The 282,683-nt window shown below is 41.5% G+C and overlaps 2 protein-coding genes and 1 pseudogene across 31 annotated transcripts; all 3 read left to right on the plus strand.

Moving 5' to 3' along the window:
- The first annotated feature begins 28,636 nt into the window (after positions 1-28,636).
- On the plus strand, positions 28,637-239,613 carry MUC16 (mucin 16, cell surface associated). 30 transcript variants are annotated; one of them, XM_074204973.1, is made up of 132 exons: positions 28,712-29,487; positions 42,533-43,576; positions 44,023-44,115; positions 52,366-52,539; positions 54,249-54,341; positions 56,133-57,560; positions 58,141-58,233; positions 63,667-63,870; positions 64,420-64,527; positions 65,225-66,019; positions 66,619-66,729; positions 67,427-70,318; positions 70,854-70,967; positions 71,661-73,427; positions 74,015-74,125; positions 74,841-77,732; positions 78,264-78,377; positions 79,080-81,980; positions 82,491-82,592; positions 86,655-86,768; positions 90,774-90,869; positions 91,856-94,609; positions 95,074-95,187; positions 95,866-99,144; positions 99,899-100,012; positions 104,668-104,781; positions 105,901-106,008; positions 107,222-107,323; positions 108,668-112,582; positions 112,980-113,087; positions 116,648-116,761; positions 117,830-117,988; positions 118,085-121,255; positions 121,602-121,715; positions 123,450-123,563; positions 127,805-127,918; positions 135,041-135,697; positions 138,606-138,730; positions 138,817-138,884; positions 139,777-139,949; positions 140,571-140,606; positions 141,010-141,066; positions 141,817-141,944; positions 142,054-142,121; positions 143,481-143,653; positions 144,245-144,277; positions 144,570-144,635; positions 145,954-146,078; positions 146,182-146,249; positions 146,621-146,793; positions 148,294-148,332; positions 148,624-148,689; positions 151,433-151,560; positions 151,673-151,740; positions 152,922-153,094; positions 154,079-154,114; positions 154,534-154,602; positions 155,912-156,036; positions 156,191-156,258; positions 158,835-159,007; positions 159,202-159,237; positions 159,469-159,534; positions 159,962-160,089; positions 160,179-160,246; positions 161,075-161,247; positions 161,607-161,645; positions 161,899-161,943; positions 162,603-162,727; positions 162,829-162,896; positions 163,263-163,435; positions 163,954-163,989; positions 168,773-168,897; positions 168,991-169,058; positions 169,802-169,974; positions 172,607-172,642; positions 173,515-173,583; positions 174,759-174,824; positions 175,092-175,216; positions 175,330-175,397; positions 176,041-176,213; positions 177,005-177,040; positions 178,695-178,763; positions 179,157-179,222; positions 179,482-179,606; positions 179,695-179,762; positions 180,362-180,534; positions 182,408-182,443; positions 183,938-184,003; positions 184,252-184,376; positions 184,487-184,554; positions 184,983-185,155; positions 186,792-186,827; positions 187,537-187,605; positions 188,474-188,598; positions 189,254-189,321; positions 189,691-189,863; positions 193,782-193,817; positions 194,676-194,744; positions 195,362-195,427; positions 195,680-195,798; positions 195,925-195,992; positions 196,440-196,612; positions 198,532-198,567; positions 200,583-200,648; positions 200,871-200,995; positions 201,096-201,163; positions 201,624-201,796; positions 208,458-208,493; positions 209,208-209,282; positions 210,122-210,246; positions 210,827-210,894; positions 211,302-211,474; positions 213,100-213,135; positions 213,894-213,962; positions 214,335-214,400; positions 214,637-214,761; positions 214,874-214,941; positions 215,333-215,505; positions 221,243-221,278; positions 222,071-222,139; positions 222,457-222,581; positions 222,670-222,737; positions 223,219-223,391; positions 224,898-225,028; positions 232,748-232,815; positions 233,624-233,772; positions 234,622-234,785; positions 236,088-236,155; positions 237,080-237,252; positions 237,611-237,652; positions 238,379-238,458; positions 239,383-239,613. In XM_074204973.1, the coding sequence occupies exons 1-132, from the start codon at positions 29,412-29,414 to the stop codon at positions 239,479-239,481; spliced, it is 39,405 nt and encodes a 13,134-aa protein (XP_074061074.1). In that variant the 5' UTR covers positions 28,712-29,411; the 3' UTR covers positions 239,482-239,613. The 30 variants fall into 30 exon arrangements, with proteins under 30 accessions (XP_074061073.1, XP_074061094.1, XP_074061095.1 ...); XM_074204972.1 differs by lacking the exon at positions 28,712-29,487 and adding an exon at positions 28,637-28,693 and having other exon boundaries at positions 117,830-121,255; XM_074204966.1 differs by having other exon boundaries at positions 117,830-121,255.
- On the plus strand, positions 82,599-85,211 carry LOC141501205 (uncharacterized). The gene has a single exon (XM_074204999.1). The coding sequence runs from the start codon at positions 83,951-83,953 to the stop codon at positions 85,136-85,138; it is 1,188 nt and encodes a 395-aa protein (XP_074061100.1). The 5' UTR covers positions 82,599-83,950; the 3' UTR covers positions 85,139-85,211.
- Positions 239,614-261,093: 21,480 nt separating the features above from the next.
- On the plus strand, positions 261,094-261,824 carry LOC141497641 (methylosome subunit pICln pseudogene; annotated as a pseudogene).
- The last annotated feature ends 20,859 nt before the right edge of the window (positions 261,825-282,683 follow it).

Raw genomic sequence — 282,683 nt, forward strand, 5'->3', positions numbered from 1 at the left:
TTAGGTTTTTTCAAGGCAGTGGGGTTAAAGTGGCTTGCCCAAGGCCACACAACTAGGTAATTATTAAGTGTCTAAGGCTGGTTTTGAACTCAGGTACTCCTGACTCCAGGGCCAGTGCTCTATCCACTGAGTCACCTAGCCGCCCCCCAGTAGTTGTTTTGCTGTCATGGAATCAGGGAAGAGGTTATGGTAAGTTGGAAGAGGTACAAATGTAGCTATAATCATTTTACCAGCAAACCATCTTCCATTTAATGTGTTTACTGCAGCAAATGGATTCAGCAGTTGAAGAACGCTTCACAAACATATTACCTTGAGCAGAATTTCTGTCAACATGAATATGAATGGTATCTTTGTTTTCTGTTAGTTTTCTGTTGTGCAGTCCTTTTCAGTCATGTGTGACTCTTTAATGATCCCATCTGGGGTTTTCTTGGCAAAGGTACTACCATTTCCTTCTCCGGCTCATTTAACAGATGAGGAAACTGAGGCAAATAGGATTAAATGACTTGTCCAGGGTCACACAGATAGTAATTATCTGAGGGCAGATTTGAATTCAGGAAGAGGATTCTTCCTGACTCCAAGCCCAGACTAGCTGCACCTGTTTGTTATATTTTTCAATTATATCATCTTTAATCTCTATATCCCAGCCAAGTTCATTTCCATTTGAGGGTTTAACATGTTGGAAAGCCTATTTATATGTATCTGTGTATGTATACTTTGTCTCTGTCTCTCTTTCTCTGTCTTCCTCTGTCTTTTTCTCTATTTCTATCTCTGTTTCTTGTTCTCTGTCCATTTCTGTTTCTGTCTTTCTGCCTTGGTCTCTGGCTCTCCCCATGACACATAGATCTATGAGACATTAGCAAAGTGACAATAATTGAAGCCATGAGACCTGAGATTGGCAAGTGAGGCGGCATGCAGATAGATGGGAATAGAGCCTTTGGTCCTAACTGAGCCTTTGACAATATCTTAGTAAGCAGGAAAAAGATGGCCGGGTTTTGAGGCATGCGGTGGTAGAGAAGAGGAAGATAAAGTCCTCTGCAGAAAGGAAAGGAAAGTGGTGTGGGAGTTATGAGGAAGAGATTATAAAGAACAGTGGTTAAAGAGAGTGATAGTGGAGAATAAGATGATTTCTGTGTAGCAAGGAGGTGAGATAAATGCAGCAGAGGTAGGGACTTCTAGGTGCCTCAATGGAAAAAAAACTGGACCTGGAGTCCAGGAAGATCTGAGTTCAAATATAAGCTCAGACAATTACTAGTTTTATGACCCTGGGCAAGTCATTTTAACCTCTGTTCTGGTGACTTTGGTTTCCTCATTTGTAAAATAGTGATAGTAATAGTACCTAACTCTAAGGATTATTGTGAAGATAAAATGGGATATTTGTAAAGTGCTTTGCCTATCTTAAAATGCTAGCTTTATGTAAATATAAATCCATAATAAATAGATATAGATATACACTTTAACTATTAGAAATTGGTAGATTTAGTCTGCATGACCAGTTTTCAGTATTATATGAGTAGGAATTGAGAAGGGTAGGGAAAACTGAGGTTTGGGTTCCAGCAAGGAATGGCTAAATTGATTCAGACTAATAGGGTTGAGAATATGAATGGGAAGAAGAGATGCCAGGGTAGAGGCGATGAACTGGGAGAACAAGGGTGAATCAGGAATCTGGAGGTCATGGTGAGAGAGAAGAGTAGGGTTAAGAGGACCAGCAGAAGGCAGAGGGGACGATTGAATGGTGAGGGGTAATGGTAGAGAGGGGAATTTGGGAAATCTAGGTCATGAGAGGGGAACCATTATTATAAGTCTTGGTCAGATCAAGGGCATGATCCATCCCAGTATGTGGCTGCAGTGGAGTGAAGGAGGAGGTTATAAGAGATTAGAAATGGATGATCTCGGAATCCAGGGTGTTTGAGAGGATCCTGAAATAGTAATTAGGGTCTTTAAGTATGAAGGCCAGGGGTTAGGATTGAAAGGGTATCTGTAATCTAGGTATTGATTACCTTGAAAAAAAGAAGGGAAATTCCTGAGCCCATCCACCAATTTATTGAGATGTGTAAATGTGAGCCAGAAGCAGAGACAGGTGGCCCGAGTGGACCATGACCAGGAGGCAAGAACCAGTAGAGAGGAAGGCATCTTGGTATGTACAATTAACTTGTGGTGACCAATATTTGTTGCTTCACACAAAAGAACAAAAGGAGACTTTAAACCTGTTTCTGAGGTGACTGACAGGGCTGTTATAACTGCTCACCTGGGAGGACTTTTGTTTGTTTTTTTAACAAATGAATTTCCTGGTTGTTTCTTTTTTCTCAGCTTTGGGAGACTGGAGAAATAGAAAATGGACTCTTATTTGAGAAGAAAGGTTTGCCCTGGGGATTAGATCTGGGCTGGGGAGTGTTTGGAACTTATCACATTTCTGATACAAGTGACTAATGTAGCTTTAATTTATCATGCTTTTACTGATCTAAGTAACCTGTTTATTTAACGGTGAAAAAAAAACAGAGAAAAGAGAATGATCTGGAGGCTCCAGCTTTCTGATAATTGCAACAAGGAGTTATTCTGAGTAACAAAGAAGGATGGGTGAACCTCAAAGTCAATTGATTAGTCAACAAATATTTCCATATGTGTCAGGACCTCTTAAATGCTAGGGATATAAAGAAAGATTTAGGCATTGACATTACTGAGAGATGGGGGCCAAGGGTCAATGGGAAGGTGAGAATGAGATGCAGACTTACTCCCTTTTCTGGCCCAGTATTCTGGGGATACAAGAGGAGTAATCTAGTTCCAACATGGGTGACTAGAACATACTCACACATTTACAGATTGATTCTCCCCCTTTAGTGGCTGCCTAGTGCTTGGTATATGGTTGATGCTTAATAATAAATACTGATTGATTGGCTGGTTGATTAATTTTTCACCTGTGACTTTTCCTTGCTTTCTTCCTGTTCTGTAATATTTTCACCTGTTCTGTAATATTTCCCTCCCCTTTAACCTCTGCCTTTGGACCTAGGCTGGGTGAGTCTAAGATGATTGAACAATTCATGTCTCTGTCCTGTGTCCTGAACTGAGAAATGTGGGTTAACAATGGACATAGGCTGAGAAGATGAGGAGACTAGTAAGGCAGAGATCAGTCGGCGAAGGAAAGGGGGATTGAGTATGAGATATGGTGATAGTATCCCAGGGACTCAGGGACAATAGAAAACCCTTAAAAAGTTTTTGAGTTTAATCTTTTGTTTTTATATTGGCCACATTTCCAGCAAGCCATCCCTTACAACATTCAGTTCTTTTAACAAAGAGCTAACAAAAGACCAGAAAAGAAAACAATCTAAAAATCAACAGCCCCACAGTCGGCAAAAGTAACCAGTAGGTGGAAAATTATGACATTTTATACAGTCAACTAACATTTTTTATGCTGTATCAGCATTGTACTAAATGCTGCAAATAAAAACAAAAAAAGGACAATCCCTGCTCTCATGAAATTCACAATCCAATGAGTGAGACAGTATGCAAACTGGATAAAATAGGATAAATTTAGGGTAGTCTCAGAGGGAAGGCACTAGGATTAAGGAAAAGTGGGAAAGACTTCTTGTAGAAGGTTCATCCAAGACTCAAAAAAAAAGAGTCAGGAAAGTCGGGAGGTGGAGATGATAAGGGAAATGGTAGTCCAGAAATGAACTTTACACCCATAGGTCTCCAGTTCTATCCAAAAGAGGGAAACATGCCTACTTCTCTGAATGAATAAAAAACCATTTGAGTCCTTACTATGTATTAAGAATTGTGTTTCTCACTGGGACCACAAGTAGAAAAGCAAGGCAGTCTTGATTTTTTTTTTTAAAGAAACTCACATTTTAATGGAGGGACAACATAAATAGGAGGTTTCAGATGCAAGTCAAATGGATAAGTTCCATGACTCTTAGGGTCTGAGGCACTTAGCCTCTGCTTGGCTCAGGTTTCTCAATTGTAAAGTGGGGGTAATAGTGAGACCTTTTTCATCCCCCCCCAATATTATGAGGACTAAATGAGATGATATTTGTAATGGCAAAGTGCCTAGTTCATAGTAAATACTGTACAAATACTAGTTATCATCATCATCATCATCATCATCATCATCATCACCATCTAACAGTGTCCCACTGTTAGATATATTTGTTTCAGCTATATTTATACCTAGGCCCAGAGGTGGGTCTCATTAAGCCTTTCAAAAATATGTTTCTTGGTTGGCAACGTCTGCCATTATTCAATGTCCAAAAGAACTAAGATCCTTTTAGACTGATCAAGAATTTGATTTCACACAGTGTTAGGAACATTCCTTAACATCCAGTTTAAACTATTGATTGATTGATCCAGATGAGGTTCAAGGATCTCTTTTGATCACATTTATTGAGGTCCTTTTCATACAGATAAAAAAACTGAGATTAAAAAAGTCTTTGGTCCATGTTGTGTTTAATGTCCATTTCTACAAATAAAACCATACCATATTGAATCAGTGCCCAGATAATTGGTGGTGAGATTTTTCTTTTCTTTTTTTGGGTGTTGGAAAACCTTGACTAGGCTGGGTGGTGGGTGGAATGTGCTATACCTGATAAAGCCCTTGCCAGGTCACATCTCTACCAAGACTGTTTTCCTGGCAAATGGAGTCAAAGCTTGTTCATTATAATTTCGCAATGTAACCCTAGAACCATCTTTTGCTGTTGTTGCTTCTCTGCCAAGACAAAATATTTGGGTAAGTAGGTAGATTGCTACAGCAACATGGAGTTTCAATTGTTCGGCTATTATTCTTGGAGAACACTTCTATAGAGATTCATTCATTCTTTCATTCATCTGAATCACCCTTATTAAATACTGATTCAGAGCAGATACCTATGGTTGTTCGGGAAGAGATAGAAAGATTAGATAAAAGTCTTCTCCTGGGGACTTCGATCTAAGGATAAGATACTATTAAAAGTGGATTTTTAAAAACTATGACTGAGTTTTAAAAAATTACTTAATCAACCATCTTTTGTTTTGTGTTTGACATTTTTGCTCTGAATGACTTGTTTGAAACACAGGACCCACCTTACCATTGTTGGTTTTCTTCAAGATCTTTCTTCCTCTAATTGCAAGTAAGACTTTACAGCTAAAAAAGAGAGGACTTCAATAGTCTAAGGACCTATGATCCCAATTTTTATTTTGTTTCACAAATGATATATGGTCTTCCCTTTTTAGGGCATCTAGACTTACTGAAAAGAGTACCTTTCTTCTCTCTCTCTCTCCTATAACTAATAATACACATTCTCTTTACTCATCATGGTTTTTTCTTTGCATAACCAGTAACTATAACAAGAAACCATTTTTTTCTCAATCTCATATAATGTATAAATATTACCACCCTAATTGTATGGGACACATGTGTCCATCAACTGCTAAGAGAGTGTATCTCACTCCGAGTGAATAAAAACTACAGTGTTCCTGTTTCTGGTTTGTTGGCTTATTAGTGGTAGCTAGCCAAACTGACCAAAAGAAAATTAATGTAACTGATAATAGAAATTTCATAGAAATACAGAATTGGAAGGGAGTTCAAATCTGACCTCATACACTTAATAATTGCCTAGCAGTGTAACCTTGGGCAAGTCACTTAACCCCATTGCTTTGCCAAAAAAAGCCCCAAAAACCAAAATCCTGAAGGACAAAGAACTTGAAAATTTGCAAAGTTCTAGAGTTACAATAACTTTTGAGGTAGGTATGGTAGGCATTTACTCCATTTTACATGGGGTTACTTCCATAATTGGGTACTTTTACTTCCAGATTGGGGTCTCCAGAGGGGCAAGAACTGATTACTACTTCCCAGGTTAGAGAGGGGTTGTACTTTCATTCACAAGCCCCAACCAGTGTCCTCTTTATTAATAATCAGACAACTTCTGTTACTGTTTAGTCATTTTTATTCTCGTACAATACATTGTGACCTCTTTTGGCAATTTACTGGCATAGATACTGGAATGACTTACTGTTTCCTTCTTCATATCATTTTACAGAGGGGGAAATGGAGGCAGACAGGTCTAATAAACTTGCCCAGGGTCACATAGTGTCTAAGATCAGACTTGAGCTCATAAAGATGAGACTTCCTGATTCCAAGTCCAGTGCTCTGTATACCTAGTTGCCCCTAATAAGAACCTTTATTATATTTTTAAAAAAAAATTTATTTAAGGCAATGGGGTTAAGTGACTTGCTCAGGGTCACACCTAAGTAATTATTAAATGTCTAAGGCTGGATTTGAACTCAGGTACTCCTGACTCCAGGGCCTGTGCTCTATCCACTGTGCCACTTAACTGCCCCCTTTTATTATCTTTTAATTTTTTTATTAATATGGTACAGTAAGACCAGAATATAAAATTTCCCCCTCCAAAAGTGTGAGGCATACTGTTCCACAAATATAAAAAAGATCTATGAAGGAGTAGGCTCAGATTTAAGAGCACAATAATAAAGAGGCACATGCATAGGATGTAGGTCTGAAAAATTCACAACTTCTGTAGCATTATGGTTTTATAGTCCCTTCTTGAGTTCTTCTCTGGGTCCAGGCTGCTCCTTGTAGCTGCATCTCTGCTCAGCTGAATATTTTTCTGCTTCCATCATTTTTTTCAAATCTCACTTTGCTCATGTCTAGATGCATTATTTCCTGTTGGTCCAGTCTTTCTGATATAGGGGTGAAAGAAGAAAAGAGAGAAAAAAGTATTTTTTTCCCTTTAAGTTCAATTTCATTTAAGAGACCAGTTTCCAGCTCTGGAATCCTAGGTGGTACAATGGTTAGTATACTGAAACTGGAGTTAGGCAGAATGGGTTCAAACTAGACCTCAGTCACTTATAATTGTATGATCTTGGGCATGTCACTTAGACTCTATTTGCCTCAGTTTCCTTGACAGATAAAGAAACTGAGAATAAGTAAGTCATTGGACCATGTTTATGGAATTGGGATCTGAACCCTGAATTAACTCTCTATTCACTCTAAATCTGGGGCTCCTTCTATTTTTGGGCATTTGAAATAAGCATTATTACATAATCTCACACTCTTTCTTTCATCCTGGTCAAACAGCCTTTGAAATCTGGATCTTTATGGTTCTATTATTGAGATATTGAAGATTATTGAGATGGAATTGAAGGATATGGGGGAGACAGCTACTATGTTTCAGTGCCCCAAGATAATGTCCTAGGACCTATCCATGGATAATGTCTCTGGGAATAGTCAGGTTCTGGGGAACTGATTCACATCCTTCATGATACATTGGATAGAGAATAATTGTTAGAGTTGGAAAGACCTGGAAGGATGGAAAGAATGCCATATTTGGAGATTGGTTCTAGTCTCAGCTCTACCCCTTACTAACTTGAGTAAGTCATTTCCCTTCTACTGGTCTCTGTTTCCTCAGCTATAAAATGAGGGAGATGAACTAAAAAGTACACTTAAGGATCTTTCCAACTCTAAGTTTGTGATCCTCCAACATATACACATTGTGTGATTCTGGGAAAGACCTTTAACTCCTCAATGATCTGCAAAATTTTCTAAGACAATGTGGTACAGGGGAAGTCAGAGGAACTGAGTTTGAATCCCAGCCATGTTGCATGTTGGTTTCACTTATCTAGTAAGATGCTAAAGGAGGAACGGAACTGGGGTCTTCTTCACTCCAAGACCTACTCCCTGCCCATTAGGCTATGCTGTTCCTTCAAATAACAGTTGGTATTACTTGCATGCATTATCTTCCTTGAGCTTCCCAGAAAGCATGTAAGAGATATTATTATTCCTACTTTACAGGTATGGAAGCTGAAGTTTAGAAGCCTAAAGTTACACAGCTAGTGAGAATAGGAGGTGGAATTTTTACCAAGGTCTTCCTGAATTCAAGTTCATACCCAAGTGTTCTCTACCCCCAGGATGCCTTTCCATCTCTTTGTACCTCTTTTATATGTACCTATAGATGTTTGTTTCCTCCAGTTGGACTCTAAGCTCCTTAAGAAGAGGGGCTAATTTCACATATTTTCTTCCTATCCCTAGAGCCTGATACCCTGTAGATGCTTAATAAATGATTTTTGATAGTTTCATCTTTCTTTGCCTCAGTTTCCTCTTCTGTAAAATTAGTGAGCTGGACCAAATGGTCTCTGAGGTCCCTTCCAGCTCTGACAGAATTTATTTTAAGGGTCCTCCCAACTCAGACATTCTTTGTCCTAAGGCGGCTCCCAGCTCTGACATTCTATCTTCTAAGGGCCCCTCCCAGTTCTGCTACTCTGTGTTTTAAGATAGTTTTCAACTCCAAATTCCTATAGTGTAAGGGCCCTCCTCAATCATAACATTCCATATTCTAATGTTCCTTTCCATTGATTCCATTAGCGGTGTGTTCACACTGCCTCCAGTGTTCCAGTTGTTAAATTTTCATTGTGAACATTTCACACTTTAGTAACTACTACAGATCAGGGCTTTATTTATTGTTTTGTTGATTGTCTATACATAAGGAAGTGTTAATGATGGAGATCAAGAGTGGGTCATGAGTACTTTTTTTTCCTTTTTGGAGACCTGGTTGTTTAACATTTACCTGTACACCCTTGTATTTACCTGATTCTACAAATGTGGTGTTGATATAATAGAAAGACCAGCTTTGGACAAGCTAGTGAAACCAGAAATCTGATAGTCAACTATTTGTGGTCTCTGTGGAAAGAGCAAAGGAGGTCCAAGGAATTCACAGAGGAATCTTTTAATGTAGGTTTTTTCCCCCCCTTTTCCCCTTCCCCCCCTTTTTTCAAACAAAGTAGATATGTGATGATGCAGATGAATACCTACATTTTTAAACTTAGACATCCATACATACACCCACAGACATAGTAAGTAGGCCCTTAATAAATGGTTATTTTCTTCCTATATATGCACTTGCTGGAGATCAGGGGAGAACAGAAAGGTAAGTTTAGGTGTCTGGGCTAGGAGGAAGCTTCAGTAGAATTTCAGGTTAGTTCTTGGGCCACCTGGCTTTGGTCTGAAGCTTTGGCAGTTCTGAAACTCAATCTCTCTCTGGGGCCTCAATTAAAAAAAAAAAACCTGAGGGAGGTGGAATTAAATGTACTTTAAGATCCCTCCCAGTTCTAACTCTGTGATCAAAGTAGGAGGAGGCAGGGTGTGTTTGGAGAGCAGTCATTCAATTTATCTAGAGACTAGAAGACAAGAAAGCACGCAACACACAACTCGTATTTATTAAGTCCTAGTTGTATGCCAGGATGCTAGACACTGGGTCAAAAAGAAAAAAAAGAGACAGAAGAGAATCATATGAAAATAGAGTTAATTCAACATACACTTATATAGTACTTACTAAATGCACAAGGAAATGGGCCAGGGTGCTGTAAATACAAGATAAAAATGACAAATGGTTCCTTCTTTCAAGAGGTTTCCATTTTGCTGGAAAATAAGGCTGGTACAGTGATACCAGATTAGGGAAGGGCTTGAATGCAAGGGGAATTCAGATTTTTCTTGGTAAAGGCTATTGATTAGTGGAATGCCATGATCTCATTTATAAGATAAGAATATTTTAGGGGCTGGTCCTATAATTTCACAGATTATGATGCAATGAGGAATGAGATAAATACAAAGGAGAGATCTAAATGATGAAGCATGAAAAATGTAAAGAGGAGGATGTTGTTTTCAGTTGGAAGATAAGGGAAGGGATCCCTTTTCCTTCCTTTTTAAATATACCTTGGATGCCAGTAGCTTAAGCAGAACATGGCACTAATAAAAGGGTACTGGTTTCAGAATCCAAGGTCATAGGTTCAAATTCCACCTTTGATTTTCGCTATATGGCCCTGGAAAGTCACTCATTTTTGTAGGGTCCAGTTTTCTCAACTAAAAAAAATGAGGGAATTGGATTTGATGTTGTATTTGATAGACCTTGAGGTTCCTTCCATCTTTAGTGCTGTAATCCTCCACTGGTACTTATACTAGTTTGAGAGGAGGCCTTGGTTTTATGGAATCAGGAAGACCTGAGTTCAAATCCTTCCTGAGATATTTATTGGTTGTGTGATCCTGAGTAAATCATTTAATTTATCTGAATCCCAAGTGTCCTTATCTATAAAGTGAGGATATTAATAACACCTATACCTTTCAGATTGTGAGAATCACAGGAGAGTATGTACATAAAGCACTATAAAAATATGAATCATGTCTCCACAGCGCACACATGCATGTGCACACACACACACACACACACACACACACTTTTTTTTTTAACCCAGACACAAGTCGTGTTTCTATAAGGCAGATTGATTAGGTAGAGACATCCACTAACTGGCTCCCTGAGTATGGGGCTTTGAACAAATCTTTTCGCTTTTCTCATCCTCAGTTTCTCCACTGTAAAATTAAAGGGTTGGATTAGGTAATCTTTAGGGTCCCTTCTAGCTCTGGTTTTCTATTCTTTCTATTCTCTATTTTTCAATTCTAGCTGATATTTTATATTCTATATTATAAGGCCTTTTTCAGGTGTTTCATTCTGTGTGCTAAGGGTCCCTTAGCTCTGACATCTCATGTTCTAAGGCCCCTCCCGGTTCTGACATTCTGTGTCCTAGGGGCCCTCCACCCTATGACATTCTTTGTTCTTTGATTTAAGGTCTTTCCTGGTCTGACATCTATTTTTAAGAATTGTTTGTTTCTATTATTTGAAAGTCCCTCCCAGCTCTGACATCCTGCCATTCTATGAAATACCTTTCCAGTGATTGCAATAGTGGAGTCCGTTATTCTGGACACCTGTTTCCTGATACTAAGGTGCCTGGGAAAATGAATGAGTCATTGGAGGGTTGCCTAGCAAGTCTGGAACGTGGCCAGCCAGAGCAGGTACGGTTTGTGGTCTGTTCCATCCTAGTCAAGAAGACAACATCTTAGGCAGATTTCCACAGGTGACTGTTCTCTTTTCTTTCATGTTCAGTGTCATTCCAGTTAGTTCAGTGTCATCCCAGACCCGATCGTGCTCCTGACTTTATATTGGTTGGGGAGGTGGGGAATCGAGACAAATCTAAATTCTCTACTCAATAAATTTGCAGCCTGGGGATGGATGGGTTGAAGACAGCATTTAAATGGGTAATGCATACATGATAACATGAGGAGGAAGAGAAAAACAGCACCTAGAGGGACCAGGATGTCTTCTGTAAGAGGGACACAGAAACTGATCCTTGAAGGGAGCGGAACCTTCTAAAAGGTTCAATTGAGGAGGGAAGACCAGTTTTATTTGCTTCTATTTTATCTGTGCTTGTCTCTGGGTTCTGGGGATGTACTTATGAGCTGAGCAAGGGGACAACGATTTTTCACTATCTCCTGCCCCCCACCTTTTTCTCTCGCAGCTCACTTCTTTCTCCTGCCATCATAGTTCCAGTTCTCCTATGGATACAAAATGGTGGCATTGAGGTGCTGTGCCAAGAACCCAGAGTAGGATATAAAGAATCTGACTTCAAATTGGAGATGGTTTTAACCATAGATTTTCCTTTAATCATCCATTCATATGTGCATCTTTCTATTTATTCATCTGTTTGTTCATCCATTCTTCCATTCATTCATTCATTTGCTTATTTTCTCTTTCATGAGCATGATTAATTATTTCTCAGGCAACCATTCTATGAGATTTGATAAATGAAAGTCAAATTCAGTAAGGCTGATTGTTTTCTCCTACCCCAAAAGGAGGTTTCTCTGCACTTACTTCAGACAGAATCCCCAAAACACCAAAGGAAAGGTCCCAGATGAGCCCTTGACTAGTAAGTCTTGCTATTAAATGTAGGAATGGAAAAGAAGAGGAATTATTGAAACCCAAGTTCAAAGTCAGCAAAGACTAGGGGGTTTAGTATCTTCCAAATAAGGACGCTGCAAGGAGGTAGCCCCCAAATCCGAAGGAATCAAGAATTAAGAACTGCCATTCATCCCCCCCACCATGTAGTTTGCATTTACCAAATGACTGCATGCTTTTAAGGTGCTTGGTCTGCTGTTTGTTTTTCTCATGATCAGTATGAGGAGGTCACAGTTTCTCTTGGATGCCACTTTGCTATTAATTCCCATAGACATTGTGGTCACTGTGAGTAAGGACAAAGGATATTGGAAGAGTTTTATATTTGACACACATAGACCATTTCCCTATTAAAAGTGTTCATAATTAATGTAATAATATATATTTAATATGTTAAAAGTAATAAAGGACAATTTTCCAGAAATTTCATTTAAGAAACATTTCTTAAATGTTTTTAAATGTTAAAATGTTCTTAAGAATTCATTTAAGATTGTATGATCAGGAGCAGCTAGGTGGTGCAGTAGATAGAATACCGGCCCTGGAGTCAGGAGTACCTGAGTTCAAATGGGGCCTCAGACACTTAATAATGACTAGCTGTGTGGCCTTGGGCAAGTCACTTAACCCCACTGCCTTGCAAAAAAAAAAAGATTGTATGATCAGGAAATTCGAATAGTTTTGAATCCTATTGGGGAAATTAACTTCACAATAAAAGAGAAAGGGAGAGAAAGCTCAAGCTTGAATTTGAGCAGTATAGATGAGCCTTTAGGGTCTCCATAACTCACAGGACAGAATCTAGGCACCCATCAAACTTGAGGCATGTGATGTCATCTCTTCACACAAGGAAAGGAGTGCAGTAAAGCCCTTTGTCCTGGACAGTTGGGCCAGGGCCATCAAGATCTCTGGGACACAGCTAAAACAATTCTCAGAGGGAAAAAAATATATCCTTGATCCCAGCAGGGGATCTGTACCTTCTGCTTTTCATGAGATAGTCACTCCAAATTAGAGCTGGTTCTCATTAACTAGAGGACATTTGCTTAGGTGCTTTGTTGTTGTTGGGTTATTTTAGTCATGTCTGACTCTCCATGACTCTGTTTATGGTTTTCTTGGCAAATATACTGGCATGGATTACCATTCCCTTCTCTAGTTTATTGTACAATTGAGGAACTAAAGCAAACAGAGTGAAGTGACTGAATATAAGACTTTTTTGTTTGTTTGTGGTTCAGAACTGATATTTCTTTATCATGGGTAACAGGATGGAGCAATACTTCTGTACCTTGTCTACTCTTTTTTTTGGTGGGGGTTTCCAAGGCAAATGGGGTTAAGTGGCTTGCCCAAGGCCACACAGCTAGGTCATTATTAAGTGTCTGAGACCGGATTTGAACCCAGGTACTCCTGACTCCAGGGCCGGTGCTTTATCCACCGTGCCACCTAGCCGCCCCTTCCTTGTCTACTCTTAAGGGAGTAGAGGTTAAAGAGACTTCTCCATAGTCACCCAGTCAGAATTTGTTAGTTTCAAGACTTGAATTGAGGTTTTGGGGACTACAGGTTTGGCCTTGGTCTAGACACCATTTCATTTTTGCCTTTTGAATTTTTAGGACAGGAATTGCCTACAGCATATCCTTGGAATCCTTTAATAATATAGCCAGGGTACTGGTATTAGACTTATCTTACAGAAGAAGCCAGTGAGAGAGCTTAGGTAACTTGCTATGGCCACAGATCAAATAGGTTTTAGGAGGCTGGATTCAATCCTAGCTCTTGGGAACTCCAAGCTCAGATGAGTCAGTTGGAGCACACCCAGGCAATTACAATATTATCCTGTATAAACTGATTTTTCATTAAAACCAACATAAATATTTGTGAATCACCCTGCCTGTGCATCAGGTAAGAAGAATCCTCTTGTTGGGGGGAAATTTAGCCTAGACCAGGGATTAGGAAACATATACAAATAGCCTTAACAAGAAAATAGAATGCAATTAATTCATCAAACAAAAACAAAGGACGATGTGAGATTCAAGGAAGGACAGATTATTTCTGACTGAAGGGAGGAACAAAGGGAGACTACAGAAGGAAAGCTTCCTGGAAGGGTGATATTTGGATTGATTCTTGAAGGATAGGCAGATTTCAACAGGCAGAGATAGAAACTGAAAGGTTAGAGTAGGAAGGGGTGTTTTAGTTTGAATAAAGGCAGGAAGATGGGAAACAGTGCAGTCTATTTGAAGGACAGAGTCATTCATTTGTCTTAAATATAGATACATCAAAGCAAAGAATTGTAAGACAGCAGGCTGTGGGGATGGTTTTAGAAGGCTTGGTCAAGGTGGAAGGAGTCTAGACTTTCCTTAGACAATAGGAACATACATTTAGAGTTGCAAGGGATCCTGATGTCCAAACTCCTCATTTTAGAGATGGGAAAATTGAGGCCCAGAGAGATTCACAGTATAATATATTTGGAGCCAGAAGAGGGTCTTAGAATAATGATAATGATAATAATTATGTTGACTACCATTTATAGAGGGTTTTAATGTTTCCAAAGCTCTTTACAAATATTGTCTCATTTTGTCCTTACAAAAACAGTGGGAATATAGGTGCTATTGTTAACCTTATTAGCAGGAGAGGAAACTGAGGGAAATAGAGATGACGTTTCTTCTCTGTGGACCCGACCCATAGAAAATATCGAAGACTAGATTTGAATTCAGGTCTTTCTGAATCCAGGTCCAGAGTTCTATCCACCTTACCATCTAGCTAATTAAAATTTATAGAGTCTACCCCCCCCCCCCGCCCAGTTTACAGATGAGGAACTGAGACACTGAGATGCTTTAAGTAGATTGTCCTGCATTACACTGTTCCCAAAATGGAATTTGATAATGATAATAATAATAATAATAATAATAATAATAATAAAACACTTTAAATTTTGCAAAGCTCTTTATATATTTATAGATATGCACACATATATACATGCCTCCCTTCCTTGTGTGAGGAGATAATGACATCACATGCCTCGAGTGTGATGGGTGCCTAGACTCTGTCCTGTGAGTTATGGAGACCCTAAAGTCTCATCTATATTGTTCAAATTCAAGCTTGAGCTTTCTCTTCCTTTCTCTTTTATCGTGAAGTTAATTTTCCTAATATGACTCAATAGGATTTATACAGTCATCTACCCATCTATAAATATATATATATATATATATATGTATATAAATGAATATATAAAAGATTAAAAGTGAACTGAAAAATTGTCTTGCCCAGGGTCACACAGCTAGTACAACCTATCTGAGGTGAGATTTGAATCCATGCTCTTTATGACTCCAAGTTCAATCCTCCGTCTCCCAAGTCAGTTGTTGCCAATAGGGAAATATTGCAGGATTTTGAACAGAGGAATGGCAATAAGATTCAATAAATGTTTATTGTTGTTTGGTCATTTCAGTCAAGTCTAATTCTTTGTGACACCATTTGGAATATTCTAGTAAAGATACTGGAGTGATTTACCACTTCCTTCTCCCCCATCATCTCACATATGAGGAAGGAGGGTCCCTTTCCTTCTTCTCCAGTCAGCCCAGCTGGGGTGGGGGTGGCACTGGCTTTTTATGGGGTTCCATGAAGTGAGCGGATCCTGACTTTAAGAGGTGGAGGGCTGCATGGGGGAGACAAGCAGGGCTAAGTAACTTGCCCAGGGTCACACAGCTAGTTAATGTCTGAGGTTGGATTCGAATTTAGAAAGATAAGTCTTCCTGACTCTGGGTCCAGTGCTCTTTTCACTGCGCCACCCAATGAACATCGATAGCTGTCTTTAAGGACTAGAAAGATTGTCATATGGAGGAGGGATTAGCTTTTTTTCTGCATATCCCCAAAGGACAACTGGTAAAAGTTGGAAGAGGTAGATTCAAGAACAACATCTTAGCATTGAGACTTGTCCTGTAGTGGAAGGGGATCCCTTGGGATGAGATAGGCTATGCTTCCCTGGACACCTTCATGAAGAAGATGGATGATTACCAACTGAACACGTTATGATGTGGCTAGGTGGTGCAGGACATAGGCATCAGTCCTGGAGTCAGGAAGACCTGAATTTGAATCTGGCATCAGTCATTAGCTGTGAAATCTTAGACTAGTCACTTAACCTTGATTGTCTTAGTTTCCTTTTTTTTTGTACAATGAGATGATAATACCATTGTGAATGTAAAATAAGATAATGTTTGTAAAGCATTTTGCAAACCTTAGTTAAGACAGAGGTATAAATGCTGATTATTATTACAAATGACAATTATTAAAATTAAAAATTAAAGCTGTTCCAAGATGGAACGAACTTCCTTAAGAAGCAGTGGGCCTCTTGGGGAAGCTAGGTGATACAGTGGGTAGAGCAACAGACCCTGGAGTCAGGAGGACCTGGGTTCAAATCCTGCCTCAGACATTAATAATTACCTAGCTGTGTGACCTTGGGCAAGTCACTCAACCCCATTGCCTTGCAATCCCCCCCCCCCAAAAAAAAGAAGCAGTGGGCTTCTTTCATTGGTGGTCTCTGAACAAAGGTTAAAATGACTGCTTTTCAGGTTTGATTTAGAGGGGCTTTCAGGTATGATTTGATCTTTGAGGCCTCTGATTGTACAAATCTCACATGAATTTGAGGAGGGAAAAATACCCTTTAATAATAATTATAACAGGTGTTCTGAGTTCCTGCAGAGTTGCCTGATGGCAGATGTATGTTTGTGAGTTGGTAGAGATGTTGGGTAGCCTGTTGCACTTTTGTCTTTCCCGTCATGGGACCACCAATCAGCCACCAGAGAGGAGGAAACAGGGGAATGTCATTTTGGTTCAGGTGGGCTGCTTGCCCCCATGAGGTAGATCTCATGGATCCTGTGTCTGTCTGTCTGTCTCCTCTCTCTCTCTCTCTCTCTCTCTCCCCCTCCCCCTCCCTGGGGGTTCCTAGCCTTTTTCCCTTCTCATCCACATGTCAACAACATGGTCCCTGGTTCCCCATGTTGGTTGCATTTTTGTTTGTCTTCAAGGTGACCCCAGGTGCTATGCTCACAGTTTCAGGTCACTTAGGATGAAGGGTGTACCCTGGCAAGAATCTGGGAGCTCTTGCCTCCTCTTCTTGTTACCTCACTGGCCAGTTATGTTGGGGGGGTCCCTTTCCTTCTTCTCCAGTCAGCCCAGCTGGGATGGGGGTGGCACTGGCTTTTTATGGGGCTCCATGAAGTGCGCAGATCCTGACTTTAAGTGGTGGAGGGCTGCATGTGGGAGACTAGAGGTCATTCTTCCTCTTCACCCCAGGGTGGTTTTTCCCTCTCTCTTTGTCACTTCAAGACCCCGAGGCCTCACTCTCCCCTTTCTCTCCCCTTCCCCCCAAACTTTCTCCCCAGCCAGCTCTCTCCCAGAGGGCCTGAAGGGCCAGGCAGGGGAAGAACTGATATCAGATACAACTGATACCACTTTTGGTGGCCTCTATACTTCTTCCTTGTCCTGTTTCTTTTCTACTTTTTTTGAGATTGTCTCCTTCTCTTCCTTCTCCTCTCTACCTGGTTGATCCTGCCAGTAGAATATGCTGTCTCAATGATTAACCATGCATGTCTAAATACACACAGTTGGTACAGAGAAACTGCAAATAGTTCATTAAGCCAGTTATGGTTTCTTTGCTCGTCGGCTCCCTCTCACTTGGATAATGGTAGTAATTCTCAAATTAATATGTACCTGACCCAAGCCTCCTTCCCCACTTGGGGAGGGGGGGTACTCCAGTGATGCATGAATTTATAAGACCAAAACCAACCTAGGGATTTCCCTCAAATCCCCCAATCAGGGCCAGGGATGCCTCAGTTGCTTTGGTGACTCTAGAAACCTTAGCCAATAACCCACTCATGGTGGCAATGACCCATTCAAACATCTATTAACTTTCTTTTTGTTTTGTTTTGTTTTGTTTTGTTTTGTTTTTTAGGTTTTTGTAAGGCAAATGGGGTTAAGTGGCTTGCCCAAGGCCACACAGCTAGGTAATTATTGAGTGTCTGAGATCGGATTTGAACCCAGGTACTCCTGACTCCAAGGCCGGTGTTTTATCCACTATGCCACCTAACCGCCCCCATCTATTAACTTTCAATGGCACTTGCCATGCCTACATGGTGACTGTGGGTGAGGGGGAATCAGCATTTGATTCCAGAGAGAGATCCTGAGAACTGGCTACCACATCCAAGGAAGGCAGCCAGGGGACAAATTACCCATTCCCAACAGGGAGGTAGTGATGAAAAATAGCAATACAGGCTTTTCAAGACTCTGTAATTGGAATGGGTACACTTTAAATCCTTTAACAAAGATCCATTGGAGGGCAAAATATGGTGCCAGCAGTGTAGGCAATTCCAGCTCCAATAGGACATACTAAAGTTGCTGCAGTTAAAAAGCTCATTGTTGGATCTCCTGTCCCAGCTCCTGCCTCTCTGTGCCATGCCCCACGCCCCCACCCCATGCTCTTAACTGAGAGTCCTGAGGACTTGAAGCATTACTTTGAAAAAATTAGTGTTCAAAATAGGCCCAAGACAGCTGGACATCCCGGTTGGAAAGAATGGAATAGAACCCCAGTACTATTTTGTTTGTTTTAGGAACTGGGGCCATGATTAAGAGGGACAGTCAGGGACATTCTTATTGTGCCATTTGAGGTGAAATTCTTGGACTGGTGCAAGATGGACCAGAGTAAAAGCATTTGCCAAGAACCTTTTCATTCATCAAGATTGAAAGTTGGAGGTTTGAAGATGATCAAGAACCATTGTAATTCTGATCATAAACAATGCCAACTACAGCTTCTGGGAAACCAAAATTTCTGGGTTCAGGGGGAGTATGGCTGCATCGCCAAGTAGAATAATTCAATCACTTACTGATGACTAGAGACAGGGTAGCTATAATATGTTGTTGAAAAGTTGTCCCCCAAAATCGCCATGCTGGTGTTAGGCCCACCTTTTGTTGGAGCTCCATGATGTCTCACTGATATGGGAGAGAACCCTTGTCCAATAGACCAAGGACTCCCATGGCATCCAGATATCACCAGAAGCCCTGTTTCTGTGAGAAGGTAGTGAGAAGGATGTCTTGGCACAACATTCCCCTCTCTCTAATAAACATAACGTACAAGTCATGTCAACATGAAGGACAACTACTAATAGGCTTTTGTAATAATTTATGATTTTTGTAATTTATAATATAATTTAAAATGTAATAAAATATTTATTTATTAAACTATAAAAATTAAATTTAATAAAATATTTTAAATAAAAATAAACTTAATAAATAAAATAAAACAAGAATAATTTAAAATAACTTGAAATTAAATAATTAAAGTTTGATCATTTAAAATTCTAGAATTAGAATTTTTAAAGTGGAAATTTTAGAATATTATGATTTTATGAAAATAATGTATAGTTTACAAATCTTTATACTAATTCAAATAGGTGATAAATATTAGTACTAGGATATGGAAGTGAGACTAAAGAAGAGGAGACAGATGGGAGATATATTTTGGGGAACAAATTAGCAAAAACAAGGAATTGTTGATTTCCTCAAAATCTTGGGTTGAGAGATGAAAAATAAGTTAATGGTCACCCAGTTCAGAGGTGTCAAAACACATGGCCTGCAAATTTCTCCAACACTCTTTTTTGTTTGTTTGTTCTTTTGTTTTTTGATTTTGCAAGGCAATGGGGTTAAGTGACTTCCCCAAGGTCACATAGCTAAGTAAGTATTAAGTGTCTGAGTTCAAATTTGAACTCAGGTCCTCCTGACTTCATGACCAGTGTGCTATCTTCTATGCCACTTAGCTGCTCCTACTCCAATACTCTTAGGAGTGGTCTAAATCAGATTAAAATGTAATTGGGAAATATTTAACAAAATACAAATACAATAATTATTATACAAATGATCCAAATAAGTTTTCAAAAATGCAGAATATGTTAATTTGTGTTTTTTTTAAGTCAGTGTTCATCCAGAAGGAATTCTTACATGTGATTTAGTGATCCTATTTTTATTTGTTCTTGACATCACCCCTCTTGTTTGAACTCTCACTTTGTAGATATGGAAACTGGGATCCAGTTCAGTGACTTGCCAAGGTCACACATATAGAAAGTGATAGCTAGGATTTGAGAGGTGAAGGAGAAGGAAAAGTCAACACTAAAGACTGAAGTTGAAGCCAGTGACTGAGATTTGGACAGAGCTAGGTGGTGAAGGAAATCAGTTGATAGGTCTAGGCATGTATGAGTCCTTGGTTTCCCAGTTGAAAAGGTCATCAGTACTGCGTCGTGTGTCTTGGTTGTGTTGACAACAATGTGTATTAATATATATTAGGCAAGGATGAGGCATTGGGAAATTTACTGGAGACTTGATGTTTGAGTTTGGCTTGAGCTGGTCCAGGAAATGTGGATTAACCCGCCCCCCCCCCCCCCCAACCAGGAGCCCTTGGCATGGTGGGACATTCTATCTCCAATCTCCACATGATGGTTGGCCTTTGGAGATTGAGCTACTCTCTTTTAGGTTTTTTGCAAGGCAATGGGGCTAAGTGGCTCGCCTAAGTTTCACACAGCTGGGTAATTATTAAGTGTCTGAGGTCAGATTTGAACTCAGTTACTCCTGACTCCAGGGCTGGTGCTCTATCTACTGCACCACCTAGCCGTCCTGAGATTGAGTTACCCTCAATCCCATTGACCACCAGCTATAATGGGAATAGAGATAAATAAAATTTGCTCTCTGCCCCCATGAAAAACTCAAATGTATTGTAGGCAAGGATCTTTTCTTTTCTGTCCATCTTTGCAAATAGTTCTTCCTGTGTCTCTGCTGGCCTATTGGTAGGGACATTCTTTTCATACTTATTGAGTTTTAAAGAACACTCTCCAGACACACCCCACCTTGCCTCTTGGGCAGGACCAGTTCAGGAGGAATTCCTAGGGCCTCTCTGAGGCAGGTGAGCAGTCTGCTTCAGAGGAGGGAGAGATGGGTTGGCTCTTTCCTGTCTTGGGCTTCATAGATCATATAATTTGAAGGCACCCCACAAGCCACCTACCTCCCAAGGGTGCAGGGGGTGTCTCAAATGAGATGAGTTCAAAGTGCTCAGCAAACCATAAAAAGATATGTGAATTTGCCTCAGTGATTAGCCTCAGCAACTTCTTAGCATCAACTACCTCTTATTACATGATGAAAATGAGTTTGGGGGAGATGATATGATTTGTGTAAGGTTTCATAGATAGTGAGACTCACAGCATCAGAAGTAGATGCCCACAGGCAACTCTCAGAGGTGGGATTTAAATATTAATTATGGGTTGTTTTATTTTTTTAGGTTTTTGCAAGGCAAATGGGGTTAAGTGGCTTGCCCAAGGCCACACAGCTAGGTAATTATTAAGTGTCTGAGACCGGATTTGAACCCAGGTACTCCTGACTCCAAGGCCAGTACTCTATCCATGCCACCTAGCCACCCCCAATTATGGAGTTTTAAGGTTTATAAATTGCTTTGATTCCTACAACTACCCTGTCTGGTTACTTTCCTATCTGCAATACACTGATGATAGAGCTGAAGCTGGAGGTGATTAAGTGATTAATTTGGGGTCATTTAAGAGTCAAATTCTGAGGTGGGATATAAATGTCACATCAGTAGGTATTTATTAAGCCCCTACTATATACCAGTGGATAGAGCACTGGGCTTGGAATTGGGACGACTCATCTTCTTGAGTGTAAATTCAGCCTTAGATACTTACTAGCTGTGTGACCCTGAGTAAGTCATTTAACTGTTTGCTTTAGTTTCCTCATCTGTAAAATGAGCTGGCAAGGGAAATGTAAAGCTCTCCAGTGTCTCTGGAAGAACCAGTCCCTGCCTTTAGGGAGCTTAGAATCTATGGAGGATACTATATATGTAAACAACTATATTAAAAACAAGCTTTATATATGGGATAAATTAGGGATTGTCAACAGAAAGATCAGGAAAGTCTTTCCATAGAAGGTAGAATTTTAACAGTGACTTACCTGGGAGACCTTTCTGATTTGAAGTTTAGTGCTCTATCCATTAGGTCAAACTGTTTCTCTCAATTAAATGTAGATTGGACCTTGGAGGTAATTTATTCCAATTCTCATTTTACAGGTGAGGCAATTGAGAGTTAGAGAATTTGTGACGTGTCCTAGATTACACAGCTGTGATAGATGATGATGACAATGGATTTTGTTTGTTTTTGTTTATTCTCAAAGAGGACAATGACATCAGGGAAGTGATGCCATGACAAGCACATGAGTTGGATTTGAGTGTGGGGGTTCTGTGTTAGGTCACCAGCCCCACTTTCTCCTCCAGAGCCATCTGGGTCTGGCCAGAAGATGACCCTGGATTCGAAGCAAATCAGGGTGATGTGACTTGCTAGAAAGAGTCAAGTGTCTGAGATTGGATTCGAATTCCTATCCTTCTGACTCCAAGGTCAGTGTTCTATCTACTGTGCCAGCTCAGGTCTTTTTTTTTTTCTTTTTTGGAGGCAATTGGAGTTGAGTGACTTGACCAGGGTTATACACTAGTAAGTGCCTAAGTCTGGATTTGAACTCAGGTCTTCCTGACTCCAAGGCTGGTACTGTAATCAGTGGTACTATAAGCACCTTGCTGCTTCTCGTCCTCTGACTCTTGACTACAGTGCTGTTCCCCACGAAAACCAGGGAGTGCTGGAATTAGAACAATCGAGGTGATGCAGATTAGGCTTAGTGAGGAGCCCACAATCCAAGGCGGAGAAGGACAAAGAGAAGCAATTTGATACAGGGGAAAGAGTGTTGACTCTGGAGTCAGAGGAGCTGGGTTCAAATCCTACCTTTTGATCTGTACTATGTAGAATCCTTCTAGCTATAATAATAATTATAATAATTAGTAGAATTATGGGAGCAGCTAGGTCTCTCAATGAATATAACACCAGTCTTGGAGTCAGGAGGACTTATGTTCAAATGTGGTCTCAATTAATAATTACCTAGTTGTGTGATCTTGGGCAAGAAACTTAACTCCATTGCCTTGCAAAAAAAATAGTAGAATTATTAGAATGTATTTTCTCATTTGATCTTTACAACCATCCTAAGAGGTAGATACTATTATTATGCCCATTTTACATATGAGGAAATTGAAGCAAATAGTGGTTAAGTGACTTGCCTAAGGTCACACAGCTAATAAAGTATCCTAGGTAGAATTCAAACTCAGGGCCTTTTTGATTCCAAGTTCAGTTCTCTATTCACTGTTCCTCCTGGTTTGGTATTCTTATATCTTGTATCTTACATATAGAAATAACTATGACATAAGGGAGGGTAAAAGGAGGATGCCAGAAGGGATAGATCCAGGAAAAGTGTGATGAGAGAAGATTGAAATGAAAGAGATTCCTTTCATCTGGGGACCTGGACTCGGCCTTGAAGGAGGAGGGAGGTTTACCCAGCTGGAGGGAAAGTGGCAGACTTTTGAAGGGATGGGTTATCAATGGAATCAAAGAAAAACAGAAGAGAGAACATGATGAGGACTGTGGTTAGAAAGTACTCAAGTAAAGGGTGGCTATAATGAGGTTAGGCTGGTGAAGTCAGATTGTGGACCTTAAATGTCAGAATCAGACTTTCTATCTTTTTTGACAAGCAATGAAATATTGAAATATTGGAAATGCCCATCTCCCCTTGATCCTGGTACCAAAATTAGACTCTACTTAAATTTCACTCGTCTTATTTTTTGTTGGAGATATTCTCCATTCATGGTCTATGTTGAAGACCTCCATTTCCTTGGGTTCTAGAATTTGTTTATAATTTGTTTCTTTCTGCCTCTCTCCCCTCTATACTGAAATGACTTTCACTAACAGAACCACAATTATTGATTTTGGTGCCCAGGACAAGTAGTAGGAAATGTTTTGTCAAGCTGAATTAAAATAAAATCCCTATTCCTTCCCTATTCCTTTGATTCATCTTTTTCTTCTCCATTTCTCATCCAAAGTCCTTGAAAAGGTACATATACTCATTGCCTCCACTTCCTCTCTTTTTTTTTATTCCTTATCTTATTACAATCTGACTTTTTACCTCAACAATTGGATCTCCCCCCCCACCCCCCACCGCCTGCAAGTTTCTAATTCTTTCTTAAAATTCAAATTTCATTCTTTTTCTTGTCCTTGTCTTTCTTGGCTTATTTGCTGCATTTGAGACTTTTGTTCCTGGATACTTTCTCTGGCTACTATTCTCTCCTCTTCCTTAACCATTCTTTTTTTTTTTGTCTCTTTTGCCTTTCACCCAACTCAGGGTGTTCCCAAGAGTTCTTTCCTAGGCTCCTTATTCTTTTCTCTGTATTCTCTTTCTCTAGTAATGTCATCAGCTTCCAATGGCCTAACAATCATTTCTATGCACATGACTTAATGGTCAGTCTCTCCGTGAGCTATAGCTCACATTACTGACTGTCTTTTGAACATTTCAAACTTAAGGACCCAGAGATTTCTCAAACTCACCATGTCCAAAACAGAATTGGGCTTTACCCCCAAACTCATCCCCCATCCTCCATATTTGCCTATTCTATTGAAAGCACCTCCATAGCCTTCTTCTTATTTTTCAATTCACTTTTCTCCTCCCCCATATCCAATCAGTTGCCAAATCTTGTTTCTGCCTCCATGACATATTTTGCATTCAATCTTTCCAACACATCCACTACCTAAATTCACTCCCTAATCACCTTTCATCTTGATGACTACAACAGCCTTCTAATTGGGACAGATGCCTAAAATCTCTCTCCGTTTTAGTCTCTCCCCCACACTGTTGCCAAAGTTATTTCTGAGTTCAGAACTGGCCGTGTTATTTCCTGATCTACTTAATGCCACAGACTTCCTTTTGCTTCTAGATTCAAATAGGAACGCCTCTGTTTTCCTTTTAAAGCTTCATTTCTCTCTTCACACCTCATTCTATATCATTCTCCTTTTTTGCATATCTCAGTCCAACTAAAACGATCCGTTTTTTCCTCATACATAACAGTCCATCTCCTATCTCTTTTCCTTTGCACTGGTCATCCCCTCTTATCTGGGATGTACTCCTTTCTCATTTCCATTTAATAGACCTCTCTTCTATCAATATGCATGAACTGAGGTTTATGCACCATCTTGTATGTGAAGCCTTTTCTGATTCTCTCAACCCTTAGTACTCTCACACTTTTAAATTATGTTATATTTAACTACTTTGTATTTATTCTATATATACATATCCTGACTGTCCTTGTTATCATTCTCATTAAAATGTAAACTCTTTGTAGGTGCAGATTATTTGATTTGTCATATCCTTATCACCTAACACAATATCTGGCCTATGGTAGACACTTAATATAAGCTTATTGATGAATGATTCTTGGTTATAAATCTTTTTTATTCTTTGTCTTTTGGTATATCATGTTCCAAGATTTCCTTTCCTTTATAGTACTTGCTGTAACATCATGTGAATTCAAATGAACTTTTAAAGCAAAAATTGATTGAGATAGGAGAGAAGTCTTAGGACACAAAACTATATAACATAAGATACTGGACCTGGAGTCAGGAGACCTCGGTTCAGATCTCACCTCAGTGGCTTACTAGTTGCATTACCTGAGATAAATCACTTAAATCTCTCTTTACCTTAGTTTCCTAATTTGTAACTCAGTGGGTTTAAGATCTATTTCAACCCTACATCTCTGATCCTAGTCCTATAGATAGAAAAAAATGAAGTCAAAGGGAATACTAGTTTTTGGGAAAAGTTAATGACTGTGGCTTAGGGCATGTGGGGTCTAAAGTGTTGATGAGACATTACCGTTTGAACATAAATTCTTTGAGAACAGGGACTGTTTCATTTTTGTCTTTAAAACTAGCACTTAGTAGCAACTGGTATATAGGAGGCTCTTAAATGCTTGAGGATTGATTGAGATGTTCTGAAGGCAGTTGGAAATTTGAGTTTGGAGTTTAAAAGTGAAGTCAAGATGGGGGGAGCTGTCTACAGAGAGAAGACAGTAGGTGCTTAATAAATGAATTCAGAAGTGAATAGGATCATTTGTTTGGATCTGGGAAGAGAATGAGAAGTGGTGATAGAGATAAGAAGGAATCATCAAAGAGTTAGGAGAACCAAGAAAGTATGGTGGCTGGCTGGTTAATCACTGGACAGCGAGTGATATTACAGAGTAGACTCTTGGTCAGGCATAGGTTGGACTAGCTAGACTCAGAGATTCCTGCCAATCCAAGATGCTGTGACTCTGAGCTTGTAGCCCCTGACTATTTTCAGACAGAATTATCTAGCTACAGCTATTCCTTTGTGAAATTAATTGTGAAATTAATACTTTGAACCCAAGGGGAAGAACTTTACATTTGATTCAGATCTGTGGTTTTATGTAGGAAACTTCCAATGAGAAAATTCCCTTCACTATTGTGGCTCTGGAACTGTTTTTTGCAAATTATAGCCTTTGGAAAGTTGTAAGTTTTACAACTTACAGTCATTAGAAAGTTTGGAAACTATATATTGGAAGGATGCCTCTCTTCTCAAATTCAATTAGCATTTCATATTAGAGATAACCAGTGTCTCTAATGGTCTAATGGATAGAGACCTGGACCCTGAGCCCTGGAGACTTGAGTTCAAATTTAGCATGGCCCTGAGCAAGTCAATTAATCTCTCTCTGCCTTCATATTCTCATACCACCAGCCCTCCAAAGTTGTTGTGAGGATAAAAGAGATAGTGAAGCACTTAACACAGTGCTCAGCACATTGAATAAATGCTTGCTAAAAAATTGACCAGATTTTGTCCAGTATTCTGATCTGTTGAGAACTTTTGAGATTCTGATTCTGTTGTTGCAACAGCTTTGTGTCACCTATAAATTTGATAAGCATATTCTCTATACCCTCATCTATGTCACTGGTAAGATCATTCACTAGCACACCCAAGACCAGATCCCTGAGATCTTCCCTTAGAGACCTCTGTCCAAACTGACAGAGTCATTAATGCCACCTCTTTGTTCTTCCATCTTGAATTGTTAGGAGGGAGTGTGCCACAGTCACAGAAACTCAGTCAAGGAGAAACAGGATTGAAAACAAGAGTATTGGATTGGTTCAGCTCTCTTCCACCCAAGCTCTGGATTTTCCCCTGGGGCACAGAGCAGACTAAGTTGTGAGGTGTTGGGGAGGAGGGGAGATTAGTAGGAAACAGTCTCTTTTCTAGGCAGTTTACAGTGTAACTGAGGAGGCAACCTGAGACAACCTAGTACAGGGTGTGGGCAGCAATTCTCAGCCTACCCACCAATGTAAGCAAGAGTTTGGGAGAGAAAGAGATTCTGGGAGCTTATCTGGAGGGGCCTCCTAAAGGAGGTGAGCTTTGAGTCTCATTTTTATATAGTTATTTATCCATGAATGTGGACTTCAACTTTCAATGATAAACAAATATTTAAACTCCCTGGAGGATCTCTAGAAAGATACCAGGTGCTCAGGTCAAGAAAGTATGGAGGAAGGGATGCACCTATACCAATTAACTAACATGTGTGTGTGTGTGTGTGTGTGTGTGTGTGTGTGTGTGTGTGTGTTGTCCCACACTATGAAACTGAGACATCTTTAAAGCATTGATCTAATATCCAGTGAATATTTATTATTGTTGATTTGAATGACAATGACCGGTTAAAGAGGAGAGGCATGAAATGGAAGAGAGAAAGGAAGAGAACTTTCTAAGTTCTAAACACAAGCACAGAAGCTAAATGGACCCACTAGCCTAGGCACCATGGGATCATCATCTTTGGAGAGGTTAAAATAAAGAGATGGGAAATGAGGAGATACCAGACTGAGGAATTCAGACTTGAAGTGTGGGCATGTACCTCTCTCTCTCTCTCTCTCTCTCTCTCTCTCTCTCTCTCTCTCTCAGGGCTTCACTATCCTCATCTGTAAAAGGGGTTTAGGCTTGGTGATCTCTAAGCTCTTGTCCAATATTTCATTCTGGGATCATATAATCACTGGTGAGTTCATTACTCTTTGAGCAAGGGAAGAGGTAACTATAGTTGGGCTTTGGGGACAGGAGGGGTTGGAGGTAGGGAGAATGAAGGCAGGAAAGTTGCTGTAATAATATAGAGGAGAGAGTGATTTCATTATTTTAATTCTCCAACCCTATTCCTCCCACCTGCATTGGCAGCTTTGGAGCATGTAAATCTGATTGGCAAGAATTTGAAGGCTAAACACAGATTTAAGGGATTTTAGATCATCTAGGCTACTTCCACCCATTTTACAGCTCAAACCACTGAAGTTCAAAGAAATTGAGGCCACACATATTGGGAATGATCCAGGATGAGAAGGAGGGAAATAGACTGTAGTCTTCTGTAAGAAACAAAATGTGGGTGCCTCAAAGGGGCAGGAGTGTGGGGGGACTCTCCTTTTAGTTTTTTTTTTTTTTACTTTTGCAAGGCAATGGGGTTAAGTGGCTTGCCCAAAGGTCACACAGCTAGGTAATTATTAAGTGTCTGAGGTCGAATTTGAACTCAGGTCCTTCTGACTCCAGGGCCGCTGCTCTATCCACCGCAACACCCAGCTACTCCCCCTCTTGGTTCTTAAGATTCCCTGTACCAAGGCTTATCCCAGTCTGACCCTTCCTGGAGCCCCAATCTGACAACACAGGACCACTGAACATGACAGGACATATTAACCAGCAAGGGAGGAGGAGGTAAAAGAGTGAGGGATCCATGGAAGAGAAGCCCCAGATCTGGCCAGCTCATAGGGTCTGGCATTGTTGGTTTCCATCATATTCTCCCACAGCTGTCCTGGGTAGGTGTGGTACAGCAGGTTACTCCTCCATCCTGGGGGCTGGCCAGATGGATACATCAGCACCAGCCACCCTGCTGACCAAGATGGGTTGTTTCCCTCCTGGGGAATTCAGGCCCCCTCCCTCTCCACTCCTTCACATTCTTCAGCTCCCCCGGAGCCAGTCTCAGCCCCTCACCTACTTGCTTCCTCTTTCTGCCCCTCCCTGAGGTAAGGAGAAACCCAGAATTGTATTTTGGTTCAGCCTGGCTCTGCCTGGAGCCCCAATCTGACTGGGTAGGACCACCAGGCAAAGATATAGAAGAATGAGGAATTGTGGGTAGGGGTCTCTGTGAGAGTTATGGAATTCATCTCTACTCAAGATCAGAACCAAGCTCAACTTTAGAAATGCTGCTATTTCTAGTTTTTTTTTTTCCAAAGCAACTTTTGGAAATGGACCTGGAATTCTTCCAGTTTGTTCTTTTAAACTAAACTTGTTAGGAACCATCAAGATGGATTAGTTAACCAGTCTTTGAAAGAGTCCAAAGACAAAAGGGGTTCCTGAGCAACCAGCTGAAGCCTTCATCTTTGCTTCCCCCTCCTTGTGGAGTGGCCATCCATCTATACAGAGGCAGGCGGGGCTGGATGTACCCTGTGGTCCTGCCCTCGGATTAGTCACTGGCCTGTCCCCACTGCCCAAGGTGCTGGATAATGCTGGGTGACCTTTACCAACTGCTAGCTCCTTTCTCTTTTTCAGAGGGCTGGCCCTCCTCCCCTTTTGTGAGACCTAGCAAGGTGTGTCACTCCCTCTTTTACTCCATCAGACCCAAGGCTGGGAGGGTTCACTGTCAGCTTCCCCTTTGGGGTGTGAGGAGCAGGAAGATACTGCCCGCCTGGCTGGACCAGGCTGCTACTGCTGCTGTGGGGCTCTGCTGGCCCTGTCCCTAGGATGGAATGGAGGAGTCACTTATCCCCGAGGCATCCACTGGTTCTGACTGTATTTTTCATACTAACCTCTGGGGCAGGTAAGTTTCCACTCAGGGCGGGGGGCCCAGGAAGAAGGATGGATTATTTGGGTAACCAGGGATAAATTTGTTCCCTTCCCTACCCACTATTTGGTAACCAGGGGCAATTTCGTTCCAACTAGGGAGTTGGATCAGATGCTCCCTGAGGTCCCCTCTAGGAGCTTCTGGGCTTCTAAGTCCTTTGAGGTTTGCATGTTTAGAAAGATAAGACTGGATCATTTTCCAGATCTGGGGAGAATGGGGCTTCCTCTAGGAGAGATGATTACTGACAGGTAGGTGGGTGGAGAGGAAGCAGACCCCTTACTGCCAGCTGTCAGCATGTGATAGGGACCTCCCTTAGGAAATATCTCAGGGCTAAGGATCTCACAAAGGCCCCCTTTGGCTGGCTAAGGTATCCTTGGCAGAGCTCATGAAAAGGTGAAAGACTCTTAGGTAGACAGAATCCTAGTTTGATTTAAAGTGGGGAAGTACATGCAGGCAAGTGCTGTGGCAGTTTTTTGGGAATTGACCCTTTGTTTGGGAGAGTGGTCATTCATGCTGGGGTTTCATGCATTGTGGAGAATCATTTTCTAGTGATGCCTGAAGACTCCCTGCTGGTACTGGCTCTTCCTGGAGATACTCTGTTTCTTTGAATATTTCTGTTCTTGTAGAAATGGAAACTGTTTTCAAAAGATGAGACTGTGGAGAATTCTTTGGATCACTTGAATTTTTTTGTAATTATAGTAATAATGATTGTTGTTATCATGATCATTATTATTGCCAATAAAATGAATAGAAAACTGGACTAAGGGTCAGGAAGAATTGGGTACAAATCTTGTGTCTGACACACAATGATTTTATGACCCTGGGTAAGTCACATTCAGTCTCTGGGTGTCCTCTTCTGCCCAATTCTCTAGAACATATAATAATAGAACATATCTTGGTAGAGAAAGTTCCTTACCCTGAGTTCTCCATAGCAATGATATCACCTCTGAACCAAAGCAAATAATAATTGCTATAACAGTAAATTTCATTTCTGTGATATTTTGGAGGTTCCAAAACATTGATCCCAAAACAATCCTCTGAGGTAGGTCTTGCAAATATTATCGACACCTTCCCCCTCCATTTTACTGATGAAGAAACTGAGGCTAAGAGAGGGGATTGACTTGCTCCAGGCTACACAGCTTGTAAGAGATCTAAGAATCAGAATATAGTCTTTCATGTCTGCAAGTCATGAAAAAGGATCAAGTGACAAGTGACCACCTCTGGGGGCAGGCTCTCCATTCAAATGGGTCTCTCTGGGGTTTTGGGATAGTGATATGGTATCTCTAAGAGAAGGGGAAGGGATTTTGAACTATGGTCTTCAGGAAGGGTTTGTAGTGTTCTAGCTTGTGGTCTCTGGGCAGGCTAGGGCACATGTGGTGGGGTGGAGGAGAGAGGTGTGGGGTGCGTATATGTGTGTGTGTGTGTGTGTGGATAAAGGTCTTCTCATAATGGGTTTGGGGTCTGAGTTGAGTAGGAATATCCATTTCTCTAACTTAGACAATTGCTGTTTAGTTGGGGTTGGGGCTTCCCAGCAGAGACCTTACTCTCGTGGACAGAGGGAGTTAAACTATGTATGGTCTGCCTTCACAGAGTATTTTGTGGGGCACTTAAGTACGGGGTGACTGACTTTACTTTTTCTTTTACCCCTAATATTTTTTCTTTTTTATTATTTTCTTTTTACAATTATATGCAAGGGTAGTTTTCAACAATCATCCATTTGCAAGTTTATGAGTTCCACATTTTTCTACCAACCTCCCTTCCATGGCAGCGAACTATCTGATAAAGGAACTGACTTTTAAGGTACTTTCCAAATTTCAATCCTATAATCTTCAGGACTAGAGGTTTCCATCTTTGTTTTTTTGTTTTAGTTGTTTTTCAGCTTCCATTCTTAGAAGAGACTTTTATAGCTTCTTCTCTGATCTAAGCAGTTCAGAGACTGGGATTTGAAATTATGCTCAGTTAAACTAGAATGTCAGAGTCATAATTTAGGACTAGAGTCCAGGGTTCTTGACTCTAGTACCAAAGTTTTTATTTCCTGTGGCAATATGTGGGCAGGGCTGAGGCAGGGGGCTGACTGGAAAGGCTTCCCATCTCTCTCCCTCTACCCCTTTCAGGACCAGGTCTAATTGGGAGGGGGGAGTAAGAGAATGAGTCATACAGGAATGGCTTGCAGGACCAGGCAAATAGCTGTAGGATTTGTGGTCAAAGAGCATTGTATGTGAAATATAATGCCTTGAATAGCAGGCAGGTTTGCACAAACTATACACATTACTTGTATCAGGGAAGTATCAGGGGAGCTGTCCCCAAATAATGTTGCCACAACAGAGAAGGTTTGCCTTTCCATTCCCAGGTGAAACCTTTACCCACAGATTTCATTTAGAGACAAATAAAGGCATTGGACATTGGGCCTCACAATGGACAATGGAGACCTCTGGGGGCTAATTGAATTATCAGTGGGCAGACGTAGCTAAGTCTATTCATCCAGGACACAGGGAAGAACTCCCTTTAGACTATTTCCATTGGCTACTGGGCGCACCAGCCCAACTCTACTCACATTGTACAATGGCAGACAGCTACTGGAGCTGAATATTGAGCAGATACTCCCAAGGCTATTTATTCATCCTGGACACTAGGTAGATAGCCCAGAGTTATTCACCTTGGGTACTGGGTTAGTATCCTTCCCTACATCTCACTGTCACCATCAGTATATTACTCAGACTGAACATTAGGCATTTCATTTGGGGGTTAGCCCCCCAGGAATTGTTCAGACACCTCAAAACTGTCTACATTGTGTTGAGTAGACTATTATCAATGAGCTCTGGGAAGATCTTTGATGGCTATTCACCCAGGGCCTTTAGGTGGGTCACCAATGGTCTATTTGTACTGAAAATTGGGAGTTCTCTCTCTCATGCTTACATATACTAGACACTGGACAGACATTCTTAGATTATTCACATTGTTTAGACCCTTGAGTTATCCACACTCCCCTTTGCTATTTATATTGGATGGTGGGCAAGTATCTCTGGGGATAGTCACACTGGTTAATAGACAGACCCTTCAGTTATTTATACTGACCAATGGGCAAACATTACTATATAATATTCAGATTGAGTCTTGGGCAGATATTCCTAAGAATATTCACTCTGGGGTCCAGGCACATTCCCTTTGGGGGTAATTACTTTAAACATTAAGGGCTATTTGCATTGCCCTGTCTAACTGGGGTCCACCTGTCTACTTCTGAGAGTACTTTGAGATAAATAATCCAAACACTAGATTCTTGATGCTCAGCTTGGTTTGTCTATCCTGAATGAGGTCACCTCTAGGAAGTTCAGTTTCTGGGCCATCTTTAGTGTCCCTACTTTTTTGAACTCTTACCTTTACAAGTAGAATCGGAGACCCAAGTCCTGTCCTATTGGGGCACTCACAGCTTGGGAAGGACATTTAAGGATGCATTCAAGGTGTTTGGGGTTGTCTGGGGACAACAAAGAGCTGGTGGTGGGACCAGCAGAGAGGTAAAGTGGGAGAGGAGGATATTCAAGGGAGGGGGGCCATCAGCCCAGGATGGCTTTATCTTAGCCCTCAGCTATGGAGAAAAGTTTCAGTTTATTTTTCTCTTTACTTATTATAGTTCCAGGAAGAAAAAAACTGTTTGCTCAGGGTTTCTTGACGCTCTGTAAACAAAGACACTACTCTTTTATGGCCTCAGCCCAAGTTCAGATCAGGAAATTGTCACCTTAATTGAAAGGGTGAGGGGTGACGTGTGAAAGAGTCTTGTCCCTTCACTCCTCATTTGCCACCCTACTGGTCACAAAGCCCCACCTGTGTAGGGCAAAGGCTCCTCCTTGACCACTAGCTTCCCTGGTCTCATTTTACCTAAAAGGGAGAAGCCCAGAGAGAGACAATCACAATCATTCCTCCTTCCAGGGTCCCTACCATCATTATTTCCCATCCCTTTGCCCATTTTTTAGTTGTTTTTCTCTTTTTCCTAGTTTCCCTAGTGAGTTGTTGGGTCCCAGGGGACTGAAAAACAGAGGAGCAAGGGAATATCATTCATTTCCATATTAATCTTATTACTGGCCTGTGAAGGAAGGTGGGGAATGAGGAGGTTTTTATTCACTAGCTCCTTTCTCATGCCATCTCTCTATTCTCTGCCCATCACTGAAAGTTATTTGGGATGAGAAAGGGGCAACATGGATTAATTATTTTCTAAGATCTCTTCCGATTAAAAGTCTATGATGATGGGGGGCTAGGTGGCACAGTGGATGGAGCACCAGTCCTGGAGTCAGGAGTACCTGAGTTCAAATCTGGCCTCAGACACTTAATAATTACTAGCTGTGTGGCCTTGGGCAAGCCACTTAAAACCATTTGCCTTGTAAAAACCTAAAACAAAGTCTCTGATGCTAGTTAGGTATTGAAGTGGATAGAATACTATCCCTAGAGTTCAAATCCAGTCTCAGGCACTTGATACTTACAATTTGTGTGATCCTAGGCAAGTCATTTAACCCTGATTACCTCACCAAAAATTAAAAACAATATCTATGATCCCATTAATCCATTAGCAAGCATGTAAAAAGTACCTTCTTATCGTGTGCCAGGTACCTGTGACACAAGGATGAAGGAGGAGACAAGCTCTGTCTTCAGAAAGCTTACATTCTATTGGGGAGACAATATGCCCTCCATATTAAAGCAGTACCAAATATTTTCAAATTAATTAAGGTTTCTTTTTTTGTGGGGAGGCACTTGGTGAATGGGGAGAGATCAAGAGAGGCGTCGTGTAGAAGGTAAATAAGTGACTCTGAGAGGTGAAGGGAAGAGGGAGTACATTCCAGACCCATCCTGCATTGATGATGGCAGTGGTATTTATATAGCGCTTTAAGATTTTCAACATGCTTTACAAATATCATCTCATTTGGTCCTTGCAACCACTCTGGGAGGTAGGTGTTATTATTATCTTCTTCTTTTTATAATTGAGGAAACTGAGGCAGACAGAAGTCAAGCAACTTTCTCAAAGTCACACAGCTAGAGAGGTTGGATATGAATGTAGGTCTTCCTGACTCCAGACTTTGTTCTCTGAGCCCTCTCCTCCTCCCCATACTCTCTTTCTTTCCATATCTCTGAGAGGCAAGTTGGTATAGTAGTTAAGAATTCAGGGATCATATCTTGAGTTGGTCACTTGCTAGAAGCATGGTTAGATGTAAGTCACCTCTCTAAGCTTTATTTTCTTCATCTGAAAAAGAGTACAAGAAGGCTTACAATCCCTACTTCATGAGGCTGCTGGGAGGAATCGCTGGGTCTTGTCTCTCTGTCTATACCTCCTCTCCACTCTCACATCCTCTCACCCTCCCCACATAAGAAAGAAATCATCTCCAGTTAGAGGGTATGGGAATGAGGTAAGTCTTGACAGCAGAGTGATCTTTAATTGGGGCCTTGAAGAATAGGAATGGAACAAATAGAATTGTGGGAGGAGATATGGCAGGGAAGAGGTCTAGGATCAGGGGACAGAATGATCCCCAGGCTGAGATGGGAAAGCCCAGGAAACCCTAAGAGCATGGTGGGTACTTTGGAGTGTGAATGCTCAACTGAGGAGTGGATATTTTATTTGGTGGGGTTTCAAGAGGTAAGATTCAAACCCAGATCCCCTAATTCCAAATTCATTACTCTCATTGCATTCATGCCCATCTCCCTATTAACTGATCCCCAGTTTCCTCATATTTAGCACCATGATAAGAAGTTTTACACTCTCTTCCTCTCTCCCCTCCTCCTTCTCAGGGAGTGGCATGGTGATCAAATGAGATAGTCACTGGAAAACATTTTTGCAGACCCCCAAATTGTTCTAGATTCATTAACTGTTATTTCTAGTCTTTCGATGTCAAGCCAAAGTACATCTATCAGATGAGATAATTACGAAATGGGAACATTTCCTCCTACTTGGTAAGCGCTATACTAGATGTTATAATTATTATTATGTCTGTCCCAACTGAGTCAGTTTACTCTGTAATGGACTTTCCTTGACCACTTTCCTCTACATTACTGCTTACTGCTTTTTTCCCCCTTTCATTGCTATCCCCCCCTTTTTTTTTTAGTTTTTGCTAGGCAATGGGGTTAAGTGGCTTGCCCAAGGCCACACAGCTAGGTAATTATTAAGTGTCTGAGGCCGGATTTGAACTCAGGTACTCCTGACTCCAGGGCCAGTGCTCTGTCCACTGCGCCACCTAGCTGCCCCTATCCCTTCTTTTTTTAAAATTTATTTTTATTAAAGATATTATTTGAGTTTTACAATTTCCCCCCAATCTTGCTTCCCTCCCCACCCCAGAAAGCACTCTGTCAGTCTTTACTTTGTTTCCATGTTGTACCTTGATCCAAATTGAGTGTGCAGAGAGAACATATCCTTAAAGAGAAGAGAAGTCTAAGAGGTAACAAGATCAGACAATAAGATATCTGTTTTTTTCTAAATTAAAGGGAATAGTCTTTGCACTTTGTTCAAACTTCACAGCTCCTTATCTGGATACAGATGCCACTCTCCTTTGCAGACAGCCCAAAATTGCTCCTGATTGTTGCACTGATGGAATGAACAAGTCCTTCAAGGTTGACCATCACCCCCATGTTGCTGTTAGGTTGTACAGTGTTTTTCTGGTTCTGCTCATCTCACTCAGCATCAGTTCATGCAAATCCCTCCATGTTTCCCTGAAATACCATCCCTCCTGGTTTCTAATAGAACAATAGTGTTCCATGACAAACATATACCACAGTTTGCTAAGCCATTCCCCAATTGAAGGACATTTACTTGATTTCCAATTCTTTGCCACCACAAACAGGGCTGCTATAAATATTTTTGTACAAGTGATGTTTTTACCCTTTTTCATCATCTCTTCAAGGTATAGACCCAGTAGTGGTATTGCTGGGTCAAAGGGTATGCACATTTTTGTTGCCTTTTGGGCATAGCTCCAAATACATTGCTATCCCTTCTTAGTGCCTCTCCTGCTTCCTAAGAGATGGCTCTATTCTGAACAAGGAAAAACAGCTACAAAACAAGTTAGCATATTGGTCATATCTTCACTGATGCAGCCCTTATTCTGACTTCCAGTCCAACACTACATTCTTTAAGGAGATGGGGAAAGGATAGCTTTTATTGTCAAGTCCACCTAAATCATGATTAACCACTGCCATGATCAGAGTTCTGGTCTCTCAGTATGGTTTTCCTTTTATATTATTGATCATTCTCTAAAAACAGATTTTTATTGGTATTTTGTATTTTTCATGACTTACATTTCTCCCATATCCTTCCCTCCCTCCCAGAAAGACAGAACTTTTTTTGAAAGAGGGATGAGATTAAAAAATATTTAGCAAAAAAAAATCAGATCAAAAAGAAAATACGATTTTATAGATATAATGATTTCCATGAATAGAAGTGAAAGTGTCTTCTCCTAACCATCCTTTAAGGACAAACTTGTTTATTATTTTTCAGCATCCAATTTTGATTGTTTTGTGGTGGTTGTTCCTTCCATTTCATTGTGTATGTCATTTTCTTGTCTCTACTTCCTTCACTTTGTCATATAAATCTTTCCATGTTTCTCTATTCATCATGCTTTTCATTTCTTACATTTACATATTACATTTCAGGAATTATAAAAGTTTTCTTTTTAACAATGGGAAATACCTAGCAGTGGGAGCTCTGCGTCCTAGGATATGGTCATTTTAGTCACCTTCTTTATATAATTCCAAATTTCTTTCTAAATGGTTTGTGCCAGTTCACAACTCTACCACACATGCCTTAGTTTTGCCGAAGAGGAAGCTGAATCTCAGAAAGGAGAAGTTTTTTTTTTTTTTAGTTTTTGCAAGGCAAGGGGGTTAAGTGGCTTGCCCAAGGCCACACAGCTAGGTAATTATTAAGTGTCTGAGACCGGATTTGAACCCAGGTACTCCTGACTCCAGGGCCAGTGCTTTATCCACTACGCCACCTAGCCGCCCCGGAGAAGATCCTTTTCTAAGGTTTTACATCTAGTGAGTGACTGAGCCTGGACTTCAATGCAGGTCTATCATGGGCTATGACTTGAAGTCAGGAAGAGTCATCTTCCAGAGTTCAAATCCAAACTCAGCTACTTACTAGCTGTGTGACCCTGGGCAAGTCACTTCACCATTTGCCTCAGTTTTCTCATCTGTAAAATGAGCTGGAGAAGGAAATGATCCAGTATTGTTTTTGTCAAGAAAACCCCAAAGGAGGTCACAAAGAGTCAGGTGGGACTGAAAGAACCCAAGGGCTATAGGATCAGCTGACTTCTTTCCAAATCTCCATTCTTCTAAATGTTCTTTAAGCTCTAAATCCTATAATCCAATGACATTGATCTGGGCACAGATAAGCATGGTACAAGTGATTCCGAAGAGCCCTGAAAATGCTTTGAGGATGAAGGAATCTGGACACAGGGGAAAGTGTTGACTGATGGGGGAAGACACATAGCAGGGGCAGCTTCCTTCCTGACTGGGCCCTTTGCCATTCAAAGGAGGCTGAGTTGGGATTGTCAACTTGATACTTGTGTTGATTGAGAAGTCAATGTTTCTTCCTCCCTGAAGGGATTCAGAGGTCCTTGCTGCCCTGGAGCTGTGACTGGACCAAAGTTACTCCCATAATGTCAACATTGTGGTCTAGGTTGGGTGAAGGGTGGGCTCACAACTGTAGGTTCATGTCCTGCTTTGTATGTCCCTTCCCCAGGCCCGCAGGCTTGTTCACTGATGCAGCGTTGCAGAGTCCTCTCGGGGTGGAGCCGAGCACTGGACTGGTATCTCCACATACCTGGGGTTCATATCTTCTTTTGTTTCTCTTCTCATTTAGGGGAGTGAACCTAGTGCTCATATCTTTGAAAGGGAATAGACTTAAAACATCAAGATTTACTGGTTCTTGTTCATTGTATTCCTCATTAACAATTTGTTAAGATTCTCTTTCTCTTTCTCCTGACCCTGAAAATAAATTAATAACTTTGATAGGTTGGATCCTAGTTACCCTATCATGCAAACACTACTTCCTCTAGCTCCCTATGATTCTGACCTTGGACCCCTCTGTGACTAGAGGATTCAAAGAGCCCTGGTGGTCACAGAACCTAGTTTCAAAAGCTAGATTTTAGACTTACTATGCGTGACCTTGACAATCAACCCCTTTGGACCTTAGATTCCTTAACTATGAAATAAGAGGGTTGGATCATTAAGGTGGACCTTTTCCAGATCTTCTGAGTACAATTACCTAACATTCAGTTGGATCAAACATTAAAGGACTGTAACTATAGGGCTATTATTTTTTATTTAATTTTTAATTTTATTTTTTCTCAATTACATGTAAACAAAATTTTTTCTAACATGGATTTAAAAAAATTGAGTTCCATATTCTCTCTTCCTTATGCTGCCCCTTGAGAAGATAAGCAATTTGATATAGATTATATTTGTGCCATCCTACAAAACTTATTTCCATATTAGTCATGTTGCAAAAAAATACAACCAAAAAACCCAAAAATAATAAATTAAAAAAAGTATATTTTAATTTCATCAATTCTTTCTCTGAAAATGGATAGTATTTTTCATCATAAGTCCTTCATAATTGTCTTGGATCTTTTTATTTCTGAGACTAGTTAGGTCCTTTACAATTAACCATTGTAAAATATTGCTGTTACTGTGTACAATGGTCTCCTGGTTCTGCTCGCTTTACATCAGTTCATATAACTTTCCAGGTTTCTCTGAAACCATCCTGTTTCTTATTTCTGATAGTGCAATAGTATCCCATCATAATAATATATCACCAATTGTCCAGTTATTCCTCTATTAACGAGCATTTCCTCAATTTTCAATTCTTTGCCACTTTACAAAAAAAGCTATGATAAATATTTTTGTGTATATGGGTTCTTTTCCTTCTTTTCTTTAAAACTCTTTTGGGGTGTAGACCTGGTAGTAGTATTGCTGGGTCAAAGAGTGTGCAATTTTATAGCTCTTTGAGCATAGTACCAAATTGTTCTCCAGAATGGTTGAATCAGTTTGCAACTCGACTAATAGTGTATCCGTGTCCCAGTTTTCCTGCATCCTCTCCAACGTGTCATTTTTTCTTTTCTGTCATATTAGCCAATCTGTTGGGTGTGAGGTGGTACCTCAGAGTTGTTTTAATTTACATTTCTCCAAACAATAGTTAGAGTATTTTTCATATGATCAGATAGTTTTGATTTCTTCTGAAAACTGCTTGTTCATAAATTTTGATCATTTATCAATTAGGGAATGATTTAAAATTCTAATAAATTTGACTCAGTTCTCTATACATATTTTTGAAATGAGGCTTTTATCAGAAACACTGATTGTAAAATTGTTTCCCTGATTTCCTGTTTTCCTTCTAATCTTGACTGCTTTGGTTTTGTTTATACAAAGCCTTTTTAATTTGATATCATTAAAAATTATCCATTTTATATCCTGTAATTCTCTGTATCTCTTGTTGGGCCATAAATCCTTTCCTTATCCATAAATCTGACACATAAAATATTCCATGTTCCCCTAGTTTGCTTATGATATCACACTATGGATTATTATAATGGGAGACAGGGCTAAAAGGAGAAAAATGCTGTTTGATTTTGACTCTCAGTATGCAGGAACTCAGGGAAGGAAGACTCAATATGGGCCAGGCACCATAGAAGCAAAACAGAGTCCTAGGAATTATGTCTTGTAGCAGAATAAGCTGGGACTTTTGTTATTTCACTTTTATATCCCTGGTCCTTGAATCAGGGATCCTTAACTTGAAATATATGAACTTTCAAAAATATATTCTGCTAACTATATTTCATTATTGGCCAGCTAGGTGGGGCAGTACCTAAAGTACTAGGTCTGGAGTCAGGAAGACTTCTCTTCCTGAGTTCAAATCTGGCTTCAGACATTTATTAGCTTTGTGACCCTGGGGCAAATCACTTAACCCTATTTGCCTCAGTTTGTAAAATGAGCTGGACAAGGTAAAGATAAAACACACTTAAAGATAAAACATGAAAACCCCAAATAGGGTCAAAAAGAATAGGGCACTACTGAAACTGAGCAAGAATCAAAAAATTTCAATATAATTGACTTTCTTTGCAATCCTATTTTGTTTTATACATTTAAAAGCCTTCTGTTGAGTTCATGGACTTCCCTAGACTGACTGTCAAAGGTGTTCCTAGGCTTCCCTAGAGTGACAGAAGTGTCTCTGACACAAAAAAGGTTTGTCTCCAACTGATCTCATCACTCCATTTCTCTGCATCAAATCAAATATGATTTAGGGAGGACATTGATATGATGGTGAGCATAGAGAGGAGAGTAGCCAGGAGGTGAAGAGCCTCTAGTCTGTCATGTGAGGATTGATCGAAAGTAGGAGGAATGGTTAGTCTAAAGAGAAGAGGCTAGTGGGAGATCACTATCCTTAAGAACTCATAAGACTGTCATTTGGAAGAGGGATTTGCAGTGCTCTGTTTGACCTTAGAGTGTGCAACCAGGAGCAAAGGAGTGGAAGTGGTATAAAATCTCCAGGAAACCTTTCCCAATCCCTCTTAATCCCACTGCCTTCTTTCCCTTGATTCTCTTTAATTTATCCTGTCTATTCTGTTTGTATGTAATTGTGTATTAGCCCTCTCCCTTCTCTAGACTGGGAGCTCCCTGAAGGTAGGGCATGGAATGTCTTTGCCTTTCTTTGTATTACTAACACAGTACAGTGTTTGGCATACAATCGATGTTTAATCACTCCTTATTGATTGATTTACTGACAAAATGGCAAAGAGCAGATCTAGTCTAGATGTCAAAAAAAACTCGCTAGTAAGGTTATTCTTGCATGGGGAGGCTAGATAAAATTTTGAACCACAGAGATGACTCATTGATATTGGAGGAACTTAAGCACTAAGCCCCGTAAGGGCTTTATTTAATAAAGAGTAGACAATCTCTGGCCTCCAGTTTGGGGTATCATGCTTTTTGTTGTTGCTGGGGATCTGGAATTGTCTTGGTGAAGGGTACTCCTGAGTACCAAGCCAGATTAAAAACCTGCTCTGTAACTTGTAGCAAATGTATAAGATTTGACCTTTCAATGATTTGTTCTGGGGTGCATGGCTGATATGTCAGAGGGGAGGATTTGAACCCATAGCTTCCCTTCCTGGCGATTACACCCTCTATCCATTGTACCACAGTACTTTGAGGCTTTTTTTTGAAGTCTTTTTTTAATGAGTTATTCCCTACTTTTATTCAATAGTCTTTGTGTTGACATTTAAATTTTAGTCAAGTTGTTTGTGCGTATAATTTAAAAATCTTGAAGCATTTGAGAAGGTCCTAGTATGAGAGTCATTCTAGTGGAGTGAAGAGAACATTGGGTTTGTTTTCAGAAGGTCTGAGTTTGAAGGCCATCTCTGCCACTACAGATCTTTACTACTTCAGGGACTATTCCTTTGGGTCTCAATAATGAAATAAGGTGGGGGTTGGACCAGAGGGATTCTGAGTTTGCTTCTATGTCTAGCTCTGTGATCCAACAGTTTTGTGCAGTAAACATCAGCACTCGATTCTGACTTTAAAAATTCTACACTGTGTCCAGTGTACATCATTTTGTCTATTGGAGAAAGTAAAGCTAGAGAGATATTGACCTACAACTAGGGCAGGGTGAATGGGAGTTTGGTACAGGCACTGATATCTATAGGGGGCTGGGATGCTTCTACCTCTAGCCTACCATTCTGCTTCCCAGATTGTTGAGATAACATTTTTTCTGGGGTCTACCTATGCCCGCCATCCCCATTCTACACCTATTGCTTTCCCTCCCTCCTCTTAAGGATTGGTACTATTTCAGGGATATGGCCTGGGCTCCCTGGGTGATACTCTACCCCCTTTCCCAGTATTTCTATTCCTGGGATAGACTTTTCCTTGGAAATAGGATTAGGGTTAGGGTTTGTCCAGAATTCAAGAATTCCTTGTTGTCACAGCACTGATTGGAAAGGAGGAGGGGGAGGGGGAAAAGAAGTGATATGTTTTAGATCCGCTCTAACCAGCTCAACCCCCACAGATATGAGCAACACCCCTGTGACCAACAGTACAAATGGGCTTGGCCTAGAGACCGCCGATGGAACAAAATTCCTCTCTACATCTTCCTCCACCTCATCCCACCCTGAGCACCAAAGTCCAAACTCTCACCAGGTCACTCGCCTGAATACTTCTTCAACCAAGCCTCTGGATCCAGGTTTATCAAGTGCACCTGTAACTTCATCTCCCGTGGAGGCCAGTCCAAACTCAACAGTTCCTGCGAAGTCACCAAAATCTCCAGTGTCCCTTCCTACTTCCCAGGTCTCCGGCATTGGGACAGGTTTATCTTCTCCAGCCCCAGGATGGTGGGAGAGCTCATCTCCTCTGGGCACCATGCCCAGCAGAGTAGTCCCCAGTAGTTCCCTTGCCACATCCTCTCCTCTTCCCAAGGGCTTTAGGACAGATGCCAAAACATCTGACAGAGTGACAAACACAGACCTACCTTGGTCTGCTCCCTTAACTGCAAACCCAAGGAGGGCAGGTGTCAGCCCTGCTGTTTCAATTCTCTCTAGGCCATATGAGCTTACAACTTTGGTGATGAGAACTGTGACAGAGGATGTCCCCAGCCCCACAGTCACATCAATGCCTCCTCTGTCAAGGACCTCAATTTCTGTCAGTAGTGATTCTCAGACAGAGATGAATGTGGCTACCTCTGCAGATGTCCTTCCTTCCCAAAGAAGGAGTTATCCCTCCCAGGATCCTACTGAAACAGAGATCCACACAACTGCCCATATAACTTTGAGTCAAAGCTCATCCACCTTTTCCACTTTCACCACTCCTGCATCCTGGACAAACCCAAAGTCTCCTGATACTACTCCATCTCAGGGGGTCTCTGGGACAGTCAGCATCACTGCAGGATCAGAGATGGACACTGCATCAACATCCCCAAAAGCTATCATTACCTCTGAGGCTGACAACCACCTAACAACAGCATCTCTCCTGCCAGAGACCACAGTGAGAATGGACAGTACCCCATGGAAAGAGAAAGCTCCTGATTTCACTCCTTCCAATTCTCTCCTGTTGACAAGTAAGATTCCATTCTTCCCCTTAGAGGATCATGTAGGGGTCATGGAAAGAAGGGCTGAGTTGCAACCTTGGAGCAAGAAGACTCCTTTTTCCTGGCTTGTTCTACTAAGGGTCCATATTTGGGGTCATGTCTATGGGATCCAAGTGGCCCCTCTGATCTTTCTGCACATTTAGTGGGAGGGTGGGTTTGTGGCAAAATTATCTTTTCCTTACTGTTGGCAGGAACTAATGGCTGTAATGACTGGGTCTGTGGTAAGTGTCCTTTTTGTACAATAGAAGAAAGGGCTTTGCTGGCAGAGTTTCTTGGAACCAGGGAGAGGGAAGGAGGGATGGAAGGCATTCCATTTACAGTACTTATTCTTTGAAATTAGTATTTATAAGAACAATTTATGTTCATTCATCACCTTTATGTCTGAGCTCTTGGTACTTCTGACATCTTTCCTTCAGGTGGCAAAACGAGTATGATGCCTGTCTTGAGAACTAATGATCAGACGACTCCAGCCAGTGACCTTCTGATATTGTCCACTACCATGCCCACAGGTAGGTCGAAGCATCTCTTTTGAGATAGCAATGATACAGTGCTGGGCTTGGAGTCAGACAGACCTGAGTTCGAATCTTAATTCTGACTTTTACTAGCTGTGTGTCTTTGGACAAGTCATTTATACTCTGCCTGCCTTATTTTCCTCATCTGTAAAATGAAGATGATAATAATAATAATAATAATAGCTACCTTCCAGTATTATTATGAGGCTAAAATAAGAAAATAATTGTGCTTGGCGCAATTGCTGAAATCCTTTTCTGTCCCACTGGAAATGACTTTTTCTCTGAAGCTGGTGACAGCTGCAGGCACGCCTTGTGAGGAATTTATCTCATCTAGGTTCCCATTTCCTGCTTTTTGATGACGCTATTTATTGATTTGTTGCTGTCATTGTTGTTCAGTCATTTCAATTGTGTCTGATTTTTCATATCCCAGTTTGGAGTTTTCTTGGCAAACATTGGAGTAGTTTTGCCATTTTTATTCCTCCAATTCATTTTACAGATGAGGAAAGTGAGGCAAGCAGGGTTAAGTGATTTATCCAGGGTCTAACAGACCTGAAACTGGATTTGAACTCAGGAAGATGAGTCTTAATGACGCTTGGCCTGGCACCCTATGTATTATGGCACCACTTAATTGATCTGATTTATTGCTAGAGGCAGAAAAGAAGTCACTGAAGGGAAAGACTGCCATCCGACTGTGATCACCCCTCCCTTCCCCCACACTGGCATGAAGAGATGTTTGCTTCCCACCCCAGACTATTCCCTTTGGAAGATGTTATAGAGAGAGCACATTCATGTTCCAAAGGAGATAAGAGAAGATTTTGGAGACTAATCTAATTTAACCTCTCTTCATTTATAGACAAGAATTTGCAAATTGGGTTGAATGAATTGATTTACCCTGTGTGGGTCACACATCCCATTAAATGACTGACCCATTGTAAGCATTTAATACTTTTTTTCTTGAATTTAAGCCCAACTCTTCCTGAATGTTTGGCTTACAGAACTGTCAGATTTATAGCTCACTCAGAATCAGATCAAAATTTAACTGAGATATATTTAACAAAATAAATAAAAATACAATATAGGTAATATAAATTTTCTAAGTTGAAATGTGACCCAGAGGGGTTCATTTCTATTTGAGTTTGACACTGCTGATGTTATAACATATCCCTCCCCTATCAGGGCAAATGAAGTAAGTTGCCCCAAATCACCAAACCTGAAGCCAGGACTTCTGATTTACAGGGCTAGTGCCAATGCTGTATGGGAGATTGGGATGTCTCTGAGTAAGAAGTGGTCTTAGAGAGAGGAAATGGGGATGATGGTCAAAATAATGTTCTAAGCATGAAACTCCCCTACCCAGATACCGTATAAATCTTCTGTAGTTCTTTATCAGTCCACTCCCAGGCCTGTCCAGCAGCCATGGGGGGACAGGAGGAGCCACAGCTACATCTCCTGTGACCAGAGAATCCTAGGAGCCCTCTAGCATCTCTGTGATTGGCTCCATGGAGGGAGCTTCTATTTCAGATGCTCTAACAGAAGTAGTTGTCATAGAAACGGCTTCTGGCCCTGCTGCCATTAAGTCCACCAGCCTCACTGGGTCTACTGCTACAGGCAGCCCAAGGAACAAGCCACTGATAAGAACCATCTCCCCTCCACCTGAGACATCAAGAGAAAGAGTGACCCAGGACGCCAGAACCACCTCTGTCTTTCTAATTCCAGCCGCCCCTCCCAACGGCCCTGGTTCTACTTTTCCTTCCAAGACTGGCCTGCTGGGGACAGTTTCTTCTCCCACACTTCAAGCAGGCACCATTACTGGTGAGGGCTCCCTTTTGATCTGCCCCTCCGCTTGTTTCACCTTTAGAGACAGGATTCAGCCAACTTGTTCCTCTGGTCTCCTTTCCTGAAGCCCTCATTGTCGAAATCAAAGGCGGGGGGCCTGCTTTGGATCCCCGGTATATCATGTCCACCTCCAAAGGGAGGAAAGACACCCAGGCAGGGGCAGAACCTGGATCAGCCTTCCTATCTGCTACTACAGCAGGCAATACCACCGGGATTGCTGGAGGGGACACGAATATAGCCTCTTCATCTACTGGAGAGACAAGAGAGAGAGGGGCAGGGTCAAGCAGTTCGCCTCAGCCCAGAGACACATCTGTCAGCACCCAGGCATGGCAGCCCGGCCACCAGGATACCCCAGCTCCTTCCTCGGCAAAGGACACACATCCCTTTCTTGACAGTCACTCCACTAAGGCCCCCTCACCCTCTGGCTCAGATAGCAGCTTTTCTGATGCTGAGTCAAATGAAGAAGCTACTGTTCCCATAGCCAATGGAAGATGTAGATTAAGAGGATCCATAGACACCACTTCAAACATCGCCAATCCTGAGAGCCCATGGTTGAATTCAAGTTGGTATTCCACAAACGTGCTGGCTGATAGGTCAAACACTGAGAACAGTACCATTTCAAGTCCTTCTGACTCTACTGACATCAGTCTTGGCTTCAAGACAAGTTTTCCTAAAAATTTCAGCATAGACTCAATCATGAGTTCAGTTCTATCCCACACATCCAGTGTGGCATCAGAAACCAGGCTTGGATCAGAGCCAGATTTCCCCTCAACACCAACCACAGCAACAGATTCCACCATCAGTCGCTCCAGGTCCATCACCAGAGAAAGCACAATCCTTCCAGAGTCCCCTCCCATAACTGAAACCATGGCTCAAACTATGACTAAGTTAGAAAACACAAACCCTGCCAGGCAATGGGCATCAGGGGTCATTCTGGTGGCAGAGGAGATGATTTCTACTACTCTTGAGACCAAAAGGACAAGTCTTCCAGAGGACAAGATCACTGAGACCAGTCCCGCTCCTCTGTCAGAGACCTGCCCTGAGCTCCCAAGTAGAGAAGCAAATGCTAATAGAGCCATCCCCTTGCCTATCTCCTCTCCTCAAGTTCCAACATCCTTGGGCTCCCCAGTGGAACTTCCAAAGAAATTGATCCTACCTCCTGACTCAGCTTCAGTGGAGACCTCTCCAGATGACATTTTACCTGCAGTAACCCCAGAGACTGGCATTATTGGTGTTCCAGGAGTAAGTCCTGATTCCTTGCTGACACAGTTGCCATCTGCCACCCAAGAGAAGCTAGATGGAAGGACTGGAACAGCAGTTACCATGCCTCCCACCGTTTGCCATGATGCCTCAGGAAGCATGGAAGCGGCAATAACTGCAGAGGATCTGGAGGGCATTGACAAAGCACTGGGGACCTTTTCTCCAAATAAAATGACACTCCCAGTCATTTGGAGAGCTAGCGACACATCAGAAAGGTGTCTGGACACCACCTGGTTTGATGACATATCTCCTTTTGAATTTATCAATGAAAAAGAGGAAACATGCTCTTCTTCATCTGTCCCATCTCTCATGACTGTGGACAACTGGATATCCTTGATCATAACAAGAGCAAGGATAATGGAAGCGGCTGATCAAATCATAGCTCTCAAAGAGACCATGGGTCTTGACGAGGCAGTTGGCTCTGAGGAATCTGGAACAGACTTCCTCAGCAGATGGTTGAGTCCAAGTGTGTCCGTAGACATACTAGTGGATGATGAAAGTACAACAGACAGTGAGCCAGATATGGAAATCAACAAGGTTAGCCCTGGGACCTCTTACTCTTCATATTCCAGCAATGGCCAAATGATACACCCTCTGACCGTGTGCAGAACTCAGTCCCTTATCTCCACAACCAAGGCTCATGCCCCAGGTACTGCAACAGAGATTGATCTTGGAACAGAGACAGACTCTTCTCTAGTCCCAACAACAGCCACAGCTTCTACTACCACCATGTTTGTGCCCACAGCTAGAGAAAGCATAGTCATCCCAGGGCCCTCTCCTACAGCAAGTCTCACTCCATCTGGGACAGATACCAGTCTCTATTTGCAGCAGCCTCTTATGGCAGAGGCCCCTGAAACTTCATTAGGGGTCACTCATGTAGAAGAGGAGATGAATGTGGCTATCGCCAAGAATGAAAGTGTAAGTCTGATCCCTAGCACCAAGGTCACAGGTAGTCATACATCTCTCCTATCCCTATCTTATTTTAAACTCTCAAGCACTAGTTTGGCCATCCCCAGCAGCATTTCCTTTTCTGATATTTCAACATCTTCTAACCCATGGGATATTCCATCAACTGTACAAGCTATGTGGTCTACGGAACACAAAGGGGATATGGAAACAAGGTTTGGTGCCTTCTCTGAGCTCCCTGAAACACCCCACACCACATGCGTGCCCTCTGACTCCCTGCTAAGCCAGACTACTTCTTGGTCTGAGAGGATGGCCTCTTTTAACCTCCCTACTATAAGAGAGGAGATGAATTCTCCATCTCTTTCATCATCCTCCAAGTCCTCAGATAGCTCAGTGACCAATATCATAACTGGAGAAGAGATGGAGGAAGCTGCCTGTCCATCTTTTGACCTTACAGAGACCATCAGTCAGGAACAGATCACCAGTTCTGAGGGATCTTTAGCCACCACGATGGGCCACAGAAGGTCAGATCTTAGTTTGGCGTCCACCAGTGTTCTGATGCCCCAGGGAAGCAGCGGTACTCCAGTCTCACAGAACAGCAAAGATTTTCCCAGCACATCTGATTCTCTTGATATCCACCTTGGTCTTAAGTCAAGTCGATCCACATGGTTCAGAACAGACTCAATGGTCTACATGACTCAAGACCACACCCTAAATTCTGTATCAGGGGCTAGTCTTGGAGCAGGGACAGGGACTTTGCTGGTATCAACTACAACAGCATCCTCAATTGCCAAGGATTCTGGGCCCATCCCTGGAGAAACCACAGACATCCAAAGGTCCTCTAATGACAATGAAGTTATGCCTGTCACCATGTCTAGGACAAGAACCAGCCCTTCTTCAGAACATCCCTTCACTTCATCAGCCTTGATAGCCACCTTGGAGGTCATGGGCAGGACAGAGGAGATGGATTCCACCCTTCCCAGTTCAAGTTTGGTCCATGGTGGCAAGGTTATGGTCATCAGCCCCAGTTCCCTGTCCATATCTCATCCTGACCTCCAAAGCATAGGTTTTGGGTCTAGACCAACCATCCTCCTGACTACCTCCTCATCTGAAGTTTTAGTATCTTCAGATGGTGAAACTGAGGGACAAGGCCTATTGGCAACATCTGTTGATCCAACTCTGTGGGACACTTCTTCTGATGATGATATTCCCCATACAGACCCAGAGACCCACTCTTTCAAAGTCACAGAAACACCTGCTAAGGGCCAGGCAATTTCTATCACCAGCTCGGAGAAGCTGTATGACCAAGCAGGAAGAGAGTCCATCTTAGTTGCCCTGCCTCCTACTATCCTAGCTTGTGCCTCAACTGTGCAGGCAATGACAATGACAGAATCTATAGCTAGTAGTGAGACATCTGGTGGTTTCTCTGGGCCAAGTGAAGTATCCCATATCATATGTCTACCCACCGGCTCCAAAGCACATCCAGCCACTTCTTGGTCTGAAAGGACAATCTCTTTTGGCCTTTCCACTGTAAGTGAAGAGATACATCACTCCATCTCTGGGGGCATCACAACACCTACTTCCATGACTGAAGAAAATTTGATGGCAGTTGACTCACTTGTTACTGTTGTCCCCATAGAGCCTACCAATCCTGAGGAGGCAGATAACTTTGGGAGATCGACCATGTTCAACACTGAAACCTTCACCATTGGCACTAGAGCATCAAGTTCAAATTTGACCTCCTCAAATATTATAGAAGCCCAGGAAAATAGAGTGGATCACAGTCCATTTTTAGAAGGTAGTACTATTTTCCCTGGGACATCTGACCTTCTTGAAAGAAGAACTGACCTCAAGACAAGTCCATCTAGAGGGGCTATCCCAGACTCCACTGGGTATAAGACTCTAACCCATACCATGTCAGGAGCTAGTGTTGGAGCAAAGACTTATCTGTCACTGGAACCAATCAGAGTAGCATCTGATGAGTCTGTTGCTAACAAAACTTACTCTGATACTGGAGATAGCACAGTTGCCTCTTGGCCTTCTGGAACAGCAGAAGTCACAGTTGTCACTGTGACTACCACTGCCATCAGCCCTCCTTGGACAGAGCCCCTCACTCCATTAGCCTCATTAGAGGTTACTCCTATAACCAATGAGATGAACTCAGATGCCCTTGGGGCTGAAAGTTCAAGACTGACCCCTCCAAGAAAGATGGAGGACATTGATTCTTCTTCTCCTGGGCCCTCCCTACAGTCTGAGCTTCCAAGTGCAGAGAAGAGTCTAGCTGTTCTTCAGGCTGCATCTTCTTCTGAAGCTTCAACATACTCAGACACTGAGGAGGGAAGCCCTACAGCTCTTGCCTCAACACCTGTAGAGATGCTTTCATATTGGAGGTCACAGCTCTATTCTGCTAAAGTCCCAGGAAAGACTTCAACTTCTACCCTGTCCTTGGCCATAGAGAGGCTGGATGCCAGGGTAGGAAGGGAGTCCAGCTCTGTGACCCTGCCCATCTCTGCTATGCGCAACCTTCAGAGAGCTGGCACATCTACAGATCCACCAGGAGGAAGAGTCTCATGGCCTAGGTCTTTTTCTGAGTTCAGAGAAATACCTCGGGTCATGGAAATGGTGCATCTCAGCTCTGAGGTGCATCTGTCTGCTCCTTGGTTTGAAAGAACCAGCATAACAGATATCCGGCCATATTCTATGTCTGCCCCCACATCTTCCACCTCCATGGATACCTGGGCTCTCTTTGAAGTACCGAGGAAGGAATCTCCCTCTCCACCCACTGGCTCGATGGAGATCATAGCTTCTGAGCAGTCTACTAGCTCTGTAGGAGGTTTGGCCACCACTAGGGGCTTGACCATGGTGAGAAACAGATGGTCATATCCAAATTTGCCATTATTGAGCACCCGAGGGGCTGAAGCCAGTCCAGAGAGCAGTATAGATTCCCCTGGGACTTCACTCTCAACTCTGAATAGAGCTGGTTTCTGGATCAGCCCTACTGAAAGGAATAGGAGGGGCTCAGTCAGCAACACAGATCTAAGCTACACTACAGCTGCTCGAGAGGCCAGTCTGGCAACAAGGACCCACTCATCTCTAGCACCAACCACAGCATATGATGCTTCCAGTATCAGCAGCTCTCTGGCTAATAATGGAATGAGCCCTGTCTCAAGGTCCCCAACCACAGCTCAAGTTGCCATGAATAATGCAGGTGCTGCCCTCCCTGTGGCCCAGAGCCTCATTCCACCAACCCTTTCAGCGACCCCCTGGCTAGGTTCATCAACTTCATCTCGTAACTCTATGGCTCCTGGGAGCCCAGAGGGCATCTCAGCTCTCCCTCTGCTAACCTCACCTGCTATGTCCCTGACCAGAGACACCTTGACCGATGCCATTGGAGAGAGTCCTACAGTGGCTTTCTCTTCAGCTCCCATCATTGCCAACACCAGTGAATCATCAGTGACCACCCTGAACCTGCCCTCTTCAGTCCTTACAGAACATGACCCCACTGGTAGTGATGAGGCCAACAGTGGGTCTAGCCCTCCAGAGCGGACAGTGACAGCTAGCTTGACACCTGGAGCTACCTCTGGCTCAGGAGCAGACACCAGCTCAGCCACCTCTCCTCCCACAATGCTGTCTGATCTCATGGCATTGGCAGCAGCCCAAAGGTCTGTAGGGGAGGAACCAGGCTTAGGGACCAGCCATTCTGTAACTTGGACCTCACCCCTGTGGAAGACCCCATCTTCCATCAGCCTAGATACAAAGTCAGGGACAGGAACCCCCATTTTTTCAGCACCAAGGAGCTCCCCTACCCTGGTTGTCACCACTTTTGGTGAGTCTGTACTTTTCCTTGGGCCCTCCACAGTCACAGGGATCTATACTTGGGGGGGGGCCCCAGTAATCTCCTTCAGTCTTCATTGCCCCAGCACACTGGAAAAGTGCAATCTCCTATAGCCCTGCTCTTTGATAGTAGGGGAAAATGAGGAGGGGACAGTCAATATCATTGAATGGGGCAGAGGCACTGTGGTATATTGGATAGAGCACTCAATCCATTGTCAGGAAGACTTGGGTTCAATTCTCACCTCTGATGCTTATTAGCAGTATGACTCTAGGCAAGTCACTTAACCTGTCTGAATCTCAGTTTCTTTATCTGTAAAGTGGGAATAAAAATAACTTGCTTCAGAGAGTTGAGATGGCATATGTAAAACAAATGACAAATTCTAAGCATCACACAAACATATTATGTTGTTACAGGATCAGAAAAGGTTTCATTGAAAACACCCAATCTAGTGGCCACTCCTCTGATGGATAAGACAAGTGAAGTACAGACAACAGCCACATCCTCCCTCGTGACGCCAGCCAAACTAAACAGTGTTCCTGAAGTAGGAACAGACTCTACTCTTCTAGCCAGTTCCACCCTCTTCATAAGTAAGTAGCCACTGGGTGGGGTGGTGGAAAGAGCTGGAGATTTGAGAGTCAGGAAGACTTGAGTTTGAATTCTGCTGCAGCTACTTAACCCTCTGCAAGTCACTAAACTTGCCCTAGTTTCCTGATACATCATTCCATCTATTCTCATTAGGCTGTTGGAACCCATGACATATAAAACTTTACATTTTATATAAAGATAATTTTCAACATTCCTTTTTAAAAATTTTCTCCCAATCTTACCCCCATCCTAAAATAGCAAGTAATCTGTTATAGGTTATATATATATATACACACACACACACACACACACACACACACACACACACACACAACAATCATGTTACACTTATTTGCATATTAATCACTTGGAGTGCTATAAAAATGTTAGCAACTATTAGTTTTGTTACTATCAGTACCTTCTTCCCTTTTGGGGGCTGGTGGAGGCCATGGGAGGTTGGGGGGATGGGATGTGCCTTGGGAGCTATGAAGAGAGACAGTGCTCCTTACTTTTGCAAACTTCTCCAAGGGAACTTATTTTGATTACTTTTGGGCCTTGATTTTAGGACCTTGCCTCTTAGACCTTGATGTTGACCTCCTCCCATGCCTAGCACTCTGCACATACCCCAGGAGGGTAACCTCTTGAATATTTATATTGAAATGATTCACCCTCTCTTGCCTTTTTCCATCTCTTAAATATGTTTTATTTATGCCTTTTTACATTGCTGAGATGTTCTCATACAGCCCCCATCCAAAGAACTTTCTCTTTTAACAAAAAAAAATCAGATAAGCAAAACAAAATGATATATTGGACATGTCTGACAATATAGACCTCATTCTGCACCTGTAGTCTCTATTGAGAGGAGACTTGTCTTTTTCATCAATCCTTTGGAGTCAAGATTGGATATAGCAAGGATTTGCATCTTGGGGTCCTTTAAACTAGAGTCCTGTAAATTTTAAAAAAATTTAAGAACTATATTTTTTAAAAATAATATTTTATTTCCCCCCTAATTACACAGCAAAACAAATTTTGACATTGAAAACTGTATTTCAATAAAACTGACAACTTTTGTAATCCTATTTTTTATTTATGCATTTAAAAAAAACATGATGCTGAGAAGAGGATGGGGGTCCATAACAAAAAAAGATTAAGAATAATGCTTTTAAGCCCTGCAAGGGAAACATGGTATCACTTCCAGAGAAAGGACTATGGAATCCAAATGCAGATCAAAATATACTATTTTCACCTTTTTACATTTGATTTTTGCTTTTTCCTTCTCGTGGGTTTTCCCTTTTTGTTCTGATTCTTTCACAACATGACTAATAGGCACATATATGAAACACAACTGTCCATGCAGAATCTATATCAGATTACTTGCTATCTTAGTGGGGGGGAGGTAAGAGTGGGAAGAAGAAAACTTTAAGAAAAGAAATGTTGAAAATTATCTTTACATACGATTTAAGAAATAAAAAAGGAATACTGCTTAAAATGTCTTTCCTTTCTTATTGTTAGAAAGGGATTTTATTTTTTGTTGGGTCTAAGGAAAGTGTGGTACTGTCTAGTTATAGGCTAGGACTTTGAAGAAAAAGTTTCCTAGAGCCTGTGAAGATAATATTCTAGAAATAAAATTTGCCTTTGGAGTTAATTTTTGTGGGAGAAGTATATTATCCTCCATGACTTTCATGTGTCTTTTCCTCATTCTATTCTTTAGACACAGTACCCACCAATAATACCCCAGGTCATTTGAATACAACTGAACCAACACGTGGTCCTTTGGAAACTGTGACCATCTCCAATACTCCTGGTAAGTATAAGTGTTCATTCTGTTCTTATGATAGGAGGAACCCACTCCACAGCTATCCAGGCCTGCTAGTCCATCTTCATTTTACCAATGGAGCAACTAAGTTAGAATTAAACTGATTTACAGAAGGCCTGCTTCCTTTCTCTCACCTAGTAAGATTGATCCAGTCAGGTCAAGTCTGTCTTTCTGCACTTACATTTCCTTTTCTCCCTCTTGTCCTGTATATGTCCATTTGCCTGGAATTTTATCAGAGTGGACAGGTTTGTAAATGGTAATAGGCAATATCTCTTCAGAGTCTGATGCTGTTGAGCAACATAAACTGGAAGCCACTAATCAATTCCTAAAAATACCACCCTGTCTTTCTTTGAGAATCTCCAATTCAACATTGGAGATCATGGATAGAGTTGGCCTATGATTTTCTCTTCCTTCTTGGAAGAGAACTGTGGAGCTATGTGGAACAGCAGCTAAGCTTGGGCCATTTTTGCTCTGCAAGCCTCTATAGAGTAAGGCCTTTCCACCACACAGACTATGTTTAATCTTAGTGACTCTTGCAAAATTAGGGTAGCAATTCATAAATCAATAGAACACCTTGAAAAGTACCATTGAGTACTAAGACTGCTCAAACACAGATTTGGAGCTAAAAAAAAGATTGTAGAAATTATTGAATTCAACCCCTCACTTTACATTTGAGAAAACAAATCCAGAGAGATTGACCAAGGTCACACCAAGGTAGCAAGGAGCAGGAGCTGAGTTTTATTTTTCTTTCTTTCTTTCTTTCTTTCTTTCTTTCTTTCTTTCTTTCTTTCTTTCTTTCTTTCTTTCTTTCTTTCTTTCCTTCCTTCCTTCCTTCCTTCCTTCCTTCCTTCCTTCCTTCCTTCCTTCCTTCTTTCTTTCTTTCTTTCTTTCTTTCTTTCTTTCTTTCTTTCTTTCTTTCTTTCTTTCTTTCTTTTTTTCTTTCTTTCTTTCTTGGGCCTGTACTCTATCCACTGCACCACCTAGCCGCCCCCAAGGGGCTGAGATTTAAACCCAGGTCTTCTGACTCCAAATTCAAATCCTTGTTTCAGGGAAAAGGTGCTTATAGGACCTTCAATTCAATCCAATTCAACAATATACGTTACTAAGCTCCTACTGTGTACATGGCACTACTCTGGGAACTGGAAAGACAAGATAAGGAACTTAAACACTGAAAGAAGTAGCAAAATTTGGGGGTTCAGTGGATGCACTCAGAGAGGCAGCAGTTAGTAGTGAGGAGGAGGACATTGCTAACTGGGTGATTCTGATAGCCCTCCTAATCCTATCCTTTTGCTTTCCCTAACCAAACAACTGCTCAGTCACAGGACTTTCTAGCAGAATAGTGGCAGAAACTGCCCTGGCTGCAGCTTCTCTAAGCAGGGAACTCTCTAGGCTTCCTGAGGAGGGCTCCACTCTTCTTTTCCAGAGATCTTTGTGGAGGCAATGAGTGGGGAAAAAGCTCCTGACTCAGCCATCCCTCAGTCTTCTGACATCTCTGTGTCCACCTCTACAAGCAGCCGTGGGTCTTGGGCACCTACTGGAAGCAACTCTTCTTGGTAGGAGCCACCATGGCAGCTGAGACATCTATCCAAATGACCACAAGAAATGAAAATCTTTCTTATACCCCACTTAAGCCCACTGTTGCTCCAGGTTACAAACCTTCCTTAGAAACTAGCATGCTTGGTAGTCTCTCTGTAGAAACCCCAACAACAGGCAGGACCACTGGGGAGATTCCCCACCCAGTTCCCACACTATCTCTAGTTAATTCTTTATATACAAAAGGTTTTGCTGGAGAGGCAGGAACAAGCCCCAGAATCACATGGATGCAGCTTACTTCAACTACGATGAAAACCACATCTCCAAGCCTGGAGAGGTCAAAGCTCCAAGCAAGAACTGAGCTGGGTACCTCTACCCCGCCTCCCATTGCCTTGAGTAATGTTCCAAAAACTATTGGAAGAGATAGAGGCACAACTTTACACAATGCTACACAAAGAACAATTGAGAGTATGCCCGTGATGACATCGGATACCTTCTCCAAGCCTGCAGACACATCACATGCCATTCAAAGTCTGCACACCAGCTCCTTGGAGCCTCCATCCATTGCCTGGACTGAGAGAATGACTTCCTTGAATGCAAGAAAGTTGAGCTATTCCCCATCTTTCTACCTACTCTCCAGCTCATCTGACCCCACACCTGGGGCACAGACAAGCAAAGTTGCTACTTCATCCATTGCTCTCCCTGAGGTCCCAGATGATCAGGGGGTAACTAGTTTAATTTTTGCCATCAGTGAAAAAACAGAAAAAAATATAAATGTAGCCCCCACACCCCACCTGGTGGCTGAGGCAGTCACAGCAGGCAGCATGCCAATCTCAGAGACCACTTCACTATCATTATCAAAGACCTCTGAACCTAGTGAGGCCGGAACCAGTCTCCTGACAAGTTCTCCCAGAAGGACCATCTCAGAATCATCTGTAGATGCAGGATCAGACCTACCTTTTGATGTCTCCACTAAGCTCATTCAAAGTCTGCATACCAGCTCCTTGGACCCTCCATCCATTCCCTGGACTGAAAGAATGACCTCCTTGAGTAGAGAAAAGCCTAGCTACTCCAAGGCAATTCACAGACCCTCCAGGTCATCTGACTCCACATCTGGGGCACAGACAAGCAAAGTTGTTGCTCCATCTACTACCCCCACAGAGACCTCAGCTGAACAGAAGGCAACTAGCCCAATTTTTGTCACCAGTGAAGGGACACAGAAAACTACAAGGGATTCCTTCAGAATCCCCCTGGTGGACAAGGAAAGAACAGAATTCACAGAGTCCAGCTCACAATCCACTGATTCCTTCCCTATGAAAGTTTCTGTAGGAGACCTGAGTTCCACCCCCAGCAGAAACTGGTCAACCCTAAGTTTGACCTCCATAAACACTTTTATGGAAGACTCCCATACATCTCTGAGTGTTCTAGACTCAGAGATGAGCCCATTTTCCTCTGAGACCTCTGTCACTGTTGACACCACCAGCTTCAGGACAATTCCTTCTGGAGAATACAGTATAGACTCATATACAAATCTCACCCACACCCTGGCACCAACCACAGCTGCAACTGAAGCTTCTTTAAGTATAGAGTCAGAAAATGGAGAGACAGCCCCTCAAGCAACTTTAATTTTCACAGTTGAACGCATGTTACCATCTCTCCCTCTTGAGGCCACAGGTAAAGAGGACAGCACTCTGAGGGCAGGGGCAGTCACTACTCCCTCTCCTAATAATTCCACCCTGCTTACAAGTAAGCTTCTACTTTTGCTCCCTGTTCAGAGGGACCTCCTTTGGGAAGGCATGATGGACTCTGCCTTGAGAGGTGAGAGATACGCTGAAAAGGAGAGACATTTCCTGTCTCTGAGATCCCTCTCTCAGCTTCTCTGTTTCAGGACACCTTAAAACCTTACCTTCAGGGACTCTACCTGTTAGATCTAACTGGTCACTCCAGTTTCCCCCTGAACACTCCCTTGGATGGGTGGCCACCTTATCCTTGCACTCAAATGACCCTTCCCACTCCCTAGAGAAGGAATTTTATTTTTATCAAGTCTATGTTAATCATACTGCTGCTCAAAGATGAGCTTGGGCTTTGGAGAAGAAATTTCAAGGATCCAAAAGTAGCAAGAGAAGAAGGGAAAGAATGGGTACCAAGTATAAAACTCTAGGGTAGAAGAAATACCAGAGGATTTGGATGATTTTCTTCAGAGCCTTTCAAATGTCATTCAGGACTTAACCTGAGCCCTTGTTCCTTCCTGCAGGTAGCAATGCTGGCATGGAGCCTACCACACAAACCCTAATCCATGGAGCAACAGGAGGTCCTCCATCCCCCTCATCCACCATTGATCCAATTGGTAAGTATAAGCCTTTTGCTCGTTCTTCATTGTGTTGAGTTCTTGTGTCTACTCTTGGGAGATGATACATGGATTCATTTTTTTTTGGCAAGGCAATGGGGTTAAGTGACTTGCCCAAGGTCACACAGCTAGGTAATTATTAAGTGTCTGAGGTCGGATTTGAACTCGTGTCCTCTTGACTCCAGGACTGGTGCTTTATCCACTGCATCACCTAGCTGCCCCTACATGAATTCATTTTATGATACATGGATTCATTTTTAGAGTCTAAAAAGAAGAGAATGGTTTTGTTATCAGTCTGTGGGGGTTCAGGGAAGTTTAGGTCCTGCTCTTTTCCTCTGTTAGGCTGCACCTATGGACAGTTTGCTCTGGTCTGTCATTTTCAAGAGAAAAGGCCTGGTTAGAACCAGTATACATTATCCTCAGTCACATTTATCAGAGTAGGGAAGATCCATAACCATCTCTGTTCTCACCAGTATTCAAATGGAAGGTAGCAGATAGCTGTCTTGATTCCTTCCCCTTTCACATTCTTTCTCTTTACTTCTCTTGTCCTATTCACTTCTCCCATGATCCCATCCTCTTCTCTTCTTTTCATCTCTTCTCTCTTCCCTTCTCCTTTTTGATTGGTGCCTGGAAATCCTCAAGAGTATTGGGTTGCCTTTTTAAGGGACCCTGATTTTGTTCCTTACAACATGGGGCTAGACAACATACCATTGAAGTGATTTGGAGAGGATGAGTTCTTGCTGTTCTCATTATGGTTGTGTAGGTCTGGAGATCAGGGGTCCTCCAGTTACACATTGTACCTTTGGGTAATATTCTATTTTCTCAATACTCAAATGATTTGGGAGATTTATAGGAGTCAGCAGAAGACTCTATGGAAATTCAAGGGACATCATGTCTTGTCAGAGATGAGTGGCTGGGGGCAGCTAGGTGGCGCAGTAGATAGAGCACCAGCCCTGGAGTCAGGAGGACCTGAGTTCAAATTTGGCCTCAGACACTTAATAATGACCTAGCTGTGTGGCCTTGGGCAAGCCACTTAACCCTACTGCCTTGCAAAAAAAAAAATTAAAAAAAAGAGTGGCTGTCTGGGTACAAGAAAAGGTCCTCAGACTGATGAAACAGCTGAGAGATGCCAGGCCTTGAAGAACAGAATAAGTCACATCTATTTGCCAGTGTCTGTTCTGAGAAAGGAGCTAAACTCAGGCAAGATGGGGGTAACTGAATGAAGCCCAAAGGCCCCTGAGCCCAGCCATTCTAAATATGCCCACAAAGCCCTTCTAGTCACAGGCCTGTCTGATAGGAGCACAGTATTGAGGTGTCCCAGAGGAATCTCATGCAAGCAGAGAAAATATAGGATGTCCAAAGGTTTCAGGGATGGGATCTAATATTGAACTTTTAATGCTGGACCCTCCAGAACAAATAGCCTCTGGTTCTGCCTTTGTTCAGGCCACTAACTTCAATAATCCAAGTGACTCTCAACAGGCAAATCTCTTGCAGAAACAGAAAACCAATAAACTCCTGGTCTGTCATCTTCTAACAGTCTTCAATAGCAACGTCACAGAGATAGTACCTATTTCAATGCCAACAAACACAACCAACACCACAACCAGGGAGAAACCAGGGACTGAGTTCAGCTTGGCTGGACTGCCTTTTATTATCATGAATAAGACTTTATCTGGTGTAGAAGGAGAGGTCAGAGCCTTCCTAATGATGGATTGCCATTCTTAGGCTTCTCCATAGTGTTGTGAGCATCAGAGGTGAACTTAGGCTAACAGTTTTTGGAAGAGAGCTTTGAGTTATGAAAATGCTTGTCCTGGAGGAGATGTCATAGTGAGCAAGGAAGGGAGAGTAAAGAGTGCACCTTGGAGAGGGCAATGTCCCAAAAGAGGAAGGCATCTTGTGGAGAGGAAATGAAGGTCACTGTGAAGGTAATTCCCAAGCACACCCCTAGACTCTAGCCCATGTATCAATCAATGCCCTTTTTAAGACACAGGACTGACCAGTGGCAACCCAATGGCAGCAGGTAACAGGGATACATCCCTTGCAAGCAGGGAAGACCCAGTACCCACTACCCTGCCTGTGGCTGTATCCAATGTGAGAATTCTCACTTTTAGGATACCAGCAGTGACAGTTCCCCCAAGAAACAGTTCTTGGTTCAGGCTCTTCTCAGTCCACCAGCCTCCCCATGGGTTCTACTTCAGGGAGCCAAGGTCTGGAGACATCCATGATGACCACATCCCCTCTAGTTGGAGCCACTACATCCCTTGAGTCTTTTGCTGGCATGACTCTGACCACTAGCTCCATCCCCATTGGCTCCTACTTTATCTGAGCTCCAAGAAATCCTAGGCTCCAATATTCCCTTTGATATCAGCCTACAAGGGTTGACTGTGGAGGAAAAGGAGGAAATTTTCCCTTGTTTACTGGCCTCTAAGAGCTCAGTTGAAGTAGGAGCAAGTGGGAAGGAGCCAGTGGACAGAGTCATGCCAGTAGAAGACCCAAGGGATGTGGTGCCTCCTGCAGGTAAGCCCATGGTTATCTCGAGATCTTGGCTCCTTGGAGTAGAGTCCATGGGGAGGCTGGTGGACTGAGCAGAGGCTGAACCAGGAGCTATCTCTAAGGGCACAGTCACTTCTGGTATCCTGAAAGTGGATGCACCCACAGACAGGTCGGTGGGCACTGTGTCCTCTCTGATTGCAGGGGATGACTCCCTGGTACCTGCTGCCATGGGACTGCTGTTGGAGAGTCCTGTGTCTAAAAAAGGGGATTGATTGGCACATGTGCAAGTGTCTACTGGAGTGCTTGAGAATCACCCCAGAGTGGGGAAACAAAGGTGTGTAGATGTTTGTCTAGAAAAGTATTTAAGGAAAATGCACAATGGTAAATAGTTGACATCTACCAGCCTGTCTAGGAAGAGAGAAAGGAAGGGGATTAGAGGAGGTGGTCTGTGCAACTGAGAAGTGAAGAGGGGCTGGGGAGAACTTTGTGATAGATTCCCAGTCTAAGCCCTTTCCATAGTGTTGTGTGTGAGCATCAGAGGTGAGCATAGACAAGGATCTTTGAGTGTTGAAGGTGCTTGTCCTGGAGAAGGTGCCATGGTGAGGGGGGGAAGGGAGGGAGGGAGAGAGGGAGGGAGAGTGAATAGTGGAGCTTGGAGAGGGAATTGTCATCTCCAAATGGGAAGGAATCTTACAGAAAGCCACCACATCAGGTAGGTTTCCTTATACCATAAAGCATGCAGAGACTCCTCTAGGGGTTTCCTTGCATATTGGGATCTCTGCTTCAGAGCAAATAAGCAGCCAGACACATGCTCTATCTTCCTCTGGTTCAGCCTCCACTGAAAAAATCATAGACATTATCCCCAATTCCCTTACAACACACATAGTGGCTTCCACCATTTCAGAGAAACCAGGGACTCAAAGAGGGACTGACCCCAGCTCAGCTAGCCTAGGTTGGACCTTACCACCTGAGGAAGAAGGAACTGTCACAGCCACACAATCCATGGGAGGGAGAACAGGACTTGGGGTTGTGTCCACTATCCCTGTACCAACAGGGACTTTGGGCACTCCCAGAGTACACATCACTTCCAAGGAGACCTTTGAGACTTCCTGGACTAGGAGAAAGATCTCCTCTGGTTCTCCTAGTTTGGGAAATAGTTTGGGCTATTCCACCACACTTTTAGCCCCTTCCATGAATTCTGTTGCCAAGACTGGGAAAGAGAAGACCAATGCTGCCTCCCTCTCATCTGTGGACACCCTAAATCCTGAGGAGGTGGCCAGTTCCATGGTTTCTACTGAGAGTTTCTTCCCCATTATGGGCCCACAGATCAGTTCAGGTGTGGTCTCCACTACCTTCATCCTGGGTGAAGCAAATTCAGTAGATAGCTCTACAGGTTCTGAGAACAGCACAGATTCCTATGGCTCTTTGATTACTACAGAGACCACAGTGGGGCAAATCAAAGGTGCGACCACTGGTTTCAGGCCTGTGTCATCTGTGGAAACTCCATTAGGTCATAGCTCAAGTTCTCCAGTGACCAGTCTTGGGACGGAGACTACCTCTGACCTAGAACCAATCACTGTAGCTAAAGCCTCACCTAATAGTGTCCCTGTGTCTGGAATGGATCAAAGTTCATCTGTCCCCTGGCCTTCTATCCCAACAGAAACTACTATGAGTATACTAAACACAGGCCTTCATTGGTTCTGGACTCCCACAGTGGCCACCTCTGAAGCCTCTTTTAGGAGTATCCTCATGGAGAATGGTATGACTTCAGCTGCCCCAGGGACTGAGGGTCCAACTCTGACCCCCAGTAGCAAGATCAGAGATCCCCTCCCTACCCCTTCAACTTCTACCCCCTCTCCCCCAAAAGGAGCTCAGCTTCAGGGGGAGAGATTAACCCAGCTTCTTCTATGACCACATCCTTGTCTCTAAGGTCTACATCGTCAGGCACTGGTACTGGAACACTATTTTCAAATTCTGTGACTTTCAGTTCAGTTTGGGAGGGCAGTAGAGCCCATGAGGCATTGCCTACAGGCTCTGAGATCAACTCTTATCTTTTTTTGACCAATCCAGTAGTAGAAGGTTCAACCAGAGAAGTGTCAACTTCTGTGACTGAAGGGCAATTGATCCAAGACCCCAGTAACAACCTGGGAGAGAGCCCAGCCTCCTCAGTGGGGACAGCAACTACAGGGACGAGTCATATTCCTCAGGAAGAATCCCTTGGTGTAGGCACAGAAGCTTCCTCAGGTTTAAGATCTGTTGCAGACTCATCAAGTTCCCTAGTCACTGACCTGCCAACAATGACTAATACCAAATCTCCATTAGTGTCTGAAACAGTTGGAGAATCCAGGTCAGGTTCAGCTCTTGCTCCAGTCACACGGTTCAGTCCTTCATCCATTTCTTTCATGTCCATGTCAGAGAACAAAAGAGCATCATCTCCTAGGACCACTGCTTCGAGATACACAAACACCATCACAGATGTCTCCACATCTGGTCCAGACACCAATTTATATAGTGTTGTGTCCACCTTGTCAGAAACCATCACTAAACAAATTTGTTCCAGTTCAATGACTTTTCTGGGCCCCAAATTGCCAGACTTCATGGGCTCAACAATTGCAACAGGGGAATCAAGGGATCCTGAGTCTCCAGAGGAAAAAACAAGCCCCCAGGACTTAGGGCTGGGCACATCAATTAGTCGCCTCACCTTCAGTTCTCCTCTGACAGAGACTGGGGTTTCCATTACCACACATCCTGGTTCATGGAAATCTTTCTCTACCTCAGTGAATAGCCAACCAATGATTCCAGGCACCAGCATTCCCAACCTGCTTGACATCACCTTGACTGGAGCTGCCAGTCGTGTCTCTGTCCATTCCTCAGAGGCAGGTACTCCTGGGCTGTCAAGACCCAGTCCAGACTCCTCTCCTATGTTTATTGAATCCTCAGCTTGGACAAGCACCTCTGCCCCTGAGATTGCTACATCTTCTGGGTCCCCATTAATATTTCCAACTACCACTTGGTCAGAAAAGAACACAGAAGTTAGAACAACTGGGCCATTCACACCATTTTTAATGGACATGGAGACCCTATGGACATCTGCCACTTCCCACTTAGGGACCACACTTCCAATGGATATCACTTCCCCATCAGGTAATCTTTGGTCCAAGTCGCCATCCTTCCACCTCAGTCCTGTTTCCAAGTGACCATGAGTTCCTTTTTCATCTTTGCAGAATTAAGTTCGAGTAGGGTGGTGATTCATTTCTGTCATTAAGTTGGTAGCAGCCTTGTGAATTTTTAATGTAGGCATGCCTTGCCCTGAGAGATTTCCCCAATAGAGATCTATTTCCATTTACTCAAGAGTCCTGGCATTATATGTTTGCTTTAGTTATCTACCCGGTGGGCAAGGTAGTCTTGGTCTTCATGGCTTAAAAGGTAACTTTCCTGTTCTTTGTGCTGAAATTGCATGTCATAATTCTGGTCAGAAGCTTCAGAGAGAATTAAGAACTGGACTGTACAAAGTGGGATGAATGTTTGGAAGGGAATATATGACCCAAGAAACACAGATGATGTGGAGGAGGCTTGGGGCAGCCTTAAGTCTTTTCATGCTGCTCCATATCTTGAGAGGTCTCTACCTGGCCTAGGGGCAATGCTCAATATAGACTTGTTGACTGACAGATTGACTGACTTCCCATTTTCCAGGAACTGGTGAGAGCCTAGGTCCCAGCAGCCACACTGCAGACCTCACCTCACAGGAAGGAACCAAATCCCCAGCCAGTAAGCCTCTTGAGCCCACCACCAATGCACTGGGTAAGTAAGAGTTGCCCCTCTGCTTCAAGTGGGGGACAATCCTTCATCTGAGCTTGATTTCTCACCTTGAAGAGTTCTTCAGCTCTTGCATATTTGTGTTGCTCTTTTTGGGGCTTGGCCATGTTGCATATTCTTTTCAATATCTGGGACCATTTTCATTCTGTATGTTTTGGTTTCTCTTTGGGAAGTTTTCCTTCTTCTCTTTTACTTTGTGAGTGAAGATATAGATTCCTTTCCTTTGGAGGATGTTGGAGAGACAGATGTTTGTCCATTGATCATCTAGGAGTGTGTTTTAGGAAGGTGAACAGTGGTAAGTAGATGGAATCCACCAGTCTGTGGAAGAGGCACCAGAGAGAGGAAACTGGAGAGCATAGTGTGTGCAACTGACAAGTGACTGTGAGCTTACTGAAGAGAGGTTGGGGTAAACCTCATGATAAGGTTCCCAGTCTAAGCCCTCCACATAGTATCTGTGTGTGTAACCATTAGAGGTGAGGATCTTTGAGTACTGAATGTGCTTGTCCTGGAGGGGTCACCATAGTGAGTAAGGGAGGGAGAACAAATAGGGGAGCTTGGAGAGGAGAGTGTTAACCCTAAACAGGAAGGAATATAACAGAGAGAAGGTGAGGGTCACTATGAAGATGATTTCCAAGCGCCCCTCTAGATATTTTGTCATGTGCCAACCAATCCCCTCTTTTAGATAAAGGACTGTCCAGCAGCAGCTCAATGGCAACAGGTACGAGGGAACCATCCTCTGCAAACAGAGTGGACACAGTGCCCATCAGCCTGCCTGTGGGTATATCTGCCATGGGAACTTCCACTCATAGGATGCCAGTAGTGACAGTGAACCCAGAGACAGTGCCTGAGAGAACAGTTGGTGAAACCGTAAGTCCATCTGGAGGATCCAGCATTGGCTCACCTATAGATACCACCTTGGCACACAGCTCAGGTAATATATTTACTAGGCTTGGAGCAGAGACCTCCTCCCACCTGGATTCCACAATAGTCCCTGAAGCCTCTCCTCATCTTGTGTCTGTGTCAGGCACTGGAGATAGTCCAAGTGATGCCTGGTTGTCTACCACAGATAAAGCTGTGAGTATGCTAAGAACTGGTATTAATTGGCTAGGAACCATTACTCCAGCCACCCCTGAAGTCTCCTCAGGGAGTAGCCCCATGGAAGAGGACATGAGGACAGCTGTCACAGGGACTAAGGAAACAAGTCACAGGAACAAGATCACAGACAGCCTCCCCACCTCTCCTATTTCTCATCATCCTGACCTAAGTACTGAAGGAGAGATGAGCCCTTCTGTCCCAATGACCCAAGCCTTGACACAGGCACCAACATCTTCAGACAGTGGTCACAGAGGACCTGGATCATCTTCTATGACTGTTACTCGAAGGGGCAGTACATTTTTACCAGGTACCAAGGCAGGACGGACAATTTCCTCTTCCTACCGAGACACCTCACCCATGGTGGCCATCACTTCTCAAACAGGTACATTCTCTCTTGTAGTTCAAGTTTCTCCCATGTCCACTTTGTTAATTCCTAAAGCTTCAGCTCCTGTCTCCTTTTCACTGGATATTTGGTTATGGTTGAATAAGAAGAATTTAGCACTAAAACTGGAAAAATTAAGTGTAGGAAATAGGAAGAAATAAACTGCTTAACTTTGACCATTCTGGTGGCCATGAGGGAGCCCTGGCTTCATTTCCCTATGTGCTAAACCTATTGGACAAAAGTCCACACCAGCTTGATTCTTCTTTTCTCTTCTTGTGAGTTTTATGTTTCCTAGTCTTCTTGCGAACTTCCCGGGAAGGAGATTTTGTACTTAGTGCCTAATGGCCCTTCCCAACCTCTGGGCTGAAATTGGATTTCTTCATTCTTAACCAGATGCTTCAGGTAGGATGCAGAATAGGGCTGTGGAAATGGAACCCCTCAGCCAGTGGATGGAAGGAAAGACATGAACAAAGAGGAACAGATGATTAGTATAATCTTTTCTTGCTGCTTTAGATCTGATGAATCTCTCTGCCTGGCCTAGAGTCAGTGCTTATTACATGTTGTTGTCTGTCAGATTGACTGATTTCCCATTTTTCTAGGAATTGGCAAGAACCTAGGCCCCAGCACCCACTTTGCTGGCCTCAATTTACAGGATGGCACCAGATCTCCAATCAGTGAGCCCTTTGTGCCCACCACTGTCAATGCTTCAGGTTATTAAAAGTCATTTTTTTCTCCACCCACTGGGGGATGATCCTTTACTTGTATTCTCTTTGTGAAATTTTCCATCTTGCATATTTGCGGTTCTTTTCTTGGATCTTGGGTACTTCACACATTATTTTCAATTACTGGGAACATTTTCATTCTGTTTCCCTTACTTTCTTTTCGGAAGTCTTTCCCTCTTTCTCTAATTTTTCATTGAAAATAAGTGCTCTTTTCTTTTGGAAAAAGAAGGGAAAAAAGAGGTTTATCTATTGCTTATATAGGAAGATATACTGAGGTATCTGTCAGGTTGCCAAAGAAAAGTGATTGGAGGAGTTGGTCTATGTAGCTGAGCAGTGACTGAAAGCATATGAAACAGGGGTCAGGAAAAACCTCATGATAGACACCCTGTATAAGCCCTCTTCATGTTGTGTCTTTGTTTCTGTTTGTGTGTGTTTGTGTGTGTGTGTGTGTGTGTGTGTGTGTGCGTGCGTGTGTGTGTGCATCAGAAGAGATCTCAGGCAGCAGGCTTTGAGAGGAGAAAGTGCTTCTCCTGGAGGATGATCCATGGTAAATGAAAGAGGGAGGGGGAATAGTGGAAGCTGGAGAAGGGAACCTTGCCAGAGAGAAGATGAGAGTCACTGTGAGGCTGATTCCCAAACATCCCTCTAGATACTTCCTCATGTGCCAACCAATCCCCTCTTTTAGACACAGGACTATCCGACAGCAGCTTAATGACAGCTGGTACGAGGGATCCATCGCCTACAAGCAGAGAGGACACGGTGTCCACCAGCCTGCCTGAGGTTGCTTCCACCATGGGACCTTCCACTTTGAGGATACCAGCAGTAACGGTGCCCCTAGAGACAGATCCTGGCTCAACCTATGCTCAGTCCAGTAGCCTCCCAATGGAATCTACTGCAGGGAGCCAAGATCTGGAGTCACCGATGATGACCACATCTTCTCTGGCTGGAGCCACCACATTCCTTGAGTCTTCTGCTGGCATATCTCTGACCACTGACTCCCTCCTACTTGCTCCTACTTCAACTGAGCTCCAGGGTATCTCAGGGTCCGATGCTCCCTCAGAGGCCAGAACACAAGGGACAATTCGCTCCTTTTCCCTCATGGTTAGCCCTAGTGCAGCCACCACAATGGGGACTGACACTACAAAGCATGCCAAGACTCCTCCAGGGGACTTCTTCCATACTGGGATCTCTGTTTTGGGGCAGACGAGCAGCCAGACGCTTGATCTATCTTCCTCTGACCCAGACTCCACTCGCAAAATCACAGACATATCTCCCATTTCCAACACGGTAGATGCAGTGGCTTCTACTATTGCGGAGAAGCCAGAGGCTCAGACAGGGACTGACCCCAGCTCGGCTGGGCAGTCTTTTCCTAGTCTCATTAAGACTTTATCCCCTCAAGGAGGAGGGACAGTCACAACCAGACCATCCATGAGAAGTAGCACAGGGCTTGGGGTTGTGTTCACCACCATTCCTATGACCACGGGGACTTCAAGAACTACCATCATTCCTGGATTACAAACCAGTTCCTCAGAGGCACTTGAACCTTCCTGGACTTGGAAAAAGACAACCATTGGTTCCAGTGGGGGACATAGCACAGGCTATTCCACCACCCTTTTAGGCTCCTCTACCTCCTTGGGTACCATGATTCCTGGTGCAAGGACAGGGGAATGGAGGACAGATCCCGTCGTCCTCTCCTCTATAGAGCCTCCAAATCCTGGGGAGGCAGCCAGTTCCATGGCTTCTACTGAAAGATTCCTTCCTACTACAGGCCCACAGATCAGCCCAGGTGTGGCCTCCACGTCCTTCCTCCTGGCTGAGTCAAGTTCACCAGGCAGCCCTCAAGTTTCTGAGAACAGCGTGGATTCCTACAACTCCTTGATGTCTACAGGGACCACAGTGGGGCAAGTCAAAGGTACAACCACTGGTTCCAGAATGGACTCCTCTGTGGACACCACATTAGGCCATAGCTCGAGTGATCCGGGGACTAGTCTCGGTGCAGAGACTTCCTCTCATCTGGAGTCAACAGTCATAACTGAAACCTCTACTGATAGTGTCTCTGTGACTGGAATGGATGAAGCTTCCACTGTTGCTTGGCTTTCTTCCCCATCTGAAACTTCTGTGAGAATGCTAAGTCCAATCTTTAATTGGCTCTGGACTCCTACAGCAGCCATTCCTGAAGTCTCCTCAGGGAGGAGCCCCATGACTAATGGCATGACATCAGCCATCTCAGGGACTGAGAGTCCAAATCTGACTCCCACTAGTCGGATCAGAGATCCTCCCCTTATCTCTCCTACCTCCCCCCCACATACTGAGAGCCCAACTTCAGGAGGAGAGCCTAGCCTTGCCTCTTCTATGACCACATCCTTGTCTGTAGGATCACCATCTTCAGACAGCAGTACTGGAACAACAGTTTCACCACCTATGATTGTTAGCTCAGCCGGGAAGGGGAGTGGAGCTGGTGAGGTATTGTCTACAGGTTCAGTGACCAACTCAGTTCTGTCCTTGTTTACTCCAGTAGTAGAAGGTTCAACCGGAGCTATTCCAGCTACTGTGACTGAAGAGGACACTGAAGGGAGATTGAGTCAGGAACCCAGGACCAGTCTGGGAGAGACCTCCTCAACGGACACAGAAACTAGGGGACCCACCCATATTCCTCGGCAGGTAACCCTTATGAGCACAGAAGCTCCCTCAGGTCTCAGTTTTGCTACTGGTCCATCAATTCCCTCAGTGACTGACTTGCCAACAATGACTGATACCAAATCTCCATTAGCATCTGGCACAGTTGGAGAATCCAGGTCAGCTTCTCCTCTTGTTCTGGCCACAAGGTTCAGCCCTTCTTTCACTTCTACCATGTTCACATCAGAGAACAATGGAGCATCTTCTCCTGGGATCTCTTCTTTGAGTCCCACCAGCCTAATATCGGATGTTTCAGTATCTGAGCCAGTTAGTGCTATATCTCCCTTCTCAGAGAAGACCAGTCAGGAAATAGCTTCTAGTTCAGCTGCCTCTCTGGGCACCAGACTGCCAGGCTTCATTGGCACAGCTACTACAGCAGGGTCCCCAGGATCTCCTGAGCCCAGAGAGGAGACTATGAGCTCTCAGAGCACAGGCATCAACACAGCATCAGACAGTGGTCTCCCCTTCAGCTCTCCCCAAACAGAGACCCAGGTTTCCATCACTACAGTTGCTGACCCATGGACACCTTTTCCTACCTCTGTGAGCAATCAACCATTGGCAGCAGACACCAGCATTCCCAACCATCTGGAAAGCACTTTTCCTGGAGACACCAGTCTTGTCTCTGTCCATTCCTCAGAAGAAGATAGTCCTGCCTTGTCTAGACCTAGCCCAGACCCCACTTCTGTGTTTATCCAGTCTCCAACTTGGACAAGCACCTCTGCCCTGGGGATGGCCCCTTCCTCTGGGTCCTCGATATTTCCCACCTCCACTGACTTAGAGAAGAACACAGAAGATAGAACAACTGGGCCATTCACATCTTCCATGGACATGATGACCCCACGGACATCTGCCCCTTCCCACTCACGGACCACCCTCCCAGAAGACATCACTTCCATATTGGGTACAGTTTTTGGTTCCATCCTTGGTCCTTTCATATTGGTCATATTCCCAACTGAGCATGACTTCCTTCTTCCCCCGTGGAGATCCAATCTCAGTGGGGAGGTTGATTTAGTTCTCCGTTAATGTAAGAATCAAATGTCTGTTTATGAAGTAGGCAAATCTTCCCCTGAGAGTTGTTGCTTGGGCCTTCTATTTGTGTTTTCTCAAAGCCCTGGAATCTGTTGTTCACTCTAGTTTTCTACCCTATTGGCAAGGGAACCTTGTGATCTTGGGGGATGAAATGTCTCTGCCCATTGTCTGGGCAGAAATTGCCTGTCCTCATTCTGCTACTGTAGGATGCAGAATTTGGCTATGGTGAGAGAGACTCTACAGACTGTTTGGAAGGGATGGCATGACCCAAGAAACCCCAAAGATCTGTAGTAGTCTCTGTAAGGCCTTAAATCTTTTCATACTGCATCATATCTCACAAATCTCTCTACCTGGCTAAGAGTCACTACTCAATACATGCTTGTTCACTGGATTTCCCATTTTAACAGGAATTGGTCAGAGCCTAGGTTCCAGCACCCACACTGCAGACATCACTTTAAAGGAAGGTACCAGCTCTCCAGCCCATGATCCCCTTGTGTCCACCACCACTGTCAGTGCACCAGGTTAGTAAGAGTCACACTTTGCTTCTGCTAGGGGATTATCTTTCATCTGGGCTTGGTTTTCCTCTTCTTGGGATTCTTCGTCTCATGGATATTTGGTGTGCTCTTCTTGGGTCATGGGGATTTTGGCATTATTTTCCATTCCTGGGAGTATTTTCATTCTTCTTTCTCTGTTTCTCTCTGGGAAGTCTTTCACTTCTCTGTGCCTTCATGATTGAATGTATGAACTCTGATCCTTTGGAGGATGGAGATTTATCAATTGCTTATTGGGGGTATGCTATAAGATGGCGTTTAATTGGGAAGTGGTTGGCATCACCCTTTGGAGTAAGAGCAGGGGAAAGGGATTATAGGAGTTGGTTGGTTCAATTGTGAAGGGACTGGGACCATAAAATTCAGGATTGTGGCAAACAGTGATAAGACTTCCAGTCTAAGTCATTTCCATAGTGATTTGTGTGAGCATCAGAGATGAATACAGGCTTACAGTAAATGGCAGAGAGCTTAGCATGATGAAAGTGCTTGTCTAGGAGGAGATGAAAATGGTAAGCATGGCGGAGAGAATGAAGAGTGGAACTTGTATAGGGGAGTGTGGTCTCAAGAGGAAAGCATGTTGCAGAGTGGAGATGAGGCTCATTGTATGGGTGATTCCCAAGCACCTCATTAGATCTTCCACTTGTGTCAACCAATGCCCTCTTTTAGGCACAGGACTGTCCAGCAGCAGCCCAGTGATGGCAGGGAACAAGGATCCATCCCTTGCCAACACAGAGGACACGGAGCACACCAGCCTGCCTGACGGTACATCTACCATGGGACTTTCCACTTTCAGGACAGCAGCAGTGACCATGACCCTAGAGACAACGTCTGGTTCGGTGTCTGTTCAGTCCTCCAGTCTCCCTGTGGGCTCTGCTCCAAGTAGTCAAGGTCTTGCGATATCCATGATGGCCATGTCTTCTCTGGCAGGAGACCCCACTTCCCTCCCCCTTGCTCCTACTTCAGTTGATTTCCAGGGAATTCGAAGCTCCAGTTCTCCCTTAAATGCCATCACACAAGGGACACTTTCCTCCTTTCCCCCCACAACTAGTCCTAGTACAACTGCCACCACAGGGAGACATCCTCACTCCACAAAGCATGCAGAAACTCCTCTAGGAGACAACTTTCATAGTGGAATCTCTGCTTCAGGGCAATCAAGCAGCCAGACACTTGCCCTGTTTTCCTCAGCCCCAGTCTCCACTAGTGAAGTCACAAGCATCTTCCCCAGTTCAATCAGAACACAGACAGTAGCTTCCACCATCCTAGGGAAGCCAGAGTCTCAGCCAGGGATTAAACCCAGTTCAGCTGGGTTGCCTTTTCCTACCACGATTAAGACTTTATCTCCTATAGAAAGAGGCCCAAGTACAGCGGTTCCATCTACGGGAGAAAGCACAGGGATCAGCATTGTACCTAGCAGCATCTCTGAACACACAGAACTTACCCAGATCACTCCAGGAGAGCCTACCAGTAATAAGAGAAGTCTGGAGACGCCTTGGACTGAAAGAATGACCCCCTATTCTGCTCCTTTCCTAGTCCCCTCTGCATCCTTGGGCACAATCACTGCTGTTGGCATGACTAGGGAACCGAGACGTGATGCTCCATCTCCATCTCTAGCTACAGAGGAGATCCTGTATCCTGAAAATGGGGTTGGTGGTCTGGCATCTACTGAGGGCTTCCTCTTCACTACCAGCAAAAAGTCCAGTCCTGTTGTGACTTCAACATCCCTTCTCCAGTCTGAGTCAAGTTCAATAGGCATCCCTCAAGACTCAGAAACCAGCAAGGCTTCCCATGGCTCCTTGATCTCTGCAGAGACCACAGTTGATCACGCCAAAGGTGCATCGACTGCTTTCCGTACTGATTCCCTTGTGGAAACTACTTTAGGTCATAGTTCAGGTGTTCTGGAGACGAGTCTTGGTGCAGAGACTTCCTCTCATCTGAAATCAACATTCATAGCTGAAACCTCTTCTGGTAGTGTGACTGGAATGGATGAAGCTTCAACTGTCCCTTGGCTTTCTTCCCCATCTGAAACTGCTTTGAAAATGCTAAGTACAACCTTTAATTGGCTTCAGAATCCCACAGCAGCCACCCCTGAAGTCTCCTCAGGGAGTAGCCCCATGGATGAGGACACGAGGACAGCTGTCCCAGGGACTAAGGAAACAAGTCACAGGAACAAGATCACAGACAGCCTCCCCACCTCTCCTATTTCTCATCATCCTGACCTAAGTACTGAAGGAGAGATGAGCCCTTCTGTCCCAATGACCCTAGCTTTGACACAGGCACCAACATCTTCAGACAGTGGTCACAGAGGACCTGGCTCATCTTCTATGACTGTTACTCGAAGGGGCAGTACATTTTTACCAGGTACCAAGGCAGGACGGACAATTTCCTCCTCCTACCGAGACACCTCACCCATGGTGGCCATCACTTCCCAAACAGGTACATTCTCTCTTGTAGTTCAAGTTTCTCCCATGTCCACTTTGTTAATTGCTAAAGCTTCAGCTCCTGTCTCCTTTTCACTGGATATTTGGTTGTGGTGGAATAAGTAGAATTTAGCACTAAAACTGGAAAAATTAAGTGTAGGAAATAGGAAGAAATAAACTGCTTAACTTTGACCATTCTCGGGGCCATGAGGGAGCCCTAGTTTCATTTCCCTATTGGACAAAAGTCCACATCAGCTTGATTCTTCTTTTCTCTTCTTGCGAGTTTTATGTTTCCTAGTCTTCTTGCGAACTTCCCGGGAAGGAGAATTTGTACTTAGTGCCTAATGGCCCTTCCCAACCTCTGGGCTGAAATTGGATTTCTTCATTCTTGACCAGATGCTTCAGGTAGGATGCAGAATAGGGCTGTGGAAAGTGGAACCCCTCAGCCAGTGGATGGAAGGAAAGACATGACCAAAGAGGAGGAGATGATTAGTATAATCTTTTCTTGCTGCTTTAGATCTGATGAATCTCTCTGCCTGGCCTAGAGTCAGTGCTTATTACATGTTGTTGTCTGTCAGATTGACTGATTTCCCATTTTTATAGGAATCGGCAAGAACCTAGGCTCCAGCACCCACTTTGCTGGCCGCAATTTACAGGATGGCACCAGATCTCCAATCAGTGAGCCCTTTGTGCCCACCACTGTGAATGCTTCAGGTTATTAAGAGTCATTTTTTTCCTCCATCCACTGGGGGGGATGATCTTTTACTTGTATTCTCTTTCTTTGTGAAATTGTCCATCTTGCATATTTGCAGTTCTTTTCCTGTATCTTGGGTACTTTGTACATTATTTTCAATTACTGGGAACATTTTCATTCTGTTTCCCTTACTTTCTCTTTGGAAGTCTTTCCCTCTTCCTCTAATTTTTCATTGAAAATAAGGGCTCTTTTCTTTTGGACAAAGAAGGGAAAAAAGAGGTTTATCTATTGCTTATATAGGAAGATACACTGAGGTATCTGTCAGGTTGCCAAGGAAAGGGGATTGGAGGAGTTGGTCTATGTAGCTGAGCAGTGACTGAAAGCATTTGAAACAGGGGTCAGGAAAAACCTCATGATAGACTCCCTGTCTAACCCTCTTCATGGTGTGTCTTTATTTCTCTTTGTATGTTCGTGTGTTTGTGTGTATGTGTGTGTGTTTGTGTGTGTGTGTGTGTGCGCGCGTGTGTGTGCATCAGAAGAGATCTCAGGCAGCAGGCTTTGAGAGGAGAAAGTGCTTCTCCTGGAGGATGATCCATGGTAAATGAGAGAGGGAGGGGGAATAGTGGAAGCTGGAGAAGGGAACCTTGCCAGAGAGAAGATGAGAGTCACTGTGAGGCTGATTCCCAAACATCCCTCTAGATACTTCCTCATGTGCCAACCAATCCCCTCTTTTAGACACAGGACTATCCGACAGCAGCTTAATGACAGCTGGTACGAGGGATCCATCGCCTACAAGCAGAGAGGACACGGTGTCCACCAGCCTGCCTGAGGTTGCTTCCACCATGGGACCTTCCACTTTGAGGATACCAGCAGCAACGGTGCCCCTAGAGACAGATCCTGGCTCAACCTATGCTCAGTCAAGTAGCCTCCCAATGGAATCTACTGCAGGGAGCCAAGATCCGGAGTCACCGATGATGACCACATCTTCTCTGGCTGGAGCCACCACATTCCTTGAGTCTTCTGCTGGCATATCTCTGACCACTGACTCCCTCCTACTTGCTCCTACTTCAACTGAGCTCCAGGGTATCTCAGGGTCCGATGCTCCCTCAGAGGCCAGAACACAAGGGACAATTCGCTCCTTTTCCCTCATGGTTAGCCCTAGTGCAGCCACCACAATGGGGACTGACACTACAAAGCATGCCAAGACTCCTCCAGGGGACTTCTTCCATACTGGGATCTCTGTTTTGGGGCAGACGAGCAGCCAGACGCTTGATCTATCTTCCTCTGACCCAGACTCCACTCGCAAAATCACAGACATATCTCCCATTTCCAACACGGTAGATGCAGTGGCTTCTACTATTGCGGAGAAGCCAGAGGCTCAGACAGGGACTGACCCCAGCTCGGCTGGGCAGTCTTTTCCTAGTCTCATTAAGACCTTATCCCCTCAAGGAGGAGGGACAGTCACAACCAGACCATCCATGAGAAGTAGCACAGGGCTTGGGGTTGTGTTCACCACCATTCCTATGACCACGGGGACTTCAAGAACTACCATCATTCCTGGATTACAAACCAGTTCCTCAGAGGCACTTGAACCTTCCTGGACTTGGAAAAAGACAACCATTGGTTCCAGTGGGGGACATAGCACAGGCTATTCCACCACCCTTTTAGGCTCCTCTACCTCCTTGGGTACCATGATTCCTGGTGCAAGGACAGGGGAACGGAGGACAGATCCCGTCGTCCTCTCCTCTATAGAGCCTCCAAATCCTGGGGAGGCAGCCAGTTCCATGGCTTCTACTGAAAGATTCCTTCCTACTACAGGCCCACAGATCAGCCCAGGTGTGGCCTCCACGTCCTTCCTCCTGGCTGAGTCAAGTTCACCAGGCAGCCCTCAAGTTTCTGAGAACAGCGTGGATTCCTACAACTCCTTGATGTCTACAGGGACCACAGTGGGGCAAGCCAAAGGTACAACCACTGGTTCCAGAATGGACTCCTCTGTGGACACCACATTAGGCCATAGCTCGAGCGATCCGGGGACTAGTCTCGGTGCAGAGACTTCCTCTCATCTGGAGTCAACAGTCATAACTGAAACCTCTACTGATAGTGTCTCTGTGACTGGAATGGATGAAGCTTCCACTGTTGCTTGGCTTTCTTCCCCATCTGAAACTTCTGTGAGAATGCTAAGTCCAATCTTTAATTGGCTCTGGACTCCTACAGCAGCCATTCCTGAAGTCTCCTCAGGGAGGAGCCCCATGACTAATGGCATGACATCAGCCATCTCAGGGACTGAGAGTCCAAATCTGACTCCCACTAGTCGGATCAGAGATCCTCCCCTTATCTCTCCTACCTCCCCCCCACATACTGAGAGCCCAACTTCAGGAGGAGAGCCTAGCCTTGCCTCTTCTATGACCACATCCTTGTCTGTAGGATCACCATCTTCAGACAGCAGTACTGGAACAACAGTTTCACCACCTATGATTGTTAACTCAGCCGGGAAGGGGAGTGGAGCTGATGAGGTATTGTCTACAGGTTCAGTGACCAACTCAGTTCTGTCCTTGTTTACTCCAGTAGTAGAAGGTTCAACCGGAGCTATTCCAGCTACTGTGACTGAAGAGGACACTGAAGGGAGATTGAGTCAGGAACCCAGGACCAGTCTGGGAGAGACCTCCTCAATGGACACAGAAACTAGGGGACCCACCCATATTCCTCGGCAGGTAACCCTTATGAGCACAGAAGCTCCCTCAGGTCTCAGTTTTGCTACTGGTCCATCAATTCCCTCAGTGACTGACTTGCCAACAATGACTGATACCAAATCTCCATTAGCATCTGGCACAGTTGGAGAATCCAGGTCAGCTTCTCCTCTTGTTCTGGCCACAAGGTTCAGCCCTTCTTTCACTTCTACCATGTTCACATCAGAGAACAATGGAGCATCTTCTCCTGGGATCTCTTCTTTGAGTCCCACCAGCCTAATATCGGATGTTTCAGTATCTGGGCCAGATAGTGCTATATCTCCCTTCTCAGAGAAGACCAGTCAGGAAATAACTTCTAGTTCAGCTGCCTCTCTGGGCACCAGACTGCCAGGCTTCATTGGCACAGCTACTACAGCAGGGTCCCCAGGATCTCCTGAGCCCAGAGAGGAGACTATGAGCTCTCAGAGCACAGGCATCAACACAGCATCAGACAGTGGTCTCCCCTTCAGCTCTCCCCAAACAGAGACCCAGGTTTCCATCACTACATTTGCTGACCCATGGACACCTTTTCCTACCTCTGTGAGCAATCAACCATTGGCAGCAGACACCAGCATTCCCAACCATCTGGAAAGCACTTTTCCTGGAGACACCAGTCTTGTCTCTGTCCATTCCTCAGAAGAAGATAGTCCTGCCTTGTCTAGACCTAGCCCAGACCCCACTTCTGTGTTTATCCAGTCTCCAACTTGGACAAGCACCTCTGCCCTGGGGATGGCCCCTTCCTCTGGGTCCTCGATATTTCCCACCTCCACTGACTTAGAGAAGAACACAGAAGATAGAACAACTGGGCCATTCACATCTTCCATGGACATGATGACCCCACGGACATCTGCCCCTTCCCACTCACGGACCACCCTCCCAGAAGACATGACTTCCATATTGGGTACAGTTTTGGTTCCATCCTTGGTCCTTTCATATTGGTCATATTCCCAACTGAGCATGACTTCCTTCTTCCCCCGTGGAGATCCAATCTCAGTGAGGAGGTTGATTTAGTTCTCTGTTAATGTAGGAATGAAATGTCTGTTTATGAAATAGGCAAATCTTCCCCTAAGAGTTGTTCCTTGGGTCCCCCATTTATGTTTACTACCTGATTTCTGGTCATCACTCTTGTTACCTACCCTATTGCAAGGGCAATATTGATGAGGGCAACCTTTGTGGATGAAATGATCTCTCCCGTCATCTGGGCACAAATTCCATGTCCCCATTGTGCTTTGGCAAGATACAGAATTTGGCTATGGTCAGTGAGACTCTTCAGACTGTTTGGAAGGGATGGTGTGATCCAAGACACCGCAATGATCTGTAGCCTTACGCTTTTTCATACTGCATCATCGAAGAAGTTTCTCTGCCTTGTTTAATGTCAATAGTTAATATATGCTTACTGACTGGAAGATTAACTCATTTCCCATTTTAACAGGAATTGGTCAGAACCTTGGTTCCACCTCCCACATTGCAGACTTCACTTCAGAGGAAAGTACCAGCTCACCAGCCATTGATACCCTTGTGTCCACCACCATAGTTAGTGCACCAGGTTAGTAAGAGTCACACTTTGCTTCTGCTAGGGTATTATCCTTCGTTTGGGCTTGGTTTTCCTCTTCATAGAGTTCTTTGTCTCATTGATATTTGCTGTGCTCTTCTTGGGTCATGCGGATTTTGCACATTATTTTCAATCCTTGGGAATATTTTCATTCTGTCTTTCTTTGTTTCCCTATAGAAGCTTTCCTTTCCCTTCATGATTGAACATATAGACTCTTTTCCTTTGGAGGTTGGAGGGGGAAAGTCGAGATTTATCTATTGTGTGCTGTGGGTGTGCTGTAGTATGTTGTGTAAGTGGTAAGTGGGTGGCATCACCCAGCCTATGAAAGAAGACCAGAGGAAAGGGATTGTAGGAGGTGGCTGGTGCAACTGAGAAGGGACTGAGACTATACAAAACAGAATTGTGTCAAACAGAATGATAAGACTCACAGCCTAGGTCATTTCCATAGTGATTTGTGTGAGCATCAGAGAGGAGTACAGGCTTACTATCAGTGAAAGAGAACTTAGCAAGATGAAAGTGTTTGTCTAGGAGGAAGTTGGTGAGCATGGGAGAGAGAATGAAGAGTGGAGCTTGGAGAGGAGAGTGTCGGCTCAACAGAGAATAACATCTTGCATAGAGGAGATGAGGCTCACTCTAAGGGTGATTCCCAAGCACCCTATAGAACTTCCACTTTTGTCAATCAATCCCCTCTTTTAGATGCAGGACTGTCCAGCAGCAACCCAGTGGCAGCAGGGAGCAAGGATTCATCCCCTGCCAACAGAGAGGACATGGAACCCAGCAGCATGCCTGTGGGTACATCTACCATGGGACCTTCCACTTTCAGGACAGCAGCAGTGACCATGACCCTAGAGACAATGCCTGGCTCAGTGTCTGCTCAGTCCTCCAGTCTCCCTGTGGGGTCTGCTCCAATCAGTCAAAGTCTTGAGATATCCAAGATGACCATGTCCTCTCTGGCAAGAGACCCCCCTTCCCTCCCTCCTACTTCAGTTGATTTCCAGGTCATGCCAGGCTCCAGTGCTCCCATAGATATTATTACACAAGGCACAATTTCTCCCCTTTCCCCCATAGCCATCCCTAGTGCAGCCACCACATCAGGGAGACATTCTCACTTCACAAAGCATGCAAACACTCCTCTAGGAGACCACTTTCATACTGGGATCTCTCCTTCACGGCAGTCAAGCAGCCAGACCTTTGCACTGTCTTCCTTGGCCCCAGGATTCACTAGTAAAGTCACAAGCATCTTACCCAGTTCAATCATGACCCAGACAGTAGCTTCCACCTTCTCAGGGAAGTCAGAGGCTCAGACAAGGACTGAACCTGGGTCTGCTGGGCTGACTTCTGCTACCATGGATAAGACTTTATCTCTTGTAGAAAGAGGCCCAAGTACAGCAGTTCCACCCATGGAAAGAAGCACAAGGATCAGGATTGTACCTAGCACCATCTCTGAACCCACAGAACGTACCCAGATCACTCCAGGAGAGCCTACCAGTAACAAGGGGACTCTGAAGACTCCTTGGACTGAAAGAATGACCCCCTCTGGCTCCACCAGCATGAGGCAAGAAGTTGAATATTCCACGACTTTCCTAGTCCCCCCTGCCTCCTTGGGCACCATGACTCCTGTTAGCTTCATGAGGAAACCAAGAGTAGATGTTCTATCTCCATCTCCAGCCACAGAGGGGATGCTGTATCCTGAGAATAGAGTCGATCACTTGTCATCTACTGAGGACTTTCTCCCCACTACCAGCCCAAAGTCAAGTCCTGTTGTGACCTCCACATCCCTTCTCCAGACTGAGTCAAATTCTGTAGGCAGCCCTCAAGGCTCAGAAATCAGCAAGGATTCCTATGGCTCCTTGATCTCTGTAGAGGCCACAGTTGATCAAGTCAAAGGTACATCAACTGGTTTCCACACTTACTCCCCTGTGGATACCACATCAGGTCATAGCTCAGTTGTTCTGGGAACCAGACTTGGTGCAGAGACTTCCTCTCATTTGCAGTCAACATTAATAGCTGAAACCTCTACTCATAGTGCCTATGTGACTGGATTGGATGAAACTTCAACCATCCCTTGGCTTTCTTCACCATCTTCCCCATCTTCTTCCCCATCTGAAAACACTGTGAGAATGCTAAGCACAACCTTTAGTTGGCTTTGGACTCCCACAGCATCCACCCCTGAAGTCTCCTCAGGGAGGAGCCCCATGATTGATGGCATGACATCAGACATCTCAGGGACTGAGAGTCCAAATCTGACTCCCACTAGTGAGATCATAGATCCCCCCTTTACCTCTCCTACCTCCTCGTCACATACTGAGAGCCCAACTTCAGGAGGAGGGGCTAGTCTCATTTCTTCTATGACCACATCCTTGTCTGTAGGATCACCATCTTCAGACAGCAGTACTGGAACAACAGTTTCACCACCTATGATTGTTAGCTCAGCCAGGAAGGGGAGTGGAGCTGATGAGGTATTGTCTACAGGTTCAGGGACCAACGCAGCTCTGTCCTTGTTTACTCCAATAGTAGAAGGTACAACCAGAGATGTTCCAGTTACTGTGACAGGAGATGACACTGAAGGGAGATTGAGTCAGGAACCCAGGACCAGTCTGGGAGAGATTACAGCCTCCTCAAAGGACACAGAAACTAGAGGACCAACCCATATTCCTCAGGAGGTATCCCTTCTTATGAGCACAGAAGCTCCCTCAGGTCTCAGTTTTGCTACTGGTTCATCAAGTCACCCAGTCACTGACCTGCCAACAATGACTGATACCAAATCTCCATTAACATCTGGCACAGTTGGAGAATCCAGGTCAGCTTCTCCCCTTGCTCCTGTCACAAGGCTCAGCCCTTCATTCACTTCTACCATGTCCACATCAGAGAACAATGGAGCATCTTCTCCTGGGATCTCTTCTTTGAGTCCCACCAGCCTAATATTAGATGTTTCAATATCTGGGCCAATCACCAAGTCAGATAGTGCTATATCTCCCTTCTCAGAGAAGACCAGTTGGGAAATATCTTCTAGTTCAGCTGCCTCTCTGGGTACAAGACTGCCAGGCATCATTGGCACAGCTACTACAGCAGTGTCCCTAGGATCTCCTGGGCCCCAAGAGGAGAATATAAGACCTCAGGGCACAGGTCTGAGCACAGCATCAGACAGTGGCTTCCCCTTCAGCCATCCCCTAACAGAGACACAGGTTTCCGCCACCACAGTTGCTGGCTCATGGACACCTTTTTCTGCCTCTGTGAGCAGTCAACCAGTGACAGCAGACACCAGCATTCCAAACCTTCTGGACAGCACTTTGCCTGAAGCCACCAGCCTTGTCTCTGTCCATTCCTCAGAAGAAGGTATTCCTAGGTTGTCCAGACCTAGCCCAGACTCTACTTCTGTGTTTATCCAGTCCCCAAGCTGGACAAGCACCTCTGCCCTGGGGATGACCCCATCCTCTGAGTCCTCGATATTTCCCACTACTACTGGTTTAGAGAAGAATACAGAAGATAGAACAACTGGGCCATTCACACCATCTTCAGTGGAAATGGTGACCCCATGGACATCTGCCCCTTCCCACTCATGGACCACATTCCCAGAAGACATCACTTTCATATCGGGTACAGTTTTGGTTCTCTCTCTGGTCCTTCCACTTTGGTCACATTCCCAATTTAGCATGTCCACCTCCTTCCCCTGTGGAAGATTCAATCTCAGTGGGGAGGTTGATTTATTTCTCCCTTAATGTAAGAATCAAAAATGTCTTCATGAAGTAGGCAAATCTTCCCCTGAGCATTGTTCCTTGGGGCCTCTATTTTTGTTTATTCAAAGACCTGGCTTTTTCTAGTTCTCTACCCTATTGGCAAGGGCAACCTTGTGGTCTTTGTGGATGAAATGACCCTTCTCATCATCTGGGCAGAAATTGCCTGACCTCATTTTCCTTCGGCAGGATCCAGAATTTGCCTATGGCAAGTAAGATTCTTCAGACTGTGTTTGGAAAGGATGGTGTGACCCAAGATACCCCAAGTTTTTTCATTTTGCATCACGTCTAACAAGTCTCTCTCCCTGGCTTAGAGTCATTACTCAATACTTGTTAATTGACTGAAAGATTAACTGATATCCTGTTTTAACAGGAATTGGTCAGAGCCTAGGTCTCAGTACCCACATTGCAGACATCAATTCAAACTCTCCAGCCACTGATACCCTTATGTCCACCACCGCCGTCAGTGTATCAGGTTAGTAAGAGTCACATCTCTGCTTCTGCTAGTGGATAATCCTTCATCTGGCCTTGGTTTTCCTCTTCATGGAGTTCTTTGTTTCATGGATATTTGGTGTGCTCTTCTTGGGTCATGGGGATTTTGCACATTATTTTCCATTCCTGGGAATATTTTCATTCTGTCTGTCTTTGTTTCTCTGTGGGAAGTCTTCTTCTTCTCTGTTCCTTCATGATTGAAAGTATGGACTATTTTCCTTTGGTGGATGGTGGGAAAGTTGAGATTTATCTATTGCTTGCTGTGGGTGTGTTGTAGGATGGTGTGAATTTGATAAGTAAGTGGCATTACTCAGCTTATGAAGGAATACCAGAGGAAAGGTATTGTAGGAGGTGATTGGAGCAACCGAGAAGGTACTAAGAGCACATAAATGAGGTTTGGGGCAAGCAGAGTGATAAGACTCCCAGTCTAAGTCATTTCCATAGTAATTTGAGCATCAGAGGTGAGTTCAGGTATACAATCAGGGGCAGAGAGCTTTGCATGATGAAAGTGAGGAGGTGAGCATAGTGGGCATGGGAAAAAGAGTGAAGTGTGTAGCTTGGAAACGGAAGTGTTGTCTCAAAAGAGGAAAGGATGCTGCAGAGAAGACATGAAGTTCACTGTAAGGGTGATTCCCAAGCACCCCATTAGATCTTCCACTTCTGCCAACCAATCCCCTCTTTTAGGCACAGGACTGTCCAGCAGCAGCCCCATGGCAGCATTTAACAAAGATCCATCCCCTATAAAGCAGAAAGAAAATGGAGGTCACCAGCTTGCCTGTGGCTACATCTTCCATGGGACTTTCTACTTTCAGGACAGTGGCAGTGACCATGACCCTAGAATCAACACCTGGCTCAGTGTCTGCTCAGTCCTTCAGTCTCCCTGTGGGCTCTGCTCCAAGCAGCCAATGTCTTGAGACATCCAGGATGACAATGTCCTCTCTGGCAGGAGACCCCACTTCCCTCCCCCTTGCTCCTACTTCAGTTGATTTCCAGGGCATTCCAGGCTCCAGTTCTCCCTTAAATGCCATCACACAAAGAACACTTTCCTCCTTTCCCCCCACAACTAGTCCTAGTACAACTGCCACCACAGGGAGACATCCTCACTCCACAAAGCATGCAGAAACTCCTCTAGGAGATAACTTTCATACTGGAATCTCTGCTTCAGGGCAATCAAGCAGCCAGACACTTGCCCTGTTTTCCTCAGCCCCAGTCTCCACTAGTGAAGTCACAAGCATCTTCCCCAGTTCAATCAGAACACAGCCAGTAGCTTCCACCATCCTAGGGAAGCCAGAGTCTCAGCCAGGGATTGAACCTAGTTAATCTGGGCTGCCTTTTGCTACCATGATTAAGACTTTATCTCCTATAGAAAGAGGCCTGAGAACAGTGGTTCCATCTATGAGAGGAAGCACAGGGATCAGCATTTTACCTAGCAGCATCTCTGAACCCACAGAACTTACTCAGATCACTCCCGGAGAGCCTACCAGTAATAAGGGGACTCTGAAGACTCCTTGGACTGAAAGAATGACCCTCTGTTCCACTACTTTCCTAGTCCCTTCTGCCTCCTTGGGCACCATAACTCCTGCTAGCTTTACTATGGAACCAAGAATAGATGCTCCATCTCCATCTACAGCCTCAGAAGAGATCCTGTATCCTGAGAATGGGGTTGATCACCTGGCATCTACTGCAGGCTCCCTCCCCATTACCAGCACAAAGTCAAGTCCTGTTATGACCTCCACCTCTGTCCTCCAGACTGAGTCAAATTCAGTAGGCAGCCCTCAGGTCTCAGAAACCAGCAAGGCTTCCTATGGCTCCTTGATCTCTGCAGAGACCCCAGTTGATCAAGTCAAAGGTACATCAATGGTTTTCCACACTGGCTCCCCTCTGGCTACCACTTTAGGCCCTATCTCAGGTATTCTGGGGACCAGTCTTACTGCAGAGACTTCCTCTCATCCGGAGTCAACAATCATAGCTGAAACTTCTTCTGGTAGGGTCTCTGTGACTGGAATGGATGAAGCTTCAACTGTCCCTTGGCTTTTGTCTCCATCTGAAACTTCAGTGGGACTCCTAAGCACAACATTTAATTGGCTCTGGACTCCTACATTAGCCACCCCTGAAATCTCTTCAAGGAGGAGTCCCATGGCTGATGGCATGACTTCAGCCATTCCAGGGGCTGAGAGGCCAAATCTGACTCCCAGCAGTAAGCTCAGAAATCTCTTCCTCACCTCTCCTACCTCTTTCCCACATACTGAGAGCCCAACTTCAGGAAGAGGGCCTAGCCTTGTTTCTTCTATGACCACATCCTTGTCTGTAGGATCAACATCTTCGACCACCAGCAGTGGAGCACCAGTTTCATCTTTTCTTATTGTTAGTTCCCCCTGGGAGGGGAGTAGAGCCTATGAGGTATTGCCTACAGGCTCAGAAATCAACCCACTCCAGTCCTTCACCACTCCAATAATAGAAGGTTCAACCGGAGATGTTCTAGCTATCGTCACAGGAGTGGGCAATGAAGGGAGATTGAGTCGAGTCTAGTGCCAGTCTGGGAGAGATCCTAACCTTCTCAAAGGATACAGAAACTAGGGGTATAACCCGTATTCCCCAGGAGCTATCCCTTGGTATAAGCACAGAAGCTCTCTCAGGTTTTAGTTTTGCTACTGAAACAACAAATCTTCCAGTCACTAACCTGGCAACAACTGATACCAAATTGTTATTAACCCCTCACATGGTTGGAGAAGCCAAGTCAGCTTCTCCCCTTGCTCCTGTCAAATGGCTCAGCCCTTCATTCACTTCTACCATATCCACATCAGAGAACAATGGTCCTAGGATCACTCTGAGTCCCACCAGCTTCATATTAGATGTTTTGATATCTGGGCCAATCACCAAGTCAGATAGTGCTATATCTCCCTTCTCAGAGAAGACCAGTCAGGAAATAGCTTCTAGTTCAGCTGCCTCTCTGGGCACCAGACTGCCAGACTTCATTGGCACAGCTACTACAGCATGGTCCCCAGGGTCTCCTGGGCCCCAAGAAGACAATATGAGTCCTCAGGGCACAGGTCTGAGCACAGCATCAGACAGTGGTCTCCCCTTCATCCCTTCCCTAACAGAGACACAGGTTTCCACCACCACAGATGCTGGCTCATGGACACCTTTTTCTACCTCTGTGAGCAATCAACCAGTGACACCAGACAGCAACATTCCCAACCTTCTGGACAGTACTTTGCCTGGAACCACCAGCCTTGTCTCTGTCCATTCCTCAGAAGAAGGTTGTCCTGGGTTGTCTAGATCTAGCCCAGACTCCACTTCTGTTCCCAGTTCCCAACCTGGACAAGCACCTCTGCCACGGGGATGGCCCCTTCCCCTGGGTCCTCGATATTTCCCACTACCACTGGTTCAGGGAAGAAAACAGAAGATAGAATAACTGGACCATTCATACCATCTTTAATGGACATGGTGACCCCATGGACATCTGCCCCTTCCCACTCATGGACCATACTCCCAGAGGACATCACTTGGATATTGGGTACAGTCTTTGGTTCCCTACTTGGTCTTTCCGCTTTGGTCATATTCCCAACTGAGCATGACCACCTCCTTCCCCGTGGAAGATCCAGTCTCAGCGGAGAGGTTGACTATTTTCTCCCTTAATGTAAGAATCAAATGTGTCTTTATGATGTAGGCAAACCTTTCCCTGAGGTTGTTCCTTGGAACCTCTATTTGTGGTTACTCAAAGACCTGGCTTCTGGTGATCACTCAACATCTCTACCCTATGGGCAAGGGCATCCTTGTGATCTTTGTGGATGAAATGACCCTACCATTGTCTGGGCAGAAATTTCATGTCCTCATTCTGCTTTGGTAGGATGCAGAATTTGGTTATGATGAGTGAGACACTTTCAGGATGTGTTTTCAAGGGATGATATAACCCAAGATGTCTGTAAGTCTCTGTAAGGCCTTAAACCTTTTCATACTGTATCATGTCTCACAAGTTTCTCTGCCTGGATTAGTCACTATATGTTTGTTGACTGAAAGATTAACTGATTTCCAATTTTAACAGGAACTGATCAGAACCTAGGTCCTAGCACCCACATTGCCGACTTCACCTCAAAGGAAAGTACCACCTCTCCAGCCAGTGATCCCCTTGTAGCCACCACCAGTGTCAGTGTATCAGGTTAGTAAGAGTCACCTCTGCTTCTGCTAGTGTGTATAATCCTCCTTCTGGGCTTGATTTTCCTTTTCATGGAGTTCTTTGTCTCACACATATTTGCTGTGCTCTTCTTGGGTCATAGGGATTTTTCATGTTATTTTCAATTCCTGGAATATTTTCATTCTGTCTTTCTTCGTTTCTTTCTTGGAAGTCTTTTCCTTCTCTGTTCCTTCATGATTGAAAGTATGGACTCTTTTCCTTTGGTCAATGGAGGGAAAGCTGAGATTTATCTATTGCTTTTTATTAGTGTGTTGTAGGATGGTGTGTAAGTGAAGTGGGTGGCATCACCTAGTCTATGAAGGAAGGCCAGAGGAAGGGGCTTAGAGGAGGTGGTTGGTGCAACTGAGAAGGGAGTGAGAGAATAGAGAACATGCATTGGGGCAAAGAATGATGGACTCCCACTCTAGTGGTTTGTGTGAGCATCAGAGGTGAGTTTAGGCTTAAGTCAACAGCAGAGAGCTTAGTGTGATGAAAATGCTTATCTAGGGGGTGAATCTGGGAAGGAGAGTGAAGAGTAGAGCTTAGAGAGGGGATTGCTATTTAAGAGGAAAGAGCCTTGCAGGGAAGAGATGCCATTCACCATACGGGTAGTTCCCACGTACCCCACTAGGCTCTTCCACATTTGTCAACCAATCCCCTCTTTTAGGCACAGGACTGTCTAGCAGCAACCCAATGGTAGCAGGGGACAAGGATCCATCTCCTGCCAGCAGAGAGGACATGTTCCCCACCAGCCTGCTTGTGGCTGCATCCACCATGGGACTCTCCACTTTTAGGACACCAGCAGTGACTGTCCCTGTAAAGATAGATTCTGGTGCAGCCTCTTCTCAGTCCACCAACCTCCCTGTGGGCTCTGTTGCAGAGAGTCATGGTCTGAAGACACCCATGACAACCTTGTCCTTTCTGGCAGGGACCCTCACTTCCCCCAGGTCTTCTACTGAGATGACTCTGACCACTGTTCCCTTAGACACCAGATCACAAAGAACAAGTTCTTACTCTTCTCCCTTGACCAGTCCTCCCACCACAAGGAGGCATGCTGATACTACAAAGCATGCAGAGACTCCTACAAGGGATTCCTTCTATCCTGGGATCACTGCTTCAGGGAAGACAAGCAGTCAGACACTGACTCTGTCTTCCTCTGATCCAGATACCACTAGCAAAGTCACAGAGATACCCACCATTTCCATCTTGACAGCTGCAGTGGCTTCCACCATCCCCAAGATGTCAGAGGCTCAGAGAGTGGCTAACCCTAGTTCAACTGGGCGACCTTTAACTAACCTGAGTAAGACCTCATCCTCTGAGGAAGAAGGAACAGTCACAGCCACACCAACACCATCCATAGGAGGGAGCACAGGGCTTGAGGTTCTGACCACCATCATTCTTGTGCCTACAAAGTCTTCAAGTACTCCCAGCTCTTCTGGGAGTTCTATGGGGACCATTGAGGCTACCTGGACTGGAAGAAAGATCTCCCTTTCCTCTCATAGTATGGGAAATAGGATGGGTTATTCTACTACCCTTTTAGTCCCCTCTGCCTCCCTGGGCACTGAGACTGCTGGTCCTAGGACCAGAGAATACAAGACAGTTGTTGCCTCCCTCTCCTTTATGGAGACCCCAAATCCTGAGGAAGCAGCCAGTTCTGTGACTTCTACTGAAAGTTTCCTCCCTACTACAGTCCCCCACACTTTCCTCATGACTGAGTCAAGTTCACCAGGCAACCCTACAGGCTCTGTGAACAATATGGATTCTTATGGCTCCTTGATTTCTACAGAGACCATATTGGAGCAAGTCACAGGTGCAGCCAGTGGTTCAAGAAGGGTCTCTTCTGAGGACCCCACCTTAGGTCCAAGGACCAGTCTTGGGGTGGAGACATCCTCTGACTTGGGGCCAATGACCATAGCTGAACCCTCTGCCAAAAGTATCCCTGTGTCTGGAGCAGATGAAAGCCCAACTGAGCCCTGGCTTTCTACCACAGCTGAAGCCTCTAAAAGTGTGCTAAATACAGGCCTTCTCTGGCTCTGGACTTCCACAGCAGCCACCTCTGAAGTCTCCTCAGGGAGCAGCATTATGGTGGATGGTATGACATTAGAAGTCCCAGGGACTGAGCCTCCAAATGCGACTCCTCCTAGTCAGATCAGAGATCCTCTCCTTACCTCTCCTGCCTCTGCCCTATATACTGAGAACCCAACTTCAGGAAGAGGGATTATCCCCAGTTTTTCAATGATCACATCCTTATCTTTGCACTCACCAGCTTCAGATACTGGTACTATAGCACAAGTTTCATCTTCTATGACTGTTAGTTCTCAATGGGAGGGCAGTGGTAGCTATGGGTTCAGGGACAAACTCATCACCTTCCTTGACCACTCCAATAGTAGAAGGTTCAACCAAAGATGTCCTAGCTACTGTGACAGGAGAGGGCACTGAAGGGAGATTGAGTCAACATCCCAGCACCATCCAGGGAGAGATCCCAGCCTCAATGGATACAGTACTCACAGAGACAAGTCATATTCCTCAGGAAGTATCCCTTGTTGTGGATACTGAAGCTTCCTTAGGTTTAAGATCTATGGCCGACACATCTAGTCCCTCAGTCACTGACCTGCCAACAATGACTGATAACAAATCTCCATTAGAGTCTGGCACAGCTGAAGAATCAAGGTCAGGTCCACCTCTTGCTCCAGTCATATGGCTCAGCCCTTCATTTATTTCTTCCATGTCCATATCAGAGAACAAAGGAACATCTTCTCCCAGGACTACTACTTCTACTCCCACAAGGTTCAAGACAGATGTCTTAGCTTTGGGACCAATCACCAATAGAGTCGTGTCCACCTTCTCAGAGGGAATCAACAAGGAAATGGTTTCCAGTTCAGCTGCCTCTCTGGGCACCACAGTGCCAAGTTTTATAGGTTCATCTGTTGCCACAGGGTCCCTAGGGTCTCTTAGGTCTCCAGAGGAGAAAACAAGCCTCCAGGACACAGGCCTGGCCACAACATCAGACAGTGGCCTTACCCTCAGCCCAAACTTGACAGAGACTCAGTTTTCAATCAGCACAAATGTTGGATCATGGACACCTTTCTCTAATTCTGTGGTAACTGACACCAGAAGTCCCAACCTGTTGGACACCACTTTGATTGGAACTGCCAGTCTTGTTACTGTCCATCCCTCAGAAGCTAGTACTCTTGGGTTGTCCAGACCTACCCCAGACTCCTCTGCTGTGTTGATCCAATCCCCAGCCTGGAAAAGCACCTCTACCCCTGGGATGGCCACATTCTCTGTATCCCCATTGATATACTCTGCTATCACTGTGTCAGAGAAGAACACAGAAGATGGACCAACCAAGTCATTCATGTCATCTTCAAGGAACATGGACACCCAATGGACATCTAGCCCTTTCAACTCAGATAACACAGTCCGAGTAGACATCACTTACCCATCAGGTACAATCCTTTGTCCAGTCACTGGACTGGTCCTTTCACCTCAGTCCTGTTCCCATGTGAGCATGAATTTTTTTCCTGGTGTAAGATCCAGTTTGAGTGAGGAGGTTGATTCATTTTTAACTTGTGGGAAGAAGCCATTTGTATTTAAGAAAAAGTTCTACTTTGCCTTGAGAATTACTCCTTAAAGTCTCTATTTTTGTTTACTCAAGAGCCCTGGCTTCTGGTGGTCATTCTAATTCTCTATCCTGAGGGCAAGAGTAGTTTTGTAATCTTTGTGGCTGAAATGACTCTTTCTATCATCTGGGCAGAAATTTCATGTCCTCATTCTGGTCAGTTGCTTCAGGTAGTATTGCACTGTGGAGAGTGGGACCCTCAGAACAATATTTGGAAGTGAAGGCGTGGCCAAAGACACAGAGATGATTTGTAGGAACCTCTGGGAGGCCTTAAGTCTTTTCATGATACTTCATATCATCTGATGCTTCATCTCTGCCTCAATACATGCTTGTTGACTGACAGATTGACTGACTTCCCATTTTTATAGGAATTGGTGAAAGTCTGGGTCCAGGAACCTCACAGGAAAGTATCAGATCTCCAGTCAGTGAGCTCCTCATGTCCACCACCACTGTCAGAGCAACAGGTCAGTAAGAATCACTCCTCTCCTTCTACTGGTGGCCAATCCTTTATCACATCTTGGTTTTTCTCTTTGATGCATTCTGTCTCATGAATATTTGTGGTGCTCTTCTTAGGTCTTGGTGACTGCACATTATTTTCAACATCTGAGAGCATTTCAGTTCTGTCTTTTTTGGTTTTTCTATGAGAAGTCTTTCACTCCTCTATTCCTTCATGATGGCAAATGTGGAGTCTTTCCTTGAGAGAATGATGGGGAAACAGAAGTTTGTCTATTGTTTGTGCAAGGGTGCTTCAGAAGCTATAAGTAGATGGCATCTGATAGCCTACAGAAGATGAGTCAGAGGAAGGATTTTGGAGGAGTTGATCTGTGCAGCTGAGAAGGGACTGGGAACCAGTTGAAGAGTGGTCAGGAAAAGCCTTGTGATTGACCTCCTTTGGCTAGGTGCCACAGGGGATAGGGCACTGATCTTGGAGTCAAGAGGACACTTAACTTCAGACACTTGACTCTTACTAACCATTTGACCTTGGGCAAGTCATTTAACCCTGATTGTCTCACATCCAGGGCCATCTCCAGTCTTCCTGATTCATATCTGGCTACTGGACTCAGATGGCTCTGGGGAAGAGAGTGACACTGGTGACTTAGCACAGTCCCCCCCCCCCCCCACTCAAATTCACAGGCTTGTCATAGCACAACAAGCCTGATGTGGTCTTCTTCAAAAATGAAGGTCAAACATTATGTGATCAAGAATTGATCTAAGCCCTCTCTATGGCATAATCAGAGCTGAGCTCAGAGAGAGCTTTGAGTGATGAAGTGCTTATCCTGGAACAGGTGCCATAGGGAACCTCAGAGACAGTGAATATTGCAGCTTAGAGAGGAGAATCTTATTCCAAAACTGGAAGGAATTTTGTAGAGGAGATGAGGGTCACTGTGAGGGTGATTTCTAAGCACTCCACTAGACTCTTCCTCATGTGCCAACCAATTCCCTCTTTTAGACCCAGGACCATTCAGCAGCAGGGATTTAACCCCTGCAAGCAGAGATGACATGGCACCCACCAGCCTGCCTGTGGCTGCATCCACCATGGGAACTTCCACTTTTTGGACACCAGCAATGACCATCTCCCTTGACTCAGCATCTACTCAGTCCACCAGCCTCCCCATGGGCTCTGCTTCAGAGAGCCAAGGTCTGGAGATAACCACGATGATCATGTCCTCTCCTGCAGAAACCCACACTGCCTTTGAGTCTTCTGCTGATGTGACTCTGACCACTAGTTTGCTCCCACAGGTTCCTATTTCAGATGATCTGCAGGGCATCCCAGGCTCCAGCCCACCAGGGACAGTTTCTTCCTTTTCCCCCATGACCAACCCTAGTGCAGTCACCACAACAGGGAGGAACCCTGACCCCATGAAGCATGCACAGACTCCTTCCAGGGACTCCTTCCATACTGGGATGTCTGCTTCAGGGCAAACAAGCAGTCAGACACCTGCTATGTCTTCCTCTGTTCCAGATTTCATTAGCAAAGTCAAAGAGATAACCTCCCTTCCCCCCACAATACATACAATGACTTCCAACATCCCAGAGAATCCAGAGCTTCAGACAGAGACTGTACCTAGGTCTTTTCCTAGCCAGAGTCAAAGCTCATCCCCTGAGGAAGGAGGAACAGTAACAGTTACACCATTCATGGAAAGGAGAACAGGTCTTGAAGTTGTGTCTACTACCAAACTTATGACCACAGGGCCTTTGAGCACTCCCATCCCTCCCAGAGTGCCTACCAATTCCATGGGAACCCTTGTGACTTCTTGGACTGGGAGAAAGACCTCCTTTGACTCCCCTAGTGTGGGACATAGGATGAGTTATTCTACAACCCTTTTAGCCCCTGCCTCCTTGGGTACTATGGCTCCTATTGCCAGGACTGGGGAACAGAAGACAGATGCTGCCTCCTTCATTTCTGTGAACACCCTAAATCCTAAGGAGGAGACCAGTTCCATGGCTTCTGCTGAAAGTTTCTTCCCCACTACAGTCACACTGCCCAGTCTAGATGTGGTCTCTACCACCATCCTCCAGCCTGAGCCATATTCAATTGGTAGACCTACAGGCTCTGAGAATAGCACAGATTCCTATGGCTCCTTGATCTCTGCAGAGACCACAGCTGGGCAAGTGACAGATGGAATCTCTGGTTCCAGAACTGAATCACCTGTGGATACCACCTTAGGTCCTAGCTCAGGTACCTCAGGAACCAATCTTGAGGCACAGACATCCTTTGGCCTGGAGCCAATGACTGCAGCTGAAGCCTCTTCCAACAGTGTCTCTGTGTCTGTTTCAGATGAAAGTCCAAGCGTCCCTTGGCTTTCTACTCTAGTTGAACCCACTACGAGTATACTGAGCACAGGCCTTCATTTGCTCTGGACTCCCACACCAGTCACCCCTGAAGCTTCCTCAGGGAGCATCCCCATGGTGGATGACAAGAGTTCAGCTGTCCCATGGACAGAGGGTCCAAATGTGATTCCCACTGGTCAGATCAGAGATGCTCTCCTTATCTCTCCTACCTTTGTACCATATGTTGAGAGCTCATCTTCAGGAGGAGGGACTAGCCCAGCTGTTTCAGTGACCTCATCATTTCCTCTAGGATCAGTGTCTTCAGACACAAGTACTGGAGAACCAGTTTCATCTTCTATTGTTGTTAGCTCATCTTGGAAAGGGAGTAGAACCCATGAAATGTTGCTTAGGAGTTCAGAGACCAATTCACCTCTTTCCTTGACCACTCCAATAGTAGAAAGTTCAACCATAAATAGTCCAGCAGCTGTGATGGGAGAAGATATTGAAGGAAGATTGAGTCAAGAGCCCAGTACCAACCTGGGAGAGATCCCAGTCTCCTTGCAAGACACAGTATCCACAGGGACAAGCTACATTTCCCAGGATGCTTTCCTTTTTACAGGCACAAAAACTCCCTCAGGTTTCATATCAGCTTTTGGCACATCAATTCCCCCAGTCACTGATCTGCCGACAATTACTGATACCAAATCTCCTTTACCCCCTGATACAGTTGCAGAAACCTGGTCACCTTCACCTCTTGCTCCAGTCACAGGGCTCAGCCCTTCTTCCATGTTCACATCAGAGAACAAAAGGGCATCTTCTCCTAGAACCACTGCTTTGAGTCCCACAAACTTCATCACAGATATCTCTACATCTAGGCCAGCAACCAATTCAGATGATTCTTTGTCCACCTCAGAGAAGGTCACTGAGGAAACTCCTTTCAGTTCAGCTGCCTCTCTGGGCACCAAATTGCCAAACTTCATTGGTACAGTTGTTGCAACAGGGTCCCCAGGGTCTTCTGGGACTCCAGAGGAAAAGATGAACCCTGAGGGTATAGGTCTAACCACAACATTGGTCAATGGTTTCACCCTAAACCCTCCCCTGACAGAGACCCGGGTTTCCATCTCTACAGATAGTGGTTCATGGACATCTTTCTCTACCTCTGTGAGCAGTCAACCTATGGCTCCAGTCACCAGCCTTCCCAACCTGCTGGACAGCACCTTGGCTGGAGCCACCCACCATGTTTCTGTCCATTCATCAGAGCCATCCTCTGAGTCCCTATTGATATTTTACACCACCACTGGGTCAGAGAAGAATACAGAAGATAAAACAACCAGGTCATTAATATCATCTCCCACAGACATGGAGACCCTCGGGACATCTGGCACTTCCCACTTAGGGACCACAGCTCCAGTGAACATCATTTCCCCATCAGGTACAATCTTTGGCTCAGTCTGTGGTCCTTCCACTATGGGCCTATTCTTTAATGAGCATTTCTTCCTCCTCCTTTGGAGGATCAAATTTGAGTGGGGAGGTTGATTCATTTCTGCCTTTAGGTTGGTAGCAGACATATATTTAAAAAGCTGCCATAGTTTGCCCCGATAGTTTTTCCTCAGGGCCTCTTTCCATAGCCTCGAGTTCTGGCTACTGGTGGACATTCTACTTTTCCACCCTGTGGGTGAGTGTAGCCTCATGGTTGAAATGATGCTCACCATGTCTTCCCTTTGGTCAGACATTTCAAGGAAGTGTGGCCAAAGACAAACAGATTATCTTTATGAGCCTCTGCGAAGCTTTAAGTCTTTTTATGCTCTTCATTTCTGATGGGCCTCTACCTGGCCTAGAGTCAGACTCAATACATGTTTATTGACTGACAAAGTGACTATTTTCCCATTTTTATAGAAAATGGGGAGAGCCTAGATCCCAGTACCCATATCGCAGACTTCACCTCACAGGAAGGTACCAGATCTCCAGCCAGTGAGTCTCACATGCCCACCACCACTGTCAAGGCATCAGGTCAGTAAGAATCACTCCTCTGATTTCTCTGAGACAATCCTTCATCCAAACTCAGTTTCTTGCTTTGGGGAATTGTCCATCTCATGTATATTTGCTATGCTCTTCTTGTGTCTTGGGGACTTTGCACCTTATTTTTGATTCTTATGAACTTTTTCATTTTGTATTCCTTGGTTTCTCTATGGGAAGTCTTTTACTGCTTCTCTATTTCTTCACAATTGAAGATATAGACATCTTTTCTTTGTAGTGTGATGAGGAAGCAAAGACTTGTCTATTGATTGTCTATGGGTATGTTTTAGAAAGGTGCACAGTGGTAAGTGTATAGTATCTTCCAGTCTGAAGGATGAGCCAGAGGAAGGGGATTGGAGATGGTCTGTGCAGCTGAGAAGGTTCTGAGAGCATACTGAAGAAAAGTCTGAAGAAGTCTAACTCTATTCCAAGACTAAGCCCTCTCCATATCAGTATCATAGCTGAGCTCAGTTTTTGAGTGTTGAATGTGCTTGTCCTGGAGGAGGTACCATGGTGAGTATGGGAGGGAGAGTAAATAATGGAGCTTGGAATGAAGAGAATAATCTAGAACATGAAAAAGTCTGTAGAGAGGAAATGAGGCTCACTCATGAGAGGGATTTCAAAGCATCTCACTAGACTCTTCCACATGTGCCAACCAATCCCCTCTTTTAGACACAGGACTGTCCAGAAGCAGCCCATTGGCAGAAGGTACCAGGGATTCATCCTCTGCAAGCAGAGAGGACACAGAGCCCACCAGTTTTCCTGTGGGTGCATCCAACGTGGGACCTTTCACTTTGGGGGTGCCAGCAGTGACTGTGCCCCTAGAGACTGTGCCCCTAGATTCTGGCTCAACCTTTGTTCAGTCCACCAGCCTCCCCATGGGCTCTGCTCCAGGGAACCAAGATCTGGAGTCACCCTCGATAACCACATCCTCTCTGGCTGCCACAACCCTTGAGTCTTCTGCTGGCATAACTCTGATAACTGATTCCCTCCCACTTGCTCCTACTTCAGCTGAACTCCATGGTATCCCAGATTCCAGTGCTTCCTTAGAGGCTAGCACACAAGGGATAATTTCCTCCTTTTCCCCTACGACCAGCCCTAGTGCAGTCACCATAACAGAGAGGCACTCAGACACCACGAAGCATGCTAAGACTCTTCCAGGGGCCTCCTTCCATACCGGAATCTCTGTTTTGGGGCAGACAAGCAGCCAGACACTTGTTCTGTCTTCGTCTGACCCAGGCTCCACTAGCAACATCACAGATACCCCCTCCATTTCCCTTAGAACACACATAATGACTTCCACCACCCCAGAGAAGACAGAGGCTCAGACAGGGACTGACTCCCACTCAGCTGAGCTGCCTTTCACTACCCTGTTGCCTGAGGAGGGAAGGACAGTCACAGTTGTGCCATCCATAGGAGGGAGCTCAGGGTTTAGAGCTGGGTCCACCACTATCCCTGTGCTTACAGGAACTTCGGACAATCTCATTACTCCCAGAGTGCACACTAGTTCCATGGGGACCCTGGAGACTTCCAGAGCTGGAAGCAAGACCTCCCATGGCTCTCCAAATATGGGACACAGAACAGGTTATTCCACCACCCTTTTAGACCTCTCTGTCTCCTTGGGTACCAAGTCTCCTGTTTTGCTACCTGAGGAGGAGAGACCAGACATTACCTCCTTCTCCTCTATGGAGACTCCAAATCCTGAGGAGGTAACTAGTTCCATGGCTTCTACTGAAAGTTTCCACCCTACTAGGGGCCCACAGATCAGCCCAGGTGTGGCCTCTACCACCTTTCTCCTGGCTGAGGCAAGTTCAGTAGACAGCCCTACAGGTTCTGAGAACAGCATGGGTTCCTATGGCTCCTCTATTTCTGTCAAGACTCCAGGGGGCCAAGTCACAGGTACAACCACTGGTTCCAGCACTGACTCCTCTGTGGACACTACCACCCTAGGTCATAGCTCAAGTGTTCCAGGGACAAGTCTTGGGCCAGAGACTCTTTCTCGACTGGAGCCAACAACAGTAGCTGAAGTTTCTTCCCATAGTTTCTCAATGGCTGGAACAGAAGAAAGCACAACTATCCCATGGCTCACTACAACAGTTGAAGCCATGACTTTTTTAAGTACTGGTCTTAATAGATTTTGGACTCCAATTTCAGTCACCCCCAAAATCTCCTCACAGACAACCCCCATGCCTGAGGACACGAACCTTGATGTCACAACTAGGGAAGCTGCAGTGAAAGGTGTCCCATCTACTCTGATAGGAAAGGGCACTGAAAGGAGGTCAACTGAACCTCCCAGCACTAGTTCAGGAGGCATTCCAGCTGCTTCTGAGGGCAAAGCACCCACAGGGACAAGCCCTGTGTCCCCAAAGACTCCCTTACCAACAGGTATAGAAGCCAATGTTGAATCAGGGTTAACCTCAGTTGCTCCAACATCAAGTCCCTCCCTTCCAAACCTTCCAACAATGTCTGATACAGAATCTCCAGCAAGCTCAACTTCTGGGACAGTGGATCCCTCAGTTACCAAGCTCCCAACACTAACTGACACAGCATCCCTGTCACCACTTTCCACAATCACAGAGACCAATTCAGCATCCCTTTTGACCACAAGCATGTTGGAGACCCCTTCATTTATTAGGACCATCTCTGCCACAGAGACCACTAACCTATCTCCCCACATGACCTTTTCTCACTCTGGGAGCTACCTGACAGATGTCACAGCTTTTAACCTAGCCACAAGCTCAGGCATAGTTCTGTTCCCTCCACTAACGGAGACCACAGTGGAAACACACACTGGCTCAGTTACTTCTGCCCCTGCATCTATCTTTTCTTCTTCAGGAAGTGGAACCTCTACATCTGCAGGGACAAGTACATCTGTTTCTGATAAAGATAGTGGCACAGTTTCAGGGACCAACCTCCCCATGACTTCAGCTACTTTTCTGACTAAGGCCACATCTCCTTTCAGCATAGCACCAACAGAGGCCAGCTCTGTCTATCAAGAGACAGAAGCTTTTGTTGGATCTGATTCAAACTCATTTCCTGGGACACCATATTCCTCTCTCACAAACATCCCATCAATGATTGACAAAGAATCTCTATCACCCCTTGCCACAATTACTGAGGCTAAGCCAACTTCTACTCTCAGCCCTGGATTGTGGGATAGCCTTCCATCTTTTGCTACCATCTCTGCCCCAGAATACAACAATGGACCTTCTTCCTTTACCGTTTCTACTCCTGGGAGTCAAATGATAGATGTCACAACCATTGGGCCAAACGCTTTTTCAAACATTGGTGTGTCCATTGTCTCAGAGGAGATGACAGAGGAAAATGACTTCCATTCAGTAGCCTATGTGCACACAAGTCTGCCTGGCTTAGTTTCTGTAGCAGGGACCCCAGAGTCTCCAGGGCAGAATATAGACCCAGCAGTAGTATCGGGGACCAGCCTGACCTTTAGCTCTCCTATCACAGAGACCATAGCTTCTGTAAACACAAATACAGGATTAGCAACAAGTTTATCCACTTCTGTGAGTGACCAATCAATGACATCAGATGTGAACATTCCCATTCTCCTGAGCACCACTTCCAGTGAGGCTGCCAGTCCTGCCTCTAGTCATTCCCCAGAAGCAGAGACCCTCAGTCAGGCTAATGTATCTCCCAGCCCCAGCCCAGACTCCTCTCTTCTATTCTCCCAACACACATCCTGGACAAGTTCATCTTCCCCTGGGATGGCTCCTCCTTCAACATCCCCACTGAAATTAGCCACCACTACTGGATCCAAGAAGAGCACAGAAGATATAACAATTCCAGCAGTCACCCCATCTTCATATGACATTAAAACAGTCAGGCCATCCATTTTCCCCCATCCAGAAGACACACCTACAATGGACATCACTTCCAAAGCAGGCATAGTCCCTTCTACAGGATCTGCTTCTGCAAGCTCCATTATATTGACAAGTAAGCATCAACTCTTGCCTTTCTTTCTGAGAATCTTTTTAGTCCATGTTATTGATGAGTTGTTTTTCACTCGTGTCTGACTCTCTGTGATCTAATTTGGGGTTTTCATGGCAAAGATACTGGAGTAATTTTCCATTTCCTTCTCTAGCTCATTATACAGATGAGGGAATTGAGACTTAATAGGGTTAAGTGACTTCTCCATTTGAACTCAGGAAGTTGAGTCTTCCTGACTTCAGGAGGGATGCTGTATCCACTGCAGCACCTAGCTGCCCCTGAGAGTTCATGGGGGTGGGTAAAATTAGCTCACTGTTGATATGTGAAACTGGAATGAATCATGGCCTGACCCTCTCCTTTCAGAGTCTCTATTTTGGCTTCAGCACATGTATTATATTCTTTAGTGGCAAAGTCCCTTTTCTGAAACTGGGAAGTTTCTATGTTGTTCTTGACTCTAAATAAGGCTCCTCCTTCCCTCTTCTTTTTTTTTTATCTCCCTCTTCACCCTTCCTTTCCTTTTGGCTCAAATTGACTGTCATTCTAGGTACTTACCTTCTAGGTAAGTGATTTAGTTAAGATAAAAGATTGGCCTCTAGAAGATGGGATCTGTGAGGACCAGTGCAAGGATGGAAAGGAGACACACAGAACTTACTTTACCCGTTCCCTCACAATTTTTGTTATCTCACATTTTTCATCAGGGAAGTTGTTAATCATTCAATAAATACTCATTGACTACCTGATTGATTTCCCTTTTCCATAGCAAACAATGAGAGTCTGACTTCCAGAACCCACATTGTAGACATTTCTTTGCCTGATGGTACCACTGCCCCATCAAGGGACTCCCTGGTGTCCTCACCAACTTCCAGAGTTTCAGGTTAGTAGAAGTTGTCTCCTTTCTGCTTTCTCTATTTAACGAAAATTCTTTCCTCCTGGGCCATATTTTTTCTTCTCTTAGGAGTTTTCCATTTCATGATTGCTTGAACTGCTTTATGTGTGTGTGTGTGGGGGTGTGTGGTGCTTAGGATAAAATTGCTGTCTGGAAACATTTCTACTTTTTTCTTTTTTCTGTTGCTTTATTTGACCCATTTCTCTGTGTTTATCATGAGTCCTGGTGTTAAAACACCCACTCTTCCTTTGGAGAACTTTCAGAAGTAAAGGTTTGTCTATTGCTTATCTCAGGGCCCAGGGCTTGGTTAGTCCATATCTGCAGTGAAGTAACATCCCTCATCCCAGGGGGCTAATTCAGAGGTGTTTTGTCCAGATGAGAGCTGACAAAGAGTATGAAAGGAAGAAGTCAGAATAAACCTCCTGCAGGACTCCCAGGTTTGCTACTTCAGGTTCAATATCTGGAGAAGGATATTTTGATTGAGGGAAGTATTCAAGGAGGAGGTACCTGCTTTGGGAACTATATTATCAAAGAACATAGAGGAGCTCTCCTGAGAGGAAATGAGGATACCTATGAGGGGTAATCACAAACACTCTTAATTAATAATTCCACACATCCCGACCAAATCCATCTCTTAGCCCCCCCTCCCCCCATATGAGCATAATGGCAACAAGTCCCATGGATGTATCCCCTGCAAGAAAAATTCAAAGACCAGCTCTGTCCATCATGGGTACCTGTATTTTTGGTACACCGATGGTGGTCAACTCCACAGAGACAGCTCCTAGCTCAGCTTCTTCTCAGCCTCCCAGCCTCCCATGGCCTCTGCTGCAGACAAAAACCATCTCCTTTCTTTCAAGAGTCCCAAATTCCCCTGAGATTTCTATAGGAAATTTCTATATGGGTTCTGATTTTTTACTAAGTATGCCTCTAGTTTAAGTCACAACCATCCCAGGTTCCAGGACACTTTTACAGACCAGCCTCAGGGGACAACTTCCTTTACTTTCCCCATGGTCACACTGAGAGCAGCCACCCCATTAGAGCAAGGTTTGGTCAATGCTTGTTGACAATTCTAGTCAACTCCTCCCATACAGGTACCTTTATGGTAACTTTCTATCTATCTCCATCTGACCCAGTCTTCACTAGCAAAGTCACAGGGATATATTTTATTCCAAGCCCAACAAAAACAATATTTGCTACCACACAGGCTGAGATAGGACCTGAACCCAGTTCCATGTTTCTGTCTTCAAACTACCCTGAAAAATTCCCAAGGTACTCTGGGAGGAGGCACAAATACAGTTACTATATCTGTGGTCATATAATAGTACCTATCTCCAACTCTGAGACCACAGACTCTCCTTCCCTTAACCCTCATCAATCCAGGAAAACACACTAGCAAGATGAGAAAACTGGAGACTCCTTGGTCTCAGGAAATGACCTGTGCATTCCTCAGCATGAGACAGGAGCTGGGCTACTCCATTACTCTCTGCCTCTTTGGACCCCATGATTCCTGTTTCCTTTACTGGGAGGCAGATCCCTTATCCCTTATCCATTGTGGAGACAAGGAGGTAATCAGATTCATGACTTCCACTGAGGGCTTCCTCCCTTCCCAATACCAGCATTAAGACCAGTATAGATGTGACCTGCACAACCATCTTCTGAATGAAATTCAGCAGTCTCAGAGATCAGCACAAAACTACATGGATACTCCTACTCTGAAGAGACCACAGTCGGCCAACTCACAAGAAGGCCCAGCACTGCCTTATATGTGGACAGTACCTTAGCCTATTGCATAGATTTACAGAGATTAGTCTTATCTTCCTCCCACATGGAGTCAGCAATCATAACTGAAGCCTCCCTTGGTAGTGTCTCTGTGGTTGGCACTGCAGAAAATACAATCTTCCCATGGCTCATATACAGTAGAAGTTGTGGGTAGACAAAGCATTGGTCTTAATTGGTTGTGGACTCTCCATCGGTCACCCTTAAAACATCTTCAGGGAGTAGTCCCATGGCTGATAGTATGAATTCAGCTATTCCAGGGAGTGAGAGTATTCTGACTCTTAGTAGCAAAGTCAAAGACATTCTCCCTACTTTTCCTATCTCTCTGCTCAGCATCCTGAACTTCCACATTTAGGAGAAGGAACCAATGACCATATCCTTTCTTGAATGTTCTACTTGAGTATCCAACTCCTCTGCTACATTTTTAGCTCAAACTTGGTGGGGACCAGAGATGTATTGCTGACAGATTTGGGGATCGGCTCCATTCTCCTCATGACTATGAAAGCTACAAAGGTGTCACATCTACTATGATGTGTCTCCAGCACTAGTTCTGGAGACATCCAAGGACATCTAAGGACAGAGTACCATGGGCACAAGCCCTGCAACCTTGTAGCCACTTTTGGCCTCAGTATAGAAATCAATGCTGATTCAGGTTTAATCTTAGTTTCTGGGACACCAGGTTCCTACTCACAAACCTCCCAAAACATCTGATACAGAATCTCCATCAAGCTCACGTTTGGGTACAGTAGGTCTTTTAGTTACCAATTTCTTAACATTGATTGACATCATGTCCATCACCACTTTCCATAATTGCAGGAGTCAGGTCAGGATCCCTTCTGATAACAGGAATGCTAAGACCCCTTTATCTTTGCTATAGAGACCACTAACATCTCTCCTCACATTACCTTTTCTCCCTCTGGGAACATTCTGGCAGATATCACAACTTTTGACTCAACCAAAAGCTCAGACCCAGTTCTTTCCCCTTCACTTAAGGAGACCACAGTGGAACCAATTCACCTGTTTTTACCATTATATTTGCTTTGTCATCAGGAGGAAGAACCTCAGAGGGATAGTGGGACAAGTATATGCATTTTTGACATAAATATCATGACTTTGACTCTTTCCCTCACTAAGGTCACAATTCCTATCGGCATAGATATCCCATTGGAAATAAATTCAGCTATTCCTACAAGCAATCCATCACTGGCAACAGAAACTATCATTCCTACCATCACTGATAATCCCCTTGAGAAAATTTATAACTTTCTTTGAGTCTTCACAGAAGCAGGGACTCCCATATAGTACCATGTGCCTATAAACCAAGCCAAGGCCTCTTTTTTTCTCCACCAGATTTAGCAAAGGATTTCTAGGGATTATTTCTTCATTGGAGTCCCTAATTCTCTAATTTAGAGAATGTTTAGAGCCATGATTTAAGAGGGGAACATATAAAGAATCCGCGACTCAAGAAGTCACTATCTTTAGCTGGCACCCAAATACTCTAGCTATCACACTCTAACCCCTAGGTGCCACATCTTGGCATCATCACTAGGCAGTGCCATTTTCTTCCCTATACCCTGCTCCTGCCACCTCTGTTGTGTTCACAAGAATGCATCAACTCCTATTTACTTTTCTGAGGATCTCACTAGGTCATGGGAGGTGGGGACCAACTCTCTTCTGAAATGAGAAAGAATCATGTGTATGAAATAGATTGTAATCCACTGCCTTGATTACTCCCTCTGAGGGAGTTTATTTTTATTTGGAATCTCCAAAGACCTGGGCTTTGGGGGCTGTGTTTGATAGACTAGTGATCAGTCACTCTAGTCCTCCTATATATAATGGTAGCATTGAAGTCTTTAGAGCTGAAATGAACTCTCTTCTATTGACTAACATTATTACTTAGATAAATGATACTTTATTGTATTTATTTTATAATAATTTGTAAGATAGGTTTTTGGAAGGGATATTTCCAGGAATCCTAGTTGGAAATAAGCTGAGTTGGAAACATGAATGTGCTTTACATTAAAAAATTTTTGTAAATGTCAGTTATTATCATATGAGGAAGGGGAAAGGGGAGGGGAAGAAATACGCATTCATGGTATTCATAGTAACTCTTCTTTGTTGAGTCAGGGCAGCTAGGTGTGCAGTGGATTGGCCTTGGAGTCAGGACAGGAGTTTGAGTATGGCTTCAGACACTTGACTCTTACTAGCTATGTGACCTTGGGAAAATCACTTAACCCTGATTGCCTTTCATCTAGAACTATCTCCAGTTGTCCTGATTCATACCTGGCCAGTGGACCCCAGTGATTGGAGGAAAAAATGAGGCTGATGACATAGCCCAGCATTCCCTCACCCAAATCCAATTCATGTGCTTGTCATGGCATCACCTCCCTGATGTCGTAGTCCTTTTTGAAAATGATGGACAAACATTATTATTCCTTATTTAGTGCTAGCCTGAGTTCTTTTTATAAATGCTAGTATTTTATTCTCATAGCCCCGCCCCCCTGCAGTGAAGTAAACACTGTTAATATTCTTTTTTTTTGGTGCAGGAAACTGAGTCAAATAGAATTTAATTGACTTCTATTGAGTTGATTGATCTCTAAACTTGTCAGTAGTACAACTCTGGGCCCCACCAAGATTGGGCTAAAAGGTGAAGCAGATGAGTCAGGCAGGCATTCCAGTAAGTGTCTGAGGCTAGCTTTCTATTCAGTTCTTCTTGGCCCAGCACCCTTCCATGACCCCACCTAACTGCCTCTGAGGATTGAGAGGAAGCACATGATACTAGCTGCAGAGTCTGCATTTGATTCCTTTATGGTCTTTAGTCTTCTGACATGGTTGATCCCTGGGTCTTTCTTTCTCCTTTCATTCAGGAATCAATGAGAATCTGGTGCCTACCAGGAGTATTCCTCCTTCAGCATCAGCTGTTGGCACTTCAGGACCAGAGAGCAGTCCTCAACCATCCATGCCCACCATCAGCACTGCAGGTAAGTTGAAATATCTTTGCTCCCCTTTCTCAGTTGGATGGTCACTCAGTCCATCTGAGACTTTTATTTCCCTTCTTTAGGCATGAGCCATTTCCTAAAAATTTATAGGACTTTGTCTTTTGGTTAGGTCTTTCTTAGATCATGATTTCTTTTTTCCCCCCACATTAGTACAATAGTCTTGTTGTAAGGGTAAACATAACCCACCCCCAACAAAGATAGAAAAATCTCAAGTGAAGGGGTAAAAAGTATGCTTCAGTCTGTGTTTGGATACCATCAGCTCTATCTTTGGGGTGTCTCACGTTTTTTATCATAAGTCCATCAGGGAAGTTGCTTCAATATTTTTCCCCCACAGTTGCTATTGCTATCCGTATTTCCCTCCATCCTATTTCTCCCCATCCTCATTTATTCTATTCTTTCTCTCCTTTCACCTTGGCCCTCCTCAAAAGTGTGCTTATCTTTAGACTATGATTTTAGCAACTTTATTCTCATTTCTTGGGCTATTATATTGTATGTATAGTTGGTTTTACACTCCTGTTTTATCCTGATCGAATGTAACTTCCTTGAGGGCAGGCAGTGCCACTTTCATCTTTGTATCTCCAGTGCCTCCATGGTTCCTGCTATATACTAGCTCCTTACTAAATGCTTCTTGGGCACATGTTTTGAAATAATCCATTTTCCCCCCTCTATTGATTAGCTATGGGCCCTGGGTTTTGGGAGCAGCCCAGAGGCCCTCTTAAGATTGTGGGGCAGACTCCTTTGTAGGGCATATTTAGAAGTAGTCATCTTGTCTCCCTGTGAGATAATTTAAATGAACTTGAATATCTTTCCTAGTTGACATCATGGAAATGGGAAGCTGTGGGGGGTAGAATGATGTAGAAACAACCCTTCTGGAGAGTGGTGAGGGCTATTTTCCATTTTCTAGATCTAGGTGGCTCCAGGGAGGGCAGAAGAAGGAGGCAAGAGAAGATAATAGAAAATAACTGATATTGATGCCCAAGATCATGGTCTGTCACTCTGTTCTGGAATGTAAAAAAGGATTAGGGTGTTCCCCAGCCTTGTTGCCCTCCACTGCTTCTGATATAATTGAGTCCTAACTCCTTCCTTCATCCTTTTCTTTAGACATTGATGCTAGTGGGGCAACCATCACTCTTCCAGAACAGGGAGTATCGGAAGATCCATGGGCACCAAGCGATTCTCAGGTCCCCAGGTCCACTATCAGTCCCACGGGTAAGTAAAAGCTTTCATTATGGGGCTCCTCCTGGATATATTCATTTGTTTATCTCCATTCTGAATCTTTGGAGATAGCATATTCAAGGTATTCTCTAAATCTTAGTGCACTAGGCGATTAAATTGGGTTAACAGAACCACCCAACAACAGACTGGGGGAGATTCCACCTTCCTTCAAGAACAGACCACCCTCCCAGGGAGAAGCCTTATATCCTAGAAACTACCTTGACCAGGGATACAGAAGCTAATGCTGAATCAGGCTTGACCTCAGTGGCTAGAACCACTAGAAAGTTAATTGAATCATTCAATACCAAGACTTCTGGATGCCTATATATGTGCTTAAAATGTCAGGATTTTGCATGTTGTTTTACTTGATGCTTATAATAACCCTGTGAGAGGTAGGTGCTATTATTTATCTGACACACTTCTTTACACTCTCTTCTCACTGGGATTTTCAGGATACCACTTTCTCTTGTTTCTTCTTCTACCTCTCCAAGTGCTCCCCAGTCTCCTTTGCTGTATCCTCATCCAGATCATGCCCCACTAACCATGGGTATCCCTTGGGGCTCTGTCCTGGACCCTCTTTTCTTCTTCCTTTATTACTATTTCACTTAGTGGTCTCAGTAGCTCTCATGGATTTCATGACTATTTCTATACTGATGATTCTCAAATCCCTTATTTTATGGATGAGAAAACTGAGGTATAGAGGGGCATTCGTTTGTCTTCCAAGGACCCAGCCAAGTGCCCAATGTCACATCAGTGCCATGTATCTAAGCCAGGAATTGAACCCATGTTCAGATTCTGCTAGTTCCAGAGATCATTTTATCATGTTGCCTCATGGGTAAATTCTCTCACCTGGGCTTTTCCTCTCCTGGTCTCTATTTTGAGCTGTCTTCAGAACTATGTCTATTAAACAAGCCTGGTCCCTCTCGGATCACTGCACAGGAGAGTGGTCTCATGATCCTTGTGACTCCCCTACTTGTTGGTGAAAACTGAATATGGTCTTTAGGTAAATGTGGAATTGTGTAGATCTGAGCTGTATTTTTGAAAGGTGGATCTTTCCTGGAGTCAGGATAAGTAGTAATAAGTAACAGAATGCACACCATCTTTGGCTATGAATTAGTCTTTGTGGGAACCATGCATTTGCCTTTTTATGGACACCACGAGTCAGACAAAACCGATCCTCAGGCCTTCCCTTCATTCCTTCTTGCAGACAAAGAAGTTGATGTGGTGCCCATCACACAAATCTCAGACCAAGGAGCAGCAGGAGGCTCTGTAGCACTGACAAGTAGCCCTCCAGCACTCAGTTCTGCAGGTGAATACAAACCTACTCTCTGCTTCCTGTACTATAGAGCCTTCATCCTACTCTTTAGAGATAATACATTGAATCCCCTCCAGAGTCTGAAATGAAGAGGTCTTTGAAGGGGGAGTTAGGCCCTTGTGGCAATTATTGCTTTCTTGATTCCCTTTTTCTGAGCATATCATATATGACCCCCTTTTCCCATTGGGGAAAAATATTTTGAGTTTGCTCAAGGGAAGCAACTTCCCTGCAGTCCAACTAGAGCAGGCCAATCTAGGATTTCTTCTGTCTGAGCATTTGTTTTATTCCTTGTTCTCACCTATATTTTGTCTAGAATTTATTTGGGATAAAATAAAGATATTGATAAGAATAAACCCTATCTTTTCAGAATCTTGTTATATTGCTAAATTTCTAATGAGAACTGGAAGCTAGTAGTCAAGTATCAAAGATATCGACCTAGTTTGCTTTGGGACCTGTCCTTAACTAAGTGATGAAAGCACAAGTTCATCCAAAGCAGCAAGGTCATAGACATTGTCCCTCTTTTTCTTGGGACCACCTTATCTCTCTGAACTCCCAAGGACAGTGACAGAGACCTGTACTGGTGGCCTACCAACCACTTCCTTATCACTTAAATCTACCATGCTCTTAGCTACTGCTACTGGAGGACTGGGACTATTTGGGTACTTCTGGCTCAACTTCAAATGAGATGATGACTCATGACCCAGGTCCCTGTCTAAGCAAACTTAATTTCTGGAATTTTTGATGTACCAGCCCAATTCTTTGTCTCATGTTCCTGGACTGAATATCAGAGGAATTTCAACTATGAATTAATACTGTTTATGTCCCCCCCCCCCCCCAGTAAATGCTTTTCTCCTCATGTAATTCATTCTTTTATTCTTTATGCATAAATGTATTCATTCATTCCCCAAGCACTTTTGAAGTCAGGTGATTCTCTAGAGTTAAAAGATGGGTCTTGGGATGAAGCAGGTCCCCCCGTGAGACTGTAGTCACTCAGAGTAGCATTAGTTATGGTACCTAATGATATTCTTTGGTGGATGAATTTATCAGGGAAGAGGTGCCCATGTGAACCACTGAAGGAAACAGTGAAGTGTTAGGGGTAGTACGCCAAAGAGAAATTGTTCCACTTCACTCCAAAGTGAAGAAAAATGAGGATGACTAGCTTTCCCTCCTTCTTTTCCTAACTTCTTACACATTTCCCGACCAACTGCTCAATCATAGGATTTCCCAGAAATAGCACACAGGCAGGAGTCTCACCTCCCATACCCTGAGACTCCCTGGGACCTACCACCATCTCTGTGATCAGCTCTGTCAGAGTCTCTCTTTCAAATGCTCCAACAGAAGCAGTTGCCATGGATACAGTTCCTTCTATTCGGCCCATCAGCCACCATGTTCCTACTAGTACAAACGGCCAACGAAATGAGACATCTACAGAATCTAACTCTTCAGTAGGAGTCACTGATGTGCTCAAGATATCTTCAGGAATGAACAAGGTTACCAGCAGTCTCTTGCTCCCCTTGACTTCAGATGATCCGACAGCTACCTCTGACTCAAGTACTCCATTAAAGACCAGTCTGCCTGGATTACTTTCCTCTCCTCTCCCAGGGATCACATCTAGAAAATACATAGATACCGTAGATAGCCACAGTTTGGGACCAATATCAAGGTCAGTTCTACCAGATGATCTTCAGACAACTGCTTCAACTTCAGGGATGGACACCAGTCCCCCTGCCTCTCTGTCCTCCTCTCCTTCATTAACAGAAAGCCCTGAACCAACTTCAGTGCAAGCTGAGGTCACTACCCCTGGGAAGTCTGACATCCAGACACGAACAGAATCTGACTCAACTGCCTGGACCACTGCTGCAGTAAGCACCATCCCAACTGCTGCTGGAGGAGACATACTTTCATCCTTGACATCCACAGAAGGAAAAAATGGGCTCATAACAATGACTGTTTCCTTTGTGGAGAGTACAGACAAACCATGGGCAACTCCCAAAGAGCAGGCACATTCCACAGAACACCCAACCCTTCCATGGCCAGAGACAATATCCACTGTTGCCTCCCATGATGGAATACAGGAAGCCTTCAACTCCACAACTATTTCCTTATCTTCTAGGACAGGAACCCTGACAAACCAAACTATACCTCCTGCCACAGAACCCACTGAGATCTCACATGTTGATGGGGGGACCAGTTCAACTGAACCAATGACTACAGATAAAATTCTTCCTCCTAGTACCAGACCAGGAGAGACCCTAGATTTCATCACTCATGACAACAGGCAGCTGGGTAGTAGTTTGACCTCTACAACTACCCCTTTGTTTGAGATGAGTTCAGGGGGCAGTGCTGCAGAATCAGTGGTTAGCACAACTTCTCCTGCTGAGACCTCATCTGACTTCCAGGCAAGCCCTTTTGGAGAGTCCAGCACAGGGCCAGATGGTTATGCCACTCTACACCACACCCTCCTTACCACAGGGTCCAGGCTTGGAGCAGAAACAGTCTTGTCCCCTGCGTCAACAATGGCAGCCATTGATAATTTTCCTAGTAGTAGCTCTGTGACTTCTGCAGGAGAAAGAATAGACAGCACCTCATTCTCTGCCACTTCTGAATACACTTCTTTTACCATGACTGGAATGGACAATACCTCTTCTTGGTCAAGGATCCGTAGTTCCTCACCCCCCATAGCCTCATCTGGGATTATTCACCTGCCTGAGGACATCAGCCCAGCTGCCCCTAGTGAAGAAAGTACAAGTCCTATCCAAAGTAGCAAGGTTATAGACATTGTCTCTCCTTTTCTTGGGATCATTCATAGCTCTGAACTCCCAAGGAAAGTTACAGAGAGCAGCACTAGTGTCCTTCCAACCACTTCCTTATCATCTGAATCTTCCATGTTCCCATCTACCACTATTGGAGGACTAGAACTATTGGGTACTTCTAATGGCTCAACTTCAAAGGAGATAGCAACTCACGATATTCCAGTTGATGACTTAGAGGTGACCTCAGACCTTTCCTTGACCACCTTGAGCATGGTGACCATGGAGAGCACTGTCACAACCATGGGGACAGAAAAGATGTCTTCAGTTCCTCTGAGGCCCAAAACAGATGTTCAAGTAAGCTCAAACGTACCTTCTAGTACTACCAGATCTAAGGCTTTTTCTGAACAAAGCACACTCAACTCTCAGGCCCTCACCACAGCTGAATCCATGGATTTCACCAGCATGGGGGCAGATATTATCACAACATGGCCACAGACTCATTCTCCTTTAACTTCAGTGGCCTTATCTGGGATTACTTCTAGGACTGAGGACATGAGCTTAACTACTCCTGGGACAGAAAGTCTCATCAAAAGCAAAGAGGTCACAGATATAGCTCATCTTCCTATGATTACTGATAGTCCAAGACCAGTGGTAGAGAGCAGTACAGATGTCTCATTAACCATTGCCTCACCTCAGTCTCCCATGTCCTCAGTAGCTGTTACAGGTCTACTGAGCACCCCTGCTGATTCAACTTTCACAGGCACCATTGCTTATGGTATCCCACATACAGACACAGAAATGAGCTCAGAACTCCCCTTGACCACCCCAGCTATGGTGGCAACAGCCAGTTCTTTCACAACCACAGTGATGGAAAAGATGTCTTCAGCTTCCCCAGAAGATCAGACTCACTCAACCCTATCTCCCACTGCCAGAAGCTCCATGGCTTTCCCTGGACAAAGCTCAGTTATTCTACAGCCCTCTGCTACAGCTGAAGCTGTGAATCTCACTACCCGTAGAACAGATGCCCTGACTATTTGGCCTCAGACTCTCCCTCCAACTCCAGGAGCCTTATCTATAGTTACTCATGTGGCTGAGGCCCTGAGCTCAACTACCCTTGTCACTGAAAAAACAATTATGTCCTTCAGCACCCCTATGACTACACTTAGTCCTGAGCTCCCAAGTATAATGGCAGAGAGCAATACAGATGTCCCACTGACCATCACTTCTAATACTCCTATGTTCTCAGACACTACTTCTACAAGAATAAGCCAATTGAATACCTCTGCTGACTCAACTTTCTTGGGGCCTACGACTCATGGTGTCCCATATACGGACTCAGAAATGAGTTCAAATATCCCTCTGGCCACCTTAGCTAACACTGATACAACCAAGGTGACAGGAGTGATATCAGCTCCCCCAGAGTCCAGTCCAGAAACTCAAGTACATACAGTCCTGCCTCCAAGTACCAGTTTGGGAGAGATCCCAACGAGTTCTGAACCCATGATTCCCAGAGAGACAAATCCTGCCACTCAACAAATAGTTGTGACCACAGTGATCCCTGATTATTTTGGATCAAGTTTGGTTGCTGTGACTCAGGCTGAACCATCTGAAACTCAAAGAGCATTGGTTACCAAAGTTCCACAGAGAAGTGACCCAGAATCCCCATTTTCTCCTCCTGAAGTTGAGACCACTGGAACTGGGACCATAACAGCTTCCACTCTGACTTCTGAACTGGAAAACATCCAGACTTCCATGGATACCACTTCAGGCTCAGAGGCCAACAGGATCTCTTCTACTTTGCCATCTTTCTTGGAAAGCCTCAGGACAGAAGCTGGTAGTCCTGAGAAAGTAACAAGTGCTTATCTGGCACTGTCCACTTTGCCAACTGAGAAATCATTGGGAACAGACACTGCCTCACCAACCTCTCTTTTCACAATGCTTTCTGAAGTCACTGAATCAAGGACAAGTACTGAAGAGTCTGAAAGTCAGAGCACAGCTACCATGGAAGCCAGCACAGCCCCAACAGTGGGGACCAGTCCTTCTGTGACCTTGATCACTCCGTGGTCAAAGATCACAGCTTCTATCAGCATTAATCTGGAAACTATGTCACCACCAATAAAAACAAGCTCTCCAAGTCCAGATGATATCACCTTAGATGAATATTCCCTGGAGCCCTCCACAAAAACAGCAACTGCTACCCCTGTCCATGAGTCTCCAAGGTCAAGTCCAAATATGTCTCCTACTGTTACCACTTCTGCAACCCTGAAAGCCTCCAGTTCCCCTGGGATTGTTCCCTCTTGGGAGGAATCAGGAACAGCTACCTCGACTGCAGGGTCAGTGGAAACATCAGCTCTAGCTGTTACTCTGTCTCCAGCAAGAGGACAGACCTGGACATCATCACCTCCCAACCCAGCATCCACAGCTTCTGAGGGCAGCAGTGCTAGAGCAAGGACAGATTCTGTTTCTGCCCCTATATCTACCAGCTCCACCCTGTTCACAAGTAAGCAGATTTCTAATTAAACCTCCTGTTAAGGGGATGTTGATGAGACCTTGGAGGAAATGGATGGGTGGGCTCTGAGGTAGAATGAGAATCATACCTGGCAAAGGCATTTCTATCATTTTCAAAGTTTCTTTTTGGATTTGGGTTATTTTAGGGCCTTGACTTCAAGGCTATACCTATTAGACAAGTATAATCACTCCAGTCTACATATAATGGGATTCTTCAGTACTGAAATAATAATTTGGAAGGGAAACTTCCATTAGTCAGTATGAAGGAAGACATAATAGAAGGCACGTATTTTGGGGTTTTCAGTCAGTAGGGACAATGAATTTCCTTTGAGTGTCCCAGGAATCTGACATGATTGATCCTAGGGCCCTTCCCTTCTACATTTCTACAGGTGGTTTGGAGCCTGTCACCACCCATATTCCTGACTATGCATTGCCAGAAGGCACTACAATTCTAGCAAGTGGATACCTGATATCTGTGCCCACTGTCAGTGCCCCAAGTAAGTGGATAGTTCTTTTTTCTTTCTTCTTGCTCTTTGGCAGTGACTCGTTGGTCCATCTTTGTAACTTTAGAAGAATAGGCTTCTGAGCATGGGATTTGGGTTTAGGTTTCAAACCATCAAAAATAATAGGTTGAAAATCAGGAAATTTCATGCTTAGAAGAGACTTGATCATCCAGTCCCACCAATAGCTGCAGGAGGATCCCCACACCAACCTAGCCAACAAGTGTCTCTACTGCTAAAGGAGAACCCACCACTTCCTGGGGCAATCCCTTTCACTTTGGAGTAGCTCTCATTTTAGAAAGTTGTTTTCTGACCTAAAGCATGAATTTATCTTTTTCCTCTTTGTGCCCATGGCTATTGTTCTGCTCTCAGAGGACAAAAAAAGAAAGTGGAATCTTTCTTTCAAACAAGACTCTTCAATGGGTTAAGACAACCATTATGTCCCCTGTGAGACATCACTTCTCTAAGTTTAAGTTTCTGATGCTCATAAGGACATGACTTTGAGATGCTTCACTATCTCGCTTGCTCACTTGGAATCACATATCTAGAACCTGAAGGAGCCTCAACCATCTAGTGCAAATGTGTTTAAAGTAGAGGAAGCAGAACCAGAGTGGCCCTTTGCTCAAAGTCTCACTAGAAGTAAGCATTAGAGGTGTTGATTGAATCATGTTCTTTTGAAATTTGTCCCAGATTTTGGTATCCAGATTTTCCTATCTCATTGCTATATCTGATAATGAGTGATCTCATAACAATTTTGAAGAAAGACTGGTTAGGAATAGGACAGGTACCTATCAGTCAGTTGAATCTAGCCTAATTTTCTAATACTAATTCATGTTCCTGCTGCAGATGGCAGTAGAATTGTAGTAAAGTATGGGTCCATATCTGTGCCAAAAGTCTTACCGGGATTTTCGAGACCTAAAAAATTAATCTTATGATAGGATAGGTTCACTCAGATAGCTCCTTCACAGACTAATATGGCTCCCCTAGGCTAGCATAGCAATGTGTAGCAGTCCCTGGTAGAATCTTTAGAATGAAGATGCGACTTGTCCAGGAATTGATGCTCAACTGAAGAATGTGGGGAAATGAGGTGGGGGCGATTGGGAGATATCTTCAATACAAAGGATTCCTTCTGAGAGGTAACTGGAAATTGTCCAAATGACTCCAAACTTCCCCTATCAACCCTTAGGCACATATCAACCAATTTCTCTGGTCACAGGATTCTTCACCAGAAGCACATTAAATAATGTGAGTGGATAAGACCTAGAAAGAGAATCAACAGAATCCTCCAGCATCTCCATAGCTGGTTCTTCTGTGAGAGATTTCATTTCAGATACTGCAACTGAAATAGTCATCATGGAGACAGCTAAAGATACAGCAACTATTCAAACTCCATCTTTTCACTGTGGTCAGAGTAATAGGTAATCTCAGGCCTAAAATACAGAGGAGAACCAAGTACTCTTTCCATAGAAGCCTGAATCCCACTTAAGGGATCTCCTGGAATTACCATGGCACTGTAAGCCTTATAATTTCCATGACTCTAGTAGAACCCACAGCCAGTGTAGACTCCAATGGTCCCTTAAAGATTGGTCCAACTAGGACGATTTTTCTTCTTCTCTTAAAGAAACTATGTTCTTAAACAATGCTCCTGTGGGATGAGACTCACTGGTACCTCTCTTGGCTCGACTCCTCTAACAACTACAGCCCAGAGACCAAGAGATAGTCTCTCTAATCATCTTAACCCCAGAGGCTACAGCAAGAGTTAACAGGAGAGACAAAGAAATGCAAAGGACTATCCTTTGCAGGGCCTTGAAGGAAGTCAGATATGTAAGAAATAAAGAATTCCAGGGATCAGAGACAGCCAAAGAAAATGTTCTGAATTGGGAGATAGCAAGGCAAGTGTAAGGAAGAACAAGAAGACAAGTATCACTGGGGGAAAGGAGGTGTATGGTGCGAGATTAGGGAAAAAAGGGCAGGTTATGATGAGCTTTGAATGCCCCAAAGGATGTTGTATTTAATGCTTGAGGTAATAGGAAGCCAGCCATTGGAGCTTATTGAAAAGGACAATAACATGGTCAGACCTAGACTTTAGAAAAATCACACTTTGGCAGCTGAGTGAAGAATGGACTACAAGTGGTAAGCGTCTTATGATAGGAAAATCAACCAGAAGGCTGCTGTAATAGTCCAGGCATGAGGTGATGAAGGCTACCAGAATGATGACAGAGATTTAAGAGAGAAGGGGCATATAGGAGAGAGGTTAAGAAAGCAAAATCTATAGATCTTGTCAGCAAGATAGTATTGGGATGGTGGTGAGAGAGTGAGTAATTGAGAATGATCTTTGGGATTATGAGACTGAGTGATTGGGAAGATAATAATACCCTGAACAGCCATAGGGAAACTAGGTGATGCAGTGGGTAGATCACCAGCCCTGGAGTCAGGAGGACCTGAGTCCAAGTTTGGCTTCACTTGACACTAGCTACGTGACCTTGGGCAAGCCATTTAACCCTGATTACCTAGCATCTAGAACCATCCCTAGTTATCCTTATTCTGGAAGAGATGGCTCTGGCTGGTAACTTAGCATAATGCCCTCTCATTCAAATCCAATTCACTTGTCATGATTTCAGCACTTTGATGTTATAGTCATCTTCTAGAATGAAGGAAAAGCAATCAGAGGGAAGTTGAAAAGAGAAGTTAAAAAGAAAGGTTTTTTTGAGAAAAGATAATGAGTTAAGTTTTGGACATATTGAATTCAAAGTGTTTACAAGATACCAGTTAAATATTTCCAATAGGCAGTTGTCCTGTAGGAGTTGTGAGATTGGAGATCACCAGAGGTTAGATTTGAGAATCATCAATATAGAGATAATAATTGAATTCATGGGAGTTTATGAGATCATTGAGTGAAATCTCATAGTTAAAGGGAGGAGTGCCTCAACTCACAGACCTGTAGGGCAACCATGACTATTATTTATGACTTAGGTGAGGATCCAGAAAAAAAGGCTGAACAGGAATCAAACAGAAGGAGAACCAGGAGAGTATTGTCATTAAAAATCTAGAGAAAAGAGTATTATTGAAAATGGAGTGATAATATCAAAAGTATCAATATGGTATCAAAATATAGTTATCAATCAAAAATTGTGTCAAAGGCTGCAGAGAGATTAAGGAGAATGAGGACCAAGAAAAAGTTAATTTGTTTTTGCATTTAAGAGATTGGAATAATATTAGACAGGATAATTTCATTTTAATGATAAGGTTAAAAACTACACTGTAAAGTTAAAAAGGGAGGAGACATAAGGAATAATAGCTGTCAGGGACAGATGGATAAAATGAAGACTTTTGTTGGTTTTTAGTTTTGTATTTTACAGATGGGGTAGTAGGGAAGCAGTCAGTAGACAGGCAGAGATTGAAGACAAGTGTGAGTGGGATAATAGAGGAACAATCAGCTGTGTGAGAGATGATCTAAAGAAAGCACAGATTTTTGGACTTTATAGTCAGAACACAACAGATAATATATTGATTTTTCCACCTCCCATGATGACATATATACTCACTTGTTCCTACAGGTAGTGAGATTGGTGTAGTGCCTGTCACACATATTCCAGACCATGGAACACCAGAAAGCATGGCAGTACTGACTAGTGGTCCCCTGACACCTGAGTCCACTGTAGGTCCTATGGGTAAGTAAATAATTATTTTCTTTCTCTTGTGCTGGAAGCCACCCTTCCTGGGTCTTTGTTTTGCAGGTTTGAGGCAAGATATGGATTCATCCTCACAGTCTGAGAACAGGACACTTGATGGGGGAGTTTGCAATTAGCCTGCAAGATTGGGCAGCTTCTTCTGCCACATTACTTTTTGCCATGAAATATGTTGTGTTAATAACTTTTGGATGAAGAGCTACTGGTACCTGCCTTGTACCTACTTGCACACACACACACACACACACACACGAATATAATTCCTTGCCCTGATAAAAGTCAGCTATAGGATGGCAGGTTTTTCTTCCATTCTTTTCTATACATGCTCAGCACCTAAAACAGCGAGTGGTACATAAGTGGTACATTAATCTGATGCTTAAAGTGATTATTAATTGTTTTTTTTTTAATTAGAACAAGTATCTACCAGGCAGCTTGTCTGAATGAACAGAGCACTAGCCCTGGAGTCAGGAGGACCTGAGTTCAAATCCAGCCTCAAACACTCAATAACTACCTAGCTGTGTGACCTTGGGCAAGTCACTTAACCCCATTGCTTTGCAAAAACAACAACAACCTGAATCTGGGTTCCCATCTTATTTTGTGCCAAAATGTTCGGAGAGATTCACCTAAACATTGATCTCTTATTATGTAATGATTCTCATTGTGGCACCTACCCTAGGGAATTAGGTCATAGTCCTGAGCAGAATATTTTCTGTTGTTGAAAGTTCTTGTCAGGGAAAAAGTTGAGCATTGAAGAGTAATGTGATAGGTTGGGGTTTGATTGTCCTCCCTAAGAAGGAAGGAGTCTTTTTTTAAGGTTTTTGCAAGGTAAATGGGGTTAAGTGGCTTGCCCAAGGCCACACAGCTAGGTATTAAGTGTCTCAGACCGGATTTGAACCCAGGTACTCCTGACTCCAAGGCCGGTGCTTTATCCACCATGCCACCTAGCTTCCCCAGAAGGAGTCTTTATGGGAAATGAGGATCTCTGTGCAAATAATTCTACACTCCCCCAAGAACCCTTAGGGACACTTAAACCAACTGCTCTGGTCACAGGATTCTCTACGAGAAGCACAGTGACTTTGAAGAATGTGAGTGAGTCTGATCTGGAAAGAGAATCAACAGAGTCCACCAGCATCCCCATGACTGACTCTACTGCGAGCCATTCCATTTTAGATACTGAAATAGAGACATTCACAATGGAGACTATGCCAGGTATAATACCAACTTGGGCCCCATTTCCCACTGTGGTCACTGTAACAGATGACCCCAGATCTGAGATACCCAGGATAACCATGTACTCTCCCACAGAAGCCTCAACGCCACCTGAGATATCTTCAAGAGTCACTTCGGGCACTGCAAGTTCCACATTCTTAATGACTCCAGCAGAGTCCACAGGCAGCTCAAGTTCCAGTGGTCCCTTAAAGACCAGCTCATCTGGAACAATTTCTTCTACATTCACTACCATCATACCTGCAGCAGAAACATCCCCTAGAGAAAGCCACAGCACCACTCTGCCTCCATGGCCTATTTCAGTTGATTCTTTCCATACCACTGTCTCAGCCCCAGGAATGGAAATGGGCTCCATTTTGCCTCTGTCATCATCTCCTACAACCATCAGTGCTACAGAAACCAGGTCAAGCCCAGATTTGCCTATGAAGGAAACCACACCAGAGAAACAGGAAGCACAGACAATAAAAGAGTTAGGTTCAGAGGCCCTGACCTCCACTGTTTCCAGCATCATGCCATCATCTGCTGGAAGGGACACAAGCATATTCTTGGTGTCTACAGAAGGACCAGAAGATAAAACAGCATCCAACATCTTCTCAGAAATCCCTGGAATCTCTCAGAGAGAACACATTTCCTCTACAAGAGAGTCTGACAGGACTTCAACCTCTTCCCTGCCCAGCCCAACTGAAAGTACCAACTACTCTAGAACTGTCTCCTCACCCTCTGTGGGATATATGACAAGCCCAGCTGAGCTTCCTGCCCCAGAGCCCACATTTCCTGAGAGGATCACTTCCTCTGTTGTACCAGTGACTGAATTAAGCACTGGGGACAGTGGAAAGTTAGAGAGTAGTTTAGCTTCCACCAGCACCCCAGTGAGGGAGACCAGCAGACCAGGCAGCTTTCCAGCTTCAGATAGTAGTACACTCATTCCCGGGAAGTTTGATCCTTCTGAGATTACAGTTAACCTCATATCAAGTCCTGTGAGAGGATCAAGTCCAGAGCCAGCTGTCTACATAACTCCATTTCATAGCCCAGGTTCTACTGAAACCAGGTTTGAAGGAGAAACAGACTCATCCTTGGTAAAGACTACGCTAGCACCTGCTGTCTCCATCACCAGCATCTCTGGAATAAGAACAGAGGTTTCCTGGTCCTTGACCTCAGCTGAAGTCACAGATCCCACCATGTCTGGTACAGATACAATGTCTGCTTTACCACAGACCTTCTCTCTTTCATCTCTAGTCACCTTACCTGAGGTTCCTTACAAGACTGAGGACATGAGCTCTGATGTTCCTGTGACTGAAGTAACACCTCTAGTCCCCAGCAGCAAGGTCACAGACATGGTCTTTCTCTATCCCAAGACCACTCCCAATCAAGAGCTTCCAAGCACCATGAGAAAGAGTGGTCCAGGCACTTCCCTCATCACTTCATCACCTGAACTTCCTGTGTCCTCGGCCACTATTATGGGAGAGGCACCAAGTACTTCAGGTATCCCTACAGACTCAACTCCACAGGTGACTCTAACTTATGAAGTACCAAATGGAGACTCAGAGAGGACCTCAGGTCTTCCATTGACCATAGAGGGCACAGTCAATACTGTCACAGTTAAGATGACTAGTGACATCTCTATGGTTCCTGCAGAGCACAGTACAGATGCTCAAGTAACCTCAGCCATGCTTACTAACACCAACTCTATGGCTCTCCCTGAACAAAATTCAGTTTTCCCTTCACTTACCACAGCTGAATCCAGGACTCCCACCATCACTGGGAAAGATATCATACCTACATGGCCGGAGACACTCTCTTCTTCAACTCCTGCAATGTTATCTGGAGTTACTCCCTTCACTGAAAACATGAGCTCAGCTAACCCCAAGACTAAACACACAGACATTGTCCCTTTTTCCCCTGTGGTGTCTCTCAGCCCTGAACTCCTAAGTACAGTGCCAGAAAAAAGCACAAATGCCCCATTGACTACCATTTCTACTAAAGCTCCAATGTTCTCAGACACTAATCCTAGAGGTTTAATGGTCACCACTGCTGACTCAACTCCCCTGGGCACTACTACTCATGGTGTCCCAACTACAGACTTAGAGAAAAGCTCAGAGTTGCCTCTGACCAACTTAACCACAGAAATCACAGAAAGTTCTATTATAGACAGAGTGGAAGAAAGTATCACCTCAGCTCCTCCAGGGCTCAACACAGTAACTGAAATGAGCTCAGCCACTCCCCCTACTACAAGTCTAGTAGAGATTCCAAAAAGTTCTGAGCCTATGACTCTCAGAGGTATAAGTCCTTCCTCCATGTGGCCAGAGGTGACCACAGTGAATTCTATCCATATTGGACCCGGATCAAGTTCGGGAGCTGTGACACAGGCTGACCTATCTGAAACTCAAAGTCCATTAATTATCACCAGAATTCCACAGGAGAGTGCCATAAAATTCCCATTTTCTTCTATTACAACTGAGGCTATTAAAACAGTGACTATAACAGATTCCACTCTGATCTCTGGGCTGGAGGAGAGCCAAGCTTCCAAAGGCACCACCTCAAGGACAGAAATGATACACGACACTAGTTCTGAGAGAACAACAAGCTCTGATCAAGAATTGTTTACTAGGCCAACTGAGAAACTACTTGCAACAGGTACCAGCTCAGCTCCTTTTGTTTCCAAAATGCTTTCTGAAGTCACTGCTTCAGCACCAGGGACAACTACCCAAGGATTTGAAAGTCAAAGTATATCTACCTTGGAGGCTAAAACTGCCTCTGCTGTGACCTTTATCTCTCCACTGTCAAAGATCACAGCTTCTATCAGAATGGATATGGAAACTGTCTCAAATTTAGTTCCTTTGGCAGCCAGCTCCTCATCACAAGTAAAAACAAGTACTCACAGTCCGGCTGACATGACAGTAGAGGAACCCTCCCAGGGAATAGGAACTCAAAGACCCATCCATGAATCTGCAAGCCCAAGTCTGGGTCCCTCTCCTTCCTTAACTACTCCTGTGGTTTGGACAAGCATGGGTCCTCCTGGGACCACTACCTCATTAGAGGACTCAGGTTCAGCCAGTCTGACTGCAGAATCTGTGAAGAGCTCAGGGGGAACACCAACTCTAGATGTTACCTTGCCTCCACTCAGAACAGAGGGATTCTGGACATCAGCATTTTCTAGCCCAACTCCCATGGCCACAGAAGACAGTACTGCCAGGGCAGGGACGGCCTCTGTTTATGCTCAAGTACCTTCCACTTCCACCCTGTCCACAAGTAAGCATATTTTAAGTAAGCCTTCCAAGGAGGGGATTGGGGTGTGGTCTTGAAGGAACTGGGTGGTATCTGTCCAGGGAGGGGGAGATCTAATGTATTTATAAAGGACAGGAAGATTCTTCTTCCCTTGTCCTTTCCCTTTTTAGACTTCTGTTGGGTCACTTTAATGCTCTATCTGTTGAATCGGTGTGATCACTTCCTCATCTCCATGGGAGGAGATGTGCTAAAGTGATTCTCCTTTTCTTATTGGTGGAATTGTGATTCCATTTATTGTGGGATTTTACAATCAGTAACAACAGGGTATCTCCCTTTTTGCGACTGAGGTTTTCCCCTCATCTTCCTGAAGGTGGTGATGCTGGTGTGGTACCAGTCACACATACCCCAGGTCATGGAGCTCCAGGAAGCACAGCAACACTGATGAAGAGACCCCTGACACCTGGATCCACTGTTATTCCCACAGGCAAGTAGCTACCTCCCTTCTGTCTCCCCATTTGGAGGTTCACTGATGATTCCTCTTCAAAGCTCAGGAACAAAGCTCAGAAACAAGAGTCGAAAGAGGGGAGTTTTAATAATACTTTAAGTCCTGGTGACCATATATGCCCATATATAGAATATTATGAGAGTAGCCTCTGAAAGAATAGCTAGTGACTATGTATTTATTTACTCAAGCCTGAGAAGCACAGAAGAAACTCTCCCACTGAAGCTTCAATTCCTCTGGGCATTATAAACCTCTAACTCTTCCTGACTTCAGAAGAGCCCACAGCAATGTCATTTATTTTGTTAGAATGGTCATATCACAATGTCTTTTTATTCCTTGTACTTACTAAAATACTTGGTAAGTAGATCAAATGCTTGTTGATTATTTGGCATGACTTGTGTTCTCCATACTGATACCTGAGTCTGGTTTCCTTTTCCATATGATTTTGGGAAATCAGGAGAACTTTACTCAAGAAGCCATCTCCTTTGCCACAAGAATCTCTTTTTTCATGACATTTTCTTCTTTGGATTTCTATTTTGAGCCATTTTTGAATGAGTGGTCAAACACCCTGTTCACTCTCTTGGAATGACCCAGGTGCTATGGTAATTTTCTTCTTTTTTTTGGTGAAATGCTGACATGTCCAATGCTTCTAATGATTGTCAGGATTGCACAGAGGAATATTCTGCAAGAAAATGGGAAGAAGGAACAGAAAAGTGCAATTTGGGGCTTTACAAAAAGGACATATAGGGACAACATTTTTTTTCATAGTGTACCACAAGTCTCACATTTTACTGATCTATGGATCTATGGATTCTATCCATTTCTTTTAAAATTCATTTTTAAATTTTGAGTTCTAAATTCCCTCTCTTCTTTCAGTCCCTCCCTCACCCATTGAGAGGGCAACAACATAATACTTATTATACATGTGAAAGTATGTCAAACATGTTTCTATATTATCATGTTGCAAAAAAGCAAGAAAAATAAAGTGGCAAAAAGTGTGCTTCAATCTGCACTCATAGTTCATCAGTTTTCTCTTTGGAGATCAATAGCATTTTTCATTATGGATCCTTTACAATTATCTTGGATTATTATATTGTTTGCAATAGCTAAGCCTTTCACAGTTGAACAACAATTTAATTGCTGATCCTGCTTACAGTGTTCTACTGGGTTGCTTTGCATCAGATCTTCACTATGCACCAAGTCTTGCCAGATCATCCTGTTCATCATTTCTTGTAGCATAAAGCTTCCTATACATCCCCTATAGATGCAACTATAGCAGAAACAGCTCATAGGGAATGTCCCAGCACCTCTTTGACTTCATGGCCTTCTCCAGTTGATTCTTTCCATACTACTATTTCAGCCACAGGGATGAAATCAGTTCCACTTTGCCTGTGTCCTCAACTCCTGCAGCCACAGACAAGTTACCATTGTACTAGAATCATTTTTTTTTCTGTGATGACCAACTCTTCACGACCCAATTTTGGGTTTTCTTGGGTGGTTTGCTATTTTCTTCCCCAGCTCATTGACAGATGAGCAAATGAAGTAGACAAGGTTAACTACTTGCCCAGGGTCACACAGCCTCTGTCTGGGGTCAGATTTGGACTCATTCAGATACGTCTTTATGATTCCAAGCCCAGCTCTGTCCATTGCATCACCAATCATATATTATAACTTGTTCAATCATTACCCAATTGAATCCCTCATTTATTTTTAAAGGTGGTGGGGCTAGTGTGGTGGCCATCACACAAGTCCCAGGTCAAGAAGCCACAAAAGGCACTGCAGCATTGACAAGTGACTCTCTGGTGACTTTGTCTGCTGGCAATCCCACAAGTAAGTACAAGTCTCATTTATACCTTCTCTTGGGGGTGGGGGTAAGGTTCATCATTTTTACACCCTTTTTCCTGCTCTTCATCAGTGATAGATAGAATTATCTTTATAGTTTGAGAAAGTCAGACCTCAGAAGACAGCTTGTCATCAAGTTTCACAGAACTGGCCCAATTTCTTTCAGGTTATATATTGTTTTAATGGAGGTTCTAGAGAAATTGCTAGTGAAATTTTTGTGTGAAAGAAAACATAATCCTTATTATTACATGATCAGGGTATTAACTAATGTAACACAGACTTAATACTTCATTTGATCCCAAGCTTAACTCTTCTAATCCCAACTCAGGACAAGGAAAAATCTTGCTCTGGTTGGCAGTTTTTCCCAACCCCTGTAAGTTGATTTATAGGATTATCTTAATCAATATCTATTCTTAAATATCCTGGCCCCAGAAAAACTAGATATGGAGACAGTTTCAAAAATCCAATTATCTATATCAGTGGAAACTGCTAATTTGGTACCAGGACTAATGTCTATCAGGCAATCAATCTACTACACTGTACACTAAATACTGTAAAAAGACTTGATCTAAATGAGCCTAGGTTCCTCATCCTATTTTGTATTTGACTGTTAGGCCAGATCCATGGAAGTAATGTTCTGCTTCTATTATGAGGAATTTTCAAGGTAGACAAGCTCCTTAAGGTAGCAGAGGATCCCATTTGCTTGGAAATTGGAAGTGCTTGTCCGAGACTAGGTGCTTATATTGAGTATTGGTGAGGAATGTGAATGGTGTGAGGTTGGGTGATATCCCAAAGAAATCTTGTTGAGAATAGTAGGAATCTCTGTCAGAATGACTACATCCCTCCTCATAAACTTAGGTATTTCCCAACCAAGTGGTCACAGGACTCTCCACTGGAAGCACTGAGGTAGGAAGGACCACAGCTATGTCTAATGCAACAAGGGAAATACCAGAGCCTGCCAACATCCCCATGACTGACCCCACTGTGAGAGATTCCATTTTAGGCACTGCAACAGAGATAGTTGCCATGGACTCCAGGTATAGCCATACTCATCCCTACCCAACTTCTTTGCACTGTGGCCTCTATCACATGATTCAGGATTGAGATGTACAGGAGAATGAGGCCCTCCCCCACAGAAGCCTCAGCTTCATCTGAGACATCTCTTGAAGTCACCATGGGCACTGCTAACATTCTACTCTCAGTAGAACCCACAGTTACTTAGACTCCAGTGCTCCCTGAAAGATCAGCTCAGTTGGGAAAACTTCCTATACATTCCCTATAGATGCAACTATAGCAGAAACAGCTCACAGGGAATGTCCCAGTACCTCTTTGACTTCATGGCCCTCTCCAGTTGATTCTTTCCATACCACTGCTTCAGCCACAGGGACTGAAATTAGTTCCACTTTGCCTGTGTCCTCAACTCCTGCAGCCACAGACATCAGGTCTATGAGGCAAACCACTCCAGAGAAGTGGGATGCTCAGACAGGAACAGAGTCAGACTCAACTGCTCAGACCTCCATTGCTCCCAGTATCATTCCAACATCTGCTGGAGGGGATACAAGCACTTTCTTGGTGTCTACAGAAGGACCAACAGAAGGCAAAAATGTGTCCAGTACTTTCCCAGAGACACAGACACCCCTGGAAGCACTCATAGAGAACATATCCACTCCCCAAGCACAGAAATAAATTTTTGGCCTGACAGTGCCTCTATTTCTTCTCTGCCTAACCTAAGCGAAGAAAGCAGCTACTCCAGAACTGTTCCCTCACCCCTCTGTGGGGAAAATGACAAGCAACCCTATGCCTGGATCCCAGACAAACCCAGCTGAGCCTCCTACCCCCGAGCCTACAGAGCCCACATCTCCTGAAGGGGATACTTCTTCTGTTGCTCCAGTGACTAAATTCAGCACCAGGGACAGTGAAAATCTACAGAGTAGTTTGGCAGTGTGGGAGACCAGCAGACCAGGGATTACTCCAGCCTTGGATACCAGTACACTCATCCTGGGGAAGTTGGACCCTTCTGAGAGTACAGCTAACCTCATGTCAAGTCCTGGGAAAGGGTTGAACCCAGAGCCAACTATCCATACCACTTCATCCCACAGTCCAGAAACTAGGCTTGAAGGAGAAACAGACTCTTCCTTGGTACTGACCACACCAGTACCTACTGTCTCCCTCACCAGCATCTCTGGAACCCTGCCTGGAATAAGAACAGAGGTTCCTTGGTCCTTGACTTCCACTGATGCAACAGATGTCATCATCACTGTGGCAGATACCAACCCTATATGGCTAAGAACGTTATCTCTTTCACCTCCTCTAACCCTATCAGGTATCACTCATAAGTCTGAGGACATAAGCTCACTTACCGCTGGGACTGAAGTCACAACTTCCATCCTTAGCAGCAAGGTTACAGACATAATCCCTCCTTCCCCTGTCAGTCTTCTCATTCCTAAATTCTCAAGTACAGTGGCAGAGAGCAGCAGTGATGCTTCATTAGCCACTTCACCTCCATCTCCCATATCCTCAGCTACCACTACTAACAATGTACAAAGCAAATTCATCACTCCTACTGAGTCAATTCCCTGGGGAACCCTTACTCATGGAGTCCCACATATAGGTATAGAGATGACCCCAGGTCTGTCTCTGGCTCCCCCAGCTACAGAGGACACAGCCGGTTCTATCATAACTAAGACAACCCATCCTCCTAGTACTGGCACTGGAGAAATGCAAGAAAGTCCTCCGACTTTGACCCCAAGAGAGACCCGTTCAGCTTCTAGGGAGACATTGGTGACCACAGTGACCCCTGCCCATGCTGGATCAGGTTCAAGCCTGTCTACTGTGACCCAGGCCGAGTTATTTGAAACTCAGAGTCCAGTAATTATCACCAAAGTCCCACGAGATAGTGACACAGGATTCCCATTATCTCTTACTGCAACTGAGACCTCTGGAGCAGGGACCATAACATCTTCTACTCTGACCCCAGGACTAAGGGAAACCCAGGCTTATATGGGCATCATCTTAGTCCCAGAGGCTAGCAAGACTTTCCTTACCTTGTCACCTCCTTCAGAAAGCTCCAGGATATATATCACTATTCCAAAGAGGATAGCAAGCACTGACAAAGCAGTGTACACTTTGCCAACTGAGAAATCACCAGGACAAGGTAGTAGTTCACCTGCCTCTGTTTCTACAAAGGTCCCTGAAGTCACTGCATCAGCACCAGGAGAAAGCACCCAAGGGACTTCTGAGAGTATAAGTACATCTATTCTGGAGGCCAGCACTGCCCCAGCAGTAGGGACCAGTCCTGTTGTGACCTCGATCAGTCCACTCTCAAAGTTCACTACTGTCAAAATAGAGAGAGAAATTATATCAAAGTCAGCTGCCTGGGTAGCTAGTCTCTTATCAGAGGTAGAAACAAGTTCTTTCAGCCTAGTTGACATCTCCTTGAGGGGACCCTCCCTGAAGCCCTCTACAAGAGCATGGACCCATACTCACCCTGAGTCTCTAAGTCAAAGTCCAAACCTCCCTCCTATTTTCACCATTTCAACAGTCTGGAAAAGCACAATTCTTTCCAGGGCTACTCCCTCTTGGGAGGCCCCCAAGACACCAGGCTTAAATCTTGGATCTGAGAGCATTTTTGTGGAAACACCAACTTTAGCCACTAGCTTGCCTCCAGTCAGAACAAAGGCAGTGTGGACTTCAGCATCTCCCACCCCAGCATCCTCAGCCTCAGAAGGCAGCAGTGCCAGGGTGGGGACAGCTTCTATTTCTGACCCTGTATCTACTAGTTCCACCCACTTTACAAGTAAGCAGACTTAAATAATATTGGTGTGGCCCTGGAAGATATGGGTGGGGTCTGCTCAGGGAGGTGAGAACTTTTGGGCAGAAAAGCAAGGAATGTTCTTCCCTGGTCTTTCCCTCAGAGAAATTCAGGAATATATAATTTAACCCTTTAAGGAGGATTGCTTTGTCTCCTTTCATCTATGTGTCTAGTGACCTATATGCCATAATCAATCATCTTTTTGATAGTATTCCCACATCACCATTGGGTTTCACCTCAATGGCATATTGTGCAATAGTGAGGAAGGACTTTGTAGGGGGATTTTTCTGGAGCTAGTATGAGGGAATGCATTCATTTGGGATGTTGCAGTTAAGTACATTTGGAGATAATATCCCTTGGGTACCCCATGAGTGCAGCATGACTGAGCCTTAGGTCCTTCCCTCATCTTTTCCTGCAGGTAGTGATGATGATATGGTTCCCATCTCCCATGTCCCAGACCATGGAGCACCAGGAGGAACTGGAACAGTAACAAGTGCTCCCTTGATTACTTTTTATACTGTTAGCCCCACAGGTAAGTAGAAGATTAATCTTTTCATTTTTTGCTTGCCATTCATCTTTCATGGGACCTTGTTTCCTGATCTTTGGAATTCAGTTGAGATTCAGTTCGGTCTGAGACTGAAGAGGTTTTGAAGAAGAATTATAGAGGACATTCAGTGCTGAAAGAAGTAGGTAATGTATTGGACATGTTTAAGGAAAATTGACTTATTTGGAAACAGCAAAGGTAGAAAGAGAGTCCACTAATCACTTACATTGGGACCAACCTAGAGATTTCTACTGATCTCCTTACCATGAGGCTTCCAGAAAGGAACTGGAGGGGGGAAGAAAGAGATACATTCAAGGTGTCATGCTCCTCTGGAAAGTCAGATCTTGGATGGAAGTTCATAATCTTGGGAAAAGGGTTCTCTCATGGCTTAACCTGTAAACTCTTGCTCAGACTCCTGGGTTCATGTTTTGGGCAGCTCCAGAGTCAGGGATGCTTATTCTGCTCAAATTTTAAAATAGTTCAGATTTGGGGAGGGGAAGGAGATTGGAGGAAGCTTTCTGGGCCTGGTCTGTTTGGGTTCTCACCCCCCATTGATCAAATTTAGGAAACAGGAAGAATCTATGCTAGAATAGATGACTCTGCTTATAGCCAGGGGGTAGAAGCATTGTTTTAATAGAAAGTGCAGGGTAAAAAGGAATGGGTAAGAGGTAAGATCAGGAGGAATGATTAAAGAATAAACAAGACTTATACCAGGAAGCAGTAGATCAAGTTTGAATCTGAAGAAAGAATGCTCTAAGTTAAAAATATGACTTCAGACATTTCTAGCTGTCACTTAACCTCAGTTTTCTTATTTATAAAATGCAAATAACAATAATAGCATCTATTTTCCCAGGGATGTTGTGAAGATCAAATCAGAATATTTGTAAAGCACCTTGCAAACCTTAAGGTTACCATATAAATGGTGCCATAAGCTACCATATAAACGGTAGCTAAAATCAGAGAAATTTTTTTTGTGGACTGACACACATACTGATCAATTAATGAGTGAAAACCAAAAGCATTTAAATGCTTATTATATTCCAAACACCAAGCTAAATGTTAGGAATATAAATACAAAGTAAACATGTATTACTCTCAAAGACCTGACATTCTAATAGATATGTTTATAACCATATTTGCTCTTTGGTTTTATTTTGTTTTAGTTTTGGAGTTAAATGTCCTTAACTCTAAAACAGAATTTAATATAGAAATTATATAAAACAGAGACTATATATAAAAGGTAGTAGTGCCCAGAGAATAGATTTTTGGCTTGGGGAGTGGTCTTTTAGAGTAGTCTATCAAATTATTTTTTTTCTAAAGAGAATAGCAGTATTGATTTAATTATTATTTTGATTACACACGTGCTTTATTAATAAATTGCCTTATGTCAACTCTAACCAAATGACCAAAGAATCACAGTAGCTTTGCAACTGCTGTTCTAAGAGAAAAATTAGAGAAATCATCCAGATTATCAAAACCATAGTTAACTCTAAAATAAAACAAAATAAAACCAAAGAGCAAATATGGTCATAAGCAAAAAACTTTTTTTAATCCATTGGAAGAAGGAAACTAGACACATATGTGCCAGCTCAACACCCATTTAGTGTGGACAAATCTCAATATTTATACTAGTAGCTACACAGTGAGCCTCAGTCCTGATAATGAGGGGAGACAGTAATAATGAGACACATTTGAGTCATAGCAGGACTTCATGACTGGAACATGAGTATACTGCAGGTGCTAATCCAAGTTTAGAGACCACTAGATTCTGATGTGAAATAATTTTGGGATTTTGCTGTGGTTGAGATTATTCAAAGGGTGAGCTACAAAAGATTGTCTTTATGTCAACCTCAGAATTTAGCTTGCTAGCTGACCCTTAGTTCTGGAAAACAGGGCATCTCCTATTAGTAAAAAGGGCGTTAAAAAGTAGGCATGGTCTTGGCATGAGGAGCCTGATATTTCCAAAATCAAAACACACACACACACACACACACACACACACACGCCTTTTAAGTATGTCCAAGTGGGGAGATGAAATGGCAAAACAAGGTGGATAGCTGAAAGGGTTAAAGAAGGCTAGATATAATAGGTTAGTTGAGTTTGCACTCACTGATCTGTCAAGATAGTATAATTCTGGGCAGCTCATTGGTGCAGTGGATAGAGCACTGACCCTGGAGTCAGGAGGCCCTGAGTTCAAATGTGACCTTCAGACACTTAACAATTACCTATGTGACCTTGGGCAAGTCACTTAATCCTATTGCCTTAAATAAATAAAATTTTTAAAAAAGATAATATAGCACCAGGCCGGAAGATCCAAAGTTATGTTCATTAACTGCTCCAGAGACCAGAGGCATGATTCCTAGATGATCAGCCCAATGAAGAGAAACCTGGCAACAGTAGGGCAGATGTCAAGATGGTCTGGCTGCCTGCCCAGATGTAATGTACAGCCATCCATAGATTCATCTTTATAGGTTGAGAAGAAGAGGAATGTGAGAAAGGATTTAAGCATTAGAAAGGTTCTACCACCTTAGATGTCTCAGTGCTCCCACTATTTTAATTGACCTTGCTGAGCCTCAGATTCTTCATATGTAAATTGAGAGAATTGGAATAAATGACCTCTAGGTTCCCTTTCAGCTCTAAATCTATGATCTTGTGTTTATATAATTTGAACTATAGAATTTCAGAATTGCCAAGGCCACAGTTGGCTATCTAGTTCAATTGACACCTGAAAAAGGAATATTAACCTTTGTATGTATACTTCCTGAGGCTTCCCATTGTACACTGGGATGACGTTATTGGAATACCCCTGCAAAAAAAAAAAATCAAGTTAGAATTTGACCTCTTTTAAACTTCTAGCAAATGCTTCTAATTTTGCCTTTTGGGGTCAAACCAGAAAAGTCAAATTATTCTCCTACATGACAGACCTTCCAGTTTTAGAATTAAGCTAGCCTGTCTTCCTTTATTTGTCTATTCTTCAGGCTAAATATTTTCCCCTCCCAAGTCAGTCCACTCCAGGTCATTTGCTCATCCTCTTATATGTCCTTGTCTCAAATAATCGGGAGAACCCCAGGTAAACATTGGACTCTTTTATTCTTTATTTCCCACAAGCCACCAGTGGTTCAGGTGATCTCCTTTGCAAAAAGTGAGTCCCCAGATACTATAGCGCATTAGAGAGGTGTGTAATGTCTGACATGGCCCTTTAATTGATGAAAGCACTTGTCAGGGAAGAAGTGATGCTGTAAAATATTAGAAAGGAAAATGAAGTGGGAGAAAATTGGAGTGTGTCTCCAAGAAGGAAGTAACCCTGCCAGAGTCCAGGAAGATCTCTTATCAGAATGATCCAAGGTATTACTTTCTACCATATGCACTTCCCACAAGCTGTTCTTGTTGTTAGTACTTTAACACAGGAAGGTCTTACTCTATCTCTTGCCTCATTCTTCAAATGCTTTATCAACAATCGTTTGATTGTTTGATTTTCTTCTCTTGAGATTATCTGTTACTATGTTTTGACAAGTTAATTATTGGGGAAGTGGCTCTTATTCTTGTGCATATCAATCAATTACTTAAAGCTTTTGGACATCAGATCTTTATCAGAGAAAATTACTTTAAAGATTTTTCCCTAGGGGGCAGCTAGGTGGCTAAGTGGATAAAGCACTGGCCCTGGAGTCAAGAGTACCTGGGTTCAAATCCAGTCTCAGACACTTAATAATTACCTAGTTTTGTGGCCTTGGGCAAGCCACTTAACCCCCATTTGCCTTGCAAAAACCTAAAAAAAAAAAAGATTTCCCCTAGTTAACTGTTTCCTTTCTAATTTTAGTTCCATTATTTTTTTGTGCAAAATATTTGCAATTTGTTTTCATCAGAATTGGCTTTTTTGTCTTCTGTGATCCTACCTATGTCTTGTTTGATCAAGAATGCTTCCACTATATGAAGTTACAAAAAGGTATTTCCATTACTGCGCGAATTCATCAGTTGTTGGTCTAAAATTTCTTGAAATATGATGTCTAAATGCTTTCTTTAATCATGGATTTCAGATGATCAAAGAACTCTTAAATTTTCTCTCCTTAATCTATTTTCCAAGTCAGTTATTTTTCTGATGAGTTGATAGTTTCTTGTATTTTGTCTTCTTTTGACTTTGTTTTATTGTTTCTTGATGTCTCATAGAGACATTAGTTTCCACTAGTTCAATTTTAATTTCTAAAGAATTATTTTCTTCAGTTAGATTTTACATCTATTTTTTCCATTTATCCAATTCTGCTTTTTAAGTAATTCTTTTCAGTGAATTTTTGTGCTGCTTTTATCTTTTGACCAATTTCTGTTTTAAGGCATTATATTCTTCAGTATTTTTCATGCTTCTTTTACTAAACTGTTAATTCTTCCCCTCTCCCTCCATAATTTTCTTGCCTCATTCTCATTTCTTTTCCAAATTTTCCCTTTACCACTCTTATCTCTTTAACTCTTATAGGAATTAATGTTGGGTTTGGGTTGAATTAGCATTTTCCTTTGAGGTTTCTTGGATGGCTATTTTTACATTATTGTCTTCTTAGTTTATGTCTTAGTCTTTTCTGCCACCTTAGTTAACTTTTTATGGTAAAATTCTTGTTACTGTTGTTTTCTCAGTTTTCTAACCTATTTCTTTACTTTGAACATTATGTTAAATTTGGGGTGGGAGGTACTGTGTCAAGCTTCAGAATTTTTTTGGCCTGTCATTTACAGAACTAGTTTTCACAATGTATAAGTTTTGGGTGCTTCCAAAGTGATGTTATCCTCAAAGAGGTATGATCTTTACTCTCCTAGTCTATACTTTTGTTTTTTACCCAGGAAAGAACTCTGATCTGCTTCAGTCTCAAGTGCTAGGGCTCCTCTTTGTTTGGGACTCTAAGTAGGTCTCCCTTGTGACCAACTACCAGAGTTCCTTTTCACCCTGGAACTGTGACCCAGAACAGCATCTGGGACCATGCCAAGAGTGCTTTCCCCAGTGACAGCAAAATGTTCCCAGTAATAGCCTTTTGATCAATTGTCTGATCCCTTTGCCACCTCTGAGCTGAGAGCTCCTAAGTTGCTACTGCTTTGACCACTGTTGCTGCCCCTGTGTGGGCTCCAGATAGATCTCCATGCTGATGTCAAACTTTTGTCATTTTTAAAATTTTCTTAGATCAGAAACATGTCTGACACTGATCTTATGTCAGCCCTGTCATTACAAAATTTGATTTGAGCTGTTATACTAAAGGTGTTTGAAGGATAATATAGGTCCAGGTGGCTGCCCCTAAATCATCTTTATTCTACCCCATTCATATGTCTTGTGCATAACATATTGATTGCCAAATGTTTTATAATTCTATAGTTATTTTGAACAATTTCCTTTTTTTCTAGTCATTCTTGCTTGGCTTTTGTTGATAATATATAGATAAACTGACAATTTTTTTTGAGTTAGGTTTAAAATTTACTACCCGAAGATAATTTCTAGTTGAATATCTAGGGTTCTTTAAGTAAGCCATCATATTAGCGCAAAAAAACTTTTTTTCTTTCCTCTTTGCCTATATTTATTCCTTCAATTGCTCTTGATGGCATTTCTAGAATTATATCAAACAATAATGGTGATAATCAATGTCCTTGTTTTATTCCTGATTTTGAACAGACCTTTTGAGTTTTCTACTACATAAAATGCTGGCTCTTGGTCTTAGCTAGGGGCTCTTTAAATAGGAAAGACCTATTTATCCTTATGTTTTTAAATATCTATTTTAAAGAAATGGGTGCTGCCTTCTGTCAAGGTGTTTCTGGAACATTATTATAATTACGTGATTTTATATGGTCTATAGTCTTTTTCTGCTTTGTCTTTCCCCAGTTTTGGTATCAAGGCTGTATAATAATAATAATAATAATAATAATAATAATTTTAATTTTCCTATTTAAAAATAACTTAAGCAATATCAGAACTTACTGCTCTTTGAGTGTTTGATCGGAATCGCTTTTAATTTTTACCCCTATAGACAATAGGAAATAGCTTCCCAGAGGAGGTGGCATTAAAAACTGAGCTTTGAAAAGATGGATTGGATTTAATGAAACTGCATTGGAATGTGGGGATGGAGACAGAAAACAGACATTTCATATATAGGAAATAGTGTGAGCAAATTCACTGAGACAGGAAAATTCTGATAGCCATATGGGTTGAAGAGAAGTTCAATTGATAAGAGAGTCATATGAGTTAAGGTTGGTTAGATTGAGGCTTTCTGGGGCTTAGTATAATGTCTTGTACATAGAATAGATACTTAATAAATGTTTTTAAAATTGAATTGCATTAGATAGGAATTTGAATGCTATATCCAGTTACTTTGTATTTTGCATGTAAAAATTTGTAATTAGTTCCTTCTTTGAGACTTGAGGAAATTAGGGTTCTTAAGGGTTCTTTTCTGCCCCATGAGAATGTAAGGAAAAAGAAGAGGAAAAGGAAAAGGAATATTTTAGTAACAGTCACAAGTAGATGGAACTTATTATTTGTCATATTTGAATTGTTAGAAGAACATACAGATATGGAAGGAGGAGTAGGGAGAACACACATCACATGAACCTCACCATTTGAACCAGCAAAAGGAGAATTGATTATACATACTCCCACCCTGCACCCTATCCATACAGATTTAGATCTGGAAGTACATTAAACTCAGCAAGGAAATAGGTGGAGATAGGAGAAGAGAAGAGACAGATTTAAAAGGGATAAAAGGCAGGGTATACTTGGGGAGGGAAGTAAGAAACAAAACAATATTCATCCTTTGAAGAATATCTCAGTCAGTAGTAAATGGGAATCATACCCCATTTCAAATCCTTCTTTCTTCATATCCAGGGGGGGTTTGATCAGTAAGGATAAAGCTTAGGGGGATGGAGGGTAAGTTTTTATTTGGGATTCTGAGAACACATCCATTTGGAAGTTGTGAACATAATTCTGGACACCTTGTTGATAAAGATTGAGGACATACTCAGAGCCAGAGTATGGGAATCATACTCCGTTATTTCTCAGATATATTAGGCAAAAATGAAATTTTTCATTGCTAGGCTAGTGGGAAATGAAGCACAGTTCAGTTTCAGTTGTTACTTCATCATCCACTCTTCTAGTCACAGAGTTCAGTGAAGAAAGCAAAGGGAAGATAATGACCACAGCTGGAGCACCAAGGACCGTGATTACTACAAATTCTAGCCCTGCAGTAGGAACCCACTCTGATCTGGCAACAACCACCCAAACCACTGCTGGTACTATTGACTTGGTAAAAACCACTCTGCCTGCTTCCTCTGATTTGCCAGAAACCACGGTAGCTCCAACTACTTGGCCTAGAGAGGAAAAGAGTACATCTGAAACTATCCTCATTACTAAGACTTCTACCCTATCTGGGACCATGCCAAGAGAAGGAAGCCCCATATCTGTCCATTTGTCTACTGCTATCTTCGGCACCAGAGAATCAATTACAGCTTTTCCCTGGACCAATCTACCACGAGCTTCATCTTCGAGCTCTTTGGAAACAACTAATTCTGGCTACAGCATAGAAGAGTCAAGCTCAAATGCCGATCTGGACACATCACCCTCAGAGACCACAGCCTCAGTGACTACAAGGAAAGGGCTTTCTTTGTCTGAATCCACATCTGCAATGGAGACCAGCAGAAGAACTGACACTGTGGTTCTGTCCACAAGTGAATTGGCAACCAGGTCAGCTGCCCCTCTCACTACCACGGCTGAGATGTCCACCAAGACCACCATGGCCGTGACTCCTCAAACTGGTAAGAATAGTTCTTTATTCATTATCTCCCCCCTGAAACTTGGGGTTGTATTCTAGGGGAATAGAGGGAAAAAGCTTCATCATAGCTATAGTCTCTAAGTCTGACATGCTCAGAGAAGAGGTCAAGTTTGGCACTGTCCCCTAAGACTTAGGAAGGTTTTGCAATGCAGTGCAATGAGCATTGCATCTGTAGTTAGAGAGTCTGGTTTCAAATCCTTCTTTCTTCATATCCAGGGGTTGAATCAGTAAGGATGAAGCTTAAGGGGATGGAAGGTAAGTTTTTGTCTGGGATTCTGAGAACACATCCATTTGGAAGTTGTGAACATAATTCTGGATACCCTGTTGATAAGACTGAGGACATACCCAGAACCAGAGTTTTTGTCAATGTATTTACATCTGCAATGGACAGATCAATAATAGCTAATGCACAATTATGTCCTACTATGTGCAAGTCACTTTGCTAAGCACTTTATGATTGTAAACTAATTTAAACCTTACAATAACTCTCAGAGATAGATGCTATCATTTTCACCATTTTACAGATGAAGAAACTGAAGTAAACAGAAGTTAAGTGACTTGCCCAGGGTCACACAGCAAGTGTCTGGAACTAGATTTGAACTCAGTTCTCCCTGACTCCAGGCCCAGAATTTATCTACAGTACTCACTAAGTTCCCAGACCAGCTACTTATCTGGAGCTTAACCCAGCACCAAATGGTTAAGAGAGACCAGTCTGGAGTTACACAGAGTATTAGAATCAAGTTTCTCACCTAGGTCCTCCAACTTCAAGACTACAATTCTTTCTACATGTGAAACAACCTTTAATCAGAGATAGTGGTTGGGGTGGGGAGAGAAGATTCTGTGAAAATGAAATTGTTGGCTAAATGGTGGGCTTGAAATTAGGTGCAAAGTAGTATGCATTATCAGAAATGGGAGAGGTAACATAGTATAAGAGAAAAAGCAGCCGATTGGAAGTAGAAGACCTGAGTTCAAATCCAGCTCTGTTAACACTAATGCTTTGGACGAGATCCTTCACTTCCCTAGGTCTCAGTTTCCTCATTTATAAATAAAAATAAGGGGGATAGACTAGGTCGTTTCTAAGGCCCCTTCTAGCCCTAATTCTAGGAAAAACCAAAGATATCCTTTTAAATTGGTAAACAGAGAATAAAGCATCCCTATTGAGTATGCAATAGGAACAACTGAAGGTATTTTTTATTATCCAAGTCTGATATGCCCTGGTGTAGGAATACTAATTGGGAAAAACACCTCCTTGACTGAGAGTCAAGATCACAAATTGATTTAAAAAATAAAAAAGTTGAGGAAGGAAACAATAACAGTTGTTACAACAACCAAAAGAACCATTCGGTTACCAATCTATTATGTAAAAGGTATTCCAAAAACCTTAGTTCAGTTTTAAGATAAATCATGCAGAATGTACCAAGCTTTTGAGATGCCATGAATCTGTGTATATGTATTTAATTTATATATTTGATGTTGGTTAGTCAACAGGCATTTATTAAGCTTATACAATGTGTCAGACCTTATGGTCAGCACTGGTGAGACAAAGACAAATCAAATAGTCTTTGCCCCTAAGAAGCTCACAGTCTAATAGGGGAGACAACAAGCAAATATTTAGTTAGGAAAAAAAATTTTCTGCAAATATATAAATTGGAGATAATCAACAGTGGGGAAAGCACTAGTATTAAGGGAGCTGGAGAAGATTTCCTGTGGAAGATGGAATTTGCTGGGATTTGAAGAAAACCAAGGAAGCTAAAAGTGCAGATGAGGAAGGATTCCAGGCATGGGAGTCAATCAATGAAAATACAAGAATTGAGAGATGGAAGATGTTCTTATTTGAGGAATAACAAGGAAGTCATTGTTATTGTAGAGTACCTGGGGATGAGAAAAGTGTAAGAAAACTAGAAAGGTAAGAGGGGGCCAGACTATGGGGGTCTTTTATGAACCAAGTAGAGGATTGTATATTAAATCCTGGAGATTATAAGGAACCACTTCATTATTGGGATTGCCTGCATGAGGAAACTTTCTCTGCCACTGCAATGGCCTTTTCTGCTTATGGTCTTAGAGAGCCCTGTGAGGTTAACAGGCTTGCCAAGGGACTTTAGACCTTGAATGTAAGTGGTGTGCCACCCATCCCAAGGCAAACTCTTTATCCTCCCTCTTATATCATTTTCATAGATGAATTTAGTAGATGAGTATATGGCTAGATATAAATTGATAGATGGATAGATATGTAGGTAAATGGATATGTAGTTAGATAAGTGGGTGAATGGATGGATAGATAGATGTAAGTAGGTATAGTTTGATGGCTGGATAGATAAAGATGGGCAAGTAGTTATAAGTAGTTAGATAAATGGGTGAATGGATGGATAGACATAGGAAGATGTAGACTCATTTAGGTTTAATAGATAAAAGTAATTAGATAAATGGGTAAATGGATAGATAGGTAAAAGTAAATAGATTGTTATAATAGATAGAAGAATATGACAACTAGGGTAGGTAGATGGATTGATAAATAGGTGACTAGATAGATGGATAAATAGATAAAAGTAGATAGATAGAGATAAAGGTAGATAAATGGGTGGATATATGATTTGCTAGATAGATAAATCTGTAGATTGATAGATATAGGTTGATGGATGGATTGGTAAGATATAGATATATAGGTGAATAGGTAGATGAATGAATGTATAGATGAGTGGGTATAAGAGTTTGCTGATAATTATTAAGTTCACATTAAGTGGAAATGTGCTTTATTTGACTTCAATTGGGTGGGGGGAAGGGATGGAGGGAGAAGATTTGGAACTGAAAATAAAGTTTTAAAATTTAGGAAGGATGGGGGAGAGTTTTAACTAACAAAACATTTTAAAAAGACTTTTCCATTTTTATTACAGAGGCTGCAAGAAGACTGCAATCTTTCACCCTGAACTTCACTATCACCAACCTGTTCTACACAGAAGACATGGGTTATCCAGGCTCTGGCAAGTTCAATGCTACAGAGAAAATCCTTCAGCGCCTGGTGAGGCTGCTTGCTCATTGCCTTATTTCTTAGCTCTCATTTTCACCCTAGACACAATTTCCCTCATACTCTTCTTTCTTTGCCAGCTTGATCCCTTGTTCAGGAATGGCAGCCTTGGGTTGTTCTATTCTAGATGTGGGCTGCTCATGATGAGGTAAGACCCTTCCTTGATGGGGTGAGTTGGAGACTTTTGAAGCTTTCTGTCCTTTCTTGGACTTTCAAGGGCTAACTAAAAAGTTGTCTCTACCATAGTTCTGTCCTTTTAGTTCTATTTTCTCCATTTTCAAGACCCTAGTTTTATATTCTTTCTCCTCAATTCAGTTCAAGTCAACTTTGAATGTAAGAAGTGGTAACTGAGTGCCAGATACTGGGCTGGGCTAGATAGGGGCTGGATCTGGGGCTACAAAGCCAAAAAATGAAACACTGCCTGTGCTTAAGGAATTTTTATTCTATGGAGGTTGGCAGGAGAAAACATATATACAGATAAGAAATATAGGATGTATAAAAAATTACATTAAAAAGTAATTTCAAAGGGAGGGAGAAAGCAGTAATAATCAAAGGAATTGGAAAAATCTTTATGCAATAGGTGGCATTTGAGTTGAATCTGGAAGGGGAACTAGTGATTCCATGAAGTGGGAATGAGGGAGAGCATTAAGGTATGGGGAATGTCTGTGTTAAGTCATAAAGGGATGTCATATATAGGCCACAAGCTAGTTAGCTACATATATAGATTGTTAAGGGTAACATGAAAAATGAGTTGGAGCCATATTGTGTAGAGTTTTCAATGGCAGAAAATTTTTTATTTTACCCTAGAAGCAATACAGAGCCATTGAAGCTGCTTGAAAGGAGACATGGCCATTATTTTTTCTTTTAGAAAAATAATCTCATGCTTCAAAGATTATAATTTAGAAAAAGAAATCTTTAATGGTAAGGTATATTTTCCAGTGGCAGTCAATAAGATGGGTATTCTTGTATTGGTGAATATGAACTTTCTCAGTGAGCTTCTTGGCATTCTCAGTACCAAAAATCAACATGTCCTTTCCCAGCCCCATGGAGGATGGAGCAGCAACTGCAATGAATTTGGTGTGTGCTCGATGGCAAGACCCCAACAACCCTACCTTAGAACGAGAGAAGCTTTACTGGGAGCTGAGTAACCAAACTCATGGCATCACCAGACTGGGCCCCTACTTCCTTGATGAGCACAGTCTCTACCTCGATGGTGAGAAACTAATTGCAGAAACACCTCCTTTTTGTCCCTAGATTGGTACCCCTTTTGAGGGAATAGTCTCTATTTCTTTTAATCCCTTTAGAGCACCAAATGCAGTTCCATTTGCTTGACCCAGGCTTGAGCCCTTCTGATCTCTCATTTTTTTTCTCCTTGGGATGAACTTTGCCTCTATGGTTTTTTTCATCCCCTCTATCATGTAGGGATGAAGTGAAAAGTGAAGATAGGAAGGAAATCTTGGCAGAGAGGTAGGGAAACTGTGAGGACAGAATTTTGCATACATTATCAGATGTGGTCACAGTATTATTGTTTGAACTGCTTTTCTTTATTACAAGAGAAGGTTTGATTCTTGGGGTAGAGTGGGTGGGTATAAATCCAGAAATGAATGGTAGAGAAAGTTAAGGCATAATTAAGATTTATTTTTAAGACGAAGAAGGGAAAGTCATGGAAGCTGCTTTTCTATAGGTCACCTGGCTGGGAAACCATCCAAAGACAACTTCCCATTTAAACCAGCAAGAAATCCAGTGTTCTAACTTGTTTATTATCTAGTCCTTTTGCACCCCCTTTCTTCTTTTTATTTTAATTTTTACCAAAATCTCATTTTTCTTCTTATAGGTTATAATGCTCAAATATCAGCCTCTGCCACAAGCAGTAAGCATCCAAGATCCCATGCCTCACAGATACTTCAGAAGAAATAACATGTTGCCCCTTCTTTTCTTTCCCCTGCTCCCTGGGGCAATGGAAGAGCTAGAAAGACATCAGTAAAAAACCATCTCTCCATCTTAATTCACTTGTACTCAACCTGAGCATTTATGATTTGTCTGCCCTGTGCGTGACCCTGGGGGATGAGGATATAAAAATGAAAATCCCCTAGAGCTCAGGATGGAGAGGTTCCCCTCTCCCTCCCCACAAGATTCAGTGACTGATCTTAGCAGAACCTGTGACTTAGTCCCTCATTCCCATCTCACATTCCATAGACTGTACCCTTCCCTGTAATAAACATGCATTGATGTGGTCAATAGTTTTCATTCACAGTTTGTTGTTTTTCTTTCAGTTCCTACATTTTCTCCAGCACCACCTCTGACTCTATTATCTTCCCCTAGCACCATGGGTAAGAATTCTGTGTTCTCATTTCCTTTCTGTACACAGCCTTGCGGGTAGGAGATGCAGAGTGAAGAATGAGGTTTCCAGTACTAAAATACTTCATAGACTCATAGATTTAGAGATAGAAGGGACCTTAGAAGTTCAGTCCTAAATGTAGCCATTCATTTGATAGACACAAAAACAGAGATCCAGAGACATCAAATGATTGGTTCAGGGTGATTGGATCCTAGATCTGGAACTAGAAGGAGAAACTGAGGCCCAGGAAAGTAAAGTGACATGCTCAAGGTCACACAGGTAGAAAGCATCAGAGGTGAGATTCTGCATGAAGGACATGGAGATAGATATAAGGCTATATATAAGACATAAGGACCTTGAGTCAGGAAGACCTGTGTTCAAATTTGGCCTCAGACACTTGGCAGCTTTGTGATCTTGGGTAAGGCATTTAAACCCTGATTGCCTCAGTTTTCTCAATTGTAAAATGAGCTGGAGAATGTAATGGCAAGCAACTCTGGTATCTTTTCAGAGAAAATCCCAAATAGTCCAGATAATGAGGTGGTGATAGGGGCCTGGACTAGGGCCACATAAAGTGGGGAGAAGGGGATAAATGGATAAGAAGATGTGAATATAGAATCACCAAGACTTGGTACCTGACTTTATGAGAGAGGGAAGGGAAAGGGAAGAGTCAAGGATGATGGAGGAGGTTTTGGGGTAGTGTGCCCCAAAATCAGATGTGGGAACTTTTGTCTCTCCTTTACAGAACCTAGAAAACCCAGCCTGGAACTCTTTACAATGAACTTCACCATAACCAACTTGCCCTACACAGAAGATATGGGAAATCCAGGCTCAGAGAAATTCAGTTCTACAGAGAAAGTTCTGCAGCACCTAGTGAGTCTCCCTCTATCACGTTGCACTCCACAACTGCCTTTTCAGGACTAGGGATTAAATTCTATCCTGAACATTTATTTACTCATACCCTCTCCCCTTTCTTTTCCAGCTCCGAGCCTTGTTCCAGAACAGCAGCCTTGCCTCTAGCTATTCTGGGTGCAAGCTGACCTCACTGAGGTGAGAGCCCTGGGAAAGACTGGACCTGAATAAGGTCCAGGGTCCCCTGTGGATGCAGACTGGGTCTGGTCTAGTTCTGCCTCTCTGACTCCTTCTGTTTTTCAAGCTGGAAGAATTATGTTCATTCCCATGACTGACCATGGAAACTCATGAAGATGAGTCTTCCTGTCTCTAGGCGAGCACTCCGTTCAGGGAATCATGAAGACCAAGAAAGAGTCAAATCCAGTTTCAGAAACTTTTAGCTGTTTCATCTTGGGAAAGTTACTTAATAAGTTACTTAACTGGAGGAGAACATAGGAAAATATTCTAGTATCTTTGCCAAGAAAATCCCATGGACAAAAGTTCATGGGGCATGAGGAGTCAGGCATGACTGAAACAACCTAACAATAAGAACTCAATCTTTATTTCATGGCTCTCCTAGGATCAAAGGTATAGACTAGAGCTGAAAGGGATCTCTACACCAATCATTCATTTTAAAAAAGAGAAAATCGGGGCACAAAGTAATACATTTTGGAAGCAATGATTAAATTCTAAAGTTGAGTAATTCAAATGCATTTATTTTTCTGATATGGTAAAGAGGGAAAAAGTCTTGACTTGGGAATGGGAGATTAGGATTCAAATTCCATCTCTAATAATGAACAGTTATTAAGCCTATAAGACAAGTCATTTACCTTCCTTACCTCGATTCTCCACCTGTAAAATGGGGACAATATTATATTTAGAGCGTGTAGGGTATGTCCAAAGTCTTGAAGTGATTTTAAACTATTAAAGTTTTTAGATATCCCATATAATGCTTTACAACTTGAACAGTCATACATGTTTGTCTCATTTGATCCTCAACAATCACCTTGTGAGGCAGAATTTTTTTAATCCATGTTTTCAAGATGAGATGACTGAGGCCAGAGAGAGGTGAAGTACTCAGAGGCACACAGAGTCTGAGATGGATTCTTCCCAATTCCATGTCCAACTCTTTGCCCAAATAAACCATAATGGAAAAAGGACCTTAAGTATTCCTGATGACTAGCCTAGCACACCAGCCATTGCACCATGTTTTTTGCATATCTTAAAATACTATAGGAATGCTGGCTAATTCTCTCTGCTGCTCCAAGTTGCCTGCTTCTGCCCTAGACATTCAGGATCCTTTTCCTCTTAGTTTATTCCAAATCAGATGGGCTGTTTCAAAACCAATTTTGCCAAGAAAATAGTGTAAATCCTTGAAACATACTTAAAATCAGCTGTGAAAAGGGAGGGGTTTATAGAGAACACTGGTGCCCCATTCTTGGGGTAATCAACTATGTCTCATCTAAAGTATCACTCTCAGGAATTACACATTTCCTATTAATGTGTGTCTTTTCCCAGACCTCTGAAGGATGGGGAAGCCACTGGAGTGGATGCTATATGTACCCATCGTGAAAGCCCCACTGACCCTGTCTTGGACCGAGAGAAGGTTTACTGGGAACTGAGCAAACAGACCGATGGCATCACCATGTTGGGCCCCTACACCCTAGACAAGGATAGTCTCTACCTGGATGGTGAGCAACTCCATTTTGAAAGGACATCTCTTTTCTGACTTACTTTCCAAGAAACAGTTTACCTGCCAAATTCATACTCTCCCTATGTAGTAGTTCCTAACCTGGCTTCCATGAACTTGTTTAAAAAAAATTGGATAATCTCGATAAAACTGGTCTCCCCTGTAATCTTTTTTGTTTTAAGCATTTGAGAAATGATTTGGAGAAGGGTTTGTCATTGCTCAAGGAGTACATGACACCAAAAAGATTTAAAAAACCCTTTCTCTTCTAGAGACCCAGTTTTGCTTCTGTGGCTTCCCAACTTTCTATCAACTTGGTGATCTGAAATGTGGGGATGGATTAACCAAGGATAGAGGGGCCATGGGCACAAACTTGGTGCTGACTCTATACAAGCTATGCTTCCCCCCGGTTTCCTTAACTTACTAGCCCCATATGGTTTTAGAACCTTTTCATTAATCCTTCTTCCTTCTTCTTCTTCTTCTTCTTCTTCTTCTTCTTCTTCTTCTTTTTCTCTCTCTCTCAATCTTGCCTCTCCTCTCCTTGTCTTCTCTCTTCTCTTCTCCTCTCCTTTCTTCTCTCTTTTTCTCTCTACAGGTTATAATAATAAACAGACTCCCACCACAATCCGTGAGTATTCAATTCTTGATTTCCCCCTTATAGGCCCTAAATAGAAGAAAACTGTTTACCCTTTTCACTCTGAACTTTGGGAGGAGGAAAGAAAGAACAAAGGAGTGAAAGTGGGGTCACGGAAGAAAGTTCCTCCCTGCCCCATCCCTCTAACTCAGAAATGAGAATTGGAACCAGGGCACTGGATAATTAACAAGATTTCTACAACATCCCAGAGGGACTTGTCATTTTCCATTAAATTCATTTTCTAATAGTGGTTGATAGTTTTCATTCATAATGCTTTTCTCCTCAGCTCCTTCCATAACCACATTCTCTGCAGTTACATCTCTTGCTCCATCATCAATCTCCAAATCTACAGGTAGGAATCTCTACTTCCTTTCCTTGAAATTCATTTTCTTAAAAAAGAGGCACTAGAGAGGCAAAAGAAAAAACAAGATGGGAGAAATCTACTCACTGGTGTCTCAGGAAGGCCAAGGGGACAATGGATAGAGTGGTACAATGGATAGAGCACTGACCTTGAAGTAAAAAAGACCTGAGTTCAAATTTGACCTTGGACTCTTACTGGCTGTTTGACTCTGGGCAAGTCACTTAATTCCAGGTTACTCAAAAAAAGTCCAGAATGGGTGTCTTCTTAGGCTAGAGTATCTATGAACCATCTCTGGGCATTCCCCTTTCCACAATATGGGAAAATTTCTTCTTGCACATTTCTCCAGCATCAGAATACATTCCAACTGGATTATCTCACTTTGGTGCCCCAAATTTGACATTCTGTCTTTTACCTCAGTGTTTTAGTTTTTCCATGATGCCTGAAAACTCTTCCTACTTCACCTCTACTTCTTACAATCCTTTCCTTATTTCAGGGCTTGGTTCATATACCACATCCTATAGGAAACCTTTCTTGGTCCCCCTAGTGTTAGTGTTGTTAGGTTTCCATTTACATGTTGTGTATTCCCAGTAGATATAAGCTTCTTGAGGACAGGCTCTCTTTTTCATTTTTTTAATCCCTAGGGCCTAGTACTAGTGTCTAGAACATAATAGATACTTAATAAATATTTGTTAGATGGAATTAGAAATTTTCCAGCTGTACTAAGGTTAGAAAAAAGATTATTTCTCAGGTTCTCCTGACCAGGACCCATTGTAGATTTAATAATGACCTCAGCACAATGCTTGATACATAATAGGTCCTTAAATACTAGTTGACTGATGAAGCAATTAGGAGGTTCCTGAAGTAGTCCAGGTAACGTAAAATGAGGGTCTGCACTAGCGAAGCAGTTTTATGAATGGAGAGAAAGAAACAGATGAAAGAGATGTTGGGCAAGTAGAACTGGCAAGGTTTGGCAACTGATTAGACATATGGTGTAAGAGACAATGAGGCATCACACCCAAGTTGTGAGCCTTGGTGACTGGAAGGATAGAGATCATTTTGATAGAAATAGGGAGGTTTGAAAGGGGGGTAGTTTTTTTGAAGAAAGAAAATGAGTCCTATATGGGATGTCCAGTTCAAAAATGTACAGTGGGCAGTTAGTGATATGGCACTAGAGTTCCAGAGAGAGACTAATGCTCTGTGTATTTGATAGAGATAATTGAACCTTTTGATTGTTGATGAGACTATAGAGAATATAGAGGGAGCTGCTGCTCCTGAGGTTAAACTATGAGTGTTTTTGATTCTAATGTAGATGGAGTGTCCATCTTGGAGCTGTTTACCTTGAACTTCACCATCACTAACTTGTTCTGCACAACAGACATGGAACAAAAGGGCTCCCGCAAATTCAACTTTACTGAGAGAATCCTGCAGCGCCTGGTGAGACCCCCTGCCTCCTTCCCTCTCCTGCTCACTAAGCCCTTCTGCATCCCTCTGGCTCCAGCCCCAGTTGCATTCACTCTACCTTGCCTCTCTCTTCCAGCTTGGTCCCATGTTTGAGAAGACTAGCCTTGGCACAGGCTATTCTGGTTGCAGGCTGACCTTGCTGAGGTGAGAGCTGGTTGGCAGTAGAGGGCAGGCCCAGCATGTTTAACCAAGTCAAAGAAAACCCTACCTTGTCTTCCCTCCTCTGCAATAGTTCTTCCTTGATCCCCCAAACCATGGAATCTCCAAAACTCTTTGCAAGTGGACACTAAGGACACTCTTATTCTAATTCCCATCCTTTCCCACATGAAGAGAGAGCATCTCCAAAGAGGAGATTGGAACATATTAGTAGGACTAGGAACTCAGTCCAAATAGACCCTACCCATATCCAAAGCACAGGAAAACAGAGTTTTCAGAGTAACAATGAACCATTTTGGGGGTAACAACTCTGATTTACCTAAGGTGGTTCTGGCTCACTATTATGTTTCCCTTTTCAGACCTGTGAAGAACCGGACAGCAACCAGAATGGATGCCATCTGTGGGTATCAAAGAGACCCTTCCAGTCCTGAGTTAAACAGAGAGAAGGTTTACTGGGAGCTGAGCAATCAGACTCAGGGCATCACCAAATTGGGACCTTACAGCTTGGACAAAGATAGTCTCTATCTCAATGGTGAGAAGCTCAGATCAGGAAATGCACTTCACTGACCTGTCTGACTTATTCATCTTTCTATAAATGGCCAAAACAATCACTATTCCTATCAATATCTTGTTATATCTCTAGGGCCTTACCCATCCTTATTGATATTTATTCATTAAGTGTTTTGTTGCTATTCAGTTGTTTTAGTCCTGTCTGACTCTTCATGACCCTATTTGAGGTTTTCATGTCAAAGATACCAGAGTGGTTTGCCATTTCCTTCTCCAGCTCATTTTACAGATGAGAAAACTGAGGCAAACAGGGTGAAGTGAGTTGCCTAGGGTCACACAGCTAGTAAGTGTCTGAGGCCAGATTTGAACTCAAGAAGATGAGTCTTCTGATTCCAAACCCAGTGCTCTGTCCACTGCGACACCATTTTTTCAACTCACAAAGTTAGCATCCTCGCATAGGCCTTCATCACTTGTTGCCTGGACTATTCCATGATTCATCTCTCTGCATTGAGTATCTCTCCCTCTAATCTGTTCTCCATATAATTGCCCAACTGATTTTCCCAAAATTTAGACTTTTCCCTAAATGCCAGTGGTTTCCTGTCACATCTAGGATCAAATAAAAATAGACTCATCAGTCTGAGTCTTTACCCGCTGGTCCTAAGCTACCTTTCCAAACTTGTCTCAGCATTTTAATTCCCCATATTTCAATCTGACTGGCCTTTTATAATTGCTATGGATGATATCCCATTGCTCTTACTTTGGATGTCTATCGTGCTTAGATGCCAATCACTTCTTCCTCACCTCTGCCTCTTAGAATCCTTAGTTTCTTTCTGAACTCAACTCCTAGACCATTTTCTACATGAAGCATTTCCTGGTACCCCCAGATGCTTGCTCCTCCCCCTCAAATATCTTGGATCTATATTGCATAAACATATGTGTGTTGTGATGTTGTCTCCCTGATGCTTTGCAAGGTCCTTGAGGACTTCAATTGTTTCATCTTCCTATTTGTATCTCTCTAGAGTTAAGTGATGAAAATCTTGGATTTGTTTGAAAATGTGACATTGGGCCCACAGAAATAGGCTGGAAGAGCAAAGAGGGGCAGGCAGTAGGTCTCCTGATTTGGGAGTAATCTCTCTTAGATACTAGATCCCTAATGTTTCAAGCCCATAATCTATAAAAGAGATTAGACTTGGATTTAATCATCTCTGAGGGTCTTTTAGTCATAACAGCAACAACAGCTAACAGAACAACAATAGCAGCCAACATTTAAACACATAATGTCTTATTCGATCCTTGTAACTTCCTTTGGAATAAACAAATCCCATTTTGCAAATGAGGAAACTGAATCAGACAGAGGCAAAATGACTTTCTCAGCATTCCATAACTATTAAATGTCTGAGGCCAAGTTTGACTTTATGTCTTCCTGACTCTCGGCTCATCATTGTAGCATCTTAACTGTTGGATTAAAGAAAGCTCTTTTTTTCTTCTGTTTCCCTCCATCCATGGCTATTTTCTCTCTCTACAGGCTACAACCTTCACATGAGTGCCCTCTCCTCTACAACCAGTGAGTATTTTTTATCACACAGGGGTCACAGTTCATCCAGTGTGCACCCTTTTCCCACAGCATCTTAAGAAGAAGATGGGACAGGGCTGCTAAGGAGAGAAAGGCACCAAAGACCCAGTTCCCTTTCCTCCCATAGACCCAAGTTCCCTTCCCTCCCATAATTCAATCCCCACCATGGTACTCTGTGGCCATGCTAAGCAGAGACTGCTTTCCCCAAATCTCAAAGTTGTTTCCCACAATATTACCATGGCAATTTGGTCCATAGTTTTCATTCATGATGTTCCTTCTCAGCTCCTGGGATAAAAACCATCACTTCAGCACCCTCTCTGATTTCATCACCATTCCCCAACACCACAGGTAGGGATAATTTGCATTTTTGATTAATGCTCTGGAAAGTTTTGCTGCATTTGGTTATGAAATTAAAATTTAGCAATATTGTGAGGTGATTAATGATGAAAGACTTGGCTCTTTTCAGCAATACAATGATCCAAGACAATTTAAAGAGTTATGATGAAAATGTGAGATCACATGAAGAGAAAGAACTATGGAGTCTGAATACAGATCAAAGAATACTATTTTCACTTTTTTGTGGTTTTCCCTTTTGTTCTGTTTCCTCTTTCACAACACCAATGTGGAAATAAGTTTAATATCATTGCATATGTATAACCTATATTGCATTGCTTGCCATCTTTGGAAGGGAGAAGGGGAAAGAAAAATGAAAAAGATTTTAAATTCAAACTCTTAGAAAAATGAATATTGAAAACTATTTTTACATGCTATTGGAAAAATACTGTTTATCAAAAAAAAGAAATAGACATAATTCAAAATAACAAATTCCTTCATTGAGTATGTTCAAAAGAATATATTTCCCATTCTGCACCCTATATCCATTACCTCTCTGTTCAAAGGTAGCATGCTTCTTCATTGATCCTCTGAAATCCTATTTGGTCATTGCACTGACAAGAGTTAAGTCTTTAACTTTAAGACCAGTTAAGCCTTTCTATGGTATTTGCCTTTACAATGTTGTTGCTATGTAGATTATTTTGGTGCTTCTTACTTCACCTTGAATCAGTTCATACTGGTCTCCCCAGGTTTTTCTGAAATAATAATTTTTATTGTTTCTTAAAGAAAAATAGCATTTTATCACATTGATGGGGTCATAGGTTATTCAACCATTTCCCAAATGATGAGTGTTCCCTCACTTTCTGTTCTTTGCCACATCAAAAAGATCTGGTAAAATTTTTTTTGTACATTCAGTTCTTTTTCTTTGAACTCTGGTTTATAAACATATTAGTGACATTGCCCAATCAAAAGGTTAGTAAGTTTTGGTACATTGTTCTGAAGTGCTTTTTTTGACTAGTGAGACCAATTCACAGCTCTTTTGACAAGTACACTCATGGACCACTTTCTCCATGACCAGCATTTTTTATTTTTCTTTTTCCCCCCAATTTTGAAAATCTGATGAGTTTATATTCATTCTCTAATTATTGGTGATTTAGAGCACTTCTTTTTGGATTTCTTTCTTAAATAATTGTCTCTTCCTATCTTGACCTTTTATCAATTGGAGAATGGCTTTTATTCTTATAAATGTGAATTAATTCTTTATAAAAAAATCAGAAAAACTTGCAACAAAGATCCCCCCAATATCTGATTCTCTTATAATTTAAACTACATGGTTTTGTTTATGAAAAAAAGCTCTTTAATTTCATGTTAACAACATTGTCCATTTTATCTTGCTATCCCTTGTGTGATCATGAAAATTTCCCCTATTTATAGATCCGAAAGAATCTTTTCTTCATTACTTTAATTTTTGTTTTATAATAACACCTTCTATGTCCAGGTCATGTACCTATTTGGAGTTTATTTTGGTTTGTCATGTGAAATGGTAACGAATACCTAATTTCTGCCAAAATAATATTCAGTTTTTCCAACAATTTTTGTCAAATGATGATTTCTTATCTTAGAAGTTGGGCCAACCCCCTTATCTTCCATGTGAGGAATCTGAGGCCTAAAGTAAAAGTAAGATGTGACAGGATCAGGATTTGAACCAAGGTCTTCTGACTTCAAATCTCCCATTTTTATACTGCCAGAAAGAAGCATGCAAAGTTAGAGGGTTCATTCTCTGAGGAAGAAATAATGATGATGATAGTTTTTATATAGAACTTTAAGATTTATGAAGAATTTTACCTTATTTGAATAACATTTTTTAAATAGAATTTTATTTTTCACCCAATTATATATAGAAACAATTTTTAGCATTCACTTTTACAAGATTTTGAGTTCCAAATTTTTCTCTTTCCCCTCCCCTCTTCCTGAAATGGTAAGTTGAAATAAGTTATATATATGTAATCATGTAAAATATATTTCCATATTAGTCACAGTTGTGAAAGAAAAAAACAGACCTAAAAGAAAAAAAATCATGACAAATATAAAGTAAGTGAAAAAAGTGTGCTTTGTTCTGCATTCAGAATGTATTGGTTCTATCTCTGGCCATGGTCATCATGGGTCATTTGTCTTGGGTCATTGTCTTGGGTCATTGTGTTGCTAAGAAGAGCTAAGTCATTCATAGCTGATCTTGATACAATGCTGCTGTTAATGTGTACAGGAAAGTGCATATGGGGCTTGGACCACCCTCAGGATGAAGATACAGGTTAAGTTAACATGTACCAAGGTGTCATATATTATCATCACATAACACAGATAAGTGCTTTGCCCGGCTTTGCTGATGCACCATCAGCACATCTAGGAGGAATCAAAATCATTTAAGGCTTAGAGACTCCCAGAGTAGCCAGACCATCTCCAATTGTCCTATATCCAAAAAACCCTCGGATGGAACAATGATGGTAAAGGCAAACGAGAAGGATGTCTTGCACAGCATACCCCTTACAATAATAAACATAATTGTGCAAGTCATGCCCCCACTCATTTGATTGGTTGGTATCATCTTCATTCTTTGAAGTAGTGGTAGAAATGTATACAATGTTTTTCTGTGTTTTTTTCTGACATCTTCCTGGTCATCATTTCTTATTGTACTAGCATTTCACTTACACTGAATAACATTTCTGAGACTCAGACAGTGGTATTTCTCCTTCTTATACAGCATCTGGGAGCTCCCACCTCAAGATTTTCACCCTCAACTTCACCATCACCAACTTGTTCTACACAGAAGACATGGGTCAAAGGGGCTCCAGCAAATTCAACTCCACTGAGAAGATCCTGCAGTACCAGGTGATACCCCACCACTCCCCCTTCACCCCTTCTCTGCCCAGTTACCTTTCTCAATCCTGGGGATGCAAGCCTGGTCCCTGGATACTCAACAGTCTTCCTCTCCTATTTCCAGCTCAATTCCCTGTTTAAAAAGAGCAGCCTTGGCTCCCACTATTCTGGATGCAGTCTGACTATGCTAAGGTGAGAGTTTTAGGAGCCACTGGATCAAGTAATAGGGATCAGCATCCCCATCCTACTCATATTAAGTCAATCGTGGCTGCTCTTCTTGTTTCTCATTTGAGAGAACTCATTGTAGAGAACTCATTGCTCTCATTGTAAAGGATGAACTCCTCCTACAAGCAAGTCTCTCAAAATATTATGGCTCTTTCCACCTTTTCCCAGGTGGGGAAATATTTATTGTCTTCTAACAAGATGGGAGCTGTTTTTGTTTTTGTTTCTATATAGCCTCATGTAAAGGGAATAGAAACCAAAAAAGATCCTGGAACACATAGTAAATTATTGATTAGAACACATCAACATTTCTCTAGAGTCATAGGATTTTAGATTGCAAACTGGTAGGGAATTTAGAGGCCATTGGATCTACTCTTTTATTTACAGATGGAAAAAAACTGAGTCCCAGTGACTTGCCCAAGATCAAAATATAATGTTTCAGATCTGCAATCCAAATACAGGTCCTTTGACTTTAAATCCAATATTTTTTCACTACACCAGGAAAATATTGAAAATAAGCAGACTCTATACATACTCGTAAGCACAGAAATGAATGAATTTTTAGAGCATCGCCAACTCCAGTGTGAAGACTAGATTGTTGATGGGAATCAGGAAGACCTGAATTCAGATGCCCTCACAGACACTTTCCAGTTATGTGACTCTGAGTGAGTCGTATAACCTGTCTTACTATCAGTTTCTTCATCTGTAACAGGAGAGGATTGGATTCAATTGCTTCCCAAGTCCTTTTCAAATCTAAATCCATGACCCTTTCCAAACTTTTGCTCAAAGTGGATCACTCCTCTTCAAAGTGTCTGCTCTCTGAATAACTAATTTTTACTTGTTATTTGAGCTTGAGTGGTATCAAACTCAAATAGAAACAGGACAAATTCATAGAAAAAACCAAACACGTGCAATTAAATTGCACATCAGGATTCCAGAAGGTCACCTATTGACTTAGAACACTATACATGTTTTTAAACACATAGATATGTGTGGTACATATGCACAAAATATAAATATATATCTTATATATAATGAATTAATGCATAAACATATTAAAATGAGATAGGAACTACCTTTTAATCTGTTCTAGGCCACACTTGGGAAGGATCATGTGTTTTACACCTCTTTTCTAAATCATTAATTTTCAGGTCTGTGAAGAATAGGACAGAAACAGGAGTGAATATTGTGTGTGCTTATCAAGAAGAGCCCTCTTTCTCTGCCCTGGACAGAGAAGAGATTTACTGGGAGTTGAGTAACTTGACCCATGGCAGTACCAGGCTAGGTCCTTATACCTTGGATAAGGACAGTGTCTACCTCAATGGTGAGGACCCTGAATCAGGACTTGTACCTCCATTTCCCCACCTTGATCCCTTTTCAGAAAATAATTCACCTGCCCTCAAATTCTCTATTCCTTTTGGACTTCCTTTACTTTCATGGATTTTCCTAGGGAGTACAGGTTTTCAAGGTGGTGACAAATTGGTTATACATGGGAGCTCAGTCCTAGAGATCTAGAAATGCTTAATTCGTAGTTCTGACATTGAGCACCTATGTGATCTGGCACAGGGTTGTCACCTAAATGCTCTGAGAGCCTCGATTTTTCTCATCTCTAAAAATGGAAGCAGCAGATCTTGAAAGGTTATGAGGAAAGTGCTTCACAAACCTTTTAAGTGCTTTATACATATAAATTGATCAGATGGTTAATTGGCTCCTGGGATAAACTCCATGAACCCCACCCCCATCGATGAAGCACCATTTTGCCAATACTATGGACTTTAGACCATCCCCTCTCCATTCCTCCCCTAACCCTATGCCCAGAGTGAGTCATTCTTCTAAAAGCTTCATATGTGCTCTCTTTCCCCCCTTCCTTCTTTTTCTCTTCTCCTTTCTCTTTTTTCCTTTATTTTCTTTTTATTCTTTTTTTCTTATCTTCCTTTTCTTTCTTTCTTTCTCTCTCTCTCTCTCTTCCTTCCTTCTTTCCTTCCTTCCTACTTTCTTTCTTTCTTTCTTTCTGTCTGTCTGTCTGTCTTTCTTTCTTCCTTCCTTCCTTCCTTCCTTCCTTCCTTCCTTCCTTCCTCCCTTCCCTTTTCCCTTTCCCTTTCCCTTTTCCCCTTCCTTTCTTCCTTCCTTCCTTCCTTCCTTCCTTCCTTCCTTCCTTCCTTCCTTCCTTCCTTTCTTTCTTTCTTTCTATCTTTCTTTCTTTCTTTCTTTCTTTCTTTCTTTCTTTCTTTCTTTCTTTCTTTCTTTCTTTCTTTCTTTCTTTCTTTCTTTCTTTCTTTCTTCCTCTTCTCCCTCACTTCTACTATAGGTTATAATCACCAGATGTCATTCCTCTCCACAAGCAGTAAGTTTTTAATATTTTGACTTCTCCATTTTCTGGGACACTACAGAATAAAAGACTGTTCTTTCTCCCAACTTTTCTTTTATCCTTTGGGAGGGTTATAGGGTAGGGGAGCAGAATTAGACTTAGGGATGCAGTCATATATTATTAGTCTTGGCCAATGTTTAAATTTTATTTGTTCATTTGCTTGCATTTTTATTTGTTACCCAAACACCTAAATTGTTCAAAAAGAAAAAAAAAGTGGACTTGGGAAGCCGGCTGTCTCTATCCCCTTCTTCTTCAGAATTTAAAGTCAGAATCAGTGAAATCCTATGTACAGAAAGAATTTCCCAGTATTTCACAGAAACTTGTACCTCTCCCTTGTAGATTTCATTCAACAATGTTGGCCAAGGGTTTTCATCTATAATGTTTTTTATTCTCAGCTCCTTCAATAACTACAGTCTCTCCAACCGTGCCTCATGCCCAGTCATCATTGTCTTCCGGCACCATAGGTAGGAACTGAGTGATGCTCTACCTCCTCCACTGAAGGGTTTAATTGAACCTCATATCCCTAAGGATATGAAGCAGGAAATGGGAGAGGGCAAGAGAGCTATACTCATAGTTGCCAGCTATGACAAAGAATGAAATAATTCCTTCTTTCTTTGGGCCACCCTGTATCCTAACAAGGGAGACAACTGCTACATGAATAAATATATGCAGAATATAAACAAAGAAGAAATGCAATTAAATGTAAGGTAATTAAGGAGAAAGGATCTGGAAGTTGAGTGGGGAATCAGGAAAGGTTTCCTGTAGAAGGTGGTTTTTCAGTTAAATATTGATAGAAGAGGAGGGTTCTATGAGGTGGAGTTTGGAGGAGAGAGGGCATTCCAGGTATATGGAAAAGCTAAAATCTGGGATAGGAGATAGAATATCATTTAGGAAGAAAAAGGAAAAGACCAAATTGGCAGAATCATACAAATACAGGAAGGGGAATAACATCTAATGACCCTAAAGAGATGGGTTGAGGTTGGGGTATAAAGAACTTTAAAAAAAATTTTTACATATGAGTAAACTGAAACATATGGGGTTAAATGACTTGCCTAGGGTCACACAGTTAGAAAAGGGACTCAGAGTCAAATCAGAATCAAATAACCCATGCTCAATTCGTAGTTCTGACATTGAGCACCTATGTGATCTGGCACAGGGTTGTCACCTAAATGCTCTGAGAGCCTCGATTTTTCTCATCTCTAAAATGGAAGCAGCAGATGTTGAAAGGTTATGAGGAAAGTGCTTCACAAACCTCTTAAGTGCTCTATACATATAAATTGATCAGTAAACATTTATGAATGTCCTACTATGCACCAAGCACTGTCCTAGGTGCTGGAAGTGCAGAGGCAAAAATAATAAAGATTGTTGTGGAGGAACTTCCATTCTGTGGAGGGAAACAGCATACATAAGTAAGCATAAAATATATACAGATGAATTGGGGGAACTTAAAAGTGGGGTCACAGTATAATTATCTGTAAAATGAGTTGGAAAAGGCAATGACAAACCAATCCAGTATCTTTGCCAAGAAAATCCCAAATGGTTTCATGAAAAGTTGGACACGACTGAAGAACAACAAAACAGGGATAATAATATCACTTGTCTCCCCAAACAGTTATTTAGGAAATCACAAAGGAAGTCAGGGATTTAAGGAATCAGAAATGAGGAGGAATCAGAAATACATCTTAAAGAAATAAAAAAATAAAAAAAAGAAATGCATCCTAGCTTCAGTTAACAAACCTTAGCCATTAATGGTTTTTCCCTCTCCTCCTGTAGCCTGGAGTCCCAACCTGGAAGCTTTCACTCTGAACTTCACTATCACCAACATGTTCTATACAGATGACATGGGGAAAGTAAACTCCAGCAAATTCAACTCCACTGAACGGATTCTGCAGCACTTGGTGAGGCTCCCTGCTTGCTGCCTCTTCTTCCCTCTGTCTACATTAACCCCTTTCATCTGCAAGGTCATTGCCCTAATCAAGAAGAGTCAATGGCTCCCCAGCTCCTTGACTCCAACTCTCCCCTCTCTCATTCCCTTTCTCTTTTCTTTTCCAGCTCAGCCCTTTGTTTGAGAATAGCAGCCTTGGTTCCAGTTATTCCGGGTGCAAGCTGACCTTGCTAAGGTGAGAGCCCTGAGAGATAGTAACCCAGTGTTGGAAAGGACTAACATCTGCAATGCCCCCTTATTATGTACAGTTTTGTACATAATAAACCTTCTTCCTTTGGCTTCCAAGCTCCGATATCTAAGAGACATCCACAGATAACTCTTTTGGGTGCACTAATCCCCTTTCCTATTCTCAGGCCACATGGATTAAGAGTCAGAGTAAACTTGAGTAAATAATTTTTAGATAAGATTTTTGAATTTTACATTTTTCTCCTTTCCTCCCTTTCCTCCCCCTCCTCCTGACAGAAAGCAATCTTATATGGGCTTTACATTTATAACTATGCTAAATATAGATCCATATTGATCATGTTGTGACAGAAGAATCATGTGGAGAGAAAAAAAGACATAATATATAAGACAACTTTTAAAAAAATAAAGATAATAAGCTTTGTTCTTCATTTAAACTCCACAGTTCCTCTCTATATGGATGGTATTTTTCATCAAAAGTCTTTTAAAATTGTTCTTGATGATTGTTGAAATGAACAAGTCCATCATGGTTGATCATCACCCCATGTGGTTTAAGCCAGTGTATGTAATGTTCTTCTGGTTCTGCTCATTTCACTCTGCATCAATTCATGTAATTCTTTCCAGGCTTTCTGAAATCCCCTTTAGAACAATAGTGTTACATCACATACATATACCCCAATTTGTTCAGCCATTCTCTGATTAATAGACATCCCTTCAATTTCCAATTCTTTGTCATTGAGTAAATAGTCTTGTCCAACAAGTTGAGGAAACTGAATGCATAAATGTTGTGTCTAGTCCAAGATCACACCAGAAGGTAGTGGCAGATTTGTCTTCTAAACCAGTTTTAGACCATATATCTAATTCTTGTTCTTCCTCTTTATTCTTTCAAGAGACACTTTTGACACTCTAATCGGTTCTGAACTTATAAATGAAAATAGTCCCTTTCCCTCCAAAGAATTTACCTTCTATGGAGAGGATACCACATTTACACTTGCTCAAGTGGAAAACTTTTTTTGGGATCAGAGGGTCTGGTTTTGAATTTCAACTCTCTCACTTGCTGCCTGTGTGACTCTGAGCAATTTGTTTCATCTTTGCTGGGCCTTGGTTTCCTCATCTATAAAATGAAGGATTTGGACTAACTCACTCAAAGGTTCCTTCCAGTACTAGAGCAATGATAAGAAAATGAAAAACAATTCAAGGAAAGAAAGCATGGTAGATAACTGGGGATATGAGAAATGGCATGCAGTTGACAATGAGGGACCAGAGCTCTGGAGAGACACTAAGAATGGATCAGAAAATCTAAGAATCATCTTTATAATTCTAGGGAAATAATGGATGCCACAAAATGGTCACATTATTCAAAAATACACTATTTGGAACTTGTAATTATAGGTAAAATAGGGTTATTCATTTCAACCCAATGGAAATATGAAACGAAAATTGGGGGGGGGATTCATTATTTGAACTACTCTGGACCTGCCTGCAGAGATAATAGGTGAATCAATAGGAAATTATGAAATCACCAATCAGGGGGACTGAAGCCTTGGGAAACACCAATGCTTTGGGGGGGGGGTAGGACTTGATGGAGTAAAGAGGATGAGAATGAATGAATGAATCTGTTTTATTGTGTGCCAAACACTGTTCCAAGCTCTGGGAATATTAACAGAAAAAGCAAGAAAGAATTTACTCTCAAGGAGCTCCCCCTCTTTTTAGAGGGAAGTAAAACATTAAACAAGATTGGGGTTCAATTCTGAGACAGGTGGCAAAGACCAGAGGTCCTTTGACTATCTTAAGTAGACAGTCCTTTCAAGGTTACAAAAATCTAGAAGTAAAAGGAAGTGAATATCAGAAGCTATAACAAGATCAAGAAATATGAGAACTAAGAAAATGACCTTGGTTTGAAGTTTGGAGAGAGCAGTTTTACAGTGGTATAATGAAGCCAGAAGTCAGATTGCAAGGGACCAATGAGTGAATGGGTAAGAGGGAAAAGAGGGGCTGAATATATAGCAAACTCAGCTAGAATGGGGCAGCTAGGTTGCACAGTAGATAGAGCACCAGCCCTGGAGTCAGGATCCAAATCCAACTTCAGACACTCAATAAATACTTAGCTGTATGACCTTGAGAAAGTCATTTAACCCCCTAACCACAGCTGGAACATATTGGCTAGAACAAAATGAGTGGAAACATGCATATTTGTCATTGTAAGAATGGGTTTGCAGAGCACTAAAGGTCCATTCTCAGTTAACTAAATATACACTGCTTCAGAGAGGGAGGGAATAAGTACCATATGAGCCACATACTATAGTATTCATTTTCACAAAGTTTATTTTGTTTGAACCTCTCAACCTTCTGATAGATATTATCCCCATTTTACAGATGAGGAAATTGAGGTAGAGGGTAAATGACTTACTTAGTACCACATTGTAAGTGATTTAAACTACATTTGAACTCAAGTCTTTATGGTTCTAGGTCCAGCCCAGATAAAGATCCACTTGCTTGCCACCAGAGGTCTCCTAAGGTATCACTCTCAGGTTGTTTCAAAAACCATTTCCATGTGTCCTTTCCTAGATCTGTGAAAAATCAGACAGCAACTAGAGTAGACCTCACCTGCCTTTATCAGAGGAATTTCACTGGTTCCTTCCTGGATAGAGAGAGGGTTTATTGGGAGCTGAGCAACCAGACTGGTGGTATCACCAGACTGGGCCCCTACATGCTGGACAAAGACAGCCTCTACCTCAATGGTGAGTAGCCCCACCCAGGAAATACCCCTTGGGTCATCTCAATTTTGTCTCTTTTCAGAAAAATATCTGCCCCAAATTCTCCCTTCCTTTTCCTCTTCCTACCTAAACACAGCAGAGAAGCAGGGCACCCAAGAATGCCACCTAAACCAGAATTCCCCCCCTCCCCTCTCATTTCCATTTTTTTCTCTCTCTAGGTTATAATCATCAGTCTTTCACCCCAGCAACAACCAGTGAGTATTCAGTGACTTGATTTCTGTGTCCTCCAATAACCTGGTAGAAGAAACAGAGAAGAGACAGAGGGGGCTAAAGGATGATTTGTGGTTCCTCAGCATTTGAAGCTTCAATTTCCATGGGACGATTTAGTGACCTAGCCTAGCAGTCCCTTTCCCCATATCCCACACTCAAGAATTATTTTTCTGTGATATTCATATAGTTTTCATTCTTGATTTTTTTCCCTTCAGCTCCTTTACTGACCACACTGATTCCAAGAGTTTCCTCTGCTCCATCAATATTGCCTTCTTCCTCAGGTACTGATTTCATATGTCTATGTTCTTTCTCCTGGAGAGTCTTAATTGTATCAGTTTCCTTGGAAACTGGCTATAAGAAGAGATGGGAGCTGTAGAGGAAAGTGGAGGTGGAGGGGAGTGAGAGAAGTCCTTCACAAATGAATAATTAGAATGTAGTAAAGAATAGATCAACTTCAGTTAGGTGTCCCTGGGTGAGTTGATGGATGGTAGCATGATACAATAAATGAAGTCAGAAAGACCTAGGGTCAAATCTCACCCTAGACACTAGCTATGGGACCTTGGATACATCACTGAAACCCCCCTGGGCCTCAGTTTGCTCACCTGTAAGATGAGGGAGTTAGAAGGTCTATTCCAGTCTAAATCTACACTCCTATAATCCTATGTGTCCAAGACTCCACCATGAGGTTTTCTCTCCTTCCCCCCAAAGTAGCTGCCAACCTTAATGTGGAATTCTTCACTGTGAACTTCACGATCACCAACCTACTCTGCACAGCAAACATGGGCCAGCCAGGCTCCAATAAATTCAATGCTACCGAAAGAGTCCTCCAGTCCTTGGTGAGGTTTCTCCCTTCCTGTCCTGCCTTCCTCCTCTCTGAAACTCCAATCTGTCCAGGTGCTCACTCATTCTCTCTACTCCTTTTCAGCTGGGCCCTTTGTTTGAAAACAGTAGCATTGGCTCTCAATATTCTGGATGCAGGTTAACCATGTTAAGGTAAGGCCCAGGTTGTTAGGGACCCAGATGATGTCTGGTGTAGTTCTTTCTTTTATTGGCCTTAGGATCACTTCTTGTCTCCAAAGCCAGTAGCTCTCTGATCATGCTTTAATTCAAGAAACATATAGATGTTTGACCTCAGGGCATTACAACTAGTAAATTGAGGCTAGATTTGAACTCAGGCTTCCTTCACTCCCATGCCTAGCATTCTATTATCTTTCAAAGAAATATGGAAAGAACTTGATAAAATAACACAAATTTTTTAAAAAGCAGAATCAGAAAAGCAAGCTTCATCTTTCACTTACAAAAAGAAGTCAAGGGAAAGAGAATCAATAAGGAATTTTGATGGAACTAGAGGAAATATTTAAAAAATTGCATTTTGTTTTGAAAAGACTTTGTTTAAAGGTAAATAGTTGCAGTGTATGTTCCATTGGTTGAATTACATTTAATGGTAAACTTTCAGAAGCAACACATTGCTGTGGGTTAGAAAACAGACCTCAAGTATAAAGAAAACCTGGGTTCAGGTCCCTTCTCATACATAGACTGACTATGGAACACTGGGAAAATCATCTAACTTCCCCAGGCAATGGTCTAAATCTATATGCTGTAGAGAAGATGCTAACCTGTTAGTCAAGGATGGTCTATACCTCTTCCTATTCCCAGCTCCTTAAATCAATAAAATGACAGACCTAGCCAAAAAAGTCCTTTTTATAATAAATATTCTCAAAAAAGAAATATTTCATTGAAGACCTTCTCACTGCAGCTAACTTTTGTATGCTTATGGCAAGTCATATATTTTCCAAACATTACCCACATCTCCTTTCCCAGACCTGTGAAGAATGGTACAGCAACTGCAGTGGATGTCCTTTGTACCCATTGGAAAGCTCCCCCCATCCCTAGCCTGGACAGAAGGAGGATTTATTGGGAGCTGAGCAATCAAACCCATGGCATTACCAAATTGGGTCCCTATACCCTGGATAAGAAGAGCCTTTACATCAATGGTGAGGAGCCAGTCCTTCCTAGGACATATATTTCCTTGACCCCCATGCCCACTCCTAATATCCTTCCCTGTCAAAAAAATGGTCTGTCTATAAACATCCAGCTTTGCCTCTAAGCTTTACCTTCCTATGATGTATCTAGAGTCTGAGGAGGAGCAGGGAACTTATAAAGATAAGTCTAAGGACCCTAGATGGACAGATGACTCCCTGACCTCAAAACTACTTTGTGAAATTCTGTGTCTTATCTGATGACCCATATTTTTCCAACTTCTTTGGTTTCAGATATTCTCTCTTATGTTTCTCCTTGATTCTTTCTCAAAATTCTAGTCCCTTCCTTCTATGGTTGTTCTTCCTTTCTGCAGGTTACAATTATCAGAGGACCCTCTCATCTTCTACAAGCAGTGAGTATTCTTCTCCTGGGGGCAAACAGAAAACACACTTGTCCATTCTGTTCTCATATCCTGGGAAGGACAAAATTGACTAGGAGAATAAAAGAGATAGGAAGAAATTGTGTCCCCCTCATCCTATTAATCCAATCCCACTAGCTAACTCAGTGGTCAAGACAAATGAAGTCCATTTTCTCTCTACCTTACATACATGTCCTTCCATATGGACGTTTGGTCCCCAGTTTTCATTCATGATATTTCTCTTCAGGTCCAATGATAACCATCACTTCAGCTACAACACCAATTTCCACAGGTAAAGTCTGCTTCCATCTTTGAGCTGCTCTGTGAAAGGTCTTGCTGCACTTGGCAGCATGAGATTGAGAGATAGGAGATCTTAGGATCACAGCTTTGGAGCTGGGAGAAAACTTTCAGATCATCTTGCCCTCATTTTACACTGAGACCTCAAGAGGAACTGAGGTTCAAAGTCTGATAGGTAGTTAGTGAGACAGTTAGGATTGGAACTCATATCATCTTTCTCCAGATCCAATATTCTTTTCACACTTCATTGTATTGCCAGAGGAATAGGTTTACGGTTAAAGGTTTCCAGGAGAATTCAGTTTGTTGAGTTTTCCTTTGAAGAAGGAATCTGATAATTTCAACTAGGTGTCCTTATGATGATGGTAATAATTATAATTATAATCTTTCATTTATACAGTACTTTAAGGTTCACAAATCACTTCTGAAACTCAGGCAGGAAAATGTCTCTTCCTCCTGTGTAGTTTGTGTTAGTGCTAATGTTGAGAGGTGGGAGAGGCTTGGCAAAATTTGTAGGGTTAGAGATTTCTTCATGGAACATTAATTGGACCAGGATACTTAATTTTCCTCCCAAGCACATCACCAACTGGGTGTTCCTGGCTATGCTGAATGACATGCAGGCAGCATTTCAAACATCTTGCTCTCTTTCTTTTGTAGTTGAGGTCTTCAACCTTGAGACTTTCACCCTAAACTTCACCATCACCAATCTTATGTACACAGAAGCTATGGGTCAAAGGGGTTCCAGCAAATTCAATAGCACTGAGGTCATCCTGCAGCGCCTGGTGAGATATGACTTCCTTCCATCACCTCTGCTGAGTTGCTTTTTACAGTCCTGGGAATTGAGGCCTGATCTATAAGTCCCACTCTCTCTTTTCATTTTCAGCTCAATTTGTTGTTTAAACAGACCAGTCTTGGCTCTCAGTATTCTGGATGCAAGCTGACCTTGCTGAGGTAAGATCCCTGGAAGTCACTGATCCCATTAGATATGATACCAAGTGGTGCCCTTCAGAAAGGAAATGTCTCCAGATTGCTATAATGTTGATTTCGGCAGATTTTCCAATTCCTTAATGAATTTATCCACATCTTCTTGTCTACATAGTCTCAGGGAGGTGAATTCAGATTTGGAATTTTGGCAGTTCCCCACAAATTCTCTAAAGTTGACCCAGTGAGACACATCACTGTTGCCCCATTTCACCATCATCCATTACAATGTTTGCCTCAAGCTTCTCAGGGGTGGCTATCCCTTCTTCAGGAGTTATCATCAAATTGCTCAGGTCTCGTTCCAGGCTTCCAATCTCTTTTTGTCTCCATTTCCAGGCCTTTGAAGGATGGAAGAGCAACTGGAGTTAATTTTATCTGTGCTCGTCGGGCAGATCCTGCCAATCCTGTCCTAAACAGAGAGAAGGTCTATTGGGAGCTGAGCAGCCAGACCTGGAACATCACCAGACTGGGGCCCTACATTCTGGACAAGGAAAGTCTCTATCTGAATGGTGAGCACAATGCTTTGTACATAGGAGTACTTGATAAATGCTTTTTCATCCATCCATCCATCCATCCATCCATCCATCCATCCATCCATCCATTCATTGGTAAGTAGCCCAGGTCTGCAAATTAACTATTTCAAGAGATTGGGCCCTGTGTCCCCAATTCACTCTCTCTTTTGACTCTCAGATTTCTTTCTCTTGCTTAACCAGTTTCCAGGATTCTATGACCCATACTTAACTTGTACTTCTTCTTGGGAAGTTGTCTGTTCTCTGAATTGTATTAAGCCAGCACATAGATGGAAGCTAAACTGTCAATGAGATCTTTAGAGGGAAGGAAATTATGTGTTGCCTGAATTACAACTGACCTCTGATCTGGACCTTCACCTCCTTAATACCAGCACCAGCCCTTATATTTTTGCTCTCGTATTTCCTGAACTTAATGGGCCCCAGATCTTCCCTCCTCATATTTTTATCTTTTCTCACATGTTTCCTCACATGTTCCTCACATCTTTTTCTCTTTCTAGGTTATAATCACTTGATCTTGGGCCCCACCAGAATCCGTAAGTATTCAGTATCTCAATTTCCCCATACTTCTGGGGTCCCTATTGGAAAGGAAATCACTTGTTTTCACTTTATCCTTCATCCACAGCACTGAGTTGAAGGTGGATAGAAAGAAACAGAGAAGCAAGTGTGGGTTGGACATGTTGCAATCACTAGCACCATCATTCTCCTAGTCCTCTAAGATTTTGATCTGTGCCTCAGTTCTCCTTGGGCTTAAACAAGCTCAGAGTTGAGTTTGGTTTTCCAAAACTACAACTCAGTCATTGAGCTGAGTAGGGACATCTTCCTCAATGTCCCAAAGACCCTCTAAAATTCTTTAAAACACTCTTGTGGTGATGCGCTTTAGTGGGTTCCAACAGAAAGAGCATCTTTAACCTGGAGCCAGGAGATTTTGTTTCACATTCTGATTCCAACATTTATTAGCTTTGAAATCCTTCACAAATCACTAGAACTCTGAGCTTCAGTTTCTTCACCTGTCAAATGTATAGGCACAGAGGAATAAAGTATTATTTTATAATTTTCAATTTAATGCTGAAGAAAAATATTTAGAGCTGTGCTGCTACCCTTTTTCAATGACTTTAGGGCAGAAATTTTTTTTAGTGACTCAAATCAGAAAAGTTCAAGTTTTTGCACAATATGCTTAACTAATGAGGAAACTCATATGCCTTAAAGAAAGATCCCTTTCAGCCTTTCTAATGCCAGTATATTTATCCTTGACATTTGTCTATTCAAAGATGATATATCATCTTCATAACCAAATATACTATTTTTAGTGGCACGGTGATCTTATAAATGTGAATACTCCTCCAGCATGGCAGATCTCAACCTATCAATGACTTGTTAACCTGAAAAATCATATTCTACATAGTCCATAGAAGATCTATCCAATGCACTGGATGCACTTCCCTTTTTTAACACTCTGTGGGCTGAAATGGAGCACTGAAATGATCTCTCTGCTATCTATCTCTTTTGCTATCTGACTAACCTACCTCCTTGTGACAATCATGCATTTCTGGATGATATACTTTATGTCACATCTTGTGGGTGAATCATCATGGGTCATATGCTGCAGCCTAATTATCTTCACTATACATCTCTCCATTGTCACGTACTTACAATTTTGTTCCTTCAAAATTGCGTTGTTCCACAATAGTACCACTCTTGTAGAGCAATGGACTTTTCTATCATGGAATAGTTTGGGATCATTAAAAGTGTTATATAATTCCCCAGAGGCAACCCTGTCAACTTCTTCCTTCTAGTTAATCCAGGGTACAAGTCAGTCTTCACATGATATTAATATATTCACCAATTTTAAACTTTTTACCTTGTTATGCTACAGAATAAAACAAAGACCAACTACACTGGGACATGGCTCACTCAAACATCCTATCTTAAAATCTGTATTTGTGTTCAAGATATTTTTGGGATAAACAACTTTTTCAAAGACATATCTCATGAACTGTTATCTCATGCTTTTTTTCTGCTGCTTCTTCAGTGAAGTCAGTGACCTCTTCAGTGTAGGATAGTGATTACAGTTCTTTGGTAGTCTAGGCTATACCTGCAGAGCAATTTCAACTTATTATGAGTCAGATTCAAAAATTCACTTAGCACAGCAATCTACTTTCAATTCAAGTAGTTTTGGAGGGGGGACTACTTTGCCCTGCTATAACAACTCTTCTAGGATCACAATTTTTGATATTTGATTATTTGAATTATTTCTCCAATAAATTCCTTCCAGCTCCTATCATACCCATAATTATATGACTTTGTAGACTATATATAGAGATTCACTCAGAAAGTTTGGAAGGTGTAAGGAGGAGCTGGAGACGGAGGAGCTGGAGACATTTTCTCAGCTTTCTTAAGATTATATCCAAATTTCTGCTCTTCTCCACTATGACTCAGTCTCACCATATCCAGTTGAAACTCTTTTAGCTGGAACTTTCTTTGCCAGACCTAATCTATTTTTTGAATCTATTTAACACTATTCTCCAAAAGGAATTTATTCTTCCAATCAGACCTATCTCCCCTAATTCATTTTTTCTGTAGACCCCTCTCTGGGCTGTAGTCTTATTTTCTCAAAATTAAGGGGTTGGATTAGAAAAATAAGAAAATAAGATTCCTTCCAGTTCTAACAGGTTATGAAGCTATGAATCTTTATTACCCTATGAATATTCCATACTTGGTTCTGACTCTGAGCTTTTGCTTTCATAGTCTTCTTGGTCTTTCATGTCCCCTGTCCCTTTCTAAATTTCCAGATTCTGGGATACAGTCCTAAACAAGTTTATCTCTTCCATGAAACCTGCCCATTCCTTCTCCCATCCTTGCCCTTTTCTCTGATCTGTAGCAGTCCTTGCCACATATTTCACGACTAAATATTAATTTGTCATATATTTGCATGTGCCTCTACTCTAGAAATTGTCACATGCCTCATTGTGATGACCTTGAACTCTTAAAGACTCTGGAAGGCCTTTTCAGAGTCAGAAAGATTTTAACTATAGATCTTGGATTATTCAGTGGCCTGTTGATTTCTCAGTTTGCAGCTCAGTAAGACCCCCAGTTTCTCCAGGAATCATTATCTACTTCTATGTTCCCCATTTGATACTCAATGTGGATTTAAATTTTATCCTCATTAAATTCTTCTTTATTAAATTTGTCATTTTATCTCAACCTTCTTGTTTCCTGTTCTGTCCAAAGCATCAACGGCCTTTTCCTTCCCAGCCTTATCTTTGTCTATACATTTGTCTATTTTGGGTGAGAGTTTGCTGTAACTTCCATATAAGTTCAAAATGGAAAGGTCATTTGGGCTAATCACTTATTCCTACATGTGAATAAACTGAGGCCAAGAAAAGTTAAGAGATTTGCCAAGCATCACTTAGGTTATAGAAAAGGTCCAGATCTTCTGACTTCAATCCAGCCCTGTTCCCATTGTATCAACCTATTTCCACATTCCCTTCCTTTTGCAGTTTTGATCTGTTTTGATCTATTGTTTCCCCACAAGTATCCCCAAAAGTATCATAGGTAGGTGGCCCAGTGGCTAGAATACTGAGCCTAGAGTTAGGAAAAACCGAATTTCAATCTGGCCTTAGATACTCACTAGTTGTGTGATAGGGGACAAGGTCTTTTAATTTCTTTCTGCCTCAGGTTAGATTCTGTAAAATGGGGATAAGAACAGCACTTGCCTTCTAGGGTTATTGTGAGAGTCAAATGAGATACTTGGAAATCATGAAATAAATTAAAATTATCATGATTATCCAATATTATCCGAATATTGTTATTATTATCCACTTTCTGGCAGAAATCACAGGTGGTGCGCCAGATGTGCCAGCAAACACTTCAGAGGAGCCAAGCCAGTTCCAACAAGAAGATCTTTGGAAATGGGCCCTCATCTCTCATCCTGGCCCTTTCACTCAGTACCTATCCCAGCCTTTATTGACTGACATGCTTATTCTATAATTATTCTGCCATCACAGAATCTCAGAATCCTATCTAGGTAACTAAGTGGCACAGTGGATAGAGTATGGGACCTAGAGTCAGGAAGACTTGAGTTCAAATCTTGATAGACATGTGACTCCAGGCAAGTCACTTAATCTCTGTGACTCAATTTCCTCATCTGCAAAATTGAAGTAATAAATAGCACCCATCTCCTAGGGTTGTTTTGAGGATAAAATAAGATAATATTATCTGGTGCCCAAACAAAGCTACTGTCATCATTATCTAGTTCAATCTAGTTCTGAAAAGATAATCTCTACCATGACACACTCATCAAGAGGTCTATCAGTCCCTGATGGAAGGTTCTATTGAGTGAGAATACACTGCTTTGGGAGGCAGCCCCTGCCACTTGGGGATTGATCTCACTGGCAGGAAGCGGGCTCTTACACATTGAGCCTAAATATACCTCATTGAATCTTTCAGTTATTGCTTAGTTAACCTAGAATGAATCCAATCTTCTTTCTCATGATAGACCTTCAAGTACATGAAAAGAGCTATTCTTTGCTCCTTTCCCAAGTCTTCTTGTCTCTAGGCTAAGTATCTCCAGTTGTTTAAACCAATATGAAGTGAACTTATGAACCTTCACCATTCTAGGGGGCCATCTCCTCAATTCTTTCTGTCTTATTTATGGTCTTTCTAAAATATAGTGACCAGAACTGAGCATAATACTCTGCACATGGTCTATGCAGGGCATAACATTTATATAGTACTTACCATGTTCGGGCACTGTCCCAAGGGCTTTTCTATTTCATTTGATCTGCATAACAATTCTGGAAGGTAGGTACTATAATTATCCCCATTTTACAGATGAGATAACTGAGGCAAACAGGTAAAGTGACTTGTCTAGGATCACAGATCTAGTAAGTGGTGGAGGTTAGATTTGAATTGAATCTGCCAGACTCCAGACCCAGTGCTTTTATATACTGTGCTATCAATAATAATGATGATGATGATGATGATGATAATAATGCTATTACTATTATAATCTCTATGAGGGCAGTGATCACATCTTATCTAAGCTTTGTATTTATTCGAATGTTCACCACTATCCACATTAATATGTCAAAGATGCAGATTATATCCTCTCTACAAGTTAGTTTTAGATATTTTCCTGAGGGTCAGAGGGCTCAAGTGACCTGCTAAGAGTCACGTGATTCATGTGTCAGAGGTAAAAATCAGGTCTTTGTGATTCCAAGCCCAGTCCCTGATCCAGTATGCCTTACTGCTCTTCTACTCTGCATACAAAGACACCAGACCAATGTTGGCTTTTTTTCTCTCTCTCCCTTCCTGTAGCCATAAAACCCAGTCTGAAACCTTTCACATTGAACTTCACCATCACCAATCTCCGTTATTCAGCAGACATGGGACGCCAGAACTCACTCAAATTCAATATCACAGACACCGTCATGCAGCATCTGGTGAGACTACTTGTCTCCAGCTCTCTTGCCTGTCTGACCTCATAACCTGACCCTAGCATACTCATCTTTTCTTTCTTTCTTTTTTTTCACCAGCTCGGCCCCTTATTCAAAAATAGTAGCATTGGCTCCCTCTACTCTGGATGCAAGGTGACTGAACTCAGGTGAGGCTGCCAAACTGGGGACTTCTGAATGACTCCCTTGGGAATATACTCTGGGTTTGAAATAGGTTCCAAGCAAAGATTTTTTTCTCTACACATTGGTTTCTAAAATTTTCCCTCTTGTTTCACAATCCCCAGGTCTGAATGTATCCCTTCTCCCTTCTCCCCAGTCCTTCAGAGGATGTATGCTTTGGAGTTTCTATCTAGAGACAGTTCTGTCCCTAACATTCATTCATCCATCCATCCATCCATCCATCCATCCATTTATTAATCAGCATTTATTTGGCACCAGCTATATTCTTGATAAAATGCCAGGCATTGGAAAAACCAAAAACAAACATCCCTCCCCTCCAAACCAAATAGATTTGTCCTCAAGGAAATTATAGACTTTTTTAAGAAAGCAAAGGAGTTGCCTCTGAACAAAATTTTGACTATATCTGAGTTGGTTCAATTGCCCCAATAACAATGGAGGCAGAAAATCTGAGTTCAAATTCCAGCTTTAAAACACATCAACTCTGTAAGCATGGACAAGTAACTGGACTTCCTTTATCTCAGTTTCTTCCTCCTTAGAACAGGAATGATAATACCGAGACCATGTTTTTGTTTAAGTTGCTTTAAGGAATCACTTTGCATTGTCCTTATAGAAATGAGAGTTATCATTAATGTTTTTCTCATTTAAAAATATTTATAAAGGATGGTATCCCTTCCAGTATTTCCAGGTTTATCAATAGCATCTCCTTTCCTAGGTCTGTGAATAAAGGAGCACAGACAGGTGTGGATGCTATATGCACCTATCGCCAGTTCCCCAGTAGCACTGATCTGGATGCCAAGCAGATTTTCCATGAGCTGAGTGAGCAGACTTATGGCATCCGGAAATTGGGCCCCTATTCCCTGGACAAAGACAGTCTCTACCTCAATGGTAAGCAGTCTCATGGAGGGAAGATTTATCCCCTTCCTGCCTCTATCTCTTCCCCTGCTCATCTGTTTTAATCTGAAAATTGCCTTTTTCTTCTGACATTCCCACTATGAACAAGGTTCTAATCTTATCCATAAATGCAGAAGATAGAAGCCTGTTTCCCTAACCAGTAATTTTCTCAGAGCTTTTTGATTTACTCTTACCTAAAGACCACTATGGAGATCTGTCCTTGGTCCTGTTTAACATTTTTTTTTTAATCAGTGGATTGGAAAGAAACATAGATGGTAGTCAATGATAGATGCCATGAAACTAGGAGAGAAAAGACAATTGATTTTGGGTGGAACCAGAATCCAGAAAATTAAGATAATGTAAGAAATTAAAAAGGCAAAATTTAATTGAAATAAATGTAAAATTACATATGAGCATAAAATAGGGAAAACATGAATAGATAATTTCTGAGAAGATATCCTGGGAATCTTATTAAGATATAAGTCATCTGGGGCAGCTAGGTGGTGCAGTGGATAGAGCACCGGCCCTGGAGTCAGGAGTACTTGAGTTCAAATCTGACCTCAGACATTTAATAATTACTTCGCTGTGTGGTCTTGGGCAAACCACTTAACCCTTGAAAAAAAGCAAAACAAAACAAAACTAAGATATAAGCCATCAGTGTTATGTGGCAACCCAAAAGATCTCTGACTTTGTGTCTATGTGGAAAGAATTCTAGTGTTTAGGAGGAAAAAGGTAGCAGTTCTGTCTTTTTTATTGTTGTTGCTTAATATTTTATTTTTTTCCCTGTTACATGTAAAAATAATTTTTAATATTTGTTTTTTAAGATTTTGAGTTCAAATTATCTCCCTTCCCTCCCTTCTCATTGAGAAGGCAAACAATTTGGTATAGGTTATACATATATGGTTATGCAGAACATTTGGGACAAGACCTGCTATCCTTTGGGTGAGTTAAGGCATATTTGTAGTGCTATGCAGTCCTGGGACCATGCCCATTATTCAGCAGCCAAGGAATGGGAGCTCTGCCAAGTTCAATAGCATGGACAATTATGCAGTACCTGCTGCATGGTCTGACTTCAGGGATCATTAGCAAACTAAGTTTTACATAGAATGGTACAAACTGGGATGGGAAAGTATTTGAAGCTATGTCCCAGGAAATTGATTGAAGAAACTAGAAATGTTTAGCACAGAGAAGAGAGAATTGAAGAGACTGTTCCAGGGCAGAGGACACAAAAATTATTTGACATGACCCCATAATCTAAGAAAGAACTGACTAGCCCTCAGAGTTGTTCCAAAGTGGAAGAACATGCTTTTGGATGCATAGGAGTGAATTGTTCATGTGCCTGATGGCTTCCAGGCAGAGATCTTACAAAAGGAAATTCTGGTTCATGTTCCAATTGGATTTGAGACTTTCCATGCCCTTTATATCTGAGATACTAGACAGGGAGCCCATGAAGATTTCTGATGCTATCTCAGCTAGTCTTTGCTCTTGTTCTACTTCCCTTTGGCTGGGGAAACTCCCATCAGATGATCTCAGTCTTCTTAGTGAAAGACTGCATTGTACAGTGGGAAAGGTGCGGCAAATTGTGTCAGGGGATCTGGATTCAGATAATAAACAAGTGTCCATGCCAGTGTGTAACCTGTGTGACCAAAAGTTTACTTTTCTTTGTGGACAGGGCCCTGGACTTGGAGCCATGAACATCTTGTTCAAGTCTTACCTTAGACTAGCTGAGTGACCCCTCATGCTATTGATAATGATGATAATCACAGAATTTATATAGCACTGAATTTGTTGCCTCATTTGATCCTCACAACAATCCTGGGAGGTAGAGGCTCCATATTTTCCATATTAGGAAACTGAGGCTGAGAGAGATTAAGCCCAGCTAGCAAGAACCTGAGGCAGGATTCAACCTCCTGATACCAAGCCCAACACCTAATCCTCTATGCTTCCCTTAAAGATGTCATTTAACTTCTCTGAACCTCAGTTTTCTGATCTGGAGAAGGAAGGAATTGTATTACACAGACTCTGATGTCCTTTACAACTCTATATTTATGATCCTATTATTGTTTGTTCTTCTCTTCAAAGAGGACCATGCCATGACTTGCAAATGAATTGGATTTAAGTGAGGGAAGGCTGTACAAAGTCACCCATCTCACTCTCTCCCACAAGAGCCTTTTGGGATCAGTGACCAGACATGAATCAGGTTGACTGGAGTTGGCCCTGGATGCAGTGGGAGACATTGACCTTTATAAGCAAAGGTCTTTCCCATACCTCAGTCTGACTAAGGCAACACTCATTTAGTGATTAAGGCTAGGAACATCAAGTTAGGAGAATGGGAAGAGCAGCTAGTTTGACTATCTCTATTTTCCCATAGACCAGAACAGAAAGAGTACATTAGTTCAAGCCTCTTTGACTCTTTATCATTTCTTCCAAGTTTCAAGTTTCTTATCCTCCCTATCTCATGCCAGAGAAGTAAGGCTCTCCTCTAAGGACCAAGTCTGGCTTCCAAGTGACCAGATGTAGCAGACTGTATTCTGTTTCACTGGGTCATGTACTTTGAGCATTCCTATTTTTTTCTTTTCTGCTAAGTTGGGTTCATTCCCCTCATTGTCCACCTTTTGGTTTTCAGGTTATAATGAACGTGGTCCGGTTCTACCCAGTGTTGGTAAGTATGTTGACACTTCCTTCTTATTTCAATCCTGGGCCATCTGGGAGCCCTGAACCTCATTCTTCTCTCAACATTTTGAATTGGTCCCCAGTGTGATAGCTTGAACTAGTCATGGTCTTTACCCAAGCCCCTTGACCCTGTAGTCCAGTCAGGACTTGAGCTGTGGCTTGAAAGAAGAGAGAAATTCTATGAGGTCACTTTAGTTATCTAGCCAGAGATTGGGAAGGAGAGGGAATCATGAGGCAGAATAAGGTAGGTCAGGATTGTTAAAGGGATAAAAATCATTCTGGAGTCAGAAAATCTGGGTTCAAATCTTACCTCTTTCATCTACTGTCAGTGACTTGGACAAGCCACATGAACTCTCTAAGCCTCAGTTAACTCTTCTATAAAAATGTAGTGGTTGGACTAGATGAACTTTGAGAACCCATCTTGCTCTCCAGATTATATGATATTTGATTCTGGAGGTAGCAGGGAGGGAGTTTGTTGAGTAGGGGAATGACATGGTCAGATATGCACCCAAGGGAAGATTATGGGGAATTCAAGGATATTGACAGGTCTAAAGGTATCTTCAACTCTATGGGACAAAATATCAGGAGGATAATTCACAGGCTCCTCCTGTTGGTCACAGACCAAGCACCTCAGCTGATCTTCCCATGACAGGTTCCCTCCCCTCCACTGGAACCTGGACATCCAATAAAGGCACTGAACCCCATTGATTCAATCATTTGGTGAAGAGGCACATACTAAGTCACTCCCTTATGAAAGACTCTGAGCTTATACATAGAAACCCACAACTGTTCCAAGTTCTCTATTCTTAGGTATTCAAGGTCTCTGCCAATCTTTAATCATTTTCCTTTGTTTTTTTCCAGTTCCTGTTCCAGTCACAACAATAGTATCTGGATCTCCCCTGGTGCCCACAGGACCTGGAGGCTCCAAAGGTAGGGAAGGGCAAACTCAAATAGAAAGGGATAAAATTGGGGTGCATGTTGATTTTAGAAACCACAGATAATCATGATCTATATTATACTGTATTTTTATTCTATTTCATTAAATATTTCTCAATTACATTTTAATCTTATTCTGGCACACTTAAGAGTTTTGGGGTCTCAAATGTGGAATATAAATATGACACCTCTGTGACCTGGAGAATTTGCCCCAGGTCCCAGCTGGAAGGTGGGAAAAGAATATGCTTTCAGAACAGGAAACAACTCCAGGCCTCTTAAAATCTCCATCATTACAAGAAATAGGCACCTTTTAAACAAGGAAAAGGGAGAGCTGAGATGTTATATTAGCTAGAAATCTTAAGTTACAAAAACCAGAGATTTAAATTTTGAGAAATTAAGTTTTACAATTAAGCAGAATAGTTCCTGTGGGAACTTGGAATGGATCCTTGAATTCCTATTGAAGAGTAGGGAAAGTGCATGCAGTCCAAGCAGGAAGTCCCTGGTCTGAAAGACTTTTACAATGAGAACCCTTCCCCAAGTCCCTGCAAATTTTGGAGGTGGAGTCAGATCCTCAACCCCAGTAGCTCCGGATTTCAACTTCACTAGTAATTTCACCATCGTGACAAAGAGCCTTTACTATTATGACCCAGAATGAGCAGACTGAAGATTCTCAAGATTATATCATGCGAAGGAGATGGCCTTGCCTAGTTTGAGCAGACTCAAGGAAGACACAATAACTATCTCCAAATATTTAAAGAGCTATCATGTGTAATACGGGAGAGGTTTGTTACGTCGGACCCCAGAAAGGCAAAAGTCACAAAGAAGGAAATTTAGATCTGATATCAAGAAAACTATTCTAATTGTGAGAGCTGCCCCAAAATGAAATGTGATGCCTTGAGAAGGGGTGGCTTTTCCTCTCCTGGAAGCCATAATGCATTGGCTGAATGACCATTTGTTGAGTACGTTGTAGAGGGGCTTGTTGGTGGTTATTGTTGTTGAGACAAGATGGCCTCTGACATTCCTTTGAACTCAAAGAATGGAAAAGGCAAGAAGGCAACAGAGACCTTGATATCCATATCTCGCAGTCAGTTCACCATCTTGTAACAATCATATGGCTGCATGTGATTAATCTATGAATCATCTTTCTTCATAATGATTTTTTCCAACAGGTTCTTTGCTAAGCACGTCCCCTCCAGCCACATCCCCACGTCCATCACCTTTCTCAAGCACTACAGGTACAAAGATATTAGATCTCTGGGTCATGTCCAAGAAATTGTACCATACTTTGCTATGGGATTGGAGAATGACAAAGAGCAAGGGAAAAATAGGAAAAGTGGCAAGGCTACATAATGGTATTCATCAGTGGATGCAGGATGTTAAGTTTTTCTTCCAGTATTGGGGAAGGGGGTGAGGAAAGGATAATAAAAACAGGATTTTGTGGGTGTGCTCATGGATATGCCCAAGACTCAAGCATGGATATTTCTCTCCTTCCATGGCAACAGCTGCCAGCCTAACCTTACAGTCTTTCACACTAAACTTCACCATAACCAACCTACTCTACACTGAAGACATGCATCTTCCAGGATCTGGTAAATTCAACTCAACTGAAAGAGTCCTAAAACACCTGGTAAGTTTGCCCAATCCCTACCTCATATCCCAGAAGTATGAGCACCTTCCTTTTGTCCTTGGTTCAGCCTCCTGTTTGCCAGACACTATCTCATCACCTCCTTCCTTTGCCAGCTGGACACCTTATTCAGGAATAGCAGCATTGGCTCTTTATATTCTGGATGTCATCTGACCACCCTGAGGTGAGGCCCTAAAGACTTGGAATTGGGATGTGAAAGCACCTCCTTGGGACCCTGAAAGGCATATGCTGGATTCTGAGTAGGCTCACAATGAAGGGGGCTATTTGACACATTGTCTGATTGTTCCATTTCCCTCATTTTCAAATTCCTAAGTAGTTTTGTAATACATCTCCTTCTCCATGAGTTCCTGGCAAAGTGATCTCTCTTGAAATTCACATTTTAGAACAAATTTCAGATGTAAAGGGATCCTTTTACAGGCACTGGCAGGCAGCCAACCTTAGAGTTGGGAAGACAGATTCAAATTCCATCTCTGCAATGTATTGCGTACCCAGGCAATTTGTAGTGCAAGTATAGGGAATTTTCTAATCAATAATTTTTATACCCACGAAATAGAGGGGGGAGGGTAAAATAGGAGAAGGGAAGTCCGGGAAAGAGAAAGGAAGGGAGGAAGAGAAGGAGAGAGAGAGAGAGAGAGAGAGAGAGAGAGAGAGAGAGAGAGAGAGAGAGAGAGAGTTCTAGCTAACACAGCTTCATGCTCTTTATCATAGAAATGTTTGGAGTTCCTCAGGGAAGATGCCTATTGTTATACTTGGATTCTCAGGTTCCTCAGTATCATTCTTGTAACTATTAACATTTCCATTCTCAGACCTATGAAGAATGGCTCCGCAACTGGAGTAGATCTACTATGCACCTATCGAAGAGATCCCGCCAGACCTGTCTTGGACAGAGAGAGGGTTTATCAGGAGCTGATTGGCCAGACTTTGGGCATTAGTAGACTGGGACCCTACTCACTTGATAAAGATAGTCTCTACCTCGATGGTGAGTCAAGCCACTGAGGCTCTGCCCCTCCCCCTCCTCCTTTCATTCTCTGAGTACTTCTCCTTTCCCCTGAGCTCTTTCTTCTCATTCATCTCTACCCAAGAAAGGGACTTCAGAGGAGGACTCTTTAGGTTTCCTTTGCTGCTCTCACTCTCGGCTATCATAGAGCTCAGCTTGTCTTCTAATCTTACCCACATTTTTAAATGTAGTTCAAAGGAAACATGACATTCATAAGCTTAGATTACCCACCCCAAGTGTTCATATGGACCATTTGTGCCCAGCTGTAGTAGAACATTCTAAACTCATATTGATCTGATTAGCCACAGTCAGATGTCATTTGTCTCAAACATAGTGATGTCATTTTGGTCCTCTTTGATAAGGAAGGAAAAGAACCAAACCCATCAACATTTTAGCAGCTTTTTGGTACTCTTGGCTGCTGAGCCTCCTTGCCAGGAATATAGGAATTGTCAGTCAACCAGATGCCCCACAGGTTAGAGGAGAGAGAGAGCACGCACCATGATGGAATCATTTAGGTGCCTTTATGTCTTTTTTGGCTTACCAAGAATGTTTCCAAATTGCAAACTTCTTTATTTCCTCCTTACCTCGAGGAGAATGAAAATGAGAGTTTTCTCCTCTCCTTCCTCAAGAGACAGTTTCTTCAGGAACCCATGTTTTGCAAACTTACTACTCAGTTCACTATGTCCCTCCCTCTGAGCTATGGTGTTTCCTTCTTTCTCTTGTGGGGTCATGAACTCTTTGTCATCACTATCCTTTTTTTTTTTGTTTTCCAGGATATAATGAACATAGTGCAGTCCAGTATACTACACGTGAGTGTTTGGCCATCCAAATACCCTTGGTTCTTCATCCATCTATATGTCCTGAACTCTGTTCTCCACTGCAGGTCTTGAGTTGGGCTCTAGAATGAGAGTGCCAACTAGTCATGGCCATTGTTTCAACCCTTCATCCCACATCACAGGTGTCAGAAACTATACATACTCAAAGTGGGATGGGCTGCTTCAGGAAGCAGTGAGTTCTCTACTATTGCAAGTCTTCAAAATTTTAGAAGCAGCTAGGTTGAATTTGAATAGACTAATGAACTTGGAGTCAGAAAGACCTGACTTAAAATCCTGTCTCAAACACACTATGTGACCCTGGGCAAGTCATTTAACTGCTACTTGCCTCAGTCTCCTTATTTACAAAGAAAAAGATCTTTAGGCTTATCTTCTGTGGTCTCTTCCAGTCCTATGAGCCAAAGTTAGGCATTCATTGATCCAGGGGGCTCTACATGGTGGAAAAGACCAGCTAGGTGGTGGAAAAGACTAGCTAGGTGACTCAGTGATTAGAGAACTGGCCTTGACAGGAGTTCAAATCTGGCCTCAGACACTTACTAGCAGTGTGACCTTGGTCAAGTCATTAACCCTGATTACCCCACATTGAGAGTCATCTCCAGTCATCCTGATTCATATCTGGTCACTGAACCCAGAGTTTCTCCAAAGGAAAAAGTGAGGCTAGTGACATTGTACAGCACCCCCTCACTCAAATAAAATTCATATGCATGTCATGGTATCACCTCCCTGATGTCATTGTCTTCTTCAAGAATGGAGGACAAACACCATATGGTGAAGATGACTCTCTCAGAACATCTCCTATGCTGAAATTCTTTGGCAATTCAGATAAAAGTTTCCAAATAAGGGGAAAAGGAGCTCTAGAATCATTTGACCCTTCTCAGGCTAAACCATAGACTCAGACTTTGGGGATCCCCATGTATTTTATCAGAGTTTGGGTAGTAATGATTTTCCCCATAAGATCTGGATCTGCAGCTTGTAGCACAGTACCTGTCCCCATTATTAAGTACAGTGGGTGTTTAATCAATGCTTTTAGGTTGCCTAATAGGAGGTAAGGAGACTTGCCAGTTTATAGATGAATGTCAGATCTAGGAAGAAAGAGAGAGAATACGGGGATTGAGGCTCACAGGATGGGCTGTTTTATGGTCTTGATCATGCTTCTTCATTAATGTAGACCCCAAGAGAGAAACTCAGGGGGCTGTTATTGGGATAAGTCCCTAACCAGGAACTCTTAAGAGATGTCATTAATGTTTGGCAATAGTCAGTCAGACTGTCATTGAGCAAACTTGTAAAATATCTCCGGAATCCAGTACTCAGATGACCATAGTTTTCTGCTCTCCTCATGGAGGTAACCATGATCTCTGCCTTTCTTTTTTTTTTTAAATTAAATTAGTTTATTTGTTTTTCATGTTTTTACATTATAATTATTCCTGAAAATATTCTCCCCTTCTACTGCTCCCTCACTCCCTTATATCAGAGAAAAATGGTTACATAAAACCACCTGACAGTGACACTATCTGATCATGCACACAGCATTTTGCCCCAGTAGTCCCCCTCCTTCCTACCATGAGTAGGAGTGATGTTTCATTATCCACGCTCTGGATCCATGTGTCTCTAATGACATTCCTTTCCACAGCTCGAGGACCAGACACTGCAACCACATCTGAAATTCCTCTGGTGTCCACTGAGCTTGGTAGTCCCACAGGTAAGAATGTGACTGGCTTTTGTCTTTACTCTTCATGAGGCAGCTAGGGAGAAGATATGCTGTCTGAAAGAGGAAACCATATTAAGCATTTCAAAGTTACCTCCATTCTAAGGAACTATCACCCAGCAAGCTGGGAATGAGAAGCTAGGAGGGAGCATGAGGAAGGGTCCAAGGCATCCCAGGCAGGAAGCTCCTGACTTCACAAATTTGATTTGAGGAGTCTCTTCACTCGACTTGGTATCTCTTCCTGTGTTTACTGAATAGCATTCTCATGACTGCAATTCCCCTCCCAGTGACTCAATGATCAAACTAAGCAAAGTCCAAATGCCCCATATTAGCAGAGCTTATCTGATACATTTACCTAATAATTTCCATCAATATGTTTTCCCCCAGCTCCTGTGACAACCACATTTGCTCCAACAGCATCTCTGACTCCATCATCATTCTCCCCAACCACAGGTTCAAAACTTCTTATCTCTTATTATTCATTCCCCAGAAAAGTCTTGTTTGGGTATGAGGTTAGGAGATGGAAGAAACAGAGCAAAGGGGAAGAAGAGCAGTTGGGAAGTGGGTGAAGTTTCCTTACTGGGAACTTGAGTGGGATGCTGAGTTATCTTTCCAAGAAGGAATTCTGCAGAGCATTTGGGTATCCCTTTGCATTCTGATTGATTGCTCAAAGCTCAGAGGTTGGGGGTTTCTCTCCATTCCTCTCCTGCAGCCAGCAACCTAAAACTGGAGACTTTCACCCTCAACTTCACAATCACAAACCTACCATATGCAGCAGAAATGGGACACCCAGGCTCCAGCAATTTCAATTACACAGAGAGGATCCTGCAGCGCCTGGTGAGGTTTCCTCAACTCCTGTTATAGCTTGCATCTCAGTTTTCTTCAGTCCCACCACCTGCATTCACTCATTTTCTCCTTTTTTTAGTTTGATCCATTGTTCCGGAAAAGTAGTGTTGGTTCCTTCTACTCTGGATATAAAGTTATTTCCCTGAGGTGAGACCCCAGAACCTTCAAGTTGGGGTTTATGGACCATCTCTCTCCTTCCCCTAAGGATACACTTTGGGTTTTGGTTGGATTTCAACCAAAGGAATGTTTCCATTCTTGTACCATTTTTTCTATTCTTACATTTCTAAACTGCTTTTTTTGCAGTCTCACCTTATCTGTGGATTCTCAGGAAATTCACTCCTTTTATTAGATGTAGATTAAAACAAATTCTCTAAGGTAAATTTTCAATCCAGTGGGGAATCATTGGTTGACCACATTCTCACCCACAAAAATAATGGAAGCAGGGGCAGCTAGGTGGTGCAGTGGATAGAGCATCAGCCCTGGAGTCAGGAGTACCTGAGTTCAAATCTGGCCTCAGACACTTAATAATTACCTAGCTGTGTGGCCTTGGGCAAGCCACTTAACCCCATTGCCTTGCCAAAAAAAAAAAAACCCTACAAAAAAAGAAATAATGAAAGCAATGCAACCTGGAAACATGCCAGCCTTTCCCAAAGTTTTTTTTTCAGGCTACTTCGGTTCTCTTTGGGATCTCCTATCACCTGTCTCAGTACAAGATTCTATGTCAACATCAAAATGTCCTTTTCCAGGCCTATTATGAATGGCTCAGCAACTGGAGTGGATGCCCTATGCACATATTGGAGAGACCCCACAAGCCCCTTCCTGAACAGAGAGAGAATTTACTGGGAGCTAAGCAACCAGACAAAAAGTGTTACCAAGCTGGGTCCCTACTCCCTTGACAAGGACAGTCTCTACCTCAATGGTGAGGAACTTAACTGCAGTCCAGCCTTTTCCTTATTGTTCTACTTCCTCCTGTTATCCTTCATTCTGATTCAGACTCTAATTTGCAGAGAACCATTACTTCTCAATAATCTCTTACATTCACCAACTACATAAGACAGACCCTACCCATACTATTTCCCTAGGGATTCCCTTCCTCGAGAATTTCTGAGTTAATTATCTTAGTGGCAGAAACAAGTATCTTTAGTTCTATTTTAATCCATGTTTGTAGCAGTAATTTGCATAGAGATCTAGATAGCAAATGTATGAGTCATGAAACTTTGAGAGATAAATAGTTAATTAGACAGAATTAGGAATCAATAAGAAACTAAAACATGAAAAAATATGCTAACTATAAGAGGATGCTTAAGTGGAAGAAATTTAAGTTCATTTGTGTTCAAAATTAAACATACTTATCAATCAACAAACATTTATTATATATCTATGTGCCTGATTAAGTCCCAGGATACAACCACAAGCAATGGTGGGGGGAGGACACTAATAAGTCGTGAAGTTAGGAAAGACCTTTTGGGGAAGGTGGCACATAAGACCTGACTGAAAGAAAACCAGTTATTTTTAGAAGTGAAGATGAGCAGGGAACATAACAGGAACATAGGAATGAACATGTTCAAGAAGCAGGAAATTGGCCATTTTTTTCTGGCCTGAGTAGAGCAAACTGAGAAGATATGACAGTTTGTGTGGAAAAGACTTGGTTAGGCAGTAGTCATGTATAAGATGTTTGGAATTTCATAATGGATTGGAATCTCTATGAGTCAACTGAGTGGCAGCCCAGAAAATGAATGGGATTATAAATTACATTGAAAACACTGATTAAACTGGAGAACATCCAAAGGAGGATCAATCAGTCAATCAGTTGATAATAAACATTAAGCATTTACCATTTGCTGGGGACTGTGTTGGAAACACAAGGAAAGGCAGCCCCGATGCTCCCCAACCCCAGTACCTGCCCTCAAGGAGGTCACAATCTAATTAGGAAGACAAGCAAACAACTATGTTTGTATATACAGGATAAATAGGAAATAATTAACAGAGGGAAAGTTGACAGAGGTTGGCAAAGACTTCCCGTGGAAGATAGGACTTGAAGAAAACCAGGAGGTGGAGATGTCAAGGAAGAGCTTCCAAGAATGGGTACAGATAGAGAAAATGCTTCAGAGTCAGAAGTTTATTTGTAGAACCAGCTAGTTCAGTGTAAATGGATCAAAGAGCATATGATGGGAAATAAGATGGAAGGAAATTGGTCAAAGTTTTGGAGTTCATGGCTTATAAAGATCACTTGAGGGAAATGAGGATGTTTAACCTGGAGAAAGATGACACAAGAGATGTCTACAAGTATTTGAAGGGTGGTCATATGGAAAATATACCAGGACTAGTCAGAAACATTACTTTCTTGTCTATTTCTACAGGCCAGGGTATAGCAATGGTGGGCTCATTCAAGGAATGCCTATTTACTCTTTCCCTCCCCCCAGGAATCCCCCATGCCATCCTATAAGCTTCTTTGGTGTTGCTCTAGTAACTGACCAGCCACTGTCGGACACACTAATTTGTCTCAAACGTAGTGATGTCATTTTAGTCCTTTTCGATAGCGAAGGACAAGAACCAATCATTAGCTCTGAGTTTCATGTCAGAGAACTTGGCGGAGGTGTTGTTGGTGGTGGTGGTGGAGGGGGCTTTAGAGTAGATGGGGAGAATTCTGTTATCTGCTTCCACGTGGAGCAGTCTTAAATGTCAAGATACAACAAAATGAGTTATAAGGTTCATGGTTCTTGCCTTGAGCATCTTGAGTCTTCTCTCTTCAGGTCATGTGCTCCCTTCATTGTCTATCTTCTGTTTTCTAGGTTATAATGGACACAAATCAGTTCAATATTATACCAGTAAGTATTTTGTCATTCAGATTTCTTTTATATCCTTGGTCATCTGTAAGTCCTGTATCTCAGTTAGCTAGTATATAACAAATATTTATTACTCACTTAATATGTGATCACTTCCAAAAAAAAAGATTTAAATCCTTTTAACTCCTAGTATTGGACACCAGTATGACAGCATGAACCATGAACAGCCAACCCAGTCAAGTGACATTAGAAAGAAATCCCATTCATGATACTGCCTGCCTCATGAAGTAGCAAGTTCCCCAACAGTGGGATATTGAAAAAAGATGTTATATTACAGTAAAATATTATAATTGCATACAATTATATTATATATAATTATATATAATATATTATATTTATATACATTATATATTATATATATTTTATATTATTATATATTATATAATATTATAGAAGGGATTCCTGGACTAGCTGTATCCTCAGGACCCTTGCATCTCTAAGATAACCTTAGCAAAAGGACCTAGATAAAAAAGCACCTTTACGTTCTCCTAGTCCTTTGAATCAAGAATCATGGCTTCATACTCTGGATTCCCATGTTCTCCACCAAGTTTGCATGAGGATAATGAATTACCAAGCTCAGGTAATTAGAGAAATGATCACGTCACAAGGAAACCCAGTTCTTTGAGAGTGGTTGGAAAGGGACACAAGCAACCAGACTCTCATAGCTCTGAATGTCACTTCTGCCAGTGTTGTCACTGGCAGGGTATTCCAGCAGCTTCCAGGGATGTTTGATCACAGGCATTCATTCGTCCCTCAAACATTGATTAAGCATTTCCTACAAATAGAGCTCTGACTGCAGCTTCATCAGACTCTTATATGGGGAACCATGGTCTTTGTTGATCTCTAATAATACTCTTTGCTGCAGCTTCTCAGCAACCAGCAAGTGTATCAGGCCCTGCAACTACCTTGTGGTCCACAGGGTCTGGAACCCCAAGTAAGAATGTGGAAGCTTCAGTATCCTAGAGAACACTCATTACCCCCTTCCCCCTTTCCCCAACATATATAGACTATGAGTGACTGGGAGAGAATGTGTTTTCTAAAAGAAGGAACGTCCCCAAACATTCTGAAATCTCTGTATTTGGAAACATTGTTACCTGCCAATTGGGAAAACTAGGGTAAATAAATGAGTGGAATACCTTGGAGTCTCATGTAGTAAAGGCCTACATAGATTTAAGTCCCTGGCAGTGAATTTAAAAATTAACCAGCGAAATCACTGTGGAATTAAGAATGAGTCTATAAGTCCCATTAATATGTTAAAGAAAATGAAGGCTCAGGGTACCCTTTATAGGAAGGTCCTGATCTGATAAGGTGTACCAATGTGAGCATCACTCATGTACCTACTTTTTACTCACTCTGGATTGTGAGTTAGGGATTCTGTGGCTAATCCAAGCTGAACTCCTTCTCATACTCTGACCTGAGATTTTTCACCTTGTGGCTTTATTTATGTGCTTTTCATTCTTCGTGATTTATTACCAGCTTCTGTGACAACCACTTTTTCTCCAGACACCTCTCTGGCTCCATCAACATTCTCCAGCACCACAGGTATGAAGAATGTGTCTTTTGACTCATTCCCCATAGTATCTTCTTATGCTTGAGTAGGTTATGATAAATGGGAGACATGGAGAAAGGAAAAATCAGGAAGATAAATGTGGATGTCAGCAGGTTCTGAGTGCTGAGTTTCCTTCCTATTCCTTCCAGTAATAGAATAGCAGTAGCTTAGTTTGGATGGCTGTTTGATTGATGTACCCAAGAGTCAGATATGGATCTTTTGTTTTCCTCTTCTGTTATAGTTGGTGGTCACATTCTGACACTTTTCACCCTGAACTTTACCATCACCAACCTATTCTACACAGAAGACATGGCAAACTCTGCATCTGCCAATTTCACTTCCACAGAGAGAGTGCTGCAGCACCTGGTGAGATTCCATAGGAATGCCCAACCCATAGACTGTACAACAAGTTTCTCCATTTTTGGATGGGGAGTGAAAAGATGGTTGCTCATTCCCCTTAATTATTTCCTTGACAGCTGAGTCCCTTGTTCAAGCAAAGCAGCATTGGTTCCTCCTATGGTGGATGCAAAGTGATTGCCCTGAGGTGAGACCTGAGGATAAAATTTGGTGCCTGAGATCATCTCCCTTGATCCCCCAAGTTCATGGATAAGGCTCAGGCTGGACAAGCAACAAAAGCAGTGCCTCCATGTAGTGTCCATTTCCTCGATTTTCAAATTTGAAAACTGTTTCATTCCCATTCTCTTCTTTCATGGGTCTTTAGGAAAGTAATTCCCCTTGTCTGCCATGATTTGGAACAAATACTATAATAATGAAATAATTCTCTCCAGGGGGATATCTGTGGCTATTCATCCGTCTTATCCACAAAAGTAATGGGAGTTTTTCAAACATCATAGAGTCATTATCACCCTATGTTATGTCACTTCATCTCAGTTTTAACTGTCCCCAATCTGTCCTTCAAACTAATCTCTCAATATTAACCACAGGGGTCTCAATAATCATTTCCTTCCACAGATCTGTGAAGGATGGCTTAGCAACTGGAGTGGATGCTGTGTGCATCCATCGAAGGAGGCCAACTGATCCCTCTCTAGACAGAGAAAGGGTTTACAGGGAGCTGAGCAACCAGACCCATGGCATCACTAGACTGGGCCCCTACACTCTGGATAAGAATAGTTTCTATCTCAATGGTGAGATTCTTCCCTGGAGCAATAAGTGACTTCTTTACCTCCAGCAAAAATTCTGTTATGACACCATAATCCCAACATAAGTATATATTCCTTTTATTCCCACTCTAATTCAGACCTCAACACCCCCAGAACCCTATGTTCCCCATCATCCCTTGTCCAGTCAACTATACAAAATGGACCCTACCCATGCCTACTTCCCTGGTTAACCCATTCCTTTTCCTTTTCTGAGTTGTTTTTAATTTGTGTTACAGAGAGCTCTCTTTTTGATCCTGTTATATTCAGTCTTTTAGCAATAAATTAAATAGAGTCATAGATGGAAGAAAATATTCAAAAGATAGGAAACTAGGAAGGTTAAATGGTTAATAGGTTAGTCAGAATTCAAACTCAGTAAAAATTAGAAATATGCCTCACATCTAATAACACGACATTTAACAAATGTAAAATAAAAATATGAATTTAGATTTACAAAATGAACTGTCTTGTCAAAGGATGAGGGGGATGTTAAGAAGACTATAAGGGTTTAGCAAAATGAAATCTCAATATGATTCAGTGGTATAATGAAACAATCCAATAAGTTCCCATGAAGACAAATCTAGTCCCTGTAAAAAGGAAGATGGCAGTTATATTGTCCTTTGGCCTAATCAACCACCCATTTACAATATCAGATTGTGTTCTGAGAATACTTACCAGGAAAAATATATACAGAAAGAAAATGGACATCATGGGAATTTGAAACTATTCCATAAAAGGATTGTTTGAAGGAATTGGGTGTGTTTTGAATGAATAAAAGAGACTTAATGATTGTCTTCAAATATTTAAAGACCTCTCATAGGGCAAAGCATATAAAATCTTTCTACTTGACTACTGAGAGCAGAATTATATGTAATGTCTGAAAGTTGCTGGGAAATATATTTCAATTCACATCAAGGAAAAATTTTCCATTAATTGTAGCCATCCAAAAATAGAATGCAGGGGCAGCTAGATGGTGCAGTGGATAGAGCACCAGTCCTGGAGTCAGGAGTACCTGAATTCAAATTCGGCCTCAGACACTTCATAATTACCTAGCTGTGTGGTCTTGGGCAAGCCACTTAACCCCATTGCCTTGCAAAAAAAAAAAAAAAAAAGTAGAATGCACTGTTTCAGGAAGCAGTGGGAGTCCCTCACTGAAAGTCCTCATGTAAAACTTGAATGGCATTTTGCTGGGAATGAAATTGGAAGAGTTCTTCTATAGGAAGCTTGAACTAAAATGAATGAAAAAAGCTATTTACATGCTCATTATTGTGCAGATGAGTTCTGTCCTGCCTTTAGAGATAATCTTGGACAGTTAGTAGGTAGCTTTACCTTCTCCTATGCTTCCGCAGGCCAAGTTGTAGCAAAAGTGAATTGAGTCTGAATTCTTTTTATTCCATCTAAATCCCCATGGATCTAAGTAGTGCCCTTTTTACCTCTAACCTCATAGCGGAACTTCATGGCAGAGTAAAGGATTACCCAGATACTCTTCTGCATCAAGGATAACAATAGAACTGAAAAATGAGTCATCAGTTCAGCTCTTGTTTTCATCCTAGGGTATATCAAATTTTCTTTTCCATTTTTTTCTGATTTCCTCCCCTTCATTATATGTTATTTGGGTTTACAGGTTTTAATGAATACCATCCCATCCAACCCACAACCAGTAAGTGTTTTATTATCCAAATCAACTTTGAGTCCTAGGTCAATCTTGGGTCCCAAACCTTTTTCTCTCTCTTAAAACTCTTAGAGATAAGTCCCAAAATGCCAATGTTCCTTCCACTTTAGTCAGTTTTGGGGTCTTTAGAAAGGAACTCTTTCTCCCTCCCAGGAGGGAGCATGTCTTGAAGCATGGCAAATTTCCCCATCACTAGAAATCACCATAAAGACACAAGATATTGAATTATTTTAGAGAAGAGATAGATACACTTTGAGGAATTTTCTAGTACTGAGATTTTATAAAGAAAATGTCCCAGGTGGGGAAAAAAATGGGCTCTAGATACTTCTGATCCTTCATGGTCCAGAGATACCATTTCATTTTCTGGGATTCCCAGGTCCTCTGTACAAGGTTGCATAGTGGTAACTTAGTATTTACATGGGATATCAGGAGAATTAGCAGTGTTCCTCAAATATTTGAGAGATTTTTCAGGAGAACTCATGATGGTATCCCTTGGACCCCTCTATTCTACTTCTGCTAATAGTGTCACTAGCAGGACACTTTAGTTAGTATTCTTAGGAAAGACTCCTTCAAGAACCTGGGCAGCTAAGTCAATCAGAAATATTTGTTCACATATGTTCATTCAAATCTCTCTCTTCCTCCTCCTTTTTTCTGTTTTTCCTCTTCTTTATTTTTCGTCTTCTATTTCTTTGTATAGCTTTTGGTCCATCCAGTGCATCGTTATTTACAACTCCCTTGGTATCCTCAGAACCTGGAACCTCCACAGGTAGATATTTGGCTATTTTAGTATCTTGGGTCCCACATGGAAGCTGGGGAGAAAATACTATTTTGAAAAGGAAAATTGCCTTAATCCTTAAAAACCACCTCATTTTAAGAAATAATCACTTTCCAAAGAAGGGAAAACCAATATTTGGGACCTGATGTTGTATCCTCTTGAGATAGGGAGGTGACCTTGGTTTGGTACATATTTCAAAGTCCTCCCCCAACACACATTTAAAAAAAAAGAAACTCAGACATAAATTTCTAGCCATTGATTTAACAACTAATCAAACAACATTCCCATAGGGCATTCTAGGAAGCACAGCACCTGACAAATTTTGTCAATAGCAGCCCATTATACTTAATATCTGTTTCTTCCCATGGTTGCTGAGTACCATCTCACACTATTTTGAATCCTCCCCAAGGGCTTCTGGGACTTCATCAAGCTGACCACGTTTTTCCCCACATCAGATAGTTCTCACCCCACTGAAATTTTTCACATTGTGGCTTGAACAATGATTTCCATTCTTCATGATTTATCCTCAGCTCCTGTGAGAACCTCTTTCCTTCCAGACATCTTTTCAACTCCATCACCATTCTCCAACACCCCAAGTACATAGGATGCATCTATTATGCCTTTCCAAGGATGTCTTATTGTGCTTAACTAGGATATGAGAAAAATAGTGGGAGAGGAATAGGCAAGGAAGGTTTAGGAAATGGTAGGGCTTCCTTGTTATAGATATCAACGGGGCCATGGAGTATGAGTTTTCCTTCTAGGAAAGAATAGTACAATACAAGCATAGGGTATCACTGGGTATATTTGTTTGATATGCCCAGGACTCAGGAATGGGTATTTTTCCTTTCCCCATTCATAGCTGGTATCCAGACCCTGGAACCTTTCACATTAAACTTCACTATCAACAACCTGAATTACAAAGAAGACATGGGGCACCCTGGCTCTGCTATTTTTGGCTCCACAGAAAGACTCTTACAGCAGCTGGTGAGATTTTATAGTCCCTGATCTGGCCTTGGGAGAAAAGAGCATTGGTTCTGGAGAGGACCTGGGTTCAAATCTTACTACTGATGCTTCTTGCATGTGAACCTTGGGTATATTATCTAATCCTTTTGAGCCTCAGTTTTCTTCAGGTGTAAGTTTAAGGGTTTGAATTTGAATGGAAAAATAATGAATGAACATTTACTTATTAAGTGCTTATAACATGCTAGGCACTATACTAAGTATCTGGAATAGAAATAAAAGTAAACAAAACAATCCTTGCCTTCAAGGAATTTATATTCCAAATAGGAGGAGGGATCTATGGCATTACATAAGGGGATCTGGAAAAGCAGTAGAGTCCATGTTCAAGGTGAGATGGTGTCATAATGAGAAATGTCAAGAGCTCTTGATTCTGGGGAAGATAAGGTGAAAGTTTACCTTCTAGAGTCCAAAATTCTATTGGGAAGAGGTAAGAAGATGAGAATGATGAACAGAGTACAGGCAGTATAGTGTGTAGTTGACTGATAAGATGGCTGCTAAGGTCTTTTCCAGCTTTAGATTCATGATCTCATGTACCCTTTTGTACCCTAGCCTCCTCTATTCCTTGGGCTCCATCATTACAAGGTTCATGTCCTCATTCACCTTTTCCTTTCTTTGACAGCTCAATCCCTTATTCATGAAAAGCAGCATTGGTTCCTCCTATTCTGGATGCTGGTTAAATTTGCTGAGGTGAGACCTAGGAAGCTAAGACTTGAGGTTCTAAGATTGCCTTCCCTGGATCTATAAGCACTTCACCAGTACTCAGGATATACAAGATACAAATACAGGGTCTCCACAAAGTCTTAGTTGTCTCCATTTTCAAATTCCCCAACTGCTTCACACCCATCTCTCTTGTTAAAATCGAGTCTCAGGAATGGAGAATTTTACTATTCCACACTGCTCTCTACAGAGCTGGTATGGTTTGTTAGCCCTCATGGTGTCACTATCAACCTTTACCATATGATCTCAGACATTTCAGTTGCACTGCCCCAATACCCAAGTCCTTGTCAGTTGGTCAGCAATAATCTTGAAAGACTTTACCAACATTTCTTTCCTTAGACCAATGAAGGATGGCTCAGCAACTAGAGTGGATGTTGTATGTACCCGTTGGCAAGATCCTACCAGACCCTTTCTGGACAGAGAGAAGGTTTACTGGGAGCTGAGTAACCAGACCAATGGCATTACCAGGCTGGGCCGCTATATCTTGGACAAGGACAGCCTCTACCTCAATGGTGAGCTACCTAATTGAAGCAAGGCTTGGTTTCTGTGTCTCTGAGATGTTCTATTTGGTTCTGATACCAATATTGTCTCTTCTCTCTTTCTCATTATGATTTGCCCCCCACCCAATATCTCAAAACTTTCTTTGCCTTCATCTCTTGTCCATACAATGGCATAAAACTGATTTCACCAATACCTACTTCCCCAGAGAACCTGTTCTTAGTTTTCTTATTTATTTTCAATATCTGACAGTCACCAAACTCTGATCTCTGGTATTGTTTGATTCAACATATTCAGCAATAACTTGGATGAAGTAAATAGCGTACTGGCCTTGGAGTCAGAAGTATGGTAGTTCGATTCCCATCTCAGGCACTTGACACTTAATAACTACGTGACCCTGATGTCATGGTCTTCTTCGAGAATGAAGGACAAAAAAACCAAACAAGAAACAAAATGAAGCGAATCTATAAATGACACAAAGTTGATAGGGCAACTATTTACCATGTTGCAAAAATTTGGAATCTAGTAAGAACTCAACTCATTTGACAAATGGGTAATTTTTAAGAAAATGAAATTTAATGAAAATGAGCATAAGACTCCGTAATTAGGTTTTTAAAAAACCAACTGTATGAGCATAAGATGGAGGAGGCATGACTAGACAGCATTCTGTGTGGATTCTCATAAGCTTCAAGCTCAATATGAATGACAAGGTCAATGTCAAAGAACACAGGACAGTAAAAATAATCATGCAATTTTAGAATGCACAAAGAAAACTTTAATATCCAGAAGGATAAAAGTGATAGAGCTGCCATCCTCTGGATTCATCAGACTATATCTGGAGTACTGTGTCTAACTCTTCAGTTATACTTTAGGAGGGACATAGACAAGCTAGGGAGCACTGTGAAATAGGGTGGTTATGGAATGTAATTCAATTTAGTTTAATCCAATAAACTTTTAATGAGTGCTTATTCTGTGTCAGTCATTTTGCCAGAGAAAACATTAAGGATATAAAGACAAAAATCAAGTAGTCTTTGTCCTTGAGGAACTTACTGTGTACTGGGGGAAACATCAACTATCCAGAAAGAAAAAAATACAAAATATATTCACAGCATATACAAAATAATTTCAGTAAGAGATAATAGTTGAGGGCATCATGAAAAAACTTGAGAGATGGTATATAAGTAAACCATCAAGAGAATGAGGGGTTCCAAGCAGTGGAAATGAGGATGGCAAGCATTATAAGTGTGGGTGACCACTTAAATAAGGCTAGAAGATGGAATATCACTTATGGGAAAAATCTAAAAGTTGGAATGTATAGTGTATGAGAAGTTAAATGAAATAATTCATTACTCAGGAAAGACAAGATACAAGTCTAGGGTCTCCTAAAAATGATCTTTCTGTCCATTTTCAAATTCCCCAGATTCCTCTTACTCATTTCTCTTATCCATGGAATCTCAGGAATGGAGATCTTTGGCTATTCCATTTGAAATTAATTAGATTGCTTATTAGTTCTAAATTTCAAATAGACGCACATATTTTATTCCAAAGACAATCCTAAGAAAGGAGTGTGCAAATTGTAAACCTGTAAAACTTCTTGAGGAAGTGAGTGACATGATCAGATCTGTGTTTTAGGAACATTAATTTAACAACTGTGTGGAAGATGGGTTGAAATGAAGAGAGACAGGGCGGCTAGGTGACACAGTGTATAGAGCACTGGCCCTGGAGTCAGGAGTTCTGAGTTCAAATCTGGCCTCAGACACTTAATAATTACCTAGCTGTGTGACCTTGGGCAAACCACTTAACCTCGTTTGCCTTGCAAAAGCCTAAAAAAAAGAAATGAAGAAAGACTAGAGTAAGGAAGACAAGTTTGGAGGCTGTCATGATGGCCTATGCTAAATAATAGTACAGTAAATATAAGTGGTGATGTAGAAATAGAATTGATGCCAATTTTCCAAATTGGGGGAAAGGGAGAAGTTGAGCTGAGGATGCCTTCAAGGTTGTGAAGCTGGTAATGATGGAATCAACAGAAATAGGTACAATATGATGAGAGATTGGTTTAGAAGAACATAGGAGTCCTACTTTGGGTTGAGTTTGAGATGCATTTGCAATATGTATATGGATTTATCCAGTAACCATATGGTGATGTGAGACTGTCAAGAGACAGATAAGGCTGATTGTGCAGATCTAGAATTTGACTGCTTAAAGATGATGATTAAACAAGTGGGAGCTAATAAGGAGAGAGCATCCAAGAGAAATAGTACGGTCAACAGTGTAAACATTATAGAAAGGTCAAAGAGAATGAGGACTGAGAAAAAGGCACTGTGTTTAGCAGTTATGAGATCATTGGCAAATTCAGAGAGTTTCAGCCAAAAGCTAGAATCAGAAGCCAGATTGCAAGAGGTTGAGAAGTGAGTGGGAGATAAGGAAGTAGCTTTTTCTAGATTGTCTGTGAAAATTATACATATATATGATAGCTTAAGATAATGACAAGATCAGGTGAAAGGTTTTTTTTTAAGGATAGAGCACATTTGTAGCAAGTGGAAGAGGAACCAGAGCATTTGACATGTTCCTATGGTAATCTTATAGGCAAAATGGATAATCGTTGACTAGATGGTAGCAGAGTTAAATAGTTTAAAGTTGATGGAATGACTGGACCCGAAGAATAGTCACTAATAAATTCAATAGCAACTTGGAATGAGATATGTATTGGAGTGTCCCAATGATATTTCTTTGACTCTGTGCTACTTTTTAAAAAGTAGGTAACTAGTAAAAAGGTAGAATTTACATGCCTATTGGATCTTCTGCTACCCCAAATCTTTAAAATAGAACAATAGATTCGATGACATCTGGGATATCAAGACATCTTAATAGACTAGAATGTTGTCAAATCCAAGGTCACCTTCCTGGTGAAATCTAATAGAAATAATAAAATCTTGTATCTGGATTCAAAAACCAACTTTATAAGTGCAAGACAGAGGAACTGTGGCTAGACTCATCTGAAAAAATTGAGAAGTTTAATGGATTACAAACTGAACAGAGTTCAACAATGTTACATGATAAACAACAAAAAAAGTTAAGAATAAGCTTAGGCGCCACAGAAAAAGTAATTCAACTGTCTTCAGGTGGAAGGACTGTCACAGAAAAAAAGGGACTTGCTCTACCCTGAGGGCAGACCTAATAATAATAATGAATAAAGTTTCTTTTTTCCCCCCAAGCATTTGGGTTTTTTTGTTTTGTTTTTTAGGTTTTTGCAAGGCAAACGGGGTTAAGTGGTTTGCCCAAGGCCACACAGCTAGGTAATTATTAAGTGTCTGAGACTGGATTTGAACCCAGATATTTCTGACTCCAGGGCCAGTGCTTTATCCACTGTGCCACCTAGCCGCCCCATGAATAAAGTTTCAAAGAAGCAAATTTAGGCTTGATGTCAAGAAAAATTTTCCATCAAGTGATGGTTTACCTAACTAGGAAGTTCTGCTTCAGGAAATAGGTTTCCTTTCTCTGAAGAATTTCAAATAAATATTAGATCACCACTAGTTGGGGATGTTGTAGAGAGGATTCCTGGTTATGGGTAGGAGCAGGTCTTCCCTGAGATGCTGCATTTCTGATCATCCTTATTCTTGGTGTGTGGAATTTCTCCTCTTGCTCATTAGACTGAGGAAGGGAGCCTGGTGACAATCCAGGGCAACCAATCTGAAGGTCTGCTGTGCTCTATGTTTAGATAGCATAGTACTCTATCAAGACTAGGTCGTTTGTTATATTTGTCATATCAGAGAGCTGGAAGATTCTTATCCTCACAGAGCAGATCCTCTAGATGCCAAGAAATAAATTGACCCACAAGGTCTTTTGTTCTCAATCTGAGCCTCAAGGGTTGTGTTGGTTCTCTTCCTACCTCTTTTGATATTTCCTTTCATTGTCTATCCTTTGTTTTCCAGGTTATAATGAACACATTCCAGCCTATCCCATAACAAGTAAGTGTCTTGTTACACAAATTTCCTTTGATTCTCAGTTCATTTGTGATTCCTAAAGGTCAGTTATAATTCCTGAAATTTCTTCATATATGGAATTGATCAACAGTGTGATTGAGAAAAGTGAAAACATCATGACTTTCTCTAAAATCTGGGCTCTTGTAAGACACTTGGGTGTTCTTAGAAAGGATTCCCTAAAGTAGAGACAGCTGCCTCAAAATGGCATGAGCTTCCTGTCACTGTCAACTGTAACTCTTCAGTTCAATGGTTGGTAGCCATTTTTTATCAGCGATATTAGGTAATTCCTAGTTTGTATATCCTGACTTCTAGTGCTGAAATTCTATGTGGAAAAGGTCCCAGGTAGTTAAAAAGGATATTTATGTCCTTCTGATCCTTCCTGACTGGAAATATAGCCTCCCTCACTGGTATTGCTATATCCTCTTTCCAAAGTTGCATGGTGAAAACTTGATAAGCTGTCTTAATAGGAAAGTCAGGGGAATTGCCATTACATAGATGACCCTCAATTGTAGAAATGTTCCTAGAGCAGGACTTACATGGTGAGCTGCCTTGAGACCTTAATAACCTTAGCCAGTAAAAGTTGCATCTATGGTCAGTCACTCAAGTGTAGTTATCAAAGGAGTTTGACAACATTCATTTATTTATTTGTCAAACATTATTAATCACTTTTTGAATATAGAACCAAGAGATGGTGCCCAATCATTATTTATTTCCTACTATGTGCCAAATAATGGATTAAGAAGTGGGAATACAAAGGCAGGAAAAAAATAAACAAAACAAACCAGTCCCTGTCCTCAGGAAGTTCACTCTGTATGTCACCCTCCTAACTATACTCCTCTGCAGCTTCTGGATCCATCACTGGATCAGCCTTCACACATTCTCTGGGATCTCCTGGAACTGGAGCCTACACAGGTAGGAATATAGTGACTTTGGCATTCTGGAAACTTCCCATTGGGCTTTGCAAAGCTCTTGAAAGAAGGGGGGAAAAGCAAACTTAGACTTTCCAAAAGAATCCATCTAACTCTAAAAGGTAGAGACAGGGCAAGATAAGAAGCACAATATGTTAGTCCTCTGAATTCTCCTGTCACAAAACAAGACAAAATTGAAATAACTGATAATTTGCCAGAGAGGTCCCTGCAAGATGAGGAAAAAGATGGGAAAAGTGAAAAACCAGGGAACCCTTCACAAAAAACCCCTAGTCTGACCAGCATTAACAACAAAATCCTTTTGCCTCAGTCCTTGATACCTCTTGTAGTAATTCAACTTTCTCTTATACTGTTCTAGAATATGGATCTCCATTTGGTAATCTCCCCATTAGATTGTGAGCTCCATGAAAGTCTCTTTTTGTATCCCTAGCACTTAGCACAATGTCTTCTACAGAGCAGGTACTTAATAAATAGGCTTTCATTGATTGATCATTCTTGACTGAGTCAAGCAAAGTCCTTTCCCCATCAAAGTTCTTCTCTTAGGTTCTATGGTTTTATGAATTTTTTTCTTTCTTTTCTTTCTTTCTTTTGCTTTATCCTCAGAACCCATGCCAACTACTTTTGCTACAGTAACATCTTCCAGTCCATCACCATTCTTTAACACCACAGGTATGAACTGCTAGCATCTTTGATCCCTTCCCTGGAGTGTCTTAATGGACTTTGTCATGAGATTAGTAGTTGAGGAAAAAAACTGAATAAAGCAGTATTAGGGAATTGGGAAATCCTCCCTACTGGAATATCAGTAGACCAGTGTAATGAATTTTCCTCCCAGAAATAAATAGAACAGCCACTGGGTATCCCTGGGCATGCCAGCCAATATGGCTAGTGCAAAGGTGTTTCTCTCTTTTTCGCTTACTTCAGTCAGTGGCCTGGAATCTTTCATTCTAAACTTCACAATCACCAACTTACTCTACACAGAAGACATGGGCAAGCAGGGCTCTGACAAATTCAACTCTACAGAGAAGGTCCTTCAGCACCTGGTTAGTCTCCCCACTGCATGCCCTATACCTCAACTGTACAACCTACAAAACTGCATTTTTATTCCTTGGTTGGGATCCATCTTCTCTTACCTCAAAATTCACTTGACTCTTTACTTCCTTTGCCAGATTGGACGCTTGTTCAGGAAAAGTAGCATTGGCCCCTTCTACTTTGGATGTAAGGTGACTTCTTTGAGGTAAGAAAAAAGGGGGTAAGAACTAAAACATTTCCCCTACTTCTCTTGAGGATAAACCTTTAATGGAGAGAGAGTAAAAAAGGCAACTTTTGTTCACAAACTTATCTTCAGGTCTATTTTGTCTACTTTCAAATTCCCAAACAACTTTATCCCAGTCCTTTTCATCCCTGAGTTCTCAAGAAAAAAATTATTTCACTAATAAGTAATGATTTAGAACAAAAAATCTAATGTCAAGAATGTTCTCTACAACTGGAATCCTCTGGCTGCTCAATAGTCCTACCCACACAAGTAATGTTGGTTCATCAACCATTCCAAGGTCATTATCAGCCTTTCCTAGGTCACCTCAGGTATATGTTTAACTATCTCTATACTCAGAATCTCCATCTAGTTTCTCAGCACCAATTTTATGGGTGTCCATATCACCTTTCACATATTTTTTTTATCCAGACCTATGAAGAATGGATCTGCAACTGGAGTGGATGCCCTGTGTACCCATCATATTGACCCTGCCAACCCTGTTCTGGACAGAGAGAGGATTTACTGGGAGCTGAGCAGAGAGACACATGGTATCACCAGACTGGGTCCCTATGCCCTGGACAAGGACAAGTTTTACCTTGATGGTGAGCTATCTAACTGTGCCAAAATTTTGGCCACTCTCCCTGCCAATCTTCTGATATTACCACAGTATCATTGTCACTTCAAATCTTAAAACATTATTCTTGGAAAAATAAAATAAAATTTCAGTTAAAGAACACTACTCTTTTAATCCAGTTCCTAACTCTACCCCTATCCAGAATGCTTTCTTCCAATTCTTCCTTTGTTCAATCAACTGTAAAGGATAGATTCCTTGGACTGCCCAGTACGTGGCACCATCTTGAGTTGTCATTGACTGTACCTAGAAATAATTATTTTTTATCCTATTTTTGTTGTGACTGTTGTAAATTCAACCTTTTAAGTAATTATTTGTTTGGAGACTTAGATGGCAATAAGTAAAAGTAGAGATAAGATGAAGTAAGGATGGATAAGTATCTAAGATGTAGGATGGAATCAGGAACTGAAAAAGTCTCAACACACTGAAATGATGGTTCAGTTCCAATAAGGGGAAATTTAATAAGGATCAATTTGTAATGAAGGGAATGGAAATGGATTTGAAGGAGGAGACAATGAGTTCAAATCCTAGCTCTACTATTCCTTTCAGTTTGACTGATGAATAACTAATTTACCAACTCTATTGGCCAAGATGTGGTCTCTGCCAACTCTAAATTTATGATCCTATGATTCTAAATTCTGTATTTAAGCTTTTAAAAAAATCAAACTTAAGTGTATAGTTCGAGAAGATAGAATTGGATAGCCTTTTATTTGCTACTCACCTTGGAAATTTTGTTGACAATAAGCTCCATAGGAGTTTTCAAACAAAGTGACATGACAGACCAAAAAAAAAAAAAAAAAAAGAGTGTTCATGTGTTAATATATCAGTGCTCCCTCCTATGAGGCAAATTGAAACCTTTCCAAAAACCTATCATCTTAGAGAGTGACCTGAGCCTGAGAGATTAAATGATTTTCCAGTATCATACAGTTTATTCAGTATAATAGGTGGGTTCCTACTCTGAATTCCCAGCTCAAATCACCTTGCCATCCTAACTCTGGTCATAAATGCTCCTTCTACAACAATAGAAATTTAGTAGCCTGAAAGGAGGGAGATGATAGTCCAATTTTCCTCTGCCTTGCCAGGTACACACCTATAGTACAGTATTCAATCTTGGGGTTATGCTTTCAAAGGGATATTGACAAGTTGAAGGAAGTCCATTTTGAGGAGCACCAATATGAAGAGGCAACTGAAGACAATGTAGTAGATAGTCTCCTCACCCTAGAGACAGGAAAACTTGAGTTTACATCCTGCCTCACAGATTCACTGGCTGTGTGATCTGAGCAAGTTACTTAAGTTAACATCCTTGATCCTCAGTTTCCTTATCTGTAAAATGGGGATAATAACAGCACCAATCTCATAGGTTTGTTGTAAAGATAAATTGAGATAATGTATCTAATGTGTTTTACAAACAAAGCAAATACTAGTGATAATGCTAATGATGATGACAGAAGGAACAGAAGGATGAAAGATAAACAGAAGGTTCATCTTTCACCTGGAGACATCATGATCACATTCTTTGATTATCCAGAAGACTGTCATGAGGATGAGGGTTGGAATTCTGTTGGACCTCAGAAGGCAGAATGAGGAGTACTGAGTGATTCCTTAGGCCAGAGAAGAAAAAGGGTGGACCATTGAAAGTCTTCATTTGCTCTTACAGGAAATCACTTCAAATTATAAAACCTCTTTGGTCTCTTTGTGTTCCTGGCTGGGTCTCAGACAAAAGAGTTAGGCAGGAGAATTCTCTCTCCTCCCCAACAAGATGCAAGTTCCTTGGCTGCCTGGGGGTAGAAAACTGAAGCCCTTATTTCAGCTGAGCCTCCAAGTTGTTCTCTTCCTTTCCTTCTAAAATTTGGCATTGCCCCCCTTCACTATCCATTCTTTATTTTCTAGGTTATAATGAACACAGCATGGTCAAACCTACTGCCAGTAAGTATTTGACCATTCACCCTCGGTCATCTAAGAGTCCTAAACCTTGTTCCTTTCCCGACCCTGGAGGTGGTCCCCATCCCGACCCTGGAGGTGGTCCCCATTGTGAAAATAAAAAAGTACTGTGCCCTGTGCTAAGGGCTATGCCCCCTAAAGTCCTTTACAGTGTCATCAGTAAGGAATCTCAAGTCTGGAATGGGCTACCTTGAGAGGGAGTACATTTCTCACCACTAGGGGTCTTTAGCACCCATGGTCCCAAGTAGTAAGTGGCACATATGGAATTTGAATCAAGCTTGATCCTCTATCCCTAAATCTCACAATCTTTCTAACCTGTGTCACAAGAGTGGGTAAAAGAACTCTAAGTCCCCATAGCCCTTCATGATCTAGAGCTACAGCCTCAGGCCTTCCAAATTTCTTTGAGAAGTTGGATGGTAATGACTTGCTGGCTGTCAGCACAAGCAAGTCAGAGAATTGGCACATCACACTTGACCTAAGCTATGTGAATAGAATGGGGCAGGATGGGGATAAACTCCCATGATGGTCCCCTGGGGAATGCTGATTTCAACTTGGCTGATTATTGGAGCCACCAGCAGAAACCTCAACCGGCCTGCTGAGGAGAGGTCCCAAAGCTCAACCTAGCAGTAAATGGATGAATATATCCTGTCAGTTGCTCATTGACTTAAGCTTCTCTTCAATGGGGTTCACTAGCTGGTTTCTAATGACCCCAGATTCACTGAGCTTTCTACCTGAAGACACCTGTGACCTCTATCTCTAAAGACTACTTGGGGAGCTGTAGAGGAAATTCCTGGTCAGAAACAGCTTAGATTCACTTGCTATTATCCCCGAATCCATGCTTCTATGATGGAATTCTTTTCTCTAGCTTCTTGACCAGCCAATCACTACATCAGTGTATGTACCCTCATGAGGACTATAAGGTCTGAAAGTTGGCTAGATAGGGGATGCAGTTGCTTCTGCCTCCTGTAGACCAAATAACCAATAGAAAAGATTGTTGTTCAAGAGAGGAAATAGTCTTGGACCTTACATAATCTCCATCCTAAAATAGAGTTACCTCCTAGGTTAAAAAAAATATCTTAGGGTGTAGAACTTGTTGTGTGTCACCACATATAATCTTAGGGTGTAGAACTTGTGTGTCACCACATATAACAAAGACCAGGGAGAAGGGAAAGAGAATAAATATACCATTTCATGGATATAGAGAACTCCCACGTGAAGGCAGTACTTCTACCATGCAAGTTAGCTAGCACCTTCTCTTCAACTTATAGTCATAAAGAATTACCTGGAGCAAGGAGATGGTAAATGATTTACCCAGAGTCACATAAACAAGTATGTGTCAGGGTGACAGGACTTGAACCTGGATTTTTCCTGACTCTGAAGTCAGTGATAAATAACTTAATGCCTTGGTGAAGACCTGAGATTATTGAATTACCTAATTCTTCCTTTAAAAATTAACCTGGAGCAGTGAGGTGATACAGTAGATAGTGCACCAACCCAGGAATCACGAGGACCTGAATTTAAATTCAGTCTCAGACACTTGACACTTACTAGCTTTGTGACCCTGGACTAGTCACTTAACCCCAAACAAAAACAAAATAATTAGAAATTGGAATAAGTGGAAATTGGAAACAAAACACTTTTCAGTGTCCCCCTCAAAAGGATGATCCAAGACATCCCAGGCCTTCTGGGTTTTGCCAACCAAGAGTTCAATTAACAAGTAGTTAATAAGCAACTTTTATGAGACTGTACTAGGTTCTGGGGAAAAATAATAAATGAAATACCTCCTTGAAAGGAGTTTACAATTGAATGGAGGAATTTATAGTCTAACCAATCTCAATCTCCCAGTCTCTGTATTATTCTCTGGTAACTGAATCCCAATTCCCACAATTTAACATTGAGAGTACCTACTAAGAAGTTTAGCATCCAAGCCAAGAAGAGTCCTCTCCCCCATATCTCATGATAAATGATGCTGACAATGATTTTCATCGATATTTTCTCAGGTTCTACAATAACCACATTCATACCAGCAACATCTCCAACTCCCTCACCATTCTCCAGCTCCACAGGTAAAAACTATCAGCACTTTTTATAATTTCCTGGGATGGTACTTGATGTGAGATTAGATAATGTATAATAGAAAACAAGGTGGCATTTAAAAGTAGGAAATGTTCAAATGTTGAGTTTTTCTCTCAGGAAGGAGTAGGTCACTAGTAGATGAACATTTTTAGGTGGCTAACCAATGCTCCCTAGTTTCAAGTATGTGGAATTCTCTCCTTTTCTTTCTATAGCCAGTGGCCACACCTTGGAGGCATTCACCATGAACTTCACCATCACTAACCTGCTCTACACTGCAGAGATGAAGCACCTAGGCTCCAGCAAGTTCAATTCCACTGAGAAGATCCTGCAGCATCTGGTAAGATTACCACATCACCTGTCTCATTTATTGCCTGTATCATTGCATTCTGTCTATCTGCCTACTCAGAAACTGATTCATCTTCTCCTTCCTTCACCAGTTTGGTTCCTTATTCAGGAACAGCAGCATTGGCTCCTCCTACTCTGGATGCAAGGTGATATCCCTGAGGTAAGAGCCAGGAAAGTTGAGAGTCGAGTAATTTTGTGAGAATGTATCTTCCTGGCCTCCAGTATCAGAGATTTCATAATGGGGGGTGGGGTGGGGTTCTTAACTGGGGCTCATGAGACACAAAATAATAGCATAAGATTCCACATATTGTCCTTCGATTATACCTTCTCCATAGTTAAATTCCCAAATTGCTTTATCTCCATTCATCTGGTCCATGGGTTCTCAGAAAAAATAATTTCCCTGTAAGTCATGATTTCGGACAAAATGCTTATATATCAAGACGGTTCTCCCCAGTGGAGATTTGTGTTTGTGATACAATCTTATACTAGAAGGTAAGTAATATCCATCAAAAATCCTGAATGTCACATGCAATCCTCTCACATCATTTTTATTGAGTGCTTCCTCAGACTAATCTCTTAACACCAGTCTCTAGAACTTTCACCGATATTTCCTTTTCTAGACCTATGAAAGATGGATTAGCAACTGGAGTGTATGCTCTGTGTACCTATTGGAGAGACCCTAACAACCCTGGCTTGGATAGAGAAAGGATTTATTGGGAACTGAGCAACCAGACATATGGCATCTCCATTCTGGGTCCCTATACCCTCTCTAAGGACAGTTTCTATCTCAATGGTAAGCAGCATCTCAGATACTACTGCACCTGCCTCATATTCTCTTCTGTTATAATCTCAATAGTAGCCTTTTTTCCTTTTCTTATTTTCTTTCAATCCCTAAACTACCCTAATGATTTCTTCTCTTCCTTCTTGAGAAACTTGCACAGGATGAACTCTCCCCATAATACTTTTAAAATTTAATATTTTATTGCTTTCCAATTATAGACAATAGCAGTTTCTACCCAACATTTTCTGTAAGGGTTTGAATTTTACAATCTTTCCTCCACCCTTCCTTCCCTCCCCCATCCCCTCCACAGAAGGCAGTCTGGTAATCTTTACATTGTTTCCATGTTATACATTGGTTGAAATTGAATGTGTTAGGAGAGAAATCATGTCCTTGAGGCAAAAATTAAATATTAGAGATAGCAAAATTATATATTACATAAGATACTTTTTTTATAAAAAAATGAAGGTGACAGACTTTGGTCTTTCTTTAAACTCCACAGTTCTTTCTCTGGATACAGATAGTATTCTCCATTGTAGGCGCTCTAAAATTGTCCTTTATTATAGCATTAGTGGAATGAGCAAGACCAATAAGATTGATCATCTCCCCCATGTTGCTGTTAGGGTGTACAATGTTCTTCTGGTTCTTACTCAGCATCAGTTCATGCAAATCCTTCCAGGCTTCCCTGAATTCCCATCCCTCCTGGTTTCTAATAGAACAATAGTGTTCCATGACATACATATACCAGTTTGTTCAGCCATTCCCCAATTGATGGACATTCACTTGATTTCCAATTCTTTGTTACCACAAACAAGGATGCTATGAATATTTTTGTACAAGTGATGTTTTTACCCTTTTTCCATGATCTCCTCAGGGTATAGACCCAGTAGTGGTATTGCTGGATCAAAAGGTATGCACTTTTTTTTATTGCCTTTTAGGCATAATTCTAGATTTATCTCCAGAAAGGTTGGATGAATTCACAGCTCCACCAACAATATATTATTGTCCCAGATTTCCCACATCCCTCCCAACATTGAACATTGTCCTTTCTGGTCATATTGGCTAATCTGATAGGTGTGAGATCCCCATAACGCTTAACTGGTCTTGATTTGATGTCACTAGTGACAACTTCATAGTCCTAGTCAATACTTCTATTTTTAAACATAAATTGGCATCGTTATCTTTTGTTTTTACATCACCTACATTTCTTTTTTTTTATTTTTTCTTTTAGAAAGATTTTGTTTGAATTTTACAAATTTTCCCCCATTCTTGCTTCCCTCCCCCCACCCCCCCCACAGAAGGCATTCTGTTACATTGTTTCCATGGTATAAATTGATCTCAGTTGAATGTGATGAGAACATATCCTTAAGGAAGAAAAATAAAGTATAAGAGATAGCAAAATTACATAATAAGATAATGGGTTTTTTTCTAAATTGAAGGTAATAGTCTTTGATTTTTGATCAAACTTCACAATTCTTTCTCTAGATACAGATGGTATTCTCCATCACAGATATCCCAAAATTGTCCCTGATTGTTGCACTGATGAATGAGCAAGTCTATTAAGGTTGATCATCACCCCCATGTTGCTGTTAGGGTGTACAATGTTCTTCTGGTTCTGCTCATCTCACTCAGCATCAGTTCATGCAGATCCTTCTAGGCTTCCCTTAATTCCCATCCTTCCTGATTTCTAATAGAACAATAGTGTTCCATCACATACATTTACCACAGTTTATTAAGCCATTCCACAATTGATGGACATTCACTTGATTTCCAATTCTTTGCCACCACAAACAGGGCTGCTATGAATATTTTTGTACGAGTGATTTTTTTTTATCCTTTATTATAATCTCTTCAGGATATAGACCCAATAGTGGTATTGCTGGATCAAAGGGTATGCACGTTTTTGTTGCCCTTTGGGCATAATTCCAAATTGCTCTCCAGAATGTTTGGATGAGTTTGCAGCCCCACCAACAATATATTATTGTCCCAGATTTCCCACATCCTTTCCAACATTGATCATTGTCCTTGCTGATCATATTGGCCAGTCTGAGAGATGTGAGATGGTATCTTGGAGAAGCTTTAATTTGCACTTCTCTAATAAGTAATGATTTAGAGCAATTTTTCATATGACTGGATTGCTTTGATTTACTCATATGTAAATTGCCTTTGTATATCCTTTGACCATTTGCCAATTGAAAAATGGCTTTTTTTAAAAAATTTGACTCAGTTCTCTGTATATTTTAGAAATGAGTCCTTTGCCAGAAATATTAGTATCACCTACATTTCTTTTTTAATTTTTAATTTTTGTACAAGTGATGTTTTTTATACATTACTAAAATATTCTTGTTTAAGATAAAACATAATACCCCCTCCCCCCAAAAATATAGATCCTCATGAGAAATAAAATAAATATCAATCTGTGTTCTGATACCATCAGCTCTGTCTCAGGTGGATCACATTCTTTATGATAAGTTACTTCCATATTTTTCCACTGTTGCTGTTGCTGATTGTAATTCCCCACATCCATACCTCCCCACTACCATATATGATATTTTCTCTCTCCTTTCATTCTGTCCCTCTTCAAAAATATGTTGTAGGATAGCTGAGTGGCACAGTGGACTGATCACCCTCCCTGGGGCCAAGAAAGCTCACATACCACCCCTGACACCCAGCAATCACCCAGCTCCATGGGCCTGGACAGGCCACCCAATCCCAGTCCCTTGCAAGAAGTAAAAAAAGAAAATGTGTTATATCCAACTATTCTCTCCTATGATCTACCCTCTCCTCTATCACCCAGATCCCTCCTTCCCCCCTTCTCTCCTTTTTACTCTAGATATCTATACCCTATTGAGTGTGCATGCTGTTTACTCTCTGAGCCATTTCTGATGAGAGTGAAGGTTTCCTCATTCCCCCTCACCTTCCCCACTTTCATATCATTGCAAAAGCTCAATGCAAAAAAAATATCTTTTATATGAAATATCTTAGCCTATTCCACCTCTCCTTTCTCTTATTCCCAGTACTTATCTCGTTTAGCAATTGACTCCATTTTTATAATATATTATATCTTCAAATTCAGCTCTCTCCTGTGCTTCATTTATAAAAGTTCCTACCTGATCTATTAAGTGAGAAGTTTTATATTAATATTATCAGTATCATTTTTCTATGCAGGAATACCTGCAATTCATCATCATTAAGTCCCTCATAGTTTACCCTTCTCCTTTGCTCTCTATGCTTCACCTGAGTCCTGTACTTGAAGGTCAAACTTTCTGTTCAGCTTTGGTCATTTCAACAGGAACATTTGAAATTCCCCTATTTCATTGAAAGTCCATCTTTTCCCTTGGAAGAGGATGTTCAGTTTTGCTGGGTAGTTGATTCTTGGTTGCATTCCAAACTCTTTTGCCTTCTGGAATATTATATTACAAGCCCTATGAGCCCTTAATGTAGTTGCTGCTAAGTCCTGTGTGATCTTGAATGCAGCTCCATGATCTTTGAGTTGTGTCCTTCTGGCTGCTTGTAATATTTTCTCTTTGACTTGGGAATTCAGGAACTTAGCTATAATATTCCTGGGGGTGGGTTTTTTGGGATCTTTCCGGAGTAGATCAGTGGATTCTCTCCATTTCTATTTTTCCCTCTGCTTCTAGTATATCAGGCAATTTTACTGTAGGAATTCTTTAAAAATGAGGTCAAGGATCTTTTCCTGATCATGACTTTCAGGTATCTCAATAATTTTAAAATTGTATCTTATGGATCTGTTTTCCATATCAGTTGTTTTTTCAATGAGATGTTTCACATTTTCTTATAATTTTTCATTCTTTTGGTGTTGAAGTATTATATCTTTACTTCTCGTAAAGTCATCAGTTTCCTTTAGCTCCATTCACATCTGAAGGATTTGTTTTCCTCAGAGAGCTTTCTAATCTCCTTTTCCATCTGGCCAATTCTGCTTTTTAAAGCATTCTTCTCCTCAATAACTTTTTGAACTGTTTTATCCATTTGAGCTATGCTTTTTTTTACATGTTATTTTCTTCAGCATTTTTTTGGATCTCCTTGACTAAGCTGCTGACTTCTTTTTCATTTTTTTCTGCATCTCTCTCATTTCTTTTTCCAATTTTTCTTCTATCTCCTTTACTTGATTTTCAAAATCTTTTTTGAGCTCTGTCATAGCCTGAGTCCAACTTACATTTTTTCTTGGAGTCTTTAGATGTAGGAGGTTGTACTTCCTTATCTCTAGATTGAGTATTTTGATCCTTCTGGGGGTCATAGACAAAGTATTTCTCAATGGTGTTCCTATTTTTTCTCTGTTTACTCATTTCTCCAGCCTGTGCCTGGTTTGGGGGTACTTCCTGAACTTTTAAGTATTATTGGGACACCACCCCTCACAAGGATTTCATTCTATGAAGCTCTGACTGCTCTCCTGGTTGATGAATAACCAGAAGTGCACCCCTCTGTCATGGTGCTGAGGTTGGGGGGGGGGCTAGACTGCGATCAGGATCTGAATGTGGTTAGAGTCCCAGAGTCCTGTTCCAGGTACAGAGGACAGACCTTGGAAGTCTCCCTTCCCTGCCTTCAGTTGCCTGGAGGCACCTGCTTCCTGGCTCCATGCCTGCTTCCGTTTCCTACATCTGGGTTACCATTGCTCTGAGTGCCCTGAGGGCCTGTGCTTGCACTCTGGCAGAGGTACCCCTGCTGATCCTCCAAGTTGTGCCCAGTTCTCCTTGGGGTGCAGGTCAGGAAACTGCTGCTGCTGCAGGAGCCACAGCTCCCAGGTACCCTAGGGCTCTTTCTGGGAGGTTGAAGTTTCTTCACTCTAGTGGGGCCACCACTCTAACCCCATGGAGTGGAGTTTTCCCACTATTTTCCAGGTTACCTTGGTCTGGAGAATTGCCTCACTGGATCTTTCTATGGGTTCTGTCTCTCAAAAATTTAGAGTCATAATTTTAAGATTTTTGAAATATTATGGAGAGAACACCTAGGAGAGGCTCTTCTCCTGTCACCATCTTGGCTCTGTCGCCCACCGACATTTCTTAAGAAATCTTTCCCCCTTACAGAGAGATATTTCTTACAATAAAGAATGGGGGGGGGAAGTTAGCAAAATTAATCAAAATAATGAAAAGTTTGACATTATACATAGTATTCCAGATCCATAGCCTTCCCACTTCTGTAAATAAATGAGTAAAGATTCCTTCTCATATCTGTTCTTTGGATCTAAGCTTGGTCATTATAATTGTGTAGCATTAATCTTCAATTGTTTTATTGTATTCAATAATTTAGCATTGACTTGATGGGAGACATTGCTTTTTTTTTCTTCTGAAATCCAAACTTGTGTTTTTATCAGCAGAGAAAACATGCAGTGTGTAAACTTCTTCCAATTCAGATGGGCAACTCATCTGTATCCTAAAGCCTTACAGAATTGCTTGAGACATTGCAAGGTTGATACCCATAGTCATATAGCTAATGTGTGTCAGGGTTTTGGACTTGAGCTCATGTCTTCCTGACTCCATGTCTCACCCATCATCCATTACACCATGCTGTTTTTCATAAGACATAGTGTCAGATGTATAAAAAATGAAGCTGGAAAAATTGTTAGCTAATGTATTGAATAGAATCAGTGTCCAACAAAACTTCAGTACACTAGTATGATTGGTAAGAACTAGTAAGGTAAAACTCTGTTGTTAAGCTTAAGAAATTTAACTGCATAAATGTAATGGAGTGGACTTGGTTAGACCAGTATTTCATGCAAAGAACAACTGGTATTAATGGATTACAAGCTCAGGAATTCTAAAAGCCCTGTGGGATATTTCATGTAAATACATCATATCTAGATGTAGGGATGTCATAGTTCTGCCATCCCCTAACCTAACCAGGTTTCATCTGGTATGTTGTGTCCAGTTCAGGAGCCACATTTTGTGAGCAATGACAAGATGAAGCATGATCAAAGGAGAGTGAATAATATGAGAAGAAAACTTGATACCATGTAATAGAAATATTGAGAAAATGAGTTTTTCTCAATAGAATTTTCTAAAAATCAAATAATTTATTATTATTATTATTTCCTTATTTAGCACTTTAAAATTTGCAACATGCTCTATGAATATTATCTCATTTTAATCCTCCAAAAAATTTTGGGAAGCAGGTGCTATTAATATCTTCATTTTATAGATAAACTGTCAAAGATTGTTGGGTGGGAAGAGGTTCAGAGAGAGGGAAGGAAGGAGAGAGAGAGAGAGAGAGAGAGAGAGAGAGAGAGAGAGAGAGAGAGAGCACAAAAGGTTCCACTCCAGAATTTCTTAGTTTTTAGTGTTCTGAGGAATTCCTATAAGCCAGAATACTGAGAATGAGAGACCAAGGACAACCAAGATATTCAGTTTTAGTTCTCTGTTGTGTTTCCAAAGATGAGGGCTTAGCAAGAGCATATTCATTCAAGTACCCAGGCTCAAGTGGATGGATCTTGATGGATCCACCCTGAATTCCTTTCCCCACCTTCCCCCTTCTACCCTGAAGCTCTAAGTTTGATTTTTTTATCCGATGACTGACTCTCATTTCAAAAAACTGGGGAGCATAAGGTAATTCTGCTCTCTTCATTTTCAAATAGCATATCCACTCTCAGCCTCTCAGATGACCTCTCTTCCTGTTCTCTTTAGGTAATATGTTCCTTTTCTTCATTATCCATTTTTTCCAGGTTATAATGAACACACTCCAGTCCAGTTGTCTACTAGTAAGTATTCAAGTATTCAGATTCCATTTGAATTCTAGATTATATTGAAGTCTTGATTCTGGTTCTCCTAAATAAGGATCACATTATGACTCTATGAAATAGATATGACTCCCTGACCCAATGACTTTCTCAGGTACCAGGCAGTGGAATAGCTCCTCATCACTCAAAGATCTTCAAATGGATGCTCTCTGACAACCTGATAGGGATGTTGTAGAGTTCTCTGTAGACTAGATGCCTTCTTAAGTTCCTTCAATCCAGAAGTTCTATGATTTTGTAAGGGAAAAGCCTGAGAGATGCAGAATCATGGTCTCCAGAATTCCAAGTTCCTTTCTTATAGGTTAGATAATGTATACTATTCAGGCTATCCAAATAGGGAGATCAAGAAAGAAAGCAGGTCACAGATCTATGGAAAAGAGTGTTGAGAATTAGTCTCACATTGTGAGTTGCCATGAAGTTCTAAATTCCCCCTTTTTCCTCCCAACATATGTAAAACACTGATAGTATACTTTATCCAATGATCATATGATAGGATCCTATTTTAGGGAAGCCATCAGAGAAATTTAATTAATCCATTCATTCATCTATTGAATAAACATTTATTAGGCACCAGCTAGGTGCAGAGCCCTGAAATTGTTGGGGGGAACCAAAAATCAACATTTTCATTCATTATGCTTTCCTGTGTCCAACCATGGTGTCTCATGACATTCTTTCCAGCAGCTCCAGGGTTACAGACTTCTCCATCCTCATCTGCAACCTCTCCGGTGCCCACAAAGCCTGGAGGCTCCACAGGTAGGAATGGAGTAATTTCAGTACCTGGAGAGTTCCCAGGGTGTTGTAAGAATGTACTAACCAAAAGAGAGGAAAGTTCTAAGTCTTTCAAAACTTCTTCATTCTAAGAAATGGTCATTTGCCAGAGAAAAGAAAAATCAAGATGTTTTCTTTGGGATGTGTCTGTCCCCTTCATATCCAAGTGGCCAGATAAGAATTTAATTTTTGGCAATTTAATAACTAGAAAAATATCTGTGGGCTTCAGGGATGAATCCACTTATCCAACCTAAAAGCTAAAGAGAGTGAAGAATCGGGACATCACATTATAGGAAACCCCTAAGCTGACAATCTTTCTCCCAAAGTGGTGCATCATTCAGATCACTGTTCTTGCCTACTGTCACTGAAACTCCCCTCATAGCTCAATCCCTATCTGGAGACTGTAACATTTCAAACATAGCTAATTGAGCCATTCTCCCATGAAGTTCATCATCCATTTCCCTTCATGGCAGCATCCATATAGTGATATTCTCTATGGTTTTCCATTTCAATAACTTCAGCTTCTGTGTCAACTGCATTCACTCCAGGAACATCTTTGGTTCCTTCATTGGTTTCCATCACCACAGGTATCAATGATCATATCTATTATTCATTCCTAGGAAAGTGTAATTGGGCATGAACTTTGAAAATGTGACATGAAGAACAAGGGAAAGTCAGGGAAGGACTGTCTCATGAGACAGAAATGGACATTCATGAGACAGAAATTTTGAGCTTTCCTTTCAAAAAGTATATCTGAGTGCCCCTGGGTAAGTTGATGCACCCATGATTTAGACATGGAGGATTCTCCCTTTCCTCCACTGCAGCCACTGGCCACAGCCTGGAAGCTTTCACACTGAACTTCACCATCACAAACCTTGTCTACACAGCTGACATGGGCAACACTGGGTCCAATAAATTCAACACCACAGAGAAAATCCTGCAGCACCTGGTGAGATGCAAACTACCCAAAATCCCCTACTCCTTTATTCTCCATACGCGAGATTTTCTTGTGCATATCTTTGACTCTAGGCCCTACCTAGACTTTAAAAGTTTACTCCCTTATGAGGCATCTATGTAGTTTGATGGATATTAATTTGAAAAGCACCATATATAAGTTATCTCATTTGGTCATCACTAAGAGGTAAGTGCTATTATTACCTGTATTTTATGATGAGACAGTTGAGTCAGACTGATGTTAAATAATATGCCCAGAGCTATACATTTAATAAGTTTCTGAACCTGAGATCTTCCTAATTTTAGGTTCTATCCTCTATCCACAGGGATACCTAGCTGCTACAGTCCTAACAGGGCTCTTAACTTTGAGTCAGGAAGAACCAAGTTCAAATACCAATATAGATTTTTACAAGATGTGTGATCTTGGGCAAGTCACTTGGTTTCTTTCAGATAGCATCCACTACATAGGGTTTTTGTGAGGAACAGATGAGATAACATATACAGTGCTTTTTAAACCTTAAAGTATTAGAAAAGTCTTGTCTCTAATTATTATTCCCATCTCCTTTCTTTATCAGCTTGACACCCTGTTCAGGAATAGCAGCATTAGCTCTCTCTATTCTGGATGCAGAGTGATATCTTTGAGGTAAGATTCTAGAAGCTGAGTTGTTCTGAGGAGGGCACATAATCTCAGCTCCTGGTCACACAGCTAGGGTTAAAGTTGAACAAACAAGAAAGACAATCCCTCCCCATACTTCTACCATGTTCAAATTTCCCAAAGTGCTTCATTTCTCTCTGGTTTGGATTCTTGGAACAGTGATTCCCCTTATAAGTCATAATTCAGAACAAATTCTCTAATGTCAGGTTCTTTTTAATGGAGATCTGTGGTTGCTACCCACACTGTAGATGTGAAAGCTCATCAATCTTTCCAGGGTCACTTTCACCTTTCCCTGTGGTAACAAACATCTCAATTTCATTGTCCCCATACCTGTGATTCCCACTAGATGTCTCTGTTGCCATCTCAGGGGTCTCTATCAACATTTCTTTTCTCAGGTCCAGGAAAGAAGGGTTAGCAACAGGAGTGAATACTGTCTGCCTCCACTGGAGAGAACTCAGCATCCCTTTCCTGGATAGAGAAAGGGTTTATTGGGAGCTGAAAAACCTAACAAATGGAATCACCAGACTTGGACCTTACACTTTGGATAAGAATAATTTCTACCTCAATGGTGAGCTGTCCTGCTGTGGAAGTGATTCATCCCTGTCTCTCCCCCCAGTTCATTTTTGTACAATACTAATACTAACTTCTTTGCCTGTTATCCTTACTCTATTCAAGCCCTCACTTCCCTTAGAATTTTTTCTTTTCATTCTTCCTTTTTTTAGCCAACTGCCTAAGACAACTATTTCCCTAAGGTGCCATTCCTTCTTGATTGATATTCCCTAATGGTAGCTATGGAGATGATTACAAATGTGATTTCCCCTCCTCAGTTCTTAGAATAAGGTTGCTAAAATAAATAGGTTTTTATTTTGTGAAATTATTAGCTGTTCAACACTTCTACCCACACAATTAGTACATCACTGTCATACAACCAACAGTCATTGTGTAAAAATTCAAGCAAATCAATTTCCCCTCTCCGAATTTGGAGGATCCCTCATCAAGGCTGTCTGGCATCCTATCTAGTACCACATATAGTATGTCAGGGGCAGGTATTATATACATATGGATATGTCTATGGGCAGCCAGGTAGTACAGTTAAAGTATCAGATCTGGAGGCAGGAAGATTCATCCTCAGACTTTTTTTTTAGATTTATGATCCTGAGCAAGTCACTTAACTGTGCATACCTCAGTTTCATCATCTTGTAAAATGAACTGGAGAAGGAAATGGAAAAGCACTCCATTATCTTTGCCAAGAAAACCCCAAACAGGTTCATGAAGTCTAACTTGACTGAAACAACTGAATAACAACAAAATATATCCATGCACATGAGTATGCATGTATGCATTTATGTATATAGGCACATGGTGTATTAAAGGCAGGTCTAATAATATACACATGCATACACAAATGTATGTATATGACATTCATATATACAAATATTTGCATATTTATATTTACTGTGTGTTGTATATTTATGGGTGTGTGTGTGTGTATATATAAATACTTCCATAAAATAAATATAAAAATGACATGGAGAGGATACTAGTAGCTGGAGGGGTAGCTTAGGACATACTTCATGCAGAAGATGACATTTAATCTGAGTCATAAAAGAGATGGACTATCCTAGAAGACAAAGGTGAGACAGGTGCATTTCAGACAAGGAGAAGCTAAATTATCTTTTGTTGATAATGCTGTATAGAATTCTTTCTCAGGTATGAACTAGAGATATGCTAGTTTCTCCCAGCCCTAAGTTTTTAGGGAGAGATATTATGGAGATCTCTCATTCAATTTCAGTTTACCAGTAGAGGTAAACTTGCCATCCTGAAACTTCCTAGCAAGTTAAGAGGATGGGAAAGGACCTTGGGGTTAAGCCAGAGTAGGAAGTCAGAAAATTTGCTCCCTTGAATTCCAAAGATCAAGGGTGACCACAGATGAATTGATTTGGACACTAATTTCTACATATCCCATTGTTTTCCCCAAAATAATAAATTTCTTTATTTTACCTACTACTCTTCATGTTAGAGACCCAAGGGTAAATAAAATAATTTTCAACTCCCCTTCCCCAAGGAGCAGATCCCCTAGAAGTTTGGATTAAGCAAACAGACCTCAGTATGTCTGTACCTCTCACACTGTCACTCTTCCTTTTCTTCAAGTATCTTTTGATCACCTTTATTTATCTCTCCTTTGGTTTCTAGGTTACAATGAGCATGATTCAACCCTGCCTAGTCCCAGTAAGTGTTTTGGCATCTAAGTCCCTGTTGGGTCCTTAACCTTGTTCCCCCTATGACTCTGGAAGTTGGGATTTGGTTTACCAATCTGAAAACAAGTGTGGCTTTGCTAGTCCCTTTTCTTAAAACCTATTCAGCTATTTTGTAGGAGGAAAAATCTAAGAAAGAGACAATGAGTTCTAGTGCCTGAAGGTTTTGAGAAAAGACTTGATAGCTTCTTCTCGGGGACCCTGAAAAGGGAATTTCTCAACAAGATGGTTCCTGAGGTCTTTCAAGTTCTGAGATTCAGTGAGAAGGTTTCATCTTCTCCTTTCCAAGGAGGAAAAGCATCCAAGATTGTTTCAACCTTTCCTGACTTGGAACCATATCCTCACTATATGAGATCCCCCCATTTCTCTGTCAATTGGACTAGTGGTGACTTGTCAAACTGTTCCTACAAGGACATTGGGAATGTGGTGGGGGGGAATTCATAAGTTCACAGGTGAACGTCAGCTCAGTAAAAAAGTGGTGAGAGGGAGATACGTAGAGTTATATCTTGGGTAGCCTTGATTTTTTTTTAATCCCCAAGCTAGACACCAGAATAGCCAAAATGACATGGTGACTCAAATTCATTAAACCAATATTAAAGTACCCTCCCTCTTTCCTCTTCATGGAGTCTTGGGGAGTACTAATTTAGTGCTCTGATGACCAGAGCCTTGATGAGATCTCCCTCAGTGAATAACTGCTGTCTCTAACTATCTCTAATAACTCTTTTTATGCAGCTTCTGGGCTAGAAAGTGCATCAACTTCTTCAACTTCCTTGGGTTCCATAGAGAGGGGAACCTCCACAGGTAGGAATGTGATGTGTTCAGAACCTTGGAGAGTAATCACTGACCCCATCTGACCCCTTGCCTTCTTTTAACATCTAAGCTAGGGAGAGAAAAGACCTTTGTTTGCACTCTTTATATATTTCATACACATTTAGTCTGTATATTGAGAGTATGAATTATTGGAAAATAAGAATTTTTTCTTTCTTTTTTTGACTTTGAATCCTGAGTGTCCAGAATACTGCCTGGCATAGAGTAGATGATGAATAAATACTTGCTGAGTTGAACAGAATTAACTGACAGAGAATACAATTTTCCCCAGTCTCTATGACACAAGACAAGTTAACCTGGTTTTCATTCATCTTGGTTTTCTTTTTTTTTTTTTTAATCAATCAGCTCCTGTGCAGACCACATTTATCCCATCAACCTCTCTGGCTCCATCATCATTATCCAGCACCACAGGTAGAGTGCCCCTGCTTCTATGATTCACTTCCTGAAGTGTCTTACTGATTTAAGAGAAGAAATTAGAATTTGGGAAGCCTGGAAAGGAGAATCAGAGAAGGAAAGAAGTCCTCTAAAAAAAATCAGTGAATCCAAGGGAGTGAAAGAATAAAGGATTGAATCCATAGTATCCTTGGGTCTGCCCACTGATGTTTGGCAGGCTCCAAAATAGAATTTCTGTCCCTCTTCTATTCTAGTTGGTGGCCAGAACCTGGAGACTTTCATTCTGAACTTCACCATCACCAACCTGCACTACACAGAAGATCTGGGGCGACCTGGATCCAGCAAATTCAACAACACAGAGAGAATCTTGAAGCGCCTGGTGAGCCTCCCCAGTTCCTACCTCGATTCCCATCTGCACAGCTGCCTTCCCCTTTCCTTGGCTCCTTACTTGCCTAGGTTTGAGTACACTGACCTCCCTCTTTCTTTGCCAGCTCAATACCTTGTTCAAGAAAAGCAGCATCAGCAACTTTTACACTGGATGCAAAGTGACTTCCCTGAGGTGAGACTCCAGAGGCTGGAGGATGGGAATTGGAGTATGTCCCTCAAGGGTCCCCACAGGGTACATGAAACCCCCCCTGGGCTCTCCACAAAAATTTCTTCTTCACATTTAAGTGTCTTGGGAACCATTTCCAAATTCCCAGATTGTTTTATTCCTGTTTCTTTTTTTTGCATGTTTTATCAGAAATGTGATTTCCTTTATTATAAATAGGTTTCTATTTTGTGAGATTATTAGCTGCTCAACACTCATATACAACTGTCACATAATCACCAACCATTTTCACAAAATTACAGGCATTTCAATTTCACCCTCCATACATGAGGTAGCCCCCCATCAATCTCTCTGGCATCAAAACTAGTACTATGTCCCTCATCACTGTATCTTTTTCTAGACCAAAGAAGAATGGCTTAGCAATAGGAGTGGATGTAGTGTGCACTCACTGGAGAGATCCCACTAAATACATTCTGGACAGAGAGAAAGTCTACTGGGAACTGAGCAACCAGACACATGGCATCAGCAGGCTGGGTCCCTACATCCTGGATAAGGATAGTCTCTACCTCAATGGTAAGCAATCAGTCAATTAACAATCTATTCATTAAGCAACTGCAATGTAGCAGATGTACATAGCACAAACACAAAGAAGGAAATAATTCCTACAAGTTTACATTCTAGTAGGATGGAGGGGACATATATCAACATATAACATACATGTAAAATTAATAAATAACAAATATAAAGAAAGTAGTTTAAATATAAGGTAGTTTGGGTAGCAAGGAAAATCAGAAAAGACCTCATTCAGAAGATGGTGCTTGAATTGGGTCTTCAGTGAAAGAAAGAATTGTGAAGTAGAGGTAAACAGGGAATATATTACAAGCCTGGGGGATGTCCAGAGCAAAGATGGAATGCTGTGTGAAGAAAAGGAAGAAGTTGGTTTGGCTGGATTTCAGACTGCAGGAGGAGGTGGAGAGAGAGAGTTTGGAGACAAATTAGAAAGAGCTCTAAAAGCTAAATAGAATTTATACTTTGTCCTAGAGAATAAACTAGGCAATTGGGAGTGTCTCTGGAGTTGAATTGAGTAGGGGAGTTGTGTGGACAAATCTGGATTTAAGGAAAATTACTTCAGCATCAGAGAATATAATGAATTATAATTGGGAGAAACTCAAGGTAGGAGGACTGAAATAATCTAAGTGAGAAAGCATGAACTTGATGGTAGTTGTAAAAATACAGGGAAGAGATTAGTTGAAAGTCATGAAAGTAGAAAAGGTAAGACTTGGTAATTGACTGGATTTATGAGGCAAGGAAATGTGATGAATTCAGGATAATGCTGAAGTTATAAAACCCAGAGAATGGAAAGATGGGGGGTCCTTTAATGGAAATAGGGGAAGTTGAAACTGCATCCCTTTGGGATCAGTGCTCATTTTCTACCTTGTTTCCTTTCCTGTCAGAGTCCCAGAATTCTGCCTATTCAGTTTCAGACCCTGACCACACCTAGATGCCTTCCCTATTGTTTATCCCTTATGGATTCAATTGTACAAGACATACTTTACCTACACCTATTTCACAAGGAACCCTATTCCTCATAGGTTCTAATTTATCTAGTAACCACTACAAAATTCTGCCCTTTGTCCTGTGCTGATTAACATGTTTAGCAGTGACTTAAATGGAGATATGTTGTTGTTCAGTCATTTCAGGTTTCAATTGTGTCCAATTCTTCATGACCCAATTTGGGGTTTGTTGGCAAAGATACTGGAGCAGTTTGTCATTTCCTTCTCCAATTCATTTTATAGATGAGAAACTAAGGCAAAAAGGATTAAGTGACTTGCCCAATGTCACACACTAGAAAGTATCTGAGGCTGGATTTGAACTCAAGAAGAGAAGTCTTATTGACTCAAGATCTGGTACTTGATGCACTGAGCCATCTAGTCACTTAGATGAAGATGTAAATGGCAGCAAATGACTAGATGACACCAGCTGGAAGGAATATATAGCCTATATATTGTACAGAATCAAGATCCAAAAATAAATCAGCACACCGAGGATCCAAGACTAATGAGATAAAATATTAGAGCTGTTCCAAAGGGAAGGAACAGTATTGGAATAACATTTATTAAACACTTTATAAATATCTCATTTTATCCTCACAACAGCCCTGAGAGGTAGAAATTATCTTTGTTTTACAGTTGAAAAAACTGAGGGAGACATGGATTAAGTGACTTGTCCATGATCTAACATCTAAGAAGTATCTAAGGACAGATTTGAACTCATATCTAAGAGGAATCCAGGCTCTATCCAGTGAACTTTCCACCTACAGTTTACTCCAGGAAGCATTTTTGTGGGATTCTGTCATGATTAGTTGAAAAAACTGGGAATGTTTAAGGTTTTCCAAGACATCATAGTAACTTCCTATAGGTCTTAGGAATTTGATTTTTTTCTGCCTGACCCAAAGGGCAGGTAAAGTTGTAAAGAGACAAAGTTAGGTGGCTTCTAGTATATTCCACTGGTAAAATTGAATCTTTTTCTGTCTCTCTTGATATTTATATAAGTGTTCTCCATCATACTTCCCCCATCTGATTTCTACACTTACTCATGAATTCGTTATTCTTAATATATACTGATACTTTACACCATCTGCTTGTTCCTTTTGAACAAGATTTACCTTTTCAAAATCCTATCATGGATCCCATCTCATCAAATCTGTGATATTTATAAAGTAAAACTTGCTTTCTTGCATTAAAGTAATTCACCTAGCTTGCTCATTTGTGTATAGACATCTGGGTCCACAGGTTTTATTCAAGTTTACTTTCTAATATTTTTTCCTCCCATCAATTTCTTTATATTGCTACTGCTATTCTTCTCCCCAAATTGGGGTTACTCTTTACAATTTCTATTTATGTCTATGTATATATATACATATATATGAAGAATATTGCAGATATAGATATGGATCCACATCTATATCTGCAATGTTCTTCCTCCTTTTTTCATCTTAAGATTCTTTTGGGGAGTAGCTCAGTGGCACTGGGCCTGGTGTCGGGAAGGTTTGAGCTCAATATGGTCTCAGACACTTAAAGATATTAATTCCCATATTTCAGTTACAAGCTGGTTATCTAAAACCCATTCTAGAAGATTATCTTCTTTTTTTTTTTAAGGTTTTTCTGCAAGGAAAATGGGGTTAAGTGGTTTGCCCAAGGCCACACAGCTAGGTAATCATTAAGTGTCTACCTGATTTGAATCCAGGTACTTCTGACTCCAAGGCCAGTGCTTTATCCACTGTGCCACCTAGCTGCCCCGAAGATTATCTTTTTTACCAGCGATTCATTTCTCAAATCTTTTTCTCTTCCAAAATTTTTTTTACAGAAATAAACTTTTTATAAGTGGAAAAAAAAGAAATTCTGCTAGACAATCAGTTCTATCATGTCTGACAGTAATCTGTACTCATAATACCCTACTTCCACAAAGAGAACAGGATGTTTTCTGAACTTCTCCTTGGCCAAACTTTGTCATTATAATTAGAGAGTTAAAAATCTGTAAAGTCCTATGTAAACCTTAAAGCACAGAAAATGCAAGTCATGGATTTTATTCAGTTATGGGGTTCTTACCCCCTTTCTTTCCATTTAATTATCATAATATATATTACATATATGCATAAGCTATGTATGGTTTTTCTGGAGACCTCTTAACTTTAATCTGTATCAGTTGATTTAAATCAGATCCCCTCTTGCTTCTCTGAATTCTTCTTATTCATAGTTTCTTATGATACTGTAATATTCCATGATATTCATGTATCATAAATAGGCCATTTCCCATCGGCCTTGTTTCCAATTCTTTGCTACCACAAAAAAAGTGGTAGTTTAAATATTTTGGTGTATATGGAACCTTTTAAATTTCTTTTAATAATAGTTTATTTCAAGGGGCAGCTAGGTGGTGCAGTGGATAGAGCACAGCCCTGGAGTCAGGAGTACCTGAGCTCAAATCTGGCCTCAGACACTTAATAATTACCTAGCTGTGTGACCTTGGGCAAGTCACTTAACTCCATTACCTTAAATAAATTTTAAAAATGTTTTTTAATTTTTTAAAAATAGTTTATTTCAAATTTTATGTAGAAATAATTTTAACATTCATTTCTAAAAAATTGTGAGTTCAAAATTCTCTCTCTCTTTTCCTTCATTAAGAAGGCAATTAATTTGAAATGTTATACATGTGTAGTCATGGAAAACATATTTCCATATTAGTCATTTTGTAAAAGGAAACAAAAATCCCAAGAAAAAATAAGTAGAAAAATGTATAAAAATTCAATTTCCATCAGTTCTTTCTCTAGAGCATTTTCCATCATAAGTCTTAGATTATTGTATTACTAAGAATACTGTCATTGACAGTTGATCATTGTACAATATTGCTGTTAATGAATACAATGTTCTTGTGCTCACTTCACTTTGCATCAGTTCATGTAAGTCTTTCCAGGTTTTTCTAAAAGCATTTTGGTGGTCATTTCTTATAGCATAATAGTATTCTATCATAATCATATGCCACAACTTTTTGAGCCATTACACAATTGATGGGCACTTTCTCAAATTCAAATTCTTTGCCACCACAAAAAGAGCTGCTGTAATTATTTTCATATATATGGGTCCTTTCTCCTTTTCTGTGATCTTTTTTTAGGATACAGACCTAGTAATGGTATTTCTAGGTCAAAACTATGCAGTTTTATAACTTCATAAATTCATATCTGAAGATATACATACATGTACACACATAATCTGGGCAAAATCCCAACTTATTTTCAAAATATTTGGACAAATTCACAACTCTACCGACAGTGCTTCAATGTACCTATTTTTCCACATGTTCTTCAGCCTTTGAAACCTTCCTTTTTTGTCATATTAGCCAAATTGATGATTTGCAGTGGTATCTCAGAATTGTTTTAATTAGAATTTCTCTAATTATTAGTGATTTAGAGCATTTTTTCATATCATTGACAGCTTTGATTGTTTTCTTCTGAGACCTGCCTCTTCATAAGCTTTGACCACGGATTATTTGGAGAATAGCTCTTTTTAGCTCAACTGTCTATATATTTGAGAATTTTTTTTTAATCAGAGATACTTGCTGTAAAATTTGACCTAGTTTCATGATTTCCTTCTAATTTTGGCTGCATTGGTTTTGTGTGTAAAAACCCATTTTAATTAATATAATCATTATTGTCCATTTTGCTCCTACTATTCTCTTTAATTCTTGTTTGGTTATGAATTCTTCCCTTACCCATAGATCTGACAGGTATTTTTTTTCATGCTCCCCAAGTTTACTTATGATTACCACCCTTTATGTCTAAATCACACATTTTGACCTTATCTTGGTATATGATTTGAAACATTAATCTATACCTAGTTCTATCAGAGAGGTTTTCAGTTTTCCCAACAGTTTTTTTTTTTAGTTTTTTTTTTTTGCAAGGCAAATGGGGTTAAGTGGCTTGCCCAAGGCCACACAGCTAGGTAATTATCAAGTGTCTGAGACCGGATTTGAACCCAGGTACTCCTGACTCCAGGGCCAGTGCTTTATCCACTGTGCCACCTAGCCGCCCCTTCCTAACAGTTTTTAATGAGTTCTTGCCTTAACAGCATGGATCTTTGGGATTATCACTTTGGTCACTAGTGTATATTAATCTATTCCATGGATAAGTCATTTTATTTCTTAGTCACTATCAGATTGTTTTCATGATAAATCACTTTGTAAAATAACTACTGATTGGATTGTGAGATCCTTTGCATTTTAGAGAGTTTAAGAAGTTGTCAAGGATTCTGTATCTAGCTCATCTTAACTTTGTTCTTGGTGAGCTTAACCTACCCATATGCCAGGAAGCTGGGGAGGGAAGTGTGGAGACAGCACGGATAAACACTGAAAGAGTTTGCCTTCCTCTATTTCCAAAGGCAAGGAAAAAGCAAATGTGGGTTGATTTAGCTCCCCCATATGTATTTTCTCCTCCCTGGATTTCCAGAAGTCACACATTTACTCTTTTTCTACCAGGACTGTTAAAGTCAGACACTTATAGAGTGGACAGGAGACTTCTCTTTCCCCACAGGTGCTCAGGCAGAACAAACTGATTCTTCACTCCATTTGTCACTTTGAGGTCCTGGGTGGTTTCTTCCTTTTCCTAATAAAATATATGCTCCTTGAGGGCAGAATCTTTTAAATTTGTCATTGTATCTTCATTAAGTAGGCCTGTGTAGTGCATGGTAGGTGCTTGTATTGAATAGAATTTTCTTCATCTCTTGCTTATATGTTTCATTGTTCATCTTTTGGTTTCCAGGTTACAATGCACAAAATCTGCCCCAACCAAGTACCAGTAAGTGTTTTATTAACCTAATGTCCTTTAAGTCCTGAGCCATCTGTGAAACCTTAACCATATTCACCTCTTGACATCCAAGTTTTGACACCATACCTCTATAACCCTCTCAAGTCTCATATCAAGTATTTTCCCAAAGAAGAGCAGGCTTCCTCAGAGGGTAATCTGAGTGGGATCATTGAGTGGGTTCTTTACTGAATCTTGTCAAAGAGACAGGATGACTTTATTTTTCTGGGAGATATTTTAGAAGGTATCCCTGGTCTAGATGCCCTCTATGGACTCTTCCAAGGCTAAGATTCAGTGAGGAAGAAACCTCAGATTTTTGGATCCTTTAATCCCTTCCCATGGGTTTTGGCCTAAGATCCTATGAGTAAATAACCCCCAGAACTCTGAGTCTTTTTAGTCCTTCCCCAAATTAGATGCATAACCACTAATTTCCTGTTTTCTCTCTCAAAGGTAAGATAGTGATTACTTTTCAAATTTGTGGTGGAAAACCACCTTATGAGATAACTAGTAGTCATGACATCCATTTCCCTTATGAATTAAGCGACTGAGAATATACCTCAACCAATGATTTTCAGTTGTAAAAAATGTTACACACACACACACACACACACACACACACACACACACACTTTACACATTGCTTATTCAATCCTTCATTAGGCAAACATTTATTTAGCACCATCTAGTTGTGATATCTTGTGCCATTATCTAAATAGCCTCAGTTTCACTCAGCTCTCCTCTGTAACCATGATCTTAATCCATATTTAATCATATTCCTTTCTGCAGCTCCTGGTCTAACCACCATACCACCATCTCCAATTTCTCTGGAACCCACAGGACCTGGACATTGGACAAGTAAGAAAATGAAAGCTTCAGTACCCCGGAGAGTTCCCACCTTGTCCCACCCTTATACCAGAACAATCTTGGAATTTGCAGTCTTGTGTCTCACTCAAAAGATGAGGAAAATGAAAGTCAATGATACCCTGGGGAGAAGACCCTGGTCAGACAAACTCTGGCAATGAAAACCAGGGATGGAAGTATCCCTTCCCCCTCATCATCCCTGAGCCTTCCAAAGCTCAGATAGAGGATAGAATCATCTCTCTCATCTCTCTCTCTCTCTCTCTCTCTCTCTCTCTCTCTCTCTCTCTCTCTCTCTCTCTCTCTCCTTGCAGCCAATGACCCCAAACTGCGACCTTTTACCCTGAACTTCACCATCACTAATCTACCCTACACTGAAGATATGGGGCACCCAAGCTCTACTAAATTTAACAATATGGAAAAGGACCTCCAGCAACTGGTGAGATTTTGCACTTCCTACTCCATATCATCATTCCTTAGCCACCCTTTTTTTGTCTGAACATTATCTAATCATCTTCCTTTGTCAGCTGGGCCCCTTGTTCAGGAAGACTAGCATTGGCTTATACTACACTGGATGTGGACTGATCTCTCTGAGGTAAGGCCCTAGAGGCTGAAAGTGGGGAATTTGGTAGGTTTTTCCTCAAGTTCCCTGGGATATGCCTTGGTCTCATATTAGACATCCAATTAAGTAGACCTCTCCATGGACTCTAGTACCCCAGTTGTCTAATTCCTATTCTCTGGTCCAGAATTTTCAGGAACATGATTTCCCTTGTTAAGGCATTGTGTAGAACAAGTTTTTCTTGCCAAGATGGTTTCTCTCCAGCAAGTACCTGTAGCAGTCCAAGACACTGCTCCTATAGCCTAGTGGGAGCTTGTCACACATCCTAATTAGTGTCACTTATTCCAAGTTGCCTCAGGCACATAGCCCCATCTTCTCTAATCTTTGTGACACAGTACCCCAAGGAAACATTCAGCTATGCACTGCAACTTCCCTTTTCCAAAAAGATAGGCTATTACCAGCAGGTTTTGCAAAACCAATATCAGCACTGTATCACATTCAATGTGTTTTATCATAGACCTATGAAGGATGGCTCAGCAACTGGAGTGGATGCTATATGTGTCCAGCAAAGAAGCCCCACCAGCCCAGTCTTTGACAGAGAGAGAGTTTACAAGGAATTGAGTAACCGGACTCATGGCCTCACTAGGCTGGGACCTTATACTTTGGACAAAGACAGCCTCTGCCTCAATGGTGAGCAGTCATTCTTATTCCAGGGACAAAGTTTAAGCAATTTTCACTCAGTAAGTTTTCTTTCATTGTTACTTTGATGTTCTCTCCCTTTCCTTCAAATCAACCCTCCCTTACAACCCCTTATTAAAGACTGGTAGCAGGATTGCTTCAGGAGGGGCTAGGGCTAGTTGACTGAGATTCCATGATGCTATTAGTTGGAAAATGAGTCAGCAAGCTACTGTTCCTCTCTCCTGAAGTGAATCCAGGTTCTGATTAGGTGAGACCCTGCAGCATATCTTTACTTTCTTCCTACAGCCTCAGTGAAATATTCAAATCCAAATTCATCTAAATTTAGTTTAATTTTTTTAAAATACACCTTAGCTGTGTAGTTATTTGGGGATGAAGGCTTATCTTAAGCCAAAGTATCATCAAGTGAAGGAAATGGATGCTCCAAGCCTGGCTGGGGCTGCTGCTTCTCTAAACTTGTATCTCCCTTCCCCCCAATAAAGCAAAGAAACAAAAAACACCTTCCTTCTCCATATGCAAGACTCATTCTCTTGTAATCTACTGAAAGATACTTGCTGGTAAGATGTGTAGGCAAATAAGTTATGATGAATATGGAGAACTTAGAGTCACTTGGGAAAATGTTTAGAATAGAGGTACAGTGAAGTAAGCTGAACCAGGAAAACAATCTACACAATGACTGTGGCAATGTCAATGGAAGAACAAAGAAACCTAACACAAAGCACTATGAAATTAGAATGATAAAGACTTGGCCCAGAGCAAAGTTGAGATGGGAAAATGTGAATGTGCAATATTGAATATACTGTCATGTGAGGTCACTGTCAATTGGTTTAGCTAAACTGATTTAAAAAGCTTTATTTCAAAGGAGACTCTTAGGGTAAGGGAGGAGAAGGTTATATTCAGAAATGAATATAGGGTGGCTAGGTGGCGCAGTGGATAGAGCACCGGCCCTGGAGTCAGGAATACCTGGGTTCAAATCTGGCCTCAGACACTTAATAATTACCTAGCTACCTAGCTGTGTGGCCTTGGGCAAGCCACTTAACCCCAATGCCTTGCAAAAACTAAAAAAAAATGAATATAATATAAAAAGATAAAAGAAAAAAGGCATCTTGAACAAAATTTTAAAACAAAACAATAAAAAATAAGTGGGAGAGAAAGGTAGGCTGAACTCCTATCCAAAGGCCTTTTTTCCCTAATGTTGATTCACAAGAAGACTGGCTCAGTATCCACTCTTCAATTCCAGATTGATAATATATTTTTATGGGGTCCCTATCTCTTATCACAACTTCCTGAAGAAAGCATGCTGAAAGGGAGAGGGCTAAATTTAGAAGCAGAGAACCCAAATTCATATCTGACATTAGTGGCATGATCTAGGGAACTTCCTCCATTGTCCTCAGTTTTTTCATCTGTAAAATAAAGTTTGATTAGATGATCTCTAAAAACTTATTTCTGTTCTGAGTCTGATGATCCTATGAACTGTTCATCCCTCCACTCAAACCCTAGGCTATTCTTCCCAGAGTATCCCTGGGCAAGGGGAATATCAGCTTGACTTCAGGATCATCAATCAAAACCTTAGCAACCCTGACCCCTCATCTCCAGAGTACCAAGCACTGCAGAGAGACATCCAGGACAAGGTAGGTTGTTGCAGCTGCCACCACTCATCCAAGTTTCTTATTGGCTAATCTTTGGCTCTCATCACTTATGGATGTCTTAAGTAGCAAGAAAAGGAAGGGAAGAAGGCATATATTAGCTCAGAGACAGGACATAAATCTGTGTGAATCAGGATCATTATGTACATATTTCTCCTCTAATTAAAACCCTCTAGTGATTTCCTATTGAGTAAAGTTAGTGTTCTTATATGGAATTCAGGGTCTTTTATAATATTCTAGCAACACTCAACCTTTTTCAGTTTTCTCTATTGCTTATCTCCAGTCACTCCACACTCTAGTCAAATTGAACTGCTCTCTGACTCAAACATGATATGTTCTCTCCCTCCTCTGTGCTTTTGTTCTCCTGCTGATCCCTAGGTCTAGTATGTCTTTCTTCCCCTTCACATGCTGAATTTCTACTCAGCATTCTACTCTCCCCCAAATACCACATCTTCCAGGAATCTTTCTCTGATTAGCTTCCCCTTGAACCAGTAGTCACAGTTCATAACAAACATTCCCTTGGATTTTCACAGAGAACCTCTTCTACCAAGTAATAGAATGCTAAGAATTTTCTGTGTCTCCATCTTATTCTCTTACTAGACTGTGAAATTCCATGAAGCTTTTTTGTCTTATCCAATCTTTGTACTTTGTATGTCTCCCAGTCTACTTTTTTTTTAGATTTTTCAAGGCAATGGGGTTAAGTGGCTTGCCCAAGGCCACATGGCTAGGTAATTATCAAGTGTCTGAGGTCAGATTTGAACCCAGGTACTCCTGACTCCAAGGCTGGTGCTCTATTCACTGCACCACCTAGCCACCCCTGTCTCCCAGTCTAAATTGAATGGATGACATTTTTGGTCATTAGAAAATAAGGTCTATGGCCAAGAAAATGATATCCAGTGTCCCTATTTCCACTGTCTAGGAGAATGCATTTACATGTCTTTCCTAAGACTTTTAGAGGCCAACCAAACTTGGGTTGCCATTAGACTTTCTTCTAAGACTAAGTATATTTTCTCTGCTGCATTTGGCAGCAATCATAGCTGAGATAGCATTAGGAAATCCAGGAACCACAAGGAAGAAGGATGGTGGAGAACTTTTGGGTGAAGGCCAGTGAAGATAGAAACAGAAATATACTATAAACTACCTGAATAGAAAGAGAATATAAATGAAGATATTTAGAGATGTGCTCAGTATAGAGGCATTTAACATGGGGGCTTTAATCATAGACATCTATTGGAGCTCTTTCTGTCCCAAACATAACAACTAATAATTTCTTTATTTACCTTAATGATCTTTCCTCTTTCAAAAAGTAGCTTTTCAACATTGAGAGGAATCTACCATTCTGTGTATTATTTTGACCAAGAAGGAGGAAATAGATGCTAGGGTAGGAATGATGGCAACCTTTGGGGGAGGAATCCATGATTGTGGAGAGAAGAATTAGGAATAGCTTTATCTGCAACCTATCTCTAGGAGAGCAGATTTCAAAGAACTCAGAGGAAGGAAAGGTGGAATCTTATGGCCTAAAAATCTGTGGGGGAATAACAAGCTCTGAAGAATGAAATTCTGAACAAAAAAATGGAAATAACCATTTGGATATTCAGAGACTCACCAACCCACTAGAGTTTTTCACAGGCATTTAAAAAAAAATATATATATATATATATATTATACATATATATAGGAAAAAGATGGGATCAAGGAAAGGTAATGAAGGATGAATATAAAAATAAAAAAACATAGTGTGATACTATACAAATAGTGTTAGAAGTGCTAAATCTCTGAATGCATTGGGACTATCAAGGAAAGCTACGAGCAACAACAAGGAATTGGTAGATATTTTTGAGAAAAAGAGGAAGCTCAAAGAAAGGATAGTACCATTCATTGGGACTAGTATAACAGATGCCATAGAGCCAACAGAGCACCTCAACTTTTTTCCCTTTTTTTTCACTGCTGAAGGAAATGATCTTTGTCTGCATAGCACAGAACAAAATGACTTAAAAGGAATTGGTAGGCAAGATAAGGAGGCAGTTAGAGAGTGCTTAATTGATTTTTCAATCATCAGAAAACTATATCCCAGAATACTGAAGGAACCAGATGTACTTGATGAGTTACTGTCGGTGATCTTTGAAAGATTGTGAACAATAACCAAAAAAATCATGAAGGATGAGAGCCTATAACACAGGATTAAAGAAAAGCAAATGTCACCACTATTTTTAAAAGAAGAGAATGAATTTGACTCTTAATTTCTGACAAAATTCTAGAACATAATAAAGGGATTGTTAGTTATCATTTAGAAAAGAAGCAGTCATCTCAAAGACCTGGTATGACTTCATCAAGAACAGATGTCAGCCTAACTTTATTTTCTTCTTTTAAAGAGTTATTAGTTTGGTGGATAAGAGGAGGGCTAAGGATATAGTTTACCCAAATATTAGGAAAGCATTTGAAGTACCCTATGCTATCTTTTGGCAAAATGAAGAGATGTCTAGATTATTATATATTTATTGTTCAGTTATTTGTCAGTTGTGTCCTATTCTTCACGCCCCCATTTAGGGTTTTCTTGGCAAAGATACTGGAGTGGTTTGCCATCTCCTTCTCCAGCTCATTTTTATAGATGAGGAAATTGAAGTAAACAGGGTGAAACGACTAGTTCCATATCACACAGCTAGTAGCCTGAATTTGAATTCAATTCTTCTTAACTCTAGGCCCAGTACTCTTAATTCACTGTCTATAGCTGCCCAAAGATGGTTATATAGGTAGTCAGATTAAAAAGTAATCAGGCCCAAAGAAGGCCAATGATGCAATGTCAACTTGGAAGCAGATCTCCTGTGGAGTTGCCAGGAATTTGTGCTTGGCCCTGCGCTATTTAACATTTTTTTATGAGCTACTTAGATAAAGTCATAGATGGTATTCCTCATCAAATTTTCAAAAGGTACAAATCTTGATCCAATGGATGACAGAGACAGGATGAACTGAACTGATGAAGATAAAATTGAATAAAGATAAATGTAATGTCATACATTCAAGTATTTAAAAATCGATTTGAAAAAAAGTAACAACAGTCTGTCTTAAAAGAGCTAGGAATTTTATTTGGATTTCAAATTTCTCAAGCAGAAACAAAGGGAATATCCAAAAAAGCAAAAATGATTAAGATTGAAATAAGAGAGGCACCACATCCCAGGGTAAAGGGGTGATAAAACTGCTGGGCTTTGCCCAGTTTAAACCACTTCAGGAATATTGTATTCAGTTCCAGGTACTGCATTTTAGGAAGCTGACAAACTGAGGAACATCCACAGGAAAGTGAATAGGATGGTGATGGGCCCTGAGGTCATGTCATATCATAGTTAGTTGAAGAACTAAGGTTCTTTACCCTGAATAAGAGAAGCCTGGTGGGGAAGAGACCAGGTTTTCAAAAAAGCTCTCACTGGAAAGGGGATTAGTTTTGTTCTGTCTAACCCCCAAGGCCAGAATAAAAAGCAATGAGTGGACCTAAAGAAAAGTTTTGTAGCAATTAGATACAAAGTGATTACCTTGTGAAGTTGGGGGTTCCCTCCCTTTTCTTAGAGGTCTTCATGAAAGGGATGTTGGGGGTGTTGGAAAGAGGACTCTTGCTGATGTTGAATTTGGTCCAGATGACCCCTTTCCAGTCATGAGAGTTGGTAAGCTTTCCTCGGTGGCATTAGTTGGAGGTTTCAAGTACACAGATGTTCAATGTATACTAATGAAGAACTAGGTTCAAGCTGTGTCCCAGCCTGGTCTCCTCCATTGCTACAGAACAAGGACAAAGAAGTAGCATTTTACTATCACTTGTTTGACCTTAAGACAATCACTTAAAACTCCTGGGCCTCAATTCTCTCATTGTACAATTAGACAGTTTGACTAGATGACCTTTGGTGGAGCTATGATCAATAGTCCTTCCTGAGGCCTCCAGGTTTGGAAGTATCTCCCCATGCCCTTTCACTCCCTGCAGCATCAACAACCTTAAGAGCAAAGAATCTACTGGCACCAGACTTACTCAAGACCTAGAGGGAATCTTGGCTGCTTCTTAGGCAAAAAACAAGTCTTAATGAGTTCTCAAATCTCCACTCACTATTCAACCCCTTTCTAACCTGAAAAGTCTTCAAGTTTGTCCAACGTCTTGTTTTCTTCCTTCTCTCCTGGGTCCAACCAAGCAAGAGCTTTTCCTGATCCTTCTGGTCCCATGGATGCATATCTCTTCTTTCTTTTTTCTCCACCTGTACATCAGTTCAGAGGGTTTACCCACTCATGTCCTCCCTAAAATGTGACACCCTGAACCACACACAATATTTCAGATGAAGAAAGCAGAAAAATGAAAACTGACCTGGGAGTCAGAGTTTACATCTCTCCCTCTCTGCTTCTACCTAGGTGACCTTGGGTACTTTATATTGCTGGACCTCGGTTGCCTCATCTGCAAAATGAAAGGGTTGAACTAGACCTTTAGAGTGCCTTTTACTTTTAGAATTATGTGCTGAGACAGGATCTGAACAAACCACCTTTCTTGGTCCTAAATGTGATGCCTCTCTTCCTGGATGGATTCTAGTGTTTCTAAATACCCTAGACCACTGATACTCCCCTTAAACACTAGACTTTGATCACTAACTCATATTGTTTCCATGTCCAGACTTCTCATGAATGCTTCCTTTCTCCCCGCTCCTTCTAGTTACATATAAAGCTCAGACATTTCTACCACCAATGACATTGTCCCACATCATTAAGATCTCTATCAACTCGTGTTTCCTTCCAGTTCACTCTGATCTCTGTTTTCCTTCAGCCATCCATCCATCCATCTGTCCTTCTATCCTCCTGTCCATCCACTCATCCATCCATTCATCTATCCACCTATCTCTCTTGATCTCTATTGATCCATTGATTCAGCCATCCATTGATCCATCCATGTATTCTATCTGTCTAACCATCTATGCTTCCATCTAACAAGCAAATATTTATTAAGCTTATGTCATATGAAGCTTTGGGAAAGATAGGAAGATAAAAGGCAGACAGAACTTGTTTTCAAGGAATTTTCATTGTAAAAGCAGGTCAAGACATGTCCACATTCAACTATTATACAAAAATAAAATAAGTGCAAATGAGTAGACTAAGTGGATAAAGCCTGGCACCTGAAGTTAGGAAGGCCTAGATTAAATTCTGCCTAAGAGATTTGTGTATCTCTGGACAAGTCCCATGGCCTCTCTCAGACTTGGTTTTCCCCATCTATAATGTAAGGATAAAAATAGCAGCTACCTCAAGCTCTCTTAAAGGGATATGGAAATATTAGCTATGATTATGTGAGACCTGGACAAAATGGTAAAATAACATGAAGAGGGGAGCTCACCTTTACCTTGAAGGAAAGAGGAAGATGGGAAGGCAAGGGAAAGATTCTTGGAGGAGATTGACTTTTGACCAACAGTACAGCTAGCAATTTTTGTCTGATACAAGTAAGGGAAATTGGGAGGGGTTGATGGGGGAAACAAGGGGTGTAGCTATGGAGTATTGCTGGTGCAAGCAGAGCCAGACACACACACACACACACACACACACACACACACATACACACCACAGAGCAATCACTTGCACCATCTAAATTTTCTAGATGTAGGGAAGGGGAAACATCCATCAAGTGAAAACTGCCACTAGAGGCAGGATCAAGCTGGTGAGGCTGTGCTTCCCTAAACAAGTTTAGTGGTGCCCTAGGGCAAAGCTCGGTGATCCCCTCCTAATTTTGTCTCTGTACCACAATTGGGTCTCTGGGGAAAGAAGAGAATTTGACAGGAAGGAGACATTTTAGACATGGAGTAATTAGGAGAATAAAAGAGTAAAAAAATGGAGAAAAAAGTCAGAATAGGAATAGGGTTTAGGGAATGGAATGGGTATGGGGGCAGTGGTAGTGAAGAAGACCAGTTCAGTCTAACTCGAATATAGAATGTGAGAAGGAAATGTGGAGCAGTGGAAAGAATGGAAGGATTTAGAGTCAAAGGACCTGGGCTCAAATCCTATCTCTTTTACTTGCAACACATGTGATCAAGTGGATGTCACATCTCTCTAGGCCTCAGTTTTCTCAATTGTAAAATGTGTGTGTGTGTGTGTGTGTATCTGTGTCTGTGTCTGTGTCTGTGTGTGTTTAGATGTGTACTGGATGACCTCAGAGGTCCCTTCCATAGGTAAATTTATGATTCAAAAGAGTTTCAAATAAAAACTAGAAAGGTCAATTGGACTCAAGTTGTGGAGAGCCTTGAATGCCAGATTGAGAGGTTGATAAATTATTTTGTAAGTAATGAGGAGGCTCTGAGTAGAAGAATGATGTGATCAGAGGAGGTATTAGGCAGATGACTCAGGCAGTTTGAAAAGACAGACAAGGGAGGGAAGAGAATTAAGGTCACAAGAATGTTTAGAAGATGATCACAGCTTCCTTCCTGGTATAACAATCATCACATCCCAGAAAGGTATAATGGGAACTTTACAGAAGGATACTCCCTGAGAGCCATATCTAGTGTCTACTAAGGTTTTGTCCCAGAAAACTAGATTGTTGACAGCAGGTAGTCCTCCGTGCCCCCCATTTCCACCAGGGTCCCAGGATCTCTGTTCCCTGCCTCCATGGGACAATATCAATCCTACCTCAAAAGATGATACTTTTGAGATACCACTTTCTCTGAAGGAGATTTGTGGCACTTCTTCCCACACTAACATCCCTAGCTATAACACTGCACTTCCAATGGAGGATCAGAGGATTCTTCTTCCTGCTCCATTTGTCCCCCGGGCTTATATATCTCAAAGAAAGATCCTGCCTCTTATATGGGACCCTGGGAAAAGCACTTAACTTCTAGGGACTCCGCTCTCTAAGACAATTTGGTTGCCAGACAAGAGTGAACTGCATTGGTGGGAGGAAAAGAGAGAAGGAAAGGGGAGGACAGATAGAAGATGGGGAGAAAGAGGAAAGGGGCATGAAAGGGAGGGGAAGAGGAAGGGGGAAGGGGAGATAGAGGTGGAAGGGGGAGAGAGGAGGGGGGAACTAGAGAATAAGGAAAGAGGAAAAGAAAGGGGGAGAGAGATAAAGGAAAAGGAAGATAGAGGATGGAGGAGAGAGAGAGAGAGAAAGAAGAGAGGGAGAGAGACACTTATGGGGAAGGGAAGAGGGGGAGAGAGTAGGGAAAGAAAGAAGGAAGAGATGAGAAGAGAAGATGAGAGAAAGAGGGAGTGGGAAAGGGAAGGTAGAGGTAAGAGAGGGAGAGAGAGAGGGGAAGAGAGAGAAGAGGGGAAATAGAGAATGAAAGGAGAAGAAAGGGGAGAGAGATAAAGGAGAAGGGAGATAGAGGATGGAGGAGAGAGACAGAAAGGGAGAGGAGATAGAGAGGATAGGGACAGAAACACAAAAATGGGGGGGAGATTCAGAGAGTAGGAAAAGAAAGGAGGAGGAGAGAGAAGGAAAGGAGGAGAGAAAGAGAGAGAGAGAGAAAGAGAGTGAGAGAGAGAGAGAGAGAAAGAGAGAGAGAGAGAGAAAAGGAGAAAGGAGAGACAGAGGCAGAGAGGAGAGTAGGAGAGCACCTGGGGGTGCTAAACTTATAGCAACTTTTTTAGCTCCCAGAATGGATGCCCCAGAGCTTCCCCGAGTTTTCCCTGGGTGCCTGGGGATGGGGTGATCAGAACTCAGGGGCACACTCTGGTCTCCCATGCTTCTCTCTCTCTCTCTTTCAGATGACTCAGCTCTACTCAAGCAGCCAGCTCCAGGACAGATTCCGCTACTGCCTCATCACAGGCCTCAGGTAGCCGTGGTTCTGGCCAGGAATGCCATACTCTCTCAACTGTCCTCCTTCAGCTCCCCTCCCCCATGCCCTAGTGGTGGCACTTAATGGATAATTGATTGCTCTTCCCCAACCCCTGCCAACCCCATCATTGGCTCCATCTGGGCCAGTCTGCCTGCTGGTTTCTGACAGTGCTAAGATCTATGATCTAAGACTCCTGGGAACACTCAGGGCAAGGCTAGCTCTGGACAGGTCAAATTTATCTCCAGTGCCCTTGTGAAGAGACAAGAAAAAGAAATGGGCAGTCATTCCTTTCTCAGACTTCTTCCCTCTCAAGGCAGCCTCAATGGTAGGGTTCAAACAGATTGCAGAGTCATGTATTAGGATGAACTAGAGAGATTGCAGAATCAAGTATTAAGATGAGTCAGAGAGGATGTTTAGCGCACCTTAGACCTGAACAAGATTCTCTAATACCATTTGGCAGACAAATGTTTATTCATCCATCCTATCTAAAAACCATAGTAAGAGAGAACTCATCTCTTCCCAAGACTGTCCCTTCCATATTGTGGCTACTCTAATTGTTTTTCCATTCATCAAAATAAATGTGTCTCTTGGCATGGTATAGTCCTGGATAGATGGAAACCTATCAATTGATCTCTGAGGTTTTGTGGAATCTTCTCACCCTGCCTCCCCAGGCTAAAGGAAAGAGAACCTCCTCAACTCAACCCAGGGCTGTTGACTTTGTAGACCAATGTCTCAGTGGAATGGGCAATTGGATCTCCATCTGTGTTGGATCCCTGGCCAAATGATCTGTAATCTTGGTCCATAGGGTAGGCTCTGTGTTGGTCACCTGCAACTGCAGCTTCTCCTCCAACCTGGATCCTGATACCATTGGACAAGTGTTTTTGGACAGAACCCGGAATGCCACAGCCCACTGGCTAGGGGACTCCTACAAGTTGGATGACCTCCAAGTGACAAGTAGGGGATAATACCAAAGGGTGAATGACCTGGCAGTCATTCCTGGGTGGAAGGGGAAGGGAATAAAGAGTGAGGAATAAAGAGAATAAAGAGCTGCAAAAGGAATAGGAGATATGAAGGGGACTCAGGGTGAACAGAAACAGAAGAAAGCACTTGGAAAACTTGTACCCCCAGGAAGTTGGGGTTAAATTAAGATTTATGGGATTGAAATAGAATGTTGGGTTAAGAAATGCCTTAGAATTTAATACAAGATAGGTTCTTAGAACCTAGAAAGTGTAGAACCTAGAAAGTCAAAGTTTGAAGAGTCTTTAGGACAGAGAATGTCAGAGGTTGGAGGGTTTTAGAACTGTAGTGAGGGAAGAGCTTAGAATGTAAAAGTCAGAGATGGAGGAGCCCTTAGAATACAGAATGTCAGAGATAGGTGGGGGTTTATAACACAGAATATCAGAGCTTGGAGTAGTTTTAGCACAAGAATGTAGAATGTTAGATCTGGGAAGGGCCTCAAAGACTAGTCTCCAACCTGTCAATAGGGTGGTCTCTAGCAAATCTGATGAACAGACCTCACTCTACCTCATCTTTGCCACATGCAAAATTCTTAAGTGACCTTCTAATAGTGGCTGTCTCTGGTTCTAACTCATCAATTTTTTTCCTGGGAGCAGTTAGGAGCTTCCTGGTCTCCTAAAAATCTATCAGAGAAGGTCAGAGTATGAGCCAGAGAAGGGGCCATTTACCTTTCTATCTTCACAAAAAGAGGACAGGCTTATATTGACCTCTCTTTGACCTCTCCCCGCTTGACCCTTCATCATCATCATCCTCATCATCATGTCTTCTTGTTTGTTCTTTCCCCAGAACTGGATCTAGCTCTCCCATTGTCTACAGCTAAGCCATTGATTGACCAAAAGCCCCAACACTTCCGGTTGAACTTCACCATCACCAATCTGTTATATTCCCAGGATTTGAACCACCCTAACTCAGTCAAATATCAGGAGAAGAAAAATAGCATTAAAAATGCGGTGAGGTTCTAATCCCTTCCATTGGGCTGCTCAGGACAGCCATAGCCAGCACCAAGTGGGAATCTCCAAGCATGTCCTTTCCTATAATTTCCCCCAGAATGTGGGTCATATCAGAGCTCTGGCAGAATCCTGAACAACCTCCATCCACTGTTCCCTGTAGAAAAAGTGGGAAGAAGTTTCAGTCTAAAGACTTTACAAGAAGCTGGGATGGAGGGCAACAGACAGGATCTGTGGGAAGAGTAAGGAAGGGAGAGGGTTTCAAACCTGGGGTTATTTATATATTTATTACTGGACCTATGATTTCACTGATATAAAAGTGTCCCAGTGGGGTGATACCCTTTGCCAAAGCAGATCAATACCTATTCTGCAACTTACAGGGAAGTTAACTGTTAGGTGAAACAATGAGGGAGCCCAGTGCACTGAATTTAGAGTCAGGAAGACCTGAGTTCAAATCCTGTCTAAGATAGTTGCTTGTGACTCCCAGCAAGCCACTTCTATAAAACATGAGAGTTGAACTTGATATCCCTGAAGGTCCCTTCAAGTTCTAAATTTAGGAAACTATGCTCTGCCTATCATCATATAACCAATATACAACAGAAGAAACTCATATCCGGGTCTTCCTTAAATCTAGGGTGTCACACTATTCTAAAGAACCTGGGTGAGAAGACAGGAGATAGAAGCCTCAAGGGAGGGAATAAAAATAAAGATAGGATGAAGAGATAGAAGTGACTTTAGATACCATTTTGCCAGCCCCTTCCCATTACAAAGGAGATGCTGAATCTGAAAGGAGTTCAGTGACTTATCCAAGATTACCTGTTATCAAGAAAGAAACAAAGTGGGGCAACTAGGTGATGCAGTGGATAGAGCACTGGCCCTGAAGTTGGGAGGATCTGAGTTCAAATTCATTCTCAGGCACTTAATAATTACTCAGTGGGTGACCTTGAGAACATCACTTAACACACTGTCTTGTATAAAAAAAAACAAAACAAAACAAAAATAGAAGGAAATAAGTGGGTGATTTGACCCTGAAACATAAATGGAAGGACCCTTCTAGAAATCTTTTCACATTGTCTGGAGGGGGGATAGAGGGGGTCTACCACCTAGAATGGTCCCTGCCACTCAGCATGTGAACTCAGCCCAACTCCTCCATTCATCTAGACATACCCTGGGTTGGTATCTGCCAGACAGGAAAGCTAGTCTGACCTGACTTTTCTTAAAGAGAGGTTTTTTAAATATTTTTTTTCTCCTGGGCACGATCTGGCCTGAGAATCAGATGCTAGGAAATGTTTCTTTTTCTTACAGCTAAACCAGCTCTTCAAAAACAGCAGCATCAAGAGCTATTTCTCAGGCTGTGAAGTGAAGACGCTTAGGTAAGGTTTCTTCCCAGGGTCTGTGATTCCAGGAAGCAGCTCTTGATGGAGACCAGTTTCCAGAACAGATCATGTTCAGAATAGTCTTCCTTCTCTAACCCTTTCCTCTAATGTACCTCAGGAGCTTACTATTTTCCTCTTCTCTTTCTTCCTTTCCCTCCCTTCTTCCTTCTAAATGTTGTCTCATTTAGGGGAAGGGTCCAGAAGGACCAGAAAGCAACAGTTTTATGTTGCCACATTCCCTGGGAGACTAATCAATTAATTAATCAGCAAAGATTTATAACTATCCTCCTATGCCCCAAGCAGTGGGACAGGTGCCAGGGAACAGAAATACAAAAAATACACAAATTAAGCAGTCTCTGCCCTCAAGGTGGGGTTACAATCCAGGGAGACAGCATGCCAAAGATATATGATGTATTGAGCAGCTCTTCAGGTAGCTTTTATATATTTGATGGATTAGTCATTCGATAAGCTTTCATAGGATCAGTTCATCAGCCATTCGATAAGCTTTTATATGCTTGATTCAGCAACCAGCAATGAGCTTTTATATGCTTGATTCATAAACCACTCAGTAACTTTTAGATGTTCGCTTCATCAGCCATTCAATAAACTGTTATACATTCAATTCATCAGCTACTCACTAAGCTTTTAAGGAGCATTTTCTGTATCAGGAACAATGCAGAAGATACAGAGAATTAACCACAGGTCTTGTCCTAAAGGAGCTTATAATATAGATGTGTATTGAAATATTTACAAAACACCTGAGAAAGAAACCTAATTTTGGAGGAGAGGTGCTAGCAACCACATGTTGCAGCAAGAAGGGCTCCCATCCAGTTTCCCGAGGCTCTTGTCCCAGGTCCTCTCTTTCCCAGCTCCTGCACCACCTCCTTCTCCCACTCACTGACACAGCTCGTTCTTCCTTAGGCTTGTCCCTCCCAGCAACCACACCGGAGTGGACTCTCTGTGTGACTTCACATCAGCCACTCGGGCACAGAGCTTTGACAGGGCCACTGTATATGAGGAGTTCCTCAGACTGACAAACAACGGCACCCAGCTACAGAACTTTACTTTGGATCGGAACAGTGTCCTGGTGGATGGTGAGGAGTGGATATGAGGCTGGTCCTCCAGCCTGGTCTCTCTCTTTGTCCTTTTAAGGGGTCCTTGGGGAACAAACACTGATGGACTATAGGGGAGGGATGAAGAATTCCTGGAATACTGGTCTCCTGATGTTTCAAACCCAAAAAGACCCTCACTCAACATTTTCTGATAGCTATACTCCTTGACTGTCCCTCATTGCCATCCCTGTACCCTCCAATCATTTCTTTCCCTGATTCCCATATCCTTTCCTCCATCCCTGTCCCCGTAGCCTCTCTTATTCTCTTCTTGGCCCAATCTAGCTCCCCAACCCAAGACCCAGAGGTTTCTTACCTTTCTTCCATTTTTCTCTGTCCTCAGGGTATAGTACCAACAGATTAGATGGAACAACTAAGAAAACTGGTGAGTGGATTAGCCTTACCTGATGCCCATTACCTATGGGAAGAAACTGAGGTTTATCCTTGAAAAATAGAAGTTGGGGCAGGGGGAGGGGGGGACACTTGAGTGTCCCGAATGACTTTTCTCTTTATCCAGCACTCAGTGCTGAGCCTCCAAGAACACTTGCCTTGGGTTGTACTCACCAGACTAATGAACAGCGGTCATCCCTAGCAATTATCAGATCCCTAAGTGTGCCCCCGATTCCTGAGCACCCTGTGGGGGATGGGGAAGTGTCCCTGCATCTTAGTCATACTCCTGTCGTTGTATATGATTCCATATCCCTGTCACCTTTTCTTGTTCTGACATTGGGTCCCTGTGCTATCACCCTCCCCCTAGGGAAGGACATTAGGGACCCCGAAGCATCTTTTCTGCCCCAAAGTGACCTTGCATTAATTTCCCCAACTCCTTTTCTCCTATGTCCTGAGCCCCAGCTCTTTTGTTCTAAATTCACTCCCATAGTCTGTTGGCCCCCTCTCCCCTAGGGCATTTCCATCTGAAGGGCAAAGGGTCTGATGGCATGGGAGATTGGGAGATGTTCTGGTTTGGGTCCTTCAGCCTCCATCCTCCCCATGGATTATTCTTCATTGCTTCCCTTCCCATAGGGATGGGAATTCCAAAGCTCACTCCCCATTCTGGGCTATCCCCTCAACCCCATGATAATCCCTCAGCATTACCTCTCTTTCCTCCCAGACCTGCCCTACTGGGCCATCATCCTCATCTGTCTGGCTATACTTCTGGGGCTCATTGTTACCCTGATATGCTGCTTTGTGGTAAGAGAATCCTTGGGGCAATCACCAAAAATCACTAAGGGCTGTGTGTGTGTGTGTGTGTGTGTGTGTGTGTGTGTGTGTGTGTGTGTAAGACAGAAACAGAGAGGGAGAAGAGAGAGGAAGAGAGAGACAGAGAGACAGACAGACAAGGAGAGAGAGAGGGAGATAGACACAGAAAGAAAAAGGGGGGGGGATGTGTTGGCCTCCAGTATCCCTCTCAGCTCTAAATTTGTGACCTTATGATCTCTGTTGGAGAGTGAGTGAGCATGTGTGAGAGAATGAAGGTGTGGGTTTGGCTGCATACATGCATCCCTCTGACCCTAGGAAAAGAGCAGTCTATGTGAGTGGGAGTGAATTTTGGATGTGTAAGGCACTAGAGGGCGTGTGTACCTGAGTGTGAATTTGAGAGAGAAGGAATTTCTTTGTGTCAGAGAGACAGAGAAAGGGAGAAAATGCCAGTTTGTGTTCCATAGTAGGTGCTTAATAAGAAATTATTGAAAAAAAACTGAAAATGGAGAGGAAGAGTTGGAACGATAATCAGAGTCAGAGACTGAAACAGAGAGATGGAGAGAGAGGGACAAAGATGAAGGCAGAGAAACTGAAGCAGAAACAGAACTAGAGAGACAAAGAGCCAGAGCATAAAGGATGAGTTTACTTAGGAGAAAGTTGTAGGTAGCCTTCCTTCAGATTTTCTCTATCATTTTCTCAATAGATGGAGAGTTCTCTCAATGAGGCTTGTGAACACTTTACTGGGTGCTTTCTTCCTCAGCCTGGCATAGATTTTGGAATAGAGACTGGGCAGAATTGTATAAAACTAGCAAGACCAATTTTCATTCCTTTTCTGGGGAGCCAGGCTGGTTCTCGGCAGGGATCATGCCCCTATAACTTTTGACCTTCCTTCCTTCATCCCTCAACTCTGTACAGGTCACCATGTGCCTACGGAGAAAGGAAGGAGATTATGAGGTCCAAAGACGAACCATCAGCTCTTACCTCTCCCACCTGGATCTGAGGAAAATTCATTGATAATGAACTGTGATGGAGATGTAGCAGAGTGAACCCAGGCACCTTGGCCCCTGGCCCTGGCCACAGCCCATGAGTGGGCTGGGCTTGGGTTGGAATAAACACTGGGCCTTGCTCATTCTGTATTGGCCAGAATCCTGACTCTGCCTCTTTTTTTTACCATTTGTCCTAACATGGGTGACTCTTTAGGAGAGCCTATGGGAACTGAAGAGAGATGTCACTCCTCTGGGATCTGGGGTCCATGACACCCCTCAAGAGGGTCATCAGTCTTCTCTGGCAGTCTGCCCTGCTCTCATCTATCCCATTTTATTGTCAAAGGCATGGAAGATAACTTGGAGAATGAAGAGCCCAGGCCCCACATTGATCCTGAAAACAATGGCTAGAGCTAATAGACCAGACAGGCACAATTTTCTCACTCCAGTCATACACTACTGTAGTAACCTGAATTTAGGAGACCTGCGAACACATTAGGCACATTGATGCCAGGACCCTCCAAATCTGAGATTCCCCAGATCCCTGGCCTCATATCAACAATCATCAACCCTGGTCTCTCCCTTTCCCACTGTGACCTGCCACTGGAATAGGACGAACCATCTCTATTTCCTAAGAACTCCTGGCCCACCAGTTTCACATCACCCTTGCTCAAACTCCTAGCCTGCTATTCCTCCACAGCCTCCATTTTGCCCCTTTCATCCATCCATCCATCCATCCATCCATCCATCCATCCATCCATCCATCCGTCCATCCATCCATCCATCCTTTCATCCATCCATCCATCCATCCATCCATCCATCCATCCATCCTTTCATCCTTCCATCCATCCGTCCATCCATCCTTCCATCCATAAGATCCCCTGGCTGCTTTCTGTCTCACCCTACTGTTTACTGTGACCACCTCATCAGACTCCAAACTTCTCACTATCCTCCCTGTCTTGACGCATTCACCAGACCCTCATGACTTTGACCTATGACCTTCCCCCTTTTATGACCAACCTCTTCCTATGACTTTCCCCTAAACCTCACATTCTCCTTTACCCAAGGCTATCCCACACTGACCTCATCCTTCCACCTGTGATAAAGCTACCCCTTCCATTAGTTCTAGCTTGATCCCCTGTGTGATCCTTCTTTGGCCAATAGAATTGAGAGATTTGGGCTCCACAAACCAAGGAAGATCCCCTCCATCCCTCTTTAAGCCTTTGGGGAGATTCTTCCTTATTATATCCATCCTTGAATTCTCATGTCTCATGTCTCATGCCTCAAGGCAACATCATAGGCTCCCTAAGACCTCAATTCTTGATTCATTTTTGACCCTCTTCAATAGGGGGAGGGAACTTAAGAGATCATCTCTACTTTTATTTGACAGCAGAGAAATCTGAAACTCAATTGCCCATGATCACTCAAGTAGTAACAGGACTTGAATTCCAGGGCAGTTGGGTAGTACAGTGGTTAAGAGTGCCAGGTCTGGGGTCATGAAGACCTGAGTTCAATTTGGCCTCAGATACTTAACTGGCTGTGTGACCCTGGGCAAGTTACTTTACCCTATTTGTTTTCTCATCTGTAAAATGAGTTGAAGGAAATGGCAAGCCACTCTAGTATTTTTGGCCAAGAAAACCCCAGATGGAGTCATGAGGACTTGGGCATAATTGAAACAAATGAACAACTGAATGTCAGTGTAGGAATTCCCTCTTTCTATTATCTCCCTAATAGGGCCTCATATTCACCAGGAATTTTCCAGGGTGGGTAGTAGAACTGGAAGAATTAGACTTCAAAGGCTTCCCCAATCCTGGAAGGGAAGGAAAAGGACTTGGGAAGACTCTCCTTACATCAAGTAATAATGAGGGCAGGTCTATGGAGAGGAGACATAATTCCCACTTTGATCCTCCATCCAAAGGCTGGGGAGGAAGAGACCTGTTTCCTAAAGCAAAGATTCTAGGGCTAAGGACCACCCACAGATGAGGCCTGCTGAAAAAACATTGCCCCTTCAGATATGGTTTCTTCCTTCTCAGAGACTTCAGGATAAAGATCAAACCCAAATGAGGGAGCAGCAATTGTTAGGGTCAAGGTCAAGTTAGATGGAGAGCAGGGACATGCTCTTTTAAATCTGGGATTGACAGAGGGAATTGTTCCCTTAGAGTCCATCTATTGAGAATATATTCATATATTGAGAGCTGGCTCCAGACTGTGCGCAGCTACAACCAGAGTCTGCTTTTCAAACCCCAGCCTCCCCTGACTCCCATCCCTACGTTTCTGTCACTGTCCTATCCATACAGCCAAGAGAGGAATTGCAAAGTTGGGGCTGACCACAAGTCTTATATCTCCAAAGAATGCATTAAGTTCCTTTAAAAAGAAAACCTTTAACAGACATTTAATTTTATCTCCTTCCTACCAAAACCTTCAGCCCCCACTGAAAAACAGGTCAAAAAACCCTTGTAACAACTATGCAGAGTCAAAACAATTTTCCACACTGACCAAATGTCTCATTGTGCCTCAAGTCTGCCACCCTCTGAGGAGATGGATAGCTTGCTTCATCACTGGCACTTGGGGTGCTAACTACACTGATCAGAGTTCTTAAAATTTTTCCAAGTCCTTTGTCATACTATGTTGTTGAGTAAACTATAAATATTTCCAGTTCTGCTCACTTCACCTGGGATCTGTTCATATAAATCTTCCCAGATTTCTCTCATCCTTTTGTCATTTCTTCCAGGGCAATCATAGTTCATGACATGCATTGGCTATAATTTGTTCAGACATTCCTTTCACTCAGCCAGAAGGGCAATTGTGCCAACCCAATAAACTAGGACACACATGGCATGCCAGCAAGTTGTTGCTTGGCTGCTATCCTTCTGTGAATAGAGAGGACCTCAAGACAAGGTTTGCTATTCTCCATCCGGATAGCCCTCAAATGAATTGACTTCGTTCCAGAATTCCTAGTTTGGGGGACTTTCAATAAAAGAAAAATAGCTCAGTGGTCAAGTTGAAAGAGATAAAATCAGCTACAATTAGCTTTAAAATAAAAAATTTATGTTGTGTGGATTGATATTTTGGTGGAAATCTTAGTACAGATTTCATAATGTCTATTCTGTGTGTTATAAAACTTCCAGATTCGCAAAACCCAGTTAGACTTCCTAGGCAAAACTCCTTGGCCATAATTTTCTACAAAATTTGTAGCAGATGTCAGAATTGTCTCTGCTCCCATACATAAATACACACACATACACATATAACTAGAGAGAGATATCATTTAGAAAAACACAGGTACTCCAACTTGTACAGCTAATGCACCTCCAGGGATGTAAGGAAAGGGGTTTTTAGAGTCTCCATACTTGGTGCCTTTATAGCAATTTCTTTTTTAAAGATACTATTTTATTTTTCACAATTACATGTAAAGAAAATTTTAGTATTTTTTAATTTTTTTGAGTACCAAATTTTCTTCCTCTCTTCCTTGTTCGCCCCTCCCTGAGATAGCAAGCAATTTAATATGGATTATACATGTATAATTATGCAAAACATATTTCCTTATTAGCTATGCTATAAAAGAAGATACACACCCAAAGAAATAAAACAGAAAATAAAAATAAAGTGAAAAGAATATGCTTTGATCTGCATTCAGACTTCATCAATTTTTAATCTTGATGTTGGAATTTTCTTGGATCAATGCTTTACAGAAATTTCTGGGACCTTTCAATGGATGGGAACATTTATAGGTTTATCACAATAAGGATAATAATAAATAACAAAACATTTACATAGCACTTTGAGGTTTGTAAAACTAAACCCAACTCATTTAATCCTCATAGCAACTCTACAATGGAGTGCCAATAAAGAAAAAGATTTTATGGATAAAAAAAATCTGAAACCTCAGAGAAGACTTAAGTAACTAACCCAGAAAGTAAGTATATGAGGCAGGATTTGAATTCCAAGTCTAGAGTGCTCATCCATTTCATCACCTAGCTGCCATGGGTCTATAGGTGTAAACCCTAGTGATAATGGTCCTGGAAAAATCTTACGTGGAAGTGTAGATTCCTAGGAACTGGAAGGGACCTTAGGAAGTGACTTAATATGTCTCAAGATTCCACAGCTAATTGTGTCAGAAATAGAATATGAAACCAAATCCTCTGCCTCCAAGTTCCATACTCACACAGAATTGTAACATTGAAAGGGACCTCAGGAAGCATCTAATCCAACTCTTAGGCGAGGCAGAGATCTCCATCACTGCTGGGGAGGGAAAGATGCTCCAGCTGGCTTACTTACCCATTCAACGAATATTTGTTCAACACATTGCATGAACAGTTCTATGTTGAACATGGTTGGGAGCAGAGAGAAGACAATTTGTATTGGGGCTCTTGATCTTTTTGTGCTATGGACTCTTCTGGTAGCCTGGTGAAGCCTGTGGGCTCCATCCCGTAATAATGTTTTTGAATGCATAAAATAAAAAATATATCATTAAAAAGGATTACCAGAAAAGTAAAGGATTACATAGCATTACTAAAATAAAGATGTCTTTCTTCTATTCAAGTTGATGGAACCCCCGAAATCTATTCATGGGACAATGACCCCCTTAACTTCAGTGGATCAGGTTAAGAACTTATAGTTAAGATGTAACTCCAATTCTCATGGATAATAGTCTAATCAATGGAAAGAGACCAGAGAAGTATTTCTAAATTAAAAGCTATACTTAGTTATGGAGTCCCACAGGGCAGAGAAAGCAGGGAAGGAACTGTCCTAGTCTCTCTCCCAAGAATTTAGGTGTGGAGATAAGGGATCTAAGATGCTTCTTGTCACAGGACGTACTTAAGGGAAAATATCTTGAAGCACCCATAAGAGCTATCAAACACCTAAATGGGAGATAGAAGAAAGTGGAGGGAGTGTGAGAGTGTTGAATTTGCAATCAGAGAAAATGGGTTCAAACCTTCATTCTATTTCCACTTGTGTCCCTGGACAAGTCATTTACTTCAGTCCTCAGTTTCTTTATCTATCAAATGAGGGAGTTGAATTGGAGGACTTGTAAAGCATCTTCCAGCTCTAAACCTATGAAATTTAAAGAGCAAGGGAGAAAGGATGAAACCTCTCACCATCTAGCTTGACCTTGACCCAAACTACTCCTTCTACTCTGATTGTTCTCATTCTTAGAAAACCCAGAGTTTGTCTAGATCTTCCTCTAAGTACAGGAGTCAGGGGCAGCTAGTGGTACAGTGGACAGAACACTGACCCTGAGTTCAAATCAGACCTCAGACATTGAATAATTTCCTAGCTGTGTGATCTTGGGAAAGTCACTTAACCCCATTGCCTTGTTTAAAAAAAATAAAACAAAGTACAGGAATCACTTCTACTGAAAGTGTTTCTTTCTCCTGAGCTCTATTCTTGGAACATTAGAGTTCTTTTGATGCAGTCAAAGACCATCTTTATTCTTTCAAAAGTCACATTACACTTGGAAAAACAGCTTGTACATACTCAGAAGGAAGGGCATGTTCTCCCTGCTGCTTCCCTTCCTAGAACTAGCAGTAAAAATGATCATAACAATAGTTGAAGTTTTGTTCATCCATTTATTTGATAAATATTTATAAAGTGCTACTGGGAGCAGGACCAGTGCTTAGTGAGATACAAAATTTAGACAAAACACAGTCTGTCCCTATAGTTTAGTAGAGAGAAAAGACATATTATGGAGATCACAGGATCTGGGAGGGACTTCAGAGGTCATCTCATTGAACTCCATCATTTTACAAATGAGGAGACTGAGGTCCAGAGACTTACTTGTCCAAGGTCTCATAGGCGATATTAAGTAGAAGAACCAGAATTTAAAACCAGGTCCTCTGACTACAAACCCAGAATTCTTTTCACTGCACTTACATTCCTCCAACATTTTCTGACTTTGCTGATATCTGATCATGATTCCATTAAGAATTCCATGATGGGGCGGCTAGGTGGCGCAGTGAATAGAGCATCGGCTTTGGAGTCAGGAGTACCTGGGTTCAAATCCGACTTCAGACACTTAATTACCTAGCCGTATGGCCTTGGGCAAACCACTTAACCCCATTGCCTTGAATAAAATCTAAAAAAAAAAGAAAGAAAAAAGAGGGCCGGCGAGTTGGTACAGTGGATAGAGCACCAGCCCTGGAGTCAGGAGTCCCTGAGTTCAAATCCAGCCTCAGACACTTAACAATTACCTAGCTGTGTGGCCTTGGGCAAGCCACTTAACCCCACTGCCTTGAAAAAAAACCTGAAAAAAAATTCCATGATACCATCAGCAGTAACAATGACAACTACTGCTACTTCTACTATTACTACCACCACCACCACGACCACCACCACTACTACTACTGCTACTGCTACTGCTACTACTACTACTACTACTACTGCTACTGCTGATAATACTATTCCTACTAGTACTACTACTACTACTGCTATTATTACTAGTACTACTATACCACCACTACTACTACTAATAATAATAATACTATACCTCTACTACTACTACTACTACTACTAATACTATACCACTACTACTACTACTACTAATAATAATAATACTATACTACTATTACTACTACTACTTCTACTACTACTATAATTAGGAACCATTCTTATGGTGCCCTTAAATTCCTATCGTATTTCCCCACAAGCGGAAGGTCATTGGAGTGTTCACCACTTCATGAATTCCTACTGGTAGGACCATTTGTTCCCCCCTGAATTGTCAAAGGTAGGTAGGTTGTGGTCACTAGGTCTGACAAGTCTTAGGAAGCTATCTGTCACATCTTAGTTGTGTTCCTTGAGTTGACAACTGACCTCTCTGTTGTCCATCTCAAGTTGACAGATGGCCACCTTAGTCATTGAATTAGTGGGGAGTCATGAATCATCATTACACAGGTCAAATAGATTTTATGAGCAACATCCAAGGATGGATGGGATCTGCTTAAACTCAGAGAGCTGTTTTTCTGCAGAAATAATGGATTACAGATTATAACTTTTTTCAAAGCCTTGCCCATGGTAGTTGTGAAGTGAGTTACTTTTCAATGTAGTATTTAAAGTCAGGATAAATCATATGTGTAGGAAGCAGAGGACAGCAAGATGATAATAATTATGGATGAGTATATGGATCCCTGGGAAAAGAGGGAGCCAACAAAAGCTTGCATTATGTGACTCTAATAATTCTGCATGCTTTCCCCTTTGTGAAAGGGCCCCATCCAGGATGCTATTGTAAGTCTGAAGAATTGCATAGGTACACCAGGTGACTGTCACCAGAAAAGAATTACTTAATGCTTTAACTAAACATAAACCTTTCCCTTTTTATGGGCTATAGTAGCTACTCAGAATATCCCAATAAGTCTGAGGGTTGTATAGGTTTCTGGAGAGGTTAGAAATCGAGTAAAGGGAGAATGATAAGTGCCTAGATTATTTATAGACTTAAATATGAGTTCTGCAATTTTTTTGAGATTTAAAAAATCTTGTCATGTTAGCCTGAATGTTTACATTGGCACTGAAAACCTTTTTTCTTTTTGGTAAAGGATTATGATGAAGAAAAGTCTAATGTTCCTGGGTGGAAAAAAATAAAAATAAAAAAATAAAAACCACTAGGTGGTGGCATAACAAGCCAAATTCTAATGTTCTGTAAAGAACCCTGGGTTACAGCAAAACTTATCCCTGCCCCCACCCAAGCTGTTGTATAAGAAGTCCTCAAAATTGAACTCAATTCGTGTAAATTCAGTGTTACTTTTCTGTACCAGTACAAAACTTTGGGTTATTTGATGTCTTTTCCTGATCACTCAATTTGTGGATATGTTTGATTTTGGATTCCTTAAAATTGTGCTATATAGATTATATTTAGAGGATCTATCTAGGACCATTGTCTTTTAGTTTGAGACTGATGCTCCCTTTGCTCCTTTGTTGTTGTTCAGGTTTTTTTTTTTCAGTTGTGACCCCATTTGAAGTTTTCTTGGCAAAGATCCTATACTGGTTTGCCAGAGGAAACTGAGGCTAATACAGCAAAGTGACTTACCAAGAGAAACAGAGTTATTAAATGTCTGAGGCTTTAACATAGGAAGATGAATCAGCCTGATTCCAGGCCCCACCCCCATGCACTATGCCACCTCCCTGCTTCTTTTCTCGTATTGGCCAAGAACTCTTTATATCAGCAAGGCAGGAATAAGCATATCCTCCAAAATAACCATGGTCTTTGTGTGTGTGTGTGTGTGTGTGTGTGTGTGTGTGTGTGTGTGTGTGTGTGTGTGTGTGTGTGTCTGTGTGTGTGTGTGTCTGTGTGTGTGTGTGTATCAGGTAAATCCCTGCTCTCTTGACTTAGAGTGACCATATTTCCCACATTCTGAACTGATATATATATATTTGGCCATTTAGACAAAAGGGCATTTTTTTTCACAGATTTATTATTTATGATCTTTTTTAAAAGTCTTTTTTTAAAAGATTTTATTTATTTTGAGTTTTACAATTTTCCCCTAAGCTTACTTCTCTCTCCCCACCCCCCACACTTTGACAAGTGTATATCTGGCATTCTAACAACATGTCCAACCCATTGTAGTTGAATTCTCTGTAGTAAAGATGGAATGCTAGGTAGTTTAGCTCAAGAAAAGACCTCAGTGTCTAGTATCTTCTCCTGCAAGGTTTACATACATGTAAAACTATTAACATTGATTTTTAAAATTTTGAATTCCAAATTCTTTCTCTACTTCCACATCCCCTCACTGAGAAGGAAAAAAAATTGATATAGGTTATATGTGTATAGTGTTGCAAAATATATTTTCATTTTAGTGATGTTGTAAAAGAAAACATAGATCAAAAAACCCCCAAGAAAAAATAAAGTTTAAAAAGTATATTTCAATATGCATTTAGACTCCATCAGATGTGGATGGATAGTATTTTTCATAATTCCTTCAGAGTTGTCTTGGATCACTATATTTCTGAGAATGACTTAGTCACAGTTGATCATCTTGAAATATTGCGGGTTCTGTGTGCAATGTTTTCCTTGTTCTATTCATTTAACTTTGCATCAGTTTGTATAAAAGTCTTCCCAGATTTTTCTGAAAGCATTCTGCTCATCAATTCTTTTAGCACAATAGTATTCATCATCTAGGTCCATATAAAACTTGTTTACTTTCCAATTCTTTGCCACTAAAAAAAAGAGCTGCAATAAATATTTTTGTACATATAGGTCCATTTACTTTTTGTCTTTTATATCTTTTTTGATATAGACCTAGTAGTGGTACTGTTGGGTCAAAGGGTATCCATGGAAAAATGCTCTTTTGTAGCATCATTTGGTCACAGATTTAGAGGTGAAAGTGAACCCAGAGGTCATTGAACCCAAATATTCATTTTAAAAGAAACTGAATCCAAAAGAGATTAAATGAATAATCTAAGGTCACACATGTATATTGTGAGAGAACAAATATGTGGATCCAAAGTACCCTGGCTCCACAGTCACTTGAGACTTCATAAAATTGACTGAAGCATGATCACTGTAACTGTATGTCATCCTCCTGGTCAACATCATTATTATAATTATAGATTTACAAACTTTATATACATATACACATTTATGTGTGTCCACATAAATGAATATACATGCACATATATACATGCAAATATACATATATATTAGCACTGTGCCAGAGCTTAAGGGAAAAAAGACATAAAAAATTAGTTCTTGTTGGGGCAACAAAAGGGCACAGTGGTTGGAGCACTGACCCTGAAGTCAGGAGGACCTGAGTTCAAATCCAGACTCAGACACTTGACACTTCTTACCCCGTGTGACTCTGGCCAAGTCACTTAATCCTAATTGATTCACAAAACAAACAAACAAACAAAAAATTAATCCTACTGGTGGACTAGAACCTATGCATGGGTAAGGAAACACAAATGAATTGCTAGGGGAGAGGGAGAAAGTACTAATAACTCGGAGAAAGGTCAGGAAAAGCTTCTTGTAGGAGGAGTTATTTAAGCTAATTCCTGAAGAAAGTTAATATTTAAGAAGTAGAAGAGAGGAGGGACTCTTTTCTAGGTATAGACCCAGAGGTAGAAGGGAGAATTCTTGATTTGGAAAACAGAATATTAGAATTGGAAGGGAACATGCAGGAGTCCCTCTTTCCATTGAGACTTTTCGTGAGACCCATTTCCTTAAGTTATTATTTGTGTTGTCTCAGGTTTTGGTTAGATTTTTCTGCACCTCTGACCCCAGGTCATTGAATACTATCTCCTCTATAAGGCAAATGAGGAGGAGGAGAAAGGCACTATGCTAAATCCCAAAGACAGAAAGACAAAAAAGAAAGGAGTCCATAATTTTTTAAGGAGGAAAGAGGAGGAGGAGGAGGAGGAGGAACATTTTCAGTTCTAAATCTAGGAGAACTATGACAATTATGATTCATTTTACAGTTTACAAATCACTTTACATACATAGTCTCACCCAATTCTCCAACCATTCCTTTGTAAGGAAAGCTTTTTCACACCTGTTTTTCAGATGATGAAACCAAAACCTGGGAAAGTTAAATGGTTCTTCCCAAATGCCCAGAGGGTCAGGCTAACAGATGGAAGCTGCTATTTGTTTCTTCATTTTGTTGAAACCTATGGACACCTTCTCAGAATCTAATATAAAGGAAATGAAGGAAAAGCTAAGTTTTAGTTAGAGGTTAGTGAAAACAAAATTTCCATTTCCTCCCCATTCAAGTTTCAAGATTCATTATAACCTACCCATGAATTCCCAAATTAAGAACCCCCTGTTCTAAAGGCAGGATTGAGTTGGAGCTTGGCAAGTGGAGCTGGTCATTTCTCGCCTTTGTCTCTGGCTATATCTGATACTTTGACTTGGATTGCCCTCCAAGGCTTATATTACTTTGAGAAGTATAAAAGGTAGCTAGAAGATCTGAGTTCAAAGTCATCCTTAGATACTTAGGAGTTGTATGGCATATGTCACTTGAGTATGTCTCCGTTTCCTTATCTGTAAAATGAAGAGAAAAATGACACCAATCCCCCAATGTTGTTGTGAGAACATGAGATAATAGTTGGAAAGTGCTTACTACAGTGTCTGGCACATATAGAAGGAGCTATAGAAATACTCCCCTCACTCTTTTGAGAAGTCCACAAGTTCTCACGTTTTAAATACTAGCACTTTGTTGGCCCTGCCCTTTTGCACTTGTAGTGCTATGACCCAGAACTATATTTGCAAACCGGATTGAATCTTGGCAGTTTCTCACACATCACTCTCAAACTATTACCCCTACCCTCTACCCCTAAAAGTTTCCCCCAAGAATATCAGGATTTGACTTTTCCCCTCACTCAGATCTCCCTAGAGAAATAAGAATACAGCTTTCTAGAAAAAGACTCAGGATAAGAATACATCAACCATGTGGTAGGCTTGTCTCACAACAAAAGAAAATTTTCCCACTTCCACCTCCACTATTATCTAGGTTCATAAAGAGACAAAATGACTCTCCCTCAGAGAAGAAGGCACTCAAATTGAGAGAGGTTAGGAAGGCTTCCTACAGGAGATGTTACTTTAATTGGGATTTAAAAGAAGCCAGGAAGGTCAGTAGGTGGAATGGAGGAAAGAGAAGATTGGAGAGGAGGGAGTGAGAGGAAATAACTAAAGCTGAGAGATGCAGTGTTTTATTCATGGACAGCCAGGAGGCAAGTGTCACTGGGTTGAAGAGAACAAAGTTGAGAAGACTGGAAAGGTAGGAGGGACCTGGATTATGAAGGTCTTTGGACAGCAAAGAGAAGATTTTTATATCTTCTCCTGAAGATAATAGGAAGTCACTGGATTATATTGAGGAGGGAGGTTATATGATCAGAGCTGCACTTCAGGAAAACTCACTTTAGTGACTGAATGGAAAAGGGATTGGAGTGGGGAAAGATGGGGGCAGGCAGACCCACCAGTAGCTATTGTAAGATTCAGGCGTGAGATGATGAGGTCCTAGAACCAGGGTTGATGGCAGGGTTGGAGGAGAAAAGGGGCCATATCTGAGAAATGCTGCAAAAGTGAAAATGATAGGTTCTTGGATATAGTTGGGGCGGGGTGTATGAGATATAGGAAAGAGCCTACAATGACTCCTGAGGGATTGGGAAGAGGTTGTTGTCCTCTAAGATAACAGAAGTTAGGAGGGGAGGATTGTTTAGAGGGAAAGAGAAGGAGCTCAGTTTGTGACAGATTGAATTTAAGATATCCTATTTTAATAGACAAATATACTTTCTGGCAACTCATCATCATCATCATGACAGATAACATTAAAATAGTTTGTACAGTTATTACTCTGCATATATCAAAAATCCAACCTCACAACAACCCTGGGAAGTAGGTATCTCCATTTTACAGATGAGAAAACTGAGGCAGACAGAGATTAAAGGACTTGTCCAGGGTCACACAGCAAGTAAGTGTCTGATGCAAAGGTATTACAGGAATATCTGTAGTGATATTTGTTACATTTTGTTTGATCATCTGCACAATAAGTCTTCTTAATTGTTTTTAAAAGATATGTGTATGTATATTTATGTGTTAAAATAATGATTTCTGAACAATCAGATTAGGGTAAGAGAGCTCTGCACCAGTCCAAGAAACAGGGACTGAGCTTGGGGAGTTGGGGTGGGGTTAGGGTTCCCAGAGGGGGTTCTGGGTATTCCTTTTTATCCCCACCCCAAGGACGTTTTCTTATATTTCCCAGTCTATCAGCAAGGTCTGAGCTGGGATCTTGGGGCTTCCCAAATCTCCTAGGTGAGATTGTCAGGATCCTTTAAAAGCAGGAAAGAGAAATGTTTTTCCCCAAAGGGAGTTAGCAAAGTGTAACTTTTCTCAATTAGGGATAGTTAATGTGATTTGAACAAATTGCTGCTCCAGGGAGAACAGCAATTTCTGGGGCTCATTAAAAGGTCTCTCAGCAGTGGCTCAAACCTTAGCTCTAATTGGGCTCTCAAAGAACAGTCGGTGTGCCCTCAGAGGCCTTGAATTCAGCAGGGGGGATTTACCAGTGTTCATCTCTTGTCAGATGCTTCTAGAAAATAACACTACCATCACATTCTCAATAACAACAAACATTTGTTTGGTACTGTTAAGTTTTCAAAGGACATTCTATACTTTATCTCATTTGATCCTCATAACAGAAATGTGTGGTGCATACCTAACAGATATCATTATTTCCCTAAATATAATGGGAGACTGGACAATGACAGAGACTGATTCTGAAAATTCATGATGATGGATAATAGGCCTTTTTTCTGATTCAGAACATGCACAGGTGTTCTGGAGCTGTTTCCTCTCTGTTTATTGCATAGTTAAGGAAAAAAATTTAATTGGCTGCTGAGCTAGATCTGAGTCTATATATAAAAGTCACCAGGAGAAGAACTCGACCTTTCTCTCTCCATGCTGGCATTTGATAGAGAAAAAAGAAATGTTAAAACCTTGAAATAGGGAGAAAGATAGTGGCAGAAACTACAGCAGCCTTCTGCTACAAACTATCTTCCAGTATTAGAGATGGAATGATCTCATCCTGGCTGCTGTGGGTATACTAACCCTAGCTCACCAGGTCATAACATTATTCTAATTATGATATGCATTCATCCAAAACAAAAAAAAATAATAGAGAAAGAAGACAAAAATGCAACATGTTAGGGACCTCAAGGTGACCAAGTGGGTAAAAGGTTCTCCATCATGGAGGCTTATTACATTTCTTTCTTCTTACTCAAATACTGTCAAAGAAAAGAAAACTTCAGTCTGTCTGGGACTTTGGTTCACACATTCAAATCCTTCTCAGAAGACAATTAGAAGGCTTTTCATTATCATACTGTGAATGGACAGGAAATAGTCACAAATTTCTGTAGATGCCCTTCAGTAAGGGTTAGACCCTTATATTACTTTCGTGATGCATTTTGGAGAAATAGGTTCATCAAGCCTCAAGTGGACATGTTTCAAATGAGGCTAAAAGCCTCATCCTTGGAGACTTCTCGGGTAGACTCAAGATGATAGAGCAGAGAAATCACTCAGCTGAGCTCTCCCAACATTGCCTTCCAAACAACTCTAAAATACTATTTCAGATCGAATTCTGAAGCCAACAAAATGTCAGAGTGAGACATTCTTCCAGACTAAAGACAATGTAGGAGGTTGGAAAGAGAGATATGTGAAATGGAGGTGGAAGCTGGCCCAGAGCCCACGTGGATGAAATGGCAGTGTTGAGACCAGGTGGTAGTGATGAAAGCAGTAGCAGCTTCAGGAGCTCTCAGTGCAGAGATAGTGATGGGATTGGACAAAGAAATTACAGGGGATTCTTTGCTGGTACTGGGAAGAGCTGCCACTGATTGTCAACTCTCTTTCCCATATGCAATTTCAGGTCATAGTTCAAGAGAAGTCCTGAGGGTTGGTCACAAGGATTAGGGACCCTGGTTGCAATTCCAAGGTAAAAGAATGCTAGCAATTGTGACTGAAGAGGACCAGGAGTCCTTTCCAGTTAAAGACCAAAGGGCAGACCAGAGAAGTGACCAAATCTCTCCAAGAATCACAACAGCTTGGAAGTACTGAAAACTTGCAGATCCCCAAATTAGCCTAAAAGGAACAGAACAAACAAGCCTGAAGCTTGATATAGTGCCTCACCAACCCGAGGTGAGCAGAGCCCAACTTTAACATAAAGTTGAAAATCAAGAAATAGTCTGTTGCTGCTGCCATAATAGTATTTTGCTGCTCTGAACCGAATTCTCTTCACCTTCCAACCCAAGAGTAATAAAATTCCTACTGACATCCTAAGTTTTCTTGGGCCAAAAAAAAGTCTTACCCTGACCTTATATTAGCTCTGCTCCTCCAAAATTTTATTTGAGGAGTTATTTTAAAGTTGTTTGGAGGGAAATGTTGAGAGTTCAAGTGGCTTATCTCTAATTTGCCATCTTGGCTCCTGATATTTACATAATTAACAATCATAACTGTGAATGTAAATGAATTCACCAATAAAATAGGAGAACATCAGAATGGATTAGAAGCCAGAATCCAACAATATGTTGTTTAGAAGAAACATACTTGAAAAAGATACATACAGTTTCCAAGGATAGAATCTATTATTCTTTGACTGAAGTAATGACTAGGGTAGCAATCATGATCTCAGACAAAGTAAAAGCAAAAATTGAACTAGTTAGAAAGGATAAATGAGGAAACTATATTTTGCTGAAAGATACCATAGGTAATGAGTGAATATCAATACTAAACATATTTGCATCAAATGGAATAAATATCTATTATTTTTTTTTAGATTTTTCAAGGCAATGGGGGTTAAGTGGCTTGCCTAAGGCCACACAGCTAGGTAATTATTAAGTGTCTGAGGCCAGATTTGAACTCAGGTACTCCTGACTCCAGGGCAGGTGCTCTATCCACTGTGCCACCTAGCCTCCCCTAAACATCTAACTTCTTAAAGGAAAAGTTAAATGAGCTATAGAGGAATAGATTGTAAAACTACAATACTGAGAGGCTTCAGACCTCCATAAATCAAATAAAAAATAATCAAAAATGAAATGAAAGACCTGAATAGGATTTTGGAAAAGTTCAATATGACAAATTTCTAGAGACTATTTAATGAAAATCTATCTATCTCAGCTGGGCATGGTACATTCACAAAAATTAAGCATAGAATAAAAGCCAAAATTAACCAAAGAATAAAAAAATCTCACAGATAAATGCAGAAAAATTACATACATTTTAATTACCATGATGCAATTAACAAGATGCAGTATAAAAAAACTCACATAAATCAATAACATTTCTGTATATTACTAACAAAATATATGAACAGTATTGTTGCTTTCTTCTCCATGATTTCAAATTTATATCTGGGATAAATGGACCAATTTACAACTTCACCAAGAATGTATTAGGATCAGGGGTGGTTAGGTGGAGAAGTTCAAATCCGGCCTCAGACACTTAATAATTACCTAGCTGTGTGGCCTTGGGCAAGCCACTTAACCCCATTGCCTTGCAAAAAAATGTATTAGGATCTCTATCTTCTCAAAGCTTTTCCAACATTGATTATCCCCCTTTTTTCATCTTTCAATTGGTATTATGTAAAGTGAAACCTTAGACTTGGTTTAATTTAAATTTTTCTCACTACTAGTGGCTCAGAGCATGTTTGCTCTAGCAATTCTTCTCCTGAAAACTGGTCCTATACTTTGAGCAACTTACAGATATTTACTATCTCTGTTTTCCAGATGAGGTGCTTGGGTTTAGTCTTTCCCATGATCACAGAACCGAATAATGTCTAAGGTGCAGAGGTTGTATCTGATGTCAGGTCTAATACTTTCTGCTAGATCAACCTACCTCTAATTCTTAAAAAAATAATCTTATTTGGAAACTTTATCAAAGTGAAATTTTACCATGTTTCCCTTCATCTTTGTCTATCAATGCCTATACAGGCCCTTACTGGTTGATCAGGTATGATTTCTTTCTTCCTTCCTTCCATTGGGTTGTTGTTTTACTGTTCAAAAACCAGAATTAGAATGCCATGCCCTCTGTTTACTTTAAGCCTTATTTTTCTTCCTTATCCTCCTTGTGTACTCAAAAATAGGCTTCTTTTCTGCTCTAGGACATTACAATTCTATCACTCTCAGTCTCAATTCCTTTCTGGAAGCTAGAAGTGTTAGACTCAATCCAAAAGTGCTGGAATCCTGGACTCAGAGACAGGGCTCCAGGACTCAGGATCTGTTTACTAATTGAGATACTTCCTCTCAAGAGGCCATAGATCCAGAAATCCAGAGGGCACTGAAATATTCTTAGGAAGTCTTACCTGGAGTCAAGAATGTTTAGCAACTGTGAGAGGAGTGAACAGTCTGCATTAGAGTAGGTAAGCACAATTGCTGCTTTAGTAGCTTTCTTTGCTCTGCTGGAAAGTTAAGTGGGACTGAGACTAGGAATCCTTGAGGCTAAATTGGCTGAGCCAGATTTTGAAGAAGGGATATTGGGATCAATGTATCTGACTGTAGTTGAGTATAACAATATGAGCTCAGGAGGTTCTACCACAGGGCAGGCACAAATAGTTTATAATTAACATTTAAAGTGGATATGTCTCTAAATTTACCCATTTCGTGTTTCTTTTGAGCTACTGCAATTCTGGTTTGTTCAGAGTACAATACCTTGTTTGATGTGGGAGGTCCTGTTCCAGTGTCTTCCATGTCTCACAAGAAATTCCAAAGTTCTTATAGAGGCTTTGAGAGTCTTCATATTGCTTCTTCTGGCCTCCATGTGATTTCTTACCTTTTGGGAGTTCTCTATAAAATAGTCTTTTAGACAAATGTATGTTTGGCATGCAAACAATGTGACTAGCCATTTGATTTGCACTCTTGGCAAACTCAACTCAAGATAGGACCTCAGTGTTTGGTATATTCTCCTGACAGGTGATCTTCAGAATCTTTCTAAGACAATTCAATTGGAAGGGATTCAGTTCCCTGGTATGGTGCTAATAAACTGTCACAGGGATACAACAATGAGTGCAGCTCAATGGCTCTGTATACCTTTAGTTTGGTAGACAGTCTAATCCTTCTCCTCTCCCTTCAGAGTCTCCCAAACACTAGGTTAACTCTGGCAATTTGTGTGATAATCTCATCATCTTTGTGGAGATCCTTGGAAAGTGCACCGCTCAGATATGTCCTTATCCTTGGAAAGCATTTAGAATTTCTCCATTTGCTATAATGCATTATTTCACATACAGATGGTGCAGTGCTGGCTGGTAGGGAATCTGTTTTCTTGGTATTAATTGTTAGGCCAAAATTAGCACAAACAGCAGAGAATCGACACATATCCTTTTGCAGCTCAACCTCAGAAGCTGCACTGAGTACATAATCATTGGGGAGAAGGGAGGAAGCAACATACTAACTCTCCCTCCACTTGAGTCTTGGCTTGTAGCCTTTTCAAGTTAAATAATTGGATAGTTCCATCAGTGTGGCATGCCATTTTCATTCTTGTTGAAAGTGTTTGACAATGTTACTGATTTTAAAGATTATGATAACCATCCTAAAAAGCACAGAGCCTGCTTCACTCCATTGGTAACTGGGAAAGTGTTAGAGAATCTTACCTTATTTAGAACCCATGCAAACATGAGATCATTTATCTGATGTGTAATACTGTAAAATTTCTTTGGGTAACCTAATTTTGTCATGATTTCCCATAAGCCCTCATGCTGATGGTATCAGGATCTTGGTCAGGATCAATGAACATTGTGTCCAGGCTTCTACTCTGCTCCTGGCACTTTATCATAGAGTGGATCACCTTATTGATCATTCTTTGGTCCTTTCTGAAACCAAACTGGCTCTCAGGTAGATATCCATCTTCCAAGGAGGGCTCTGGAAAGAATTTTGCTGGCAATGACTAACAGAGAGGACTCCCTTTCCCTGAGATTGTAACTAGGCAGTTGATTACCTTTTCCATTCTAGAGATGGACAGTGAAGGCATCCTTGAACTCCTGGAGGATGATGCCCTCTTGCTATATAACCAACATTTCAGCCAATTTTTGTATAACAGTGGACCTCCTACCTTGTAAATCTCAACTGAAATAGAATCAGCATCAGGTGTTTTGTCACATGAGAAAAGACTAATGACATTCAAAAACTCTTCTTAAAGGCAACTGTTAGTCATCAATTTATCCCACTGATGTGGGAGAGGAGGTTGTTGTTCAGTCTTGTCAGTCATGTCTGACTCTTCGTGAACCCATTTGGAGTCTTCTTGGCAAAGCTACTGGAATGGTTTGCCATTTCCTTTTTCAACTTACTTTCAGATGAGGAAATGAAACAAACAGAGTTTGGTGACTTGCCTAGGGTCACTTAACTAGTGTTTGGGACAAGATTTGAACCCATGAAGATGTTTTCCTGGTTCCAAGCCCAGTGCTTTATCCACTCTTGTACTACTGAACTACCCCAGGAGAGGAGGGGATGACAGTAATTTAAACTGCCAAATAATCTGTACTGAAAAGCTAGAATTTTAGGGCAATAAAACACCCCTGAGATCATGTAACCCAACTCCCTCTTTTAACCAAGACAGAAACAAGCTAAAAGGGTTAAATTGCCCAAGGGGACATAGGTAAATAACTAAAGCAAGGATCTGAACCCAGGTCTTCTAAAAACTATGTACTTTCCACTGTTCTCAGCTTCCTCCTTTCTTTAGCTTTGGAAGATGTGTTATGTCTGGATTAAATCCAAGTCAAATCAACAAGTATTAATCTATTCATTTATTTATGATTTTCCAGAATGAATCCAGACAGTGATATTTTAATTTATTTTTGTTTTATAAATTTATTTATTTTCAACATTCCTTTAATAAAATTTTGATTTCTGAATTCTCTTTCTCCCTCCCTCTCATCCTTCTTCAATCCATTGAGAAGGCAAGAAAAGTGATCTTAATTATACATGTGAAATATGAAAAACATTTCCTTATTAGCTATTGCAAATAAAAGCAAGAAAAAATAAAGTGGAAAAAATATGCTCCAATTTGTGGCCAGTTTTCCCTCTGGAGGCAGATAATATTTTTTCATTATGAATATTTTGGAATTGATTAGAGTAGGTAAGTGTTTCCCAGCTTATTATTATTGTAATATTGTTGCTGTGTACATTGTTCTCCAGATTCTGCTCATTTTACTTTGCATGAGTTTATATAAGATTTCTCAGATTTTTCAGACATCATCTTGTTTGTCATTTTCCATAACACAATTGTATTCTATCACAACCATATGCCACAATTTGTTCAGTCATTCCAAAAGTGATGAGCTTTCCCTCAGTGTCTAATTCTTTGCTCCCCCCCCACACACAAAAATCTACTATGAATATTTTTGTCTATATGGGTCCTTTTCCTCCTTTCTTGTTCTCTTTGAGGTACTGATCTAGTAGTAGTTTTGCTAGGTAAAAGGGTATGTACAATTTTATAACCTTTGGGCATAGTTCCAAATTGCTTTATAGAATGGTTGGATCAGATCACAACTCCACCAACATTTGTGTCCCAATTTTCCCACATAACCTCCAACATTTGTCATTTTCCTTTTCCATCATATTAACCAATCTGATAGCTTTTATTTCTGTAATCATTGGTAATTTGGAGCATTTTTTCATATGATTACAGATAGTTTTGATTTCTTTCTCTAAAAACTGTTCATATCCCTTGACTGTTGATAAATTGAGAAATGACATATATTCATAAATTTACCTCAATTCTCTATATAGTTTAGAAATGAGGCTTTTATTAGAGAATCTTGTAAAAGCTCTCCACCTAGTTTCCTATTGTCTTTTTAATCTTGGTTGCATTAGTTTTGTTTGTGCAAAACCTGTTTAATTTAATGAAATCAAAATTATTCATTTTGCCTCCCTTAATACTCTCTTTCTCTTGTTTGGTCATAAATTCTTCCCTTATCCATAAATCTGACAGGTAAAATTTTCTGTACTCATTCACCTACAATACTTTTTATGTCTAAATTATGTACCCGTTTTGATCTTATCCTAGTATACCATTTGAGACGCTGGTCTATATCTAACTTCTGCCAAACTGCTTTCCAGTTTTCACTGCAAATTTTGTGCAACAGTGAGTTCTTGTCTCAAAAATTTGAATCTCCTGGTTTATCAAACACATGATTACTATGGTCATTTACTAATATGTATTGTTTACCTAATCTATTCCACTCTATTTTTTAGCCAGTACCAGATTGTTTTGATGATTACCACTTTGAAATATAGTTTGAAAACTGATATTACTAGGCCACTTTCCATTATAATATTTCTGATTGAATTCCTTGATATTTTTGACCTTTTATTTTTTACAGTTCTTTATTATTTCTAATTCTATAAAAAATTTTGGTATTTTGATTGGTATGACACTGAAATTAGTAAATTATCTTAGATAGAATTGTTATTTTTGTTATGTTGATTCAGCCTACCCATGAGCAATTATTATTTCTTCAATTGTTTAGCTCTATTTTTATTTGTGTGAAAAAAAAGTTTTATAATGCTCATATAGTTCCTGGGTGAAAAGGAAATTTCTTTTTCTATCTCTTCCTGCTAGACTTTGTTGGTAATATATAGAAATATTGATGATTTGTGTGGGTTCATTTTGTATCCAGAAACTTTGTAAGCTTATTGTTTCTATGAGTTTATAGATAGATAGATAGATTTTATAGATTTTATAGGATTCTCTAATTATACCATCATTTATTCAGCAAACAGCAGTGCTTTTGTTTCTTGATTGCTTATTCTAATTCCTTCAATATCATTTCCTTGTCATATAAACATTTCTAGTACAATATCGAATACTAATGATGATAATAGGCATCCTTTCTTTACTCCTAATCTTTTTGGGAAGGCATCTAGCTTATCCCTATTACACATAATGCTTGCTCTTGATTTTAGATAGATACTATTTATCATTTAAAGGAAAGCTCCATTTAGCATTAATAATAGGGAGTCAAAAGTCTTGTCAAAATTTTTTTCTGTATCTACTGAGATAATTATATGATTTTTGTTGCTTTGTTTTTGATATGGCCAATTATGATGGCAGTTTTCCTAATATTGACCCAGTCCTGCATTCTTTATTTAAATTCCAGCTGGTCGCCCTTCCCTTCTGGGTTCAGGGGGAGCATGTAGCCTTCGCCTGCCGCTCGGCCCCCCGCCCCGGTCCGCCGGGATGAGCTTTCTGAAGAGCTTCCCTCCTCCAAGCCCCGAAGACGGACTGCAGCAGCAGCAGCCCGACACCGAGGCGGTGCTGGACGGCCGGGGCCTGGGCACCGGCACCCTGTACATCACCCAGAGCCGCCTGTGCTGCTTAGATGGCTCTGGAATCGGATTTTCTCTGGACTATCCCACCATTAGTTTACATGCTGTCTCCAGGGACTTAAATGCTTATCCAAAAGAGCACTTGTATGTTATGGCCAATGCCCGATTTGGAGACGAAGAACCAAAAGAACTAAAAGAAACTCCAGTGGCAGAAGGGAAAGAAGATGAGGACAGTGATGAAGACATTGAACCAATTGCTGAGTTCAGATTTGTACCAAGTGAGAAGTCAGCATTGGAAGCATTGTTGGCTGCAATGTATGAATGCCAAGCTTTACATCCAGATCCCGAGGATCAGATTCAGATGATTATGATGGAGAAGAATATGATGTGGAAGCACATGAACAAGGTCAGGGGGATAGTCCTACGTTTTACACCTATGAAGAAGGATTGTCTCATTTAACTGCAGAAGGACAAGCTACACTGGAACGACTGGAAGGAAGGCTTGCTGAGTCTGTGAGCAGTCAATATAATATGGCTGGAGTAAGGACAGAAGACTCAGCTAGGGATTATGAAGATGGAATGGAGATAGATACCACACCAACTGTTGCCGGACAGTTTGAGGATGCAGATGTTGATCACTAAAGATTACTTATGCAGAGATTAGATTCCACATAATCCTGAAGGAGGGAACTTTCTGTCTTTCCATGGTAGAGAGGCAGGAAGAGAAATACCTTTTTACACTGCAAAAAATGACCTAAACCAGTTCTTTCTTCAGATCGACTTATATTGAGGCTATATGAATCACCACCAGCAGAAGCTTACAGTCTATTAACAGAAATGGCTGAGTTCACCCAAGAGGATATTTGTAGCTTATTGACTCAAGAATCCCATGCCCAGTTGCAATAGGAGATAGATGGATAGGTGGATGTGCAACCAGAATACCATATATGTATAGACACGTGTACATGTGTGCACACATATGTACATGTACACATGCATACATGAGAAGAGGAGATTGAGAGGTCTCAGAGGCTTGTCTCTGCTCTTTTTATACTCTGGATCAATCAGGTAACTACCCATAGGGAATATCAAAGCCTGATTAGCTTATTCCTGCTTCTATGAGTAGCCTAATTAACTATCTTACCATGTCCCACCGACCTTCATTAACATAGCTGGGAGCTTCTGACAAGCTTTTACTATTTTCACAGTTCATTTTAGTCTGAAAAATGAATTTTATAATTCCAGTCTGTTGTGACAAATTGGCCTCAAAAGCTATTCCCTCTTAGGTTCCTCTGAAGTTTTAGAGAGGTTGGTATAAGTTCCTTAAAATACTGCAAATGAGAATCCTTTTGTCTTTTTTATAACTAAATAAATAAAATTAGGTTTTGTATGTTAAAAAATAAATTCCAGCTGGTCATAGATTGCTGTAATTTCCATATTAGCATTTTATTTAAAATTTTTGCATCTATATCCATTAAAGAAATCAATAATTTTCTTTCTCTACTTTGAATTTTCCTAGTTTAGTCATTAAAGTCATATTTGAGTCATTAAAGGAGTTTGGCAACATTTCTTCTTCACTTTTTTTTGAAATAGCTTATATGGTATTGGTATTCATTGTTCTTTAAATGTTTAGCAGAATTCATTTGTGAATCAGTCTGGAATTTTTTTCCCTTAGGGAGCTCATTGATGATTTTTCTAATTTATTTTTTAGGATAGAGTTATTTAAGTATCCATTGCCTCTTCTGTTATCCTGGACAATTTATATTTTTGTAAATATTTAATCATTTCACTTAGATTGTCAGATTAACATAAAATTGGATGAAATAGCTCTGAACAATTATGTTAATTTCAACTTCATTGATGGTGCATTTTCATTTTTGATACTAGTTTCTTGTTTCTCTTTTTAAATCAAATTATTCAAGGGTTATCTATTTTATTAATTTTTTAAAAGTCAGTTCCTAGTTTTATTACTTCAATTTTTTTTACTTTCCATTTTATTTAGCTCTCCTTTCATTTTCAGGATTTTATTTTGGTGTTTAATTGGGGATTTTTAATTTGTTATTTTTCTAGTTTTTTTAAAATTACATGCTCAATTCATTGATTTACTCCTTTATTTTATTGATGTATACATTTATACACGATGTGTATATATATATATATGTATATATATACATATATATATAGTGAATATTCACTTCAGTAAGGCTTTGTAGGCATCGCACAAATTTTGGAATATCTCATTCTCTTTAATAAAATTTTCTTTAATGTCATTCTATTTAATGAAATTATTATTTCTACAAGTTGATTTTTTCTTCAATAAATCTTTAGGATTAGATTATTTAGCTTCCAATTTACTTTTAATCTATATTTTCATGGCTCTTGATTGAATGTTATTTTTATTACATTAAGTTCTAAAAAAAGGATGCAAATTAATCTCTTCTGCATTTAGTTATGAGGTTTTTAAACATAGTTGACATATATTTTATTTTTTAAATTTAAATACAAAATGGAAAAAATATTATGTGCACAGGATTCATAAATATAAAGCAATAAATTTACATTTCAATGAAGCCTATATAATAACTATTACACATGGAATTCAAATTATCCATATTTTCTCTCCTTCCTTGTATGTTATCTTCTGTTCTCTGCTATTTATTATTATTATTATTACTACTACTATTATTATTAGTTTTTGCAAGGCAATGGGGTTAAGTGGCTTGCCCAAGGCCACACAACTAGGTAATTATTAAGTGTCTGAGGCCTGATTTGAACTCAGGTACTCCTGACTCCAGGGCCAGTGCTCTATCCACTGCACCACATAGCTGCCCCTCTGTTATTTATTATTAATTTTTTTGTCTCCCTCCATATACACAAATACACACATCCATATATACATACATATTCATACCCATACACACACACACACATATATATATATATATATATATACATTTTACCCACATACTCACATATTTACAAATACATACATAGATACATATAGACATACATATTCATAGATATCTTCATATTTGGTTTGTATATATAGCTCTCATTTTTATATCATTTCCTGAAAACAACAATCCCTTCTTACTCCTCTACTTTACTTCTACTCATTACCTTGTCCTCCTATTCCCTATTGCCCTTCCAATGATCCCTTTCTTCCATACCTTTCTATATCCTCCTCATTGATCTAAGCACCTTTTTATCCTATTCCTTTACCCTCTAACTCAGTACTCTCCCTGTTCCCTCTTATTTATTTCTGAATTTAAAAGGTTTTTCTCTCTCTCTGTCTCTTTCTCTCTGTGTCTGTCTCTGTCTCTCCCCTCTCCCCTCTCCCCTCTCCCCTCTCCCCTCTCCCCTCTCCCCTCTCCCCTCTCCCCTCTCCCCTCTCCCCTCTCCCCTCTCCCCTCTCCCCCTCTCCCCTCTCCCCCTCTCCCCTCTCCCCTCTCCCCCCTCTCTCCCATTCCTGATGTGAATAGGTTTCCAGAACTACCATCTCTTCTTCTTCTTCTTCTCCATCTAATTCCACTGTATCCATTCGTCCTCATACCTAATTTGTATAAGATGATAAATCTGTTTAAAAAATCTTTCCTTTCACTATTTTACTTTTTAAGAATTCCATCCGGGGCGGTTAGATGGTGCAGTGGATAGAGCACCAGCCCTGGAATCAGAAGTACCTGAGTTCAAATCCGGCCTCGGACATTTAATAATTACCTAGCTGTGTGGCCTTGGGCAAGCCACTTAACCCCATTGCCTTGCAAAAAAAAAACCCTAAAAAAAAAAAAAGAATCCCATCCTATTCAAGTCTACCCCAAGCTTTTATTTGAACTATGGTTTATACTTCTACATATAAATAGCAAACAATTTGCCCCTATTGAATCCCTTAAAATTAGTCTTTGATATTTACCTTATATTTCTCTTGAATGTTATATGTCAGATTTTCTATTGAGTTCAGGCCTTTTGGAAACAAAATTATTAAAGTCTTGGAATTCTTTGGAAATCCATTTTTTTCCCATTCAGGATTATACTTAATTTTGCTGGGGATGATATTTTTGGTCACAACAGGTTTTTGCTCTTCAATATGTAATATTCAAGATCTGTAATTTTTTTCATTTTTAAGGTGTATTTATTTTATATCATTACAATAATTTGTGAAAGTAAACATAAACCTCCTCTCCCCCCAAAAAATAGAGAAACCTGAAGAAAAGTGAAGTGAGAAGGGGAAAAGTGTACTTCAGTCTGTGTTCAGATTCCATTGGTTCTGTCTCTGGGATAAGTTGCCTTCTTTATCATAAGTCCACCAAAGAAGCTGCATTGATATTTTTTTCCCCAGTAACTCTTACTAGCTCTATTTCCCTCCATTCTGTTCCTCCCCACTCACATTTACTCTATTTTCTCTCTCCTTTCACCTTGTCCCTAATCAGAAGTGTGCTGTATCTAATTACCCACCTACTCCCCCCCCTCTCTCCCCCATCTCCCTTCTCCCATCCCTTTCCTCTCATTTTTCTCTAGGGTAAGATAGATTTCTATACCCTATTGAATGTGTATATTATTTCTTCACTAAGCCATTTCTCATGAGAATGAGGGCTCACTCAGTCCCCCTTCCACTCCATTGCAAAAGTTTTTTCTTGACTCTTTTATGTAAAATATCTTAATCCATTCTACCTCTCCTTTCCTTTCCTGACAGTACTTTTCTTTATCACCTATTGACTCCACCTTTATATTCTATTATATCATTATATTCAATTCCCTCCTGTGTCTTGTCCATATATGCTCCTTCTAACTGCTATCATATATGAGATTCATATTAGTTATCAGTATCTTCTTCCCATGTAGGAATACACGAAGTTCAATATCATTAAGTTCCTCATAATTAGTCCTTCTGACCAGAAAGGACAATGATCTATGTTGGAAGGGTTGTGGGAAATCTGGGACACTAATACATTGTTGGTGGAGCTGTGAACTCATCCAACCTTTCTAGAGAGCAATTTGGAATTATGCTCAAAGGGCAATAAAAATTTGCATAACCTTTGATCCAGCAATACCACTACTGGTCTATACCCTAAGGAGATTATAAAAAAGGATAAAAACATCACTTGTACAAAAATATTCATAGCAGCTCTGTTTGTAGTGGCAAAGAAATGGAAATTGAGTGAATGTCCATCAATTGTGGAATGGCTTAATAAACTGTGGTAAATGTATATGATGGAACACTATTGTTCTATTAGAAACCAGGAGTGATGGGAATTCAGGGAAGCCTGGAAGGATCTGCATGAACTGATGCTGAGTGAGATGAGCAGAACCAGAAGAACATTGTATACCCTTACAGCAACATGGGGGTGATCAAACTTAATGGACTTGCTCATTCCATCAGTGCAACAATCAGGGACAATTTGAGGATATCTGTGATGGAGAATACCATCTGTATCCAGAGAAAAAATTGTGGAGTTTGAACAAAGACCAAAGACTATTATCTTCAATTTAGAAAAAAAAAAAAACCTATTATCTTATTATGTAATTTTGCTATCTCTTCTATTTTATTTTTTTCTTAAGGATATGATTTCTTTCTCATCACATTCAGCTTAGATCAATTTATACCATGAAAACAATGTAAAGACTAACAAACTGCCTTCTGTGGGGAGTGAGGGGGGAGGGAAGCAGGATTAGGGAGGAAAATTGTAAAATTCAAAATAAATATTTTTTAAAAAAATAATTAGTCCTTCTGTTCACCATCTCTAGGCTTCACCTGAGTTCAGCACTTGGAGATCAAACTTTCTGTTCAGCTCTGGTCATTTAAATAGGAAAATTTGAAAGTCCCCTGTTTTATTGAAAGTCCATCTGTTTCCCCCGAAAGAGGATGTTCAGTTTTGCTGGGTGGTTGATTCTCAGTTGTACACTAAGCTCTTTTGCCTTCTGAAATATCATATTCAGAGCCCTTAATGTAAACACAGTCAAATCCTGTGTAATCTTGATTGTAGAGCCTTGGGAATTGAATTATTTGTTTCTGGCAGCTTATAGTATTTTCTCTTTGACTTGGGAATTTTGGAATTTGGCAATGATATTCCTGGGAGGTTTTTTGGGGAAGCAGGGATCTCTTTCAGGAGGTGATCAGTGGATTCCCTCAATTTCAAGTTTACCCTCTGCTTATTGGATCTCAGGACAATTTTGCTACATTATTTCTTGAAAAATGAAGCCTAGGTTCTTTTCCTGGTCATGAATTTCAGGTAGTTCAATAACTTTCTAAATTTTTTCTTCTGGATTGTTTTTTAGGTCATTTGTTTTTCCAGTGAGATATTTAACATTTTCTTCTAATTTTCCATTCTCTTGGCATTGTTTTATTGTTTCTTGATTTCTTGCAAAGTCATCAGCTTTCTTTAGCTCCATTCTACATTTGAAGAAGTTACTTTCTTCAAAGAACTTATTTTTCTATTCCAGCTGGCCAGTTTGGCTTTTTAAGGCATCCTTCTCCTCATTTGCCTTTTTGGGTTGCTTTTTCCAACTGTTCTAAACTGGTTTTTAACATGCCATTTTCTTCAGTAATTTTTGTATAATTCCTTCACCAAGCTGCTGACTTGGGTTTCATGATTTACCTACATAGTTCTCATTTCTTTTCCCAATTTTTCCTCTACCTCCCTTACTTGTTTTTCAAAGTCTTTTCTGAGCTTGTCCATAGCCTGAACCCATTTCCTATTTCTCTTGGAGGCTTTGGATACAGAAGCTTTGACTTTGTCATCTTCTGAGTGTCTAGTTTGATCCCTTATGGGACCAAAGTAATTTTCTGTGGTTCAGGTTCTTCTTTTTCTGTCATTTGCTCATTTCCTTATCCTATGACTGATTTACCACACTTCCAAAGCTTTGGGGTTTTTTTGGGGACACCCCACAGGGACCGTAATTTCTTCAAGGTTTTATGAGAGGCTCTGACTGCTCTCCTGCCTGTGCTCTGGTTTGTGGAGGACCACAGGCCTTTCCCTCTGCCTTGGAGCTATGAAAAGGGTCCCTGATTTTCTATCATGATTTTGGGGCACAGACTGTGACCTGGATCTGAGTGTGGACAAACAGCAGAGTCCTACCCCAGGAATGGCAGGGAGACTTCTTAAGTCTCTTTCCACCTCCTTACTGTCTGTGAGCAACACACTCTGGAAGAACTGGGCAGCTCCGCAGGTTCCCACCAGTGGTTCCCATCACAGGGCTGCTCTGAGGTTTCCCACTCACTCTGGTGCAGCAGAGTCTCTCATTGGCCCTTCAAGCCTTCTGGTGATCTCTGGGCCAAGACATCTGGAAACCGCCTCCTTTGCCACTGACCCAGGTGCCCCACGGGCTGTTCCTGCAAGTCTACAGATTTGCTTTGCCAGCTGTACTGCTGCTTCTTCCAAGCCCTGGTCCTATTGAAACAGACCTTTCCTGTGGATCTTATAAGTTGTCTTGGACTGGGAAATTATATCACTCAATCTTTCAATGGGTTCTGCCCCCTCTAAATTTTGACTCTAATCATAATTTGGCTCTAATCATAATTAGACAGCTTTTGGAATTATTTGGGGGGGGGTGAGTCTCCAGGAATTCCTACCCTCACACTGCCATCTTGGCCCTGTCCTTGATCTGTGACCTTTTAATATAGCTATTGCTGATGAGGTTTTTATATCCTAATATATGATCATTTTTTTGTGGAAGCACCATATATAACTGAGAAAAGGTTATGCCTTTTCGATTGCCATTCAATTTTCTCTAGAGATCTATCATGTCTAACTTTGTCTCCTTAACTTCTTTCCTATTTATTTTATGGTTGTATTTATCTAGTTCTGAGGGGGTTCCCCACTAGCATGGTTTTATTGTCTATTTTTTCCTGCAACTCATTTTACTTTTTATTTAAGAATTGAATACTGTGCAATATGGTGTCCACTGAAAATGCTTAGCACTCATCTTACTTCTTGGTCTATGGTTCCTTTTAAAAAATACAATTATCCATGTTTATCTCTTTTGATTAAGTTTATTTTCTCTTTTGTTGTGTCTAAGATCATGACTACTATCTCTGTCTTTTTTTTAACTTCAGTTGAAGTATAATAGATTCTGCACCATCCCCTTACTTTTACTCTGTGTATGTCTCTGTGTTTCATGTGAAACACATGAAACACAGGGACCCTGGGTCTCTGTGTATTACAGGACCCTGGGTACAGAATCCTGTACCCAGTGCCAGCAAAGAATAGGAAACAACATATTGTTGGATTTTATTCATGACCATCCCATTCACATTCATGGTTATGAATACTGTTTTTCCTCTCCATCCTATTTTTCCCCTTGGTTGTCATTCTCTCTTTTTTATCCTGTCCCTCCTCAAAAGTCTATTTTACTTCTAACTACTAACTCCCTTAATTCATTCTTTAGGTTAGCCCCCTACCCTGTCTTACCCCATTCTTGCTCCACCCAATTTCCTTTTGGGAAAGACAGATTTCTATACTTAAGAGTTATTTCCTCTTTGAACCAATTTTGATAAGAATGAGGCTCAAGTGTTGCCTTCCAAAGGTGGTAAAAGCTCCTTTGTACACCTCTTTTATCTTCCCATTTCTTCTCCTTCTTTCCCCCTTCCCCCAAAACATCCCTTTCCCACCCCCTTAAGTTTTTTGAGATTATCCTGTTAAAGTGGATTTACCACTGTGTTGGTCATCTATGAATATTCCTTCTAATTGTCTAATAATGATAAAGTCCATAAAATATATATCATCTTTCCATATGCAAACAATTTAACTGTATTGATTTCCTAGTGATCTTTTTATGGTTCTCTTGAGTTTTATATTTGAATATAAAATTTTCTGTTTATCTCTGATATTTTCATCAGAAATAGTTGAATGTCCTCTATTTTATTAAATATCCATTTTTTCCCTGAAGGATTATACTCACATGATTTTTGTTAGCTACTTTGACTTCTGGAATATCATATTCTAAGCCTTCCATTCCTTTTCTTTAGAAGTTGTTCAATTTTGTGTGACTCTGTTACTCTATAGTATTTGAATAATTTCTTTCTGATTATTTGCAATATTTTCTTCTTGACCTAGTAGATCTCCTTGACCTGGAATTTGAAGTAACATTTTCTTCAAATTTTCTTATTCTTTTGGCTTTGTTTTTATTGTTTCTTAGTGTTTTATGGAATAATTATCTTCCACTTGCCCAATTCTTATTTTGAAGAACTCAATTCTTCAGTGAGCTTTTGTACTTTTTGTTTTGACCAACTTTGCTTTTTTAAGGATTTCTTCCCTTCAGTGAATTTTTGTACCTCTTTTATCATTTGGTCAATTCTATTTTTAAGGTGCTATTTTCTTCACTATTATTTTGTGCCCTCTCATTAAGCTACTAACTCACTTTTCATAATTTTCTTGAATTACTCTCATTTCTTTTCCTAGTTTTCTCTCAACCTCTCTTATTTGAGTTTTAAAATCCTTTTTGAAATTTGTATGAACTGATGCAAAGTAAAATGAACAGAACCAGGATAAAAATATACATAGTATCAGCAAAATTGTGTGATGATCAACTATTAATGGATCAACTATGATCCAAGACACATACAAAGGATGCACAAAGGAAAATACTAACCATATCCAGATAAAGAATCTATGGACTTTGCAGACCAAAGCATTTTTTTCAATAACTTTATTCTTTTTTTTGTGATTATTTTTTCCTTTTAATCTGTTTCTTCTTCCACATTGGAGACTAATATGGAAATTTGTGTTACATGATAGCACATGTATAAATAGAAATTATATCAAACTGCCCACCATTTTCTGAAGAGGAGAGGAAGAAAAATTTGGAACTCAAAATTTTATAAAAATGAATTCTAAAATTTTATAATATGTAATTAGGAAAATATAAAACACTATTAAAAATAAAATCCTTTTTCAATTCTTCTAGGATTCTAGGAATCCTTGTTGGGTTTTGTCTAAATCACATTTTTTAAAACTTTGCTTATACTTATTTTGCTATCAGTATCTTCTGAATTTATTTCTTTTCTTTCACCATAAATGACTTTTTTGGTCATTTTCTTTTTATATTGTTAACTCATACACCCAAGCCTATTTTTTTACTTTCAACTTTATATTAAAATTGGGCTCTGCTCCTGGAATGAGGGGGCAATATCCCAAACTTCAAGTTTGTCATGCTGCTATTTTCAGAACTAGTTCTATGGGACCTCTAAGTTTTTGGTGCTTCCAAGATAATGTGATCCAAGGAGAAATGTGATCACTGCTCTCCTAGTCCATGAGGCTAGCTCTCTCCTCTTGGCCCTGGAACTGTGACCAAGTCCCCTACTTTCCTGCACCATAGTTCTTTCTGTCTTGGAAATGAGACTGTTTCCTGTAAGCAACCACAAGTAGTCTTCACCCTGGAACTGTGACCGATATCCTGCTTCTATACAGTCACAAATGCTATCATTCTTCTTGGTCCTGGAATTGTGAGTTGGAATTGGTATAGGCAATGCAACAGGGCCCTATACCCAGTGCCAGCAAAAAAAAAAACCTGTAATCTTTGTCTAACCTTGTCCAACCTCCTTACTATCTCTGGTCTGAAAGCTCTAAAAGTTGCTAGTCAGTTCCTCTAAGTCTACTGCTGGTGTTTCTTTGATGTATGCTAGGGCTGAACCCTATATAAGGTGTCTGGCTGGAAAAAGTCTCACCCTGACCTTTTGTTGGTTCTGCTACTTCAGAATTTGATTTGAGATATTATTTTTAAATTGTTTGGAAGGTAATGTTGAGAAAGGTCAGCTGAGTTATTGCTTATATTCCCATCATCTTGGCTCCCAAGTCCCTGTTCTTAAGGAGCTCTCAATCTAATAGGAGAGACAATATTATATATATATATATATATATATATATATATATATATATATATATATATATATACACATATATATACAAGATATACGCAGGATAAATTGGAAGTAGCCTCAGAAGAAAAGCACTGAGATTAAAGAGAACTGGGAAAGGTTTCTTACAGATGGTGAGATTGAGATGAGACTGGAAGGAAACCCCAGAAAGTCAACAGGAAAAATTTAGGAAGGAAAGCTTTGTAGGCCTGGGGGACAACCAGTAAAAATGCTTTAGAGTTGGGCAATGGAGTGACAAAGTGCAAGGAATAGCAGGCAGGCAATGTCAGCTTGGTCCTTCAAATGACATGTTTATAAGGTGCTTAATAACTGTTTGTTCTCTTCCTTTCCCCTTCTGATTTCTTGGAAGCTCAGGTGACTGGAAGAACTAGGAAATAGTCCAAATTCTTTATTTAACCTCCAGATTCATTTCTCCCAATTCCATTTTCGAAAAGCATATTGTGCCTTTATTACAGTCTTATCATCTCAGACAGAAATCAAGTACCCACACAAAAATCAGCCTCTTGTTTTTCTGAGATTGTTGTTTAGCTGTCAAACCATTTTTTCTAGAATATGAAGGTAATTCAGTTTTTAAAATTAAAAATACAAAGCTAGTTCAAATAAATAATATTTATTAAGTGCTTAGCACAATGCCTAGCATGTAATAGATATTTGATGTTTTTAAAGAGAGAGAGAAAAGCAGAATGGAGTAATGACCAGAGAGTTGGCTTTGTAGTCAGGGAGATCTGGGCTAAAGACCCACCTCTGACACTGATTACAGGGTTCTGGGCAATTCACAGGACAATTTATTCATATGGGGGTGGGGTGGCAGAATCAGGTTCCAATAGTGGTAGTGAAATTATGCTCAGGACTACAGAATCATTTCATTTCAGAGTAAGGAAGAAGAGCTTGGGACCTAGTTAGCAAATATCTTGGCTAACCCAGGGGCTAGTAACAGGTAGAGACCTGGAAGAGAAGGCAACAGGCCAGTGGTCTGTGGGAATGATAAGGGTATGGGGGTGGGAAGCAGGCACAAACAAGGGACTCAGGTACTGACCAGGGGCAGAAAACCTAGTTGGCCACAGCAGCAACAGTCTCTGGCAGAGATGAGGGTCAGATGGCAGTAGCTAGAGTCATGGACCCTGGTGGCAGCAACAGTGAAGCAGCTTCAGCAGCAAAGGTAACCCAGTGTCAAAAAAATTTAGAGGCATATTCAGTGACATAGGGCAACCCTTCCCCAAACCTTGTAGCTATAACATATAACTGATGGAACTTTCCATATTCCTGCCAATAAAACACCCATTGATCCTTGTAGAAAGATCAATGGGTTGCATTTTGAGAAGGAAGCTTGCTTTAAAATGGTAACAAGGATGAAAATGTAAAACCAGTGTGTCCCCCCACCCAGGTAAAGGAGATGCATCCCTCAGAGGCCATATGCCATGGGATAGCCAGGGAAGGGGAGGTCCTGACTGGTGGATCAGGAAAAACTAAATGAATGGGGGCAGTTCTGCCTTATGATCAGTGGCAAGACAAGAAGTGTTATCTTTGTTATATCCTTGATGTTACTGATCTTGTTCCTGCTAACTTTGAAGATTTGTCATCATTCATCATGTGATCATTTAGACCCAGGACTGGTTATTCCTGAGATTCTCCCAGATTCAATCACTCCTTCAGGGTACAGCTGTTTTCTTTGTTTTATGTTGTTTTTTGTTTTACACTTGTCTTAATTTTTCCCTTTTCTCATTTAGTGTTGCTGGTATCTGATGTCTAGGATTATGACCATTAGGGTTAACTGTAATAGTCCTGAAGTTATTTGAAAGGTGGAAGGTTACCAGGAAGACCTTAATAATGTCTTTCATTAAGGAATGGAATGTGGTAGGAGCAATGAAGATAATGAGAATTCAGTTCCAGACTACTGCAATAAAGTAAATATCACAGTAAAGTGAGTCACATTTTTTTTGTTTCCCAGTCATATGAAGGTTATGTTTGCACCATTCTGCAGTCTATGAAGTGTGCACTAATATTGTGTCTAAAAATGTACCTACCTTGATTAAAAATACTTTATTGCTAAAATAATGCTAACCTTCATCTGAGCCTTCAGTGAATTGTAATCTTTTTGTTGGTGAAGGATCTTACCTCAGTGAGGATGACTGCTAATTTATTAGAATGGTGGTTGCTAAAGGTTGGGGTGATTGTGGTAATTGCTTAAAATTAGACAACAATGAAGTTTGTCCTGTTGATTAACTATTCCTTTCACTTGAAAACTTAAAGGTCATTGTTATTAATTGGTCTGATTTGAATATTGTGTCTCCGAACAGGTAGACTAAAGGACAGGAGAGAGATGGGAGAATGGTGGAGCAATCTGAACACACACAATATTCATTGATTGTTTGCTATCTTATAGGTGCAGTTTGTGGCACCTCAAAACAATTCCAACAGTATCATCAAAGATTACTGATCTCAGGTCATCATTAACAGATATAATAATATTGAGGAAGTCTGAAATGTTGGGGGGGAATTAACAAAAATGTGACATAGAGACATTCTGTGAACATATGCTATTGGAAAACAATGGTGTCCAAAGACTTCCTTGATTAAGAGTTGTCATACTTCAATTTGCAAAAAAAAAATAAAAATAAAAACTATGAAATTCAAGAAAGGGAAGCACAAGAAAATTAAGTCTGCTTCTATCCTAACCCCTTTCCAACCTCAATAAGTTGGGGTATAGGGTATGTTCAGGGAAGACTAGTACTTAAGAAGTGGGACTGCTGAGCTCTGTTCAAGGGCTGCTTTCCATCTTTAGTGTCCATCTGTTTCACCTGATCTACCTGACTCTTACCTGTGGCTCTAAAAAACTAGCATGCACAGTGGCCACATCCCAGTAAATGGTTTTAGTAGATAGGCTAAAGCAAGATAAGGGTAACTGAGGGGGTCTCAAAGCTATTCCTGAATTAGCAGGGTGTCTATCCCAAACATGTGAAGACTTTCTCAAGGGGAATGAGTAGATGAGAGACAATTAGTTCCAATGGTCATGAATGTAGCTTAGAGCTTGGCTAGACATCGAAGATGCCAAGACCATCCACTGCTTCTTGAGCCATCACCAGTTGTTTTGACTCCGTCTTGCCTTTGGATTGTAATGACTTGGGAAGAGAGAATAAGACTGATGATTTAAGCAACTCTGCCTCACTTGTATCCAGTTTACACGTGAATCAAAAGACATCATCTGTACCATTTTATCATTTTTATCTATCTCAAAGTCCTGTGGTGACAGGTAAATGATGAAGCAGCGGGTACACAGGAACCTGTAGTCACAACCTTACCCACAAGACCAGGCCAGAGGATCATCCTCTTACTGGAAGCAGCAGTGGGATTTGGCAGCCCCCTAGATGTCTGAGGACCTGTGATCTTTTAAGGATCATACTGGTCACCTTCTTGTGTGAGAAGGGGCTAGAAAGGTTATCTAAAAATTATCTGTTTACCGTGACTTGATTACCTTGGCAGGCAGAGATTCCACCCTGTGGTCAAAACACACAAAAAATGTACAAAAACATCTGAAAAGATGATTCCATTCACCTAAATATGGGAATGTGAACACACTGATAGATAACACAAAATACTGTAGACCTGAAAGATGAACTGCTCTTGTTGCTAGAGACCTTAGCAGGTATCACATCCAAATAGCAGCCCTGGGTGAAACAAGGCTGGCAAATGAAGGTCAGCTTACTGAAGTTGAAGCTGGATACAAGTTTTTCTAGAGTGGCCTCAGTGATGGGGCTACCATGTAGCTGGTATAGGCTTTGCAATCAAAACTAATCTAATCAACAAGCTTGTATGCCTACCAAAGGGAATGAATGACAGGCTCATGATAATGTGATTGCCTCTTGCAGGAAGGCATACCCACCATTATCACTGCCTATGCTCCCCCCAGGACAAACCCTGATGAGGTCAAAGGTATGACCTGGAAGATTCTGCGGCAGGACTGCCCAGAAGGTACTGTGCTTTATGAGCAAAGTGGAATTGAACTAGCTGAAAAGAAGTTTGAGATTCCTAAGTTTAGGAAGTCTATCCCAAATGTTCACATGGCCTGGGTTCATATTGGTTTGATCAGTCACAGTTAGACACACTGTAATTTGACTCTTACATGGAGATGTCATTTTGGTCCTCTTCGAGAATGAAAGACAACAACCAACCTTAACCAATCTGGTTGGTTAGGTCCACATCTTTCCCCTTCTCCAACAGCATGGGTTGATTTCTCAAAGCTTTACAGGGAACACTTAATAAATGCCTATTTTTTTAGGTTTTTTGCAAGGCAAATGGGGTTAAGTGGCTTGCCCAAGGCCACACAGCTAGGTAATTATTAAGTGTCTGAGACTGGATTTGAACCCCAGTACTCCTGACTCCAGGGCCAGTGCTTTATCCACTGCACCACCTAGCCGCCCCCATTAAATGCCTATTGATTGATAATCATAAAAATATAAGACTGAGGGAGTCCTTTCAAGGCAAAGTTGACCACTTGTCAGGTATGTTATAGAAGAAATTCTTGAACAGATATGGATTTGAATTAGCTGGCCATTGGGAGTCCCTCCATTCAATCTCATTCTCATTTGATTAGCTTCAATGAGAGGAAATCCACTACTCCCAAGATACTCCTCTTTTGCACACCTCTAAACATTAGATATTTTTTCCTTTTAAGGAAACAAAATCTGGAGCTTCCATTGAGCTTGGGTTGAAAGACCTAAGTGACTGTCTTCTATTAGGGGCCTAAAGGGTTGTTAATGGAATGAAGATTCAGACTTATTCTGCTGGACCCCAAATAATAGACCTGGCACTAGTGGATGTGGACAAAGGAATATGGGTCATATTTTAAGAGAAGAAAGAAGTCCCCAACAGTGAGAAATCCTTAACAGGAAAAATAAAGTTCCATAAATCAAAAAATATTCATAACATTATATAAAATAGTAATACATAGTGCCCAGTCCATAGTTGGTATTTAATAAATGGTTATTGATTAACTAAATAGCTAGAAACAAAGTATGTGGTCAATACCATGATTGTTACCAGTAGGTATTGATGAGGTAAGATATTGTGCTAAGGGTTGAGATTACAAAGAAAGGCAAAAATAGGGAAGTAGAGGAACAAATTGTGCCATATTAAACACAGGAGATTGAGGTTTCCTTCTTGTAGAGAAGCTATGGGGCTTTGTTTCTTACTGTCATGCATAATAAAGACAGGGATTTTGTTTGAGTGGGGGAAGAACAGTGAGCTTGCCTTCCTAGTTTATCTTTTCTGCAGCCTCAGATTTATTAGCAGCTAAACCAGAGGGAAACTTGGGAGTAGCTGAGAGTATCTAGCCCTCAACTAGATAATTATCTGTAGCAGAAGGCTTTGATCTCCATGGAGACACAGGGATAAAAAAAGAAAGAATTTATTTTAGCCTGGGTGCACTCTGCCTGTTTTTTCTTAGCTGGCAGAGGTCAGAGATACAGCATTTATTGAGCACCTACTCTTTGTTTGGCACTGTGCTAAGTGCTGGGGAAACAAAGAGGGAGTTGGGGGTAGGGAGTAGGAAGAAAACACTATGCAAACAAAAAATATACCGAATAAAGTTGTGTTAATAACTACCACTTTAAAATTTATAGGACAGCTAGTGGATAGTGGTGGTGCTCTAGGTCTAGAATCTTCAGGATTTGAGTTCAAATTCAATTTCAGACACACCATCTGTATGACTTTGGGTAAATCATTCAATCTTCCTTTCCCCAGTTTCCTCATCTACAAAATGAGCTGGAGAAGGAGAAGTAAAATCACTCCAGTTTCTTTGCCAAGAAAACCCCAAATAAGATCACAAAGAGTCAGACATGACTGAAATGACTGAAGAACAATAATAATTAAAATTTACAAAGCGCTTTACACACACAACCCTAAGAGGTAGGTGTTATTCTTATTCCCTTTATACAACTGAAGACACTGAGCCAGACAGAGGGAAAGTCCAAGGTTGAACCTGTCTGGGAAACATTTGAACTCAGGTCTTCCTGAATCTGAATCCCAGGGCCCAGGGCTCTATTCGGTGAGTCACCCAGTTGTAGATTTCTTCAGAAAGTAGTTTAATAGGCAAATATATTTGATATGATTAGTTGAAAGAACCAGGCATGATTAGCTTGAAGATTTTAAAATCTTATTTAAAAATATTTAAAATCTTATTTTAGTTTCACAAATATCCTGGGAGGGAAGTACTACTATTATCCTCATTTTTTCAGTTGAAGAAACTGAGGTAGACAGAAGTAATTTGCTTAAGGTCACACAGCTAGTCATCTCATAAGCTGATCTCAGAGAGAAGGAATCTAGGTTAAAGAGGAACAGGAAAGACTTCTTGAAGAGTGTAAGATGTCCCCATCTCCTAGGACTGTTTTCTATTACACAACACAGGTATGCTTATTCAGAACACATCCAATTCTGAAACTTTCCAGAAAGCTTGAAGTATGGCATATCTATAATTCTATCTTCTGCATCCTGAGTAGGTCTTTTTGGTTGATTTTTAAGAAACCCCATCTTTTGTGGCAGCTAGGTGGCACGGAGCACTGGCCCTGGAGTCAGGAGTACCTGAGTTCAAATACAGCCTCAGACACTTAATAATTACCTAGCTGTATGGGGCAGCTAGGTGGCATAGTGGACAAAGCACTGGCCCTGGAGTCAGGAGTACCTGGGTTCAAATTTGGTCTCAAACACTTAATAATTACCTTAGCTGTGTGGCCTTGGGCAAGCCACTTAACCCCATTTACCTTGCAAAAGCCAAAAAAAAAAAAAAAAAAAAAAAGAAACCCCATCTTTTGCTGCTTTGTCTAAAAGCTCTATATAAATCCAGAAAGGTTCTGTACCTTCCACTGGAGAGTGCATTCTGGCTACCACTAATAATGTTGCCCTTGGCGGGAACATGGAGGCAAGGAAGGTCAAAAGGTATTCTATCCATGATTAAATTGCTGTAGCCTCCACTTGGCTGAAAATCTCAATAGCCTGTTGTAACCCATCTCAGTGTTTCTAGAACTCTACCATGAAACCAAGGAAGTAGGAGGCAGAGGTGAGAATATGACTCCTTATCTGAGAAAGGTTTTAGCCACTAGAAGATTGAGGCTAAGATATAGTCTGAATTTCACCTCTAGTGGCATAAAATGAATGCCCCCAGTTGTCCCTTTTAATCATGGCTCCAGTTCTAAAAACCAGGGGGCAGAGCCAAGATGGCGACATGAAGGGATCGAGTCTTAGGAGCTCTCTGATAAAAACTCCCAAACTAAGGACTCTAACTAAACTTTCCAGAGACAGAACCCACAAAGGGACCCAGTGAGGCAGTTCTCCTACTCAAGGTAACCTGGAAAAGAGCAAAAAGGCTCTGCTCCCCAGGGTCGGAGGGGTGGCCCGGAGTGAAAGAACTTCAGCCTCCCGGAGGCAGCCCCAAGGGCTGGGAGCCGCGGCTCACAGCAGCAAGGGAGTCTCCTGAGCTGCACCCAGGGGAGCACCAGCACAAAGTGGGGGAACAGCGGGGGACCTCTGCCAGAGCGAACATGTGGAGCCCAGCCCTCAGGGCACACAGCGAGCAGCTTGGTCTTTCAGCAGCCTAGACCCCGAAACAGAAGCAGGTGGAGCTGGTAAGCAGGAGCCCCCAGGGCATGAGCCCATCGAGCTGAGGGAGGGGAGTGAAGAGAGAGACTGCCCAGCTCAGTCCTCTGCCCCTGGAACAGGACTCTGGGGCTCTGACCACATTCAGATCCTGATCCCAGTCTAGGCCTCCCAATAGAACAACAGGGCCCCTCCACCTCGGCCCCATGGCAGAGGGGGGCGCTTATGGTCATTCACAGACCAGGAGGGAGGACAGAGCCTCACGCACTGAGACCCTTGTGGGAATGTCCCAAAAGCTCAGGAAGCACCCCAAAAAACAGGCTTAGGCTGGGAAAATGAGCAAAGAAACAAGAGGAAGACCATTGAGAAATATTTTGCAAATGAGCCCAAGAAGGATCAAAATACTCAGTCTGAAGATGAGGAAGCACAAGCTCCTGCATCTAAAGACTGCAAGAAAAAAAGAAATTGGGTTCAGGCTATGACAGAGCTCAAAAAAGACTTTGAAAATCAAATGAGGGAGTTGGAAGAAAAACTGGGAAAAGAAAGGAGAGAGATACAGGAAAAACATGAAAATGAAGTCAGCAGCTTAGTCAAGGAAATCCAAAAAAATGCTGAAGAAAATAGCATGCTAAAAACCAGCTTAGGTCAAATGGATAAAACAGTTCAAAAAGTTATTGAGGAGAAGAATGCTTTAAAAAGCAAAATTGGCCAGATGGAAAAAGAGATAAGAAAACTCTCTGAGGAGAACAAATCCTTCAGACAAAGAATAGAACTCAGGGAGATTGATGAATTTACCAGAAACCAGGAATCAATACTTCAAAACCAAAAAAATGAAAAATTAGAAGAAAATGTGAAATATCTCATTGAAAAAACAACTGATATGGAAAACAGACTTAAGAAAGATAATTTAAAAATTATTGAAATACCTGAAAGTCATGATCAGGAAAAGAGCCTTGACATCATTTTCAAAGAATTACTACAGGAAAATCGCCCTGATATTCTAGAAATAGAGGGCAAAATAGAAATGGAGAGAATCCACCAATCCCCCCCGAGAAAGAGATCCCAAAAAACCAACCCCCAGGAATATTAGAGCCAAGTTCCAGAACTCCCAAGTCAAAGAGAAAATATTACAAGCAGCTATAAGGACACAGTTCAAATTTTGTGGAGCCGCAGTCAGGATCACACAGGACTTAGCAGCAACTACATTGGAAGCTCGTAGGGCTTGGAATACAATATACCAGAAGGCAAAAGAGCTTAGAATGCAGACAAGAATGAACTACCCAGCAAGGCTGAATGTCCTCTTCCAGGGAAAAAGATGGACTTTCAATGAACCAGGGGAATTTCAAATGTTCCTTTTGGAATGGCCAGAGCTGAACAGAAGGTTTGATCTTCAGATACAGGACTCAGGTGAAGCATGAAGATTAGAGGAGAGGGGGGAAATATGAGGGACTTAATGAGGATGAACTGCATGTATAGAAAAATGATACTGATAATATTCATATCCATCTCAGTTAATAGAGCAGGTAGAGGGAGCTTTTATAGTTGAAGCACAGGAGAAAGCTGAATTCGAAGATAAAATATGGTGTAAAAATGGAGTCAATAGGAAAAAAAAGGAAATGGAATGGGAGAAAGAAAAAGGAGAGGGGGAATAGTCCAAGATATTTCACATAATAAGATTTTTTTTATTACAATGAGTTATTGCAAGGATATGGAAGGCAGGAGGCAAGGGGGAATGAGGGAACCTTTGCTCTCATCAGAGATGGCTAGGAGAGGAAACAGCAAATATACTCAATGGGGTTTAGACATCTGGAGTAAGAAGGAGGGGGGAGCAGGGGGAAGGGGTGGGGATGTGAATAAAGGAGGAGAGGATGGACCATGGCGGGAGAGTGGTCAGATATAACACATTTTCTTTTTTACTTCTTGCAAGGGGCTGGGATTGGATGGCCTGCCCAGGACCACAGGGCCAGGTGGATTCTGGCCCTAAGGGGTGGTATGGGGGCTCAGGGCTTCTTGGCCCCAGGATCAGTGATCTGTCTGCTGTGCCACTCAGCGACCCTACAGCAGAGTCAGAGTGAAAGGAGAGAGAAAATATAGTACATGGTAGTGGAGAAATAAGAAAGGAGGGAGTTGCGATCAGCAATGGCAATGTTGGAAAAATATGGAAGTAACTTTTGTGATGGACTTATCATAAAGAATGTGATCCACCCATGACAGAGTTGTTGGTGTTGGAACAAAGACTGAAGCAGATTTTTTGTTATTATTATTTGGGGGAGGGTGCAGGGCAAGTGGGGTTGGGTGGCCTGCCTGGGGCCACATAGCAGGGTGATCTTTTCAGTGTCTGGGTGTCTGGGGCCAAATTCGGATGCAGGTGCTCCTGGCTCAAGGGCTAATGGTCTGTCTGCCACCCAGCCACCCCTACTATTATTACTATTTTATTTTATTTTGGGAATTTTTTTTTCTTTTTGGTTTTTGCAGGGCAGTGGGGATCGGGTGGCTTGCATGTCACATGGCTGGGTGATTATTGGGTTTACGAGGCTGGATATGGACTCGGGTGCTTGTGGCTCCAGGGCTGGTGCTTTGTCCACTGCGCCACCTGGCCATACCTACAATTATTACTATTTTTTTTATTTTAATTTTTCTCTCTCCCCTTTACTTTTTTCGCCCAAGCAAGTCATGGGGGAGGGGTATTTTGTTTACTTGTAAACAAGAATATTTTATTAATGTAAAAAAAATTTGTACAAAATGAGAATAAAAATAAATTTAACTTTTAAAAAAAGTTCTAAAAACCAACAAAATAGAACTTGGGTCCTAATTCCATTACTCCTTGCTGGGACATCCAGGTGCCTCAGAACTGCTTTGAACATTCCAATAGATGGACTAGAGTGAAAGCATTTGCCAAGAATGTTATAATTACTCAAGAATGAACGTGGGAACTTTGAAGTTGATCAGATTCTGTTGTAATTCCCACCATAAACGATGTGACTACATATCCAGCAGCATTATTTCCATGATTCTCTAGGCAGCTTCTGAATAACCAAAGTCTT

The sequence above is a fragment of the Macrotis lagotis genome, chromosome X (assembly GCF_037893015.1).
Source record: "Macrotis lagotis isolate mMagLag1 chromosome X, bilby.v1.9.chrom.fasta, whole genome shotgun sequence".
NCBI lineage: Eukaryota > Metazoa > Chordata > Mammalia > Peramelemorphia > Peramelidae > Macrotis > Macrotis lagotis.

What these genes read in the sequence shown, in the direction of transcription:
- MUC16 (XM_074204966.1), top strand. Translation starts at nt 29,412, where the DNA reads ATGGAATGGAGGAGTCACTTATCCCCGAGGCATCCACTGGTTCTGACT. An exon ending in GTCCACTACCATGCCCACAG is followed by an intron (nt 44,116 to 52,365) that starts GTAGGTCGAAGC and finishes ATGTTGTTACAG; the next exon opens with GATCAGAAAAGGTTTCATTG. An exon ending in CCCTGATATGCTGCTTTGTG is followed by an intron (nt 238,459 to 239,382) that starts GTAAGAGAATCC and finishes AACTCTGTACAG; the next exon opens with GTCACCATGTGCCTACGGAG.
- LOC141501205 (XM_074204999.1), top strand. Translation starts at nt 83,951, where the DNA reads ATGATTAAGACTTTATCTCCTATAGAAAGAGGCCTGAGAACAGTGGTT.